The 215549-nt window shown below is 39.8% G+C and overlaps 27 protein-coding genes, 2 long non-coding RNA genes and 3 pseudogenes across 42 annotated transcripts; 14 read left to right on the top strand and 18 right to left on the bottom strand.

Moving 5' to 3' along the window:
- Positions 1–31248: 31248 nt before the first annotated feature.
- mrtfbb (myocardin related transcription factor Bb) lies at positions 31249–44944 on the top strand. Its single transcript, XM_086289640.1, has 14 exons — positions 31249–31447; positions 34778–34843; positions 37145–37200; positions 37291–37366; positions 37571–37732; positions 38127–38305; positions 38539–38685; positions 39787–40034; positions 40315–40447; positions 40558–41427; positions 42168–42278; positions 42397–42534; positions 42608–42668; positions 42756–44944. The coding sequence occupies exons 1-14, from the start codon at positions 31348–31350 to the stop codon at positions 43184–43186; spliced, it is 2778 nt and encodes a 925-aa protein (XP_086145766.1). The 5' UTR covers positions 31249–31347; the 3' UTR covers positions 43187–44944.
- Positions 44945–45961: 1017 nt separating this feature from the next.
- Positions 45962–51757, bottom strand: LOC147332864 (uncharacterized). The gene is made up of 6 exons (XM_086289635.1): positions 50177–51757; positions 47486–47632; positions 47222–47356; positions 47049–47150; positions 46600–46747; positions 45962–46465 (listed from the first exon to the last, which is right to left on the bottom strand). The coding sequence occupies exons 2-6, from the start codon at positions 47622–47624 to the stop codon at positions 46357–46359; spliced, it is 633 nt and encodes a 210-aa protein (XP_086145761.1). The 5' UTR covers positions 47625–47632; positions 50177–51757; the 3' UTR covers positions 45962–46356.
- Positions 51758–51909: 152 nt separating this feature from the next.
- On the bottom strand, positions 51910–57875 carry snrnp25 (small nuclear ribonucleoprotein 25). The gene is made up of 5 exons (XM_086289637.1): positions 57272–57875; positions 52603–52693; positions 52372–52477; positions 52209–52283; positions 51910–52111 (listed from the first exon to the last, which is right to left on the bottom strand). Exons 1-5 carry the CDS (start codon positions 57497–57499, stop codon positions 52054–52056), a joined length of 558 nt encoding a protein of 185 aa, XP_086145763.1. The 5' UTR covers positions 57500–57875; the 3' UTR covers positions 51910–52053.
- polr3k (polymerase (RNA) III (DNA directed) polypeptide K) lies at positions 57614–60407 on the top strand. The gene is made up of 3 exons (XM_086289638.1): positions 57614–57968; positions 58069–58156; positions 60162–60407. Exons 1-3 carry the CDS (start codon positions 57858–57860, stop codon positions 60287–60289), a joined length of 327 nt encoding a protein of 108 aa, XP_086145764.1. The 5' UTR covers positions 57614–57857; the 3' UTR covers positions 60290–60407.
- On the bottom strand, positions 60391–73022 carry cdip1 (cell death-inducing p53 target 1). Its single transcript, XM_086289636.1, has 6 exons — positions 72834–73022; positions 71100–71153; positions 67618–67770; positions 66839–66991; positions 66120–66396; positions 60391–64646 (listed from the first exon to the last, which is right to left on the bottom strand). The coding sequence occupies exons 3-6, from the start codon at positions 67691–67693 to the stop codon at positions 64535–64537; spliced, it is 618 nt and encodes a 205-aa protein (XP_086145762.1). The 5' UTR covers positions 67694–67770; positions 71100–71153; positions 72834–73022; the 3' UTR covers positions 60391–64534.
- A 4575-nt stretch (positions 73023–77597) lies between these two features.
- Positions 77598–85380, top strand: mgrn1b (mahogunin, ring finger 1b). Of its 2 annotated transcripts, XM_086289633.1 has the most exons (17): positions 77598–77976; positions 78662–78780; positions 78906–78994; positions 79094–79240; positions 79844–79961; positions 80085–80151; positions 80747–80790; positions 80888–80935; positions 81334–81402; positions 81486–81645; positions 81748–81857; positions 81992–82206; positions 82588–82699; positions 82778–82823; positions 82906–83010; positions 83374–83419; positions 83674–85380. In XM_086289633.1, the coding sequence occupies exons 1-16, from the start codon at positions 77889–77891 to the stop codon at positions 83412–83414; spliced, it is 1578 nt and encodes a 525-aa protein (XP_086145759.1). In that variant the 5' UTR covers positions 77598–77888; the 3' UTR covers positions 83415–83419; positions 83674–85380. The 2 variants fall into 2 exon arrangements, with proteins under 2 accessions (XP_086145759.1, XP_086145758.1); XM_086289632.1 differs by lacking the exon at positions 83374–83419.
- On the bottom strand, positions 85203–118977 carry rhbdf1a (rhomboid 5 homolog 1a (Drosophila)). 4 transcript variants are annotated; one of them, XR_015128845.1, is made up of 20 exons: positions 118342–118976; positions 98886–99030; positions 98671–98810; positions 98069–98176; positions 96613–96826; positions 96092–96298; positions 95820–95942; positions 95589–95752; positions 95040–95288; positions 94829–94940; positions 94653–94727; positions 94344–94505; positions 94152–94252; positions 93999–94062; positions 93374–93468; positions 93204–93279; positions 92905–93005; positions 90726–90879; positions 88213–90602; positions 85203–85698 (listed from the first exon to the last, which is right to left on the bottom strand). XR_015128845.1 is itself a non-coding variant. In XM_086289629.1 (19 exons), the coding sequence occupies exons 2-19, from the start codon at positions 99000–99002 to the stop codon at positions 90183–90185; spliced, it is 2679 nt and encodes an 892-aa protein (XP_086145755.1). In that variant the 5' UTR covers positions 99003–99030; positions 118342–118977; the 3' UTR covers positions 85203–90182. The 4 variants fall into 4 exon arrangements, 3 of the variants coding, with proteins under 3 accessions (XP_086145755.1, XP_086145754.1, XP_086145756.1); XM_086289629.1 differs by having other exon boundaries at positions 85203–90602; positions 98069–98173; positions 118342–118977; XM_086289628.1 differs by having other exon boundaries at positions 85203–90602.
- On the top strand, positions 88055–89522 carry aanat2 (arylalkylamine N-acetyltransferase 2). The gene is made up of 3 exons (XM_086289634.1): positions 88055–88433; positions 88592–88746; positions 88839–89522. The coding sequence occupies exons 1-3, from the start codon at positions 88265–88267 to the stop codon at positions 89142–89144; spliced, it is 630 nt and encodes a 209-aa protein (XP_086145760.1). The 5' UTR covers positions 88055–88264; the 3' UTR covers positions 89145–89522.
- A 7116-nt stretch (positions 118978–126093) lies between the features above and the next one.
- On the top strand, positions 126094–129284 carry mpg (N-methylpurine DNA glycosylase). Its single transcript, XM_086289627.1, has 3 exons — positions 126094–126646; positions 128051–128255; positions 128501–129284. The coding sequence occupies exons 1-3, from the start codon at positions 126377–126379 to the stop codon at positions 128950–128952; spliced, it is 927 nt and encodes a 308-aa protein (XP_086145753.1). The 5' UTR covers positions 126094–126376; the 3' UTR covers positions 128953–129284.
- A 319-nt stretch (positions 129285–129603) lies between these two features.
- nprl3 (NPR3-like, GATOR1 complex subunit) lies at positions 129604–147399 on the bottom strand. Of its 6 annotated transcripts, none has more exons than XM_086289621.1 (14): positions 146988–147399; positions 146014–146083; positions 143648–143686; positions 142847–142979; positions 137442–137516; positions 134293–134443; positions 134109–134190; positions 133866–134003; positions 132120–132276; positions 131626–131732; positions 131308–131437; positions 130668–130896; positions 130392–130584; positions 129604–129947 (listed from the first exon to the last, which is right to left on the bottom strand). In XM_086289621.1, the coding sequence occupies exons 1-14, from the start codon at positions 147181–147183 to the stop codon at positions 129782–129784; spliced, it is 1866 nt and encodes a 621-aa protein (XP_086145747.1). In that variant the 5' UTR covers positions 147184–147399; the 3' UTR covers positions 129604–129781. The 6 variants fall into 6 exon arrangements, with proteins under 6 accessions (XP_086145747.1, XP_086145749.1, XP_086145750.1 ...); XM_086289623.1 differs by having other exon boundaries at positions 130668–130881; XM_086289624.1 differs by having other exon boundaries at positions 130668–130857.
- Positions 147400–150182: 2783 nt separating this feature from the next.
- On the bottom strand, positions 150183–151099 carry LOC147332855 (hemoglobin subunit beta-A-like). The gene is made up of 3 exons (XM_086289620.1): positions 150940–151099; positions 150528–150750; positions 150183–150440 (listed from the first exon to the last, which is right to left on the bottom strand). The coding sequence occupies exons 1-3, from the start codon at positions 151029–151031 to the stop codon at positions 150309–150311; spliced, it is 447 nt and encodes a 148-aa protein (XP_086145746.1). The 5' UTR covers positions 151032–151099; the 3' UTR covers positions 150183–150308.
- An 893-nt stretch (positions 151100–151992) lies between these two features.
- Positions 151993–152808, top strand: LOC147332854 (hemoglobin subunit alpha-A). Its single transcript, XM_086289618.1, has 3 exons — positions 151993–152147; positions 152250–152457; positions 152577–152808. The coding sequence occupies exons 1-3, from the start codon at positions 152053–152055 to the stop codon at positions 152703–152705; spliced, it is 432 nt and encodes a 143-aa protein (XP_086145744.1). The 5' UTR covers positions 151993–152052; the 3' UTR covers positions 152706–152808.
- Positions 152809–153292: 484 nt separating this feature from the next.
- LOC147332853 (uncharacterized) lies at positions 153293–154406 on the bottom strand. The gene is made up of 3 exons (XR_015128844.1): positions 154037–154406; positions 153613–153830; positions 153293–153537 (listed from the first exon to the last, which is right to left on the bottom strand). It is a non-coding gene; the product is annotated as an uncharacterized LOC147332853 (long non-coding RNA).
- A 1310-nt stretch (positions 154407–155716) lies between these two features.
- LOC147332852 (hemoglobin subunit beta-A-like) lies at positions 155717–156630 on the bottom strand. The gene is made up of 3 exons (XM_086289617.1): positions 156474–156630; positions 156062–156284; positions 155717–155974 (listed from the first exon to the last, which is right to left on the bottom strand). Exons 1-3 carry the CDS (start codon positions 156563–156565, stop codon positions 155843–155845), a joined length of 447 nt encoding a protein of 148 aa, XP_086145743.1. The 5' UTR covers positions 156566–156630; the 3' UTR covers positions 155717–155842.
- An 899-nt stretch (positions 156631–157529) lies between these two features.
- Positions 157530–158345, top strand: LOC147332851 (hemoglobin subunit alpha-A). Its single transcript, XM_086289616.1, has 3 exons — positions 157530–157684; positions 157787–157994; positions 158114–158345. Exons 1-3 carry the CDS (start codon positions 157590–157592, stop codon positions 158240–158242), a joined length of 432 nt encoding a protein of 143 aa, XP_086145742.1. The 5' UTR covers positions 157530–157589; the 3' UTR covers positions 158243–158345.
- Positions 158346–158828: 483 nt separating this feature from the next.
- On the bottom strand, positions 158829–159797 carry LOC147332850 (uncharacterized). The gene is made up of 3 exons (XR_015128843.1): positions 159574–159797; positions 159150–159367; positions 158829–159074 (listed from the first exon to the last, which is right to left on the bottom strand). It is a non-coding gene; the product is annotated as an uncharacterized LOC147332850 (long non-coding RNA).
- Positions 159798–161265: 1468 nt separating this feature from the next.
- On the bottom strand, positions 161266–162172 carry LOC147332849 (hemoglobin subunit beta-A-like). Its single transcript, XM_086289615.1, has 3 exons — positions 162013–162172; positions 161600–161822; positions 161266–161512 (listed from the first exon to the last, which is right to left on the bottom strand). The coding sequence occupies exons 1-3, from the start codon at positions 162102–162104 to the stop codon at positions 161381–161383; spliced, it is 447 nt and encodes a 148-aa protein (XP_086145741.1). The 5' UTR covers positions 162105–162172; the 3' UTR covers positions 161266–161380.
- Positions 162173–163076: 904 nt separating this feature from the next.
- On the top strand, positions 163077–163879 carry LOC147332848 (hemoglobin subunit alpha-A-like). The gene is made up of 3 exons (XM_086289614.1): positions 163077–163220; positions 163323–163530; positions 163648–163879. Exons 1-3 carry the CDS (start codon positions 163126–163128, stop codon positions 163774–163776), a joined length of 432 nt encoding a protein of 143 aa, XP_086145740.1. The 5' UTR covers positions 163077–163125; the 3' UTR covers positions 163777–163879.
- Positions 163880–164910: 1031 nt separating this feature from the next.
- Positions 164911–166869, bottom strand: LOC147332847 (hemoglobin subunit beta-A-like; annotated as a pseudogene). The gene is made up of 3 exons (XR_015128943.1): positions 165613–166869; positions 165196–165413; positions 164911–165120 (listed from the first exon to the last, which is right to left on the bottom strand). The product of XR_015128943.1 is annotated as a hemoglobin subunit beta-A-like (transcript).
- A 4345-nt stretch (positions 166870–171214) lies between these two features.
- On the top strand, positions 171215–173391 carry LOC147332846 (hemoglobin subunit alpha-A-like; annotated as a pseudogene).
- A 2366-nt stretch (positions 173392–175757) lies between these two features.
- Positions 175758–180055, bottom strand: LOC147332844 (hemoglobin embryonic subunit alpha-like). 2 transcript variants are annotated; one of them, XM_086289611.1, is made up of 3 exons: positions 179958–180055; positions 176320–176527; positions 175758–175886 (listed from the first exon to the last, which is right to left on the bottom strand). In XM_086289611.1, the coding sequence occupies exons 1-3, from the start codon at positions 180053–180055 to the stop codon at positions 175758–175760; spliced, it is 435 nt and encodes a 144-aa protein (XP_086145737.1). The 2 variants fall into 2 exon arrangements, with proteins under 2 accessions (XP_086145737.1, XP_086145736.1); XM_086289610.1 differs by lacking the exon at positions 179958–180055 and adding an exon at positions 176616–176830.
- LOC147332845 (hemoglobin subunit beta-like) lies at positions 178426–179131 on the top strand. The gene is made up of 3 exons (XM_086289613.1): positions 178426–178517; positions 178687–178909; positions 179003–179131. Exons 1-3 carry the CDS (start codon positions 178426–178428, stop codon positions 179129–179131), a joined length of 444 nt encoding a protein of 147 aa, XP_086145739.1.
- A 6221-nt stretch (positions 180056–186276) lies between the features above and the next one.
- Positions 186277–187374, bottom strand: LOC147332843 (hemoglobin embryonic subunit alpha-like). Its single transcript, XM_086289609.1, has 3 exons — positions 186966–187374; positions 186653–186860; positions 186277–186416 (listed from the first exon to the last, which is right to left on the bottom strand). Exons 1-3 carry the CDS (start codon positions 187061–187063, stop codon positions 186288–186290), a joined length of 435 nt encoding a protein of 144 aa, XP_086145735.1. The 5' UTR covers positions 187064–187374; the 3' UTR covers positions 186277–186287.
- A 989-nt stretch (positions 187375–188363) lies between these two features.
- Positions 188364–190467, top strand: LOC147332842 (hemoglobin subunit beta-like). Its single transcript, XM_086289605.1, has 3 exons — positions 188364–188749; positions 188863–189085; positions 189183–190467. Exons 1-3 carry the CDS (start codon positions 188658–188660, stop codon positions 189309–189311), a joined length of 444 nt encoding a protein of 147 aa, XP_086145731.1. The 5' UTR covers positions 188364–188657; the 3' UTR covers positions 189312–190467.
- Positions 190190–192383, bottom strand: LOC147332841 (hemoglobin embryonic subunit alpha-like). Of its 2 annotated transcripts, none has more exons than XM_086289607.1 (3): positions 191860–192383; positions 191559–191765; positions 190190–191249 (listed from the first exon to the last, which is right to left on the bottom strand). In XM_086289607.1, the coding sequence occupies exons 1-3, from the start codon at positions 191956–191958 to the stop codon at positions 191121–191123; spliced, it is 435 nt and encodes a 144-aa protein (XP_086145733.1). In that variant the 5' UTR covers positions 191959–192383; the 3' UTR covers positions 190190–191120. The 2 variants fall into 2 exon arrangements, with proteins under 2 accessions (XP_086145733.1, XP_086145732.1); XM_086289606.1 differs by having other exon boundaries at positions 191559–191755; positions 191861–192383.
- On the top strand, positions 192108–194754 carry LOC147332840 (hemoglobin subunit beta-2-like). Its single transcript, XM_086290819.1, has 4 exons — positions 192108–192126; positions 193332–193446; positions 193550–193772; positions 193870–194754. The coding sequence occupies exons 1-4, from the start codon at positions 192108–192110 to the stop codon at positions 193996–193998; spliced, it is 486 nt and encodes a 161-aa protein (XP_086146945.1). The 3' UTR covers positions 193999–194754.
- Positions 192467–196961, bottom strand: LOC147332839 (hemoglobin embryonic subunit alpha-like). The gene is made up of 3 exons (XM_086289608.1): positions 196443–196961; positions 196146–196353; positions 192467–195637 (listed from the first exon to the last, which is right to left on the bottom strand). Exons 1-3 carry the CDS (start codon positions 196535–196537, stop codon positions 195509–195511), a joined length of 432 nt encoding a protein of 143 aa, XP_086145734.1. The 5' UTR covers positions 196538–196961; the 3' UTR covers positions 192467–195508.
- Positions 196962–203535: 6574 nt separating this feature from the next.
- LOC147332838 (hemoglobin cathodic subunit beta-like) lies at positions 203536–204974 on the bottom strand. Its single transcript, XM_086289602.1, has 3 exons — positions 204655–204974; positions 204101–204323; positions 203536–204007 (listed from the first exon to the last, which is right to left on the bottom strand). Exons 1-3 carry the CDS (start codon positions 204744–204746, stop codon positions 203879–203881), a joined length of 444 nt encoding a protein of 147 aa, XP_086145728.1. The 5' UTR covers positions 204747–204974; the 3' UTR covers positions 203536–203878.
- A 781-nt stretch (positions 204975–205755) lies between these two features.
- On the bottom strand, positions 205756–206666 carry LOC147332837 (hemoglobin subunit beta-A-like). The gene is made up of 3 exons (XM_086289601.1): positions 206497–206666; positions 206099–206321; positions 205756–205987 (listed from the first exon to the last, which is right to left on the bottom strand). Exons 1-3 carry the CDS (start codon positions 206586–206588, stop codon positions 205856–205858), a joined length of 447 nt encoding a protein of 148 aa, XP_086145727.1. The 5' UTR covers positions 206589–206666; the 3' UTR covers positions 205756–205855.
- A 673-nt stretch (positions 206667–207339) lies between these two features.
- LOC147332836 (hemoglobin subunit alpha-B-like) lies at positions 207340–208215 on the top strand. Its single transcript, XM_086289604.1, has 3 exons — positions 207340–207502; positions 207621–207828; positions 207994–208215. The coding sequence occupies exons 1-3, from the start codon at positions 207408–207410 to the stop codon at positions 208120–208122; spliced, it is 432 nt and encodes a 143-aa protein (XP_086145730.1). The 5' UTR covers positions 207340–207407; the 3' UTR covers positions 208123–208215.
- Positions 208216–209035: 820 nt separating this feature from the next.
- LOC147332834 (hemoglobin embryonic subunit alpha-like) lies at positions 209036–213382 on the top strand. Its single transcript, XM_086289603.1, has 4 exons — positions 209036–209411; positions 210963–212701; positions 212790–212997; positions 213201–213382. Exons 2-4 carry the CDS (start codon positions 212604–212606, stop codon positions 213327–213329), a joined length of 435 nt encoding a protein of 144 aa, XP_086145729.1. The 5' UTR covers positions 209036–209411; positions 210963–212603; the 3' UTR covers positions 213330–213382.
- LOC147332835 (hemoglobin subunit beta-like) lies at positions 210865–213361 on the bottom strand (annotated as a pseudogene). The gene is made up of 6 exons (XR_015128842.1): positions 213216–213361; positions 212778–213123; positions 212495–212616; positions 211581–211812; positions 211234–211449; positions 210865–211070 (listed from the first exon to the last, which is right to left on the bottom strand). The product of XR_015128842.1 is annotated as a hemoglobin subunit beta-like (transcript).
- Positions 213383–215549: the final 2167 nt, after the last annotated feature.

The raw sequence follows: 215549 nt of genomic DNA, 5'->3' as shown, positions 1-215549 counted from the left end.
AAATCTCAGAAGTTTTCATTTCCTCGAAGTCTATCCAAGGAGAAAACGTTTAATTTTAGCAGTTTTAATTAGAGCGGTAACCCTCCTGCCCTCTGTTATTGTCGCTTCTCCCACACGATTGTAACACAAGTGAAAACTATCATTCAGGGTGTGTGTTTTTTCCTGCTCCACAGAAAACAAGCGCTGTGGAGAATTTATCTTCTATCTGATAGGTGTAAAACTCCATCCAGCTTTTGGACCTGAATTTAAGATTAAAGCACTTTTAATAAACATTTTATTTTAATAAACATTATAACCTGTTTTATCATAAAAAAAATTTTTTTACCATTTGTTGACCTCAGCTATTGATTACTAATCAAAAGGACGATGAATGAGTCTCGACAAGTATGGAGCTGCAAAAAAAAGAATGTGGCAAATTATTTTTAGACAAATCGTTTCATCTAAACTTATGATTAGTGAAAGGAGGCATACCATCTGCCACTTGAGAATTCTCACTCCTCTTGTTTGATGTTGAATCATCTTAGGTATGGAAGGCTACTTGTATTTACAGTTGGCTGTCAGAAGAGTTTTTGCTTGTCTTTGTGAATCTTTAAAGTTTACTATAAATAGTTATACACAGTCCCCAGGGATGAATCTTCAGAGTTCCAACAAAGTGCAGGCAATGAAGTTTTATAAGGACCAGATCAACTCCAGATAATAAATTCGTATCTATGTATTCCTGTGAAGTTTAAAATGCTACATTAATGCTCAGTGAAAAAAGCACATTCTAGTTTTATTGCTCTTTATTCCCCCCCCCATCAGTTTGTATTTTTTTTTGATGATGGTGACACTTTTTTTGTTGTTTTAGTTTTTTCTTTACACCTTCTTTAAGTAGATGGCTCACTAAAGAATTTAACAACCAAGTGATTTAAAAAAAAAATCTGCTTATAAATTCAGTCTAGAAAATTATTGTTTGTTTGGGTCTAAAGTGTTTTGATATATGTCCTAATAAAGAGTACCACAAAGTAAATGCTAAAGCTTTAGTGTTTATTAGTCTGTTCAATTAATTTTTGACATCTGCTGTGTTATCGCTGTTTTGTTTTGTTTGTTTGTTTGTTTTTAGCAAGTGGCACATAGTTTAAAATTTCAACTCTCAGACTAAGCTCGAGTAGATAATGAATGAATAGAGGAAATGACACGATGTACCATTACAAAATAACACAATCTTTAATGAAGGGGCTTTAGCAGTAAAGGTTTTTATTTTAAAGCATTAACAACTAATGGATTTCTACAGGATTGCTCTACAGAAATCAAACATGCTCTTCATAAATTCTAGCAATTTGCACCATGAAGCTGCCATATGAAAACTGCATGACTCTGGCAGGTAAATCTTTGCCAGAGAGTTAGTCACCCTGTGCTGTGTTTTGGGTGGGAACAGGTGGGCAAACGCGGCGGTTATAATTCCACTCTGACGGGAGCGTGCTTAATGAAATGCTCGCGCGGTGGGGGATTTCAGTGTAATCCTGTTTTGTTCCAACTGAGTAATGCGACTGTCGCTGACTGCTGTTACAGTCTGCTGGTGGGGATTGCCCTAAAGGGAACTATGAACCACCTGTATGCATACTGTGATTTCTACAGTACAGTTGGGACAATACAATATTCTCACCATATGTTGCTCATAACAATAGTAGTGCTGTGATACAATAGTTAAACTAAATATTTATATATGCCACACCATGACATCTGTGTAAATCAAGAGGAAATAAAAGGCACAAAAAGGGCTTATGCATTTATTCACTGCAATTATGGTGTTTATTGTTATTAGCAGTAGTACTAGTATTAATTTTGTCTCCTTGTAGAACCACTTATTAAGGAGTTACTATAAGTCAGATTGTTGGAGGAATTAATTTGCAGTGATTGCATGTTTTCATAAAATTATCAATATTTGGTAACTTGGATGGACTCCAGCCACCCTGCAACTCTGGTAAGGATAAGTGGCAAAGAATGGAATGGATCAATATTTAGTGCTAGTCTGTTATTTGTCATACGAAGAAAAGGAACTATACTGTGCTATATGTTGTCATATCCATATGTTGTACCATCTTTAATGAAACCTGTGTCTCAGGAAAACCTTTAACACTTCAGTATTGTAAAAAAAAATGGCCAATTAGATGACAAATTACAATTGAGAACCTTAACAAAGTTGTCAAGAAACACACGAATTGGAGACGGTTCCACTAAGATGCACTGCATGGCGTAGCACGCTGTAACATGTATAAAATTGGCTAACGAGATCTATTTGATTCTGATTTTGCATTGAGATGGCAGGAGTCACGAAGACTGGACAACTTGGTAATTTTTTTAATAGGAACAGTGACGTCTCCGTGAAGGCAGAAATGACTGTGGTGCTCGTGCCTTGGTGATAAGTGAGGTAGAAGAGAAGAGCAACTAGTCCTTAGGCGTCAGTGCATTTAGAGTTGGATTGCAACTGATAATGAATCCCTCATTATGAAGATGAATGCACTTGTGAGAGGCACAGGTCTACAGAGAGGTGTGAACAGAGATATGTGGTCAGATGAATCATCCTCCACCATATTCTTGACAAGTGGGTGTGTTTGTGTGGGGAACACTAAGGGGTGTACTCACACTTGGCATGGGTTCCTTGTACCATGTGCCGTGCCCAAACACAATTGTTCCTACTCCCCCGCTGACCTGAACTCACACTGCGCTTAACAATCCAGGCCCAAATAGGCTTCACTTTCTCTCAGCATCTTGGTTCCTCTCCTATCTTTCATGCATACGCACTTTTTTAAAGCAAAAGCTAACGCTTTTCTGCATTTTAAGGCTTAACTGGGGCGTTCTTGGAACTACTTAAATTTGTTAGAGCTCTTTTTGCAGCTGCAGGTGTAATTGAGGAAACTCCGGAGTTCCGTGTTTGAATTTGGTTAGCTCCCTAAATGCATATCGTGTAAGAGTCCATAAGCACAGGCAGTGATCACAACTGTCATCCAATTTGGAATAAGAAAATGGTATAGCCCCAGATGACTGACCCCTACAGTGAGGCCTGTAGGTCATTCGGAGAAAGGTCTCTGCTGTTCACTACATTGACCATCTCTTTTTGTAGGGTTCACTGAATGATTACACTGTTGATTAGTATGAAAATGATGTGAATTATATGCTAACCAGATTTCAAGCCAACTGAACACACATGTTAGACTGCATTCTTCAAAGCCATCATCAAAACACTGAATCATTCTTTTGGAAGACTGGAAGCCTTAATGCAAAGGTAGATTGTAAGGTGTTGAGACATCTTACAATCCTTACAATAGGCTTTCACACTGTAGTTTGGTTTCTCCTTTAGTTTGTCACCTGTTTGCATGTTATAATTATCAAAGAATATAGATACTGTACGCATACACTTTAGCTTGACTAAGGCAAGGCTTTATGTCTCTGTTGTATTCTTTCAGCACGTAGCCAAGTCTCTCGATTAGAGGGAAAGATCAGGTGAGGTAGCGCGTGGTTGTGTCAGATCTGTAAAAGAAACACGTGGAGAATAACATTAGCACTTACATTCAGTGTCAGCAGCAGTGTGACAGCATGTTTAATTGGTTTTGATTTTATTTCAGTTATCTGCATATTCATACTTCATACCTTTCTGTGACATTTGAGTTGTTTCCCTTACAGCTTCTTGTTTTGTCACTTCAGGTTAGTTCTATTCTCTTCTTCAGGCATCTATATTTATCTCTTCTTTTACATGTCATTTTAACATCAGTCCTTTGATCAGGTTAAACAGGTTGAGATTTCCAAAGTGTACTATCCAGAGTGAAGTGGATCCACATTTGGTCCTTTGCACTTGTAACTTGGTTTTTACCCCTACGCCATAAAAGGCTGACTGGGTATTGCTGACACCCTGCTGGGCATGTGGGCAATGTGGGCAGAACATAGTAAGAGTTTCAAATTGATGCCATAGGTGCATCTACAAAAAATCTCAGGTGAGTTTGGATTTCAGTGACTTTGACCTGAAGGTCAGGGGTCAAGTTTTCTGAAAATCTTGTAAAAGTTTCATTTTAACATATATGCCTTTTATTGGCAATCAGTAACTATTAATTATTTAATTTACTGTATTATTGTATGAAGTGAAATGTGCTAATTAAAAAAGGTAAACCATACAACAAAACATCAACATTAACAGTTTAGTTCAATTCAATTCATTTATATAGTGCCACAGCATTCACCTCAAGGTGCTTTAGAAATATTAGAACTTGGGTAACAAGGGTAAGGAAAGGCCTATTGCAGCATAACTAAGGGAGGATTCAGGGTCACCTAATCCAGGCCTAACTATATGCTTTATCAAAAGGGAAGATTTTAAGCCTACTTAACTTCAAAGTGGAGAGGATGTCTGACTCCCAAATCCAAACTGGGAGCTGGTTCACCAAAAGAGGGGCCTGAAAGCTTAAGACTCTGCCTCCCATTCTAGGAACAACAAATAAACCAGCAGTCTTAGAGCAAAGTGCTCTGTTGAGGTGATATGGTACAACGAAGTCTTTAAGAGAAAATGGGGCCTGATTACTCAAGACCTTGTATGTGAGGAGAACAATTTTAAATGTGATTCTGGATTCAACAGGGAGCCGGTGAATAGAAACCAGGATACGCTCTGTTTTTCTAATCCCTGTCAATAATCTCACTGCTGCACTTTTGATCAGCTGAAGGCTTTTCAGGGAGTTTTTAGGACAACCTGGTAATATAGTCCTTTAAAGTCATTTATGTAAAATGCAGTTACCACCAAATTTCCTCAGCCATTAGGCAGCTACGGTATTTAGGCAGTTATTTTGAGACACCTAGCTAATGAACAGGGAGAGCGCCTCATCGTTTATTTCTGTACAACTGGGAATTCAACTCATTCACCAGTCAAAAAAAACAGAAAAAAAAATTTATTTGTTTTTTTAATGTTTTCTTTAACTCTATGTTGCTTTTGCTATACGGTTTCACAATCCTATACTTCATTATTGACTCAAGAGTGCCAGACGATCAGCACATCTGCTCATCCAAAGAAAACACAGGACAAATGCAATGCTTATTCATGTTACAGGTTCAGTAAGACAACAAAAGCACACTTACCTACATGTCTCCAATTTTGGTTATTGATCTGCTCTTTTGGGGACAGATAATCACCATCTTTGTTGTTGTAGAATTCTCCCATAAAGATTTCAATTAAGATTACTTTGGGTGCCATTTGTGCACCTTTTATATAAAAGTGTACACCATCGTGCAAACGGCGATTGCTCTTGTGATCCTGGCGTTATGGTCTCGAGTTCCAGCTGCATGAGTTGTTGATGTGGGTGTGGCGTGAAGCTTGCTACCTCAAAGCGAGACACACAAACAAGTACATGACCTTATGATTTGACTTTTTCAAATCTGTGGTTTCTTTTCATCTCCAGAGTCTTTTGACAGTGAAGGACACAAAATGCGGAGGAGCTACACTGTTTTCAAGCCAGAAAGAAAAAGCCGTGCTTTTGTGCTAAACCATGTGACGATTTGGGAGTGAAAATGTATTCTGCTTCCACTGAGTAGCGTTAAACACATTCCCGCCATCAGTTTTATTTTACTTCACTGACAAATGGCAGAGCAATGACAAACAAATTTTCAAATCCTTTAAAAATGCTTTTGCAAATTTCTTCGGAGAGAGGAAATCCATTTGATATATTGGACAGGGATCAGAGTTTTGAAATGGCGTTAATCGAGAGCAAAACAACTTAATGGCTGACTCAGTCATCCACATGGACTCAAGTGATTACAGACATTAAGTTGCCATTCAAAAGGCTATATTTATTTCATGACACACAAAAAACAATACTGCAAGTCACTGCCAAGGATCATTAACTGCTATTTACAGCACTTGGGAAACATGTGCTCAAATTATGGCACTGAAGTGAGTTGTTTTTAAGTCCTAGTTCCATTTTTAGTACGTTTACAGGAAGTTCTTTGAAAATACAGTGCCCGGCTATCATACTGAAGTTTTCCTCTTAAGGCTACTGCATTCACAGGACTTTTCACTGAGTGTTACTGGGTCAAAAAGCTGTACGCTTTTACTTCAGGCTTTTGGTCCCATAGTGTGTCTTGGTGAACATCCAATGTGCTTGTTTTCTCCTTTGTCCTAGTTATGAGAAGTACTGGAGGACAGTGAAAACACTGGAGCTTCAAATCTGAAGGTCACATCAGCGGTACGCCACTGAATGGAGAATTTTTTAAAACAATTTTTTTTGGCGCCTCCCATTCAATCTGATCAGTCTGATTCACTCTGATCAGTTACACCCCATGACTGGTTTCACTAAATGTGCAATGGCAGCGAAGGATTGGCCTGTAAGATCGAGCGACACACTTTTCCGCAGCTATAGATAGACAGCGACACTGCAACTAAAGTTGGTGAGATATTCAACATCTCAAACACATCAAGCTGAGCCTTTTAAGTAATTTGTAGACAAAGTAGGCCAGTCAGTGCTGACTGTTCGCCTGTGTCGGTCTCTGCTGCTCGGCGCCTGACATTTTTCCCTTTGTCTTCTCGTTCATTTTCCACACAATCAAGAGGCAGAGGAGTGCAGAGGGATGTTGTCATGGTAACAGAAAAAAATAGCCCCAATGACCACGAGTGAGACAGACCTGATTGAACGCTGTACTCTGCAAAGGGGTTTCATGACCTGACGCTAAAGCTGCAGGATATTACTGTGAGATAAAAAAAAACGAGTGTGAGCCTTAAGTAGAGCTGGGCGATATGAGATTTTTTCATATCACGATATGTTTTTTTCATTTCAGGCGATAACGATATCTATCACGATATAAGCCAAATAACTATATTTGTAAGATTTAAATGTGCCGTTGCTCACAAGTAAAATGTGAAATAATCAGCAGCTTGTTTTTATTTAAATATTTATTTCCCATAATAAGTTCAACAGGGTAGATGTACTTAAGGAACATGAGACTTTTTCAGATAAATAAAGGCAAATATTGCAAACTACACAAAAGGCAGCCGCTAAAGCGTTTAAGTTTCAAAATAGAACAAACATAACAGACTAAATTGTCAATTCCACTTAGAAACAAAATATTAATTCTAAAAATAAATCTTAGTTTGTTTTACAGAAGAACAGACAAAACTGACTAACTTTTGTCAATATCAAATAAACTGAGAACTAAAAGGAAATTCTCAATCTCTCCTTGTTGTATAGCTTAGCTTTTCAAACAGTTTTAACAGTTACTTTAGTCTGACAAAAGCCGAATGACGAATTAGCGCTTCCAGTCAGAGACTGAGGCCACGTCCACACGTACACGGGTATTTTTGAAAACGGAGATTTTCCGTTTTCGTTTTAAAAAATAATCCCGTCCACACATAAAGGCAGAAATGAAGGAAAACGCTGCTATGAACATGCCAAAGCAGCAGGTGGCGCTAGATTCCTAACCGTGCAGAAATGTTGGCCAATCAGAAGTCTAGAAGCCTCGGTGGGAAAAAGTAAACAAAGCTGGGGCATAGAAGCAGAACCGAGTCGTATGTGTGGAGGGACAGTAACTGTGTGTATATGTAAGCATTTAAACACTGCAGAGAGTAGAATTAACAGTAACAGTATTGTAGAAATTCATTTCACCGAAACAATAACGTGGCGCACAGTGTGACGCATGCACCAGTTTATTGTATTTCCAGACTTGCTTTCGGCACAATTTACAGTGCACGCTACTCTGTTTTTTGTCAGACTTGAAATAGCCGAAATACCTTCACACTACGGAACTTCTATGGCTCTTCCGTTCGACAATCTCTCCGGCATTGGAACCATCATCTGTTTTCTCTTCGGTCACGCTCGGTTGATTTTTCTAGTCGGCACACTCATTTCCTCCATTACCCGCTGGCTGCTTCCCAAACAAACACACGTGCGGCTTGGCACTTGTGCTGTACGTAACAAGTCACGCGACGTGATGCTGCGGCTGTGATTGGTTCGGCTCTGCGCTACTTAATTTGGATTGGCTGACCTTCTTTTTTTTTTCTTTTTTCTTGAGGACAAGAGCGGCGGGTCTATCGCGATAGCTTAATTTCTCTTATCGAGTCAAAGTTATATCGCGATACATATCGTTATCGTTCTATCGCCCAGCTCTAGCCTTAAGGTTCATACTAGTGTGTAGCTAGCGTTTTTGTGAAGGTTATCACTGCCCTGAGATGGTGTTAATAAATTTCATTGTAGCTTAAGCTGTTAAATATGCATTTGGAACAGCGGCATATTTCTGAGGTTGTTTCATTCGCTGAAGTCTCTGCTGTCACTGTGGCCAATTTTCCAAATTGCTTATTTCTTTTTGTGTTCCCAGTATGTCTTCTGGAAATCAACTTCAAAGTACGTAGCGGAGGGAAAGAAAAATAATAATTTGGTTTTTGTGTAGTCCGTACCAATCTCTACATAGACTGACAGCTATTATTGATTCAAAGCATTTTTTAGATTTATCACTGATAGTTTTGTGTGGTTGGGGAAAAACTGGTGAAATTGTGTTCTCAAGTTTTTTCTGTTTTTTTTTAAAGCAGAAAGAAGCTGAACAAGGCTGAAAGGGTTTGAGATCAGCTCTCTGTTTTTGTTCTGATGATGTATGTTCTTGTCATTAGACAGGGAAACTTAAACTTAATCCTTGGTGTCGTAAGAAGAGTACGCAGCCTCTTATGTTTTTTTTTTACTCTTTCTACACTTCAGCACTTTCTGCCTAAGAGCCAGAATCCATCGGTCACTCTCAGTGGTCGCTGTCCCATAAAGAAGCTGCTCTGTGACACAGGAGAAGATTCTCTGCTGAGACAGAGTTGAACCACTGACATACCTGCAGCTGTTTCTGCGTACTACTCTGACAAAGAGTTGTAAGAAATGTTTCATCATCTTTGACTCTGTAGCTGCAAATAGCAACTGGAAAGATTTCAAACTCTCTCATCTTTAAAGAAGATGTTTAAAAGGATGTCAGGAGAAGTTTTTGAACATTTTTATTTTTATAGAAATGTCTATTTTAGCAGTTCCCCTTCTTTTATCTGCTTCAGCAGGGAAAAAATGGGCCGAATCACAATAAAAATAACACACTGATAGAAAACGGAGTTGTCTTTTTAATCTAAAAGCTTCAACATGTGTGAATATTTTACTTTTGTTTGATCATACAATGTATGTATGTATTCTGCAGTGGTATAATTAATGCACCAGCTCCTAAAGTAGGTACACTTGTACTGTTCTTCTTGAGTGAGAAAAGTAAAATAGAAAAGAACATCCTGTTCTTCCTCCAAAACACAAGAAAAAAAGCAAAAATATGTACAAAAATCATGGCTAATAATTTATATACCTCAGCGGAGTGACTCAAGATATTTAAGTGTCTTTTTTTGCTCTTGTAAGATGCCGATATGAACAGTTGCGACTTAGTCAGAGAAAACTATAAGAAAAGTCCCGAATGCCTTTTTAATAGTTGGCTCAGAGTGCTCACAGGAAGTGGTGGAAGCAGCGTTGCCTGGCAGTGGGTACCTAACGGCCCATTCAGGACATCATCATAGGGTCCAATCATTTTCCTCAGTCATCTGTGAAGCAACAGGGTGGCTGATTTGTTCTGAGTTGGCCGGCTTCATGCAAGTCTCCATCGGGATGCCAAGCTCATTATACCAGAATGAGAGTTCACCTCTCTTCTAACTATATGAGCTTCACAGGGGATAATGAGCCTCCTGACCACTGGGAGTAATACTCGTCTGGCTGCTACAGTCTGTCTGTGTCAAGCAGACAAAGTTGAAGAAGCTTTCTCCCTGACTTGCAATGTTTTCTAATAGGTCAGCTAGGCTTATAGCTATGTATATTACATATTACTATAACATTTTAATAAGCTGTGATATGCAATAATATACCTTAATTTAATGTTACTGAAACTTGTCTTATAGCAAAATGTGGATATTTTGGAAAAGTACCATCCATCTATGGTATCATGCATGTTTATCTAATAGGTTTAAGGACACATGCAGCTGCTGGTTAGTTTGGTGTGATTTAAAATAAGAAGCATCTACCTATTAGCACTATTTCTCTGACTACATGAGATTACTTTACACTTAATGTTTGTTTGCTTTTGTTGTTGTGTAACTTGGTGACCTTAAAGAAAGCTGGCATTTAGCAGAGCTGTCTTGGTCATAATCAATTTAGAAGCATTAAGCTCACTAAAAGGTCTCAAAAATGATAGAAATACATTAGTTTTGGCAGGATTAAAAAGTATTTCGATACTCTCTGGTACTCAACAGATCTGCAGTGAGAAACAATCAGATGTACAAATGCAACCTTCCAAAATTCCTTTAACCAACAGATCATCTGGGAAGTGACACTAGATTTATACTGTTCCAAAAAATAGTAATGTCAAAGTATCTTACTGTATATTTTACAGTTTTGTACTGTCTTTCTAGAATATCATTAAATTTACATAAGTAGACTGTGATTTTACATGTCAAAGGTAAAATAACATAACATCACTGTAAATATAGTAAAACACAATTTACTTGTTTTTTAAATATATTTTTTGTACATATGCATATTTAGATTGTAAAAATACATTCAGAAATGTATCATAATTTCACAAATATTTAGCTGTTATGTGAGAGAATGATCTGTTAAAGTCAAATGTAATACTATGGAAAAATATATAAAATGATCCAAAATTAATGAGAATAATCAATAATTAAAGGAGTATTTGAATTATAATTGTGCTGAAAATTTCATGTCATCTAGGTCTGATTCAATAATTCAGAGGTAACAAGTGAAAATATAATTAATAGGAATAAAAACTAAAAAAAACATATAAAACATTGCACGGCCACGCTGTGCTAATTATATATTTTTAAAAATAAATGTAGAGGTAGGAATTGCAATTAATATAAATCTCAAAGTATTCACAACATTCCTGAACAGAAATAGGCCTCTGCACCTGGGGTGAGGGTGTGGCCATGAAAACAATGTGACATGCCATTGGATGTTGGGACACATAATAACATGACGCTAAGCATCGGCCAATGAATGTGAACTAACAACCACAAGGTCGTGGGTATGGCTGCACTGTAGGAAAAAATCCTAATATAAAAGTATTTTACTGTGCATTTTACAGTTTTGCTCTGTTCTTCTAGAATATCATTAAAGTTACGTAAATAGACTGTGAGTTCACATTTCAAATGTAAATTAACGTTAAATCACTGTAATGTAATAAAAAATAATTTTCATGATTATTAAATGTATCTGTCTGTACATATGCATATTTAGATTGTTAAAATACATTCACAAATGTATCATGATTTCACAAATATCTGTCCGTTATTTAAAAGATTGAACTGTTGAATTCAAATGTAATGCTATGGAAAAGTATATAACATGATTCCTATAAGCTTGTGTTACATCACATAAGTATTATTATTATTATTACAATTTAGGGCGATCGTGGCTCAAGACTTGGCAATTCGCCTTGTGATCAGAAGGTTGCCGGTTCGAGCCCCGGCTTAGACACTCTCGGTATTGTGTTTGTGGTCAAGACTCTTCACCTACTGGTGATGGCCAGAAGGGCTGATGGTGTGATATGGCAGCCTCGCCTCTGTCCCAGGGCATGCAATCCATTATTATTTAAGCCATCTGTTAACTGTATATTTCTGTACATTTACGTATTATGATTCATATTGCCACATTCATTGACCTTGTTTATAGGTAATTTCATTGTTTGATCACGTTAAAATGTTCTTAATTTGATGTCTAAAATCACTTGAAAAGGCAAGATCCCATGTAAAATTAGGGCAACAAACTGTATTGTCATTACTGGAAAAAAACGTATTTTTATGAGGAAGCTGCCGGAATATTACTGTTTTTTTAAGATGTTTTTTTTAACAGTGTAGGATAGTGTTCCAGTTACTGTGAACCTCTTGCACCTCGGTTACCTCAATAAAATTATGCTGCAAAACGCCAGCTCAGCTAAGAGATCACTTCAGTTTTCAATTTAATTCAATTTCAATTCAGTTTTATTTTTATACTGCCAAATCACAACAACAGTCACCTCAAGGCACTTCATAATGGATGTGCATAAACAAATGTTTGCACCCTTACCTTTATGCACAGCTCACACCTTTTTCCCCACAGCGATTCTGATGTAGTTTTGCTAGGGTGTTTGGGATCATTTGAGCAAAATACTTTTGTGGAAAGTGTGTCGGATGGCTTCAAAGTCCAAGAAGCAACTCTTTCCATTCAACAGCAATTTTGCAATGTATTTGGGTACTTGTCTGGTCAGTTATTTATATAGCTATAAAAGCTGTATGTATAGAATGTGATCAACTAATTCTTTTTTTTAATTAACCGTCTTTTTTAATCTTAAGTTAATGTTTGATCTAAGTGCTCCATCTCCTCCTCATAACATGCACTTTTAATAATCACTAACCCAGAACACTCAACTTCCACTTGTCTGAAAGTTCAATAGAACTGAAAAAATGTACAATCATAGCTCTACTGTAGAAAATTGTTCTTCTTTTCCAAGAATCACTGCTGTAGGTGGTTATTTTCAGATGTCATTGAGTATTCACCTTGCCATTCAAAAACACTCTTGCTGCAGGCGATGCATTATGTGTGAGAGACCCAGATATGTAGGTCTGTGGAGGGGGGGGACATATTGCTTTTTGGTGCTGGAACATTAGATGCTTGGAGGGAAAAGACTGTGGACCTGCGACAGCAGAGATATCCAGAAATGGGTTGCCAGCCTTGGCATATATCCCAGAGAATTGTGACTCAACTATAGCACTAATGTCTGGATGTCTGTCCAGTCTGCTCCCGGGTGAGCAGCCCCATAAAATGCCCTTTACTATGTGCAATGTGCTTGTGGCTTCTTTGATTATTTTTAGAGTCTTTCAAAGCACAAGTGTAAGAAGCAAAGTCACGCATTGTAATAAGAATAGAAAACAATGGTGCCAAAAGACAGCACTGTGGACCTGCATGTTTATGACCTACTTTAAAATGATGTCGAATAATTAATTCCTGTTTGAGGTCACGAGCCAAAACAAACAAGTTAAAGCACCTTTCAAGTAATCTATAGGTCAAGGGTTCTTTTGACAGATCATTTAGTATCTGTGCAGCTCCCTGTCCTTGGCTTCTTTTACTTCCCTGTGGTGATAATGTGACCTTGCCTGGTGTCCTGTTAGAGTCCACAGTGTGCTGTTCATGAGAAGTGGAGACCTCAGTCCAGAAAAGTGAAGAGGACATCAGCAAGAGCTTTAGCTGCATGGGTCTCCTGTGCACTGTAATATGAAACACTATTCTTCGATCAGGCCTATTTTCAGCTCACACATTTTACTGGAGCAAAGCTGATCTCCCTGACATGCTCTCTGGGAGAATTTGGCAGCAGTGCACGCACACACACACACTTGCACACACTGTGCAGACACTTGGCTGGGTTACTCAAATCAAATTGAGGCTAAATTTGACCTTTGAGGGAAAGACTCAGGTCTGCCCAGCCCATCATAATCTGCAAATAGTATCTGAAAACACCCAGATCTGCAGACAGCCTCGTTAACAGTGCTTCACCAACAGCCTTTAATGCCTCTCACTTATGTCTAGACGTATTTGCTGTGTCTTTATTGCTCTGTTTATATTTTCTGTTTGCATGTGGACAGAGCAGATGCCTTTCATAGATCAGGAAAGCTTTAACAAGCTGGTGAGTGTTGCTTGTCACACTTCTTTACAATGTGATCAAGCTGTTCAACTGTTGTCAGGGCTAGACAACTTTTACATTTACGACAAATTGTGCTTTTATTTCACCAAGCCCGTGTCGGGATGGTATTTCAAGGCGGCAAAGATTGACATTTATTTATTTATTTATTTATTTATTTATTTATTTATTTTTTGTTGCAAATTTTCTTTTCCGTGTCATATATTCAGCCCTGCCTTTACCTCTGCCCAATGTTTTTAAAGCTTTATTGCTAAAGGTGCTCGTTGGTGTTGTATTGAAACTGACAACTGTTGGCATCACAGCTATTTTTATGATGTTTTCTCAGACAGTCTAAACAGATCTAATTTTTGTGGTCTGGTATGATGAAATTGCTCATTATTACAGGGTCTTTATTAAACCCGTTAGAGATTAAGAAAATGAAATCGATATTAGGCTTGTTCGTGTACTTATTAAGAGAAAATAATATCCGTTAGTGGCATAAAGATGGAAATCTGGAAAATTAGCAGCGATTCTGATTGTGAACTAAATCATGAATGGACATCTTAGTTTATTTATGAATCAGGTTTCTGGACTCTTGCCGGTCGTCTTCAGGCTGAAACATGTTGCAGAATCATCTCTAAAGAGTTTAGACTCCATCCACACTCAAACAGACTGTGTTACCCTCCTCAGGAGGGGTCTACAAAGATCACTGAACCACAGAGTTCATTGGAGTCAGTTGTTGGTGTGCTTAAATTATAGATAAATTATCTACTCACAGTCATGTCTTGGAGCAGCTTTTCAAGACTTATGTCAACAATACGGTGATATGTATCAGACAGAAATGGATTGACTGTTGCATGATTTATGGTTCATATCAGCATGGTTTGAAAGCATGTCTCACACACAGCATTAAGAAAACAGTGTCATTTTGCTTTTTTTCCAGGACTGGGTCCTTAAAAGAAGCTAATACATTAAATGTAAATATTTATGTGCAATTCGTAGAGGAGGTTTAAGATATAAAGTATGATATTTGGGCCTTATTTTACATTCACATCTGAAAATTGAGAAACAAATATATTAAATATATTAAAAAAGGTAACCAAGGTTGCTTTAGCAACATGCATGCATTTAAATTTATTAGAGACTGACTGCCATACAAATGCTTACATAATCGGGCTTCCCATGCTCAGTGATCTCCAAAAGCTTTGGTTTCAGTAACATGTGGAGCATCTATTTGAAACTGCAAAAGCCAAATGCTCATTTGGACAAACAGGGTTTCGGTTCAGAAGTCAAACTGGATCCTGATTGGGATCATTTTAAAATGAAACAGTTTTTAAAGTGGAATCGCTCATGCAGCGTTTCAGTAAACTGAAGTTTGTGCCCTGTACTGTCTGTCTATATTTTGTCACTTGAGTTTTGTCTTTCTTAATGTGTGTAGTCATTATATAGATTGTGCATGTTTTTGATTTTAAAGGAATACTGCCATTTGTATTCACAAGTTCACAATCAGGAAAGTGCTGAAAGATGTGGCTTGCAGGGGTGCAAGGACAAAGCCATGCCATGTACTCCTCTCCAAAAAATAAAAAGACTGTTACCAAAGTGCAGTTTGCAAAAAATCACATGGACAGACCAGAAAGTAGTTTGATTAGCCTTTTATAAATGAAAAGAATAAATGATCGAATGAATAACACCAAAATAAAACCTTGTCTGGTGCTCAGATGCGTTCTAGCTATGAAAAAGGGTGATGTTAGCATCATTGTTTAGACCTGTTTTGATGCACCGGGCATGGACGGCTTGCCACCACTGATGGAGAATTGAATTTTGAATTATACAAGAAAATTCAAAAAGAAAATGCCACGACTGATCTCAAGCGAAAGTGGCTCATGCAGCAAGACAACAAACATGTCTTTTATACCAGAGAATGGTCACAGAAGAATGCAGTTAATGTTTAAGACTGATCTCAGTCGGCAAAAATTAAGTTTGCAGTTCATGTGAGAAAACCAGCCAGCACCCGAGATGAAGTTGTTCTGTTTTGGGGGTAAAATTACTCCAAGCTGTTGCGCACTGATCAGTAGTTATCAGAACCATTTAGCTCATATTATTTCTGTACAAGGGGTTCAGACGAGATGCTGAAAGTACCACTGTGGCCACTTGGTGATATTTTGAGACTTATTAAAGATTTCTGTTTTCCTAAATCACCTATAACCCTCTGAATATAATTGACTCAGTACCACTTTGGACATAGGCTGAACTCTACAAAGGGTCTCCGTAGTTCCATATCTTAATTACTGGCTCACATGGACAAACTAAATGCCCAGAACAAACATTGCATAAAGGTTTGCACTCTTTCAAAAGCTCACATCAGACATAGTCTTGTTAAAGCTGAAATGACTGACTAGTTCTTTAACAGAAAATAGCTGCTTTTGGAATTGATCCAGTAGTTTTATGCTTTGTAAAACTGGAACTTGTCATCTTTAAACTGCAGTCTGCCTAAAACTGAGAGACAACATGATGCATCATTTAATTAAGAAAACAGCTGTCAAAATAATAGCTAATAGAAAAAAACAAAGCTGATTCACTGAAGCCATTTTTAATTAAAGTTGCTTGTGTTAGGTTTTTAATATACTTATATAAGTGGGGCTCTTTGGAAGGTAGTATTTATACTGATTGTACTGATTATTCAGTTGAATTAAATTGAATACAGACTTCCAGGGTGCAAAAACAAATGACACAGAAAATCACAATCTGCAAAACACCCCTTAAAAAACCTGATTACAGTGCGAATGTGCTGTTTCAATTATAGCGTTGGCTTATTGTGGGAATTCGATGAACAACTAAAAACTAAATGCCATAAATGGAAACAAGAACAGGGCTAATAAGCTGTACCCAGAGGGATTTTATATCAACCTGTCAACGCTTATCTATTTAAAACAAACGCTGTGCTTCTCGAGATGATAGACGCTCGGAAACCTCAGTGACTCTGGTGGCGCTTTTGCCAAATGGCAGTGTCCTACCTCTCAAATAGTTTTGACATTTACAATCAGAGGGAATCAGGCTGAGTCCGGCTTATTTGTATATGCCTTAATCACCACTGCAACCCTGCAAACACAACTGTATCCATGGAGAGAGAGCAACGGACTGTTTAAAACTGAAAGGACTCTATTCAATTTAGCATGGACACAGCTTTTAAAAGCCACCAGTGGCTTTAAAAAACTACACCGAATCCTGTGGTTACTGAGATTGATTTTAGTCATGGAGCAGGATATTGCTGCTAATATGAAACCACATTTTTTATGTTTTTTGGACATGTTTCTTTACACATTGTTTGCTTGCTTTGCGAAATGTGACATTAAGAGAAACGGTTTGCAATTTCATTTTGTCAGAGTTTTACCAGTATATGTGTGATTTTGAAATAAAGGTGTTATTGTACATACTGAACATTATTTGAAGCAAAACCTTCGCATTTTGATTCTTCACTCCAGAAGTGCTGTTGTCATCAATTTTTACTCTAGTTGTTGTGTAATTTGTTATACTTAAGGCTTTGCTCTCCATTTCCCTTCCTTCAAAATGGCTGGTTAATAGCCACCTTTTCACCAAGAACATTTCTGAGGCTTCAACAAATAGTAGATGGTCGTGATTCATTAGGTCCCGTGTCAGGGCTTTACTGGATTTGTTTTTTCCTGTTTTTTAAGGACATTACTTTCAGATATATTGGAGAGTTTTTTAGGCCTTCCGCTTCTTCTTGTGTCCTATAATTGTTTCGTCGAACTGACATGCTGGTTCCACAGAAGAGGGGCCTGAAAACTAAAGGCTCTCTCTCCCATTCTACTTTTAAATACTCTAGGAACAACAAGTAAGCCTGCAGTGTGAGAGCCAAGTGCTCTAATGGGGGGATATGGTACTATAAGGTCATTAAGATAAGATGGGGCCCGCTTATTTAAGACCTTATATGTGAGGAGCAGGATTTTGAATTCAAATCTAAACAGCTATTAATAACTGGTTATTTTGTCTGTTATTTGTAGACAGAACTCTACTTCATCTCTTGAGTTAGGCGCCTTTTTATGCTTTAAAGCTTTATAGGTCATTTTAAAGCACTTTGAAAAAACATCCCTGACAATTGTCAGGTATAAGAACTGGACTGAAAATGAGTGTAATAGCAGCCAATGTCCAAAGGAAAACATTAAAAGACCTGGAGATTTATTGCTCAAGAAGAAATCTGGCTCCTTAGAAGCAAAATGTAAAGAAATGACAGCTGGATCAAGACTTTTGCACAGCACTCACTATTCCTCTTAGCTGTATTTGAAGTGAAGTCATTTAGTGTGCTGAAAGGAGCTGACATCCATCGCCCTATATATGAGATTCTTACAAAAAATTTAAGCCATCCTGACATACATAATGAAACTTTTAATCATTCTTTTTCAAACTTCATAAAAATAACACATCAAAATGACTGAAATAGATGTGAGTGCAAATTTGAGAAGAATTATCCCAAGCAGGCGTACCTCGTGGTAATTTTAATATAGTTATAGAACAGATAACATCCCGCAGAATCTTGATGGAGTCACTCCCACAATTTGCCTCCGAGGGAGAAAATCACTGACTAATATTATCACACTCTTGTAGCTTCATACTTGGATCCATATTTAGGGCAGAGCTGATGGAGGGCATATGTACTGAAAAAGATTTTAAAATTATCGCTCTGTGGCACCGAGCAACACTTCAGATATAATTTTAACCTCCTCTATTCAAAGCCATATGACAAGCTGCTGCTCTTAAAGACTTCACTGCCCCCTTGTGTCTGTGATTAAATCCAAGCATGAGAGGAAAAGCAAGAGATACATGATGTTAGTCCTCAATCTAATCACTGCATTCATTTTTACATGTAAATAAGCTCTGAAGGCTGACATAAAGATTGTCTTTTTTGGATAATTAATAAAGCAAAGAACATCTCACAAAAAGCAGCTACACGATCATACTACTGATCATTATCCACTCAATTTCCAGCTTGCTCATCCCCGTAGAACTAATTCACATTCATGCAGCTTGTGCTCACTTAAGAAATTAATTTGGTTTTAAAATTGCACCCCCACTTGGCTGAACGTGCCCATTTCCACATTAGATGTGAAAAATTCTGAAGTACATGTGGCCAATATTCAACACAGCTTTGTAATTTATGCTTTCATCTTTGGAGTGAGAGTCCATGGTGTATCTGGTGTATCTTCTACCACTTATTGCTTTTCATGCTAATTTGAAAGGTAAAATGAAAAACATGTTTGGCCGCTTGTGTCGTGTCTCAGATGAATAGAAGCATGATGCTGCAGCTGCTTTTGGTTTCAAGTTTCAATTCTGCATAAATCACATCATTGTTTGCTGTGGGGCACATATGGCTTCCGAGTAACAGGACATTGATAATGGCTTTCTTCTTGCTCATCCTCTCTCTGATTATTCCACTAGATGGCAGTGTCATTCAGCTGACTTCTATTTGTGATGTTTGAACCTTTCTAGAGCTCCACGCTCCACACGGTGGAGTTTTAAATATGCGAGCTTTGCTTCATGTTGCATCCTTTCATCACCTCAGTGAAAAAGATTCTTTAAGAGACCAGAAGGCCAACTGATGCATTATTCAAAACTTTAAGAGTCTTAAATATGATCATCGCTAGATCGAGCCTTCTCAGCAAATTCTGTGCATGGAAACGTTTTGTGTTTGCATTCATATAAATGTGTTGGTGTATTAAAACTGCACAAATCCTATCTCATCCAAAAGAACAAGAATGTCCTGGTGTGCCAGTACATAATAAAACCATCACAATGCTGCACTGCGGGAGCTCCACCCCTCACTTCCCTTGCCCCATTGTGGTTCCTCAAAGATTATGAAACAGTACGTAGTGTGGTATAATATAATAGGTGCTGGCCTCTCCCTCACAGAGACGGTGTGTAAAAGTGCAGTTCTGTTTTCATATTCAAATATACTGAAGTCATTTTATCTGCGTTACAAGCCTGGCACAGGATTGGTCAACATTAGGAGAGAAGTGAAGAAGAACCCGATGAGTATTTCACCCGACATTTTTACAGTCAATCAAACTTTTTTCCCTTTTTTTTAACAGATATTTGTGATACTTATACTGTAGGTGTTTGTGAATGTTTTGTTTTTCACTCACTAGGGATTTCACAGCATCAGTGGGCCTGAGGCCAAAGTGCTTACTCACAGAGTAACAATCATTCTGGAGACATTTGTGTACAAAACCCAGTCTCGGGTCAGGTCACAAGTCCCACACCAGCACCATGGATTCAGTCAAAATAAAACCAGTCAAAATCCTTTGAAATGCCAACCAAACTAGTCAGGTTATCTAACTGCATTGCATAGCTTGTGAACGATTATTTTTATTTCTGTCTGGATGGGGAAGAACCACTCTCCAAGGAAGCCTTGGCTTTTGTAACCCATGATGCATATGCCATGTGGGTGTGGGATCTGCAGTTTACTGCTTCGGGCCTGAGTAAATAGTGCAGCCATTCCAGGCATTGCTGTGAATACGGGAGGAAGGAAATGTCTGTAATCAGGGTAACTTTCCCATAGCTGAGTCAGGAAGTAAATCAGTTGCAGGGAGATGACAGTAGATGAATAGAGGTAGCATATCCTGATAGACACAAAACAAGGAGAGGTTTTTCATAAACGTTGGGTTTTGAGATGTGATTTATATGTTTTATTTCTGATGTGCATATTTCCACAGAAATGAGATGGATTTATCTCACGTTTTACTGCTTTCGGTGTATAAGCTGTATTATACATTGTTCATCTGAAAACACTGCACACTTTATATTCCTGGCATTTATAGGGTAGTTAATGCTTCCCTTGTGGTCTGGATTGTGTTCTTCCAGTCTGTCTGTCTCCCTGGAGGCTGAGGCCACAGTTACACTGTTGTTCTTACCTGTTATTCCAATGGACAAATATTATTCCTGATCTATTCCTGGGGACGCAGAATTGTAGTCATACCACTTGGTTGTGTTGATGGACAGAACATTTGTGTCGAAGGAAGAAAATGTTCAGAACGCATCTGTAAAATGGATTATTCCCCCTTTATCGGGGGAACTGCAACAAATGTATACAGTTATATGCTTCTTCAAGATATTTTTTGCATCTGTGTCTATGTGTAAAGAGAGAAACATTATTAAACTTAACAGCTGTAGCTTGGGTCTACATGACAAAATAAATCCTAGTGTTCAGACCCAGCAAGTGTCAATTTAGGCCAAGCAGGCTGCTGGGATTGTAATACAAGCCTGTTTACTGCCTACATCCCAGAGTACTACTGCATGCATTCATGCATCCAATATAAGCCTTTGTTGTTCTTGAAGCTGATAAAGCTTCTCAAATTATATCATATTGAAATGATTGATTTATTACTGCATCAGAACAGAGTTTAGGGGATCTATGAATTGAGCTCATTACTCCCTGCAAATGTAATACCCATAAAAACTGGAAAGTGATTAATAAACATCCCCCCAGAGTCTACAGGTGGATTCTGGAGCAGTGAAACACAAGGCAGTAGGAAATAATGTGTCAGAGGGAGAGATGCAGCTTAAATAGACTCACAAGTTGTAAGCGTGTGCTGGACTGGTTCTTTTATAGCTTTTTTTTTTCTAAATTACTGGAGCACTCAAAGTCTCATTAACCAATTCACATCCACAGGCCCTGAGTGCTTTCTATCTAACACACATAATAATCCAATGGTGTATGTTGGATGCTTTAATAATTTGGCACAGACTGGAGCAGCCAGGGATTGAACCACCAACATTTAGCTGATGACCTGCTCTACCTCCTGAGCTACAGCCACCCACAATATGGGTGGGTATATGCCATGAGACATATCAGTGTGTATAACACAGTGTAGCTTGAGCTCCCTGCAACATCTAACTCAGAGGCTTTGTTACACTTCAGACCCTATTAGGTCTTTCTAAAGAGTTCAAGATCCATCCAACCAACCAACCATCCATCCTCCACGTATCTGAAGTTGAGTTGCAGTGGCAGTAGCTAAGCAAGGTTTTCTACATATTCTTCTCCCCAACAACACTTTCCAGTTCTTCCTGGGCGATCACGATGCATTCCCAGGTCAGATGAGATTTATAATCTCTTCAGTGGGTTCTGGGTCTGCTCGGGGTTTCCGTCTAGTTGGGCATGCCTGGAAAACCTCCAAATTGAGGTGCCCAGGAGGCATCCTAACCATTGAACCACTCCAACTAGCTCCTTTTCTTGAAAAAAGCAGTCCCTCTGCTCGGCCCTCAAGTTTGAAAATGAATATAATCTCATGTTGTGTTAAGCAAATCTTAATTTGTTTTGACATGTTTTTGACAAAGAAGAGTGTCAAATGCAAAAAGATAATATTTGTCCCCCGAATCAGTTTTCTTTATTTCTTTTTAAACTCTGTAAATGTTTCAGTGACTGTAGAAGTCTCGAGGCAGTGTTTTATTTGCACAACAAAATCCTGATATCTGATACCAAGAGCAGAAGTGTTTATTTTCCACTCAGGCATGGAAAAGTTACGTGACTGTTCGAGTGCGGTGCGTTTAGAGTAATGACTTTTTTGCACTTCGGGACCTCCACGAACCCTTTTCAATGACATCATGTTCACTGGTTATGCCTCACACTAAACTCTAAACTAAAATCAGGTTTCTGAAAATGCTTTTTGAATTAATGGTACAAACATCAAAATACAATATGAAGATTATGGCTGACATAAAGTAAGAAGCTTTCTTCTTTTTCCCTAAGTCGCGACATATCTGTGACCCTATTACATAGGGTACAACATAGTTTAGCAGTCTTATTAAAAAAAATATTAGCTTTTAAGAATCATTTTGTATCTTCCAAAGATTTTAAACATAAGCTGTGAGCCACAGAGCGTGTGGTATCATTGTCAGTGGTTTTCCATATCCACTACCAAAACATAAAGTCCTTTCCCGATTCTCAAAACAACACCATGAGCTGCGGCATGCCAGTGAGCAAACAGGAGGTTATTTTTGTCTGTGGGCGACCCCTAACCGACCCCCTGCTAACCACACTGCTGCCTGGCTTTAACTAGGAGGAGAGATGGGGAGGGCTCACGTTGTGTGTGACAGCCACTCGAGGGTTAATTAGACTGGAAAGTTATGGTTGTTGAAATCAGGGAATGTTGGTGGGGAAGTGTGAGCTGTTTAGTTTTTTACATGTTGTTCAGATTGTCAGGACAGAAAATATTTCAACCCCCCCTCCTATTCAGCTGCTTTTTGTGGCTATACACTCAGCTATTTTTAGCAGCACAGCCTGTTCCTGCTTTATAGTGCTGATTTAATCACTGGATAATGTGGTGTGTTTGTTCACGACTAAGGTTTTCCTGGTATAAATCTTTGGATTACTCATTCAACGTTTTTTCAGTGGTGTGATATTTTTAATTTACCACATACACATGTCAAAACAGCAGCTCGTTTGTTGTACAGAGATGGACATTATGAAAAGTTTTCGTCACCTTTAAGGAATACATGAATTTCTTTTATACAAAGCCAGTTAAAACCAGTACATTGTTTTTGTGTAGTTAATGTGTGCTATGGTTTAACAACAATAGCATTTACCCTGCTTAGTGTGTCAACCTCACTTCCTAAAAGTCGTGTTGCCACTTGGACATGTTACCATGGAAATATTTCAGATGAACCAAGTGATGAATAAGAAATTCACAGGAAAGAAAGAAAAAAATTTACACCTAGGAAAGTGAAGCTACGTTTTTAACCTGAACTGAAAAGTTCCATCCATCCATCAATTTTCTGCTGCTTATCCAGGTCACAGGGACAGCAGTCTAAACCAAGACTCATCTCTCTCCCTGATCACCTCTCATCCAGAAGGTGTTCCCTAGCCAGCCGAGAGAAACTCTAGCATGTCCTGGCCTGGGGCCTTTTCCTAACCGACCACAACTGACTCTTTCAATGTGGAGGAGTAGCAACTCTGAGTCCCTCCCGAATGACTGAGCTCCTCTTCCTGTCTCTAAAAGTGACTCCAGCCACCCTTCACAGGAAGCTCGCTTACTCTAAATTTCAGCAATGTCTGTTATGTGCATCATCCTTCATTGCATCATAGGATATTTGTGCTGGTGTCCAATGTTTGCATATTTCAATATTCCTCACCTCACTGGTTCTGACATACTAAAATATCAGTCAAATTTTTTTAGCGTACAGCATGTACATGTACATAATTTGTTAATGTTAGTCGACTGTTTTCTGGTTTATTTCAGAAGGGAAAAGTTTTTCTCAAAGATAAAAAATACTTAATCTTCAAGGTCTGCAGAGGAAATATAATTAGGTAATAATTAGAGGTGAGAATCATGTTGTAGCTCACTAGTCAATGAGCTTCTTCACTGCATCAGCTGCTTATTTTAATAAAAAATATCCATATTTGCTGCTAATGCTAACAATCATATCTGAGAGGAAGTATTGTGACATCGCCCGCTGGTTAGTGAAGTGCTGATATGAAGCCTTTGTCATGAGTATTTTTTGCCACATCTGATGTTTTGAAGCTAGACGTGGCGAGACAGCAGTGGCTCTAACAACGTAACCTCAGAAACCTCAAGTTCATATCCTCATTAATCTTTCTTAATGACACTCAAAATAACCATAATTTACAGAATGGACTTAATGTTCTATTCTGCATGCCCTGAAACTCGCAATTGACCCCATAAAGTCATCAGTGAAGTGTTTACTGACGTCACAGAGCAAGTGAATTATTTTTTCCCATAGACTATACAACCAAAATTATTTTTCTATGTGTGTGCAACCAAAGGAGCCACCCACTAGTGGCCAATTTTAAAAAAAGTTTTAAGGCACTCCATGCTCACCTTGTTTATACTTTCTTTGGCCTAACTCCTAATCATAACAGAATATAGAGCTTTATGGAAGCAGATACTGCAGAAATATTTTGTAGTTTTGTAGGTGTAACATTAGGTGGTATGACTGCTTTTATTGTGTGCTTTGTTAATAATACACTGACTTCAACCAAAATTTAAAGTTTTGATCACTTTATGTGAGTCTAAACATCAAACATGAAAGAACTGTGGGGTTATTTCTAAAGTGTTTATTTTATCGGATGCTGTGACTAACTCAGTTCTGTTTCCTGTGAGTCTTTGTGTTTCAGTCATTGTTCTAATAAGTCAGTTGATTTTCTATTGTATTTGGATTTATTTGGAAAAACAGCGTATTTGGTGAACAAAAGTGTCTGTTAGTTGCTGTAAAAACTGAATCATTACTTATTTTGGTGAAACAGTTGTTCAGACTGGCAGCAGAAAAAGATGCTGCCAGTTTGTCAGAAAATGTGGGAAGGAATGTGAATGTTTGCATATCAGAGAGGGAAAGTAGTGTACAAATGCTACGGTTAATGTGCAATGAAATGTAATTACAGTTTGGTTTCAGGCAGCTGTGGGTATGTTTACTTTTTGGTAAATATGTGCAAATGGTGTTTCGGTGACTATGTTAATGTGGCCAAAGCTGTCGCGGGCCGGCCTTTATTTATGCTCTCGTGACCGCTGCTTGTAGCACAGCTTCAAAGAAAGCTGCAGGCCTGCAGGGATTTCTTTCTGGCTTTCCCACCATCTGCATGTGACAGCTGTGGTGGCTCCCCTGTGAAAATGAATATCCAGTGCAATTCCAACATCTTCAGCACATGCAGTCTTCTCTCAGCACAATTTTGGACTCTGTATGCTGGCAGATGTTCAGTGAGCAGCGAGCGTACAAAACATTTTTGCTTGCATCCTATCACTGAAGCACATTCTTGGTTTATTGTCTTGGACTAAACTTAAATCCAGGTGTAATTTAACACACCTGTTGCAGAGATAATACTGTGGCAGCTGCCCAGACTTTTCACTTCCATGATAAATAACTCCAAAGCTTGAAATGTCAGTGTTTTAGAACCTTACAATCAGTCATCGACGTCTCGACGTCTGATACTTTTAGAGTTTGATTAACATGTTCATAGTTTGATTAAACTGAACATCTGTCTTTAGTGCAGCAGCACATGCTGTTCGCTACTCAGATCAATCTTTTTCACTTTGACTACTCGAGTCAGAGCTGGCCCAGAATGAATAGTGTGTTTTGGAAGGAGCTGTCTGCTGTGCATACCTGCACCTAGATTACCTCTAATGTGCTTCTTGTCCTGACCTTTCCTTGAATTCTTCCTGAAACCGCTGCAGCAAAGATCCACAAGGAATATGAAGCTGGCTGCATTTTATGTGAAAAACCTATGCAAGCTGAGAGGAGTCGTACGGCTCACTCTGTTAATACAATACACGTGAACTTGCCCATCAGCAGGCACAGTCAGAAAAATCTCATCTTTTGAGACTGACTTTGTTTCTTTTCCTCATGAATGAGAGAGGTTAAACCAAATGTGTTTGCCCTAAAATGTTGTTTAACCTGGGCTCTATGCTGCCAACATGATTTGGTGAATCTAAGTTTGAAGCTCTGGACAGGAGTTGGATTTAGTGAGTGCTTTGATGTTAAAAGTAGCTTCATGTGGGAAAAAGCAATGTGGATTTTGGCTCTGAAAAGTCATTTGGCAAGGTGTAATAAGACTGTCAGGATCCCTGTGATGGGTTGAGCTGCACTTTCTCACCAGGAGATTATGATAGCACAGCAGCATAAACTATCTGATACATGAGCTAAAAAGAACTTTAGCAATCATCATGGACTGATAAATATTAGTGTCTGTAACACATTTGTTGTCATTCATTGCTACACTAAGCAACCACTTTTTTCATTTAACTTACATAACACATGCATATGGGATGGTAAACACTGGGTGTGAAGTCAGAGAGTATACAGAGTAATAGAGCAGGAATACACACAGTGTTTTCAAAAAAGAAAGATTAGATATGGTTTTCATAGCCTAAAGTAGTGAATACTAGTCCATAGTAGTCCCTGTTACTTGCACGTTAAACAAACAAGAAGTGGCTAAAGTGCAGGCTTTCAATTTTAATTCAAGGGGGTTAATAAAAGTATTGCACTGAAATCTCTTTGGGCCTCGTGTCGAGAGTTCCAGCAAACAGCTACCAAAGCTCAACTCTATCAGCTCCACATCTTTTATCTGCTTAAGCTGTCATGAGACAATGAAAGAACTGGTTATTAGTCAGCTGTCCAAATACTTTTGAGCCGGTGAAAATGGTACCCTGTGTATAAAATGACTATAATCCAAAGCAGTTAATACAAAACTTTTCTTAAACTCCTTAAAGCTTAAATTACAAAACAAATATCAAAGACCAAATACTACTAATTATACAGCTGAATGTAACTAATTACATTCAACTATAAATCTCACCAACCTGTCAGTGCATCACAGGTATAAAGTCTAACACAGCAGTTTTACAGTACTTATATTGCTAACACAGGATATCAAAAAATGTAACAGATTTGTAGAACTTCAGGTCGTTCAGGTCTGAAGCCTGAAGCAACAAATGCCACGATGCGCACAGCACATCTGGTGACAATAAAAAAAACAGCTGTTGTTGAGTGCCCTCACCAAATTTGATTGGCTAGTTGTATTGAAATTATATTGTTCATTCTATTACTTTGTCTTGGTCAGCTTGGTAAAAACTGTACAGTTATTTAGTAGTAGTAGTATTATTTTCATAAAATAGGATGTTTAAACATGATCTGAGTATTTCATTGTTATGTCATTAGCAGATGGTTAATGGTTTGCATGCACACACCTCAAACATCTGCTCAGAGGTGGCATTAAAATACTTGAGGTGAAGCTTCATAATCAGTGTATCAAACTTCACAACTTTTGGCCTTGTGGGTCAAAGAGCGAAGAAGAAAGACTTTGGGTACCCACGCCACTTTTGTGCCTTGCCCCCAATAGATGATTTAGACTTCTGCAATGAATAGTTGTCTTCAGCAGGCCTACAGCATAACCAATGTTAAGTAGACGACGCTAATAACAGCATTCATACTTTTCATGATGGTTTATTTGTGTTTTATGTACACCTGACAGCAATGATCGAAACAAATAAAACTCCCCACTTTTTGTTGTGGTCAGTATTATTCAAGTGCAAACAGATTTGTTCCTGATACTTTCTGCAATCTCCCTCCAGCGTATCTACAGTGTAGATTTAACACAGAAGCGTAACCCCCCCTGTCAGGTGAACAGGCTACATTTGTCCAAATATGAATAAAGTTAACGTTTATTTCTTTGCTTTTCTTGTTGCAGTGGGAGCAAAGAATAAAAATAAATGGGAAGCTAAACACTTCAACCGCAGCACACCTTCAGTGAAACAAATACCATGAAATCCTAATCTTTTAGACTCTCATACCAGGATGATGTGGAGCTGATAAAGTGTAAAAAAAAAAAAAAAAGAAAGAAATTATTTCAACATAATACATTATCGGAATTATTCTCATCTGAGACTTGTGTTATAAATTTCCCTGCAACACCAGCAACACCTACAGTGTAGCTCCTTTATCTCCTTCCTTATGCCTGATTGTGTCTTCGATACAAGGCAGTTTTTTTATATATAGTACCAAATCACAACAAGAGTCACCTCTAGATGCTTTATATTGTAAGGTAAAGACCCTACAATAACAGAAAGAAACCCAAACATTCAGTAGCAAGGTTGTGGATTTTAATGACAATTTTAATTATTATCCTTTATTGTTGAAATATCTTGGGCATTTCTCATATAAAACAGCTATTACAAAAAAAACCCCACTATGTTAATGAGAGAAAAATAGCATGGCGTTGTCCACCCTTGGGGAATCAGCAGCTTCTTATTACGGAGCTTCGCAGATAGACGAGGGAGGCCCAGTCAAAAACTGCAATAAAACTGTGGCTCTGTGTCGCTGAAATTACTCTTCTGCACTGTCATTACATTTTCACATGAAGACAAAGAGTCTAAAATATCACGTAGCCTTACACATAACAGATTGTAGTGTATCTGTATTTGTGTCCGTGTACGCATACTCGTGTGTGGATTGACAATATTCATGTGTTTTCTTCAACATACTCTCCCATCACTTGAACTCACAAGAATGGCATCAGAGGTCACCAACGCACGTTGCACACTGACCATTTAAGAGCAAGGCCACTCTGGAAAAACAAACTCAATTCAGCGATTTGTTTATGGAATGAAGAATGAAGTCAGATCAGAATTGCCTTTGGAAGCCAAAACGTAATCACAGCTTAAGTAGCTTCTGAAATCAGAGTTTTCCTTGGGAACATAGATTTGTCAGGGAATAAAGTGGTATGGCATTTATGTTGTGCTTTTCTAGTCTTACTGACCACTGCGCACTTCACGCATTTTACCTTTTGGACATATTCATATTCTAGGCATGTAAAGCACTTTATCTATCTTACATTTACACCTATGATCAATTTAGAATCACCGATTTGGCCTGACATGCATTTCTTTGGACTGGTCATTGAAGGAAAGCAGTGGAAACTGATGCAGGCCCAAAGACTAAAAGATTCAACCCCAGGATCTTCTTGCGGTGAGGCAATAGCGCTACAACAGAAGATGATCTTTCATGAGTCTCCTGGGTCTACCTAATAATGACAATATCTGTCTGTCAGTGATTACTGGGTTATGTTGCACAAGTGATGCACAATGACGGCATCCAAAACACTCCAAAGAATGAGTCAGTTATCAATTTCATATTTACTGCTCTTGCTCAATTTGTAATAACACGAGCACACCTAGAACTAAAACACAATATCACAGTTCCCTTTGGTACCTTGAAGTCAATAATACCGCTGGCTGTAGCGTTCCTCAGCACCAACCTGCATCATGAATCAAAGTGATTTAGTGGCTGCAACTGCAAAGTCCTTCACTCAGTTCTAAATGAATTATTAGGAAGTGAAACCATCTGGCCAATGGGAAACAGATGGATGTAATGATGTAATGAGTGCAATAATCATCGGGCTAAAATGGTCGTTAATGGTGAAATTGGTGGTGCACGAAAAAAAATACCCCAAACTGGAAATCAACACTAAAAAAGTGTAATTTTTTCATGTAAATGGAAAGCATCAACAGTCTAGACTAGAGAGATTAGACTTTTAAGTTCTTCGAGACATTTAAACTTTGAAATCAACATTCCCTTAGAAGAAAATAAGAAAAATATCCAACAACTAAGAACTTATATTTTAGAAAAAAAGCTGTAAAATAAAGGTCTTGATGCAGCGGCCAGAGTTTCTTGTATAAAACAAAATCTTTTCATTTAGTATTCTAGGCTTTAACCAGTAAGGGTGCAAATGAAAATGTAGCAGTGAAGACTTTGAGAAGTAGACAGTAACAACAGCTGGATGATTTTTTTAACCTCCGTCTTTTGTGAACGAATTAAAATCTTATTTTTAAAGTAATCTCACTATTTTAATGACTGTACTGAACTGGGCTCCTGCACTGGACTACCAATAACAAAGCTATGGAAATTTTGAGAGCCCACAGCTAGATGTTCGCTGTGGTTTAATACAGGTGTGCACGCATTCCTAAAAGCTTTTGTTTTGTTTCTATATCCAGCAGACTTTCGAAATGTGAACTTTTTGTGGACAAAATGACATGCAGGAAGATGTTTTTCCACGTTCCTAAAAAGCTCCTCCTACTACTCTCCCATATTTTTTATCATCTTGTTGTGCATCAGTGTTGAATCCCCACTGTGGGCTGTCATAACATGCTGTGCCTGCCCTCTACCAGTTCTGTTTATCATCTCTATTTTTCCCCGTCCCACGCTGTTTGACATGCATATTTCTTGATCCCACAAGTGACATTATTAATCCAGAGTGCAGTTGTCCACTCCTCCACAGCATGCATTGACCTCACAGTCAAGCGCAGCGCTGCCACAGCATCATGTCTTTGCAGCGTCGCCTTGACACGAGATCGTTTTGGCTCACATGCAATCCTTCCTGGATCCACTGAGACACACACAACTTCCCACAATTAGTCTAATCCGCTCCTATCTCATTTCCTGTTAGCGTTTTTCTAGCTGCGGAAAGGCAAAGACGACTAGCAAAGATGTTTTTGGACGTCCCCTCTTTAAATTTCTCTTATACATTCCCTTTAGTTTTGATTTTTATTGGGGGTTTACTGGGAATCTAGAAAGAAACAAACACTGTAAATATGTCATTTTGCAAAAACACCTCAAGGAATAATCACTCATTTAAAAATCAAATCATCCCACTATGTGTTCTTGTCATTGTTATTTAGTGCAGCAAGGGTCCCTGCGCACGCACGCACACACACACACACACACACACACACACACACACACACACACACACACACACGCTATTTCTCATAAAAATGTGCCAACTCAAAATTCATCACAGCCTGTTTTGATCAGCTTCCTATTGGTTGCCAGTAAATGTTTTGGTCCCAGGCCAAGTGAATTTCCCCAGCATAAGAAATATTGATTATTACCACGTTTAAAAGTTGTTCCCTCTGGTGTCGTGTTGCAATTTGAGTCTTCTGTGAACACAACACAGTGACCTAGCGAGGGTTAACGCAGGCACCACTGTGTTCCCTCCTTCTGACGTTGAGTGAGCGCTCACACATACTTACACACACTTTCTCCACTGAGGCCGGCAGAGAGACGGAGAGAGAGCGAGCCAGCTGTCGTCCTCTCAGCGCTGGCTCTTTCCTCCCTCTCGCTGACTCCCGTGTTCTCCACTGGCCTCATCACCACATGGGACTCCAGACCTGGCCACCAATCGAACTACAACTTTTCCCTATGGCGTGCCTTGACGTGGAGACCCCTTCCATCTGCAGGGGTAAATTCAAATCAGGTACTGCTTCTTTCTTTCTTTCTTTCTTTTCTAACCAGAAAGCTTTGTTGTAATGTAATGTTAATCCCCTGCCTTCGGAAGCAGAGGGGGGGATTGTTGTGATGGACACACAGCCATAACAGGAAATGACAGTAAAAGATCATGATCGTGACTCAAGTGGAGCATCACTTCTTTTGAATTCTGATGAATTTGTTTAAGTAGAAAGTAATTACCCATCGCTTTAAATTACCTGTGTTCAAACTGGCACTCTGTAGGATCACTATTATAAGGTATTACCTCACAGAAGCATGACTTCACTCTTGTAATGCGCATACACAATGAAGTTACTTCAACTGAAGTGCAGTAGTTGGATATGCTGCTAATCAGGATTCTGATCATTATTTGCATGTTTTTATCTTCCTGGTTTGCATTCATCACCAGGACATTCCTCTAAGCAAGTGGCCTCTGCCAGTAAAACACAAAATACCTGTCTTGTTAGTGATTTATAGGCTTTGTTTGGCAATGTGAGAAAAAAAAACCTTTGCAAATACCAAAAGTTTATAGGGCATCCAACATAGCGTGTTTTGCATGCTACGTTTTAATACTGTGAGCAGAGAATCACACTCAAATGAAAACAGTGTATTATACTGGATTTATGCAAAAGAAGTATATATATAAGTTTTTCCACTAGAACTATTCTTGCTGCTTTTACAAAAATCATTATTCATTACCTGACTAAGTATATCTCTTTCTTCATAGATTCAGATCACTTTGCCAGGACAGAGTAATAATCTGACACTAATCTGACCAAATCCTAACAAAGTAAATGCTGGGGAAAGAGTATGTTTGTGTGGGATGATGCTGATACCGATATTAGGAGTTAGTCTGAGACTTTAATGTGTCTGTCTTTAAAAAAAAATCACAATCTTTGCAGGTTTGGCATTTAGCCAAAATGTGTTTCCTTGAATTTTACTCCTTTGCTAAAAAAAAAAAAAAAATACAACAAGCTTGACAGGAAGCAGAAGTTTGTGCTTCTGCTTCACTTCACATCATATTTTCGCCTGTGTATTTATACACTTTAAAACTCAAACAACTGGCTTCCACACAGTCATTCTGCTTTTTTCACTGTCATTGGATGAAACCTTAAAAAAACTTTTGCCATTTAAAATGTGGGATAATGTTATTAAAAGGCTTTTCTTTCCCATATAAAGCGAGAAACCTGGTTGCCCTGACACCTAATCGTGGCAGAAAGGAAGCAATATTTTTTTACTTTCTTATTATTAATATGATTCTGGCTTTTTTCACTGAGGCAAAATAATACAAAAATTAAAAAATAATGTAAAATTGAGATACTGAGATAGTCTTGCTGATGAATTCTCTGCATTGCTAAACGTAGGATGTACGTGTTTTATTATCGATAAGTTTGCAGGTATGTTTTTTCCAAGGATTGAAGTCAGCCTTTAAGTTTCTAGGCTCCACACAAAGGCATGGAAGGAAAATCAAAATGACATTTTTGATAGACTAATTTTATTTCAATATTCATGATGCATTCCATCATAAATGCCTCAAATGCTGTTAAAGTGGGACTCTGTTTGGAGAATTCTGTATTTATAACTGCAAAATCAACATAACCCAGCATGAGTCTCTTTCTAAACTAAATTCAGCTTTGGCCACACCAGTTTTTATTTGTATTGTTTCAGAGGTCTGATGGGAGACCTCCAGGGATGATTTGCTGAGAACAACATGGGTCTGAGATTAGAGATTACATCAGTAGACAAGGATTTGAGCCGAGCCCCCTCTCTATGTTTCTCCAAAACCTCTGTTTACGCTTTGCTGGTGAGCAGGAGAGCGGAGCCAGTTTGCATCACGGAGAAGGTTAGCCAGGGTTCAGGTTGAACCAAAGATGACACCGAGTGATGAGGAGGACCCGGCATGAGTTGTAACCCCATACTACCATACCTCAAATTAAAAATTGCCTTCTCTGTCAGAGCTAGGAGGCACTTTTTGATATTATTCATATGTTGTAGTATGCACTCTTCTCTTGCTTGTGGCATTTTCTACAATCTTCCGTTATGATCCATCTCTGGCTGACCATAAACCCCTCTGGCCTGTGTTTGTAATAGGAAACACAGCAGGCAGAGCAGGCACACTGTGTTCTCTGTCCTGCAGTGGATGGGCTGCTATGAGAGTGGCCTCGGCCTTCCACCCTTTGCCTCGGTTCTTGTCACTCCGCGTTCCCTTGCCCACCAGTAGAAGCCCATGAACATCCCCTCGTCTCTGCGTACAAATGCAGAGCCCACCCCCTTAACTACCCCCAAATTTCATGGTTCCCAGGCCTTGTTCTCACAGCTGCCCAGTTTATTTTTGCTAGCGTGAGTCACAGAGGCCCGTTCAGAAGCAGTGCCTTTCCCAGGAGAGTTGAGCAGGTCTGCCTTGTATTTGTGTGTGTTTGTGTATGAGTGGGAGCTGCCCCCCACCCCCCAAAAATGCCCCTGAGTATATCGAGCTAAAGTTAACTTCACTTTACTACGAGGGTGACAATAAAGGCCTCACGTACCTCACCACCGCCACTTCATTCGTTCCCATCACCCACCGCCTTCTGTTCAGACTTTTTTTTTTTTTTGCCTGCACTGAATTTCGGCGTTCTACTGAAATAACATGTCCACGCTCACGTGTTTATAAATGTTTAAACAACGTCTTACTACAGTTTATATTTTTGGGGAAATAAAACCGAAGATCATCCAAGTGCTATATGCAGAGCTCGCATGCAAGACTCAACTATTTCTGTTGGAAGATAGTCATGTCTTTGATGTTCCACAGTAACATGACTGGTCACTTCTTATCCATCCAAAGCAAGATTAGTTTTTAAAAACAATTTATTAAACAGACACAAGTTACTTGGCTCTCAGTGGTGTCATGACCAGCTCAAGTTTTCCTCATTATTGTAACTGCAGGTCTGACATTAATCCCTCTTTTATCTGTTTGTGTTCTTCTCTGTAGTTACTTTATTTCCTCAGCGCATTTGCAACCCACACAGAGATATTGCCTCTCACTGGGAAGGCTGTCAGCCAATCACACTGTTTGCGTGTTGTAAAATGTGTGGTACTCCTCACAACCCCTGAGCTAAAACCATACAGGAAGAGTACAGAATGTCTGTGGTGGTGAACGGGGTTTACAGTTGAGCCCTTCGGGCAGCGTATTGATTGAGAAATAATAAGTGCCTTGTTTTATTTGAAGTCTTGCAGGTTTCGCAGTTCAAAGCCAGAAGGGATGGTTGTTAGGTGACTCAGTCAAACTGGTTCTGAATGGTAAAAGTTTAACCCTGACCTCTGTGTCTCCGCTTTCTCATAGTCCTGCAGCTCTGTCTGCAGCAGAGGAGAACTCGGGAGCAACTTGTGGACCAAGGCATCATGCCGCGTGAGTATTTTTACTACATAAGACAACAGTGAACATCACCAACAGTGTTAATAAGAAATAAAAAATTTATAGCTAGCAAAATATTCTGTTTTTATTTCTCCCAAATTAACAGGCTCTATTAGCAAATAGCTGGTGAACATAGGGGATCATGAAGCAACTCAAAATACAGAATTTATTGTGGTATTTTTTTGTGCTTTTATTTGATAATTTAATAAATCAAATCTAGTGGGAGCTGCAAGAGTAGAGCCAACCCTTGGGCTTGTAATCAGGATAGTTTTTCTGAGCATGCACATCTGGAAGGAGACCCAGGGGTAGGTTTTGAATGTACTGGAGAGATAATATAGCTCAGCTTACCTTAGGAAAGTGTCCTACAAAATGTTGCTGGGTAGAAGGACATCCAGTATACACTGCTTATCATGAATCCTCTGTAATGATTGGATAAGTGGAAGAAACTAGACTGAGGGATGGATGGATGGATTTAAATGGAGCCCATTAGTGTGAAATAATGAGTTTCTTTAACTACAAGTAATTTGAGCCAAACGCTCAGGCTTCAGACTGTTTTCAGGACGTTTCTATTCTTGACTGTGTGTGATGTCAAAGAGATGGAATATCCCTTGACAGGCATACAAGTGTGAGTACAGAAATTCCGGCTGAACCTGCTGATCAAACCTCAAATTTACCAGGGGCAGCCAATCAGAAGAAAGTTGGTATGAATTGAGGGTGGCACTGAAGAGAGAGGAGCTAAAACGACTTGTTTGAGACAGTGGAAGAACTGAGGAGCTGCACCAAAGCCTAATACAGGATCAATGAGGATTATTTTGACTTATAAATCATGCAAAGCCACTTTAGTAGAGTCCAAGAATCGAGAATATGGATTTCAGAGTTAATATAATAGATCCTCTTTGTACATCAAACTGCTTTATTTTATAAGGGCTGTTTTATAGAATTATGTCAGAGGCTGAAATCGCTTCACTGTGCTTGAAAACCTGGTGAAAATGGTTGGAATATATAACAGATAAATGACACACTGGTGTCAAAGCTGGAGTGGCTTTCTCCGCTTTAATACCATCCACATCCATCCTTTGATCCAGCAGAGGTGGAGCTGACTCGGTCCCTGTTTTACCTCCCTCCAGCAAGCCTTTTGTTTAGGAGTACAGTCAATAAAAGATGAGCTGAAACTGTGACAGAATCCCACTGAGAGCTGGAAAGACAGAAAGGGAAAAAGATGGACATCTTCCTCTTTATCTAGTTCTGTCATGAAAAGCCCCCTGTAGTCAAGTTTTCAGGTCCTCTCTGGCTCCACGCGGCCTCATGAGTCAGCGGCTGGGCCTTCAGTGGAGGTCAGACGCCCCCCCATCTCCTCTGCGGCCTGGCCAAGCGTAGCCTGCACACAAGCCTCCCAGGCCATTCTCCATAGCAATCTGCCTCTCCTACACTTAGAGGCTTATGATAGGTATGCAGTGAGGTTTTGGTCATGAGGAATGTTTGCTTTGCTCCTCTGACACACTCCTCAGAGCACCCCCCAGGCAGAGTGTCCTTAAACCAAACAATGTTCGTCATAGCAGAGGTGACTCGCCGGTGAGCCAGACCTCGTCTGAAGCTCAACAAGTTTACTCGGTCAGATCAGAAATTAGGACGGAATAATCGTTGTTTGAGTCAGCTAAACTGACACTTCCTGTCAGACACCCGCCCACGAGCTGCTGATTATTAATGACACGCCATTGCATGCCAAAAAGGAGACAAAATAATAAACAATGACATGAAACTGGACGACCCTGGAGTGTGAAAATAGTTTTTTGGCATATTTGGGAATAAAGATGCATTTTATCTCCCTTCTTTTCTTCTTTATATCTGCTTACACTGTTTGTAACAAATGTGTATTTGTAGTTTAGATTTTTTTTACATATGTGTTGTCCATAATTTTAAACACTTTATGTCGGCATACAGTACGTTATTGGTACTTTTGAGAAAACTGCTTGATAACTTTAAAAGACTTTTTAATGAGGGCCATTATGAAAAGTATATGTTTTAGAAATACTGAGATTTCCTGTGGTATTATACTTATGCTGTTACACCGTCATTTCTGTTGTTGTGGAGTACAATCTTATCACTAAGAGGCTTGCTACATAAACATACTTTGTCATGATATCAAAGGCAGACAAAGGGGAAACTATTTGGGATTAGAAAGAAAGAATGCAAAAAGACGTCAGTCTTAAAATCAAAGGAACATTCGTGTGTGTGAAATTAGCCTGTATTAAACAAGAAAATGTATTGATTTCTTATGGATTTCTCTTCTCGTAGCCCTAAAAGCACCTGCTGCCTTCCATGAGCAGATTCGCAGCCTGGAGAGAGCCAGGGTAAGCCAGCAATGAATGCACTCTAGCCTGCAGATGATCACAATCCTGTACCCAGAGTATTTTCTTATTTTTTTTTCTTTTCTTAAACAGACTGGGACCTTCCTGAAGCACAAACTCTGCAGCCGACCCGGACGTTCTGAGCTGGTCCGCATGCACATCCTACAAGGTAATCATCCGGGGGTGTTTTCTTACTGGGCAAGAGTGTTGAGATAAGAGAGATGATTACCTTTGTGTTTAACAAAGCTATAACCACACGCATGGCTTTTGTGAGGTCTGGCTCAGTCTGCTGTGAGTCAGTATGATAAAGCAGTTTGAGAGACTGACTGATACTGGCCAGATCACAGATGAACATCCTCTTTGTGTTTATCAGAGACACATGCAGAGCCCTCCCTGCAGGCCACACAAATGAAGCTGAAGAGGGCCAGACTGACTGATGATCTCAATGAGAAGATCGCCCAGAGGCCCGGACCCATGGAGCTGGTGGAGAAGAACATCCTGCCTGTGGACCCCGGTGTTGAGGAGGTTAATAATGGTAGAGCCTCATTGTTATTATTATATCTGTTCACCACTTACAGTGAGTGCAGCGAAGGTAATTCAAACCAGCTGTGCAGCACATCTGGTGGATTTTTATCTATTTTTAATGATGTATTATCTTTGTTTGGGAAGCAAAGGCCTGCTGTGAGAAAGGTCTCCCCGTTTAATTACAGCAGTAAAACTGTGATAATGCTAATACTGATAAGCTGGCCCTCACTGAAAAAACTGTAGCTTGTTTTTTATGACATTTACGTCGAAATATCTCAGCAGGGCAGTCTCAGCTTACATCTCTAAACTATAGTCAGAGATTTTTGCTCTATTTGCATTATTTTTATTTATCCTTGAAATAAATAATAACCAGTGCTTGCTTATTTTTTGATCCTGTGCCACAGGTGGTAGCAAGGTGGATCGTGCGAAGACACCTGACACTTCGGACGTGTACAACTTTGATGAGGACAGCAGCGATGCCTTTTCACCGCAACGTCCTGCAAGCCAACACTCTCCCAGCTCTACATCGGCCTCGCCGCGGGAGTCTGAAGAAGCCACTCTTATGTTAAAAACGACCATACAGGTACAACAACACCAGTATCAGACGACCAAAAACCTAGGTTACTTAAGTTGCTACATACAGCACATCAGCTGTGTTTTAGTAGTTTTCCATGCTCATTTTTCAAGTGTTTATCAGCCTATTTTGGGTCATATTTTCTTCCTTTTCATAGGTGGCATGATAGTTAGCAGGTGTTTCAGCTTTGCTGTTCTTACTGAGGGGCTCATGTGATTTTGCTCTCTCTTTACTTTTCTTAGCACTCCCCGCCACCCAGCTCACAGTCTGCATCAGATTTAAACAACCCTATGCCCACCGGTGAGCAACAAAGCAACCCACAATCAACTCAACCTCAACCTGTCACCACTGTCGTCACCTGTGTTACACCGGGGCCAGTTCTTGTGAAGGTGACTTTTCTCTTAGTCATTTTAATGTGATCTTACAGCTAAAGTTAGATTAGTGATGCTTTTTAAAATCCTCTGAGGTCTTAAATCATCATCATCATATGTAACCGTAACCAATAACACTATCATATAAAAACATGAGATTTTTGGCTGTGGGAAAATAGTTTCCAAAGTCTTGGCAATCTGACCTTCAAAATAACTATCTGTATTTCCCCTAAAAACCCAATCTTCTTTATTTTTCTAAAAATAATAATAATAATAAGTTTATGGTTACTTGTCATTGTTGTCGTGTAGTTTATACGCAGCTGTTGCAGTGTTGACCTCTGGCTCTGTTTTCCTGACTTATTTTCTTCATCTGTGTGTTTGATTTATTTTGTTTGCTTCCTTTGAAAATGTGACGAGAGACACAATGTCAGAGTCTGTTATTTCTCATGCTAAAAGTTACATCAGTTTTGGCTCAGACAAAAAAAATTCAGCATTTAGCTGGAGTTGAGCGCAGGTCAAAGAGCAAGGGTTAAAGTTATTTCACCCATCCAGAGGTTTAAATCTGTGCCACAGTTTGTCTATTTTTAGGGTCAAATGACAGGCCGGCCCTCCTCATCGTGGCTAAGCTGTGAATCAAAGAACGGGAGTGAAGCTATAACTTATCCATTTATCATAATGCAGTTATCCTCAGAGTATAAGCTAAACTCTCCCTCCCTTTGAACATAATAAGGGAGTGAGTTTGACAAACTGGAAAGTGAGTGCTTGTTTAACCCGGCCCGAGTTTCTGATTTCATTGCTAGAACCTGCTGCTCTTGTGCCAAGCCATTTTCATGAGTACTACATCCTGTAATTGCAGGTGGTAAAACAATAAGTGTAACATTTCCACTACCCGTTTCCTCATCCTGCTGTTCTCATCGAGTGTCAGAGCAATGTTAATGTTAAAGTTATAAAAGTACCGTATCAGTTCCAACTCTTACAGTGTTGGTACTGGCAGTGCAAACTGTCTTCCCTGATAAAGTTAACTGGACTGGCCTGAGATCAGTCATGAGGAAAGAATATCCTCCACATGGTCCTCTCTGGTCTTATGTACCCCTTTTTTGTGTGTGTTGTGCTCTGCAGCAAAGCTTGGCTAAGCCTCCTGCTGAAAAAAGCCGCAGCAAAAAGAGCAAAGAGCCCAAACCACGAGTGAAGAAGTTGAAGTACCATCAGTATATTCCCCCGGACCAGAAACAAGAGCTTAATGACGTGCCAATGGACTCTGCTTACGCCCGCCTCCTGCAGCAACAGCAGCAGTTCTTGCAGCTCCAGATCCTAAACCAGCAGAAGCAGCAACAGCAGCAGTACAATTACCAGGCCTCCAAGCTCAAGTATGGCTCCATTAAGCTTTACTTCATCGCAGTCAGGATTTTTCTTATCCTCATTACAATTACTTCAACGTTGATTTTCAAATCCTCAGTCAGACGTACGCACCTTGTTATGTAAAATGTAATAACTGTTATCACGGTTTAATCACAGCTGCTTTTTGTCTCAATTACTCTGCATTTCCTGCTCGCAGCTTCCTACACAGAAGGTGCTCATTATGAAAAATGGATTAAAGAAAAAATCCCTCTCTCATCTGCACTCCCTTTTCTTGACATCTTATTACAGCAGACCAACAACTGAGGTACAAACCAGCTGTTCTAACATTGCTTTTAGTGGAAACGCTGCGTCTGCCCCTTTGCAGCTCCACCACATGAACCGCAAGCCGGATCACTTACCAGCTAATCTGGACGAGATGAAGGTGACGCACTGCAGCCTGCGCAGCCTGATTGTATCATGCATATATGATTGCTGCAGAGGTGAACGAGCTGAGTGTTGTGCAGCTGTTTTACAAGTCTTTTATCTTTGCAGGTAGCTGAGCTGAAAATGGAATTAAAACTCAGATCTTTGCCTGTTTCTGGGACCAAGACTGAGCTGATCGAGAGGCTAAAGCTGTATCAGGAGAACTCTAGCATCCAGACTGCTGCTCCCATCGATGCAGCAATCTCACAGTCAGAAACTCCTAAATTAACCCCACCAGTGTCCCCTATTGCTTCTAGAGTCTCTAATCTGGGCATAGAAGATAATAGTACAGCAGACAGTCCAACAAAACTGCTTTCAGATGCTCCAGCCCATCATGCTCCCTGCATGAGCTCCCCACAGAGTGCGCCACATGAGGAGTGTCCCATGGACACAAAATCCCACGAGCAGGACTCTGAAAAGGACAAACGGCTACATGAAAAGGAGCGTCAGATTAAGGAACTAATGAGGAAGCTGGAGCAGGAGCAGAGGCTGGTGGAGGAACTGAAGATGCAATTGGAGGTGGAGAAAAGGAGTCAACAGGGAGACTCTCCATCTCAGCTCAGTCCTCTGCTTCCTGTGCAGGTCAAAGAGGAACGCAGGAGTCCGTCAAACTGCACTGCATCCTGCAGCTCTCCTGGTCTGCCAGTACTGGTCAAACAGGAAGAGCCTGCAGATCAGAGCCACATAGCCAGTCAAAATCAATTCATTCTCGGTCACCAGACCATCACACAGTCTGAATCCCGTCAGCCTGCGCAGGCCGGAGCTCAGATCCTACTGCCCGCATCCCTTCCTGCCTCAGCAGCCACTATCCAGCTCCCCACCAAAGGCATTGCATTACACACAGGCCTTATCCAGGCTTCTGGATCGGTGCCACAGAAAACAGAGGCCTCAGCAGCAATACATCAGCAATGCAGTACTCAAACCCAGCCACTGGCAAAGGTAAGAAAAAAAGCTACGCTGCTTCTACAGACTGCCTCAGCCTGTCTCCCCATTCATCACCACTATCAGCTGTGACTTTGTGCTCACTTTAGTCTCCTTGTAGGAACTGGAAACGTATCAATGCGTATGTATGCGCGCCTGAAATCATAAATCCAGTATTGTGCTGTGTAAACACAAGATAACATCATAAATGTTCTGCCATGTTTTTCATGGCACTGCATAATATATCACGTAACTAATTTAACAGTCAGTTAAGCGCTACCATGGCTAATGCGCCTTCCTTCATGCTACGGTAATAACAGGCCTCTGCTGAGTGGTGGCATCTTTCACTCCGCACATCAAAAGAAAGCCTGTGGAAACATGGGTTACTGGAGCAGGTGCTGAGTGAGAGCTGACCATCGTGCCCTCATCGCTCCCAGTCATTCCTCTGCTCTGAGTCCGACATGCAGGCAGAATTAGTAACAGAACCCGCTGCTTAACTCAACCGCAGCTCTCATGGTTTACCCTGCAAACAGTGCCGTCATAGGTAGATGAAACATTGTCATCCTCCGGCTGGAGAGGGGCTGAAGAAATTTAATTTAAGATGTCTTTGCGTAAAAGTGAATGATTCACAGTGGGTTTTCTTTCAGGTTTCCACAGTTCTCATGCAGCTGCACTGCTACTTTAACCAAACTCCCTGAGAGAAAGTATGTTTGATTGCACTGATGCCTCCGTGCTGACCTCTTCAATTCTCTGTGCAGACGTGGAGGATTAATACCGCGGCACAGAACTTTCTCAATACATTCCCAGTGAGTGGATGCACTGCAGGAGCTTCTTCAGGCCAGGCTCTTCCCAAAGGACCTACAAATAAGGTGGAGATTATCCTTATGTTCCTTCTGCTTATGTTTAATTTTTCTGTAAAGCATGCAAGAATTAATGTTATGTAGTTAGTATTTTTGTATTTGATGTTGTTTATTTCCTGTTTATTAGCCTCCCTGTTCCAGCCAGTCTCCAAACAGTTTGATCTTGCAGCATCCAAAATTCACGAACCACGTGTCAAAGTGTAAAGACCCACCGCGCTATGAGGATGCCGTTAAACAGAAACACAGCATGTTAACAGCTGTTCAGGCAAGAATCTGATACATAAATATAGCATCTCACTTGTGTCATTCAGACATGTAACGGTTTCTCTTCTCTGCAGGGTCCCACTGCGGCCAGCCAGGAGATGGATGACCTGTTTGACGTGTTGCTGGAGAGTGGTGGTGAGAATACTGGGTGTGATTTGATTATTGTGATACCTTTATGAGGTTTTAAATCTCACCATGTCCTTCTCTTCTTCTTTTTTTCAGAGATCTCCCCCTATATTACACAGGATCCTCCCAACCTGGATAAGCTTCTTGTGGTGACAGCTAGTGTAACCACCCTTCCCATCAACACAGCTTTATCCCGCCCTCCACCCTTAGTCCAGGTAGCAAAGCCGCCTGCGTGCGTGACCTCCGACTCCCGGCTGGAAACCCTCCTGGAGGGCGCACTGCTCCCTGACACAGAACCACAAAAACTGAAGCTGATGGATGAGTTACATGCACCTGGGGACACCATGGAAGTGGATTTTAATGACAACATGTCCACCTCTGCTCTCAACATGGACAACATGGATTGGCTGGATCTCACTCTGTCTGTGCCAGCAGAGGAGGGTCACTCTTTGGATGTGTCGGTGCCAGTAGGCGTCTTCTCGTCTGACTTCCTGGACTCTAGTGAACTGCACTTGAACTGGGACTGAGTGCTGTCAAGGCGATCGTTTTTCATTGTGAGAGAAGACTGCTTTTGTTTCCATGAGACAATAAGAGCTGTTTGGATGCTTCAGCAGCCCCGTTCTGCTTTCCAGACAGATAAATCAGCTCTGTAATAATCTCATCGTGCAACATCACTTTAGAAGTTGCTGAACTGCTTCCTTTGAGGTCTCTAAATCCTCTGGTTGTATCGGGAGACAGATAAAGTTAGAGTGGTACTGGCAGTTTGAGCTGAAAGTGGAAGTAAGCTTTTAAGATTTCCATCTCAAGACACGCCGCTGATTTGTTATCAGTCTCATTTAATGTTATTGATTCCTCTTAGTCCTCTGATCTCAGTGAATGTAGAGCTTTACAGTCAGCGTGGTGTGAGCAGAAAGAGCAGGAAAATGTCCCAAATCCTGGCCACAGTGCTAACGGCCAAACAGCGAATGTAGCTGAGGGCTGCTGTGTAGTTTACTCCACCCTGTCTTGGAATGATTATCACTATCAAAACAGATTGTAAACACACAACCGCTGCACGATCCTTGTGTGTATGTGAATTGTGAAGTATAAATCAGATGTTTAATTTGAGCTGGGAGTGTGAATATGATGAAATTAGAAAAGGGGCCACAACAAGCAGCCCAGCTGCTCTGACTAAACCAAGGCCAGTATTTATTACCAAAAAAAACCCATGTTTTCCTCTCTTGCACTTTGCAAAACAGATCAAAGAGTGAAGACAAGTCTGTTATGTATCTCACCGTGCATCTGTACACACTGTCAAACATACGCGAGACAAATGCGAGCTTAAAAAAGGGAGCGAGACAGAGAAGAAGAGAGCCAGACTCTTCACTTACAGCGATGGGCGATGGACTGATTCCTAAAGGCTGAAGATGTTTGAATAATTTATTTTCATTTTTCAGTAAATAGACATCTGCGCAGCTCACAAACACACAACACCAGAGAAAAATAACAGAAGTATGATCCAGCGCTCGTTTTTGCTGCAGCATCATTTCAAAATCAAATAACCATCAGACGTTACAAGTCAGGTTGTAGTTCAGTGACATCTACTGGCCACATCTGATTTGAATCAGCTTCATACAAACAAATGGAAGACGTGCTATCCTTTTGGTTTCTGTTGTTAATAGTGACACAAACCATTATATCTTGGCAGTACAGTTTGTGTGTAATAACTGTGTCATATTGTTAAATTATTGACCACTTACTGGCAGTTTCTAAGCCACCCAAATATGGAAATAGTTGTTATGAAAATGATGCAAATTTCTATTATTTTTTTTTATTTCTTTTCCCCATCTCCTCCTTTGTGCCTCATTTGACCACCCAAGTGTCTCTCCTTAAAAAGGGGTTATGTGCTGGAATGACAAATGTTTAGTCTTTACTACACTAGCATACAAAAACCTTGCATTTGTATGATTTACACATGATGTATTTATGTTGGCTTTTTATACAAATATTAACAGTCGTTTTGTAAATACAGAGATTCTTTGGGATTTCAGTGTCTGGCTATGAGCTTCAGCACTTGCCCTTTACTGCTTGCCATTAAAAATTTACAAGGAAAGTCTGTAATTTTGAAGTTTTATTATATTTAAAAAAGATTTGAAAATAACTAGCATGTTTAAAGTACCAAAGTATTAATGAAATATACATTTTGTTACACAGACATGCCTGAAAAATGCATTATAATACAGGGAGTGCAGAATTATTAGGCAAATGAGTATTTTGTCCACATCATCCTCTTCATGCATGTTGTCTTACTCCAAGCTGTATAGGCTCGAAAGCCTACTACTAATTAAGCATATTAGGTGATGTGCATCTCTGTAATGAGAAGGGGTGTGGTCTAATGACATCAACACCCTATATCAGGTGTGCATAATTATTAGGCAACGTCCTTTCCTTTGGCAAAATGGGTCAAAAGAAGGACTTGACAGGCTCAGAAAAGTCAAAAATAGTGAGATATCTTGCAGAGGGATGCAGCAGTCTCAAAATTGCAAAGCTTCTGAAGCATGATCACCGAACAATCAAGCGTTTCATTCAAAATAGTCAACAGGGTCGCAAGAAGCGTGTGGAAAAACCAAGGCACAAAATAACTGCCCATGAACTGAGAAAAGTCAAGCGTGCAGCTGCCAAGATGCCACTTGCCACCAGTTTGGCCATATTTCAGAGCTGCAACATCACTGGAGTGCCCAAAAGCACAAGGTGTGCAATACTCAGAGACATGGCCAAGGTAAGAAAGGCTGAAAGACGACCACCACTGAACAAGACACACAAGCTGAAACGTCAAGACTGGGCCAAGAAATATCTCAAGACTGATTTTTCTAAGGTTTTATGGACTGATGAAATGAGAGTGAGTCTTGATGGGCCAGATGGATGGGCCCGTGGCTGGATTGGTAAAGGGCAGAGCGTCTGACTCAGACGCCAGCAAGGTGGAGGTGGAGTACTGGTTTGGGCTGGTATCATCAAAGATGAGCTTGTGGGGCCTTATCGGGTTGAGGATGGAGTCAAGCTCAACTCCCAGTCCTACTGCCAGTTTCTGGAAGACACCTTCTTCAAGCAGTGGTACAGGAAGAAGTCTGCATCCTTCAAGAAAAACATGATTTTCATGCAGGACAATGCTCCATCACACGCGTCCAAGTACTCCACAGCGTGGCTGGCAAGAAAGGGTATAAAAGAAGAAAAACTAATGACATGGCCTCCTTGTTCACCTGATCTGAACCCCATTTGAACCTGTGGTCCATCATCAAATGTGAGATTTACAAGGAGGGAATAATTATGCACAGTAATAGTCACCTGCACACACAGATATCCCCCTAAAATAACTAAAACTAAAAACAAACTAAAAACTACTTCCAAAAACATTCAGCTTTGATATTTTTTTTGGGTTCATTGAGAACATGGTTGTTGTTCAATAATAAAATTATTCCTCAAAAATACAACTTGCCTAATAATTCTGCACTCCCTATATGCATATGCATAAAGGCAGAAACCACCTGTCTCGTCTGACAGGCTTCTAAAAAGTAATAGCAGCTATAGTTTGAGATTACAAACATCACCGGTCATGCACTGATGTTCAGTGCATTGTGCAGGAGACCCTTTGCAGCTGTGTTGTTATCATCACTAGGTGGATATCCAGCATCTTCTCCATCTTTCCCTATCTGCTTTCATCTCAGAGCTTTTTAATAGTTGTGATTAATGTTCGACACTTAGGACATCTGTGGTTGGTGGACTTGAACCTATCCATGCAAAAGGGGATGAGGCAGCAACCAGCCACACAGCTGCGAAAGAAGAAACAAGAAGACACTTAAGTGACAACTAGCCTGGAAGCTGTGTAACGGTGACAATAACACTGGCTAGACAAACAGAAACAGTCCAAATCTTTCAATGGTAAATCTGGAGGAGACTTTCATACCCTACTAAAGCTGTCATGATGCACACCAGCCATGTCACACTGCTGACAGAGGAGAACGTCTCTGTCGTGATGAACTGCCGACACTCTGGGCACTGTGTCCTGCACGGAGCTGCCGGGAGCTTGTCCAGCTCCAGAACCACTTCAGGGGCTGTGAAGGGAAGCAATGCATGACTGATGATTTATTTTATAAAAACAAAACATCCGTCTCTCTCGTTTTAAACTTGGACAAACTGTTAAATAGTTTTCCACAAAAAAGAAAGAAAAACACACATGAAGGTACAAAAATCAGTAGCATGAAGTCGTATTTGATCTGCAGCTAAGGGAAAATGCACTCAAGAAGGCCCGATCCAAGCACAAGTATCTGCATGCAGTCCTCACCACGAGTGTGGTTTTCATTCAACTTTTCATTCTTTTATGTTTTACAGGACAAATTTCCAAAAGTAGCTCACCTGGGATAGTAGGCGGAGCCACAACATAGACAATATTAGAGCCAGGAGGAGGAGAAGGAGGAGCAGCAGAATCTATATTCTCTTTGTCTGTGAAACTGACCACTAACAAAGAAGAACAAATGTGGTTAGCTGCGTAAAGTGTGCTAGATTTGCCATAGCAAACTGGGACTCACCTTTCTTGTGCTGTTTGTTTTTGGCGGCATTGAGCATGTTGTCGTAATTTTTCTGGAGCTCGGACTGTTTTTCATTCAGTTCCTTCAGTTTCTCATCGATGCTCTCAATCTCCTTCTGAGTAGAGACTGCTTCCTCTGATTATAAAAACAAAACAGTAACCGTACAGAGATTATACATATAGCGCAACTTGCTTTTATTCCTCATGGAAAATATAAAAGACTGCAAACAGCCATTACTGTCACAGAAGTTGCTTGAGTGCTCACCTGTTTGTCCAAACTCAGCTCGATTCCTCAACTCTTGAAATATGCACAGAATGTTTTTCCTCTCCTTCAGTTGTACCCTTTTGAGTGAGAGACGTTTCATCTCAGTGGCTATCTCTTTTAGTTCGCTGTCCAAATCCATGGCAACTGCTGGAAGGACAGAAGCAGAAGAGAAAGCGTGATCTTATTTAATTGCAGACATTGTTTTTGGACCGGTTAAGCATATAAAATGTTACTGTGAATCAAAGATTTACAAATGTGCTTCTTTTCTAAACCCCACATTCTAAATGAGATGATTGCATAAGAGAGTGCATGCATTTATCTTTGTCTTTAAGTTGTAAGAGGCAGAAAATAGTAGAAATCCAACTCCGTGTTTATTCCTACCGCTTTCTTTTTCACATAAAGTTGTTAAAATGACAATGATTGTGTAATTTTATTTTATGGAAGTCAGATTCCATGATTATCCTAATCATTTTTCATATTGTATTTGTGGTAGTTGTTTTTACGTTTGGTTTAAAAATACAGAATAATTGTTCTCAATTATGCCAAAAACATGTTACCTACAGCATCTTTAAGATGGCTCAGAGACTTGGAAGGCTCTTCTAGCATCTTATAGCTTCTAGCATTAGGTAAACCTGATCAACTGCGAAACACAAATATCTAACCAGCCAATCGTGCGAACGCAACTCAATATGTTTAGGCATTTGTGCAAGACAAACTGCTGAAGTTCAACCTGATAGTCAGACGGGAAAGAAAGATGAACGTGACGTGCTTGTTGGTGCCAGACGGGCTAGTCTGAGTATTTTAGAATCTTTTGATCTGCTGGGATTTTTCCCAAACAAACATCCTTAGCGTTTTCAGAGAATGGTCCAAAAAAAGGAAAATATCTTACTTATGTCATCAATAGAAATGCCCTGATGATGGTAGAGATCAGAGTAGAATAGCTAGATTACTTTGAACTGACTGGAAGGCAACAGTAACTCAAATAGCTACTCAAAACATATCAACATATCAAACCTTTAAACAGATACCAGGTGCCACTCCCATCAGCTAGGAACAGGAAGCATGTTGTGGAGGATATTCTCTTGATGCTCTTTGTGCCCCGTAGTTTAAATGACACAGTACACTTGAATATTGTTGCTGACCTTTTATGACCCGTCTTCTGATTGTTGCTTCCATCAGAGTAACACACCATGTCACAAAACTCAAATCACCTTAAACTAATATCTTGAACATGAAGTTTTCTGCACTAAAATGATCTCCACAGCCACCTGTGCTTAATCCAGCACAGCACCTTTGGGATATTGTGGATCAGGAGGTTCACATCATAACAAATCTGAAGCAGCTTTGTGATGCTATCATGTAAACATAGACCAGAATTTTGGGGAATGTTTCCAGCACCTTGTTGAATCTATACCACGAAGAATCGAGGCAGTTCTGAACCCAAAAGGGGTCCAAAAAGTGATTGCCAGTATTTAAGCTGTTGTAAATAGCTCGTTGGCTTATAATCTGTCACACATATCTCTCATGAATGATATTTAGTCATTTTGAAGCAGAAAGAACATTTCCATCACAACGTAAAGACTGCAATCAGTTTTTTGGCAAAGTGACTTTTAACAGTTCTATAAAGATATTTTAACTGGCAAAAAAGACTGGACTGATTATAATGTGACTGATTATAATGAACACAGCGTAGGTACAACAGTGCAGGGTCACGAGAGTACTTGCAAAACAAATAAATTTTATATAAATCCCCTCCATGAATTTACCAGTATAACTATGGATATTAGACAAAATGCACATACAAACATCAGCAATCACTTTTTGGCACAATTCCCAGGACCGAACGTTATTATAGTTAACTGACATGTAACTAAAAACTAAAACCAGATTTTAAACATCGTAGTTAACTACAATGAAAGTCAAAACAAGACTTTTGGAATAAAGAATTTTGTGAACTTAGAAAACTACATACAATAAAATAAAACCATTAGTTTTAGTGTTTGCTAGTTTACTTTAAATAAATAAAAACTGTGGACTATAATGTGCTGGTGATGAAGTTCATATTCTTTTAATTCATTCCAACCATATTTATTTACATATATGATTTGCTTATCTTGTTCCCCCTTCAAATATTTAGCACGAGATCAGCAACAAACATGCAAGTTTCAGGCTTAACAAAACAGGTGCACCGTGTTTTGGCTTTAACAGAACACTCTGGAATTTACTTCCTCTTACCAAAACGTTTTTAAAACTATGTATGTATTGGACGAAATATTGTTAGTTTTTTTCTAATTCTGCAAATACCCCTTGTAACTATTTTACAAATAAACTATAGAAATAAAGTTTATTACTACTGATATGAAATAAAAAAAGATGCAGGACATGAGTTCATCCAGCATGTAGTCAAATATGCTGCTTTCTCTGAATCAGATAACTTGGTCACAATCATTAAAAGAAACATGGCTTCTCAGGTCTGACTGGATGCTTAGAAAACAAGCAAAAGATCTATAAAACAGAAAGAGACACGGACGCTGATGATTGCGTGTAATCGTCTGATCAATCGTATATAAAACAAGTTCAAATAAGTATCCAACTGCACTGATGCTCCGCTGTAACATTTATCTAACATCTCAACTTATAACCTCATAAAAATCTATTTCACCATTATTTAATGGAAGATATCTGCTTTACCTTTTTCTGTTCCTGCCGTATCGTGTATATCCTGTAACACTGGTACTGGTTCAACAACAGCAAACTGTTCTCAGGGAATATTCAAATCATCAGGTTATGGTTATAACCTTATATGCAAGCCTAGGAAAACAGCTATGTTATTGCACAGGTATGCAAAAGTCTCTAGACCCCATCTTTTTATCTTTTGCTAAGAATATGGGGATTTACACACGTGCACAAACACAGTTTGCAATGTAAAAACTATTCTGTACAATTTTAACAAGCTTGAAAGCCAATAGTTGGTTGGCCTCTTTATTCTTCAACACATTCTGAACTCTCTTATGCAAGCTTTTCAGGAATAGTTCTCCAGGATTTTAAAGGACATTTAAAGCTCTGATCACACACTGCTTCAGTAATGTTGAGGTGTGGGCTCTAGGGAGGCCAGTCCATAGCTGACAATGTGCCAGTGTGTTTTTATTTTTAATGCACCGGCAGGAAAAGCATACCATGCTGAAAAATGAAGCCATTGCCAATCAGTTGCTTTCCTCTTGGTATTGAATGGTAGGTCAAAGTTTGGTGGTAAGTTTGGGGCGATCGTGGCTCAAGAGTTGGGAGTTCGCCTTGTAATAGGAAGGTTGCCAGTTCAAGCTTGGACAGTCTCGGTCGTTGTCTCCTTGGGCAAGACACTTCACCCGTTGGCTACTGGTGGTGGTCAGAGGGCCCGGAGGCGCCAGTGTCCGGCAGCCTCGCCTCTGTCAGTGCGCCCTAGGGTGGCTGTGGCTACAATGTAGCTTACCATCACCAGTGTGTGAGTCCTTAGGGACTAGCAAAGCACTATACAAGTACAGGCCATTTATTTTTCTGCATTCTTTATTCCATCCGTTTTGACAGGATTCCCAACAACACTCGATTAAATGGAGCCCAAAATATAACCCTGCTTTATAGATGTTTGTAGAGACTCACTCTTCTACTCCTCTCTTGACCTCCTCTGTACACACTTAAGATGGTTTGAACCAAAACTTTCAAATATGCATTCATCACTCTATAAAAGCACTGTTTCCACTGACTTTAAGTAGAATTCTTGTGGAAATTTGCATACCTCAGCCTTTTCTCCTGGTCCCCCTTCCTCAAGAATGACTCTTCGACAGCCACCCTGCTTCAGCAACCATATTATGGACCGACTGAAGGGCCAAATGTATCTCTCAGGTCCTGAGTCAGGTCTTTGCTGGATTTGTATTTGCATTTTTTTTTTCAGATTATGTTTACCTGCTGCATTTCTTCTTTTGGCCTCCACTAATGTTTTTTAAGGACATGCTGCACACCACGGTGAGATATGCAAAGGTTTTGGCTAGTAGCTCTTTGGAAATCACCTTCATTCACAAAATACTATTTATGCCTGTGAAACTTATCTGACCATTCTGCAGACTCTAAATAAGAAAGTGGAACATATCATGTGTTTTGTGACAGGTTGCCAGTAACAAAGTGCCTAAATATCACATTCAAGTGGTTCTTTGCTTGGATGTCTGAAGTGTGTAGATACAACGCTGGTTCATACTTTGGGTTAGGTGTCTTGTTTGTGCTTGAATGCTTCATAGCTCAAAGGTACAAGGACTGGAATGAAAGTAAGTAAGAAAGCATCCAGTGTCCAAAGGCAAACAAATACCTTTAGAAAACCTGAAGAACTATAATGACTTTAAGAAGTACAAGAAAGTCTGGCTTCTTTAAAGCAAAACTGCACACTGGAAACAAAAGAGACAACTTATAAATATTTTATTTACATGAAGCCTCTTTGAGAGGCTAAAAAACTACAACAACGTTGTTTTTAAAGTTATTTTAAGAATAAAACGCTGTGAGCACGAGCACACACGAGGACTGCAGCAAACAGTGTTTTTCGTGGTTTACTTTTTCCTGAGTCTCTTCATGAACGTCACTTCATCTCTGTTCCTGATCCCATAGCTGAAGATATACACAAATGAAAAAAGAAAGAGAGGGGGTGAATGGATAATAAGCGTTATCAACACTGTTAAATAAAGTGCTAACTTGATACACTTACTCTTTAAGCCTCATCTTGTCATCTTCGAGCTTCTCGCCCTGAAATACTAAATGATACGTCCTCCAAACATATCTCCTGGAAACACAGAACACAGGGAAAGAGTAAAAATAAGATTTTTTTTAAACATGCCCTTTTTCATTCTTGTGTTTGTGAGTGTGTTTACCAGCTGATGTGTTTCACGCCGCCTTCACGTTGCTGTTTTAGCTCCATAAATCTGCGAATAGCCTTCTTCAGATCAAGAACTGTAGCATTTTGCACCACCACAATCGCTATGAGGAAAAAAAGCAGTTTGTATGTTTTGGATTTTTCTGATTTTTTTTAATCAGAAGAGTATAAAAGGCTTTGCGAATTTAAAAAGCATGTAAACAGAAAACAAGGCCGCTTCAGCACTTACGCATCACTTCACCGTCTGCTTTCAAGACTCTTACAGTCATCGCCTGGCCGTACTCCAAAGCAATCTGAGAGTTGACCTCCTCCAGAGTCACCTGAAGATAGATATTTTTTCATTTTTTTGTCGGCACATAAATTCACTTGGTCTCAAAAACATGCAGGGAGTTCCTGGATGTTCATAGTTTAGTTTTAGTTTCGCTTATACTTAATGTTTTGATCTATTTAATTTATTTTTGAGTCATACTTCTAAGAACAAAAGCCGAACGGTTTTCTTTTTAGCCGCTTCCTAGTTCTTTGAGCCTATATAATATGGAAATTAATTTTTGAGGTTTTTCATTTAGACAAAATAAAAAAAGCAATCTATGCAGCACCAGTTTAGCTGGTGCAGGTAACAGGTCCAACAGGTAATCTGCAAGATTGAATGCAGAGGCAGAGGTCAGATTCCAACACAGCCCTTAGCTGCATGTCTTCCTACGCTCACTGGCTCTCTGCTTTCCTGTCTCTTCGTCACTGCATAACATAATGACAATGAGAAGCCCCCAAATAATGTAAAAAAAAATTGCATTAAAAATTAACCAATTTATGCTGGTCTTGGGCTTTTATGACATCAGTTGGAGACATTTCCCAGTGGACTGAGTCCTTTTGCTCTGCTGTGAGGAGTCTGCTCTACCAAGGATATTATTGCGAGCAGTTGTTCAGTCAAAGTGTACAGAGGGATACAAAAGGTGGAAAGGAGTGGAAAAGAGAGAAACGAAGTACCTGAGTAAAAAAAACATCAGCCGAAGCACAGGTTTCTTTTCACACTGTTGAAGCTTTTGTTCGATGTCAGTGAAAATGTGGATGTGTTCAGTCTCACCCTGTATGTCATTTCATCTTGTATTTTTAGACTGTAGGCAAATTAGTTTCTGTGTCTGGCCTTACATAACTGAATTAGATTTTCATGCCCTTAGGATTTTATGTTTTGGCACATGTAACACAGGAAATTCCCAACTTTTGGGAAAAATAAAGTCCCCTTGCAGGAATCTGCTCTTTGTTTCAAAGTGCAAGAGAGGAGGCATTGTTAGGCTTTTTATTGTGCAAGCAGCTTGAAGAGCCTGCTGCAGGTCCTGAGAACAACTGGAAATGCTGCGATGTTCCACTTCAGCCTGTGATTTTTAATCTTTTTTACATTTATTTTTATTGCATTTTGTTCTGTATCATTATTATTATTTTTATTATTATTCACTGATCAGACCCCTATAAAATACTGCTATGCCGACGACTTCCAAATTTACTTCCCCCTGAACTTGGATGTCTCTGACCCACTACAACCTTTGTTCAGCTGTCTTCGTGATGTTAAAGTTTGGCTATCAAAAAACTTTCTCACTCTGAATGAAAATAAAACTGAAGTAATTGTCTTTGATAGTCATACCCCTCTGGGTCAGTTAACAGACACCCTTGGTCCTCTTGCCAGCCATCTATCTTGCACGGTAAGAAACCTTGGAGTGTTTTTGGATAGCTCTCTTAAATTGGAGAAGCAAGTGTCCTCAGTGGTAAAAACTAGCTTTTATCAGTTGTGTTTAATATCAAAGGTGAAGCCCTATATTCCTTTAAAAGTATTTGAAAAACGTATTCATGCATTTATCACCTCTAGACTGGACTATTGTAACTCTCTATACATGGGCCTCCAACAATCCTCCCTCTACCGCTTGCAGTTAGTTCAAAATGCTGCTGCACGCTTTCTAACAGGTACTAGAAAGTATGATCATATCACCCCAGTTCTAGCTAATTTGCACTGGCTGCCTGTCAAAAACCGTATAGATTTTAAAATTCTTTTGCTTACTTTTAAAATTTTAAACAATTTGGCACCCAGTTACCTGACTGAACTCCTCCGCTTGTATAACCCCAGGAGGGCACTAAGATCATCTTGCCAGATGCTCATAGAACAACCTAGATCCCAGCTGAAGTCCAGAGGTGATCGGGCCTTTGCAATTGCAGCACCTAGACTCTGGAATAGTCTCCGTGCTTCTATTCGCACTTCTGAGTCTATACATTCTTTTAAATCACGTCTTAAAACTCATTTTTTTACTTTGGCTTTTGGATCAAATTAGTTTTAACTATCATCGGGCCTGTTTTATGTCTTTCACCCTTGATATTTGTTGGTGTGTTTGTTAACTCTTAATTTACGTAAAGCCTTCGATACAATAGATCATTCTTTACTTTTACAGAAGCGTGAAAGGTATGGTTTAAGAGGTGTTATACAATTTTGGTTAAATAGTTACTTGAACAATAGGTTCCAATATATGAGTATTAATAACATGAAATCTAAGCTTAGAAAAGTAACTTGTGGAGTTCCGCAAGGATCTGTTTTGGAACCTAAGTTATTTTTACTTTATATAAATGATATTTGTACAGCCAGTGATACTTTAAAATATGTGATATTTGCTGATGACACAAACTTATTTTGTTCTGGAAAGGACATAAAGAAATGACTGAAAACAGTGGAAAAGAACTCATGAAGTTAAATAGATGGTTTGTATTTAATAAACTATCATTGAATGAAAGTAAAACAAAATTTATGTTATTTGAAGGAAGTAAAAGTAATATTAAAGTAAAACTGAATTTAAATAATGTTGAAATTGAAAGAGTATATGAGACAAAATTTTTAGGAGTAATTATTGATGATAAACTTTGTTGGAAGCCCCACATAGAACATGTGAAACAGAAATTATCCAAGTCTATTTCTATTCTTTATAAAACAAGAGATTCTTTGAATAAGAACTGCCTTTATTTATTGTATACTTCCCTTTGTTTGCCTTTTATGACCTATTGTGCGGAAATTTGGGGGAACACATACAAAACATATTTGGATTCAATTTTTAAATTGCAAAAAAGAGCTATTAGAATAATAAATAAAGTTGGATATAGGGAGTCCACCAACCAGTTTTTTGTAGGATCATCTATGTTAAAATTCATGGACATTATATATTCCAAAACTTTAGAAATGATATATCAAGTGATGAAAAAGAATGTTCCAATTTGTATTTTAAGTATGTTTAAACTAAGAGATGGAAAATATGATTTGAGGTGGTCTTATGTGTTTGAAATACCTAAAGTAAGAACCAGTGTTAAGTATAGATGTGTGTCAGTTATGGGAGTGAAATTATAGAATGGACCTAATGATGAACTGAAGATGTGTTTTTCTTTGTCATTTTTCAGGAAGAATTTAAACATTTGTATCATACAAGGTTATAGAAATTTGGTTTGATGATGTAATTTCTTGATTTATCATTGATTTCTTTTCAAACTGTTATATAACTTATTTATCAACACCATTTATTTTCTAGGTTAAGGATTTGATTATTCCTATGGGGGTAAAGGATAGGATAATTATAAGCCACAAGGCTTCAGCCTATTCCTTTTTGGGTTACTGTTTGATTGAGTACTTTATGTAAATGATAATCTGTTGTTGTTGTTGACCAAAATAAATATTTCACATTCATTTCACATTAATCTCTTGCTGTTTTTTTGCCGATTGTTAAGCACTTTGATCAACCCTGTTGTTTGTAAATGTGCTATATAAATGAATAAACCTGAACCTGAACCTACAGTGTTGAACAACAGGTTGTTACGGCATTTTTGCTAGTTAAGCATGCGTGTTTAAGATTGAAACACCAATCAGACAAAACCAGACACTAGCGTCCTTATACACTCACTGGAAATTTTGGAAGACAAGCCTTTTCAACTTCTACAGATACTTAAACAGCCACGGTAGCAATTAGGCATCGTCCCGATGTCACGCTGAAGATCAAACCAAGAATCAAAAGGATGAAGAAAAGTTACTTTTACAGCAGCATGTTGGCTGGTTTGAGTATTTCAGAAAGTGCTGATCTACTTGGATTTTACCATACAACTATCTCCAGGGTTTACAGAGAAAAAGAGAAAATATCCAGCGAGCGTCAGTTCTCTACGTGAGAACCAGTGATTTGATGAAGCCAGAGGTCAGATAAGAATAGCCAGAATGCTTCAGTAACTCCAACAACCGTTTGTTATAAACAAGGTATCAGAAGAGCATCTTTGAACATGCAACACATCAAACTCTGAAGCAGGCATCCTACAACAGCAGAAGACCACACTGGGGGGGGGGGGGGGGGGGCGACACTCCTGTCACCTAAAACCAGGAAGGCTAAAATTCACACACTCACTAAAACTGAATAATAGTAGATTGGGAAAATGTTGCCTGGTCTGATGTGTCTTGATTTCTGCTGTCTTGATTTCTGTTGCAATGTGGGGATATTTTCTTTGCACACTTTGGGATGTTTAGTACCAGCCGAGAGTCGATTAAACCCAACAGCCTATATATACCCCCTACTATTGCTGACAATGTCCAACTCTTTATGACCACATGTAGCCATCATCTGAAGGCTGCTTCCAGCAAGATAACAGCATGTTACAAAGCTCAAAACATCTCAAGTTGGTTTCTTTAACACAACAATGAATTCACAGACACCAGATCTCAGTCCAACATAGCACCTTTATGATGGATCAGGATACTAGGAGTGGCCGGTGAGTGTATACCAATGGCTTTGTAATAAGTCATTATATGAGGTGATGTCTCTTTTGACCATAAATGCAAATCTCTTGTCTGTATGTATGCGATGCACATGCGCATGTTCATGTAGTGTACGGAGCACCTGAATCGGCAGGTCACAGAGCAAAGGATCCTGCACGAGTCGAGCAAGTCCTTCCTCGAAAATATCCAAGATTTCTGAATGAGGAAGAGCGTCCTCATCTTCCTCCTCTTCGCCTTGAGTTGCTGTATGTGTCACATCTTCCTCTTTTACCTCTTCTTCATTCTTCACTGATTGTCCTCCTTCTGCAGCTCCAGCAGCAGCGGTTCCCGCTCTCTGCTCCTCCTCCATCACCGCCAGCTGCTAAATTTACTCAACAGACAAGCAGCTTAACAGGCAGTTTAACAGGCAGTTTGTCGACTTAATTTATAACTTTGGGGAAAAATATACTTTTTAATGGAAACTAATTTAACTGGAAGCCAGTGGAAGTAAGTGCGTCCGTCACCAATAATAACCGGGCGAGGAAATGGGGCTTAGAAAACATGGTTCCGCTTAATAAGCCGAACTCTCAATATGGGTGCATCTCATTTTCTCTCCTTCTCTTCCGGTGCTCCACACGCAGCAGTGTTTACAGCTGAGTCCACAGAGTGCTAGTGTTGTTTAATAGTTCAAAATCTAACAGGGTTTTGTTTTTTAAGTACGTGCTAACATGCTTCTTTTCTGTCCAACCTGCGGGAACGTGTTAATCGTCGAGGAAGGGCAGAAGTGCATGAGATTCGCGTGTAACACCTGTCCCTACGTACATAACATCACACGAAAGGTGAGTAACGACGAAATATTTCACATATAATGTATCACATCTTACATTAAGGTTAGCGTGGCTTCTGAGAGCCTCACCTTATCTGTTTAAACCCCTGTAGGTAAATAACAGGAAGTATCCGAAGTTAAAGGAGGTGGATGATGTTCTGGGTGGAGCTGCTGCGTGGGAAAACGTGGACTCAACACCTGGTGAGTGTCATCAAAATAGTTTATGGTGTGGTCTATGTATCTGTTTATAATCGCAAAATTAACTGGTTGAAGAAATATTGTTGTTGTTTTTTTTAATTATCTTGAGAGTTAAGTTGTGTCTATCGTCCCGCATTCCTGCTCAAAACACCAATGTCTGCAGTGCCTTTGAGTGGTTTGTAATGCAGTTTTTGACAACTGGATACAGGCTTATTAGCTCAATGTGATTGCTGACAACAAGTATTGTGGGGTTAAAACTCTAAACACACACTTTCATGTCAAAATGAAACTCTTTAAAAGAAGCACTTTTTAAAACAAAGTTATCCAGCCAGCCATCCATCTTCTTCCACTTACCCGTGATGTGTGTGAGCAAGCGTGTGTTTGGATCAACTCAATTTATCAGATTGAAACAAAAACTTCCCACCTGACCAAGGACAGATTTTCCTTTAAAACACTGAGGGGAAATATGCACTTCTGAACTGTTGTTAGCATCCAAGTATTCCCATGGATGACAGTAGGGATGTATTTTGTTGTGCCATTTAAAAATGTAATTATTTAGAAAACCACTTGAGCTAGGTCCTTCAGTTTTTCGTTATTTTAGGGTAAATATCTATTAACACTGTCAATATGGACTGTCAAATGTGTAGCTCAAGTTAACAGTCATGTGAAAAACAGAGTTTTCATGTGCAATACTGTGAAAAACAAAGTACATTCTTAATTAAGAGGGTGAGTCCCTGCCAGCTGCTGCTACCTTAACGTTTGGGCACAATGTTGTCACTGTGTCAAACAGAAACTCCTCTGTATATAAATATTCTAAAGTTAAATGTGAGGCTGTCTATCTGACAGATGGTTAAAATTGCATCATTCAACAGCACAATGACCACAAGCACACCACCAAATGACAACAGAATGACTGAAAAACAAATTGGGCTGTTGCAATATCCCAGCCCAATAAAAACATAACTCTACAGATAGATTAAAGCTCTAAGAAAGACAACTGTAGCTTTTTAACTATCCAGCTTGGATACCTACACTTTATATTATAAAGAATAGAATGTCTTTTTTTTTTTTTGTCTTTTTTTGGTCCACCCTTGATGACATCAACGTGAAAGTCTTCTCCATAAATTCTCTGGAACTAGATATATTTTTCTAATTCCTGATAACCAGGTGGGGTTTGTCAATGATATGATGACTGAGTCACATTTTAGGGAGCCAGCATATGCTAGAGACCTCCACTGAGTAAAAATGCATTTTATACAAACTTTTAATTACAGTGTGTGTCTGTCTATGTTTGTGTTTGTCTTTTCAGAGGATGGTAATTTATATGGCATTTTCGTACATTTCATTTTGTGTTGGCTTGTTTGTTTTAATCATTAGTGAGGTGGCTTTTATACTTCTTGACCGCTGCTGTCTTTGTTAATTTAGGAAGGTTTAGTCTATTATAATGGATACCAGGGATGGAAGAGCTAAAATTAATGTGGGGTTGTTAAGTGTGAGAAAAAGTTTGTCTTTGCATCATTACATTGCCGGACTGCACCCCCTTCAGGGTAGGACGTAAACAACAACCTTTCTGCAGGTTGTTGTTTTCCTGTGAATGGCAACACGGGCAAGAAATTGAAAGAATTAAAGTCCATTACGAGTCATATTCCTTCAATTGGTTACTAAAGAGCATTATTTCTAAATAAAGACCAGATTTCATATTTATTTAACACAAATTACATACTACAGGCTAATACCTCGATAATGTGTAATTTTTCTACTTAAGAAAAACTGAAGTTATTGTATTTGCACTCTGGATGACATTACTTTGGCCTCCAGGTGCTAGTTTGAGAAACCTGGCAGGATGGGTGCTTTAACATCTTTGTCAAAATTAGGAACATCCTGTATCAGTGATGCTACTCCGTGCATTTTTCTATATACTGCATGGCCGAATGGAATTAAATTAAATGAGCCAATCCCAACAGTATTAGTGATTCCACACTGACATGATGCACTTGTCCATTTACAGAAACGTGCCCGAAGTGCGAGCATCCTCGAGCATACTTCATGCAGATTCAGACCAGATCAGCAGACGAACCGATGACCACGTTCTACAAATGCTGCAACGCTCAGTGCGGACATCGATGGAGAGATTGACACCTTTTCACCTATAGCTGTGTTTTTCAGCTTCATTCACAAGCACAGCTGAGAAACATTTATTTTTTTGCTTTACATTTAATATTTAAATAAAATATCCACTTTCACAATTTCAAAATTGAGTTTCCTTCATGACTTTTATTGATAAAATAGTAGCTGTATACAACAGTCAAACAAATCTTTGACTTACATAGTTATACATTTCACAGACATTTAGAGCAATGCAGACCACCAAAATCCACAACAATGGTGTGCGTTACACCGTATTAATATTTCAATGCAATCCTTCATTTCATATTGATTTTCTTACAGAGCTCCGTTAGCCTCAAGGAAAACAAAAACAAATGCACATAGAGTCAGGAACTTGCCAGTGAGAATGACTTGTTTCAATGTGTGACTCGTGCAGACAAACTCTGCACTTGGTGCATGAGACATCCAGCATGCTGATGGTGGAACAGTATCTGTTGGTGTTAAATTCAGTGGGATTGCAATGTTGGAGTTAATTTGTTATTTAAAGCTTTTTCCTAGCAAAGAGCTCACTATTTAGTATCTGTAATTGTTTTTTTAACATGCCTCTGAGCAATGCAAGTCATCGGGAAAGGCTAATGCTAAGTCAGGGACTCTGTGGGAAGATGGTCCCACCACTGTAATGATAGTGCTGTACGTTAAATTATACATGTTAGCACCTCTCATCAGTGAGAGTGACTTGGAATGACTTTTCAAAATAAATTTACGTTATAACAGAACAAATATAACACACTGTGCCACTAGTAACAATTTTCTGTTTGTTTTGAAATAACTATTTTGAAAATCATCTTAAACGACTCAGACTCAGCATTTGGCCAGCGACAGGACAAATCACTACTGAGATGTTGTGAAGTGTTCGTCCATCAGTAACAGTCGAGCCCTAAGTCTGTCAGCTCTACTTCCATCTACTAAATTCTGAAAAGGTGCCACCATGGTGGGATTCACTCAGCTAACAGCAAACCAAAGTAAAAACCAAATGATGCATAGGTGGTCGCACTTTTTTCCCCCCTAGACAAATGATGCATCTGAGGGGCAAAGGTGAACTTTAACTTAAAGTGCAAATAATGACTCAATCATCAAAATAAAACACCTTTACAGACAGAGGGCACTGATGAGCATTAGCTCAACAGTAAGTCACAGGACATTTTGTGACTACAGCCCAAATTAATAACAAAATATAGCAGGTTAACATAAATCTTGAGACTTTCCCAACAAGTAGATTTAGTAGCTAAATATTATAAATGGTTCATTTTTCTCACATTCAAAAGGGATCGATGATTAAAAGAAAACACTAGACCTGCTGGAACAAAATAATCAGACAAAGGAAAATAAAAGTTCAGTTCTAAATATTAAAATAATGAATTAAATATCTGACATCAAAGTTAAAAATTAACCCGTGTCGGAATACACTTGCTATAGAGCAGGGGTCGGCAACCCTAGGAAGGGTTAACTGATGGCACGACCAGCTATGGTCGTGCCATCAGTTTTTTTATTATTATTTTTTTTTTTGTTACAGTACAACAATGAAAGGTGGTGGATTGGCCAGATGCTGGCCAGTGTTTAAAAACAACTCAGTTATTTGGTGGTGGCTATGGCGGACCTTCCACAGATTCAGTAACATTAGCAAGTGGTGGAGGCCAGCAGGTGGATGAGAGAAAGGGGAGGCAAGAGGAGAGACCCGAGGCAGCCGCCGGTCCAAGCGTCAGGTGAACTGAACTTCAGGTAAGAAGTTATGACCTGCAGTCTGTCTGGGTCAGATATAAAACAAGTTTAGGTGGAGTTTATTTTCGTTATGCTGACTTTTTACAGTCAGTTACAATAACTCGTACTGCGTGCTAGCTAGCATGACAGAGTTTCTATACAGCTGGGTGGTTGTTTTGATGTTACTGATGTTGAACTTTATTTTATTCACAAGGTTAGTTAGTAGAGTTGCCAACCGTCCCATAAAAAAACGGAATCGTCTCGTATTCAGAGAAAATATTACGCGTTTCGTATTGAGCTGAAAAGGAACACAGTTTGTCCCGGACTTCAGCTACAATGAAAAAGACACAAAGCTGGATTTATTCTGTCGCAGCTGCCTCTTCTTCTCTCATTCTCTCCCCCTCCCTCTCCTGTTTCTGCTTCAATCATGAAACTGATCAATGATCAGCTGATTGGCTTTTCTCTCTTGTTTATTTATCGCCCATTTTGTGCCAGAAAGAAGAAACCAGCGGATGTCGCGTTAAACAACAGCAGCACATTTAAGCTTGATCAGCTGTTGTTAGAATTTATTTAATATTAATTTATAGTATCAGCTGATGTTTGCTGGAGCCACAGCTGTAAAAGCTGCTGGTCATGATATCGGTTTGGTTATCTGGTGAGAGGGAAACATGAAGATGAAACCAGGAGATGTCCTTACTGAATCATCAGAGCTGAACAGGTGATGGAGAAACAGGTTTACCTTTTAGGTGACATGAATGAGTTGAAGGGAAGTTATGAACTGTTTCTGAGAGACAAATAACACCAGGATCCTTTTTCTATGTAGCTGACAGCTGGTAACTGTGCAGGGGCGGGTCTAGCAAAGGTTTGCCAGGGGGGCAGGTAGGGCATTAACAGGGAAAGGGGGCACAAAGAAAAACTTTTCTTTCTTATTCTCATTTAAAATGTCTGGCTGTTATTAAATAATTATCTGAATCTTACAACCAAAGTTTTTATCTGATGTAAAGTCAAAAGGAGCTTGCAAAGAAAAGCGTCTGGACTTCTCTAAATTACTTGAAGACGTTTCACCTCTCATCCGAGAAGCTTCTTCAGTTCTAAGGTCAAATGGTGGAGAGTCCCATACACCCTAGTGGGAGTAACCCCCCACAGAGGGACAAAAGGACCCCCTGATGATCCTCTAATCGCCTGAGCCAAGGTGTGAAACTGGGTGTGGGTCCCAATCAGCCAGAGTTTCGGGTGAGTTCATTGTGAAACCTGGCCCCACCTTATCATGCGAATTCCTGAGACCTTAGCCTACTGGTGAGAGGGACGTTGTTAGCTTTCCACATTCCGACACTTCAAAAGCTTCAGCAGCTTTCCGCTCAGCACAGCATCAGCACCACGGAGATACACGGATACATCCGTAGACTCGTGACAGAATTCACAATGCAATTTTGGGACTTTCAGCTTTATAGACCAATGTTTTATTTTCTGATCAAACCAGAAAGCTTTAATGAGCAGCTAGATTTGTCTCACATTAACTGGCTGAGTTAATGCCAGTTAATGCGACATCGAAGCAGCTGGAATCCATATCTGTGTGTGTTCATGGAGCTTGCATTTTCACCTGCTGGACATCACTACCTGACAAGTTTAACTGTCTTCAGAACATTGCAGAGGCCTTATTGACAGTATTTGGCTCTACACATCTGTGTGAGCCGGTTTTCTCCCACACGAAGAGTGTCCTCAGGTAGCCGTCTGAATGCTGGACACTCAGAGACCTTTGTATCTGAGTGGGAGACCAAAGATCACTTTAACATGTGTATCTCTGTATTAACAAAGATGCCACATTGGCTCAGTTTATTTTTCTTATCATTGTTGTGAGGAGACCATAAATAGCATTTGTATTTTCTGTTGTACAGTTCATTTGCTGTTATGGATAAAAAGTGTCTTTTTTTTGTTTCAAAATAGCTGATAACTATTCGCTGATAGCTGCTAACATCTGCGAATAAATATAGAACAAGTGGTTCTATATAGTGTGTAACTGTTAATATAGAGAGTTATTAAATTTATTGCTAATGCAATCATATGGCACACTGACTTCTGAGGAAATTTTAGATAGCACTCGTCATCAGAAAGGTTGCCTACCCCTGCTATAGAGCAAAATTCACAGATGAATTCAAATAAAGTGACATTTTCACAGCGTTCTCTAACAGAGGCAGTTTTTTGTTTTGTTTTTTTCCTTTTTTTATTCACATGCGAAACATCACAAATTTACCTGTGTGCCTCTGAGCGCCTTCACCTGCTGCGCTTAAGTCAGAGAACTGTACATTTCAAATGCATGAGAGAAGTATGCTGAACGGTATATACAGGAAATATGTTGTGAACTAATTAGAAAACTTCACTTACAATTTAAGAGGGCTACACAACACTTTGCAAAAATGTAGAGGGGTGGGGGGGGAGAAGCCTGTCACTACCAGCAGGGGGCACTGTGGGTTTATGTGTGTGCATGTACTTGTCTCTGTGGCATCCAGCTGTCCATGGTTAGCATATACGCTTGTATGTATAAATGTAGCCCTTACAGTAAGGGCAGGTGTGTGTCACATCCTTGAGGTCATCAATCATACAGGGAATCAAGCAGCAGCCGAGATCACAGCTGTGAACGAGGAGCAGACAGACAGAAGATGAAGCGAAAATCAAACACCTGCTCATGATTGTACACGTTACGTACATTAAGCTCTCACAAAACAGTCACTGGGTCAAGAACATGGCAACACAGAAGCATGAAAAATACACCATCTGCTTATCTGCTCCAATCAGCACTTATGCAAAAGTTGAAGGTCACAGATGCCACAGTATACTGTTGTGCAAAATTTAAGATAGACACGATTAACAAGTTACTAAGTCAAGAACATATTATTGAAACACCATCTGTCTGAATGTTCAGGTAATATTTTATCTTCCAAAGTCCTTAAAAGGTGAGCTGGGAAGTAATGGACGCTATAGGGTATTTTATTTTATTTATATACTGCCAAATTACAACAACTGTTGTCTCAAGGTGTTTTATATTGGAAGGTAAAGTCCCTACAATAATCAAACGACAGCCTTCACTGTGGTGAATGTGGAAAGTAAAAACAGCTCCCTTTTAAAAGAAACCTGACAGAACCTCCAACCAGTCGTGGCAGGTAGCTGCCCCTCCTTGAGTCTGGGTATGCCAGAGGTTTTTTCCTGTTAAAAGGAAGTTTTTCCTTCCCACTGCTGACAAGTGTTTGCTCATGGGGGGGTTGTCTGATTGTTGTTTTTTTCTCTCTATTGTTGTGGGATCTTTACCTTAGAATAAAAGTGCTTTATTTGAGTATTTGCTGCTATATGAATAAAAGTGAAGTCTTTCACATTCCCTAACATGCTCAACTATGGACAAACCTGGGCGTGTCTGAGAGCAAGAGCACATGTGAGACTCCAGTGACAATTTAGTATCCAATAAGGGAGCTACTTCAACAACTTCCAACAAATGCAAAGCATTCTGAAAACTAGTAATAGTTAATCTAGCTAAAGCTGGAAACAACTTTCTTTTTTTACTATTTGAATCAAAAAAACAAAAAAAAAACAACCTCCCACCAATGAGCATAACCAGGCCACAAAGTATGAGACACTAGCAGCTGGTGATGTGTGACCTTTGTGTGACATATTTTTCAGCGTTATTATGTGCTGAAAAATATGTCACACATATATTATGTACAATATTCTGCAGTCTCCTGACAAGTTAAATGGTCAAGTTACTTTAGTTTTGTTGAAGTGTTGAGTAAACGTATAAAATAATTGCTTAACTTTCCAAAACACTACCTAGGCTACTTAATGCATCTAGTGTCAATAAAGTGAAACTTTGAATTAGAAAGTGTCTCATCAAGTAAATTAGCTCAATGGAAATGCAGCAATATAACAACAATCAGTATTCTGTGATAATGACCGTTTTATATTGTCAGATATATGATTCTTGCAGATTTTCTTGACATAATTTATCATCCAGCTCTAGTTCTGTGTATTTAAAACTACTGTCACTTTTAGGCATTACTCATGTGTAAAAACAGCGAAAACCCACCACCAGATGTCTTTTCCAGGACCTACTTACCCTACAAAGAAGCAGAAGAGGCAGAAGAGTGTGTTCATGAGGCCGATGTCGTGGGAGATGCGGGTGACGATAGCCTGCTGACAGTGCGGACACACAGTCTGCACTGGTGAAGTCTGAAACATTTCACCCTGCAGAACGGTCACAGTGGTGGCTGCTCCTGGAGGAGCCAGGACGGTCGCTGTGTGACCTCCCATGTGGACAAAGTGACCAGGACCCGGGCCCATCTGTCCTGGCATCGGTTGAGGAAAGTGACCAGGTGGTGGTGGGTAGTGGCCACCTGCATTTAGACAAACCAATGAGAGTGGGCGAGCACAAGAACAGCAGTCATGATATTTAAGAAGATGAACCATAGCCTCAACAGTGACGTGAGCCAAAAGGAAAAATAGATTTACAAGCCAGTGAGCAATAAAATACTCTTTTTAGCTCTTTTACATTTCCACATTATTAATTCAATTTTCTGGTTTCTACCAAACTAAACTGAAGCCAAATAAACTATTTTCAAGTAATGAAAGTTAACAAGCTGAAGTGTGTGTGTGTGTGTGTGTGTGTGGGGGGGGGGGGTGTACAGCTATTGCAGTTTGTACTGTGCATAGCTGTACACCATGTCGGGTCCAGAACCATGAACACTAACATGCCCTGACAGCTTTAGAAGACAGTCACATATTGTGGGAGTATGATGCTTCATTTCCTTATCTATATATGCAGATAGTCTGTCGCACCTTGTGGTGGTGGAGGCATAGGCATGGGCATTGGCATGGGCCCTTCCCCAGGGACATGTGGTGGTAGGAAGCCTGGCTGTGTGGCCTCATAGGGTGGTGGACCATAGTCTGGAGGTAGGGGTTGTCCCTGTGGAGGACCAGTCCTTACCGCTTCTGAAATACAGCACACATTAAAAAGATGGCACTGGAGATAGCCCCGCACAAGTCTGACACAACAAACTGAAGTTTGTGGTCTGAAATAAATAACTGCAGTAGTACACGGCTGCAAGTGCATGACAACATGGGTGTTCACTTCACTGGTCATCTATGAAGCTTTCAAAGGTGAGACCATTATTTGCTGTGATTTACATTTACTGTTCTTCATCAATCTAGCAAATATTACAATGAAGTCTCTCAAGCTCAGTGAGTGCCCAAATTTCTCACATCAACTGTAGGGAAGTGGTCAAACTGCTTTTGAATTATCTCAATGCACTCAAGAACTTCTCTTTTTCATTGGTTAGTATATCAGAGTAGGTAGGCTCCATAATGAGACCAAGCTGTAATAACTTAGAACTGAGTCAGACTGATATTACAAAAGGTACATTTTGACTAAATTATTCAAATCAGACTGGATTTAAAATGAGCAAATTACAATTTTTTTCAACAGTTAAAACGGCCGCAGATGTACTTCCTCTTGAACTGAGGAAGTTTACCGAATCACTCACACTGAATGTAGAACATATGTCACCACCAGTACCACTACTGTAACATTCACAATCCTGTGTGTTCAGCTTTATTACCAGGTTGTCCATTTTTCTCCTGGATGAGGGGCGCACTGGGACCTCCGGGGTACGGAGGGGGAGGATCGCTGGACATACTGGCCGGATGTCTGAACTAGCAAATGGGTCGGACACGTGAGCTCCACTCACAACTCGACAGGTTGACTTCCCCCCCTGTGAGGAATAAAAAATGAGCACAGTTTGAGTCCCCTGGCTCATTACTCTCTGACACAGTCATAAAATGTTCCATCAACAGTCAGAGAGGCTAATGAAGGAGCTGATGTAACTGCTGATGTCAGTCTGCACATACTGTACCATAAGTTTCAGGGGAATTGAAAGATAGAGGTTTTAAGACATCCTAACGCTGGCAGTGTTAATCACATTTTCTTGGTTTATAGGAATACTGCCTGGCAATAAAACAGAAGTAAAAGCAAAACTGTTCATTTGAACATGAAAACAATATCATGATGGGTTTACATTTCATTTGCAACTAAAACCAAATTATTCAATTGCAGTCTTATAAACCAAGATAAAGCAGTAAAAACCATAAGATGACCAGAGTAAGTGTGATTACTGTGTGAAAACCTGGATGATCTTGAGTGCAGTAAAGAATGGTAAATGGACTGGTTCTTATATAGTGCTTTTCTACTCCGAGCGCTCAAAGTGCTTTATACATTCACCGATTCATGCCCAAGGATATTTGGCAGGAACCAACCTTCCGATTACCAGATGACCTGCTCTACACCTCCTGAGTGACAGCCACCAGTTAAGAAGAAGCCTTTAGCAAAAGCAATTCCAGGGAAGGCCTGGATTAAATGAAGAATGAAATGAACTGCTAGGTGTGAAAACTTCAACAGCAATACAATCGTGAGCTCCTCCATCCTTCCCCGGTGCTCAGGTTTCGGCAGGAAGCACCTCTTCTCTCTGCTTAAATAATGCAAATGGTGTCTGAATGTAAGGTGCAACAAATGCCTCGGAGAAGAACAACAATTTTGGGGGGAGATTTAAAAGTATGTATGTCCAGTGATGACAACTCCAAAGCACTAAGGCACAAGCAAAACCAAAGACTGTGTTATTGCATGGTGCTATAATTTGTTCTAAGGAAACACATCATTTGCATTTTCCACCTGTTAGGTCAGAGAAGTGAAAGTACTAACACAGAAAGAAGCAGGCTCTCACATCTATACATGAACCTCTACATACTTGAAAATATGTGTAATAGACTACACTACTGTTAATACAACAGACCCCTTAATTTTAAAGACTCTAAACGAAGTCTTTCTGATAAGGGAATGTCTACAAAACAGTCATGGTTTTTCCTAAATCTGGCTAAACATGTTTTAGCCTTCTGATAGGACTGCAATAAAAAAGCTGTTTATAACAATGGGCAAAAAAAATGCCAAAATTGAGACTTCTTTTAAGTACGTTATACAGATACTATGCCTCTACTAAATGTGGACGAATCGTGTAGGCCTGTTTTGAAACAGCACTGGCACGCCAACACCTCTGATCCAAAGATGTCTGTGTAAGATTGATTATAATATTTTAATTCTCACATAAACGGTGGCAAGTCCATAAAGTACCACTGGAATCTAGTACAAACAAAACCCACTGAAAAAAACTTCCTCCATCTGTTTTAGTCAAATGTGAACTGACTTCTTAAATATGTGAGCTTATCTGGAGAGGAAAAGAAAGGTGCTGCTACACAGAGACGAGTATACAGACAAAGGAGGTTTGTGTGGACTAGATCATTCCTCGCCGACCAAAGAAAGTGTTGAAATGTCTCTAGACTTCAGTTTGTTTTGATGTTGAAATGTCACTACCCTATATTTTTAAACTATGGGAGACCTTTTTATTCAAACTGATATAAACAGAAATGCCCACAAAATAAATAAAGATTGACTTTAAAGACCAGCGGTGCAAATTTTGAGCCTGTCCCAGTGATCTCCTGATATCATTTCAGCACATTCCTCAGTTATATTAAGGTGTTCAAAGCATATGATGCTAAAGAAGGTGTTTGCTAAGTGCAGAGGAGAAAAATAACAAAAGAAATTAAACTGCAGAAAAATTCTCCTTTGCCAGTTAGTCTTGTTAGCTGGGGTTTCAAATGTACCAAAATTGTATGTCTGTTTATTAACACATTATTTATCAAAAACATACATGCACACTAGTCGCTGTCAAATCAATAGCACAGATTAATTTCCGTTAGCAAATAAATACACTTATGTGCACAGCAAACCTCAAATGATTCTTTCTGAGTCAGAAACAAACCTCAATGCTAATACTAAATATGCTACAAACCCTACCTATTAAATGTAGGTCAATTATGTTAACTGACTCAGTGATGTTTCTTTGGGCTGAAAGCTGACTAACCAATGTGCTCATGTATCAATTTCTATAATGGCATCTACACTTATAAGCAGCAACAATAACAAGCTCCCCTAATAGAGCCACAACATACACTCCTGTATTTTGAGGCTGCATGCTAGCACTGGTGTAGTTCAGTCAGTTTGACATTTCTCTTTTCTCAATGTATTAAGGTGTTTTTTTGTGTATGTTTGTCTGTTTAGGTATTTTTTACAAGAAATACCAGACCTTACTTACTAGGGTATTTTACCATGGTAACGTATGCTGCAAACCTAACCTGCCTTGAACTAGGCTAAATTGCAGATTAGAGATCAACAGGTATGAAATGACTGCTGACAGACCAATGAGTTCTAGTGAAAACAAGGTCACCATTCCCAGAAGATCCCTTGGACATCTGTGCACAGACAGTTGAAGTGTCTAAAGTCTTTGATTTTCCTTGACAAGCAACAGCATTATTTTACCTTTGGTATTTTTTTCCTGCTGGCTGCAAGCAATTTCACAACAGTTTTAATGTACTCTGAGCACTAATGATCATATTTGATACTTCCTAAAGTTGTATCAAATTTGCACTAATTTGGCCTAATTTTCAGTTCAGCCTTTGTTATGTGTTTAATCCTTCATATTTTTCTTTTTTTTTTTATCTTCCTATGTAAAGTCAGCCGTTTTGCAGCAAGTACACTTAGGTAAAACTGTGATAATAATAATAATAATAATGGATACTTTATTGATCCCCATGGGGAAATTACTTGTTTTTCTCTGCATTTGACCCATTCACTCAGTGAAGCAGTGGGCAGCCCACTAAGCAGGCGCCCGGGGAGCAGTGTGTAGGGACGGTACCTTGCTCAGGGGTACCTCAGGGTAGCCGTTAAGTGGATTCGAACCGCCGACCTTCCGATCATGGGGCGACCACTTTACCTACTGAGCTATCCCTGCCCTGATTGGTCAGATACTGTTAGCAGCACCACTTTTTAAGCTGACTCAACTTGATAACCAGCTGTGACCTCTTACCGGTACTCTGATTGCCAATGTTTGAATCAAGAGAATGAAAAAAAAAAAAAAAAAACTGGGTGTGTTAAACTTGCTTTGTAATAAAGGGCTAATACTACTGCTACTACTACTATTACTAATAGTTTTACCTGATATGACTGAAATTAGGGATTCCTCCAGAGAAGCCTGAGATCTGCCACACCCTGTAATATGAGCAAAATTCACCATTATTATTTTTATTATTAAAAATGTACAAGTTAAAAGAGTACATTATTAAGCCAACACTGTTATTAAAATTTACACTAAAATTTACAAAAACAAGTCAGTCTTTAGCAGTGAACTGAAATAAGACACTGCTGCTTACAATGCTGTAAGCCATTAATGAAACTGTTGTAAATAACTTGTTAACCTATAATATGTCACAAGCCTGTACATACTTATAGTTATAGCATATTCATAACATATCTTCACACCGTGTACATTGTAACATACCCATAATAGACCCATATTTTGTACCCTCCTACCTATAATAGACCAATTTTTGTAATATATCTATTGCCAAAGCACTTCTGGATAGATGCAAACTGCATTTCGTTGCCTTGTACTTGTGACATGTGCAATGACAATAAAGCTGAATTCTATTCTATTCTATTCTAAGATAAAAGCTGCAATCAGTTTTGCCAAAGTCACTTTTATATGCCCTTTACTTATCCGAGTTAAAAGTCTAATTAAGATTATAAACATCTTTGTTAAGAGCAATTTTGCCAACAGGGCAGCAGAAATGACAACAAATATAACACAGTAGTTCTATGAAGACATTTGAAGTTGCCTGAAAGGATGGTTTGATTAGCATTTAGAATACACTGAAAATACAAATAATGTCATAAAGATACTTGCATAACAGCTATTTTTTTAATTAACTATATAACCCGTTTGTAAATCCTGTTGACTACAGCCCATTTACCGATATAAACAATGATAATGGTCATTTAAAAAAAAAAACGATTCAAACGTTAACTATCACTTCCTCAGGTTGGTAATTTCACAACCAACGAGAAGAAATAACTATATTATAACTAATATATACATATATGTGTGTCTGTATGTGTGTGTATGTGTTTCTTTTTTTAAGGCTGAAATTTGGATTCTTCTTGTGTCCAGAGCAAACAAAAAACAAAAGTGAAAAGAAAACTTATACGTGATCGCAATAACAAGTACTAACTTCGGTGCCTCCACAAACCAAATATCTAAGTTTACTGAGTGTAACTGCTCCCAACTTATTGCGACAGTTTTCCCAGATAAGCAACTAGCCAGCTAGCTGGTGTTTTTTAATAATCCTGTATCGGATAATCCTGCTCAAATCTACTTGCACAACTAACCATGAATAACTTAGTTACGTAAGTGAGGCCAGAGGAAGCCAGCGGCGATGTTAATTTAAATTGGTGCTTGGATTTAATACATGTGGTAGGGTAGCTAGCTAACTGAGAGGCAATGCGGAGTGATGTGAACGGTAAAATAAGCCGTTGCATTCGTTATTTCTACAACATCTCTGCAATTTTAAAAAAAATACGAAAAAGAAAGAAAGAAAGGAAACCCGTGAAGGACAGCCGGCAGGGAGTGTTTTCCTGTCAGCCGTTGAGGTCATCTTAAAGACAGCGATGTGTTTGTTTAGTTAAAGCATGTCTGTTTGGGTAGCAGTGGTTAGCTGGCTATAGCTAGCGTCGCCATTCGTGACACAGAAACGACCTCGTAAAAAGAAAAAAAAAAGAGATGCGGACAGAAACGGTTAAGGAGTGAAGACCCGGAGGGCTGTGGAGAAGAAAACCGTCTCCGGTCACGACTCTTTAACGGGGCAACTGTCAGTATGCTGAATGCCAGATTACCTGGTTGTAGATGAGACGCCAGCCCGCTGCGTGAAGTTGCTTGACGTTAGCAGCTCCGTCCCTCCTGAGGAGAGTCAACACCCGTCGAGATGGATTTACACCTGACGTCATTAATCAGGAGTTACAAGAGCTGCTGCTCAAAACTTCTACGTCACATTCCGCTCGTTTCCTTTTGTTTAAGTAAAATACGAATTAACTTCTTATCCTGTAAATAACACGACAAAAATAAAACTATATTAAACAATAGCATGTAAACAACCATTACTTTTTTACATTTTTATTATATAATTATTTAGAGCATTAAATATGATTACAATATTTTTACGACATCGCATACTTTAGAAAGTGGAACTCCAGCATTATATTCATTGTTTATATGTATTAGTCAAAGCCTATATAGCTTTTTTGTGTGATTTGGAGATCAATCTACCGCTTGCCAGAAGATTCCAGTTGAAACTAATAGCTGACCTTCGAGTGTTTAAAATCGTTGTTTACTGGCCTCCTGCGGTCGAACTGGAGAACTGCAACGTTAGTCAATTAGTCAACGTAGACAATGTTAGTGTCAGTGAAGGCATAATGGAAAGACAATGGCAATGCTGTAAAAAAATAAAAATAAATAAATAAACCGCACCATTGTTGTTTAGTGAGCTAGTCTTTTTTATTATGAATTATATATTCAACATCATATTTATTATGTTTTAGCTTTATTATTCTGTCGCCAGCTATTCAGAGTCAGAGCTGGCCCAAGGTGCCTAGACCATCACCTCCAACCAACCCTCAGCACTACAAATATTAACTTTAGTTAATAGTGCTAATAGTAGTCCTTGCTTAACCATTTCTGCCTTGTACAATAACCATTATCATAACCATTCCTGTACCATAACCATTATTATTATTGTTGTTGTTGTTATAGATTATCGTTATGGTGGCTTATTAGTGTGGTGAGAGGTAATTAAATAAACCCTGCAGACAATGAATTTATGAAGTATAAATTTAAACATAAAATATAAGGATATCTGTGTACAGTCTCACAGTTTTATCAATATGTCTCTAAGTTTTGTGTTTGAACACATTAAAGAATGCTGACAAAAAGTGATTTTTATATATCACATCATTACGCATTTAATCTAATTTACCCTAATGCATTTTTAATACACTTTTATTAGGCCCAACCAAGGTACTGTAATTTTAGGGTTACAGTTTCATAAACATTTAAAGATCTGGACATATATATATTTAAACTTCCAAATATATATAGAGATAGACTGATTACACTATTCACTAGGGCAGGGCAATATGGCCAAAAATATTTATCACAATATACATTTGAAAATTTGCAATAACAATATAACTGACAATATAATTGACACGAGACAAAATACTTTACAACTCCCAACTTTATTAGTGCAAAAAAAGAAAAAAAAACATCAATGTATTTTCACTTAAACAAGCAGCTGTTTAAGTGAAAATTTAACAGTGAAAATACAAATTCCTTGCTGGCAGTTTAACCAAAAGGCATTTCCAGTGAAAATGGGCTGACATATCCTGAGCATAACCATGTATAATATCCACAAAACTTAAAAAGAGGTTATACACACACACACACACACACAATATGGTAATATTATGTTGAAGCACAGCGAGGTTCCTGACTACGATAGCCATAATGCTCTGACAATCCATCAAGCGGTGCGGGTTTGTAGCTTAGCAAAGTCGTACTAAAACTTTTTTTTTTTTTTTTTTTTTGAGCACAGTGTACCACACAAAATCGTTTCGAGGTCAGTAAGCACAACCAGAATTCATACATAAGAATTATAAGGGGCAGTGTCAATTTTTTCAGAAAATCAAAGGATTTAAAGAGCAACTTATTTTTCCAAAACCATGGTAATAACAACGGCCCGCTAGCATGCTCTAGCAAAAATTGTGCTTTGGTGTGTATCTGACGGACAAAAGCCAAACCAGTTCCACACCACTGAAGTTGCACCATTTTAACAAACCAATTCTGGTTCATCTGTTTCATTCAACGCCCTTCTCATTCTCGGTCATTATGCTTTTTCTGCCATGTGCGTATGAAAACAAAGGCACTGCACATGCGCGTTTTACCCATATTGTATCGCGATATTTATCGTTGCCTAACATTATATCGGTATTACCGTGAAAGGTATGATATGGCCCAGCCCTACTATTCACTATTATTCTGCTGTGCTTTGATCTTTTATGACCTCTGATGTCCTTTAGCACCAAAAAGGTTGAGAACTGAACCAGCTTGTATCATTTCTGTACTATGCTACATTCTTGTAGAGGTCTGTCTGTGTATCAGATAGTTACAACAAGATGTGGTAGAAGATGAAGCAAGTGGAAATATCAAGGAAAATTAAAGTTGCTCTGACAGTGGTGAAAAATATGAGGAGAAGAGAGAGTGTGTTTAAAGATAAAGTCAATGTATTCTCTTTTTCTTATATAAATCAGGGTTGCACTGAAGGTGGAGCCTATCCCAGTTGTCACAGGGCAACAGGTGATATTATATAAAGCTCTGAATAGGAAATTACTATATATGAACCAGTCCATTTAACTTGCAAATTCCATCTATCTATCCATCCATTTTCTTCCACTTATGGGGGCAGCAGCCTAATCAGAGAATGCCAGACCTCCCTCTCCCCGGCCACCTCCTCAAGCCTTTCCAGTGCACCACCACTCAGTTCAGTTCAATTCAATTTTATTTATATAACGCCAAATCACAACAACAGTCGCCTCAAGGCGCTTTTGAATTGTAAGGTAGACCCTACAATAAACCTAAATATACCTAAATCTTTCAGCTTGGGGCAGGAAGTTGTCCCTGACATAGAGTGGTGACTCCATCCTTTTTCCAGCTGAGGACCAAATTATGAACAGAATGTGTGATAAAGGGCAGCCCTGGTGGACTCCAACACCCACCAGAAACAGTATGCAGACAAAAGCTCATGCAACGGTTGAATAATGATCGAATGGCCTGACACCCCATACTCCGGAACACCTCCCATAAGACACTTCGAGGGAAACCCATGTAGACTGGTTGGGCAATCTCCCATGCCCTCTCAAGTATCCTAAAGAGGGTGAAGCTGGTTCAGTGTTCTGCGACCGGGACAAAAACTGCATTGTTCCTCCTGTATCTGAGGTTTGACTAACGGATGGGCTCTCCTTTCGAGCACCCTGGCAAGACTTTCTTGGGGAGGCTGAGGAGTGTGATCCTCCTATAGTTGGAACACACCCTCCGGTCCCCTTTCTTGAAGATAGGAACCACCACCCAGGTCTGGTAATCAGGAGTTACAACCCCTGATCTCCACACAACATTGTAGAGGTGTGCCGACCAAGACAGCTCAACAACAGCTAGAGCCTTCAGGAACCCAGGCCTAACCTCATCCACCCCGGGAGCCCTGCCACTAAGAAGTTATTTAACTGCCTCAGTGGCGTAACCCCCGGAGATAGACAAGTTGTCTCCCTTGTCCCCATATGCTGCTACCTTTACAGAAGATGTGTCAGTGGGATTAAGGTGGTCCTCAAAGTATTCCTTCCAAAGCCCGACAATGTCTTCCTTCAAAGTCAGCAGCGTCTGGACTTCTTTAGGGTTCACAAGAAACTTAAAGAAGTCCAGACGCTTTTCTTTCCAAGCTCCTTTGACTACGATGACGTGGAGCACTGAGAACCTCCACAGGTATACACAATGTAGGTAAAGTACCACTTCCCCTTCTGAGTCGCCTGATGGTTTGCCAGAATCTCTTCAAGGCAGTCCAAAAGTGTTTTTCCATGGCCTCTCCGAACTCCTTCCACACTCGAGTTTTTACTTCAACCACTGCTCGAGCTGTGTTCCTCTTGGCCTGTCGGTACCTATCAGCTGCCTCTGAAGTCCCACAGGCTAACAAAGCCCAATAAGACTCCTTCTTCAGCCTGATGGTTCCCTGTTTCCCTGCAGCTTCAGTGCAGCAGTTTTAGCAATGGAGGCCCAACCACCAGACGTTTGCCCCTCGCTGGGCCTGACTCCAGGGTCCCGAGAGGGTAACCAGTAACCCTATCCCAGGCAGGAACAGTTCCCTTGATCTTCTGCTTATAGGGGTTTTTGAATCCCTCTTTGGTCCCTCACCCAGGATCACTTTGGAGACCCTGCCAGGGGACAAAAAGCCCCCAACAACACACTGTGCTGCCATGTTATAAAGAAAAAGTTAAATAAAACACTTTTGATGGGAGAGATTTTTAAGCTGACAAGAGTGGTGACAATCAGTGAGCAGCATTATGCCTTGTCATCGTTTATAATTTTTTTCTAAAGCACACATGGGAAAATTATACAAGGAGCTAGAGGCCTGGGACTGGTAAAGGGCGACCAAAATTTTTATAAAAGATAAACGAACCAACCCCACAAAAAATCATAACTATGCTAAGGAATCTCAAGATTTCTTCAGTGATTCTGTATTGAAAATTCCCTTCATCAGTGACCTAGGAAGTGCTACATATCAGTCAACTGGCAAGCTGTAGACTAATTTAAGTGCAACTACTTTGATAGACTTTTTTATGTAATCTGTAACCATGCAATGCAGTTTGTTGCTGCTTTCTAACTTTATAGAAATCAGTATGACCCTCTGGGAAGCACCCTAACCCTAGGTCAAACATTTCCTACACGTAGTTCATACAGCGTTGAATTTGCTGGATTGGAGCTGACGCCCGTGCTCTGACACCTTCCCTTCGTTACTAAATTAGCTCCGTGTGGACCTCCGGGCAGTCCCTACACACAGAGCGAACGCTCCGGAACGCTCGGCGACAGCCAATCAGCGTATCTCCCTGCTTTGTTAGCTCTCCTCTGGCAAAACAACAGCTCGTTTCGATTTGTTTTCCTTTTCGCCGCGTAGCCACCAACAAACAGAGCGAGTAAAATGTTAGAATAAATAAAGCGTGTATTTGTGTTTGGTGTTATTATCGTTTTGGTGTTAGTCTAGACTGAAGGCAGAGGAAGTTGGAACTGCCGACGCATCGTTCGCTGCTAGCTAACTGGAGCTAATATCGAGCGACCCAACAGAGAAAGCAGAGATGGGGTCCATCCTGAGTCGTAGAATCGCTGGTGTTGAAGACATCGATATTCAAGCCAACTCGGCTTACCGATTTCCACCGAAATCTGGTAAATGATCGTCAATGTCTCCGATGAAATCATATTCGTCATAAACCCCCATCTTCCTAACTAGTGCGGTCTAAATGCGCTTTCTGCTAATGACCGTCAGCCGCGCAGACAAATAATGATTGTAAACATATGTGATTGCGATTTTTTTTTTTTTTTTTTTTTTACCAATAGACGGTAACTTAATAAAACATTTTTGTCAGATTTACAGTATTTTCGGTGTGTCGGACATTGCTGCCACCGAGGATAAAGCACGATGGCTGTTTATTAGGCTATTACAGACAGACAGTCTTGATGTTCATCAGGATGATCATGAGTAGATGGACTTTTAAGAACTGGGGAATCATAGATGTTGACGTAGTGACCCTCTATGTCATCAAATGTTTCTCACCCTTTAAAGCAATAACCTTTAAACCACAGTTTGATAGCATATAGATCTTTTCACATTGTAAAAACAATGTGAAGATGAGTATATAAACTAGTTTAGCCACCATTTTATTGCTTGCCAAACTAGTTTTCTTAGCATTAACTGAATAATGGAAGTATTTTAAATTTGACAAATAGCTGAAAAGAATCAAAATTAAAGCTTCAAGGTTGCTGTGCTGCTTTTTCCGAAATGACTGCACTATTAAACATGAGTGCATCCAATCTGTTCATCGCTTTTTCTTTTAAAATATCTCACCTTCAGGGAATTATTTTGCCAGCCACTTTTTCATGGGAGGAGAAAAATTTGACACGCCACATCCAGAGGGATACCTTTTTGGGGAAAACATGGACCTGAATTTTCTTGGAAATAGGCCAGTGCAGGTGAAAACTGTTGTTTATTTAACCTGCTGTTTAGCACTGTATTTTCAACAGCAGTTTGACATTTCTTATCAATAAAATGGTCAGTAGAACTATTTCAATAATTTCAAATCCTTCTATTTCACTAGTTTCCATATGTAACACCTGCACCCCATGAGCCTGTGAAAACCCTGAGGAGTCTGGTGAACATCAGGAAGGATTCTTTGCGTTTGGTCAGGTAGTGATATAAAGGCACTATCACAATGAAACATCACCATAACAGTTTTAATGAAGCCAGTCACATTGGCCTAAGCCTTGTCAAATGTCTGGATTGTAGGTATAAAGATGACTCTGACACACTGGCGGAGGACGGCGGGAAACCAAAGGTCCAGTATGGTGTGGAGTTCACTTTTGATGCTGATGCTCGAGTGGCTATCACCCTCTACTGCCAGGCATTTGAGGAGTTCTCCAATGGCATGGCAGTGTAAGGATTTAATCTTACAATTAATACAATCAAATCATCATCTGGTTTTTTACTTATTAAATAAAAATCCATGCCGTGTGTGAAGTAAACAAAGATGGGGCAAATGCATCTGCGGATCAGTTGTACCATTCACACAGACTGATACTGCTCTGACACAGCGTCTTCATGTTAATGTGAAGCAGTAACAACAAGAAACATTTAAATGCTGTTTTATGGGTGTGAGATTGAGCTCCAGAGCACAAAGTCTAGAATAGATGCAATGGGTCCTTAGCAACCACCAGTCACCATGGATACCAGATAAGACTCAGACAAAGACGAAAGTGATAGTCTGAAGTTGCCGTCTTATGAAACAAACAAGATGATCCATAAAATGACGGCGGCTGCTGCTGTTGTGCTTGGTTTTCTATTTTCTTTAGTTTGATTTTATTTAAAAAGTGTACTGAATTTCTTAATACATATAAGTGTTAGTTCACATTGAGTCTTCATTGCTGATGTCTGTATAAGTGCAGCAGCAAAAAGTTTCCAGGTTGTACTGGAATATTTCTTCCCTTTTCTGTCATTTCCAAAGTCAACTTTGATAGTTTTGCTGTCTTCTACATGTAGGTACAGCCCAAAGGATCCGTCGATGGCCTCTGAAACTGTGCATTACAAGCGGGGGGTGAGCCAGCAGTTCTCCATGCCGTCTTTTAAAATAGATTTCAGCGAATGGAAAGAAGAAGATGTAAGCATTTGCAGTAGTTAATGCATTTTGTAATCAGTTTAATTTAGCACATAAAAAAGCATTGCATCACCACGTTTGATTTGATATATGTCTTCTATTTATGTGTAACTGTCTCCTTTAAAGCTGAATTTCGACCTCGACCGAGGAGTGTTTCCCATGGTGATCCAAGCTGTGGTTGATGAAGGGGACGGTAAGTCGCTGGAGCTGCACAGGACTAATACCAATATTGACTCTGTTAAAAAGGGGACTGTTGAACTTTTTCTTACATTTTGTCTTTAATATATGCTACAGTTGTAGATGTTTACAGCAAACATGGCCAAAGTTTTAGATAATTTGGTCAGTTTATGTACAGGTAATTCTTGTGAGCCAAAAGTTTAGGCATTTAGGTGCTCTAAGTGTTTGGTTTCTGACTCCTTTCTCTGCTTCTATATGATATCAGAGGAAGCAGATCTCCCTTATATAGTCATCTCAGGCAAACAGTTTTTCTCTTGTGAAAACAGGAGAGCCACCCCCATGAACTTTCTTTTTGGGATGAGCAGCCAATCAGAGGAAGGTTAGAAGGGAGGGTGACCTTCAAGAAAGAAAAGCTAAACTGCCTTGTTTAAGATAAATAGAATAATTTTGAACTCTGAGTCATGCAAAGCTACTATAGTGGAGTCAAAAAAATAAAATTAAAAAGCTGGAAATCGTCTCTCAGTGGGCTCCTTTTTAACATTTGAAAGTAATGGACTACGATCACAGTTTCATTGTTACCTCAATAATCTTGATGTTTTGTTTTTTTCAAGATTGTCTTGGACATGCCCATGTGCTTTTGGCAGCATTTGAAAGAGTATGTATATGTTAAAAAACAATAAATAATTTTAACATGTAGAGAGCATGTTTACTATTTATATGAGCTAAAACATGTCTTGTGTCCCCCCCCCCAGCATGTTGATGGGAGTTTCTCAGTGAAACCTCTGAAGCAGAAGCAAATTGTAAGTTTATAAAGGTTTTTATTTCAGTCTTGTTTTATTATAAGTTATTGAAGTTTAGAGTAAAGTCATATTTGAGCCGTTAGTTATTTATCCAGCCCATGTGTGGCATGTTTCTATCAAAGAGCAGGTGAAAGGTGGATGTTTCAGCCTGTGAAAGCATGTGAGCAGATGTGTGCCAATCTCTAAAGTAGACTTGATTGTAAACCTGCGCTTTAGACTCTGAATGTATTTATTTATTCTACATTTGAGCGACAAGCACTACTTTAATGTTATTAAGTATACATAACAGATTTACAGTCATTTGTAGTGAATGGGTTTTCTTTCAAACTTTTAAGAATATGTGGATATTTTTTTTATAAAATCTAAATGTTGAATTTCATTTTTTACTTTTTTCTCAGGTGGACCGTGTAAGCTACCTCTTGCAGGAGATTTATGGAATCGAGAACAAAAACAACCAAGAAACTAAGGTTGGAATTGCTAACTGAGAAGAATCACGATGTTGGAAAAAGTTGGCTGTGATTGATTTGTAAGCCTTTTTGTTCTTCTTTAGCCATCTGATGATGAGAACAGTGACAACAGCAACGAGTGCGTCGTCTGTTTGTCTGACCTGCGAGACACGCTTATCCTGCCCTGCAGACACCTTTGTCTCTGCAACTCCTGTGCGGACACTCTGCGGTACCAGGCCAACAACTGCCCCATCTGCAGGCTGCGTAAGAAGTGTTACTTTCTTAAAAAAAAAAAGTTGTGTCATGCTATATGAGCAGGTTTAGATTCAATCAATGAATTCATTAATGAATGTATCTGCTTTCCAGCCTTCAGAGCCTTGCTTCAGATCAGAGCTGTAAGGAAAAAGCCTGGAGCTCTTTCTCCCGTGTCCTTTAGTCCAGTTCTGGCTCAGACTATGGACCACGATGAGCACTCAGTAAGATATATGTTTTTAACCAGCTGTGCATCTTACCTAACTGCATTAACTGTAAAAAAAAAATTTTTGAAATCTTTATTATAATATTAAGATCAACAATAAATCCACTTTTCTCTTTCACTGACTTTTTGCAGGGCACAGACTCAGTTCCTCCTGGCTTCGAGCCCATCTCACTGTTAGAGGCCCTGAATGGTTTGCGCTCGGTGTCTCCTGCCATCCCATCAGCCCCCCTCTATGACGACATCAATTTCTCTGGGGGTCTGGGAGGGGACAACAGACAGTTAAGCTCTCCAGAGCATTTAAGCGATGGAAGTCTGCAGAAAGGCAAAGTCAGCAAGTCACCTGACAGGTAATCTAAGACATAAAATCTTTACTGCAAGTAATCTGGTTTAGGTAGGAAATTGGATAGCATGTAATGGTGTCAAACATCATTTCCCATGAGACTCTGCCAGTAATCAGATTTACCCCTTTATCCATTTCCTGTAAAGAGCTGTGTTTTTAGTTAATCTTTATGCCTCCAGCAAATTTTCTTTTTTAGAGGAAAATTTAGAGCTGACATAATCATGTAAAATGGGCCTGTTAGAGGCTGAAGGCCCAAGGGCTTATCTAAGGGCTAGAATATTTTTGTCAAAGTCAAATTCTGTGCATGAATGTCACCGTGAATAATTAAATTACCACTTCTAATAGTATAGTTAAGTATTTCTTATTTTTCTGCATTGTTCCCCTCCAGCACCCTGAGGTCTCCATCGTCTCCAATCCAGGAGGAGGATGAAGAGAAGCTGTCGGAGATGTCTGATGCTCAGCCACACACTCTTCTGTCCAGTAGCCCCGCCCCCACAGATGTAAGCTTCTTCTTCACTAACTGACATTAAGCTCTGACACCAGTACAGACAAAAACCTACCTTCCTTTATTCTTCCAGGCCACAGCGACTGAGGACGTGGCAGAATCCCTGTCTCCAGATGAAGGTGAGTTTTCTCCTTTGGTTCTCAGTGAACAGTCATGTGTTTGAGTGACAGTGATGACATTCTGGACTTTGTTGGTATCCAGAGGACAGGATGCATTCTGGAGGAGACATTCTGCAGGACTGCATCAGTGAACACAGTAGCTTGACCAAAACAGAGAGTGACCCACCAGGTGATCTGTCTTTGCCAGGTAAGAGATTTTCCATCTGGGACGAAGAACAAAAAAAAGCCCTTACAAGGATCCTTTTAATTAAGGAAGAAGTGATAAAAATGAAAGATGTGTCATTTCTTAAACTTTGGACCTGTACTTTCCGATGAAAGCTTAGAGCAAATCAGGTCTTCACAAAGTGAAGACTTGTCACTGTTGACTGGAAGTTAAATATTCCCTCTGGTACTTTAGCTCAGTGTCTTTCTTCTTTAACCCTGGACTTTAAGGCTGCAATTCTGTGTGCTTTGCCTCTAACGTGTGTGCTCTGGTGCTTCTGTGTGTTATCTACCCCCCCTCTTCTGTTCCCTGCCATCTTGTCTCTTTTTACCATCTCACTTTGGCCAGCTCTAGGTCCTGATTCCTGCTCTATTGGTATGGAGGAATAACTGTGGTATGTAGGCTTTCCTGTCTGCTCTGCTTCTCTGTGTATGAGCTCTACTGATGATAATGGTAACATTCACTGCTATCATTCACAGCTAGAAACCTCCCCCCAGCAGTGATATGTTCTGTTATGATCAACAATTAAATGCCTGCAAGGCCAAACTGGTGTAGAACAGTTTGTTCTCCTACTGAAAGTCTGAAAGGAAACTTCACTTTTAACTATGTTTCTTATCTATTGATTGTTTCCCCTTTTTCCAACCCCAGGGTCATCAGAAAGCCTGAAAAGTCAGAGCACAAACTGCTCCAGCCAGCCTCTCCTGTGTCCCACGAGCAGCCTTCATATGGAAGATGAACATCTCATCCACTAACTCCTCCCATCTTTGCTTCAGAGATCATCCAGCTCTTTCATTCCTTTCACCCCCACAGCTCAGTCTTCTGCTTGCGTGATCAGAGCTGACAACAGCCCCGAAAGGAAGTTAACAAGAGTGAGGCAGGACTCTGTTTATTCCATCAGCATCTCTTGACAAAACAAAAGAAATTGGACGGTCGCAAAGATGTTTGTGATGGCTTGTTCTATGACTGAAGTTTAAAAAAAAAAGATCAACTCCCCCCAGCTTTTTATTAACTCTCGAATGGTCTTCAGTCGTCGAGTTGTTGTTTAGTACTGTTTATTCCAGAGAAATTTCACTACCTGTCATGGTGGTGCTTTTAAGCGCACTTACTTTAAATTAACGCTGTATCAAAGTTTTTGACACTAAATTCTAAAGAATTTGTATTACTTGTGTATCCGTGTGGCCATTTGAGGTGATTTTGCTCTCCCAACAAAATCAGTTAATTCATTCCTCACAACAAAAGTATATAATGACATATGTCTTAAGCTGTCTGCTGTCTAAAACATCAACACATGGTTTTATCATTTCAAACTATATATCTATGTATTACAACTAGAGTCCTGTGTAGTTGCCTTTAAAATTGTACATTTTTTTATATATATATTATATAATATATAAAAAAATATAAATAAAGGAACTACATTCAGTTAACATGCACAATATTTAAGACTTTGATAATCAAAAAGAGCTACAGATTTACATCCTAACAGCTGAACTCAAAGATAGCTAAAGCCTGCTACAAGCATAGATGCTGCACCTACATGTTTGCTGACTTAGTGTGGCACAGTAAGGGTGCTCGTGGTATATGTGGCAACTTTCTACAGTCCCTTTTTTTCCGTGGCAATGCCAGTGTCTGCTTCTGTGATGTAGCTGCAAAAAAAGGGGTCACGTGTTTGTGTGGCTGCAGCGACTGTACTTACCTTGGTTGTGTACGTGTAGCACACTGCATATAGATCTATGTGCCTTGAATTAATGTGGCTGCCTGCTTGTTGCAATGGACATTAGTGTTCTTAAAAATGCCACAGTATACAACAGTTTCAGCCCGTAGACAGGATTTTTTTTATGCTGATGTACAGAGCCTTTTTTTCGTATCGCAAACTTCATGCTACTGGAAAAACGTATGTTGTTATTGAGCAATATTCAATTGAACTGTTCATTTACTATGTTATTGCCATGTGTTGATTATGCATTCAATATTAGTGTTTAGGTTCAAGTGGGTTCTCCTCGTAACAATTGTGTTTTTGAAAGGAAGGCATCCAATGCAATAGATGCAAAGGCAAATGCATCTTAATAATTGGGCTCGCATTTGCATGTGAATTTGTAGATGCTTAAACCTCTGACTCCTTTGAATGGTTTTTTTTTTTTACTTTTGGTAACGTGCTTATTTTGTCTTTACTCCCTCCTTTTCTGTGCCATTTCAACTTGACACTGTGCCTTCCCGTTCTGACCACTGTTGACCTGGTATCCAGGATAACTCCACACTAAGTGGTATTTGGCTCTCTGTAAAATCAATACCTGTCTCTTCCCGTGTGTGTATAGCAGCATGTGTATAACAATAAAGAAAGAGTCATTACTTCAACTGCAAGTTGTTTGCTGATCATCTCAAGAACACAATTCTATTAAGACAATATTATGCTGTAGAGCTCACAGATTACAGTTTAATGCTGACAAATGTACAAGTTTTTGACAGTAAAACAGTGACATTTGCTACTGTGTAGATGTAGGAAATTAGCCCAGAAGTTTAAGGATTCAGAGTTTTACAAGGTAATTACAAGCATCGTGAAGAAAAGCACACACGTTTAGTAGTGGATGAAGAACATAAGAGATGTAAAATGATGTTTGCAGTCATCACTCAATATCAATTAAATCTGTCAAGCTTCAGATGAAGATGTTGGTCCTGAAATTGATAAAAACATACAAATCTGTGTTCTTTAAATGTAGACAAATACTTGGTCACACCCAAAAAGGTTCAGTGATAGCACAGTTTCCTATGTTATGCACTGCGTCATGTAAACGGATGAAAAGCAAAGAAAAATTCAAAGTTATCAAAGTCTGTCTTCTCTTCTTTTTTTCTTTTTTGCTGTGTGCACAATAGCAAACAGAATACTGGCAAGTCTAGTATCAATAAATATTATGTATATTATCAAATAAAATTAAAAGTGTGCATACTCTGTTTCTGTCATTATGAAGACCAAGCACCTGACACAGGGTTTTAGAATTACACTTAAGCACTCTGCTACTTTGGATTATATCTTTTATTGTGTATAAACATGACAATAAGGAGTCTTCTGTCACTGTGAACACTGCTCTCTACTGGCCACATGGCCAAGGAAACGTGTAGCTTTGGATCACATTTCAGTGTATTTTTCACAGGGAGCGTTGACTGTGAAGAAGGTCTGAGTGAATTCTCTATCCTGAACCTACATATGCATGAATGTGCAAATATATGTATGATAACACACATAGGAGGTTACACCCATATTAAAATAAACAATTAAATCACCAGAACATCTAAAACATGAAGTCTAGTCTGATATTTAAATAAATGGATATAATGTATCCCAGAAGAATAAATAAATGAACGACAGCTCATTTCAGTAAGAATTTTCCACCCGTCTGATGCAAAATGTCTCAGAGCTTTTCTGCAGTCATGATTAGCTGCTGCCCAGCTCAGACAACAACAGCTGTAAGCCAGTTTAAAGTTTAATGAGGATTTGGTTACACAAGCTCGCTTCAAGCTAGCCTGTAAAAACATAATACACTGTAGAAATGTGCATGTGTGCAGTATGTGTGTATCCACACACACACGCGCGCACACACATTAGATTAGATCTATGACACTTTGGTCAGTGGGTCAGCGAGGCTAAATTACATAACGTCAGAGTTTAATAAGCTTTCACATGCTTACACCTTTGAGCGTCAGAGGTTCGTTTCCTTTTCTAAATTTGTCTGAATGAGTGAAAGTCAACTCTGTCACTGTTTAACTGTAACAGTGTGTTCAGCACTGAACGATTCCCAGGTCAGAAAAGGTAACGCAATCTCTGGCTGTGTACATGCCTGACATCTGATGATCCGGCTCACATAGATGTTCTTGTATTTGTGATTAGCAGGCTGTCCAGATAACACAGAATAAATGAGATTTACAAAACATCATTACAGCCCAAGGCCAAAGGGAGGAGTGGTATGAAGCAGTAATCCCTAATAATAATGTTCCTTTTTTAATAGTTGAGGCCATTTGGAGAAAGTATTTGTACAGCCAAATAACTGCAGTATAAAATATAAAACTCTTGGGGCCAGAGAAATAAGGCTTTCTTTTTTCAGTCTTAACAAAGGAAAATCCAATGAAAAAGTTTATTAGATGAAGAAGTTTAGGAATGCAATGCATACACATCCACAGAATTTGTGATATAGAGCACTGTGGTTTTATTTCATGACATGAAGTGGTTTGCTGTAGAGTGAACTCAAAGTGTCCTTTGAAATTCTACTGTTGTGCTGACAGCTAAACACGTCTGTGTAAACATGTTTACCCAAGGCCAGCTGATGCTCGTGCGCTCTCATTTAATTAGCCTGTGCTAAATCTCTTTAAGGCATGAAATCACCCCCACAGCAATCCGCATAAAATCTCTCCTCCTTACTCAGTTCAGTCAAAGTAGCCCGGACGCCCTTGGTCTCTAAAAACACGAGCATCACCACAACAGTCACACCATGTCCTGCACATCCCCACGCTGAACAAGACAAAACCCAGAGGACATGCAAATGTGCATGTGCCAATATCCATGTGCCCATGAAAACTAGTATCTCAACAACACACTTTTTTTCATACTGAAGGTTCACAGTTTTACAATTAATCTGCCTGAGTTATTCCATCTGTGCAGGCAGGATATTACCATTACAAAAAGATATTCTAACACAGAGGGAAAAACTAAAAAAAGACTTCTGTAACTACTCTGACACGAGGTTGATTCAAATGTTTATCTCAGTGTTGGAATGATTAAAGCTTTCTGAATACTAATAAGTAAAAAATTCTCACTGAACTGCTGCAGCTACAGACTTGTCAATCTCTTAATGTGGCAGTGCAAACCAAATCCAAAGTATAAAGCGCATAAAAAATACAGCAAGAACAATAAAGTCTGCTGTTTAACGTTAGAGGATTTAAAGACTTCGGTGGCACGTGCACAGACAGCTATCCTACTTGGAAGCAGCCACTTAGAGATCAGTTAAAAAAGAGGAGGAGGGAGAGAGAGTGGGGGAGGCGAGAAGGTCAGCATCTTGCCAGCTGAGGTGACTAAGACTGGACTCAGAGCTGTGGGAAAAGCAGGGCACGGGAGGTTTTGTTTGCAGGGTTTAACTTTATCTGACTGCTACTAAAAGTTCTAGTAGAAAAAGGCTGGAAAAAAGGAGACAGACTCACAGGAGGAACTGTGTAAAATAATCAGAAGCTCCTGTTGTTGCTGTATTGAGGCATGATGACACAACAGGTCAGTGGCTTACTGTTCTTCAAACCCTTCTTTCAGAAGACACCTGTCAGGGTGGACAGCTCTCTGCAACAGAGGCGGCACACACTCCCAGCCAGCGAGTTCAGGAACCTCACACCACAGGATGCCATCAGTGTGTTCGAGATTGAAAGAGAAGGCAAGTCATTAGGCAAGATCGTTGCATTTCATATAAGCAACATATTAATGTGTAACTTCATCTTAGTGCCATTTACAGAGTTAGTGAGAGCATATTTCTTTCATGCTTTCATTTTCATTCCTCCCACAAACTGACGCACTCTCTAAAATCCTCCCCAGCATTTATATCTGTGTCTGGAGAGTGTCCACTTACCCTGGATGAAGTTCTTAACTTCCTGGGTCAGTGCCCTGAGCTGTCTCTGGGCTGGTTTGAAGAGGGACAGCTGGTAGCTTTCATCATCGGCTCTGGCTGGGACAAGGAGAGGCTTTCACAGGTATTTCACAATTGCCTGATTTTGGTGAAATGACTGTGATTCTGTGGCTCATTCATTTTCTTTTTTTAATAACATTACTTCTATTTAACCAGGAGGCCATGACTCAGCATGTCCCAGACAGCTCCACTGTGCACATCCATGTGCTGTCTGTGCACCGCCACTGCCGCCAGCAGGGAAAGGGCTCCATCATCTTGTGGCGCTACTTGCAGTACGTGAGCTGCATGCCAGGCCTCCGTCGAGCTCTGCTGATCTGCGAGGATTTCCTCGTGCCCTTCTACCTCAAGGCTGGCTTCAAGGAGATAGGGCCATCAGCCATCACAGTATCTAACATGCACTTCCAAGAGATGGAGTACACTCTATCTGGACAGGCGTACTCACGGCGGAACAGCGACTGCTAGTCCTTCAATCCTTACCCTGCACTCTCCACTCCACTTATTTCTAACATGGACTCTTGTCAAGCACAAAATACTGCAGCAGGAGAAAAGAGGACACGAATATAGCTGGCCTGGGTTCAGTATCCTAATGCGTCCCCTGATCCACTGAACATGGAGTTAAGTCTGTGTTAAGGCCTGAGGGGAACAACAGTGGATTTAGGTGCTCAAGCAACAAAATGAACCTGTTGCTTTTCTCAGTTATCTATTTATCTAGTCTTCTGTCACTTGTACAATAGATTAATAATGTTTTTAATTATTATAGAAGGCAATTACTGTAAACAACATCTCAGTGTAAATACAATTCTATTTTTATAAACCATACAAATCCAAGCTGTAATACAATCCCATAGCTTGTTGTGGTTTTGTTTGAATTCTTATGAGTTTAAATACTTTAAAGCGATCTTCATCATGTGCTCAAGCAGGAGAGGCAGACATTTTCATTTTGTAGATTTTTTTTTACTTTTCTTTTCAAATACATGTGAGTAGACAGGTAGCTAAAACACTACCGTGTTCAAAACAGTAATCACTTCTTGAGAAGCAATAAAAAAAAAAAAAGGAGAGATAACATTCGAGTGCTCAGCATAATGTAACAAAAATATGGCAGTAGTTGGTACATTTATCAACAAGGCACCAAAGGTATCAATATCTGATTTTTGTCCCTGCTTTTGTATGAGGTTGCCTGGATAATAATATTAATAAATCTTTTGCCTGGAGGGTGAATGTACAAAAAAAGGGGAAAGAAAATCTTCATTGTTCCAGCGCTGGCTTTTCTCATTTCTGCAGGACAGCTAGGTGTTTTGGTGAGGTTCACAAGTGCCTTAGCTTTGTTTCACTCGACAGTGAAGGAGTGATGATGAAAATAAGTCCTTATGATGAGTGGTATGGGTATTCATATTGAGTAAAATAACACAAGCATATTATCATAGTCCACATAGAAGAGGGAGACAATCCCCCAGCCAGTCCGTGTCTTTTGACCTGATGCCTTCCTGCAGTGCTCACACTTCAGTGGAGGTGAGCATTGAGGTCATACTTCTCGCAGAACTTGTCTGTAAAGGGTATGCAGGTGAGCAACTCGCACCATTCACACTTGATTGGGTAGACGTAGAAGAGCACCACGAGGCCTGAAAAGAGTCCAACAAACACCAGCAGGAAGATGATAATCTGGCAGCGTTTGCGGTACAGGTCCATGCGGCCAAAGCTGATGTAGGGTAGGAAGGCGAAGGACAGGAAGAAGCCAGAGATGAAGCCACAAATGTGGGCAAAATTGTCAATCCAGGGCAGCAGCCCAAAGGCAAAGAGGAAGAGCACCACACACAGCAGCTTGGTGAAGGCCCTCCAGGGCTGGGCCAGGATCTGCCAGCTCTGAAACAGCTCCACAAACAGGCAGGCCAGAATCCCAAACTGCGAGCCAGCTGGACCCACCTGAGACAAAGACAGCATCGAGGGACACAGGCTTGAGAAAACACAATGAGCTGTTCAGTCTTTTATATCTGATCAAAATTACTTGTCATTTTGTGAAAGGTATTGTGTCTAGCTGGTGATCACCTCTGCTCTGTAGGGCAGGAAAATGGCTGAAGCTAAGTTGCCAGTGATGCCACTGAGTATGTAAATGATTGAAATGCGCAACCAGCCTGCCAGCTTCTCCAGATCCCTCAGGATGGTCATCTGGAAAGCCACCGACACCAGGCAGTGAAGGATTCTGGGAGGACAGACAATGACAAATAGTTCATATGTGTGACGAGTGTGATGCGCGAGTGAATGTGGGTGAAAAGCCGCACGTGTTGGGAAGATAATCCCTCTGTGTTGAAGAGGCAAGCCCCTCAAGTGCCGAGTGGGAATGACTTTGCTCAACAGCAAAATCAGCCTCCATCTCACTGAAGCTTAATGAGTTCGTGTGGCGAGGGCACTTTGTTTAATTACCCAGGAGAGAGATAAGAGACTGAATAAAGATGAAGCACTGCTCTTTGTGCTGCCTGACTGACAGGTCTAAACTACACCAAAGAGAAACTGACAGTCTGATATATACTGCGAATAACTGCAAGTAATGAATACGTGGAACACATGGAAAACAGCTGGAGTAACTTTAGCCAACTGCATATGAGGCACTGCTGGTTCATCTGATAAGAAGATTGCCCCTATCTCTCTAATGATATTGTATTATAATAACATTATTATATATACACTTTTAAACAGGAATAAAGACAGAGAACAATTAAATCCCCCCAACAATGGAGGGGAGAACAGAGCTTCCCTTGAATTTGTATTGCACAAACATTCTGGTTTAAAAGAAAAATATGTATAAAAAAAGGAAATTCCTGAATGCAGCAGTTTTATAGGATGCGCTACCAACAGGGTAATGAACCCAGAGCTGCCAAACCAAAGAACATTTGCAGGAGTCAAATGTGGCAACGACAAGTGAAGCGTCAGCAAGAAGAATCAGAAAACCTGTCACTTCTCTGCCTATTCATGCAGCGTGCACTCCTGTCACTATCTGACACGTCAAATATTAAAATGTCAGTTTGGGCAACTGTATTTATATCTAACACATTATTGTGGAATATTTAGTTATTCAGCAAAATAAGGAACATTATTATTTACTAAGTGCTTTATAGTTCAGTCGCACATAAGTAAAAATTGGCGGTTGCACGTAGAGCATGCACCACTCTCGCCTACGGGTGACCCCTTGCATTTGCAAGGTAAATGAACACGTCACATGTCAGTTTACAATCTTGTTGTGTTTACTTTACAAAACAGAAATAAACTACCCACGAGTTCTTAATTTTTATGTATTCCAGAGATGCCATTTGCTAACAAGTGGCATTATGATATTACAGAGGATTTCCTGGAAATTATTCTTCATTTTGCCAAGCACAGGAACTTGGACTGGTAATATTATTACTTACTTTATGTGACTGCATTTGTGCTTCAGTAATAATGAAAGATGCATTAATTTGTGAAGTTTGTTGTGCCAAAAACTCACATAAGTATGAGAAACTTTATGATATTATTATTATTATATACATATTATCTTATTTTCTGCACTATTCCAAAAAGTGTAGAGCACAGTTAGCAACCAATAAATATAATATAATTTAAAGAATGAAAAAGTCATCCCTGCAGTACTCAGGTGCCTACATAATCAACTAGCCAACACTATTTCAACACTTCTTAACTGGCATATTCTCCCATTCAGTGTGTATTTTTTTAATAAACAAACAGGAACCAACCACATATAATTCATTGTCTGTAAAGGCACTATTTGTCCTCACCTCCTTTTGTTGTCTTCTATTACCCATCTATTCATCTTTCATATATGTGTTGAGGATGCCTCTGTATTTGATTTGTTGTGATACGAGGACATATTGATACCAAGAGCTAATTTCCTTGTGTGTGGCAAACATCTTGGGCGGATAAACCTGCCTGATTCAGATCTTTTAATAATTTCTGTCTTCGCTGCTTGGTGCTAACACAGACCCTGACGTGGACCATTTCCACTGTCTGATAAGAAGAACTGTGTTAATTGTCCCTCTGGTTGGTGAAATTAGTTATTATTATTATTATTATTTTCTTTTTGTTTAATCCAGCTCATGTTAGAAGTTGTCTTGAAACAATAACTAAACACCACAAAACCTGTTAAAACTTTCCAACTATTACTTTTATTAGTACTTGATTCTTTTGCCAGGTAGAAAGCTGAATGAGCAGCTACTGCCAGCGACTGACTCACCCAGCATGTAGGAAGAGTGAGAGCCAGAGCCTGTAAAACTGATCTGGGACCTCAGGGTTGAGGAAAGGCAACAGTCCACACACATCGTCCATGCAGTGCACCTAAAGAAAGGGCAGAACACGGTGTCGTGACATAATAACATCACACAGTCATAATGAAAACCCAAAACAAGGAATGGAAAAACTGGAAAGAAAGGCAGACACCTACACAGTTCCTTAAACATTAAACCCCCCCACATCTTTCTAATCAGTACTAAGTGGGTTTTTTTTCTTTCTTCTGTATTAAACAGAGTTGCTTACTTGAGAGCAAAGAGTAGCCTCCTCATGAAAGTAGCCCTTCATGAAGTCACAATATTCCCGGGATGTAATTTCACACCTTGAAGAAAGCAAACGGCATGTGTTAAGCAAGTGAATCAAGTGGTTATTCATCCAGTGTGCAATTTATTTGGAATAAATGTTTCTCTCCTCACCTCCCTTTGGTTCCAATGCAGCAGGGTCGGCCTGTGATGGTACAGTCTATATGAGGCAGGTTGGTATGGTTCCCTGTGTTGTACCTGGTACAAACCTAAAAGCCAGGGAAAAAGGGAACAACAGTCAATTTATCCTGATTATATCCAAGGCAAAAATTTTAAAATAAAACAGAATGAATTCTGTAGTGTAAATTTTTTTTTTTTTACAACTCAGCTACACCAAAAGCAAGCATTTTTTATACTGAGAATAGTATAAAAGTAGCAGGGAGAAAGATGATAACATTGCTAAATTGCAAATGATCTAAAATTTCTGTGTTTTGAGGTATAACATAAATATTAGAAGGGTGTCAGGATTTACCAGTCGTAGCAATAAAGGTGAGATTTAAAAAACTATTTTAATGCATTTAATCGATCCTTAGTAGTGGAAAAGTGGGTGGTTGCCCTGCAGTGCTGAGGGTACCAGCTCCTCGAGAAAACCGGCACAAACACAGGGACAACATGCAAACGCCACACAGGAGGGCCTAGCTCTAGATTTAAATCCTGGACTCTCTTGAGAAAAATCACAATCTGATCTATCCTTCTTCTGTTTGGGCCTCAAAACCAAGCGGCGTTTCAGCATACTCACTGGCCACTTGGTGATGTCATCGGGCCATTCATGAGGTGACACTGAGGCTGGCTCTAGACATATCCTGGAAGCACAGAAGGTATAGCAGTACAGTGTCGTTATCATTAAATAAACACCGCAAGCTTCAACCACTGAAACTACTAGGCGCCTTACCTGGGATCCTGATGGCACACTGAACCGTACTGTCTGTCTTTACCATTTAACTTGGGAGTGCTGGGATGCCCCGGCCATTTCACCCACACAGCCAGAGTACTCTGAAAACAAGAAATCAACATTGCCCACGGCTTCTCTTTGATGCAGAGCTGCAAATGTCAAGGATCCCAAAATAAAGGGTTGTTTACCGACCGAGCATTCCTCCTCTGAGGTTTGGACGCAGCCTGAGCGATCGTTGCGCACACAGCAGGCAGAGTTTCTTTCGATGTCCCTCTTTTCCCTGATGAGATCATGCACTTGCTGGTCTTGGCGCATGCATGGAGAGTATTTGGCCCCCAAGTGGATCAGGGCTTCCTAAAAATGAATGGATAGAGGTATAAAGGAAAAAATTTAATAATTTGCTGACATTTATGCATGAACTCTAAGATTTTAAAAAAGAACAAATTACAAAAAAAAACAACAACAACAAAAAAAAAAAACACATAATCAAAGACAGCTTACCGAACTGGGCCCAATCCAAAAGTTCTCCTGCTGTACAAACTTGACATTTTCATACACACCTTTGTTTCTTAAAACCTGAATTATCACACACAAAAAAGAAAGGTTACACATTATTGAAAGATGAAAATTGCCAAGGCGTCAATGCACATACATCCCCCATCTGAGCCTGGACTCACAGAATCAACCGTCTCATGCTGGGAGAAGCCTGGAGGTGCAAAACCATAGATGGACACAGCCAAGATAGTGATGAGCAAATGGACAAAGGTGATCCAGTATGTAAAAAAAGGCCTAGAAGAGACAAAGAACATGTTTAATAAGCAGCAGCTACACATCCATCAACATCACCCACTGTGGGGTAGAACTGCTCATTAGTGAGAAGTTTTGTACCTGTGGTCATCCATATCCTCTATTTGTCTCTTGACGTAGCTGTCAATGCGCTTGCGGTAGGTGCGGTTTGTGAGTTTCCCCACCATGCCCAAGCCATAGGGCCGTTTCTCTCGGGCAAAAAGCTTCTTGACAGGAACAACAATGCGCTGCCCACGCCGCTGTCCGTGAACACTCACGACCTCCTGCCGCAAGGGCACCTTTGGTGGTCCAGTTCCTTCTTTGGCTTTACGCCACCCTCGCTCCAGAGGTCTGAAATAAAAGGGAGACGTATGTCCTCATCAGATAGTGCATTGTCTTTTAGAACAAATTTCCAACTTGCGATAATGTCAGACAACATCGCCAACCAGAATCACAAACCTACACTGTCAGTTTATATATTGCTTTTTATATTGTCTATTATATTTTGATTTTTGGAAACACTGATCTAAACTAACACTACTGTCTGACTCATATCTTTTGCACTTTTCATGAGAAAACTGCTTTCCAGGAATGAAGATTCATGTTAAAATTATCAGCACAGCCTCACTGACAAACCCTGTGGCAACTCACAGCATGAGATGACTTCTTTCCAGCTCCGTCTTATCTAGGGCGCTGCCTGTCAGCTCCGTCTCATCCTTCTTGCTGCTGGGCTCGGCCTCCTTCACGGCCGCCTCAGACGGTGACTCAAAGACTTCGTCTGCGTATGTGGACAACTCCTCGTGCATCAGAATATCCTACAAAGAAGACGCGATTAGGGGCTTTGAAACATGAACAAGAATATTGTTATTTGTCTCGTCTTACTCTAGCAAAGAAGGATGTGTCCAATTCATCAGGAAAGTCAACCACATCTTCCTCCATGAAGCTTGCGGGGGTGAAGCTTCGTCTTTGAGCCCGTCTTAGAGTGCTCTCCCGTAATGAGCGCCCCTGAGAAATATCATCAAAATCAGTGAACCAGCACAAATAGAGCCCACATGCAAAAGTGTTTTACTCTTTATTGTACAGTATTAATGCTAATTTTTATAAAGACTGCATGTATTTAAATGTAATCTGTTTACTGGATCCCTCCCTCCCACCTTGACCAGCGCCGCTGCAGCCCTGAAACTCATCTTTGCCACAGACTCCCTCTTACGTCGGCGAGGCAGCCGATTGAGACCTGAGCGGGAGCTGGTGAAGGAGCAAAGCGAAGCAGCTCCAGGGGTGATGGGGGTCTGGGGCACGCTGTAACCATCCACCTCCTCCACCATGCGGAATGCTCTTCCTCGCGCCAGTGGGTCCACAATCTGGAGATCAGTGGATCAACAAGTTAGGCAGATCTCACAAGAATGTTTTACCTCAGATATTAGATACATGTTTTTAAAAAAAGTTCCCCTCTTTAATTAAGGCCATAAATACCTGTGTTTTCTCATTTTTTTCATCAAAATTACACATTTATTTGCAATCACAAACAAAATAAACAGTGTGACACCTGCTAGATAAGTTTTTATTGCACTTACACAGTAATGTCTTTTGAGCAGTGTTATTTTCATGTCCTCTCTGCTAAATTAGATCAGTTTGGTTTTTTTTTTAAACATGTAGTGTCAAAGTGTCCCTTCACCTTTTGCATGCCATGTTGTGAGGAGGGGACATAGAGAGGAGGTGGAGTCTCAGTGCTGGTCAAGGAGATGTTGTCCTGGCTGGGCAGGTCCATCTCTCGGATCACCTGTGGTTTTAGCTTTCCATAGCGCAGGCTGCAGTGGCGCAAACTTTTCCTCTGCCATCTCTGAGTGGCATCTCCGTCCTTACTGACTCCAAACCAGTCCGCCGTTCCCCTTAAAACCACAAACACCAACTTTTCAGCTTCATTTCCCGCAGAGATATTAAATTCACCTACCTTTCTAAAGAAAGACAGAGTGAGAGAACCTTGCAATATATAGAGGAGTTGGTCGGCAAACATGCAAGGCACTGATAAGACAACACCTCCCACGGTGTAAAAAAGGTGCCCTAGATAGTCTAAGTAATGGGCACAGGAGAGGGAACAAGTCTAGGCATGTATTGCGTATGTCCAGATACACTGGGAAAGTCACACATTTACACACTCCAAATATTTATGCACAGTGTTGTCACGCACTTTTAGGAACTAGTTGAGTTTTGAGGCGCCAAATAAAATACAACATACTAAGCTTTCCTAATCTTAACTGACACCAGCAGACAGCAAATCCCATTAAACACACAATAAGGATGCTTTTTAAGTTTTATTTGTGTCCCACTGTGCACAACGGCACATTCTAGTAACCCTTGATGTATACACATGCAATCATGTTGTTTAAGTTGAAGCCTAATAAGTACCAGAGCAAACAATGTTACAGCTCCCCGAGGCCAGGAAGTGGAAGTGGAAACATTCTTCAAAGGAAAATTCAGGCCAGCTAGCTGTTTCTGCACTAATTGCCAGCTGCAGAGTGAAGGCTAGGTGGAAATTTGATGGTGTTTATGTATTCTTAAGCTCACCCTTTCCTTAAGACGATGTAATATCTGTGTGACCCTTAGTTCTTGAAGTGTATGCTGGTGATAGGACTTCCGTGATAAGCACAGACGTTGAGAGCCTTTTATTGCGTCAGCTTGGCTTCCGTGATTATGCCTGGTCATTGTCACTGCCCAGGAACATACTCTCTAATCTAACGGGGCCGTCAAATCTGGCATGTCATCCTTAAAATGCTGGTTCACTAATGAGCACTGCTCTAAGACAACATATACATCTTGTGATTTGTTTGGCAGATGGCCATTATTGGCCATTACTACAACATTTGTTTGTAACAGTAACAGGAAAATAACAGCTTTTGGTTTTGCATGCCCTTCTGACTCAGTTATAAAGAAGTCTTTGTGGTGATGACATGACGCATGGATGCGACATCCAGTGACTAAAAGAGAAATGGTTTCCTGTGATTTGGAAGCTGGACTGATACTGATCAAATGTCTAAGGCTGCATTAAAAGTATCAAGCCCATATATCATAATAGTGAAATCAGTAATTACAGATCTCTAGCCTCATTCTGAACCAAACACATCCTGGCGTACCTGAGCAGAGTTCTGGAGAGAGAGTGGTGTTTCCTGGTGCTGCGCCGTGCAGCCCGCTGCCCCTTAACGGGCACTGTGTTAATCCGCTCAAAGTGAACCCTCCTGCTGCTGTGACCAGGCAGAGCAGGACCACGAGGTGGCGAGAAGGGACAAGAAAGGGGAAGGAGAAGAAAAGAGAAAAGACAACAACAGGCAGTGAAAAGGAAATGTGCAGCTGGATAGCGCTGTGGCAGCCATGCGGAGAGAGCAAAGCAGATTGTTATGTAAAGGTTTTCATTTAGAGTTCCAAAATTGGGAAGGTAATACCGGGCAGAGGACATCAAGATGTTAACGGGAAGCAGTTAGGAAATTTGGAAAAAGGTAAGGGAGGGGAAGTTACTTTTTAACATGCCACCATCCACTATTTAACTTTGCATGACATCCCATAATCTGTAAACTAAAGTCACAAACTCTAGCCAACAAGACGTGGGCTACAGCTTCACTGCATGCTACTCTGCTAAGGAGATGTTAAGTTCTTAAAGTTAAAATTCTAAAGCTTCCTGAAGTGTTAATCCTAAACTTCCATATTGTGGGTGATGGCAATAAAAAAACATGTGTTTTACCTCTTAATGGTCTGAGTGATGGATGACTGGCGTTGCAAGACAGGCCGCCGGGTGTCAAAGACATCGCGGGGTGGGGACTGGAGGTGAGAGGGCTCGACTGGCATGCTGATACTGCGCAGAAAACCCTGTCTCTTCACCGGCTGCAGAGGAGATTTATTGGAAAAGTGTTAACACACATAAATGACAACAGTGACAAAAAGTAAGGGAAAGAGCACCTGAACAAATGTGGGAGGCTCATCTAGTGACATCTGAGTCGTGGGAATGTCCAGCCTGAGCCAGGGAGGCTTCTTCCTCTGCAGGCTGCTGGTGCTTTCCCGCTGTGGTTCAGCCATGTTCTCTGTCCCACCCCAGGCCTGCCAGCTATGCACACAGAGAAGGAGCAGATGGCATTAATATAATGAGCCTCAATGTATCAAATGCAATTAACAGAAATACCACAGGGCCACAATGCACATGTGTTTTCTGCTGTAAACATGGTGATCACAATGATTTTGTGCTGCAGAAGTGCTTCACAAGAGGGTGCTAAGGCCCCTTATTTGATTCAAGCATGGGCGTTCACACAGTTTCACACAGCTCTGATTATCAGACAGTAAAGTGGAAACCACTGAGAATAGTCTACAGCTCACTCCTTCCTTGAAACAGATCATCTTAAGTCTTTTTTTTAAAGCAATAAATATCTTTTTCGGAGTGAGGAAGTTAGCAGGTTTCAACATAATCCCTTAATTCTACAGTTAAAAACCAAATGCAATCCTTCTTTGCGGTTAAAAGCAGCTCTACAAGAGACTAATGACTGTGTATGTGCTCCCACGACAAGACCCGCGGACCACAGGAGGCGCTCAGTATACATCAGCATCAGACATCCCCGTCTGTAGCTGCAGCCTTGTTATCACCAGCCTTTCCTTTAATTGTCCCATCATCTAACTCTGGGTATGTTTTCTATTATTTTCCTAATTCCTATGAAAATCTGCACTCTTTAACCCCCTTTACTCTACTCCTTGGCACTTCCAAAGATCAAGCACTACCCTATGAATTTTTTTGTACTCATTTATCATTGATTAAATCAGCTGTTCAGTCAGCAGTTTGGAGGAATGAACAAAATAACTGACCGCCTTCCTTTAAAGTGGAAACGTGTGAACTTGTGAGACTATAGAGCGGTTAAAAAAAAACTAATAAATCTGATAAGTCCCTTCCCTGTCCTTGTGCAAGCTCTGACTGGGCTTCTCATGAGGTTAAAATGCCTCACATGGCAGTTCATTTCTTTATTCATTTTAAAAATAAAATCACATCAGGGGCTTTGACTCAAGCTTTCATCAGCCACACTGGGTCATGTCCTCACTTCTCTTTCTACAGTTCAAGCGTCTTAAAAAAATGTCCACGCCTTCTAGTGACCACATCTGCTCCACATTGTCAGTTTAATGCACCACAGGCTTCTGTTTCAAGCCCAAGTGATGATGGGAAGTGTTATTAGTTGATCTCAGCAGAGCTGGAAGGAAAGCCTCACAATGAGACCAGCAGGGTCATCGCCAGTGTGTTAACATTTAAACATGGCTGACCTCTTCCTGACAGATATTTCTTAATTTGCAGGCTCATAAAAGGGCACCGGTATAATTGCTGTGTCACATGCTGACATTTCTCCCACTGCAATGCTGGGAAAGTGCTACTTTACGCAGAAAATCTAGATGGGATCTTTATAATACAATAGCATACACTTAAGGGTGTTACATTGGGGGTTTATCTGTCATTCACTCTCCCTGTGGAACATTTTGGACTCATGCACCTATTAGGTATTTATCCCAACTGCTGTTTGACCTTGAGTGACACTTCCCGATACCAGATTATCACCGCAGACTGGACTAAAGCCGGCTGGTGATGAGTCAAATGGATTGATGAGTAGAGCGATGACAGCATGCAAAATGTATTTACTTTTTTATTATTCTCAACTTTGTCCCATATATTTGGCCTCCGGTGACTTCACTTATGTTTAATCTGTTTAATTTACATGTAAATTCACAAAAGAACAATCACTGTCTTCATCTTTGTCATTGCCCAGCCACTAACATTTGGAAAATACAAGTGTGACACCAGTCACACACTCACTGTTGCAACAACAGCCATCTCTCTTGCCCCGAGCTAGAATATCCAACATTTAATTACTTTTGCCATTAGTTCAAACAGCGGGGCTCCTGATATAGAGCAGATCAGCGAAGGGAGGGAGGAGGGAGCATCCGCTTCAGGGTTGCAGACAGGCATAAACTGGGACTGAACTGAAGCACCCAGAAGCTAATTTTGATTTATGCTTAATCTGTTTTGATTGCTTTGGCTTGGGCCACTCCTTCTTTAACTTATTTTGCCCTGAATGCTGTGTTGATGGTGCTTTGACTTCAGAAAATAAAGGAGGGTTAGGTGGAATCAGACTAATTTACTCTTATTGTTTCAACGCTAAGCTTCCTCCTGCTTTAGGCTCTTTTCTTGCCTGCTGCATCCCACTCATCTCATCTGTATTTGCATAAGTGATTGTCATTTACAGGCAATCACAAGTTTCATTTTCTCTAAACAATTTTTTAGATTATGTAAATGACGTCAGAGAGAAAATCTGACAGCTGAAAGAGATGTTTTGAATATCTCACAGAGCGGGAACAGCAAGAATGGCAAGGACTGTGTCCCAGTCATTCCACATCTGTAAAAGTAGTCTTGCTGGAGATGCCAGTATAACCTGATGTGGCAGGATTAATCCAGCCATATGCTACTGTTATAATTTTCCATTAGTCTACTGGTCAGTGGGCTGCAAGGGCGTTTGGTCAAATCCCAATGTGAACTTCTAACTTTTAACAGACAGACAAGCCAAGTGCCTTGGAAGTCTGTTTCTGTCTTTCTCTCCCGTCTCTCTCAAAAATCAACATTGCAGCTGACCTGGCATGGGCCCGCAACTCGTGTCTTTGGAGGGGTTTAGCTGGAACAGTGGGTATAGTCATTGCTGAGTTGCACCAACACACGTTTCACAGTGAAAAAATATAAATCACTGCAAGGAAAAGGTCAGATTCAAGGCTGGTCCCTGTCTGAGGAAGACTGGACATCACAGGCAGGATGTCCTTCAGGAGCAGATATCCTTAGGGGAAGAGGAGTTAAACTCTGTCTTTGGCACTTATTCAGAGTGCTGGATTATCCTTTCCTCAACATTGCACTGTTATCTGCAATCACTTGGGGACTCAAGGCTAAAACGCACCCGAATGTCTACTATGAAGGTGACTGTGCTTTTTTTTTTTCTCGTGGCGTATGGCAACAATTTCAAGTGTCTGTTTACATTCCCACTGCTGATTGATGTGTGCATACCACAACCACAGATTAAATCTACTTTTTAAAAAAAATTTCCAAACGATTTGTTTTGACTTCAAGATTCACATCTAAAGCGGGAAAGGGAAAACACCCACATCCATAAATTAGGACAGCGCCTCGCAAGACTGGCTCCCTGCCGTCAGCTGGTCCTTGTAAGAAACTAACACTTCCTACTCAATCACGAGATCCACGACAGCGTGGATTGTTTTTCATTCTGCCTCTCCAGGACACATTAGGCAGCAGAAGACAGACAGGCGAACAAAACACAGAGATCAAGCTGACATCTCTCCAGGTGCGGGGACGTCCAATGGGCCATAATGAGCGGGGCTGACAAGCATAACCGGAGCTCTTATTCTCTGTCTGGGAAGCTGCGTTATAGTCTACATACAAACTCAAGCCCAGGGAAGTTTTCCATGCCATCATTTAATGTAATCACTTGGGAAATGGTCTTCAGTCATGCACATAAAGACATTAGCTTATGACAACAGAGGCCCAGCTGTCACAGGTGAGGCTTAAAGTCAAATAGAAGACAAGCTTGGAGGATGAAGCTCTAAGTGCTACCTCCGACACTTTCAGGAGCAAGAGAGAGAAAAAGCTTCTCTCAGACGGAGGCCATGCTATTTTTCTCTGCAACATATCAGTTTTTGTCCAGCAGCTTGTATGCCTCAAATATGTGAAGCACCTTGGATAGGCGCATAACCCTTGTGTTTTACATGCCTCTCATAAATAAAATAGTAATCTGGCTGTGACCTCCTTTATATCAGAGACATTGCCTTTTCCACACACGCCTGCATCACAATCTACGGCTCTCAGTCAGTCGCTTTACATTTTCATCACCATTAACATTACAATAACATTTTTTTCCGATACAAATGAGTTATCTAGGTATTTACCAAGGGTATGAAACTCTACGATATCAGTTGTTTTAGATATCAAATTAACGAATCAAACATTTCTGAGATAATTAGCCCAGAGACGCATTTGTACAGTCTTGGAATCTTCTCCATCCGCGGTCGTTTATAATCTCAGTGAATGCCATACCCACATTCCACAAGAGCTCTGGTAGAAATTAAGCCAAGCTAAAATGGCAGCGCCAAAAACCACATGAAGTCTAACAATTATGGACAGGAGCTGGCTGGTTTCCGGGTACTGTGTGTGCTCTGCTGCTATGTGCTGCTCTACAGGAGGCAGACTGGCTGCAACCACACTTCGGGTGGCTGAGAGAGCTGTGTCACTGAGGCTGACAGAACCTAAGGTGCCTGGCCAAGTAGGGTCCTGCTTGTTCCCAGCATGGCTTGTACATCCAAGGTTTACGTTGGAAAGGAAGAAAGGCTGGATACGAAGGATGGATGACCTGGTTAATCTGAGGAGTGAAAAATCAAGACACCTGATTCATGAAAGCATCAGTGCTTCCTGGCCTCGAGCATTCATTCCTCCGTCGATACTCTTTATTTTGGTTTCGTTTTTGTTTTAATTCCTGCATGCGGTTCCTGCGGTCGTTTTCTCACTATAGCCAAGCTTTAAATTAGCACTCATGCATTACCTAAACATTCTTGCTTGATGGATTTTTTGACATTTGTATGTAATCTATGCAGATTCCAGACAGACTAACAAGTTAGGGACACAATGAACAAACAGGTTATATTAGTTTCACTCCCCCATTCTCTAACAGTTAGTCATTCACTATAAATGCTCCTACTATCCATTGTTTCTCATTTTTCTCTCCTTGCTGGAGGCAAGACTTAACACTGGAAACAATGGAGGGAAACCGCATTATTCAAGTAGTCACTCTTACTTAGTTATTCTTTTACTAGTGTAACTAGAAACACTATTCATAAAAGGCTCTTTGCAGCATAAATACACAGCACAAAAAAAGAGAAAAAGTCTTCAAATTAAATGTCATCTAGAGCTGAAACACTCTTAAATCAGTCTCAATATGCAGTTGACAGAAGCTCCCCAAAGGGAATTTCGTAATGATGAGTAGAAACTCATGGCTATACAGTCATTCAAGGAAAATGGGCGGAGGTATCTCACACTGACAGATGATCTAAATATAATTTGTTTGCACAAAATAACACTGCAGGCTTGTGTCTTGTGTAGTTCCTGCATGCATCTGAGACCCATCTGCGCATTAATTGTAGAAGGTGGCTTTTGATCTTTATATAGCACATTGTGCCTCCAACTGGGATGAATTAAGAAGCTGACAAAACTACAAAGCTACTGATATTTCATTCGGGCGTGGAGAAGAGAAAACAGGCGCTAAAAATAGACGTGGTATACTGCACGGCGGACATTACTGCCAGGTGACTTCACCAGTTGTGGAAGTTGATTTGATGATAGAGTTACAAGTTATGATATAACCAAGGGAGTAATTAGAACATGCCACTAACGTGTCACTTCTTTTCTGGCCACTCTTGCGAGTATGAGAGCAGTGGGAAAACAAAATTAAGCTGTGTGGTCCAGACTTTGAAGCCACTCTCTATTTCCACTGATTATTATGCATATTTTACAGGAAAGAAAATACTCTGCGAATCACTGCCACAGGCATGAGAGTCAAGCGCAAGTGAGCGCCAGCAAAAGCTGCAGTCATCCGAATTGACCCTAGTGACATGTGACAGGCTGTCACAGCAAACCAGCCCTTACGACATTAAAAAAATACACACAGAGGCAGCAGAAATATCCGACGCAGCTGACCCTTAGATCAAGTGTCACAGCTAGCTGAGGCGCAGGCATAGTGGGCGGGCAAGCCCGCTGCGACTGGCAAGGTAGATGGTGGGCATGGATGATATGCCCAGCCGAGAAGGGTGGAAAAGCTCAGGCGTTGCCTTGTTTGTTTGTTTTTTTCAAAATATCTCAGCTCAGGCTTTTAGATTTATAATTTTTTTAACCTAGCAGATTTTACCTTTTAGTTGCTGTAGCTTCAGTATCAAGTGTCAGATTTGTATGGCATCCAACGCTAGGCTCTCCCACCAGTGTTTACTTTATGACAGGATCACGAGCCAAAGATATGAATAGCGTACAAAAGTATAAATGGCCTCCTAACAGCAGGCTGTGTGCATGTGGTGTATTTATGGAAGTCGATTGCAAATGTACCTCTAGACAAAAATAAATAAATAAAAAAAAACATCCTGCTTCAGATCACCGGGTGGCAAGCTGGTTTCTGACAAAAACCAAACTGTGAAAAAGCGCATCAAGTTATCTATAAGGAACTAGATGTTTATCCCTGTAAAAAGAAACGGGCACCACAAGTTCTATCTGTATTCGCCATCAAACGACATGCACCCACTTCCCTTCCGTCACAAAGCCTTATATCTCGCCCAGGAGATTTTATCAGCACAGGTCCCCGCCCTTCACCGCGCATTAATATCCTGCAACAGGAAATCAATGCAAAGGAGTGCTGACACATGTTACACTACAATGAAACCAAGATATCATATTTCTTTAATCTTAATGTGTTTAAAAACAAAATAGCACCCACCTGGATATGAATTCTACTCAAGCCAAAGCTTGCTTCCTTTTTGCAGACACTTTGGTCACATATGCAACAACACGTGTGTCTAATTCAGCGCTTGAATTATTCAGTCATTCTGCACAGGTAAATTATTTACAACATACCTCCTACTGGAGCCCCTGGGCATATACAGGTGGCTGCATGTGGTCGTGGAAAGTTAAGCTGTAGCGTCGCCATTCTCGGTGTTGTTAAGAATAGATAGATAAGGCCTGTCTTCACTTTAGTGGAACAAGGAGGGAAAATAAAGCTCATTTGATAAATCTGTATAAGGTCTCAGTCGTGGGCTGTTTGCGTCTGTAATCTTCAGGAAGCAGCAGACAGTAAAAACTCCCTCACCGTGGGTTATATACACTACACATGCCAAGACAACTAGATAGAGTTTCACATAATAACAAGAGAGTTGTGTGCATAGTCTCTGTCTCTTCAGTTAGATAAGGTACCACCCTGTTGAATCATTTGACCGTGAAATGGCCTTCACCACTTTGGGATTAAGTAGTTGATAAGCAGTTAGTTTTAGGCTTGGACTCCAGCTGCCAGACCTGAAACCTGCTGCATTTGTTTGCTGTAGAAGCTTATCATCAAAGCGCTGAATCTCTAGCTCCAGCCTGTCTGCAACAGTGTGGGAAAATTCAGCAGCAGCTAAGTCCCGATGTACAACTCTGCACTGTGTGGCGTATAAGAGAGCACATGCAAGTACGCACAAAATGCATGTCGAGAGCACTTAATGAAATTCAACAAGGCTGTGATACCTTCGAGGAGACGACCTGATCTCAGGAAGATGTTTTAGATATTAAGCCAGAATATTAAACATTACAGCATATTCTGAGAAAAGCCGTGAAAGGCAATGGCATAAAGTAATAATGAAACGAATCAAATGGTATTCAGGGAGCAATTTTACAGGCAATTGCATTCTCATAAATCTGAAAGGCAATTCCAAACTATGAAAATATTTTGGCATCCAAATTAAACAAGGGCTGTTAGACCAGATCAAAATAATGTAAATGTCAAAGATATCTATTTGTGCTACATGCCATAATCAGAAGATCAATAGCATGCACATCAGACTTTCTGACAGGGTTGTATTTTCATTAAACCTCCAACAGTTTGACAGCATGTTAAGCGAACAGCTTAAAAACGAGAAGTCTTTTTACACAACAAAGGGAAGTAAGTCAGTCTTCTTTGTGAATACCATCTCTTCCTGGTGTGTCCTGAGACTACATACAACCATCTTATTGTCTATAGGAGGTTTGACATTCTCCCCTTGAATGAGTAAGAGGAGAATCTTAGAAACGGCGTGCCCGAACAACATGTGATCCTCATCTAAATAGTTTCCAGCATGATATCAGACTGAATCAACCCTACAAAAGACTTCATTGTATGGGCTGATGTGGACTGGGCTGAACAAGGGTCATTGTGCAGGCCGATCACAGTCAAAAAAGCTACAGCGGGCTGAAGTCTTCATTGCTTCATCAATGGAAATGGTGCAGTAAGCAAATTCCCAGCTGAGATAATTACTGAGGGTGACGCACAAGATGAGTTAGCGACGTTAAGGTGGTATGCACCTTAAATGTATATGCGCCAATACATTTTCAACCTAAAACACTGTTGCACATAGAAAACCATCTTCATCTGGACAGACCTTTTAGCGCAGCTGTTTGTCTATAATGTTTGTTTGGCAGTTCTAGACTTATTTATTCATCATCATAAATCATCACATAACCGTTTATGTACACAGGGCAGGTATCAGTGTAAACAGGAAGTGGACGGAGCTTGTGTAGAAAGAGCAATAACCAGAAATACCAGAGATTTCTTTGCTCAGGCCACAAATGAGGAAGAATTGTTACTGAAAGAAACGTATGTGCAGCTAAAACTGGGTTTGGGGGCTGCAAAGTAAATATGACAACATGCTTGAGCAACAGCGAGAAAATTATCCATTGCTGGGAAAACACATAACAATGGGAAAGTGGGAGTATCCACATGAGACGGATGAAACCAGAAAGAGAGAAAAAAAAACATTTGAGGTCTGAAAAGTTAAACCTCCATTCTCGATTCCTTATAACCAAAGAAGTTTGGTTAAATGGAATATAGCCCCAGCTCTCTTGATCTGTGACACCAGTAAAGACTTTCATTAAGACTTTATAGGCTCAGTTGCTGGTCATAAGTCTTACTAAATACAATATTATATCTATTTTGTAAATTATGTCCCCATTACAGTGGTCCCTTGCTATATCGCAGCTCACTTTTCGCAGCCTCGCTGTTTCATGGATTTTTTTGGGGGTGTAATTTTTTTTTTTGTTTTTTTTTTTACAGCAGATTGTGTTCTGCGTCCTGATCGGATGTAGCTTATTTTCAATCAATCTTGTGCCGTGTCTCCTGTACAGTACAGAATTCGTTCAGCTTGTCAAATTTACATAAATCTTCGCTAGCAGAAGACAACAAACACAACAGTGTCAAGGTCAAAGGATTATAAGGCGCATTAAGTGAAACCAAACGGTCAGATAAGTCAAACTTTACTCAACTCATTCTTCTTGCTTCCTCTACTTCTGTACCATTGATTCATTCATGTTGCTCTAACCTAAATCTTTGATTTCATTCTATAATACTGGACTTATTTTTCTACAACGGTTTGAACTTTGACAGTGTTTAAACAAGAGAGACACGTGTGAAAATGTCGATGCCTGTTTGAGAAAAGTGTATAAAGTGTGTCGTGAGAGGTTTTACAGCCTTAAAACAGCTATAATAATTGTAAAAAATAAAGTTTGCTACTTCGTGGATTTCACCTATCGCGGGTCATTTTTAAAACGTAACACCTGCGATAAACGAGCGAACACTGTATAGTCAAATAAGGCAGTAAAGGAGGCTTTAGAGCAACCCCACTTTCTGACTGACACGTAGTACTAGTTGCTAAAATGAGCTTGAAGTGTCTCTTGGTTTCTCGCTCATTCACACCATACCGTCACCCCTAACTTGTCACGTCCGGATTTAAAACACTAAGACTACCACAATGATAACGCTAAGCTCGACGCTGCACTGCTGGAGTTCACCAACAAATGGCTGTCTTCTATATACAGGCTGTAGATGGGACTAAAACAGAGTTGTGACATTTTCAAAGTAAACCGTGTCAGCAGTAAGCCTGTGTAACTAATCTGAATTAATGTTCTATTACAAGTTTGGCTTAAACAGCTGTGCTGCGTTCTCTTTAGTTATAAACGCAGTTTACTCTGGTTTCTCTCCTTCCTTTGAACCCAAACCGTCTGGCTGTACCACTGTGGCAGTTTCAGTTCAGCTTGAGCCAAGACGAGAAAAAAAGGTTTTGGTCAAAAGGAAAGCCTTTTGGTTTCAAGATGTATCATGAGAAACAAGTTAGAAAAATAATATTTTTCTGTTAAGGTAATCATGTTTGAAAGGTCTCAGTGTTTACCAAAATAAATGTGATTATGAGTTTTGCTTTAAACAAGCATCCTTAGCCTTTTCTAACAGTCTTTTCTAAAAACGTTCAGGTGCTAGTAGCAGCGTCTGTGCTAAACTCAAACACAGCAAAAGTTAGACATGTGGATAGACCACAGTTATGTTAATAGTTTAAAAAAATATAAAACATTAAAAACAAACTGTAATGCATCGTCCTCCAGTGTGTGTTTAGGTTTATCTTGTGTTCTAATCAACATGATTAAAAATACTTCACAAAGGGCAGCCATTAGCTTTGTCATCTTGTCTCACATCCTCTGTGAGAAACCACGAGCACGACCACAGAGGTCAGGTTACTGCTAGTTTTAATGAGGAGGGCTGGAAGGAAGGAAATGCAGAACAGAGAAGGGGGCGAGGTGAAAATGAAGGCAGGAAACACACCGCAAACTGGGTGCGTTCTCTGCGTCCGGTCCACACGACCACGGAAACAACATACATTTGCTCACATGCACAGGAACACATCCACACTGCTGTCCACTGTAAAAGAGAACATCACCATCCGCCAAAAATAATTGGTCTGGTTTGAGTCAGGGTCGCCGCCCACTCTGGCCGCAGAGCGAGATCTGTGTAGTGTGACATCAAAGCTAACATGCCTGTTGAAGAGAGCAGATAACACGCGGCCTGTAGCACGGTTTCAAGCAGAGGAGAGAATAGATGCTGTGACACTGAGCTTCCAAAGTGGAGATGGTTGTGTAGAGCAGTTTAAAAAAGGATAAAGGAGAGAAAAAAAATTAATTCTGAAACTGGCACTGTAGATGAAAAACTAATCCGCACAGCGATGAAGAAGAACTTTTGAGAAACACACAATCAAAATCATTTAAGCCTTGATTATAGTTGTAATAACTCGTGAATAAAAACTTAAAGCATTAAGTATTCATTTTTTCATCAAAAATGAGCAAACCGAGCCGCCTTCTTCTACGAGCACACTAAAGAGAATCTATGTTATTAGGCAAACAGCAGCATCCATTTCAAGGATGTAAGATAAAAAGCTTATGTGAGATAAAACCCAACAAGTGTTTATAAAAGACACAAACGGAAAACAAATGTTAAGAACGGCTCACACTTATTAATCCCAAACACAGGATATTCATCGCTCAGTCTAACACCAGAAGATCTAAATGACGAGTTATTCTCTTAAATATGAGTCACCCTCTACTCAGCTGCTAATTTTATTCAGCAACTGATGGACTCGACCGTCTCACAAAGGTACAATCATGGTTTTCACTCTTTCCATCTTTAATAATTTCATTTAACACACTTGCTGTTATTACTAAAAAGCCTCATATGAACTCAACCTTCACATCCAATTTCAGGAAACGCCTCTTTGAGAGATTTGCGGACCTTAAACAGAGTACTGCTTATTGACTGGCTGCATTGATTATCACCACTGGAGGCTGTGAAAATACACAGTATAGCTACATAGGAGCAGTGGATTGTAGGCATGTGTGTGAAAGCATAAAGCTGTGCATGCAGGTGCTGAAAAAAGGCCTGAATTATGGGGAATATGAAACCAATTCTTCTGCAGCAAAACAGATTCAGCGTTCTTGTAATAGAGCCTCTGTCTGGGTTGATAGAAGAAGCTTGATTCTATAAAGATGAGATTTCATTTCTTCCTGGAGAAAACGGCAGCAGAAGCCTGTGTATTGCAGAGAGAGCCAGCCTTTTCGGTTTCACATACAACAGCTATGTTTTTCAAATACAGCTTACACATTTAACTCCCCTTCGAATGTCACACGGGAAAATATGTGGATGAAAGGAAAAGCTGGAGAAACAGTATTTGTTTGGTTGGTCGTAACGTATGGACGGCGAAGTGATCCGACCAACAGATAAGTGCTTATTCACAGCCAGTTCTCACTGCTGGGAGGAACACACAAATCAGCCGCGCGTAATCAACATTTGTTTGAACAGTTGTGCGAAAAAGGAATAAAATTAACGATAAACAGTCTGCTTCTGATCTAGTCTTTGAGATATTCAACCCACTCAGGAGAAATCTGTGAGGCCAACTGTGCTGAGACACCAAAATGAGTCACATGGCATTTTGGCAGAGGCTGTGAAGAGTGTAGATTGGGGAGCAACGACTGAGGAACAAAGAAAGTCAGGTGACTATGTGTCAAAGCTATTATTAGGTGGTGTCATTTTAAGGCATTTCAATGACTAGTTTTCACGAAAAGGATGAAAATAATGTTTTTTAAAAATATTTTCACATTTAATTGGAATTTGAATTGAACTAAATTACTTTAAAATAAAGGTAGATTCATTGATTTTGACCCATTATTTTGTTTTTTCTGTCTTTTGTCAGAATACTACAAATATTGAACTGCAGAATTTCACATTTGTAATAGTTTTCAGTTTACCTCTCGTGAAAGCCTAATTCAGAAAGTCTGGCTTTCTTTCCATCTAATGAAGGGGTAATTATTTCATGACTTCACAACTAATTGTGCAGACCCTTAAATATGTTACTTTGTGAACACGCAGGGGAATGCAGGGGGGATCACCCATAAGTGAACCCATGAGCTCTGAGCTGTGATCAGGGAGATGTAAAAGCAAGGATGAAGGGGGAGGAAAGAGCGAGAATAGAGGCGTGCAGCTGGGCCACAAGATCTGTGGAAAACTCTGGACAAAAGCACAGGAAAACTGGGAAGGCTGGGGCAGGTCCTATGGGACAGTCACAGGCCCAGTGAGGGGAAGGCCTCCTTACTCTTCATGTAACTAAAGAGAACACAGTTTCTTTGTCTATGGAACTGAAATCAGTTTTTCCCTCCAGGTCAGAGAGCACGCACATAAGGACGGCTCCAAGTTTTGTTTGTGGTCTGAAAACCAAGACAACTACTGTGATGGAGAAGTGACAAACCGTCAGGAAACGAGGCAGAGACAGGAGACAGAATGTCTAAGTGGGAAAAGATGAGAGAACTGAAAATAAAACAAGAGGGCACAAACTCGGGTCGGTTCAAGAAAAAAAAACTTCTTTTTTTGCACAATTGTTAATGTTTGTTTTTGCCTTTTTCTAAGCGAATATGCTTCACCACATATTAGGCTTGCAGACTGATGCCTTTCACTATAACTGGGCGTGATCAGCTGGGAACCATAAAAGACAGGCTTTACATCATTTTCCTTGGCACACTAAATTTACAAGCTCTGTCGGCTGGCAAATGGGAGGAAAAGTTGGCACCGGTGTAACAAGAAGCAGAGGAAGGAGAAAGGGAAAGTTAAGAGTTACAGAATCAGGTACTTTTAAATGTGCAAATTATGCCTGGGTTAAAGCCACATTATTCACAAAACACACAAAATCGTCCAAGCAGTTACTTAAAATCTGTTTGTATTAAACATCTATATTTAATATTTAAAGAGATGCATGACTGGCACATTTTGGACACTACTCAGCGTTGGTCTTTCAAGGGTTCAGTCTCATTCCAAAGAAAAGAGCATTTCCACCGACTGTGATCCACCTCTTCCGAAAAAAGGCAGTAAAAAGACAAGTCACGGGAGTCCAAAACACACCCTCATTTCTGGGAAAGCTGCTGGAGTGAGTTTGGTGCATGGTATGTGATGTTGGTGGGACTGCGCTGAAACTGTCCAGATATAACTGTGTGCGTGCAAATCAATTCAGGGAACTTGGGTTTAGCAGTCTGGTGCACAATGAGGATTCAGAGCCTCTGGGTATGACAACCAGCTGTGCCAAAGATAGAGGGTTAGGAGGGGAGTGGGCCGGGGGAAGGCTTCCTATTTAAAACAGCACTCTCATTGCTGCTGTAATAGTGCTGAGATACTATATCAGTCAGGGTGTTCCTAGTCAGGCCGACCCTCTGGCCTGACAAAAAGCTGGGGAAAAGTAAACAGACACTATGCAGTCCTGCAGTCTTTGCAGCAATGTGGACTAACAACAACTAAAAAGGGGGATGTAATTTTAAAGCTTCTGCGAAGAGACTTCATTCAAAAAAAAGGAAAAGTTATTATTTATTAAAGAGCAATCCTTTTCTGAGCAACTAAAGAGTTTACATTGTTAAACTGGAGCGTACCTGCCTCTTTGGCATTATGCCCTAATCAATACACAAGTAGATATAGGACATTTGTATGAGATATTCATTGATTGAAATTTTTGTTTCCGATCCAGTTCGCTTTCACTTAATTTCCTGTTTCATTTCAGTTTTTACTGTTAAAAAATGTCTTTGTTTAGTTTTTACTAGTTTCGGTATTACATTTAAATTTAGGCCAAAATGCGTGGGTGTATTTCTCATATGCAAGACGTAATACGTTAAGAATATGTATTAGAATACCCATGTCATGCTGCTGACTCACAGTCATGACATCCCAGCTGCATTATGAATCAACCGTCCTCACGGCTGATGTGTTTGAAATGTGTTTTGTAGCCCTAATTAGGTTATTTTAGTTACCTAAAACACTGTACACATCCATTTCTAACTTCTAAATTGCAGTATTTCAATTAGCTGAAAAAGGAAGCAAAAGAAATTGGACATTATCTTGTGGTGAATCCTTCCTGCTGCTGGAGGATGAAAGCAGTTTAATGTATTTTCAATCTGGATGTATCAATAAGGCAATATATGGCCTTTAGCAAACGTTAGTTAGCTATCTAACAATCTGTTTGATTTTAGTTTCTGGATCATTCTATCGTGGTGACAAAGGGATTATATTTTGGTTTGGTTAACCCACAGGTTTCTCAAATCTTATCCAGAAGGCCCTACTTCAGAAGCCAAAAAAAAAAGTTCACGTGCAAAACACCTTACAAGATTTTATCAATCATTAACATTACCAAAGGATCCAACCTGCCTTTATTTGTTTAGCTTCTGTAAAGCTATTATGTTCATTCAACTTCGTTTCAATTCATATTTTTCTCTTGGCTGTCAACACCCCACCTGCGGTGGCTTTGTAGAGCACATTAATCTAATCATAGTTTTTTCCAGTGTCCGTTTGAATGACCCAAAATTGACAACTAAGGTTTCTGTCCAAAAAAAAGAACTGCATAAGGAGCGAACGGTGCAAACTGACAATAAGAAAAGTGTGTTCACAAAAACTACATTTTGTAACCAGTGACAAACAAACTGGTTGAGACAATAAAAGCATTCATCATTTCCAACAAGGAGCAACTTTATTGGTTGGTTTCCCACAAGTTCACTATCACGTTGCACTGCAGTAACTGAACCCTGTGTAAGCTTTTAAATAGTCAACAGATTTCAGCCAGGGAAACTTCCCAGTTGCAACATACGATGTCTCGAGACATCAGGTAAATACTGCATATTTATTGGTTTATACACAGACACACCCTTTACGAGCTCTTCACACTCTTAAGAGGAAGATTAAAGGCCAAGGAGCCATTGCTGCTTGTCTCCAAGCACTGGCCTTCTGGGAGAAAGAGCAAACCATTCCCACCGCCCTGGAAGTGAGCTTTGCCCTGAGGTTAACCAGCCTCAGACGCCGTGTCAGTGATAACACAAGCTAGGAAGCCAAAAAAACACCCTGTAACTATCAATCTGACATTTAAAGTTTTCGTCTCTGTTATGTTGAGTTCAGCCAAGTAACTCTGAAAACAACTCCGGCAACACGTTTTTAATTTACAGCTTTTTTCCAAAGCAGTACACCTGAGGTTTCTAGTAAATTCTGTGAATACCAGTTCATGTATGGCTGTCATGCTCATGACAGACGAGGTGCTGACTGAGAGAAGGGCAGGCTGGCATTCTGGCAAATGGAAGCCCTGAAGGCTTAGAGGTAGACCTGAAATAGCACTGCCGCTGCTGCATGCAGCATTACATCACAACTAACTTCATCGTCATGGCTGCCACTGCATCACAAAACCAATGAGGTATCATGGGAAGGGGACAGCAGTGCCTGTGACTCACGCATCAAGTCATAAACGGGGGAAGAACTCGGACACTGTCTATTACTGTACCTGGTGTAATGTAATTCCAAACAAACAGCAGCCATTGGATGCGGATTCATACAAACACTGCACTTCCTATATAATTACATTTTGTGCACCACTACTAATACATGTTATATTCTGTTTATTGCTCTGAAAACAAGGCAGGATGTATCTGCTTACATTCCATGCTCTAAAGCATACTCTAGAGGCAGTTTTCTCCCACAAATATCACATGATTTGACATGCAGGGGGGGGAGAAAACTCAGTGCTTCTTTTTGACAACTTAGTTAAAACCACATCAAAGTCAAAAAGGTACGAGCTGAGCAAGCGCCAGGGAGGGAGACATCAAACATTGCCTGTGAGCTCTCTCACTAGCAAGCAGACCTGACATGCTTTTAAGCTAATGTGCGGTTGTGGTAGCAGTTGTAACCAATATATTTAACGGGAATGCACATGCATTGTTTGGAAAGCAGCAGAACAAGTTGGTTAACATGTTTGACTTCTCTAGGTAATGCTGCCGTGCCCCTGATTCATACACCGGGCAAGCAGACAAAACTGTTGCAGCTTTCGCACAAAGCAGACGCTTCCTGAGATGACAGGTATATAAAAGTCTCAGACAAAAATGTGTGTTTCAGCTGCACAACGGTTAGACATCAATCTTTTATGACACTACAATACATCTTTAACTCCATACGCTGGTAGGGAGGTCGAGCATTACAAATCTCTTTGAATTTTGTAGAAGAGAGTTTAAGAAAGGATACCAAACCTGTGAGGTCATACATCCTGCCGAGTGTTTTAAACTTGGGTTTTAATATATTTTTCTGATTTAGAAAAACAGAAGATATAGAATAACCAGGATGAATATCACTGCTTTAAAGGTAGCTTAAGCAAAATCTAAATCCTCTCTGCGTTTTAACAGAATTTTAACATGTGAAAGTTTTACATGAAAAGCATAAGTATTACATTATCTTAAAATTTAGAAGTGACAATATTTTGGGATAATAATAATAGCATGCAATGCTTTCTAATAAACACACTAATAAACAGCTGGGCTTCCACTGCAGAAACTCTGGACAGGTGCTAGGTAGAGGCAGTAATTGCTTCTTATTGCTGCTTTAAGCCTTTTATTTAGTAAAATTATTTAGCAACATCTTTAGCTGCATCTGGCTATGCCCCCCAGCTTTTTAGGGCTGCTCAGAGGTATCTTCTACAGAGTAGGCACTGTTCCCTGCAAAAGTATCCTGAAAAGGCCCTAAAGGGACATTTTTCTTGCAATCAGAACATGTGCATAAATATGTGCATATATGAACAGATTTAACCTAGCAGCCTCTACAGTGTGCACTATCTTGCTATTTAAACATTAATTAAGCAAATCAGCAGAGCTATTTTGTAGCAGGTTAGGAATTAACCCCAGCTTTAGAATGCCCAGTAAACAGGATTGTGAAGTGAGCCACTTTCTGACTCGTGATACAGATGTGTGTGCTGGTGAAACAGCCTGAGGTTATTTTGAGAAGCATGTGCTCTGCACACATGGAACTGTTCAGCCCAGTGACGCTCATTTCATTTGGACTCGGAGAAAGCGCAATCCAGACTGAAAATGACCCACAATCACAGAGAGTACACTCAAAGTTCGAGAACAGGCAGATTTTAGAGTTCAGAGGGGGGCTTTCAGGAAATCTCCAGCTTGTTTGTAGTCTTACTGAAAACTGCATCAGCCCATTGAAAGCGCATCAAAGTGAGCCCGCTGTAGGCCAGATAAGTGTGTCCTAAATGTAGATACAGCATCTTGAAGTGATTATAGGTCACACATAAAAACATTGCCAAGTTGCTGTTGTTATGCTTTGAGATACACAGGGAAAGATATCTACTGAAAATGGCAGTGAATGAAGGCTGATAATATCAATCACTGAGTGTAAAATCCTGCCCCGAAACAGTTTTGAACACCATGAAGCAGTTATACAGGATTGTACACTTGGCTAGGCTGATAGACAGATAACATACTGTGAGTCATGTAGGCATGACTACACCGTGGCCCCCTAAGCAGCCCTCTGCAAAACTCACATAGCAGTTGGTCAACAAAAGCCAGGCTGAATGGTCGACCGGCCTCACCACAGCTACTCCCAGCTCCTTCCAAGTATCACATGGACATACAAACACACAAACACAGACACACTGGGAATATTCTCTCCAGGGTCCAGTTGGAGCAGACACAGAGGATAGGAATGAGTGCCACTATCACACATCGGGAGGTTGCTTTATTAGTGTGATTACATCACCCAGAGATATGATCCCCCCCTCCTGCTCCATGTGATCAGGAACACTGGGCACACAAACCAGGCCATGTGCTCCTATGTCCTGTCTGCCAAAATAACTCAGCAGTTTCTAATACAGTATGTCTATGGTTTCACTTCAGTCTGCCCAGGTACTGTATGACAGAGGTGCACATACCCTTTGTGGATGTCAATAAGAGTGCAGTTTGTTAATAAGTTTGCGCTGCTTGCGCTGCCATCCTGGCAGAGCTCCGGACCGCTGATGAGTCAAATCGAGACATTTAAGTGTCTGCTCCATGGGTATGATTTTGAGAAACGTGTGCCCTTCTCTTGAGTCACACTGAGTCACAGTGTGTCTGTGCATCACAAAAGCAGCAATTCAACAGAAAACAAACATCCAAAGACAAAATAATACTTTCAGGGTGCACAGAGGCTGAGACTGGGGGGTGGAAAGAAAATACTGTTTGCTACTCTTTCCTCGCACCCTTTACCCATGAATTATGTACCATTTATGTGCACCCAGTTTATGATGATGAGCAAGAGGAAGAAAGGGTGATATGGGAGGAGAATGACAAAGATAAGGTCAGGTGGGATTCGATGTGTGCTGTGTTGCATGATTATCCACAAAACATTTATGCTACATCTATAATTCAGATGAGGCTGGGGCTTTCTCCCAGTGATGAGCCTACAGCCAGATTAGATAATCTAACCAGATGTTGAAATGGAAACCACCTCGCCTTTGGCTCATATGAGTCTAACGAGAGTAATATATCCTGAATTTGAGGAGTTCAAGTACAAAAATAAAAGTAATTCACCTTTCCAGACTTCAAGCTCATTTCACACCCCATTAATTCCACTTCAACGCCTCTTTTACTATGTAGGTTAGGCTGTATCACACTTGTTAAGCAGGTGATTGGGCAAAAATATAGACCAATTATTGGCTGCTGTTGGAGCACTTTAAATAGCCCACTTTCTCTATGAAAACTTCACAATGAGTGCAAAATGGCAAAGCACTCCGTAACCTAACCGATGCCATGTTTACTACAGCCAACCCGAGTCTGAAGGGTTCCTCTGTGGATCAATTAACTGACCAGTAATTCAATCGACCGGATTGAGCTCGTTTCCACCGCGGTCACGACGCGTGAGCGCTTCCTCCGAGTCCTGCCTTCCGTAAGGGCGACCACACGAGAGTGCCACGATATAATGTCTCAACTTACCCTTATAACAACCGGTTCAGTTGATTTCCAGCAGTGGAAGAAGAAGAGAAAAAATCCGATTCCACTGATTTTTCCACGGGCAGCAGATAAATGATTTGTCACATCATCCTGACAGCGGTGCGGCGATTAACGCGCTTCTTTTCTCACCCCGCAGATGGGTTTTCTTTCTTTTTTTCTGTTATTTTGTTTTATTTTATTTTTTTTAAGCCAATCCCAGTGCTGTAGTATTCAATCCGGTCACTCTCGATCCCAAGAGCAGCTGAGGCAGTCCAGGATGATTAAGTCGAAATGAGGCTGCCGTCCGGTTCTCTGCTACAGACGGAGCATTCCCACACTGCTCCATGGATCGACCCGGGGTAAGTTTCCTCCTGGCGGTTGTAGCAATTCAGTTTGGTAGAGAATCAGCCCCGCCCTGGGCTGAAGACGGTCTGTAGAGAAGGCGAGCCCGTCAAGATCACCAACCAATCGGTGTGTACACAGGGAGGCGCTGCTTCTTCTCCAGACGGGGTGACTAAGCGATATCCTCAGCCACAGTGGGGTCCAGTGACTGAAACCTTTAACCCTCATCTACAGTGAGACGGGGGGACCATGACTGTTATAGTTATGAGAGGCATTAAATTTCACGGTAAATGGCTGTGGCCAATTAAACAATAATAATGCTTTCATATCAGTTATATTGATGTGTCCCAGTGGAGTGAATGAAGGAAAACCCACACAGACTGTAGTTAAACACGTCTGCAATAAACCACAGTGAGTTTTTTTTTAAAAAAAATCACAGCTCGTATTAATAGTTTTTGATAATTACACGAATTAACCTTCAGGATTTAACAGCACATATCATAGTATTTTGAATCTTTATCAGCTAAGATACATAACTTTGGCTTTTTAAGGCATTATACAAACACACGCACACAAAATCCCAGCAATGAAGTGATTATATTAAAATTTCAAGTGTTTACACGAATATCTTCATCCAGTAAATGATTGATTGCACTATGCATGTGAAGAACTGCTCCCACAGACTAAAGACGAGCTACTTGGGCTCAAGCTGTTACAGCACAGGGACCTGTTTGAATTCATTTGAGGTTATGGACTTTGAATACAGGGTAAGACATTTTCCTACCAAATAACTGTAAGGTACTGGTGGCTAAACTGGCCCGCACACACAGAGAATTGAAGTGAATTCTACGTCAAAATGCAACTCGATATGTCTATAAAACAGTATGCATTCAGGATTATTATAGCGGTCATCAAAGCGCTCATATTTATGTAGTTCTAACAACAGTATTTATTTATATTCATCTAAGGCAAACAAGTCAAAAGAATATGAAACATGTATCACAAAAACCTAATTCTTCAGCTTATTGGTCAATTTTTAGACAAAACCATGCTTGTTGCCACATGATGATCATAACACCACATGCTTTCTATGATTATCAAAGCCTCCACCCTCTGCTCCCCTGTGTATATTTTAGTGAAATGATACACTCCTGCTTCATTACAGAGGCAGCAAAGAATCAATTACATAAACAGTACTTCTTTTTTTTATCAACTCGATGAGCATCCACAGGCTCAGTATTGCATCGCTGTCATAAGACTCTGAGGTTGGGTCTGCTGATGTGGCTGACTAAACTCAAGAGGTTTCTTAACTCAAAAGCAAGAAAGAAGGGGGAATTAGCAATGGAGATGTCAACAGTTCCTAATATAAGACAGCAATCCAACTCAAACAGCAAATTATGCTACCATAGATAGATAGACAGACTTTCCTTTACGCTGCAAACTCAGAGATTTAATTTGAGTGACTGAGGCTCCTCATTCAGGCAACCGTTAATACACACTGTTGCTCCATCTGATGAAAAGACCACTACAGCGCATTCCATCCTGGTTTCAGTGAAAGCTCAGATTCACCTGGGAATTTTCTCTAGAGCAGAGATGGATGTTAGGAAGCAGAAAGTTTCTGAGGTGCTGATAAGGGGCACCAAGCTCAGAGCCTTCCCTCAGATGAGGTTTCAGGGCACAAGCATCTCAGGTTCCTGGAAAAAGTCTCTTTCATAGCTGCTTTGATCTGCTTCTTTATTAAGACACTCTCCACTGAATATGGGTATCGTTGCCTTTCTGCTGTTAAAATAATGGAAGACATAATATGGCCCCATTTTATGCTGACAGTGTAGATTACTTGTCTGGATTATGAGAACAAGAGGTTTTTACATTCAACAGGATCCCCTAGAGATCTAGAGGCAACAAATAAATGCTTTTTTTCAGTTTTGGAAAAAAAAGTATTTGACAGTCAGCCAGCTCCTTTAACTAATTTTAGATTTGTCAGGAAATCAGTATTCACATTTCCGGGTACAGGAAATATGAGTGTGGTTTTCAAATTTTGTAACATCGCCTCCACGTTTCTTCTCATTTATGAGAAATCTGATACAAGGATCACGCTATTTTTTAACCAATCTCTGCATTAACACTGAATTAAATACGTTCAAACACAGTGATGAACCACAGCAGTTTTCAAACACATTGGTCTCACAGCTATTACTGCACAGTATATGGTTAAAAGTATAAAAAGCTAGTTTACTCTCACCTCAACCTTCCACTTCGTCTTGCACCCGGGGGTCTCGTCTTTGCCGGCATGACTGAGAGCCACACATCAAATCAAGCTCATTCAGAAACGTCCTCCTAAATTAGGCAAAAGATTGTATTCCCACCACAGGAATGAGTTTATCAGACTTCAGTGGGTCTTCTACATGTACTTGACTGTAAAAGGGTGGTTGAGAGGCCCCTCAGGACACCCTGATTGATATACCATGAAGTCACAGTAATTAATGGTGAAGTTTCCCCTAGGACCAAGGAGGGTTGAAGCTAGGTCAGAAGCAGCAATTAGGAAGCAGCACAGGATCTGTAAGAGCACTCAAACCCCCCTGTAGACCCATCAATCAGACACAGATAAAAGGGGTAAGCGTGAGGATCATGTTTAACCAAAAGGACATTGTCAGACGGTCCATAAACAGCTTCCTCTGTCTTCAGCCGAGTGGAAAAGCAGAGCAGAGACCATCATTCGTAGCACTACAGGGAGTGTTTTGCTTGTACATGGGTGACATGCTTTATGTTCTCAAAAGAGGCAAAATACAGTTTCCAATCATGCAACTTTGTAAATGATTTTTTTAAATTAATTTTCATTTGATGGAAAAAGCCCATCTGCCAGCATCAGTGACATCTAAGAAATCACTTCACATGACGCTTGCTTTTAGTAGCAGCAATCCAACAAGCAAAAGATCAGGAAAGGTAAGTTAAATGAGTTAAAGTGCTTTGCAAGCATTCATTCACTAAAAGACCACATGACTGCACAAAATACAGAAGTAGAAAGAGGCTGTGGAATAACTCAGACAGATAGGCTTTCACTTTGTGGTCATGTCGGCTACATTTATGTTCACTTGTTTCTGTGATAAGACCGGTAATCTTCCAGGCAGTCTTCCTGCCCTCAGCCTGACTCAACAACTGTTCCCTCTGAGGGCTACAGGTGTGAGCCGAGACGAGGAAAGTTTTATCAGAGTAGGGCAGAGAAAGGTCAGGTAGGTTCAATCAATAACCAAACAGCTCAAAGTTTTGAAAAAAAAAAGGTCTTCAAACTGTCATAGGCTCTCATGTTATTATGTTGAGTCATACAAATAATGAGCTCTACCTGTTGAATGTCTCTGTGGGAATTTTGGGAAAAACTGACAACATCTTATGCGTGATTTAGATAAACAAAGAGAACCTTTGAACTATTTACAGTGATTAGCTAACCTGTGGTTAAGCCTATTTAAGCCGCAGTGGTTATGTTTAAAACTCCACATGTGAGTTCAGAGATGTGGAAAGAGACAAACCTGTTTCTTTATAAACGTTTCTTTGTTGTGCAAGGTGTATGAACTGGGTCTCAGATGACGTGATCCTCTTGCTTCCATCTCCTGATGAGACCTCAGCCACCTGTACAGCACACACACACGCCACACCTCTGCAGCAAACAAGAAAGGAGGTGCATGAATCATTAATTGCTGGCAATTAATAATTAATCCCATCACACACTGAGGATGCAAATACTACCTACCACCTAATGACTCTTGTAGTACTAGTAAGAAAGAATACCCTCCAGTCATGTATGTTATTGCTCTGGAAAAGAAGGTTAATTTATCATGTAAATTAATGAAATTAAATGTTCTATTGGAATTATTTTCTTTATAGTGAACCTTTATCTATTAACATAAAGCTTGTTCTGAAGAAGAGAAATGATGTTAAGAGGTCCATTAAAAATGCACAATGTCCACATTTTTTTAATAACCTTGGTTAAAAGGCTCTCTGAAAACTAACTTAGACTAACACACTGTGAAATGGAATGAGCAGCGCTAAGTACTAAAATCTCTTTCAAATTGATTTCTGGCTTTTTATGGTGCTTAGATGTCGATTATATCATGCAGGCAATACAAATTTAAACACAGACCAAGACCAGACGTAATCTCAGCAATGCCAGTAATAGTTGCTTGTGTTTATTTACACCAACCAACATCATGGCTGTCTCTTTTTAAATCATGACTGTCATATAATAGCGACATGGTGTTACGTCTCAAACGGATACTTAATATAGATAGAATATGTCTTTATTTTCATTCATATATTATGCAGTGTGACACAATTTGGTTTGCAGCTCTGCCGATGTTCAAGTTAAATGTATAAAAAAAATATATAAATAGTAATAAAAAATCTAAAAGAATAACAATCATCATGCAATAGTACAATATAGTATAACATATAAAAATTACAATGCACGAGATTCTGTCCGTCCACATTATGGTAAATGGCCTGTATTTGTATAGCGCTTTACTAGTACCTAAGGACCCCAAAGTGCTTTACACAACATGTCATCCTCCCATTCACACACTGGTGATGCTAAGCTACATTGTAGCCACAGCCACCCTGGGGCGCACTGACAGAGGCGAGGCTGCCGGACACTGGTGCCACTGGGCCCTCTGACCACCACCAGTAGGCAACGGGTGAAGTGTCTTGCCCAAGGACACAACGACCGAGACTGTCCAAGCTGGGGCTCGACCCGGCAACCTTCTGATTACAAGGTGAACTCCCAAGTCTTGAGCCACGATCGCCCCATTATTACCACACCGATGACAGAAAGTATTATTTTTAATATTTTTAAATATTTTTATTACTACTTCAAACTATATTTTGGAATTTTCTTTAAAAGTGTAACAGTTTTTTAGGGAAATTATTTTAATTAAACTATGTAATGGTCTGAGTTTCGCAATGGTGCTACTGACATTCATACCTAAGATATCGTATAAACGTTACTCAAAAATAGAGATATAAATTTAGGAGGCTAGTTTTTTTAGACATCCATTTGATGTAATGTGTTTATAGAGATAGTTATAAACTAAATGTAGTAATGCCAAACTGCTATTGCATACACCCACAGACCATTTTATTAGGTATACATATTTGGCTGCAATGTTATGCAGATACCTGATCTGTCAATCACATGGCAGCAACTCGATGCATTTAGGCATGTAGATATGGTCGTGACAACCTGGTGAAGTTAAAGGGTAGAGCATCAGAATGGGGAAGAAATTTGATTAAAGTGACTTCCAATGTGGGATGGCTGTTGGTGCCAAACAGGACCTGGTGATCTACTAGGATTTTCCTGCACAAAATTCTACTGGATTTAATTTTTTTTAAAATAACCACTTGTTTCAACCAAGGTATGCAGAAGAGCATCTCTAAATTCACAGAATATCAACTCATGAAATGGATAAGCAACAGCAAAGGACGACAACACAGGGAGGTCACTCCTGTCAGCTAAAAATAGGACCAGGTTTCTGATCTGATGAGTCTCAATTTTTCTGTGACATTTGGATGTCACAGAAAATCAGAAAGTCAGAATTTGGTGTAAACAAGCATGAAATGTATTCACCCTGCACTGTATCAACAGTTCAGGCTGCTGCTGGTGATGGTGTAATGGTGTTAAAGCAGCCTACCTAAATATTACAGCTAACCATGTCCCTCCCTTGTGACCACAGTATACACATCTTTCAGCATGACAACAAGCTGTGTCACAAAGCTCAAATCATCTCATCTTGAACATGACAGCGAGTTCCCTTCACTCCACACGTCTCCACAGTCACCAGGTTTCAATCCAATAAAGCACCTTTGGAATATAGTGGAATAGGAAATTTGCATCATGAATGCGCAGCCGAAAAATTCGCACCAAATCTGTAATAACATCACAAAGTTGCTAAACCAAAATCTTGGAGGAATGATTCCAGCACTTTGTTGAATCTGTGCCACTACAAACTGAGGCAGATCTGAAACCATGAGAGAGTTAACCCAGTACTAAAAAAGGTGTAAAGAGTCCAGTGAGTGTCACTTTAAAATAAGTTTACCATTCCCTTAATTAAACACAAACACACTGAATACTGCACATGAAACCCAAAAGATCAATTGCTTTTTTTCATAGAATTCTCGGAGTCATCGTGTAGTAAGCCATTTCGTTCCGGCGGCATTCTGCTCGTCCATCTGCACACACAGCGGAGTCTCTGGTGTTCCTGCTCAGCGTCACGATCGCTGAGGTGGCTGCTGGAATTGACAGTGATCCAGAATGTGGCTGCTATGATTATCAGTGGCAGCAACAATGAAAGCTGCTCAGCCCAAACCGCACAAGCACTGCTGACGGGCAGTAGCAACACAGTCACAGCAAACAATGGTGTTCTCTGGCCCACCAGCCATGACAAAGTCAACAAGCCATTCCAGGAGACTTCTACTGAACATGCTCAGCAGATTTCTGTCTGGAATGTATTCTGGCTCAATAAGTTACTTGAGGTTTCCATTAGAAGCGCAGCCCTTGGATGAACACGGTGATCACAGTGTTGCTTCTTGAGGAAACCTGGAAATCAAACCTCAAGAGGTTCAAGATTAAATTATTGCTTGATCAGCACAAAAAGGAGACAAGAGAAAGTACAGAATATGATACCCAATGACTACCCATGCAAATTTGTCCCAGTCATCTATTTTTGTGCAATGCCACACAGAATCTGTGACCAAATGAGGAAGATGACACTTTCGTGCTTATTTTTCTCTTTCACATGTATAAATAAAAGTCAAAAAAGAAAGGTACATCAAGTCCATCTTTATTAGTTGACTTGCAGTTCATTCCTTTCATCTGCATCATAATAGGCTGATTCCTTTTTACAGCCAGAGATTTGCCTCCACAGTAGCCAAAAAGAAAACTTGTATTTCCCTGCTGAAGTTGTAGTCTGTGGCATGACCACGTCACATACTGTTAGTCTTCCAGAAAGCCGCATGGGCTCAAAACGCCTGGGGCCAAACTGGCGCCGTCAACTTCCTGGGCACAGGCAGTGGAGAGCACGCAGAGTGGTTCTATTTATAACCTCTTATTATCCAAATGAGCCTGAAAAGATAAGGCAGCAGCAGGAAAAGGGCACAGGTTGTCAGGTAGTCTTTCGGCAAAGTGGCTGCTGTGCTGAAGGGCAAAATTCATAATGCACTGTAAAGTCATTTTGTGAGAAAAAGATGGAGATTTGTTCTTAGAGGCAGTCTTATTACCATAGAATTGCTCCATAATGAACAGTCAGTGGCTGCTTAAACATTTTCAGCCCAAAAAGAGAAGAAAACTGCATTCATGAATTTTCTTTCTTTGCAAAACATGTTTATTTTCACATTTTCTTAACCATAAATATTTTTTTTCTTTCACAACTGAAATATAAAATAATATAGATGGGAAAATAAAATCTTTCTAGGAGAAAGCCTTGAAGGTTAACGTCTCCCACTACCTCCAAGAAGTGCGCGGTCCCTTTAAGAGATACCAAAACAATCATATCCACTTCCTGTATGCTAGTACGTGAACGGCTTCCATAAGACTCTTTGTATTGTGAATTAAATACTAAATATTGAATAAACGTATTGTTGGGTTTATAAATACACGCCGTCCTACATGTGTTTTTTTAAAAATCTGTAAACCTTCTGAATTTACGATAAGATGATGGCAGCGCGAAAAAGAAAGATGCTAGCGCTGGCGGCGGCAACATCTGAACAAACTGTGTCGTTAAATAAACACAACAAGGACACGGAGCTGAAGCCAAAGGACTCACAAACCGCGCTTAAGAAGCAGCCCAGTCAGTGTGAAAATGCTCAGAGTGCTGAGGCGGAGCGAAGCTGTTATTTTACCGGGAATGAGCAGCAGCACAGGCTAGGAGAGGACTTCTTCAAGCAGCCCTGCATCAGTTTGGCTAAAGCCTTCCTCGGCAAGGTAGGCTGATTTCTCACCTGAATTTAACACCTTTGTATGTAAATGTGTGTGTGTGTGTGTGTTTTTAAAAGTCAGGAGGCACAAAATGTAGGGAAGAAAATTTATTTTAGTTTAAAATTGTTGTTTTTTTAACTTCACCTTTCAATTTATATCTTAGTAACTGGCCTCTGTACGTTTGAATGTGCCTGATAAACTTACTTTCAGTGATTGTATTTAAGTTGTTAAGCACTGATTCCCATTTTTAACGCTGTCTAACTGTTGCTTATTTGTTTATTTAAACACATATGCTTCTTCAAAAACAAAGTCTGCTAACTTCAGGGATATTAATCTGTCCATAAACCATTGTGTATTTATTTGACCTAGTTTACCTTCTTTGGTGCAAATGAAATTGACAACAGGCGTACTGGAGAGGCAAAAACAAGTCTCCCAAAAAGGGAATGATTTATCAGGTTTTGCTCTTTCCTTATCCAACTGATTTTATTTCTAGTTTTGTCACTACTTGTAGTATGAGACAATACCTGCGACCATTCAGGCTGCAAAGGTAGTCCACCGCTTCCATGATGGCACTTCCATACAAGCCTTTGGAGGTTTATTGTGTCTACCAGCAAAGTCTCAAGAGTGTAAAGGTTATATTTCTGAGCAACCTGTCAGAAACACCCTCCATGAGGGTGGCACAACATACTTCAGTAGACTTTCCATCACACCCCAGAACTGTACAGTTGTGAGCAGAAGTTGCAGGTCCACCACTGAAACCCTGGTTTCCTCACAATTGAGAACAAGTTTGCATTGAGTCCATGTTACTGATATGAAATACTCTGGAGATACTGTGGGGAACATTATGCTGCCTGTAGCATCTTCCAGCAAGGTTTGGCAGTAGGTAATAGCGATATCCTTGCAGGGTCCCAACGACCTTCACATGCGAGCACATCACGGTCCCTGCTTGAAATCCTCAGACCAATTGTTCTTATGCTGGTGCAGTGCGCCCTAGTTATTATTTTATTCCCAACAAGTATAAATCAATAAAGATTTTGAGCTGGAATATTTTATTCATGAAAGTGTGATTGAGGTGTAGTTTTTTTGTTTTGTTTTTTTTTGTTAGCAGCAAAACTGGCATGCTGGCAAGCATGGATTTTCTTTGATCGTTCATTGTACACCTCATGAAAATACGTCCGTACCCAGTTTTTGAAGCAAAAGGAATATTTGGCTTAACAGAATAAGGTCAGAGATACTTATTATTTTGCTTTCATAGGACTTTTGCCATGACATTAAAAATAGACATTTGTTGTGGTTTTGATTGTCAAAGTTGTGTTTTGTAGGTAGCATCCTTCAGCTAAATGACAAATCTATGTAACCCACCATCCTGTGGATATAGAGAAAGAATCTCCCTGTCCTTTGTTCCTGCAGGTGCTGGTCCACAGGTGTGCAGATGGTACGGAGTTGCGAGGAAGAATAGTGGAAACTGAAGCTTACCTTGGAGGGGAGGACAAGGCCTCACACTCGGCAGGAGGCAAACGCACCGAGAGAAACACAGCCATGTTTATGAAGCCTGGCACAATCTACGTGTATCCAATCTATGGCATCTACCTATGCATGAACGTGTCTAGTGAAGGTAAACGCTATACCCACCAAAGGTGCAATATGTTTTGTACATTATGTCACTAATTTTGTTTACATTCATATATTTATTATTGTTAACAATGGATGTGAAAAGGCCAGTTTTGATCATTCTTCATTATTACAACATTAAACATAAACAGCAGTTCATGGCTTCAATAGTCGCTGTTTAAAGGGTAAAAGGAAGGAGACAGAGTGGAGCCTTGCTGACTGATGCATATTGTGTGCTGTGTTGCTCAGGGGAGGGTGCTGCTGTGTTGCTGCGCTCACTCGAGCCCCTACAGGGTCAGGCCGTCATGAGGCAGCTGAGGGCAGCCAGACGCAAAGAGGGAGCCCGTCAGCTGAAGGACAAAGAGCTCTGCAACGGGCCTTCAAAGCTCTGCCAGGCTCTAAATATACCACGATGTTTTGACCGTCGAGACTTAGCCTCAGACCCAGATGTGTGGCTGGAGAATGATCCCAACACAAGTCCGGCAAAACCCCAAGATATCGTATCAGCACCACGCATCGGAATAGAGTCCCACGGGGAATGGGCCAAGAAGCCGTGGCGTTTTTATCTACGTGGGCACCCCTCTGTTAGCGTTGTGAATAAAGAGGCAGAGAGACAGACTCTGTCTGGAAATGTCATGAACGATTTAAGTCCCCATGCCGTGAAGCCTGATACAGGACAGCACAATGTCAAAAGGACTTAACAGGAAAATTCCTGAAACTCATCTGATCTCTTTAAAGAGTTTAACACTGAAGAAGAATAAAAATCATACAAATACATGATTGCTTTGTTGGGATGTGTCTCACACACGTGAAATTAAACTGTATATTTGTAATTTTGTAGTTTGGAGGCAGTGGAGATTCTACAATAAATGTTGCTTGTTTTCCTCAACCATTTAGTAATAAGCTGCAGCTTTATGGTAGTGATGCAAAGCTGTACTGGAAAGTAGACTGAAGAACTACAGACTCGGTTTGTTAGCATCTGTTTAAAAAAAATGGGGGGGGTTCTGTAATTTGCCTTTACACACGCCTTTCGTTTGGTTTCATCTGTGATTTTTAATAAACATTCACACTTGGGAAATTTCCACCTCAGTGATTTCACAGATGTTTGGCCTGATCTGTTTCCCTCAGAGCAGGAAAAGTCTGTCTGATGTTTAGACTCTTCCTTTTTTCTTTCCACATCAGGTATTCCTAAGGAGAGGTAGCTCAAGGTCTGGAATCATCATTACTCACTGTGCCCCTCTGAGGACAGCACAGATGATCTAACACATCTGGGGCACGGGAAGATGAAGTGAAGCCTCCACTAAACACTGCACACACTTCCAATATTCACAAAAAAAACCTTAAGGCATGTCTGATATATACAAAATAATTTATTACTGTAAACAAACATTTGGCTCATACAGAAAAAACATCTTGCAGTCAAGGCATTTTGTTTTAAAACGTCTTTGACCACTTAGCTGTGAGCCCAGCAGGCCATTAACTTCTCCTAAACTGACACATTTTCCAGTTGCTGAAACACTGTCTGCACAGCTAGTCCATCGGTGACTGAAAGATTGAAATAATGGGATCTTCATGGTTGGTAACCACAAGGACACTGCGGAACTTGTCAAACAGCGTCTTTAGCTGCGAGCGCCTCATGTTCTCATTGTACATAATCTCTTCCAGGTGGTGATGTCCTCGGAAATAGTGCAGTAGCCTGGAAGCAGTTAACAAGAGAAAGAGTTTCACTGACTGATCAACAGTGTCAATCATCCATGAGACAGGACTTTTGCACCTCTGATGGGAGCCTTCATTGCTGTGAAGGTGGCAGCACTGGAATGCTGAGAAGCTCTCCAGACACTTTTGATCTCCACCTAACTGCTGGTAAACTAACTCTTTAGCCTATGCTGCCCAATTAAATTTTACAATACTATGCAAGTAGATTTATTCAAACCACTGAACAAATACTTTTTTATCTATTGAGAGACATAAACATTTCATTTCTAAGATATGAGGCAAAGGCAGGCAATCAGTTAGTTCATGTCATCCATGTACACCGCTCTCATGTTTGAACATAAAACAGAACAATGGCAACCTTAAGGACACTTAATAAAACAAGCACACTATGGTCCTGTTGTCAGTTAAAGGCAGATTTAATCACCTCGCAAACATCCGCAGATCCTCTGGATTTTGTGCAGCAGGGATGTTAAGAATAAACTGCCTCTCGTGCTCTGACAGGCTGGCGAGCAGTGTCTCAGTCATCCTCTTGTTGAGCGGGGAGTCTCCACCAGTTAGCAGCTCTGCACTGGAGTTTTCCATACTGGGACTGGTTAGGGTCATGTCATCACTGCTGGCTACACAAAACAAGAAGAATGTCAGATTTTATAGTACAGAGTTAGAGCCGTAAGAGCAGAAGAGTAGAGGCGGGAGGACATACTCGGTGAGCCAAAACTGAGCGCACTAGGGGTACTGAGACTGCGACCTCCTACTCGGGCAGCCAGCGGAGGGTCTTCATCCCTCAGCCCAGGCTCATCCTCACTGGGTGGTACCAACAAGCACACATAAGTGTGCAGCTGGATCAGGAGGCGGCGCTGCAGCATCCAAACCACCATCTGGATTAACTGGGCCTGGTTAACCAGCAGAGCAGCAAACTGCATTAGGATAAACTGAAATAAGGGAATTGGAAAATGCTCACGTAACCAGGTCAAATATGTTTTAAAATAGATCCACAAGAAAGAGTCTGATCCTGTTCTCATGAAAAATGGAGGATGCATACACTAGAGACGATGTCCCTTTGCCATTAATAATTCATCAGGACCTACACTGCCAGAACAAGACGAAGAATGATGGCCCACCTCAAGGATTATAAGTATTATAACTTATGTTTGTGTTCAGTTTTCATATATATTTCTGTCTTCAGGACATAGATATACATCAGATTATTTCATTAAACATGCCTGAAATCATGCAAATTTAAAAAAAAGAAAAGAAACTGGGACATTTTCACAGGTTTAATAAAAGTATTTCTCTTTTGAAATGCTTCACACATGTATTCCACATCATGCAATAACCCCCACCTCCTGTGTGGGAGCTTCCAGGGGATTTCTAAACTCAGCCAGTGAGACAGGCAGTGAGAACTTGGCTAACATAGAGGGCAGATCATGACCAGGAAACTGCCGGGCAAACTGCTCAGCCAATGGTGAATATCTATTCAGGGAGAAGAGAACAACACAGAGCTTATTCCATCACAGAACATCTTTTAAATTTAATTCCAAACAGTGTTGCAAGTCAGATCAGGAAGCCTCTCTATATGAGGAAATGCCATGGATGAGTGCTTAGCATTAGTGTGCTTCATTTCCTCTTCCCAGCTGGCTTATATCACATCAGATACTCACAGGCAGATGTTGGCATGCGGAGACAGCATGTAGACATTATTCTCACACAGTGGGTAGATGATAATTGCCTTGCCCCAATAAACCAAATGAGCAGCAATCTGAAAGATCTAAATGAGAAAATATTTGTCAATTAATCTCTAGGATGCCAAATAAAAGCAAAATAAGCAAATAAGAGCTACACATGGGGATTTTCTCAGATTTGCATTACATATATCTGCCACTAGATGACAGTAAGACCACCTGACTAAACAACTTCTGAAGGTTATACTTTTTTAAAAGTATATATGTATGTACAGTACACTTTTTCACATTTTAACTTTCCTCTATTCTATCAGTGATGCATACTGCACAATGATTTATAGATCTTTGTGTATTAAACACAACTAATGCATCTTTTAGACTTATAAAAACTAATTTCATCTGATAAATTCATGAGAATCACATCTGACATTTTAAACTGGAAATCTGATCCAGGTAGTGTGACTGTCCTGTACCTGAAGTAAGGCCAGGTCAGCATCCTGAGCCAGCTGCTGCAGGTTTTTCACTGCTGAGCAGGTTTTAATCAGGCGGATCAATGCAGGGGAGCAGTCCAGGGGAAGCTGGCTGAGGAGTGTTTTCTCATTTTCCAGAAGCAACAGGGCATGATAGGGTCTGCAGGATCAGACACACAATACGGATTCTAAATGAACATACATCCACATACAAGCAGACTCTGTTTGAAAGAAACACACATTTAGTTTATTTTACATACAAAGACAAAGGTATACATATTAAACTGTTTGTTAACTAAATATCCAATCAGCCAGTCATATGGCAGCAACTCATTGTGTTCAGGTATGCAGACATAGTCAAGACAGTCAAACTGAGCATCAGAATGGGGAAAAAAGATGATTTGAGTGACTTTGAATGTGGAACGGTTGTTGATGCCAGAAGCTGCTGATCTACTGGGATTTTCCCACACAGACATCTTTCAGGTTTACAGAGAAAAAGGTGAAAATGCCTTTTAGATGCAGGTCAGATAGGAAAGCAACAGTAACTTAAATAACTTGTCAAAACCAAGGTGTGCAAAAGAGCATCTCTGAATGTACAACACATTGAACCTAGGAATAGATGGGCTACAGCAGTAGACCACCCCACTGCCACTCATGTCAAATATGAACAGGAAACTGAGGCTACACAGGCTTACACAGACTCATTAAAATTTGACAGAAATCCCAATTGCATTTACAAACTGACAAATCTGCAGCAACCTGTTTGTGATGTTATTATGTCAACATGGCCCCAAATCTCAGAAGAATGTTTCCAGCACCTTGTTAAAACTATGCCGTGAAGAATTCTGAAGGATAAAAGGGGTCCAACCAAGTACCTGCACAGGGCAGCAGCAACTAATGAGAGAGCTGATCAAAATTACAGCTATTACATTGAAATGCCAGTAGGCGGCACTAAAGACCACACTAAATTCTGCATCGTTTGAGTGCTTTATATATTAAACACATACATTTGCTTACCAAATACAATCCAGCTAATTAAGGCACAAAACTTCTTTGACATAAACTGAGGGGAAATTAGACTATTCTGACTAAAGGGCTGAAGGGTAAGGTGACCTGTGGATCAAAGAGGGATTTTGACAAAGCTGTGTTATTTGATGGTTATGTATAGACCTAAGCTGACTAGCCAACGTAGTACAACTGTGTGCATTTGAATGATTGCTGAAGTTATAAGTTGTGATAAGTCCATTTTTAGCAAATTAGTTTGTACTTTAATATTCCAAGCTGGCTGTCACAAAATGATTGTTTTCTGGCCTTAACAATTTATTCATATTATTATGATTATTAGACATTATGAACACAATTGATTATATCACAAATGCAACTGGATGAACTTATTTTGTCATGAAAAGATGCAATGTGTGAAAAAACAGAAGGAATCCACAGAAACCACAGAGTAAGTTATGAATGTGTAATATAAATAATATCATTTTAAATATGACATAAAAAAGCTATTACACCCATGTGTTTATGTTTTGACAAATGAGGTCTATAGGTGTTTTTAGTTGGCCATTTGTAGCAACACAGCCCACATCTGCTGATTTTATTTCATCTAGAACAGCTAATCCCCCTTCCCCACCCTTCCCGTGTCTTTAACTGTAAACAAGATACTTCTAGTTACAGCTAATCAAATAAGATGTTGTGAGATGTAAGAAAACGTCACATAAAAAGAAAAACAAATCTGTAATATACCTTATGGCCTTAAGGCTGCGCTCTAATGCCTCTGGGGGGATGTAGGTGTCACCAATCCTGTGGATCTTGTGCGGCAAACAGAAGCTCACCTCCAGCCAGTCGTTGATGTGAAGTCGCACCACACCGGTTGTACAAAGGCTGAAAAAGCACCATCATCACAATCAGCAATTGCAGAATCATATATTACACAAATTTAGACAGCAAATCCAAACAAATGAATGTAAAATGCATGTGGTCACACACCTGTCATACGCCTCCTTGAGGTCTCTTGCTAGCTTACACTTTGGAAGAATTTGTCTAAATGGGGACTGGGGGCTTCCATCTGCTGATACCAGAAGCAAAATACCAATATTCTATGTTAACAAAGATGTAAGTCTGACTAAGACCAAGCTGCAAATTTGATGTGTAGTCTGAGCTTGTATCTCACTTTCAGTCGTGGTAATTTCCTCCTGGACGGCCAGCATGAGTTTGGCCTCGCGGGTCAGATACTGGCAGCGGCGCTCCTCGTGCTGCAGAGCAATGGCAATGCGGCGTGACAGGTTGTGCATGCAGCTGATGACGGATGGGTCAGCATTTGCCTGCAGGCCAGAGATGAAAATCAGCCACTTTTTAAATGTCATAATTATGCAAAGAAAGAAAAATGTATCTGTTACACTTTGATTATAACACCAGTGCTTTTTTGTGTGGATGGTAAATGGACTGATTCTTATATAGTGCTTTTCTACTCTCCCGGAGTACTCAAAGCGCTGCATACAACATGGATCAGTTCACATTCATGTCCAGGCTGTCAGTTGTTAACTATTAAACATCCCGTTTATTTTACACCTAACGTCAGTTAATGATCTTAGCATGGCACCCGCTGAAAGATGAATGAATATGACTTAACACGCTCAGTATAAATGTTGTTTTTGAGCACATCTTTGATGTTTATTTCTTGTCATATTTACGCAATTCAATACAAAGGCTCTGCAATAATTTCTACATCTTATAATGTTAAGAATTACGAATTGCATTTTGATTAAACTTGAGCAGATGTGAGGTTGTTGTACATGGAATTATTGTTTCTTATAATCAGTCCACCTTAGGTATGAAAACAAAGATGGAGAAATGTATATAACACAAATTTTTTTTTGTTTTACTGAGCTATTTTTACTTTATTGAGGAATTTTATGCAGCTTTTTTTTTATTGTATTTTATTTAAAATTTTACTTTTATTGTAATAAACTTTTACTTCTTGAGCTCCTATATTTTATTTTACATTCTGATTTTTTTTTTAATTTCTTTTGTACAGTTTTCACACTACAATACTGTTTTGTTATACAGTGTTTTAATTCGTATAGTAATATTTTACATGTATATAAGTTGTGTTTAATGTTTTTTTTGCTGCTTTGACACAAGAATTTCCCAACATATTGGATATAAAGTAGATCTTACTTTAAGGTAAATGGACTGGTGACTGGTTCTTACATAGTGCTTTTCTACTCTACGTGAGTGCTCAAAGTGCGTGATAAAACTTTCACAAGGATACTTTGGCATGCAGCCTGGAGCACTAACCTTCTAATTAGTACCTCCACCTCCTGAGCATGGATCAGTAGCATCAATGCGTATTAGCCAAACATTGTTACAGACTATATGACTCTTGTTGACGTACTGGTAAATAACTTGATATTTACAATTGTCAGTGTTTATAACTTATGTGTTTTGTTACAGTAACTGTTCCCCTACTTCAGATGTTAAAAGGTGTTTCAGGCTTCACATGTAGACAGGTGAAAATGTAAAAAGCAGAGTCAAGTGCTTTTGCCAAAGCAAAAGTAATAAAACTCTAACTTTATAGATATGTTGACCAATTAGAAGTCTACAAACAACAACAGTGTTTTTGACACTGATGTCAAAAATGAGATAAAGGCACACACCTTTGATGATGCAAAACAAATCAATCTTCTCCATTTAAATATGGGGTTTTTTCAAAGGCTCCATGTCCAGTGAACTAAAATGCTGTTTACGTGTAAACAAAGGCCAAAAATACCTATGTATATGTGGAGCCTTTTAAATAGTTGAAAAACTCAGAAACTGTTTATAATGGAAATGTCTTTTTACCAACAAAGCAGAAGTGGATAAATAACTACAGAAATAAAATAATCAAATAAAATATCTCTATTAGCACTGCCCACTTGGGTCGGGGATGAGTTCAAGTATCTCGGGGTCTTGTTCGCGAGTGATGGGAGAAGGGAGCCGGAACTCGACAGATGGATTGGTGCTGCGGACGCTGCACTGGTCCGTCGTGGTGAAGTCTCCGGAAAGCTGAGTGTAAAAGCGAAGCTCTCAATTTACTGGTCGATCTACGTCCCTACCCTCAGCTATGGCCACGCACTGTGGGCAGTGACCGAAAGAACGAGATCGCGGATACAAGCGGCGGAAATGAGCTTCCTCCGAAGGGTGGCTGGCCTCTCTCTTAGAGATAGGGTGAGAAGTTCAGCCATCCGGGAAGGGCTCAGAGGAGAGCCGCTGCTCTTCCACATCGAAAGGAGCCAGTGAGGTGGTTTGGGCATCTGACAATGATGCCTCCTGGGCGCCTCCTGTGTGAGGTGTTCCAGGCATGTCCCGGGGCAGACCCAGGACACGCTGGAGAGATTATATCTCTCGGCTGGCCTGGGAACGCCTTGGTGTTCCCCCGGATAAGCTAGGGGAGAGGGAGGTCTGGGCTTCTCTGCTTAGGCTGCTGCCCCTGCGACCCGGCCCCGGATAAAGCGGAAGAAGATGGATGGATGGATATTAGCACTGGCAAGTGGGCAAATTGTTATTTTCACCATCAACTTCAACCATCATCATCTTCTCAGAAGTTCACAATTGGTGCATCCCTATTCAATGCAAGTTGATATGGTTTTATTAGAGAAATAAGAATATCAAATAATGTTAATTATAAACATAAATAATAAACATACAAAATACATGAAAACAAAATGTAGCAGTGTTTGGTTTACATACTGCCATGTGGGCCTGCTGTGTTTTTGTACAGAATTTCCACAGTTGCCAGGAAGATATTAAAAACATGACTAAGTACTTTTTGCTTGCTCTTACTGGGAACCATGACTCAGCATGGGGAGGGGCGCACTGGTCAACGTGATTAAGCCCCCCTTCCTCCCTCTAAGTTACCATGCTCTCACTGATAAAGTATACTGGAATATTATCAGCTACCCATACCACTCCCATTCACAGATAAAAAAACCCCCACAAAATCTATGTGTCCCACCCAAGCTAACTAAATGTAAATTATTATTAAGTTTAAAGTTTCCAATATCAAGAGTTTTACAGTTACAAACATTTGGCCTCGCAGGTCAGGTACCGACCTATATCTGACATATATCAGTATATCTGTACATTTGCCCGTAGTACATCTGTATATTTGCTCTCCACTTATCTGTATATAATTGCTCTTATTGCACTTACTACTCTTGCACTTCTAATTAGATGCAAATTGTACTTCATAACCCTGTATTTACACATGTGTAATGACAATAAAGGTGAATCCTAATCCTAAACATTTAAAATTAAAATCAAAATACATCTTGTGCATACCCTGAGTGCAAATACCACATTAAACAAGATCATTGTTGGCATTTCTCTCTTGGGTGAAGGATCTGTTTTAGAAACCTGCAAAGAAAAAAAGACAAACTTATCACCAGATGCAAAATCTAGACAAGCCTTTATATTAAAATGTCAGTTTACAGTTTGTTATTTTGCTGTTATAGTCAAAACTACTAACTGATGCCATTTTTTAGATTTATTTTTTTCTTTGGAAGACTATGACAAATAAAACCTGCCACAACTTTTCCAATGTCCAGTGCAACAAAATCAAATGTTGTAACAAAAAGAGCAGTACAGTATTTAATTTGATAAAAGGAGGTCTCACACTTTTCACTTGTAAAATGAATTAAATAATTAAGACCTAATCAAAATGCTATGGAACCTTAACCTTAAGGCCTAACTTCCATGATATGTCACACCAGCCTTGTACAATGATCTTATGAATTTACTGTGGACTGAAATGTTCAGTTTAGGTAAACAGAAGTGCTTCATGGTAATTTTAAGTCAGATACAGTAGGTGTTGTTGTAAAGAATAAGTGCAACCCTTGTGACTTTCATATTTCTCTATTTTCTCCACCCTGTGTGATACACCATTATCTTAGCAACACATGCTGTGAGTCATTAGACTAAAAGACTGACAGCAGGGAGCTTCAGCCAAATTTCAAACAAGCCACAATTGAATATAAAACACTTTTATTCAAGCTAAGTACCGATACACAACAATATGATAATAATAATAATGATGATAATAATTATAATAATAGTTGACACTTTCTATTGTTTATTGTTTATGTATTAGTCAACATACATCAACAAATTTCAAAACAGCGCAGCATTTCGCTAAAAATCAACAAACAAAGACGTAAAACATTACAACAACAATAATTTGCCATTCATGTTTGAGTTAAGCTCTGCAGGTACTGCTTTAGTGGCTTCTTAAATGAACCCCTGTTTTTGACCAGTTTGGTGTTGCTTGGCGACCCGTTTCAGAGAGAGGAACCTCTGTATCCGATTGTTCAGTCTGACGTCACTAGCCGTGTCTGGACCTAAACTCCGCTGCAGGTCCACATATCAAACGATCACTATGGCATTACTGAGAGTTGAAAAACTGTCTAAAGGCTCCAAACCACACAGTGATGCAGCTCGACAGGATGCTCTCGATGGTGCCTCTGTAGAAAGTGTACATGATGGGGGCTGGAGCTCCTGCTCTTCTTAGTTTGCGGAGAAAGAAGAGACGCTGCTGTGATTTCTTGGACGTACAACACCACAGCACTGGCCAAGAAATCACAGCAGCGTCTCTTCTTTCTCCGCAAACTAAGAAGAGCAGGAGCTCCAGCCCCCATCATGTACACTTTCTACAGAGGCACCATCGAGAGCATCCTGTCGAGCTGCATCACTGTGTGGTTTGGAGCCTGCAATGCGTCCTGCCATAGAACCCTCCAACGCATAGTGAGAGCTGCAGAGAGGATCATTGGTGTCTCTCTCCCCTCCCTCCAGGACATTTACAGCACCCGTCTCACTAAAAAAGCCCTTTGCATAGCGGCTGATCCCACGCACCCAATGCAAAGCTTCTTCAAGCTGCTGCCGTCAGGGAGGAGACTGCGGAGTCTCCAGGCCAGGACCAGCAGACTGAAGGACAGCTTCATCCATCAGGCTGTCAGGAAGCTAAACTCCCTCCCGATTCTGCCCCCCTCTCCCCTCTTCTCCACCACGGTCTCACTGAACTCTGTCACACACACACACACACTCACTCTCTGACGCACTCACTGGCCTGCTCCAGTCACTTTGTGGAGCATTGGACTGCTTAAGCATTGGACCTCATAAGACTGTTGTTACACTATCTCTTACCGTACACTACTAAATCCCCATTTGCACTATTTGCCTATTTTGCACCACTATGCCTTCTTACTTGAATATTGTATATTGTATATTGCATAGCTTTTTTTTGTTATACGTAAAATTGTATTGTATTTATTTAAATTTTTACTTTTTAATTATTTTATTTGCATTTTTCTAATCACTAGGGTTTGAGAGTAACGCAATTTCTATTCTGTGTATGTCCTGTACATGTGGCAGAATTGACAAATAAAGTTGACTTGACTTGACTTGACTTGACTTAAAGTCTTTCATCTTTAATAAAATGATCAGCGTTCTGCTCTACCAGGTGTAACAACTGAGTTTAACATCCAGGCATCCATGAAAACGGAATTTATGACATTTAACGGAGTTAGAAGTTAGCAGGGAGTTAGCTCGCTATCTATCTAAATACAATATAGCATGTCCTGACTGCGGGGTTTTGGAAACAAATTAAAACGTACAGCTCTGCTATCACTTCCAGCATAAATGAAGACAGAAAACTAAACAGCAGTGACGTTTGTAGGGTTACTGAAGTTTGGCTAGCTGGTATATAATGATGTGCTACGTGACCGCTAGCGACACAGCTATGTTAGCATAATATAAACAAGCTAACTTTTTTTTCCACTCGATAAAAGTTAACGTGAGTGTTCTCGGTGGTCAGGAACAAATGTAATTGCATGGCAGGATGCTGTAAAAGGACCAAACTTCAGCCAGGAGAACAACTGAGATAATCCATCCTAGAGCTGGGCGATAGAACGATAACGACATGTATCGCGATATAACTTTTACTCGATAGAGAAATTAAGCTATCGCGATAGACCTCGCCGCTCTTGTCCTCTTAAAAAAAAAAAAAAAAAAAAAAAAAAAAGGTCAGCCGATCCAAATTCAGTAGCGCAGAGCCGAACCAATCACAGCCGCAGCGTCACGTCGCGTGACTTGTTACGTACAGCACAAGTGCCAAGCCGCACGTGTGTTTGTTTGGGAAGCAGCCAGCGGGTAATGGAGCCAGCGCATAATGGAGGAAATGAGTGTGCCGACTAGAAAAATCAACCGAGCGTGACCGAAGAGAAAACAGATGATGGTTCCAATGCCGGAGAGATTGTCGAACGGAAGAGCCATAGAAGTTTCGTAGTGTGAAGGTATTTCGGCTATTTCAAGTCTGACAAAAAACAGAGTAGCTTGCACTGTAAATTGTGCCGAAAGCAAGTCTGGAAATACAATAAACTGGTGCATGCGTCACACTGTGCGCCACGTTATTGTTTCGGTGAAATGAATTTCTACAATACTGTTAATTCTACTCTCTGCAGTGTTTAAATGCTTACATATACACACAGTTACTGTCCCTCCACACATACGACTCTGTTCTGCTTCTATGCCCCAGCTTTGTTTACTTTTTCCCACCGAGGCTTCTAGACTTCTGATTGGCCAACATTTCTGCACGGTTAGGAATCTAGCGCCACCTGCTGCTTTGGCATGTTCATAGCAGCGTTTTCTTTCATTTCTCCCTTTATGTGTGGACGGGATTATTTTTTAAAACGAAAACGGAAAATCTCCGTTTTCAAAAATACCCGTGTACGTGTGGACGTAGCCTCAGTCTCTGACTGGAAGCGCTAATTCATCATTCGGCTTTTGTCAGACTAAAGTAACTGTTACAACTGTTTGAAAAGCTCAGCTATACAACAAGGAGAGATTGAGAATTTCCTTTTAGTTCTCAGTTTACTTGATATTGACAAAAGTTAGTCAGTTTTGTCTGTTCTTCTGTAAAACAAACTAAGATTTATTTTTAGAATTAATACTTTATTTCTAAGTGGAATTGACAATTTAGTCTGTTTCGTTTGTTCTATTTTGAAACTTAAACGCTTTAGCGGCTGCCTTTTGTGTAGTTTGCAATATTTGCCTTTATTTATCTGAAAAAGTCTCATGTTCCTTAAGTACATCTACCCTGTTGAACTTATTATGGGAAATAAATATTTAAAAACAAGCTGCTGATTATTTCACATTTTACTTGTGAGCAACGGCACATTTAAATCTTACAAATATAGTTATTTGGCTTATATCGTGATAGATATCGTTATCGCCTGAAATGAAAAAAACATATCGTGATATGAAAAAATCTCATATCGCCCAGCTCTAATCCATCCACAATACGAGGTTAGTCATTCACATACTGCTGCATGGGCTGGGCTGTAGTTACATCCTAAGGTTTTAAAAACTGAGCTTAAATAAATGATTAGCGGTAATAAAAGCCGAGGGAGGTCAACAGTGATCACTGACAGTTTTAGGAGCTTTCAGAGATCAAATAGAAGAAAATACATAACATTAAACATGTTAACAACACAAAAGCCATATTAAACGCAGACTACTTTAGACCCGGAAGTAGGATTCGTCGCGTCATCACTGAACAACCGGATGGAACAGCTCTTGTCATAAAATTAGTTCAACTCTGAGCTAAAGAATTCACTTCACGTGTCACGAGATCGTGGCTAAAACCAGTACTTACAAAAGACATGTGGCACAGATTTCATAATAAAGGAGTTTGCATAAATAAATAATAAAACACGTGAATTGAATTGTTTATCAACAGTGAAGCAAAATATTTGCTTATACATGTTGCACGCATTTGTATTGTAGGAGCTTTCAGCAGCACGTGACCACATTAATGAGCAACACTCCACATGTGACAGAACAAGTGAGCAGATGTCATTAATCAAAACAAAGGAGCTGGAGACCCAACAGCTGATTAGTCAGTCCTATTATATTTCTTTAAAATCAGTGAACACTGTGCCAAGACTCTCACTCTATCTTACAGACCTTCATTTAGGCCTCACTCCACATGTTTAGAGACTAGGGCTGCCACGATTAGTCGACTAGTCGCAATTATGTCGACTATCAAAATCGTTGACAACTAATTTAATAGCGGAAGCGTGGTTTGAAGCTTTGTAAGATCCCAAAAGACGCAGTAATAAGTAGTAGGATTTAAGAGTGTAATAATGGACTGAAACAGAAGGTGGCAGCACTGCATGTAAAATGGTAAATGGCCTGCATTTGTATAGCGCTTTTCTAGTCCCTAAGGACCCCAAAGCGCTTCACAGTACATTCAGTCATTCACCCACTCACACTCACATTCACACACTGGCGATGGCAAGCTACATTGTAGCCACAGCTGCCCTGGGGCGCACTGACAGAGGCGAGGCTGCCAGACACTGGCGCCACTGGGCCCTCTGACCACCACCAGTAGGCAAACATGGGGTTAGTATCTTGCCCAAGGATATTTGGCATGCAGCCAGGAGGCAGCCTGGGATCAAACCACCGACCTTCTGATTAGCGGCTGACCTGCTCTGCCACCTGAGTTACAGCCACCCACATGTACAAGGATGCCAGCTGCCGTTAAACCCCGAAGAAGAAGAAGCAGTGTCAGGTATCGTAGCTGTGTCCAAATTCAGGAACCCATCCTTCTGTGCCCACATTTGTAGGCCGATTACATTACAGACTGTCCAAATTCGAAGACTCTGACAAAAGCGGCCGACAAATGATCCTACCTGGATGATAGGAGGATGCTGAAGCAGGGTGGGGTGGCCCACAAATCGAACATTGTCTATCTTCAGTTCAAACTTCTTTCCACACATATCAGATTTGGTGGCCAGGATTGTGGAGAGGACGATGTCAGAGAACCTAAAAGAGGGAAAAACCCCAATAAGAAAATGTGCAGTGTGGGGAGAGCGCGGACATCACAGACACAACTGAGATGAGTGAGAAAGTTTAAATTAGCTCAGTTTGCTTATACTTTTCACATTCCTGTCTATCGGAGAGGTTACATTAATCAGATGCATCTGCCTGTAATTAAATTCAACAAGTGTATAAATGGAAAACAAAACTTGTTTGCCTACTAGAGAGGCGAAAAGAGGAAAAAGGCCTCTTTGCGGAAAAGGTGCAATCGCTGTATGAATGAAGAGTGTGAAAGACTCATGCTGGTTTGACTTAAGTAACTCATGCTGTGATCAAAAGGACACAAATTAAGGTGTTAACTCTCGGAAATAAAAAAAAAAAATTAAACACACCACAGACTTACTCCACCACCACAATTTGAACTGTGTTCTTTAAAGTTTACTCTACATGCTAAAGGTAATATAAACAATACAGACTAAAGCTTCAATGATAGCCTTAAACTCATATTTTGTAGAAACCAAAGCACTGATTCATTCTTGTATGACATTTTAAAAGGATTGTGTACTTAGATCAGGGTTGGAGATCCATATAAGACACAAAATAGGAAAGAAGGGGATAAAAAGACAGGGGTGATCTAAGCGAAGGAAAGGTGGTTTAGAATGATTTCGTCTTACCCTGCTACCAACTGTTCGTCAGTTAGTGGAGATTGCTCTCTGAAATGGGGATTGGGCCACAAAAAAGAAGAAAAAAAAACAAACAAAAGGGAAAATGCAACACACAGTTGGGCTAAATGCATAAAAATGGACATCAAAACAAGCCGAACAAACATGTGATAGTGTGATGTGAAAACACTGGTGTGCTAAAGTTCTAATACCAGCAGTGTTGGTTAGTGAGCTTCTATACCCGCCTCAAAGGTTTTCAAGGTAACTAAGTTTGTAATAAAATATGACAGTACAATAAAATAAGTCTGAATTATCTTTATGGTTAATACAGTTAATGTAGTGCTTCAAAAATTTTTAAATGCTGCTGGTGGGAAGTAATAGAATATATATCAGAAAAATCATAATTCTGATTTTCAACAAAAATTTTCTTATTTTTGTTCTGCTAAATTAGTCTGGAAAATTCCTACACTACCTGCCCAATATCTAAGATATGTTTCACGTCATGAACACCAAATGAAAGCTGCTCTTATGCAATTGAATGGCACTGCTTGCTTTAATAAAGCTAATAATAACAAAATGACGTAAACAAAGCTTCTATGAATAGGTTATTTTACAGACTTATATGAACATTATACAGCTATTGACACATATGTGGCATCACTGAAAAGCAGTTTTACTCTTTTGTTTTACTCAGTAGATGAAGAAGAGTCCCAGCTAAATTCAGAACGTGACTGCTGGTGTGGTTACACAGTAACTGCCTTGATGGAATCTACTAGCATGAAAGACAAAATAGAAACTCATCTTAAGATAGGACTGTGCGATATGACCAATATCTCATATCCCGATATAAGAATTATATCGTCCTGATAACGATATAAATCACAAAAATGTAACATTTTCTGTAAATTCTGTGAATCTCGGGCAGCTCGTCTTGCAGGAAGTGTTTCCAGCTGCGTGTCATGTACCTGGAGTCGCGTGTTTTAAACGATGCATGAAACTATACATTTTTAGACATAAGTTGTAAAGGCCGCCGTTTTCTTTGTGAGTATTTATCACACAGCGTGCTGCGGGGAAAAGCCTGTTCTAACGTTTGAGTCTAAGGTTTATTTTTTAGCACCTGGCGGCTCTTTTTAAATTCTCATCCGTAAATACTCTGCTCTTTCACGTGATTCAGTTTATTTTGAAAAGTCTCAACAGGATCTTGAGCTTTATTGTGAAAGGTTTATGTGGAACATAAACAAGCGGACACACGATGCTGTTACCGTCGTTGTTGCTAACCACAACGCATAAAAACAGGCGCTTGTCCGTTGTAGTGTGGTTATATAAAATATAAGAGAAAGAGAGAACTTTAAGAAATTTATATAGCCACTACAGTAACCATCAAAACGATGAAAAAATATTGCCGTAAACAGTTTATTTTGCGACACCATGAAACAAACGATAGCGTAAAATGAAACGATAGACGTTTTTATATCGTCATCCGATATATATCGTTATATCGAACAGCCCTATCTTAAGATGCACATTAGGGGGTTACATACACTCACTGCCCACTATACTACATACACTTGCTCAACTGCTTGTTAATGCAAATATCTAATCAGCCAATCACATGGCAGCAACTCACTGCATTTAGGCATGCACAGAGTCAAGTCAAATTGCATAACCAACTCTAGCATTTACACAGAATGGTCTAAAACCGAGAAAATGTTAAGTAAGTGGTGCTTTTCTGGGTGAAAATGTTTTGTTGGTGCCAGAAGACAAAGGAGAATGGACAAACTATTTTGAGCTTAGACTCAAGGCATGCAGAAGAGCGTCGTTAAAAGCACATCACATCAAACCTTTAAACAGATGGAAAATGGGACCAATCCATTACTAGTAAGGTGTACCTAATAAAGTGGCCAGTGAGTGTATCTCTTAGCAGCTGGGAAAAGTGAGTCTATCCAAACAGCACCTCGGGCTGTGACAAATATTAGGTACAAAGTGAGGTGAACGTTTTTGTTTTTTTTTTAAAATATATCATATACTGAACTGTTTTACTCAATTATTTTATCAGTTTAATAAAGTTTATTAAAGGTCATCCACACAATTAATTAAAATCAGTGGTTCTCAACAGCTCAACGTTTTCAATAACCTAATAGCTTAACCTAATAGTTTTTCCTGGTAATCCCCACTCTCCCACAGTTTGAGAACCACTGATTTAAAATGTGTGTCAGCATCTATAATATTGCTGAAAAACAAAAAGTGTGTCTAGATGGGGGAAAAAAGATTACAAGCATGATGGAGGAAAACATAATGAGCTTAATAAGCTCATTTGGATCTCAGAATGAAACAGTAAGTTGAATAATACATAAAAAAAATGAAGATTGTAGAAATACCTTGAATCACCATCCTGGTCATCAAGCTCATCCCCAGATGTGTTCAGCACATATGGATTCCGCTGTTTTGCTTGTGGACAGATATCAGTGAGAGTTAGTCATTATGAAAAATACATATTAGACTCATAACAAAAATAAGAACCACTGTGAATCTGACTTCAACTCACTAATCATAAAATTGTGTTAGAGAGACACATGCTTTTACTGTCCTAGTTCGTGTCCCTGTTCCTAGTAAAAGCCTCTCAGCATCAGTACTGTGCCAGTATTTGCCAAAAACACAATTGCTGGTATTTAAACTGCTGTAAATAACTTCACGGCCTACAGTCTCAAAGATATCGCTCATGAATGATATGACGTCATTCTGAGCGAGAAAGAACAGTCCTATCACAAGGTAGAACTTTTATATATCTCTGAATTATCCAGGTAAAAAGTGTCATTAAAATGCATTTTTAAGAGAAACCTGGGCCAGTCCTGATCTAGAACACAGTAGGTGCAATAACGCTGAGACATACAGATACTGGCAAATCAAGTAAATGCTTTATTTTATATAAAATCCTGTTCGGAAATCTTTTTGACTGCAGCCTATTTCCAATTATAAGAAAGGTTATTAGGCATAAAAGACACACAGAAACAACTGCAATGACTTTTTGGTGCAACACCAGCAACAAGAGGAACTTGTGAATGAACAAAAGTACATCAAATTTATGTGGCACATCCACCAACAACAATCTGAGAGGCCAAGAGGGAAACTTCAAGAAGGAAGAACAAGCAGACCCGATCCTCAAAAAAAAAAAAAAAAAAAAAAAAAGACAATCCGCAGTTCCAAAGTCGACAATCACAACAAAAGGGGCTGTTGGTCTGCCCTGGATTACACTGCTGCTTTATTATCTCCTGTAAATATGTAATTACGTGGAAGCGACATCTGTGTGTGCGTAAATGTTTATGTTTCTGCTTCATGCTAATGCTACCCCTACCTGAGAGAGATGACGGACACTCAGCGACCTTTTGGTAGGGATATCGGAAAAGGAGTTTGTTCCCTCGGCTTCCAGAGCTAACCAGTATGACGCTAATAGGGCTGGTTTTGTCGCCGCATTTGTATGCACTACTTTGGGACTGAGGGTACAAGGACTTTCGGTCATCTGGTAGACCGTCTGACGGGTTGAGCATCATGTTAGCATTCTAGCTAACTCCTCAGTTAGCTTCAAACAGACAGGGAGCGTAATCTTGCTTCACTTCAAGCTTAACACTGGTGTTTGCCATACAAAGACACCGACCAGAGACAAATTATAGCCTGACTAAAGTTAACTATAAAGCCTTGATATTATACCCTACCGCACATCCATCCGCCACTGTTGGGATTGTTTTGTGTCACTGTGAAAACTGTTCGGCTGAAACAAGGAGGGCAGATATCATATTCTTCCGCTACTACATAACATAATCTACTGCGTCACTCACCGTGATTTCTATAGATTTTTCTTCCAAGGAGCGAGACTTTCTTGAATTGTTGTTATTAATATTTTTGAATTAGTCTTGAGCAATAGATGCCCAGGCTTTATGAGGGTAATTTGAAGTTTTCCTTTGCACGTTGACTGACTTTTCACTTATTTTTAGTCCTTCAGACTAACTTAACGTTGAGCTATGAAGACCCAATCTAAGACATGAACCAGTGCTGTGTCAACACATTACAAATAACCTAAATGAACTCCTAATTAACTACCGCAGATCTCATCAGCATGAAAAGCAAGAAATTACTCTCTGAGTCAGAAAAATCACTTTGAGAATCTTTTGAAAAAAAAGTTGTCAGGAATACATAATTTAGAGGATGCATATGCAGGACAACGAGAGCCCAAGAAACCAAATATAGCTCAGAGAGAGCGTTTGTGTGGGACAATGTGGGACATGTTACTAATGCTTCAAGGTGATTGGAAATTGTTGTTTATCTTAATATGAAAATTATAATATAATAATAGATACACATAAACAACTGTTTGTGTATTCTGTAGATACACAAACAACTGTGAAAGACAATCACTCCTCTAATAAGTCAAAGTTGTTTTATTTAATGATATAATTCATGTATTTATTTGTTTATTCTTATTTAATTATACACTCATGAGTTCGTTTTCTATTGCCATAACTTTCTCTTCTGTACCATTTTTGTGAGATGTGCTAATTTTAATAAAAATTCTATTATACTTTTTTTAATTTTTTAATAAAAAAGTACCTCATAAAGTGCCACACCAGGTCGCTCGATTTTCATGGGATTCCTAAAAAGTATATTTGTAGATGTCAACAAATATTATTTAAGGACAGGGAGACATGATATAGTTGCAATAAACAGATGTTGCCATGCATATGTACATGAATTGAATATATGCACTGCAATAAACACTCATTGGCCACTTCATTAGGTACATCTTGCTAGTACTAAGTTGGACTTCCTTTTACCTTCATAACTGCATTAATTCTTCATGGCATAAATTCAACAAGGTGCTGGAAACGTTCCTCAAAGATTTTTGCATTTGCATGACAACATCACACAGTAGGTGTGTGATCTATGTTGTGAATCTCTCTTTCCACTGCATCCCAAAGCTACTCTGTTGGATTGGGATCTGGTGACTGTGGACCAGTAGGAAAAGGATGACGATGAAATGGTAAAAGTCCAAACGAGATATCCAGGAACTAAATTGTTTCTAAAACCTATTTTCATTTCTTGTCCATTTTTCTTTTCTTTTCTTTTCTTTTCTTTTCTTTTCTTTTCTTTTAATAATAATAATAATAATAATAATAATAACTTCTTTTTTTTATAAAGCGCCTTTCAAGACATGCACCCAAGGACACTTTACAATTAGATAAAACACATAATGGAAAAATGGAGGAAAAAAATGGAAAAAAAGAACAATAAAACAAAAGCACAAGCTAAAATTAACAAACAGTGGGTTCACAGTGAATATGCAGATTTGAACAGATGGGTTTTGAGTTGAGATTTAAACTGGGGGAGATTCTTTTTAAATCTCTGTATGGATCGGAATATGTCTGAGAACAAAACACAAATAACCTTTTCCCCTGTTTTGCACAGTAATTGTAATCCGCTCTAATTTTAGTTTATCTTAGCTCTATAAAACAAGCTCGTCAATGTCAAATTTTATCCACTAGATGACGCATTTGGGCGACTGTGGGAGCTTTGACTTTAGATCCAGATGAAGATGATGGATGGATGGATGGCTGGATGGATTGCACTCTCTTTATTCTCCATTTTGAATATCACGTGAGTATAGGAACTCTGTTTATTCACTTGCATGCATTTAGAGCTGCACTATAATCCCCGGCTGACGCCTGCAGAAATAAAGCACATTTTAACAGTGGTAACTTTGTTTGTTCAAAAATAATGAGGAGATATGCATGAAGATTTTTGTAAGATCTTCTGTCATAAAGTACTAAAAGACCCGGGCACCCGGTGTGTATCAGTTCCAAAACTTTCAACCGCGCCCTCACAATATGTGACACACTGTTATCATTAATTTTAGAAAACCACTCCCTTTTATATCAAACTGTACATTTTTGAAGAAGCCAGAATAACCGTTCTCCGCTGGCAAAGATAAGGAATAAATTACTGTAAATAACTCGCAACAAATATACAATTTGCTGACTCACAAGGGCACACACCTTATTCTCACCACCCCGGCACTTTTCCAGGTGATCACGCCACAACAGGTTGCAGCCAGTTTATTGCATTTCATTTTTCTATAGTTTCAAAGCGGGAACATGTCAGAAACCGGAAGACTGCTGCACACCTTTTTGTTTGTAAATGTGAACTGACACTTCAGAAAACTCAGTGGTACCCAAAGATTCTAAAATAAAATAAAAAAACAAAAATAAAAAAAATCAACACTACTATATCCATAGTCGCAATCGATATAGTAGAATGAATGCTGGTTGAGAATCAGAGGAGATGGCAATCCGTTATATGATATTAAATATCTTTTTAAAAAAAACGTTGTAATGAGGACAAAGAAATGTAAATAATGAATGAGTCGGGGCATATTTCTTAATTAAGAAAGTCATTAATGTTGTTTTTGAAGACAGTCTAAATTAAAATGACACTAAACGGTTCATAGTGTTGTATTGTCGGGTATAAGAACACCTGAAATGATCGCACAGAGAATGAGTTTGAGTTTGTTATAATTTAATTTATTTTTTTTATTAGTGCATATGGCAACAGAGTTAAAGAGATACGATTTTAAAATCACTTTTATGACTGTTGCACATCTTTGATGAACTGGCACTCCAGAGATTTAGTGGTACTGTCTACCCAGGGCAGAAACGACCACGGACAAAAACTTCTGCCAGGCTTCCTGGACCTCAGCGGTGAAGACGCTGGGACCAAACTTAGCGGCCACACACAGGCTGATGCATTCAGCGAGCACCTAAAGTGAGAGAGTTGGACAAAATAATTAAAGAATTACTCCTGATCTAATAGTGATAAATGTTTCTTGGTACTGGTGGGGACATACCCTGAAGTTATCGGGATCCACGTGGAGCTTCTCAGAGTGCATAGTGCTCAGTTTGGCGTAGGTCTTAGTGATGTTGTCCAAGTTCTTCACAGCATTTTCCAGACCACCCATCACGGTCTTCCCGTGCTGTGCCACTTTGGGGTTTCCCATAATGGCAGCGTTGGTGGACAGGTCTCCAAATTCTTTGAAGTATCTCTTACCCCAGGGGCACACAATCAGAAGCCTGGAATAAGACAAGAGACAGAAAAAATGACAATTTTAATGCATATAATTAAAAAAAAAAATGCATTTTAATCTAAAAAGACAAACATACGTGTAGATGCATTGGTTTCAGTTCGGTTTTAAGATTATAGGAAGAGAAAGTCACTCAATACATAAATGTGTTTCTAAATTGCAATGAGCTGCAGGTTACCTGCTGAGGGCCTGGGGACCGATTTCCCCCACATCGATTTTCCCCCAAAGGCCTATGATGGCCTTGCGCTCAGCATCTGTCCACTCGACCATTTTGACAGCGTAAAGGTTTTCACGTAGCTTGTGATCAGAAACCTTTTCGCAAACGCCGATCTTCGGGAGCTTTTTATTAATTACATAGTGCCACACCTCTTCGTCCTGGAAGCATCTGATTGGACTATAGCCGTCAGGCTTTTGGGTTGTTGCCCATGAGTAAGATAATCTTTACCAGATTATAAGGAAAAAACGCAAACACATATTTTTATGTAACAAATGTAGAAATAAGTATAAGAATTATAGACTACAGGTCTTTATAGACTGTTTTTAACCTATACGTACAGTAAAAAACATTTAAACCTCGAAAGTGATTTCTGATCTTTCGTAAGTGATCAGATCCCAACAAGCTGGCCTGAAAGTAGGGTAAATACCCGTTTCTGATGTATATATATATATGCAACACACATCTCTAGTAAAGAAATGTAGCCTATTTTATTTGAGAACAATTCTCCAACCTCTAATAAATAGGATACAAAGGATAAAGGTGCTGTGCAGTCGCACATGAAGCGCAACAACCAGTCATCCTTTTATATCTCACATCATGCCTCGGATATGATTACTTACCAAGATTTTGGTAAAAAAAATATCTTAATTTTTGATTATGTGGTGTCATTCTGTGAGTGCTTATGTTGTCATCTAATTCTCTAATTCTCTCTTGAGACCAAACGAGCGTTTGGCAGCGAGAGATTATTTGCCACTTGTTTCATATTTTACACTTCGGACATTATTTTATAAAATATCACATTGCTTTTTCAACAACCTCTTGCTATTTAATAATTTCTTTAAGGGATAAATATATTAGTTTCTTCCCCAACAAAATAAGTCATATCTTAAAAACAAGGAGGGGCGTTAACTTTTATCTCAAGAAATACCTCGGAAAGTGCTGGATTTTTTTCTTTATCGCAGAGGTGTGGTTTAAATGTGATACTGGGTGTGGTCCATTTTGGTGTTATATAAAAATGATAGTGACAAATAGTCAACACTTTCAGTTCAGAAGACAACTGAAGAAAACGCAGACATGAGTCTCTCTGGAAAGGACAAGGCCGTGGTGAGGAACTTCTGGGCCAAAGTGTCCCCGAAGTCAGCTGAGATTGGAGGAGAGGCACTGGGGAGGTTGTATTGAGCCCCTTTCTTTTCATTCTTTATTCATTCATAGTTTTAATTAATTAGTAAGTACTTATTCATATTTCCATCATTTGAATATATATTTTACAGGATGCTGACTGCTTATCCCCAGACCAAGATCTACTTTTCTCACTGGTCCGATCTGAGTCCAAGCTCTGCGCAGGTGAAAAAGCATGGTGCCACCATCATGGCGGCCATTGGAGACGCTGTGTCAAAGATTGACGACCTTACTGGAGGTCTGTCTGCCCTCAGCGAGCTCCACGCTTTCAAGCTCAGAGTGGACCCTGCCAACTTCAGGGTGAGCTCACCCAGTAACATCCACGCAACAATGATCACGTTGTAGACAGAGATTACCATTAGTCAAGAGGCAATATAGACTTTTCGACCTAACATATGCATGTGTTTTTTGCCTCACAGATCCTTTCTCACAACATCATCTTGTGCATGGGCATGTTCTTCCCCGCAGACTTCACTCCCGAAGTCCACGTCTCCGTTGACAAGTTCCTCCAGAACTTGGCTCTCGCTCTGTCCGAGAAATATCGCTAAAACCCGGCAACTCCGGAGCCACTGAAGCCTGTCATCTACAGTAATGTCAATAAAACTTCTTAAAATGGCAGGGCTCCGTTAATAAATATAATAAACTCTGGAAGCTGGTCCTTTCTTCTTTGTCTGAATCCCTACACTATTCACTTTTGACATAATTGCAGGGGTGTGTTAAGAAATTAAATTAATAATATTGTAGTGACAGAAGGGGGTGTGGGAGCATAGGAAAAGAGAAAATTCAATCAGAAATGAACATACAGTTGTGTTCATTTTGAAACGGACAAAATAGAAACCGGCAGCGTCACCCTTTGCAAAGATAAGAAGTAAAATATAGACGCCTTTTTAAGAATGAGCTTAGGAGGTTTTAATTTCAGATAATACAACATGGATAATTCTAACTACAACTTACTGGCTGAGTTAAAAAGAAATGACACCACCCTTGTTAATATTACTATCATTATTATTATTATTACTATTATTATTATTACTCTCATAAACATTTTCAGTATAAGTGCACAATCCCTTGTAAAAATCTGCTCTTGGAAGGCTTGAGTAGAAAAACAAAATGCAATTGAAAATGATCACACAAAGAGAATTTTATTTAACTGGAAATTTATTTGTCACATGCATCAGCTTCGAAGCGCTAAACGGAAGCGCTGCTGTAAATTATTTGGTTATGAATGTGAACTATAATTCCACAAGTTCAGTGGTACTGTTTGCCCAAGGCAGAGACGACCACAGCGAGGAATGTCTGCCAGGTCATCTGGACATCAGGGGCGAAGACTTGAGATCCAAACTTGGAGGCCACACAAAAAGCGACAATTTCAGAAAGCACCTAAAATGAAAGGGAAACAATAATAATGGCATGCTTCATCATTATCACTGGTGGAAAAAGTCTCAGATCACATACCCTGAAGTTGTCAGGATCAACACGGAGCTACTCAGAGTGCATAACGCTCAGTTTTGGCGTAGGTCTGCTTAATGTTGTTCTTCACAGCATTTTCCAGACCAACCATCACAGTCCTTCCGTGCTTGGCTAGTTTGTGGTTTCACATAATGGCAGCATTGGTGGACAGGTTGCCAAAGAGTTGGAAGTGTCTCTGAGTCCACTGATACACAATGAGAAGCCTGAAATAAAGAGTCTCAATTTTACTTTTTCTTTTATTTCGATTGCATTAAGTTGTTTTCTGTGCCAGATTAATAAAAACAAAACGAAAACAAACAAAAGAAATATCCTGTTATCATGCGGTAAATAACAAGGCATGTAAAAACAAGAATAATTAATTTGATGATACCAATAAAGCGTCGCTAAATCGTCATCCAACATAACTCACCTGCTCAGGGCCTAGGCGCCAATTCCAGCCCCATACATCTTTCCCCACAAGCAGTAGCGGTTTTTGATACGGGCGGCATCTTGGTGGGGGGCGGCATCACGGGCATCGGCAAAAAAAAATTAAAAAAAAATGCTCGGAGCCTACTCATGCTGCCCCGACATCAGCCAGCGCATATTGGTAATGGCATAGGCACCGATCGGTTTTCTATCGCCCATTTGCTGGGAGTACGGGCGCCCTCCGTTTGCGAGGTGCGCCTGCTGCTTGCGGCGCAGGGAGGAGAGGGCGGGGCGGCGGGGGAGTCTCTGGCTGGCTGGAGCAGCATCTAATAACTCGCAAAATAAAACAAAATAAAAACAAAACAACAAACACGAAAACACCAGACATTATGATACAGACTTATAATTTGCACCGATGTTTTTTCGAAATTCTATACATGAAAAGTGAGCGCGAGAGCCCTCGGTGCGCCTGCTCGCTGCTGAAGTCAAAGTAAACTTTATTGTCATCTCCGCTACATACAGTCAAGTATATAGAGAGACGAGACGACGAGGCTCCAGTTACAGCAGTGCAAGAAAACAAACAATAAATATAAGAAGAGTAAGAAAATAAATATACACTTAAAGACTCGGGGTAATGGGATCAATAACAATTTAAAATTTATTATATTTTATATTTTGAATATTTAATGTCTCACACACAACCCGTGGAAACGGGTTCATAATGATGTAAATCCAATCCCATTATGTATTCATGATTTGAATCCTGGGTTGTGTGAAATCCCAGAAATAAACCCTAGACAAAGTGAATCTGTGAACTAAGGTGTAGGTCTATTAGGTTATGTTGTGGTGATCCTCGAGTTGGGGGATTTGTGCTCATACTGGAGTGCAAAATTAAAACCAATGGAAGATGGACAAGAAAAGTTCAAAGCCATCAGGTGCTCAGTTTAGAAAAAATAGAAAAGAAGAGAAGGAGGAACGAGCAAAAGATATGGCGGGTCATCTTAAAACAATCAGGATCAGAATACTTTATTAATCCCTAAGAAAATTATGTGGGTTACAGTTGCTCCAAGAAGAAATTGTAAAAATAGTAACAGTAACAGACTAAACTCCAAACAATATATCCAATAATATAATATTAATTAGTCATTGTGAATTGTTGATTTGTCCTGTTCTCATTATATGACGAATTATGATGGCTGTTTGGTAGCCGTTTGCATACAATGCATACTCTCCCTCTCTTCATGTGTGTGTGTGTGTGTGTTTCTCTGGTGAATTTCGACAACAGTTTTATGTTAATGTACAATCCTTAATATGTTTTATGTGTGTGTGTGGGGGGGGGGGGGGGGGGGCGGCGGCAGAGGGAGTGCTCGCCCGAGGCGCCAAACAGGCTAGGACCGCCACTGCCCACAGGGACGTGATCGCGCTGAGCTCAGCGCCTGTCCACTCGGCCATATTGATAGATAAGATTTTCTCAAGCTTCGCTGAAATTAGTCTTCGTTCACAAAACTTAAACACAAACTAAGGACAAAGAAACGTAAATAATGAATGAGTCGGGGCATATTTCTTAATTAAGAAGTCATTAATGTTGTTTTTGAAGACAGTCTAAATTAAAATGACACTAAACGGTTCATAGTGTTGTATTGTCGGGTATAAGAACACCTGAAATGATCGCACAGAGAATGAGTTTGAGTTTGTTATAATTTAATTTATTTTTTTTATTAGTGCATATGGCAACAGAGTTAAAGAGATACGATTTTAAAATCACTTTTATGACTGTTGCACATCTTTGATGAACTGGCACTCCAGAGATTTAGCGGTACTGTCTACCCAGGGCAGAAACGACCACGGACAAAAACTTCTGCCAGGCTTCCTGGACCTCAGCGGTGAAGACGCTGGGACCAAACTTAGCGGCCACACACAGGCTGATGCATTCAGCGAGCACCTAAAGTGAGAGAGTTGGACAAAATAATTAAAGAATTACTCCTGATCTAATAGTGATAAATGTTTCTTGGTACTGGTGGGGACATACCCTGAAGTTATCGGGATCCACGTGGAGCTTCTCAGAGTGCATAGTGCTCAGTTTGGCGTAGGTCTTAGTGATGTTGTCCAAGTTCTTCACAGCATTTTCCAGACCACCCATCACGGTCTTCCCGTGCTGTGCCACTTTGGGGTTTCCCATAATGGCAGCGTTGGTGGACAGGTCTCCAAATTCTTTGAAGTATCTCTTACCCCAGGGGCACACAATCAGAAGCCTGGAATAAGACAAGAGACAGAAAAAATGACAATTTTAATGCATATAATTAAAAAAAAAAATGCATTTTAATCTAAAAAGACAAACATACGTGTAGATGCATTGGTTTCAGTTCGGTTTTAAGATTATAGGAAGAGAAAGTCACTCAATACATAAATGTGTTTCTAAATTGCAATGAGCTGCAGGTTACCTGCTGAGGGCCTGGGGACCGATTTCCCCCACATCGATTTTCTCCCAAAGGCCTATGATGGCCTTGCGCTCAGCATCTGTCCACTCGACCATTTTGACAGCGTAAAGGTTTTCACGTAGCTTGTGATCAGAAACCTTTTCGCAAACGCCGATCTTCGGGAGCTTTTTATTAATTACATAGTGCCACACCTCTTCGTCCTGGAAGCATCTGATTGGACTATAGCCGTCAGGCTTTTGGGTTGTTGCCCATGAGTAAGATAATCTTTACCAGATTATAAGGAAAAAACGCAAACACATATTTTTATGTAACAAATGTAGAAATAAGTATAAGAATTATAGACTACAGGTCTTTATAGACTGTTTTTAACCTATACGTACAGTAAAAAACATTTAAACCTCGAAAGTGATTTCTGATCTTTCGTAAGTGATCAGATCCCAACAAGCTGGCCTGAAAGTAGGGTAAATACCCGTTTCTGATGTATATATATATATGCAACACACATCTCTAGTAAAGAAATGTAGCCTATTTTATTTGAGAACAATTCTCCAACCTCTAATAAATAGGATACAAAGGATAAAGGTGCTGTGCAGTCGCACATGAAGCGCAACAACCAGTCATCCTTTTACGGTATATCTCACATCATGCCTCGGATATGATTACTTACCAAGATTTTGGTAAAAAATATCTTAATTTTTGATTATGTGGTGTCATTCTGTGAGTGCTTATGTTGTCATCTAATTCTCTAATTCTCTCTTGAGACCAAACGAGCGTTTGGCAGCGAGAGATTATTTGCCACTTGTTTCATATTTTACACTTCGGACATTATTTTATAAAATATCACATTGCTTTTTCAACAACCTCTTGCTATTTAATAATTTCTTTAAGGGATAAATATATTAGTTTCTTCCCCAACAAAATAAGTCATATCTTAAAAACAAGGAGGGGCGTTAACTTTTATCTCAAGAAATACCTCGGAAAGTGCTGGATTTTTTTCTTTATCGCAGAGGTGTGGTTTAAATGTGATACTGGGTGTGGTCCATTTTGGTGTTATATAAAAATGATAGTGACAAATAGTCAACACTTTCAGTTCAGAAGACAACTGAAGAAAACGCAGACATGAGTCTCTCTGGAAAGGACAAGGCCGTGGTGAGGAACTTCTGGGCCAAAGTGTCCCCGAAGTCAGCTGAGATTGGAGGAGAGGCACTGGGGAGGTTGTATTGAGCCCCTTTCTTTTCATTCTTTATTCATTCATAGTTTTAATTAATTAGTAAGTACTTATTCATATTTCCATCATTTGAATATATATTTTACAGGATGCTGACTGCTTATCCCCAGACCAAGATCTACTTTTCTCACTGGTCCGATCTGAGTCCAAGCTCTGCGCAGGTGAAAAAGCATGGTGCCACCATCATGGCGGCCATTGGAGACGCTGTGTCAAAGATTGACGACCTTACTGGAGGTCTGTCTGCCCTCAGCGAGCTCCACGCTTTCAAGCTCAGAGTGGACCCTGCCAACTTCAGGGTGAGCTCACCCAGTAACATCCACGCAACAATGATCACGTTGTAGACAGAGATTACCATTAGTCAAGAGGCAATATAGACTTTTCGACCTAACATATGCATGTGTTTTTTGCCTCACAGATCCTTTCTCACAACATCATCTTGTGCATGGGCATGTTCTTCCCCGCAGACTTCACTCCCGAAGTCCACGTCTCCGTTGACAAGTTCCTCCAGAACTTGGCTCTCGCTCTGTCCGAGAAATATCGCTAAAACCCGGCAACTCCGGAGCCACTGAAGCCTGTCATCTACAGTAATGTCAATAAAACTTCTTAAAATGGCAGGGCTCCGTTAATAAATATAATAAACTCTGGAAGCTGGTCCTTTCTTCTTTGTCTGAATCCCTACACTATTCACTTTTGACATAATTGCAGGGGTGTGTTAAGAAATTAAATTAATAATATTGTAGTGACAGAAGGGGGTGTGGGAGCATAGGAAAAGAGAAAATTCAATCAGAAATGAACATACAGTTGTGTTCATTTTGAAACGGACAAAATAGAAACCGGCAGCGTCACCCTTTGCAAAGATAAGAAGTAAAATATAGACGCCTTTTTAAGAATGAGCTTAGGAGGTTTTAATTTCAGATAATACAACATGGATAATTCTAACTACAACTTACTGGCTGAGTTAAAAAGAAATGACACCACCCTTGTTAATATTACTATCATTATTATTATTATTACTATTATTATTATTACTCTCATAAACATTTTCAGTATAAGTGCACAATCCCTTGTAAAAATCTGCTCTTGGAAGGCTTGAGTAGAAAAACAAAATGCAATTGAAAATGATCACACAAAGAGAATTTTATTTAACTGGAAATTTATTTGTCACATGCATCAGCTTCGAAGCGCTAAACGGAAGCGCTGCTGTAAATTATTTGGTTATGAATGTGAACTATAATTCCACAAGTTCAGTGGTACTGTTTGCCCAAGGCAGAGACGACCACAGCGAGGAATGTCTGCCAGGTCATCTGGACATCAGGGGCGAAGACTTGAGATCCAAACTTGGAGGCCACACAAAAAGCGACAATTTCAGAAAGCACCTAAAATGAAAGGGAAACAATAATAATGGCATGCTTCATCATTATCACTGGTGGAAAAAGTCTCAGATCACATACCCTGAAGTTGTCAGGATCAACACGGAGCTACTCAGAGTGCATAACGCTCAGTTTTGGCGTAGGTCTGCTTAATGTTGTTCTTCACAGCATTTTCCAGACCAACCATCACAGTCCTTCCGTGCTTGGCTAGTTTGTGGTTTCACATAATGGCAGCATTGGTGGACAGGTTGCCAAAGAGTTGGAAGTGTCTCTGAGTCCACTGATACACAATGAGAAGCCTGAAATAAAGAGTCTCAATTTTACTTTTTCTTTTATTTCGATTGCATTAAGTTGTTTTCTGTGCCAGATTAATAAAAACAAAACGAAAACAAACAAAAGAAATATCCTGTTATCATGCGGTAAATAACAAGGCATGTAAAAACAAGAATAATTAATTTGATGATACCAATAAAGCGTCGCTAAATCGTCATCCAACATAACTCACCTGCTCAGGGCCTAGGCGCCAATTCCAGCCCCATACATCTTTCCCCACAAGCAGTAGCGGTTTTTGATACGGGCGGCATCTTGGTGGGGGGCGGCATCACGGGCATCGGCAAAAAAAAAAAAAAAAAAATGCTCGTAGCCTACTCATGCTGCCCCGACATCAGCCAGCGCATATTGGTAATGGCATAGGCACCGATCGGTTTTCTATCGCCCATTTGCTGGGAGTAAGGGCGCCCTCCGTTTGCGAGGTGCGCCTGCTGCTTGCGGCGCAGGGAGGAAAGGGCGGGGCGGCGGGGGAGTCTCTGGCTGGCTGGAGCAGCATCTAATAACTCGCAAAATAAAACAAAATAAAAACAAAACAACAAACACGAAAACACCAGACATTATGATACAGACTTATAATTTGCACCGATGTTTTTTCGAAATTCTATACATGAAAAGTGAGCGCGAGAGCCTTCGGTGCGCCTGCTCGCTGCTGAAGTCAAAGTAAACTTTATTGTCATCTCCGCTACATACAGTCAAGTATATAGAGAGACGACGAGGCTCCAGTTACAGCAGTGCAAGAAAACAAACAATAAATATAAGAAGAGTAAGAAAATAAATATACACTTAAAGACTCGGGGTAATGGGATCAATAACAATTTAAAATTTATTATATTTTATATTTTGAATATTTAATGTCTCACACACAACCCGTGGAAACGGGTTCATAATGATGTAAATCCAATCCCATTATGTATTCATGATTTGAATCCTGGGTTGTGTGAAATCCCAGAAATAAACCCTAGACAAAGTGAATCTGTGAACTAAGGTGTAGGTCTATTAGGTTATGTTGTGGTGATCCTCGAGTTGGGGGATTTGTGCTCATACTGGAGTGCAAAATTAAAACCAATGGAAGATGGACAAGAAAAGTTCAAAGCCATCAGGTGCTCAGTTTAGAAAAAATAGAAAAGAAGAGAAGGAGGAACGAGCAAAAGATATGGCGGGTCATCTTAAAACAATCAGGATCAGAATACTTTATTAATCCCTAAGAAAATTATGTGGGTTACAGTTGCTCCAAGAAGAAATTGTAAAAATAGTAACAGTAACAGACTAAACTCCAAACAATATATCCAATAATATAATATTAATTAGTCATTGTGAATTGTTGATTTGTCCTGTTCTCATTATATGACGAATTATGATGGCTGTTTGGTAGCCGTTTGCATACAATGCATACTCTCCCTCTCTTCATGTGTGTGTGTGTGTGTGTTTCTCTGGTGAATTTCGACAACAGTTTTATGTTAATGTACAATCCTTAATATGTTTTATGTGTGTGTGTGTGTGTGGGGGGGGGGGGGGGGGGGCGGCGGCAGAGGGAGTGCTCGCCCGAGGCGCCAAACAGGCTAGGACCGCCACTGCCCACAGGGACGTGATCGCGCTGAGCTCAGCGCCTGTCCACTCGGCCATATTGATAGATAAGATTTTCTCAAGCTTCGCTGAAATTAGTCTTCGTTCACAAAACTTAAACACAAACTAAGGACAAAGAAACGTAAATAATGAATGAGTCGGGGCATATTTCTTAATTAAGAAAGTCATTAATGTTGTTTTTGAAGACAGTCTAAATTAAAATGACACTAAACGGTTCATAGTGTTGTATTGTCGGGTATAAGAACACCTGAAATGATCGCACAGAGAATGAGTTTGAGTTTGTTATAATTTAATTTATTTTTTTTATTAGTGCATATGGCAACAGAGTTAAAGAGATACGATTTTAAAATCACTTTTATGACTGTTGCACATCTTTGATGAACTGGCACTCCAGAGATTTAGTGGTACTGTCTACCCAGGGCAGAAACGACCACGGACAAAAACTTCTGCCAGGCTTCCTGGACCTCAGCGGTGAAGACGCTGGGACCAAACTTAGCGGCCACACACAGGCTGATGCATTCAGCGAGCACCTAAAGTGAGAGAGTTGGACAAAATAATTAAAGAATTACTCCTGATCTAATAGTGATAAATGTTTCTTGGTACTGGTGGGGACATACCCTGAAGTTATCGGGATCCACGTGGAGCTTCTCAGAGTGCATAGTGCTCAGTTTGGCGTAGGTCTTAGTGATGTTGTCCAAGTTCTTCACAGCATTTTCCAGACCACCCATCACGGTCTTCCCGTGCTGTGCCACTTTGGGGTTTCCCATAATGGCAGCGTTGGTGGACAGGTCTCCAAATTCTTTGAAGTATCTCTTACCCCAGGGGCACACAATCAGAAGCCTGGAATAAGACAAGAGACAGAAAAAATGACAATTTTAATGCATATAATTAAAAAAAAAAAAAGCATTTTAATCTAAAAAGACAAACATACGTGTAGATGCATTGGTTTCAGTTCGGTTTTAAGATTATAGGAAGAGAAAGTCACTCAATACATAAATGTGTTTCTAAATTGCAATGAGCTGCAGGTTACCTGCTGAGGGCCTGGGGACCGATTTCCCCCACATCGATTTTCCCCCAAAGGCCTATGATGGCCTTGCGCTCAGCATCTGTCCACTCGACCATTTTGACAGCGTAAAGGTTTTCACGTAGCTTGTGATCAGAAACCTTTTCGCAAACGCCGATCTTCGGGAGCTTTTTATTAATTACATAGTGCCACACCTCTTCGTCCTGGAAGCATCTGATTGGACTATAGCCGTCAGGCTTTTGGGTTGTTGCCCATGAGTAAGATAATCTTTACCAGATTATAAGGAAAAAACGCAAACACATATTTTTATGTAACAAATGTAGAAATAAGTATAAGAATTATAGACTACAGGTCTTTATAGACTGTTTTTAACCTATACGTACAGTAAAAAACATTTAAACCTCGAAAGTGATTTCTGATCTTTCGTAAGTGATCAGATCCCAACAAGCTGGCCTGAAAGTAGGGTAAATACCCGTTTCTGATGTGTATATATATATATGCAACACACATCTCTAGTAAAGAAATGTAGCCTATTTTATTTGAGAACAATTCTCCAACCTCTAATAAATAGGATACAAAGGATAAAGGTGCTGTGCAGTCCCACATGAAGCGCAACAACCAGTCATCCTTTTATATCTCACATCATGCCTCGGATATGATTACTTACCAAGATTTTGGTAAAAAATATCTTAATTTTTGATTATGTGGTGTCATTCTGTGAGTGCTTATGTTGTCATCTAATTCTCTAATTCTCTCTTGAGACCAAACGAGCGTTTGGCAGCGAGAGATTATTTGCCACTTGTTTCATATTTTACACTTCGGACATTATTTTATAAAATATCACATTGCTTTTTCAACAACCTCTTGCTATTTAATAATTTCTTTAAGGGATAAATATATTAGTTTCTTCCCCAACAAAATAAGTCATATCTTAAAAACAAGGAGGGGCGTTAACTTTTATCTCAAGAAATACCTCGGAAAGTGCTGGATTTTTTTCTTTATCGCAGAGGTGTGGTTTAAATGTGATACTGGGTGTGGTCCATTTTGGTGTTATATAAAAATGATAGTGACAAATAGTCAACACTTTCAGTTCAGAAGACAACTGAAGAAAACGCAGACATGAGTCTCTCTGGAAAGGACAAGGCCGTGGTGAGGAACTTCTGGGCCAAAGTGGCCCCGAAGTCAGCTGAGATTGGAGGAGAGGCACTGGGGAGGTTGTATTGAGCCCCTTTCTTTTCATTCTTTATTCATTCATAGTTTTAATTAATTAGTAAGTACTTATTCATATTTCCATCATTTGAATATATATTTTACAGGATGCTGACTGCTTATCCCCAGACCAAGATCTACTTTTCTCACTGGTCCGATCTGAGTCCAAGCTCTGCGCAGGTGAAAAAGCATGGTGCCACCATCATGGCGGCCATTGGAGACGCTGTGTCAAAGATTGACGACCTTACTGGAGGTCTGTCTGCCCTCAGCGAGCTCCACGCTTTCAAGCTCAGAGTGGACCCTGCCAACTTCAGGGTGAGCTCACCCAGTAACATCCACGCAACAATGATCACGTTGTAGACAGATTACCATTAGTCAAGAGGCAATATAGACTTTTCGACCTAACATATGCATGTGTTTTTTGCCTCACAGATCCTTGCTCACAACCTCATCTTGTGCGTGGGCATGTTCTTCCCCGCAGACTTCACTCCCGAAGTCCACGTCTCCGTTGACAAGTTCCTCCAGAACTTGGCTCTCGCTCTGTCCGAGAAATACCGCTAAAATCCGGCAACTCCGGAGCCCCTGAAGCCTGTCATCTACAGTAATGTCAATAAAACCTCTTAAAATGGCAGGGCTCCGTTAATAAATATAATAAACTCTGGAAGCTGGTCCTTTCTTCTTTGTCTGCATCCCTACACTATTCACTTTTGATATAATTGCAGGGGTGTGTTAAGAAATTAAATTAATAATATTGTAGTGACAGAAGGGGGTGTGGGAGCATAGGAAAAGAGAAAATTCAATCAGAAATGAACATACAGTTGTGTTAAATGCAAATTTAACCTTCTAACATTTTGCACTGAATATTCGTTTTACTTTATAGTGGAGGAATTACCCCAAAGCTTTGCTTAAATGGGTAGTAAATAGTAATGTGTATACAAGGATTTCATTCATTAAGCATGGCGTGATATTAAACAGTTTGATTTGGCATTTTATATACTTTTTCTGAACACACAAGTAATGAACATTGTATATAATTATACAAAATAAGCTTCTTTTTTCTTCTTCTAATACATATCCATTTTCTGCTTATCTTACCGAACACGTGGAAGAAACCCTTTTTGGATTCTTGGATTAAAAGAATTTAATAGGATAAGATAACCTTTATTAGCCCCACACGAGGGAAATTTGTTATGTTGAAGCAGAAAGTGGACAGTGCAACGTAATGTAATGTACACAATATTTCAAATCCTTTATCATGGTCCACAACTATAACCAACAGTATTTTTGATGCACTGTTATCAATAATGTCACGCGACCTCACCCATTTATATCAAAGTGCACATTTTGAAACGGACTAAATAGAAACCGGCAGCGTCACCCTTTGCAAAGATAAGAAGTAAAATATAGACGCTTTTATAAGAATGAGCTTAGGAGGTTTTAATTTCAGATAATACAACATGGATAATTCTAACTACAACTTACTGGCTGAGTTAAAAAGAAATGACACCACCCTTATTAATATTTCTATTATTATTATTACTATTATTATTATTACTACTATCATGAACATTTTCAGTATAAGTGCACAATCCCTTGTAAAAATCTGCTCTTGGAAGGCTTGAGTAGAAAAACAAAATGCAATTGAAAATGATCACACAAAGAGAATTTTATTTAACTGGAAATTTATTTGTCACATGCATCAGCTTCGAAGCGCTAAACGGAAACACTGCTGTAAATTATTTGGTTATGAATATGAACTATAATTCCACAAGTTCAGTGGTACTGTTTGCCCAAGGCAGAGACGACCACAGCGAGGAATGTCTGCCAGGTCATCTGGACATCAGGGGCGAAGACTTGAGGTCCAAACTTGGAGGCTACACAAAAAGCGACAATTTCAGAAAGCACCTAAAATGAAAGGGAAACAATAATAATGGCATGCTTCATCATTATCACTGGTGGAAAAAGTCTCAGATCACATACCCTGAAGTTGTCAGGATCAACACGGAGCTACTCAGAGTGCATAACGCTCAGTTTTGGCGTAGGTCTGCTTAATGTTGTTCTTCACAGCATTTTCCAGACCAACCATCACAGTCCTTCCGTGCTTGGCTAGTTTGTGGTTTCACATAATGGCAGCATTGGTGGACAGGTTGCCAAAGACTTGGAAGTATCTCTGAGTCCAAGGTTACACAATCAGAAGCCTGAAATAAAGAGTTTTACTTTTTCTTTTATTTCGGTTGAATTAAGTTGTTTTCTGTGGCAGATTAATAAAAACAAAACGAAAACAAACCAAAAACAAATTCTGTTATCATGCGGTAAATAACAAGGCATGTAAAAACAAGAATAATTAATTTGGAGATACCAATAGGCGTCGTTAAATTATCATCTAACGTAACTCACCTGCTCAGGGCCTGGGTGCCAATTTCAGCCACATAAATCTTTCCCCACAGGTATGTGATCGCGCTGAGCTCAGCACCTGTCCACTCGACCATATTGTTAGAAATAAGATTTTCTCCAGCTTCGCTGAAATTAGTCTTCGTTCACAAAACATAGGTCCCTTTTGGAGGACTTTATTAATTGGCCGCTACCACCCCTCTTAGTCCGGAAGCATCTGATTGGATCAGAACCAAGGACAAAGGCTGTTAATAAGTCAGATATAATTTTTGCCAGAAGACTGGGAAAAGAACAGAAAAAAGACAAGAACATGAAACATTAAAAACACCATCAACTCGACATCAATTGTTCGACGCCATTCAGTGTCGAATATTCATTTACCAATAAACCTAATTGTAAATGAATATGATAAAATGTAAGGCAGAATTTAACTGATTTTGAAGGTGTGATTTTTGCATAAGGAGAAAAGCTCAAAAACCCCAAAACATTTTCTTCATTTGTTATTTTTCTCTCAGCACCTGCACATATGAGCATCTAATATGTTGAAGTGTGTTTTTAACTCTAACTTTTTAATTTATATAGATTTTTTTCCCGTTCATTAGCAATTTTGCCACTATTCCTTTAGACTGCATGCCCCTGTTAGGTTAAGGCTGTGTGCAGGCAGGAATAGGACCCAAGGTGCAGACTCCAGAGACAGACGTGAACTCAAAAAAGGCTTTAATTTAATACTCAAAATATAACATAACTGAAAAAACTCAAAACAAACTTAAACTAGAGAAATGACAGAACACACAGCTAGGAAACCGGTAGCTCGCGACACAGACACTAAGAAACACAGGGCTTAAATACACAGAGGGAGCAATCAGGAAATGAGTAACAGAAGGGAAACACAGCTGGGGCAAATCAGAACTGACGAGACCAAAGAAGCGTAACCTGAACACACTGAGAAAAGACTGAGACCTTCAAAGTAAAACAGGAAACACATAACACAGACTGAACAAAGACACAGACTCACATGCAGGCACTACAAAGGGAACAGAGACGTGGGAACAGGGCAGACACAAACACTGACTGAACACGGGGATATAGGAACTTAAGATACACATAGACGCGAACTAGACAAGGGGATGCAGGTGATAGGGGAGACAGAGCAACTAAAGAAGACAGAGACCTAAGCCATAAGACAGAACTCAAAGAAACCAAAAACTAGACAGTATAAATAATATCATAAACTCAAAAACCCTGGGTCGACGACCCAGGCATCCTAACAGCCCCTTCATACTGACATCAGTTCTTTAATGCATTCGTCGCTATCGTATAAATGATGACACTGGACGCAGCGTGTTCGGGTGATGTGTTCCAACTTTACTCGTAACCCGGAAGCTCCCCCCACACACAGCCTTATGGGAACAGTAGTCTACCGCTACACCTCCTCCTTCTAGCTAAAGACATACTTCATAACGTCTCAAACAGCTCACTAGAACAGAAATGGGGAACATCATGAAACGTGGAAATTATACACATCCCTCATTTGTTCACTTACATTTAAACAAAACACATTATTGTAAACATCTCTGACAGCTTAACCCAGCTTTGAATAGGGCATGAATGGATAACTTCAGAGAATTACACATCCAGTCTTTCAGGAGGTCTCACCACTCGACCAGATCTGGTAATAGTCCCTGTTGGTCTGAGGTGGCTCCTATTTCTCCTCAGAAAACCCCTGTCTGTCTCTACCACATAGGATCTGGGAGCACTGGCAGGTCCAACTACTGCTCCGGTAGTTCCTTCCGTGGTAATCCACACTTTCTGTCCTGACGATAGTTCCGGAAGTGGTCTGACTCTATGTCTGCGGTTGTAGTGTTTTGCCTGCTCACGCCTCCCCTCCTCATCTTTTTTTCGAAAAGCCTGTAGGTCAGGCCACCTTGGCACCAGCTTTGCCACAGCCTGTGGCAGCGTGGTCCGCAGGTGTCTCCCCATAAGCAACTGCGCCGGCGAGAGCCCATGTTCCAGTGGGGTGGCCCTGTACGCTAGCAGTGCTCTGGTGTAGTCACAGTCCTTTTTCCACAAGTCTTTAATGGTACGAACAGCGCGTTCTGCCTCCCCGTTGGCTTGGGGGTACCTAGGGCTGCTCGTTTCATGTGCGAACTGGTACTCTTTGGCAAAGTGCTTGAACTGTTCTGATGAAAATTGCGGCCCGTTATCCGATACCACAGTCTCGGCAACACCATATCTTGCAAAGGCTTCTTTTACAGCATTAATAGTGACCTCTGCAGTTGTGTGTCTCAGTTCAGCTATCTCAATGTACCTTGAGAAAAAATCAATAATCAGCAGGAAGTGTTTCTTTGACCACTCGAACAGATCCATGCCGACTTTTTGCCATGGGCGGTCGGGAACAGGAGTTGCCAGCATTGGTTCACGGCACTGTAACCTATGTTTTTGACATGTTTCGCACCTGTCTACCATTTGACGTATTTGGGTTGAGATGCCCGGCCACCACACAGACTCTTTTGCTCTGGCCCTGCATTTTGAAACGCCCTGGTGGCCTTCATGCAAACGTGACAAAACCTCCGCTCTCATTTGAGGTGGTATCACAAGTCTCTCCCCTTTCATGAGAAGACCATGGACTAGATTGAAGTCCATTCTGTATTGCCAGTATCCCTTTAACTCTGGATCTAGTTTACCTTTTTCTGGCCAGCCTGTCCCACATTGATACACCACCTTTCTACACAGGTCATCCATTTCCTGCGCCAACTTAATCTCCTCCAGCCTTTTATCTGTTGCTGGGAGATGGGAAACTACACCGTCCACGAAAACCTCCACCTCTTTTTCCAGCTGAAGATCCCCAGCAGAAGGAGGCCCTGCCAGCGGTGCTCGTGAGAGAGCATCAGCAGTGACAAGGTTTTTCCCTGGAACATGGACAATGGTGAAAGTAAAGCGCAGCAGCCTGAGGCGGAATCTCAGGATGCGTGGAGGCAGGTCATCCAGGCCTCTTGTGCTCAGAAGAGGGACCAGGGGTTTGTGATCTGTGATTAGAGTGAACTGTAAGCCCATGAGGTAAGATGACAGTCGTTCACACGCCCACGTTACAGCTAGTGCCTCCTTTTCTATCTGCGCGTAGCGTTTCTCTGTGTCTGTGAGACCTCTTGAGATATATGTGACCGGTCGCCAGGAGTTGTCAGACTGTTTCTGAGTGAGAACAGCCCCGACACCGTATGGCGATGCATCTGCAGCGACTCGTGTATCTGCTGAGTTGGAGTACTGAGCGAGCACTTCTGGAGAGCTTAATATCCCTTTTAGTCTCCTAAATGCTGTTTCCTGTGGCTCCGCCCATATCCAGTCATTTCTGTCTTTTAGCAGTTCCTTTAATGGTGTGGTGATTGTGGCTAATTGTGGCATAAACTTGGCAAGATAGTTGGCCATGCCCATGAGACGGCGCACATCTTCCACACTCTGAGGCTGCGGCAGCTGCTGGATTGCTGTTATCTTGTTGGGATCAGCCTCAATGCCTGTTGCTGACACTTTGTGTCCCACAAAGATTATTTGACTTTTAGCAAACTCACACTTCTCATTCAGAGTGAGACCCTCCTTATGAAACATTTGGAGCACACAGTGCAACCTCTGGTCGTGCTCCTGCCTGTCTCTGCCGTATACAAGCACATCATCGGCGTGACAAATCACCCCTTCAAAATCTTCCAGCATCTGTGACATTCGCCTTTGGAAATGTTCCGGCGCCGATGCAATGCCAAAAGGAAGGCGGTTGAACTGAAACCTTCCAAAAGGCGTGATGAAGGTAGTGAGTGGCCTTGACTCTGGCGTGAGCGGAATTTGCCAGAATCCAGACCGGGCGTCGAGCTTTGTGAACACTTTAGCATCTTTCATCATCGCTAGTGTTTGATCTACTGCTGGGAGGATGTGTCTTTCTCTTTTGACTACTGTGTTCAGGGGTGTGAGGTCCACACATATTCTGGGGGGCTTTCCTGCTGGTCTGGGGACCACTACCATGCCAGAACACCACTCTGTAGGCTCAGTGACTTTGGAGATAACACCCATTTCTTCCATTCTGTGCAGCTCATTTCTCACTGCATCTCTGAGGGGAAGAGGAACACGTCTTGGGGCAGATAGGGCTATTGGTACAGCTCCTTGCTCTATCTCAATGTGATAAGGCTCCCTCAGCACGCCTAAACCTTTAAAAACGTCTGGGTATGCTGCCCTGAAGTCTGTCACCGATTCCTCTACTGTGCTTACTCTGTACACAAGACCCAGAGCCTCACACGCTGGCCTGCTTAGCAGTGGCTGTACTAGACCTGACACAAGGTAGACGTCTTGAGAAACACTGCGCCCTTTTACTGCTAGCTGTGCCTCGAAGCAGCCTTTAACATTAAGTGGGTTACTGCCCGGCCCTAGTAACTTCTTTCTGGGTCTCTGCAGCTTACCATCCCTGTCTGGACTGTACAAACCCTCTGGAATAGATGTAACATCCGCCCCTGTGTCAAGTTTAAAATATACATTTTCCCCATTTAACTTGACCTTTTGCACCCAGGGCTGTGACCTCCCAGTCTCTACTTCACCCAAGAACACACAATCCTCGCTGTCTGCATCTTTCTGATTTTCTGTCACTTCGCGTAGTGCTGTAGCTTCACTACTGCGACAGACCGCAGCAAAGTGCCCTTTTTTCTGACATTTTCGACACTGTACCTCTTTGGCTGGACATTCTTTCCATGAGTGTTTGTTCTTGCGACCACAGCGGCCACATTCCTTTCCACTTTGTTTGATTGGCTTTTGTTCCTTCTTCTGCCACGTCTGCGTTTTCCCGCGTGTTGTATTTGTCCGTATTGTGTCCATGTTCAGTGTTTTCTCCACTGCCGCGCTGCTGTGAAGTATTGATTGTTGTTTCTTTACCGTTTCGCTCTGCCTAACTTTCTCAATGGCTTTAGCAAGAGTCAACTCTGAGTCCATTTGCAGCAGCTCGGACAGTCTTTTGTCTTTTATGCCAACTACAATTCTGTCCCTTATGAGTTCGTCTTTGAGTGCTCCAAATGCACAATTTTCTGCAAGTTTGTGCACAGCAGTGATGAACGACTCTGTACTTTCCCCTTCCTGTTGCCGTCTGGAGTTAAACTGTGCTCTTTCAAAAATTACGTTGTGTTTTCCTACGTAATGTTTGTCAAATGCCTCTTTGACAGTTGCATATTTCTTTTTATCTGCATCGCACAGTGGTAAAACTGCCAAAACATCATCAGCAGCGTCTCCCATAGCGTACAGGAGTGCATTAACTTGATACTCGTCTGATTTGTTATCAAGAGCAGTTGCAATGCGAAATCTTTCGAACCTTCTGATCCACTTTGGCCATTCGGCAGGATGAGAAAAGTCAAATGTTTCTGGGGGTGTTATTTGTACCGTGGTCGCCATCGTGACGTGTGGATCCCTGGCTTCCTCGCGTTCAGAATCCAAGCTTTCCGGTGCGCCGACCTCGTCTCCTCCTTCCGACATGTGAAGCTCGTGCTCGACCGCGCGCGCGCACGCGCCCTGTTGCTAGCGCCGGTCACAGCGCCGGTCACAGCCTCGGCCACGCTTCACCTGCTTGCCGGTCTTGTTCGGGTTATCGATGCGAAAACTTCTCTCGCAGTTAACTGCACCGTACTGTACTCGAAAAAGAAGAAGAAGAAAAAAAAAAAAACTGTGGAGACCGCCGTTCGCACTTCTGACACCACGTATAAATGATGACACTGGACGCAGCGTGTTCGGGTGATGTGTTCCAACTTTACTCGTAACCCGGAAGCTCCCCCCACACACAGCCTTATGGGAACAGTAGTCTACCGCTACAGCTATTTTACTAACTAATTTGACGTTAGGTGTTATTTTGTACTTATCTTACCTTATAAATACAGACTTATAAGGTAAGATAACACGGCGACTAAAAATACTTGAGAACAGGGTGTGGTTACTTTTATCTCTAGAAATGGCTTGTTAAACTCGAACAGGAAGGTGTGGATTAGATTTGATACTGGGTGTGGTGCAATTTAGTTCCATATAAAGAAAGATAGTAACAAACAACTTTCAGAATTTAGTTAACTTTTCTTTCTGCTGCGTAAACCTTTAAAGGCAGACACGAGTCTCTGGAAAGGACAAAACCGTGGTCCTTCTGGGATAAAGCGACTCCGAAAGCCCCTGAGATTGGAGCTGTCATGAATCGCTGTGCGGCAGGCAGGAGTTGGACCCAAAGTGCAGGACTCACAGACTCAGGGAGGTGAACTCAAAACTCAGCTTTATTTGCTGGCAGGGAAAAAAAAAAACATACAAACTAACCTAAACTGGGAACTTGGAAAACTCAGAGAGACACACAGGGAGATCCACACAGCATGAGGGACGACGCGACACTGACTCAGAGAAACACAGGGTTTAAATACACTGGGAAGTAACGAGGGGAATGAGACACAGAAGGAGGGCACAGCTGGGAGAAATCAGGACTGACGAGACAAGCAAAGCAGGACGCATTCACATGAGACACGGACCATCAAAGTAAAACAGGAAGTATCACACAGAGACGCGAACTTGACACAGTGGAGACAGCAACTAAGAAATACAGAGACATAAACCATAAGGCAGAGGTCTAAGAACCAAAATACACAGGGAAATACTCAGCTGGGAACACAAGAGACTAGACTAGAGAGAGTAACAAAAAACCAACCATGAGAACATAATGCACAATGCAGAGTGACAGAAAACAAGAAACTCAAACATGCAAAGACACACAATTACACAGAACAGAGGGGACACAGAGAGACATGAAGGGCAAGGGATCAAAACTAGAAGCCATAGAATAAATCACACACAAGTACAATAATACAAAAATCACAAAGAACTAAAAACGCTGGGTCAGGAGACCCAGGACCGTGACAGGAGCAGAGGCTCTGGGCCGGTTGGTTTTCATTATTTTCTGTTTTGACGATGTGCACACATCATGCACCACATTCTATGTAATAACTTCGCTCTATCATAACTTATCACGTTTACGTTTTATAGGATGCTCACTGCATATCCGCAAACCAAGACCTACTGTTCTCACTGGGCCAGATTCTGCACAGGTGAAGATGCACGGCGCCAACATCATGGCGTCGGGAATATTGACGACCTTGTTGGAGATCTGACCAATCTAAGCAAGCTATGCTTTCAAGCTCAGAGTGGACCCTGCCAACTTCACGGTAAGCTTAAGGAGGGAATGATCCATGCATTGCTCATAAGTCCATACAATTTCTCAATGAGCAAAATACTAAAAGTAATATAAAGCTATAATGTTGTTGCACAGTACACACTGCAATAGTTACAGCCTTTTGCACACGCTCTACAGTAAAATAACAAATGACAAAGTTTTACAGTTTAGAGTAAAATGTCGATCAGAGCCATTTCTTATATTTTATAAACTGTGTAATATATTGTTTTATTTAATTAGTTCAGTATGTTACTGTTATTGTCTTGGAGCAACTATAACTCACACAATTCCCTTAGGGATTATTAAAGTATTCTGACTCTGAGTCTGAAATTTTATGTATTTCTCGTTATTTATGAATTAATACGTTTTCTCCATATTTATTTATTTATACAGATTCTTGCTCACAACATCATCTTGTGCATGGCCATGTTCTCCCAGGAAGACTTCACCCCTGAAGTCCACGTCTCATTTGACATGTTTCTACAGAACTTGTCTTTGGCGCTGTCCGACAGATACCGCTAAACTCCAGATTCAGGCGCACCAATCGCTGCATGGAGCGTGTCATCCGCCACACTACCAACATCCTTTTTATAATAGAAGAACACAGTTACTATATGAAATTAATACATGTTTACATTTATTTTACTTTAGTCACGGTATATACTTGTATTATTATTATTTTTAATTCTCAATAAAACAAAACTGTTTAACTTGCTCCGACAGCAGACGCCTCGGACACGCCCCTTTACTCTTTAACTTGTGAAGGGTTCCCTGGTGTGTCGTCACTCATCCAACACATTAAATTAGAAATTCTGACTTCCTGTGCGCACGAGTGATTTAGGGATGATTAAAAACAGCAAGTAAAAAACATACTTCTACTTTCATAATAGGCCAAACTAAAGTAATAATTATATACGACATCAGAGTCACACTATCAATGAGGAGCTGTTATCAACGCGGGTGGGTGTGCGTAGACCATCTGATTGCTCTAGTTGGCCTTTTTCTTCTTTCGGCTGCCCTCTTTAGATGTCCCATCATGTGCCTTCATCCACGAACCTCCTCTGTGGTCCTCGTCTTTTCCTTCTGAATGACAGCTTTCCTTAGATAAAGGAGCTGTCATGGCAAGGCAGATACTGCGGTGCACCCTAAAATAATCTCGTCGCCCCTAGTCACTGTCATAGTTTTGCACATGACAATATTGTTATTTAAAAAAAGCTAGCATTAACACTTTGATTCTAGCTACACAGAATTAACACAGAATATGAATTTCAAAATTGAATATATTTCACAGTGTCACCCCAACCCCTTCTTTGAAAAACGGTTCAGCCCATAGCAGCCCCTCTAAACTGTTTTATTTCTTGTTGTCAGTAGCTGTCGCCTATGATTGGTGCCAGAGCACATCTTGAATGAAGAGGAATTTCAGATTTCAACACAGATAGAAACACAGATGAAAATTCAATTATAACCATAATGAGGATGGCTGAGAGTCAGCATTGTTTCAAATTTTCTGAGGGGAAACAGGTAGAGGTCATAAAATACACATGAGCACTAAAGACTCACTCAACGTTGAAGTGAATATATGTGAACTAGTGTGTATTATAAATTAGTCTGTAGTTCTGTAGCCTTAATTATTTCATCAGTCTGTGTATAGCACACACTTTGATTCCCAAAAATCAAGTAGTCGTGCGAATTCCTGCCCCAATCAAATCTGTTAGCTCCATCATGCTTTATGATTATATGTATTGTCTCCCATAAATCATTGGGATTCGTCTTTGGACAATGCACAGTGCGGGTGGGGTGCTACCAGTGGCGGGTTTTGATATGGGCGACATGGGAGGTTGCCCAGGGCAGCATTGTGGTGGGGGTGGCATCATGGCATCGGCAAAAAAAGTTGCTCGTACCCATGCTGCCCCGACGTCATGCCAGCGCATTTTGGGGATTGCATGGGCACCGAAAATAAACCAACAAACTACGGCTGTCAACGTTAATACCGTCTTCAGGATTAACGTGATTAAAATTTCTAACACAATTAATCCATCAGAATGACTCCAAATCCCTGAAATGATACAGACTTATAATTTGTTTTCCAAAATCTATCACACACATATACCCAAAAAGTGAGCGTGAGGGGCCTCGGTGCGCCTGCTGCTGATGCTGCTGTGCTGAAGTCTCACGGGGAGGGGGCGGGCTGCTTCCATAATATTGTCAATCCAAGCCCATTATGTATTAATTTTTATTCCTGTTTTTTGTGAAATCCAAGAAAAAAAAAACATATACAAGGTGTAGCTCTATTAGTTTATGTTGTGGGGTTGGGTGTTTATATTAGAGCGCAAAAATTACTGATGGAAGGTGGAAAAGAAAAGGTCAAAGCCATCAGGTCCTCAGTTTAGAAAAAAAGAGAAAAGGAGACACATCCGGTCAGATCCCCCCCCCCCCCCCCCCCCCCCATCGAAACTCCATCCATTCATCCACCCAAGATAATAATAATAATAATAATAATAATAATAATAATAATAATAATAGGAAGAAGAAAAAGAAAGCAATTCGGAATAATGACGATAAAACAGGAATAGCTGGTTCTGGGGGACTGCCTGGTCATTGTAGTTGCTGCTCGTTTAGGTCAATACTTCACTGCTGAGGTCTGTGCAGCTTCCAGGAGAGTCTTTGTAGCTCAAGCCTCCCTGAGAAGGCAGTACTACTAGCTCCAGAGGACCGTCACATGCTCTATTTTTAAGTTGTGTATATAAGCTTTCAGTAAATCAATCGCTACTCTTCTTTAATTAGCCCATAAAGAGAAAAAAACCCATTCCTGGTAAAAGCTACAATAATAATCCAACTGTTTAAAAATGATCACCACAAACGACCATGAGAGTTTAATTGCATTGGATCTTTTATTACATGTGAAACTGTCAGTGAGTACTCGAGCACATAATGCAGTTTATCTGTATTTCTCAGACAGGGCGAGAGCAACAGCAGCCAGGAACTTGTCCACAGCCACATGGACCTCAGGGGTGAAGTCCTCGGGGAACATGGTGGACAGGACCACGAGGAGGTTGTGAGACAGAACCTGTGGAAAGATGATGATCACACTGAAATGAATGGACTTTTCATTTATTTATTTGTAACCAGAGAACATCATTTCAGATCAACCAGTAATCTATCTAAGATCAAATGAAAGCTGAGTTAGAGTGAGTTTAATTTGTAGTCCAATCAGTGTTCACAATAGAACAGAAAAATTAATTTGGCAAACGCTGTCATAGTAAATGGACCGATGTATATATATTGCTTTTCTAGTCTACTGGAGCATTCAAAGCACTTCGTACAACTTGCCTAATTGACCCATTCATATAAGTACTTCTTTTTCTATGACTAGGCTTTTTTCTCTCTAACATTCACACAAATTCACACTTCAGTGATTACACTGAACCACAAACTTTTTATTAAGTAGATGACCTCAAATAATGTCACCCCACAAACATGACAGTAATAATGATCAGTACCTTGAAGTTAGCAGGGTCCACTCTCAGAGTGAAGGCATGCAGCTCACTGAGGCTCAGAAGAGCTCCGGTCAGATCGTCAATTTTGCTGACAGCATCAGTAACTGCAGCCATCACGGTTGCTCCGTGCTTCTTCACCGGGGCAGAGCCGGGGCGCAGGTCCTTCCAGTGGGAGAAGTAAGTCTTGGTCTGAGGGTACACTGTCAGCATCCTGGATAAAAATGTAAGAGAACAAGCCAGCGGGTAAGAGACAGAAATGCAGGAGCAGGTTTTTGTAGGCATTGTGGGGCCATATTTACCTGGAGACAGCATCACAGCCGATTTGTTCCTCCTTACCAGCCACTTTAGCCCAGAAGGCTTTGACTGTGTTCTTGTCCTTTGCAGAAAGACTGGTCATCTTGCCTGTTGTTGCTGTTGGAGTTGTGTTCAGCTCAAACTGTGGAGGTCTTATATATGAAACAGGAAATGCACACACCCGACCCACCTCACAGATAAGGTACTGGAATTTAGGCATGTTCAAAATGATATGTAACAGTTCCCGTGAGACAAACACCAAACAAAAGACTCTATAAGGCAAGACAACTTAACAAGATAATCAGAATTCATTTCTTCTTTTTGGCTTCACTTAAGAAACATCTTCATTAAATGAATGTGCATATTTTAAAACTTAAATTTTCAGTGAGAGCCAGTTAAATCAAATCACTAACCTTCCAATTTTTGAATTTATATCAGTCTAATATTACCATTTAATTCACGACAAGTCACCTGTTAGTTTGTATTTCTTTATCTATTTATGTATTTAATAATAATAATTTGAGAAAAAGCAAAATGGGTACATGATTATAACTTTAAAAAGGCTGTTGGCTTCAAATTTGGGTCTGGACAGATAGTTGGATTTATAGCAGGGCTTTATAGATACATTTACTGTACATACACATGCATCTAAATGTTTATGGCTATATTTAGACTAATAAGTCAACGGCTAATTTATGTTTCCAAACAGATAATCAAAAACCAAATCCAAATCCTAATGTGGAAAGCAGCTATCACGGATATAATTGAACACAGAGAGTCCAGGGATGTTCTAATGTGTAGGTTAAAATTTAAATACTGTTGTTTAGGCTATCATTTACCAACACTACAACCAAAATCTATGTCAATGACGTTCACTTCAAAAAACCGTGTCAGTTTAAGGCTTATCTAATCTTCAGCAGGTGAATCCTCTCACAGGGCAGTTTAAATTTTTACAGCAGCTGTTTGTTCTCCACAGGAGCTCAAATGTAGCTCAGAGTGGACAGTTGCTACTGATATATTGAGGTAAAGTTAAACATCAGGTGTAGAAATTTGAGGATGAAAAACAGGTTTTAAAATATGGCAGAAATACTGAAAATATTTAAGAGAATGACAGAAAAGGTTTTGTGGATAACCAGAAAAAAACAAAAGCTGAGACAAAGTTATTAAATTTTTTTTCTACTTACAGCCAGTCAATAAAGGCCTGTAGGATGTGTGGGTGTACCATTCTTTTCTTGTCATTTTCCTCTTTAAGAAAACTCTTTATCAAGTTTATTTATTAAACGCATGTACAAATGGCAAATGCAGGACCTTAATGCTATGGTTTGGTCATATGTTAAAATTAAAATCTGTGGAATCTGGTCCATTTAAAAAACAAACAAACAAAAAAACATGTATTATTTACAAGCACAAGAAGTTTTTTGTCACTGAAATTTAGAATTCATTATTTTCCAAAGGATATACTCATTGTACTTCATCCAGTTCTTTATTTCTATCCAGGTCTGCAAAATATTTTTGATTATCTTACTTCCAATTTTCTTAACTGTTAGGGGTCACTCAGGGCTGGAGCCTATCCCAAGATAGAAGAATAAGTAGTCTGTAAGATATTCCATAATGAAAGTTTCCAACAGATTTTTGGTTAATTTTGACAGTTAATCAAAGCTGAACTCAGAATCGTTAAACTGACCAGTTTAGCCAACTCCCACTCTCCAACTCCACCCAATTTCATATCTTTGGGTGGAGTGAAAAGAACTCTTTAAAAGGTGACTTTGTGGCTCTGCTGACTAACAGCACAAGAGCAACAATCAACAAAGCAAAATGGTTGTGTGGACAGACTTTGAGCGCACCACGATCCAGGACATCTTCTCCAAGATCAACTATGCAGTCGTTGGGCAAGCAGCTTTTTCCAGGTGAAACATAGTTTTTTTTTATATTGACGTAAATTTATTTTTAGAAGTTTGGGCTATTCAAGTAGAATCTTTATGTGCAATGAAAAAAGCTGGCATATTTTGTGCATTACACAATGTAGATTTCTCTTTTAAAACTAAGAGCAAATCAATTATTTACACATTCCCTCAGGTGTTTGACTGTCTATCCCTGGACTCAGAGGTATTTTGGTCAATTTGGAAACCTCTACAATGCTGCTGCTATTGCATCAAATCCAAAAGTTGCTGCTCATGGAAAAGTCATCATGGAAGCTCTGGAAAAAGCAGTGAAGGACATGGACAACATCAAGGCCACATATGCAGAGCTGAGCGCGCTGCACTCTGAGAAACTGCAGGTGGACCCTGACAATTTCATGGTAGGCAATGCTGAACTGACGGCACTGATTCCCAGTATTGCATGTTTGTGTGTGTCAATGAAGATTGCTAAAGCATGTTGTGCTGTGTTGCAGCTCCTGGGCGACTGCTTGACCATTGTGGTTGCTTCCCAGTTGGGTAAAAACTTCACTGCTGAGGTTCATGCAGCTTTCCAGAAGTTCCTGGCAGTGGTGGTGTCCTCCCTCAGAAGACAGTACTACTAAAGAGCTGCAGATGCCCGTCACATGCTCTGTTATTAATTGTGCCTCAATACGTTTTAAAAAAAAAAAAATATTAAACAACTTCAGAAAGTTCCCAGTGCCTTTCTTTTTTTCACTTGCTTTATTATCTTTAAGTTTTAATACAATGTCCTTTGCAAAAACCTTGTATGGACTGCTTAAGGATTAAAGCCATTTTTAAATGCTTGGATGAAAAGACTCTGCAGCCAATTGCTGCCTGAAATCCAGAACCCATGTAAATCACCAAATGTTGTTTCCTCTATTGAGTTGTTTTGATAGACCTTGACTGTAGCCTCCAGTTGCTGCTTATTTGTGGAAAGGCATGCTCTGTTGGACAGAGATCAGGTGATTGACTTGGAGACTGTGAACATCCAATTTCTTTGCCTTGAGAAACTCTTGGAATATTTTTGTAGTATGTTTTTTTGCACTGCAAAAAACAGTCTGATAATTTTTTACAGCATTTCACAAATTCTGAGCCAAGAGTATGGTCCTGTAAATTTCATAATTCACCCAGATACTCCTATCAGCAATCACATCATCAATAAACACTGACTACCCACTTCCATTGGCAGCCATTCATTCCCAGCATCAGTAACTGCAGTCATCACGGTTGCTCCATGCTTCCTCACCGGGGCAGAGCCGGGGCGCAGGTCCTTCCAGTGGGAGAAGTAAGTCTTGGTCTGAGGGTACACTGTCAGCATCCTGGATAAAAATGTAAGGTGAGTTAACAGTACATATATTTTTTTTAAAAAGGAGCAGGTTAAAGTAGTCAATTTGGGTTCGTAGATTATAAGTCATAATCCATATTTACCTGGAGACAGCATCACAGCCGATTTGTTCCTCCTTTCCAGCCACATTAGCCCAAAAGGCTTTGACTGTGTCCTTGTCCTTAGCAGAAAGACTAGTCATCTTGTCTGTTGGATTTCTGTTTGAAGTTGTCTTGACCAACAGAAACGCTTTAGGCTTTTATATGTAGAACAGTAAACGGACACACCCGGCACACCTCAGAGATAGCAACCTGGACAGGCCCCCAGTGACATGTAACGCCTTTGGTGAGATAAACGGTAAACCAATTGTCATGCTAGCTAAACTCCTAAAGAAAAAGAGTAAATCATTAAAGATGTTTGAATGGTGTTCACTTAATTAAAGTGCACACAATGAAAAAATAAATAAATAAATCAAACCAAAGACTTGAAAAGAGAAATGTATTTCTGAAGAATAGAACCACAAAGTAACATACTTTTATAAATACCTCAAATTTTAATATCTGTTAGTCTATAGCCTACATTAACAAATTAAATTGTGTTTTTGATTTCAACTGATTTAATAACTGTTTATCTTGAGAAATGATACATTTTGATAGACAATTCAGTTTTTAAGGTGAGGCATACATTTATTTAATTATTTATTTTTTAACCTATTTCACAAACAGGTTAAAAAATATAATAAAAAAAACAATCAATTTAATGGAGCGAGAAAATACCTTTTTGGCCAGTATGACTGCTTTTAATTTCACTTTTGTAATGATCTCTTGTTGGATATGATTTGCATGTTAGTGCTCACGTCTGAATGCAATATCAGTTGTTTTGGGGTCAAACCGTCTCAAATCAAGGCTTCTGCTCTACAATTTTTCATACATTGAAATCTGCAGCAATGTTTGAACATGCATCTTTCAAAGACTATCAAAGATAGAATCCTGAAATGTTCACTGGTCTTTCTTAAAGTCACAATTAATACAGATCCTGAAATTGAGACAGATACATCACAAAATGTGTGAGCTAGTTCCAAAATGAAAGAAAAACAACAACAACAACAACAACAAAAAACTCCAGTACTCATGCAAGTCCCATATTTGAGCACACATTAATTAAAAACTTCAAAAATTAGGAAAATGCCATTTTCAATATAACTTGTACCACAAGAACAACAATATCAGTAGGTTGTCCTGTCCAAATACAACAAAATATAGATAGATAAATATAATAGAGTTTTCAGATGATACTGTAATTATACCTCAGAAAGTAATTTTGTTACATGTGTGCATATTTTTAGTTTTTAAGACTTGGGTCAGTCCAAACTCAAATCATCACATTTTTATAACATTTTCTGTTCAACCTTCTCCAGTTTGCATTAAAATGTTATAGTTCAGAGTTTGGACATATATTACAATTGCTGTGAAATTTTAGCTTTATATATTAAAAACTTCACCATCTAGTTTCCAGTTCCGCTTTCCCCTGTTTATATAAAAACCTTTTGGTCCAAAGTTTCAATATACAGTATATACTGATTGCTGGTAATTTTAGATTCATATATCAAGTAAGTTTTTATATAGTTTTTTTTTCCCCAAAGGACACTTTCATGACATTTTTCTTGCTAAAGCCTGTTTTCACTGTCCTTTCTTATCAAAATGAATCAGAATTGATCATTTGGGACAGATATTTGTCAGAGCATTGGCTAATAAAATATGAAAAAAATGTCCTGTAAAGTTCTGTGTTCGAGCACACACTAATAAAAAACTAAACAATAACCCTAAAATAAACACAGAATACTTCTTAACACTAGATTCTTATTCACAAAAATGAAGAACATCCCATTTTCATATAACTTTCATGCTGGACTAAATAAATATCACAAGCTCAAAATTCTGGAATTTTCAGATAATGCTCAATTTATAACTGAGAAAACAATTTTGTTAAATATGTGCATGTAATATTTTATATTTTGAAGAAATTTTCTAGTTACATATCATGCTGAAACTTAGTGCCATCAATAATTTGGGTTAAAATATACAAGGAAACAACAAACATATATAACTTAAAGTATTTTATATATAAAGCTAAGATTGTACAGCAATCATGATATGTCCAAACCTTGAAGCATATAATATTTTTCTATTCAAATTTGAGGTGGTTTAACAGTAAAGGTTCTGTAAATGTGAAGATTAGTGATGGAACGACCCTCAATGAAATCTATCAACAATGACATTTTAGAACATATTTAACAATTTTTTTTACTAAGTTATGATTAGAGTACAACATGTATTACATTAACTTCAAATCTTTCAGAAATCATCACTAGTTATTTTTAAGCAATTTGAAGTTTTCAATTAATATGTACTCAAATATCAGACTTTGCAGGAGTGCTGGACATTTCTTTTTTTGTTGTGTTTATATTTCAACTAACTCAGACTTTTTTTTGTTTCTGTCTCAAAAATCTGGCAGATCCTGATTCTATTTTATTTCATTTTCAGGCTTTTATGTGTAAATGTTTGAACATTAATTGGAGATATTCATGTTCAAACATGTAGATTTCAACGTGCAAAAAAAGATTTGAAAGTAGGTCAAAGGACAGTTTTTGGCCAAATTGGAGACGGTTGAGCAGGAAATGTTCTAAAAGTTGGCTGATTTGAGATGGAATGACCCATTTGTTTCTTTACTTGTTATCTATTATTTATTATATTATAACTTCTACTGTCCTTGTGGCCAGGTTTCTCTTAAAAGGGTTCTCCTTTTGTTTTTTTTAGGTGAGACTTTTACCTGATTAAATAAAGGATAACAGGCGAGTAAGTAACTGTAATTTGATATCTCAATCAAGAAATAATATTGTGCTTTACTTTTTTTTGTAAAGCTGTACATTTTAAAATTTATGGATAATGAAAATAATTATATTTTGGCATTAACATTTTAATTTAAGTGTTTGTACATATTGGTGGTTTGACCATTATAGAAACATAAAAAATGCTTTAAGAAATTAGGTCAGTTGTGGCACAAACCTCATATTGGCTGGTGATCTAATAAATTTGAACACTGCACTAAAAACTTTTGTCATTTAAACTCAAAGACGTAATTTAAATATAAACATTTACAGTGGATTGTACGGCTAAGGGATTCTGATTTAAAATTTGAATACTGCAGTTAACTAACATTTGTACAGGCACTTACAATTACGTTAACTAAGGTTTGAGGATGACGTTTGTTTCTGTGTTATCTAAACTTCCAACAGGTGGATCCACCCTGAGAGCAATAAATGTTTCCTGGAAATCTGTGTGTTTATCTAACGTTTTTTGGGAGCACAGAAGAGCTCACACATGGCTTACAGTTGAGATTTCCCCTTTAGATAGAGGTGATCCTGCATTTCAGTGAAGTGTGAAAAGGAAAACATACAATTATGAAAGTTAATGAGGCTCAGACTAATAAGTGTGTTGTGAGTTCATAAGGCCTATGAACATAACTATAACAAAAAAAGTGTTGGTCTTATGTGTAGTTAAATAAACAACAATACATTCTGTAGTGAACTTCGTTTCCTTTATGAGTGTATCTTATTGTTCTTGTCTTACTAGATCTAAACACCATGAAGACCTCCCATTAAGCTTTAGTATTTTTGGTGTCTTTAAAATACTGACAAAATCTCTAATTTCAAAATTTAAGCTCACACATTACACTGACAGCTTCTGTATTTACGTATTTGTGTTAATTATTTAAAAATACAAAAATGTTTGTTATACTTAACATGTAAAATTAATATTGAAGGAGAAAAACTGATTTACTTTTCTAACTGAGATTATATATTTCTTTATGTCACTTCTTTCACATGCTCTGGCACCAAAAGCCCGGTGCCTACGCACTTCAGTAAAGATATTTAGATCTGGAAACTGTTTGCTGTTGAATTTGGGCACTTCATACCAAGAAAAATGATTGACTGATACACAATTTTAATTTTGAACAAGAAATTAGAATTTTACAGACACTTTAAATACCAGAGTTTCTCCAAAAGTTCTCTTTTCCATTGCACTGACTTACAATCTGGAGTTGGCTGCTCACTGCTCCTAAGCATTTATATCTATATTAGGTACCATGTGTTGGAGAATTATTATCTAAATATATAAATATATTGTTCATACATTAAAGACTTACACAGCTACAGCAAATTTATGTATTCTGTATGACTAAAGCTTATCTTACCAGTCACAGTAATTTTGGTAATTCTAACAGTGAAAATTTTCAACCATCAAAACCAATTAAAAGGAGAAACAAAGATAATTGTTAATTAGATCCTTGATCAATTATCAATTATCCAAATATGGATTGTTTATGATTAAAATAAACTGTCTGTAATGATAAGTTAAACTTAAAAACCCCCAACAGTTTACTAATTTTAGTGTTAAATCACCAAAATGTAAAAGTTTATATCTACCTTATTAGCAAAATAAATTTCAATATCAAAAGCGAAATGATACATATAAAAGTCATGCAACAACCACCTAGATATTATATGGTGCATCAAGTAAAATGGAAGCACACTCAATGTTATGATCCCGCTCAAAAATTATAATGTAAAATGAATCCATTGAACTCACAGCTTGTAAAAACAAATGTGACGACTAAACACAGCAAAGTATGTGGTGCAGGCTGATATAACAATAAGAGCATTAAAAACCATGCAACCAAATGCATGCACATAATGTTCAGGACAAGAACCCAGTTTTTGTGGATTTGCTTCCATACATAACCACAGTGGGTTGTAAATCAATCAGTCAACATGTGATTGAAGTGCTTGCTTTCAGCTCTAAATCAAGAGGTTTTACAAAAATGTTTCATGAACTGTTTTAGAATTAAAGTAATTTTTATACAAAGTCCCCAGTTTGAGAACTTGAAAAATTATAGGACAATTGACTAATAAGCAGCCACACCAAACAACCTTAAACGCAATGAAATACAAGTGCATGCTGACAAAAATTATTTCTGTGGTGAGGAAAATAAAACTTACAACATCTAACACTCTTGAGGAGTTGTCAAAGTCGCAATCAAGAGATACTGAGTTTGCTGAGTTTGCACCAAGGTCCAAACCACTGATTACACTGAAGACCAAGAAAGTCAAATTAGGCTTTGGCAGAAAGTATTTGAAAGAATGTAAAATTTTTGTGAAAACCCTTGAATTAAAGCTGAAAGTCTGGATTTCAATCACATATTGATGGTTTCATTCACAATACAGTGTGTATAGTGGCAACAATAAAAACTGTATCTTTATTCCAAATTTTATGAAGGTCTCCTTTGGTCTTTGTTTCTGGGCTCGATCTACCTATTTAGTCACAAAAGCTTTTTTCTACCACAGAGAAAATGGGTTAATGTTTTGTTTTGTTTGAAAATTATTGTTTTATCTAATGGAAATAACTTGGTGTCCAGTGTTTCTGTGACTAAATCATATTTCTTTATTAATTTCAGTAATTGGCCAGTTAACAGATAACAGTCATGCATCAATGGCAGCGCAGTGGTGCGGTGATTAGCGCTGTTGCCTCGCAAGACGGTCCTGAATTTGATTCCGCCACCTAGCTGGAGCCTTTCTTTGTGTGTCTGCATGTTCTCCCCGTGTTTGCTTAAATCCTTTAGGTTTTCTAAGTTCATTTCTATTATGCCTAGGTTGCCATTATAGACTTTTTTTTATTAGATTCCCCTTTGTGTCTTCAACCCCTGTATTAAGTCTCCCTTGCCCTTCATGTGTTTCATGTCTGCGTGTCTTGTGTTGTCAAGTTCTTGTTGTCATGTCTGCGTCTAATTATGTTTCTTCTTTTATTCTGAAGAGGTCTTGTGTTCCTATGTTCAATGTGTTTACTGTACAATATAAAGCGCATTGAGGTGACTTTTGTCATAATAGTTATTATTTAAATCGCTATAAATGACTATAGAAAAGAGAAACCAATGCAGAATTTGAAAGTCAAGTAAAAGTGTCCCAACTGCTCTGAATTCAGATCTTGATTTTACTTCAGGTTTTCAATGGACTTCTCTATGCTATGTATGTAGCTTCAGATGTGTTATAAGCTTAGGGGAAGAACTAAACAACAAGGAAAACTCCTGCTTGGCTTTTGTCAAGTTGTACTACATTTTTGCAAAGTCTTCTTATTACCCCCCTACAAACAGCCAAGTATTTATAATCATATCAAAGGTTAGGGTCAGTCTACATCTCTTAAAAAAATGGATGTAGATGTGGGCCAATGTGTTGTTGACCTGAAATAGAAAGCTTTTAAATCCTTTTAACTTATTGTTTGCAAACACAAGAAGAATATAAAAATAATCACAACAGTTTGATTTTTATTTTATTATTATGTTTCATTATTCAAATTGAGACATCTGCTCATGTGTACACTTTAACGGTATTTCTCAGACAATGCATGAGCCACAGCAGCCAGGAACTTATCCATCGCCACGTGGACCTCAGGAGTGAAATCGTTGGGAAACACGGTGGCCAGGACCACGAGGAGGTTGTGAGCAAGAACCTGTGAAAAGATGAAGATCACATTTTTAAAAAAAAACGCCATGCTGTTAGAAAATGCATGCCAGGGTTATTTATTTCTGTTTATTTGAATACTGCGATTCAGTATTCAGTACTGCTACAAGAAGTTAAACATTAAATGTACATTAAGCTTAGAAACAAAGAAACTGCAACTAAACCTTCATGAAAAAAAACACAACGAAATCAGGACCACTTTCAGAATTTATTGTATGTCAGTACCTTGAAGTTAGCAGGGTCCACTCTCAGAGTGAAGGCGTGCAGCTCACTGAGGCTGAGAAGACCACCGGTGAGATCATCAATTTTGCTGACAGCATCAGTAACTGCAGTCATCACGGTTGCTCCGTGCTTCTTCACCGGGGCAGAGCCGGGGCTCAGGTCCTTCCAGTGGGAGAAGTAAGTCTTGGTCTGAGGGTACACTGTCAGCATCCTGGGTAAAAATGTAAGGTGAGTTAACAGTACATATATTTTTAAAAAAGGAGCACGTTAAAGCAGTCCATTTGGGTCCAGATTATAAGTCATAATCCATATTTACCTGGAGACAGCATCACAGCCGATTTGTTCCTCCTTTCCAGCCACCTTAGCCCAAAAGGCTTTGACTGTGTCCTTGTCCTTAGCAGAAAGACTGGTCATCTTGCCTGTTGACTTTTCGTTTGAAGTTGTCTTGACCACCAGAAAAGCTTTAGGCTTTTATATGTAGAACAGTAAACGGACACACCCGACACACCTCAGAGATAGCAACAGGCTCTTGGACAGGCCCAACATAGCTTTGAAAACTACTGAAGAAAAAGAGTTTTAAATGGTGTTCACCTATAAAGTTAGTGCACACAATAAAGAAATAAAACTAAACCAAAGAGTGGAAAAGGAAAATGTATTTCTAGACAACAAAATCAAATCAGTTTTATTGTCACATCACATGTGCAGGTACACTGGTACAGTACATGCGAGTGAAATTCTTGCGTGCGAGCTTCACAAGCAAAAATACAATAACATAATAACAAGCAAAATATAAGAGCGGGTAAATCTGACAATTATACGAATAAATATATGTACAATATAAGAGTATTTGCGCATTACTGAATGTGTATACTAAATATGTATATCTGTGTGTGTGAGTGTGTGCGTGTGTGTGTGTACATATTTTAAAAATAAAATAGAAAATCATGAAATATAATACTTTTTCATAAATACCTAAAATTGCAATGTTTTTGGCTCATGGGTTACATTAACAAATGAAAACTGTATTTTTAACTTTGACTGTTTATTAAAATAATTGTTTATCATCTAAAATAATCAACTTTGATAGACAGTTCAGTTTTTAAGGTGAGACATTAGTGAATCCCGTATTTATTTATGTTGCAAACAGATATCAGAATGGAAAACAATTAATTAATGATATCAGAGGATTTTTATAACAAGGCATTTTCTTTTCAAGCATGAGCTAATTTTTTATATTTTGACAGCTGCAATCTTAACAGTGGATTAAACATTCTTATTTTGCTTTTTACACAGGAGATTTTGGACCCAGATTTGGATGGTGGTCTAATTCATTCAAGCAAAATTTGATGTAATTTCACTTCAAATTTATGATTTAAATATAGACATGTAGATTGCCAAGGAGTCATTACTCCAAATTGAAATTCTGCAGTTAACTGCCGTTTGTTCAGGCAGTTAAAACTTACGATGACTAAGGTTTGAGGATGACGTTTGTTTCTGCCTTATCTAAACTTCCAACAGGTGGATCCACCCTGAGAGCAGTAAATGTTTCCTGGATATCTGTGGGTTTATTTTTACTTTTTTCTTTTTTTGTTCACAAAAGAGCTCAAAAGTTGAGATTTCCTGTTTAGACAGAGGTGATCCTTCATTGCAGTGAAATGTAAAAAACAGGACATAAAATAATAAAAGCTAATGAGGCTCACATGTATACCTGAGTAGACACAATTAGCTATCTGAGTGGTCAGAGGCTAAATTCGCAGATTTTGAGAGTGATGAATGAAAATAATTTAGAATTTAATTTATGATTCAATGATAATGAAAAAACTGAATCATTTTCTTTGATTCAGTTTGATGGTGAAGTGAATATAGTCCTGCCAAACCCCACACTGGCACATCCCACTGTCTAACTCCACCCAACTGCATATCTTTGGGTGGAGCGAAACAGACCTTTAAAAGCTGCACGCCGTGACCTGCTGACTAACAGGACAAGTGAAAAACTCAACAAAGCAAAATGGTTGTGTGGACAGACTTTGAGCGCACCACGATCCAGGACATCTTCTCCAAGATCGACTATGCGGTCGTTGGGCAAGCAGCTTTTTCCAGGTATGACCATGTTTCTGATATTCACTCCCTTAAAGAATGTGCAAGATTATATGACTCTATATATGACTCTTCTTTAATAATTGTGAGCTATTTAAAATTTTCTGTTTCCGCAGGTGTCTGATTGTCTACCCCTGGACTCAGAGGTATTTCGGTGGATTTGGAAACCTCTACAATGCTGCTGCCATCACATCAAATCCAAGGGTTGCGTCTCATGGAAAAGTCATCATGGAAGCTCTGGAAAAAGCCGTGAAGGACATGAACAACATCAAGGCCACATATGCAGAGCTGAGCGCGCTGCACTCTGAGAAACTGCAGGTGGACCCTGACAATTTCATGGTAGGCAATGCTGAACTGATGGTACTGGCTTCTATTGATATTTATGTATTTATTTAGCATGTTCATGATATCTCATGCATGTTGTGTTGTGTTACAGCTCCTGGGTCACTGCCTGACCATTGTGGTTGCTTCCCAGCTGGGTAAAGCCTTCACTCCTGAGGTACACGCAGCTTTTCAGAAGTTCCTGGCAGTGGTGGTGTCCTCCCTCAGAAAGCAGTACTACTAGAGAGCTGCAGAGGACCGTCACATACTCAGTTTTTTTAATCATGTCTTAAGGAGGCTAAAATAAATAAAACAATGGGCATATTCTTCACTTTGTTGTTTTTTCCTTTTCCAACATTTGTAATTATATCAGGGTGTAGCAGAAGAGTTAAATGGTGGGTGTATCTTGTAGTGCAACCTATAAATGAGCCTATTCTTTTAATTTTTAAATGGTGTCCTCCCTCAGAAAACAGTACTACTAGAGAGCTACAGAGGACTGTTTTTAAAGTGTGACTCAAAATGCTGATAATAAATGCGATATATGAAGCATATACCTCAAGTTGTTCATTTTATTTCCCCTTTTTTCAGAATATATGGTCATATTAGTAAATAAAAGTAACTCTTTGAGAGTCTTGTAAGCTTTGTTCATATATAGAAAAATATATAGGCCTACACACTGTTCTTTTATACTGTTCTGTGAGACAGCTGATGTACAAACGAAATACAACTACATCCAAACACAAACACACACAGACAAATGTGAGCAAGGTGATACTTGTAAAAGGAAAACACCATTGTGTCTTCTAGTTGATGGTATCCATAACAACCATGGTATTGGATCGATTGCAGTGCAATAGGGTTGATAATTTGTTTGTATTCTCTAAATTCAGTATGTAGCCCACTGAACTTTGTGAGATAAGTTGTGTCGACTCATTAGTGTAGAACGACATTAAAAATGTGTTAAGAATTCGTAAACTGTATGACATGACTCATGTCATAAATCCTGATACACTGCTCTCCCCTACATAAACTGCCTATATAGATTTAAAGTATCAGTATCAGTATTGGTATGGGCAAAACTGGGCCTTTATTTACTTGGTATCAGATCGATACCTTATTCTCCCACATCACTACTATCTTCTTCTGGGGTGTTTTTTTTAAAGGCATAACTTCTAGTAAATCAGATTGTGCTGTAACTGATCGAGGTCAAATAAACTGTCAATTACTAATAAGAGCATGTGACCCTGGCCATGGTTATAATGAAAATAAAGTTTGCAGCGTTTGGTTTTATAAATCATTTGAACGTACACATTTTTTTCTTTGCTTTACAAATTTTGTTGGTTATTGCATTGCTCTGGACAATTATAAAGGAATCATAAACAATAATAAAGATGTTCTCAGCAAACTACAGCATGTGCTGCTGTGTTGTGTTCTGGGTTTATCTTGGATTGGATTTTCCATGTTATTTTAAAGCATAATTGCTGCAGCAACAATATATATACAGGCATCTAAAAAGCTATTTTATAGAATGAATAGAATTAATGTTGATATTATTTTAAAAAATATAATCGTCAGAATATTAATTTGTGCTGGGATCTGCAAAACATCGGCAGCCTCCTATAGCCTGCAATAAAGTTATAGCGATGTTACTTTTATTGCACAACATTATAGCTGTAGAAACAAATAAAATCGTTACTCTGTGGCAGCTCGCATTTAATGGTTAGAAAGGTAGGCTATTACTTTGAACACTCTTTCTGTGTTTGCACATTAAGTTTTATTTAGTGGCCAGCTGAAAGCTTATTGGTCACTCATCTTGACTTTTAATAAATTCTGGCACATTTTGTTGGCCTTTCATCTCAGCCCTCCTTTATTACACGTATATTGTTTTTATTTTTTAGATTTGCCACCAAATTGAAAGTTGATATCAACTTTAAATAAATTCACTTCACCACACAGATAACAGCAGTACTGTATTAGATTTATTTATTTGTTTTTACATTAAAAATCAGTTTGGGAGTATCCAAGCCCATGTTGTTGACCGTCAGAGTGCAATTTATCGGTACTTTTCAGACAGGGCAAGCGCCACCGCAGTCAGGAACTTGTCAATAGCCACGTGGACCTCGGGGGTGAAGTCGTTGGGGAATGTGGTGGACAGGACCACAAGGAGGTTGTGAGAGAGAACCTGTGAAAACATGATAGCCACATTTAAAGTCACATTTAATTGCTGTAATATTCTGCAAACATTTTTTTTTGTACGATTGAACCGCACAGTCTGGGTTAAGTGTAATTTAGACAGAAAATAGATATGCTTGAGAATAGTGATTTGGGAAGAAAAACTTGGGATGTCTAAAGACAAAAAAATATTAAATCTATTAAATTATTTTTATATTAATACGAAAATGCACAAAAGTTGTGATCTGTTTTATTTAGGTCCAAACCTTCACAGCAAAACACTAAAAAGTTTCACTGCTATGATTTAATAAATAAGTACCTTGAAGTTTGCAGGGTCCACTCTCAGAGTGAAGGCGTGCAGCTCACTGAGGCTCAGAAGAGCTCCGATCAGATCATCAATTTTGCTGACAGCATCAGTAACTGCAGCCATCACGGTTGCTCCGTGCTTCCTCACCGGGTCAGAACCGGGACTCAGGTCCTTCCAGTGGGAGAAGTAAGTCTTGGTCTGGGGGTACACTGTCAGCATAGGTAAAATGTAGGTTAAGTAAATAGTAGGTAAAAAATGCAGCAGAGGGTCTGTCCAGTTGGGGTCATAGGTTGTATATCATAAGGCATATTTACCTGGAGACAGCATCACAACCGATGTCCTCCTCCCTGCCAGCCACTTTAGCCCAGAAAGTTTGGACTATGTTCTTGTCCTTTTCGGAAAGGGATGTCATGTTGCCTGTTTTTGTTTTGTTTTTCGCTTTTCCTGATCAGCTCAAACTACGGGGGCTTTTATACATGAAACAAGCAATGGACACACCCGGGCCACCTCAGAGATATGACCACAAGGTTCTGCTCGAGATAAACGCAAGATAAAATTGCGATGGTGGCTCTGAAGACCAGTCCGTAAGCCAGTCTCAAGGCAGTGTTTATTTATTCATTTATTTAATAAATTAATTCAATTAATCCAACTGAATACTAAAAGTTTGCAGTTTTAAAACCCAAAACATAGATTTCCAGTGACAGTGATTGTTGTCTTTGAGTCTGTTGCTGTTCATATTAATGTGGTGCTGAAATAAGTCAAAGCAGTAAAATGGACATTTTAAATTTATAATAACAACAACAACAACAACAACAACAACAATAATAATAATAATAACAATAACAATAACAATAATTATAATTATTATTATTATTATTATTATTATTATTATTATTATTATTATTATTATACAAGAACATATTATAAAAATTACGTAGCATACAGCTTAGTACTGAAAAACCAAAATTAAACATGTAGAGGACTAGAAATACTGATTCAAGTTCTAGATTTTGCAAGGCTGTCAGTTACCAACATGATGACTTGTACATGATGACGTTATATCTTAGCAGCCAACACCTTACTGAAACATATCTGATGTTCAACAGGTGGGTGCACACTGAGCCGTTAGCCTCAGGAAGGAAAGTTGATTTCTAGGTTCCCATCTGAGCACAGGGCATGATAGCTCTGCCAAAATCAACCTAAAATTAGCGGAAGAGATATAGAAGTATGGAAAAATGAGACCAAAAAAGTTTCAATAAAAACCAAAATGCTATCTCTCCAGCGCAGTGGAATCTTCTGGGGTTTTTTTTAATCTCACCTTATCTTTAAACAATTCTTTATTTATGTTTACTTACAGTTAATTAAGCTAATTAAAAAAAACGTCTGCAGATCTGTTAAATGAGACTGGGATTTGGTCTGTGAGTCAGCTCGATTCAGAAGGTGTTCTTATGATATTCTGAATTTCCCGAACTTAAAAATGTAGCTCTGTGTGATTCCCTAACATTAAAATGATTTTTTAAAACTGTAATACTGAAAACATCAGGTAACGAAAACGTTTATGAATAATGAAACTAATTAACTAAGCTGGCACAAATGTGACGAAGACTTACACTGGAAAGCTTGTTTTCTCTTGACTGATTTTCAAGTTACACGAACAAAGAAGTACAAAGCGTTACATGTAACTCGGTTTATCCACCCTACTGTCCTACTCCACCCAACTGCATATCTTTGGGTGGAGCGAAACAGACCTTTAAAAGCTGCGTGTGGTGGGCTGCTGACTAACAGGACAAGTGCAAAACTCAACAAAGCAAAATGGTTGGACAGACTTTGAGCGCACCGCGATCCAGGACATCTTCTCCAAGATCGACTATGCGGTCGTTGGGCAAGCAGCTTTTTCCAGGTATGACCATGTTTCTCCCTTAAAGAATGTGCAAGATTATATGACTCTATATATGACTCTTCTTTAGTAATTGTGAGCTATTTAAAATTTTCTGTTTCCGCAGGTGTCTGATTGTCTACCCCTGGACTCAGAGGTATTTCGGTGGATTTGGAAACCTCTACAATGCTGCTGCCATCACATCAAATCCAAGGGTTGCGTCTCATGGAAAAGTCATCATGGAAGCTCTGGAAAAAGCCGTGAAGGACATGGACAACATCAAGGCCACATATGCAGAGCTGAGCGCGCTGCACTCTGAGAAACTGCAGGTGGACCCTGACAATTTCATGGTAGGCAATGCTGAACTGATGGTACTGGCTTCTATTGATATTTATGTATTTATTTAGCATGTTCATGATATCTCATGCATGTTGTGTTGTGTTACAGCTCCTGGGTCACTGCCTGACCATTGTGGTTGCTTCCCAGCTGAGTAAAGCCTTCACTCCTGAGGTACACGCAGCTTTTCAGAAGTTCCTGGCAGTGGTGGTGTCCTCCCTCAGAAAGCAGTACTACTAGAGAGCTGCAGAGGACCGTCACACACTCTGTTGTTAAATTGTACCTCAAAATGATGTTAATAAATAAGATATATGAAGCATATACCTCAAGTTGTTTGTTTTATTTCCCCTTTTTCATAATAGGACCGTTACATACTCTGTTTTTTATATCATGTCTTGAGGAGGCTTAAATCAATAAAACAACGAGCTTATTTTTCACTTTGTTGTTTTTTCTTTTTTTTTTCTAGCATTTGCAACTATATCAGGGTGTAACAGAAGAGTTAAATAGTGGGTGTAAGATATTAATTAGCCTATTTAAAATTCCCTCGTTTTAAATGATAAGAAGACTGAGATTGTGGTGTTCAACAGTAAAATCCCTCGTGCCCAACTCTGTGCTGCCCTGGGTTCCTTTGCTAGTTTTTCTTGTGACTATGTCAGTAACTTGGGTGTACTGCTGGATAGCTCGCTCAAACTCGATAAGCAAGTGTCTGCTGTAGTGAGATCTAGCTTCCACCAACTGCGCCTTATCTCTAAGGCTAGGCATTATATTCCGCATGAGGACCTGGAGAAGCTTATTCACGCTTTTGTGACCTCCAGGTTGGATTATTGTAACTCCTTGTACTATGGTCTTCCCTCTTCTCTTCTTCTTAAACTGCAAACAGTCCAAAATGCAGCAGCCCGCCTTTTGACTGGTACCAGGAAATTTTGCCATATTACCCCTGTCCTAGCTAGCCTGCATTGGCTGCCCATAAAGTACCGTATTCAATTTAAAATATTACTCCTTACCTTCAAAACTATTAATAAATTAGCGCCAAGTTATCTTAGTGAACTTCTCAAACCACATACTCCTGCTAGAACACTCAGATCTGCCACTCAACTACTTCTGACCCAACCCAGATCTCGACTGAAGTCCCGGGGTGACCGTGCGTTTGCTCTGGCTGCCCCGGTACTGTGGAATACCCTTCCTCTCGACCTCCGCGCATCTGATTCCATTGCACTGTTCAAATCACGATTAAAAACCCACTTATTCAATCTTGCCTTTCCCTCTAGTTAATATTTCTTTTATGATTTTATATCATGCACTTTTATGCTCATTTAAATTCTTGTTTGCTCTGTACCTGTTGCTTTCCTATGTATTAGTGACAGTTATCTGCTTGCATATTTAGTACTTGCTTTGGTCCTATTTCTATTATCCTCCTCCTATACTCTATTTTACTTGTTAAGCACCTTGGCATACCCTTGGTTTTTAAGTGTGCTTTATAAATAAAGTTTATTATTATTATTATTATTCTTTCAAATTTTAAATAAGATGGTGTAAAATAAAAATAAGTCATGCTGTGACTTTCGCATCAAAGGACCTCTCATAAATTATGACGGATGATAAAGTATTGTGGTGTAAAGTATTTTTAATGTACACCACACAAAAAACCCCAAACAAACACGGCAGTTTCATTGCATTTGATTTATTCAGATTCAGACTGGCAGTGAATTGCTATCTGAGCCCCTGCCGCTCGTCGCCTCCAGTATGCAATTTATCGGTATTTCACAGACAGGGCACGAGCCAAGGCAGCCAGGAACTTGTCTAAAGCCATATGGACCTCAGAGGTGAAGTCGACGGGGAACATAGTGGCCAGAACCACCAGGATGTTCTGAGCAAGAATCTGTACAAAGATCGTGACACTTCTTTAGCAGAATCAGGGATTATGACATCAAAGATCAGTTATCTGAATCATAACTCAGTCTATCCTGTGTTTCTTCGGTGACAGTGTCGTGCTTTGACTTGCTGACAACACAGGCAACTTCCCTGTTTGTTTAAAAGTGTAACATTTTTGCGCTGCAGCAGCTGAAACACACATTTCATTTATCCTAAAGATAACTGTAGCTCGATGTCACGAATTGGGGTTCAACTTATGATTTATTTATATTTGCATATGGCCTTATCCATGTGTGGATGGGACAGATTTATAGGCTTCTAAATCAAAGAATAATTAATGATGACGTTAGTTCCTCACTAGAAGGGATGCAGTCTCAACCAGTAGCCTATGGAGGCACATTTAAATAAAAACTACTAAAAAATGTTTAAGCAAGCGTTTAATTTGTAGTCCAATTAATCTTTAAAGCAAACCCACAGGTTTTCTGAACCGCTTTCATGATTTAATAAACAAATACCTTGAAGTTTGCAGGGTCCACTCGCAGAGTGAAAGCATGCAGCTCACTGAGGGTAAGAAGACTCCCTGCCAGGTCGTCGATTTTGTTCACAGCATCGGTTATTGTAGCTGCCACCATTCCTCCGTGTTTCCTCAGTGGGGCAGAGCTGGGGCTCAGGTCCTTCCAGTGGGAGAAGTAAGTCTTGGTCTGAGGGTACACTGTCAGCATCCTGGGCAAAAACACAGGTGAATAAGCCAGTAAGTAATAGATAAAAATGCAGAAGCGGGTTAAATTCGCCTCGTGTTTTTTCTTATTTACCTGGCAACAGCGTCACCGCCAATGTTATCCGCCCTTCCCGACACTTTAGCCCAAAAGGCCTTGACTATCTCCTTGTCCTTAGCAGAAAGACTCATCTTTCCTCTGGACTTTTTTTTTTCAAGTTCAATGCCGTGTTCGCTGCAAACGGAGGGGTTTTATGGATGCAGTGGAACATAGGCACACCCAGCCCCCCTTCAAGATAATGCTATAGGCGTTTGGAAGGATTCCAAATGACATGTAACAGCTGGCATGAGATAAACACGAAACCAAAGTCTCACGGTGTTCTATAATATAGGACGAAACAATCAGAATTATATTTCCCACGGGCATCCAACTGAAGCGTACAAAACTGACAGCTAGTGAAACCCTCGTATCACCTGCTCAAACTGCTCAAACTTGGACGTGCTGGTAATGCTCGGACGTTAAAAACTGGCCTTAATGAATTAACTGGCTGCTAAGAAACACATATGGTATGTGTACAAGCCAAATATCTTATCGTTTCAGCTTTGCCCCACACTGGAAATGCGCTCTTGAGGGATGGTAAGGGTCTATAAATAACCTCCACTTTGGAATTAATCCAAACATTTTTATTTTGGCTCACTCCTTTAGATGAGTAAATCTAAAGATGATTTTTTTATTTGTTCTAATTAAACAAGTGTTTATCCTCACAAATCACACTCCTTATTAACTGGAGGTTAAAGCTTTTATTTTGTTTCACACCAAACTACAAGAAAAAAAATGTAAATATAACTTAGTAACTGCTATTTCAATATTTTATTTACACTCAAAAGAGATTTATGTCCAAAATGTTGAATTCAAGTAATTTGATTAAATGTAAGTTTTCCATATAGTTTTCTTACATACATGTCAAACGCTAAATGTAATTGAATTTGGTCAAATAAAATGTACTTGATTGGTATACATTCAATTTATGTCAAAAATATTTTCCGTAATAATTAATTCTGAATAAATAAACCTTTGATGTCATATGTTCCAGTTGCCTTTACTCAAAACTACTGCTTCATGTTTATGACGGCCAAGAATAACTTTTTAAACATACATACATTTGTATATATGCTTGTGTTTATTTACTTTATTAACTGCCTTTGTAATTGCAATTTATATGAGATAAATTAAATCAGTACGCTTTAACAATCAGTCCGTGGATTCTGATTTAAAATCTAAATTCTACAATTAATTAATAGGCCTGTTGGTTGTGCTATCAGTTACAAACATGATGATTATGCCATTCGCCGCGTTCGTTTTTACTGTGAGGCTTATCGTTTCAGTGGGTGGGCCTGTTTTTAAAAAAACAAAACAAAACATGATAATGCAGGAGCAGCACTGGCTGCACCACGACATATCGACGCGGTTACAATTATACATTCGCTCTTGGTGTTAGTTTATTTCATTGCATTGCAGGGAGCAGTGGCGGAGCGGGGGGTGACTTACTGGGCTTAAGCCCGGGTTGTTTTGTCAGAAGCCCGGGGTCTTTTGGAGTGTAATTTTTTCATAGTTAGATGCCTGGCTGACAACTGTATAAAACAAAAACTACACACAATATTCGAAGCACATAGTGCACACTGTGGAAATTTATGACTGTGCGTGAATCCCTCCTAATATTGGTATGATCCGAGCTCAGCGACTGAGCGAGGGGCCGGGGGGAGCTGCTGCCTGTTGGAGAAACGGAGCCAAGCAGACTAAGGAGAGCTGAAGATCGACCAGGTACCAAAAGCAAATCATTCGTACTGTACAAATAATGTAAATATGACGGTGAATCACAAAAGATTGATATCAAACTGATCACTTGACCAATATTACGTTACTTGCTCTTCGAGTGAATCAACAAATGGCGAAATGAAAAGCAGAACAACAACAATGCTGTTTCTTTATAGAGTCTTAGCTTACACATGTGTTTATTTCATATTTTCAGTCGTTACCCTCCGCGGCTAAATAAATCGGTTTCAGTAATGCACTGATATACAAGAATGGGCATAAGGAGCTTCTTTCAAAGAAAAAACTCTGGTAGATGTTATTTTATATATTATGCTTTGTATGTTGTTCAGTATATTTCTATGGAAAACAAGAGGAACTTCAATACACAGCAGTATATTCACAGTTTAAACCAGATACTTACATACACTTTATGGAAAACACAAGAACATTTTATTACTGTACAACATCAATTTAGAGTAAACTTGTTTTGCTTTGGATAAATAAATATCCTTTGAATTAGTTAAATGTCAGAATAAAGAGAGACAGAGCTGTCTATTTTTTATCACTTTCATCAAATTTAGGAGTACATGTACACTTAGTTTATTATTAATTAATAAGAAAACTCCAGACGATTCCATTCTGAGCTGAAGAAGCTTCTGATAGGTTAGCAGAGTCCATGTGAGTAAATTGGTGGCTGCATATAAGGCAAAACACAGCCTGTTTCTTTGAAATGGGAAAATCAACCAAAGATGTCAACCAAAACACCAGGAAAAGAACTGTGGAGCTCCATAAGTGTGGCTCAATTTTGAATACAATTGGGTGCCATTTTTGATTAAGAAATACAGATAGTTTCTCCCTTTACTCTTAAAGTTAACAAACATGTTTTTATATTTATCAATCTAAAAAAATAAACATTTAGTCTGATTTGATGTTACAATTAAAAAAGTGTTTTTATCTGAAAAGTGTGTAAATATCTGGTTTCAACTGTATATTTGATGATTGTCAGCACAAAGAGGGAGAGAGAGGAACAGAGAGGGAGAGAGAGGAGAGGGAGAGAGAGAGGAGCAGAGAGGGAGAGAGAGGAGCAGAGAGGGAGAGAGAGGAGAGGGAGAGAGAGAGGAGGAGAGAGGGAGAGAGAGGAGCAGAGAGGGAGAGAGAGGAGAGGGAGAGAGAGGGGAGGAGAGAGGGAGAGAGAGGAGCAGAGAGGGAGAGAGAGGAGAGGGAGAGAGAGAGGAGGAGAGAGGGAGAGAGAGGAGCAGAGAGGGAGAGAGAGGAGAGGGAGAGAGAGAGAGGAGGAGAGAGGGAGAGAGAGGAACAGAGAGGGAGAGAGAGGAGAGGGAGAGAGAGGAGAGGAGGAGAGAGGGAGAGAGAGGAGCAGAGAGGGAGAGAGAGGAGAGGGAGAGAGAGAGGAGGAGAGAGGGAGAGAGAGGAGCAGAGAGGGAGAGAGAGGAGAGGGAGAGAGAGAGAGGAGGAGAGAGGGAGAGAGAGGAACAGAGAGGGAGAGAGAGGAGAGGGAGAGAGAGAGAGGAGGAGAGAGGGAGAGAGAGGAGCAGAGAGGGAGAGAGAGGAGAATGAGGACAGAACAGAGAGGGAACAAGAGCAGGTGAACACCCCCCCCCCCCCCAAAAAAAAAAAAAAAAAATCCCACATGCATACTACCTTTAGGGCTAAGCCCCGGGTGTATCAAATGTCTGCCTCCGCCTCTGGCAGTGAGTCGGGTATTTTTAGCTAATGTTTAAGTTTAGAACCTGCTTTGACTCTAGCTGTCACCATCTGATTTGCTTCAGTTAAATGTACCTATATGTGTGCACTCGCGCAGTGAGAAAACGTCAAGACTGAATGGCCAAGTCGGTTCCTGTCCGTTGGTCAAATAAACGTCTAATTCTTTGCCAGGTAAAACACCAAGTGTGCTCAATCGTCTTCTTTTTGAGCGGCTTCAGTTGTTTTATAAACCTTGTAACTATGCACTGCTCTCAGTCATACCTCCCGACCATGTCCGATATGATTATGACAGGACAACAAAATGACTCGAGCCCTCGTTCTGTCTGCAGTGCTCTCACACAAGCAGGGGTCTGTTGCACCATACTCATTTTTTCCGGCAGTGACTTCTTGTGGCAAAGAAGAGAATTGCATTCTTATGATCAGTTGCCTTGTTCGTCTGGGACAATTAGCCACACACCAGGGACGATTCTAGGATCAAACCACTAGGAGGCCTCAGCCCCCAGTCATAACGTCATCCATTCTGCCTTACAATTATACCAACATATTATGCTGCATGTAAACATAATTTTCACCTTTGCAGACCTGAATGTTACAGGATAAACATTAAAACATATCCAAAAGAAATATCTTTTTTGGATTATATTTCAGTGTTGAACCCTTTCATGCATGAATTATGACAACCTCAGTCAGGATTTTTATTCTTAAGTAGTTTTAGTCATCTTTAGGCATGAAAAAAAAAAGATTTTTGAACTTCATTTTTTTTAAACATGTACTTTTCAAAGAGTTTGTTACATGTCCACTTAGGTGGACAACCTACGTTTTGACCTATGAATTTGGTATGGAGTGACACATCAGTGTCCGATGTAGTGGTTTAAGTGCAAGTGTGCCATCAACACTGAAACGGATACAAGAAAACAGCCTTTGAATAGCTGTCCACTGTACTGACCACTATGCACGAAGAATGATTCTGAATAAATGATCACAGTTCTTAATATAACTTTTGAAAGTAAGTTAAAGCAAAATTTGTAGTAAAGCAGAAAAAGAGGAGAAACTTGCACAAACTTTAGATCATGAAATCATCATCAATGAATGTGGGCAAAAGAGAAGCTACAGCTTTTGCTGTCTTTGACTTTTGCTCTTTACCTCTAACCCTTTCCATCCCTGTCTCTCATGCAGCTCCTCTGTTTGAGTGCACTAATAGCAACTTGACATCAAGAACACTGGACTTGATTTCACTGTAATCTGCTGTATGATCTCCAACAGAGAAGTTTGGAAAATGTAGCATTAAAAGGGCATGTTGCTTTTAGGGTGGTTGAGCATCCAGAAAAGTAGTGATGTGTCGGTCACGAACGAAACGGCTCTTAGAGCCGGGTCTTTGACATGAACGACATGAGCCGGCTCCTTATCGGGAGCCATGGGTTTTTTTTTTTTTCTTTCTCTCACCCTCTCTCTCACACTTTTTTCCGCTTCACTCTGCACGCGAGCCTTGTGCTTTGCCCTGGGAAGAGGGGGGAGGAGCGATAGTTACACTCGCAGTAGCACAGGAACAGAGCAGGAGGGAGAGACAGAGAAAGAGAGCCAGGGATAACAACGTCACATTAGAAAGGTGTAGTAATCATCCACAGCTATTTTCAGTTACGGATGATAAAGGATTCAGAAAGTTTATTCATGCAGGCCTATATGACAGAGAATGTGCATGTTCTTTTTGTTTTCATATTTTATTTATATTTAATTTTGTTGTGGTTTGCAGTGTTTTGTGTTGTTTCACTTAAAATTTGTTTAAAAGGAAAAAGCTGACAATTTAAATAGTTGAAAGTTGAAATGTGAATAGTTGTTTTTTGTATTATATGATTTATTTATTACATTTTATGTGGAGTGAATAAATAAAAGTATATTTACGGTGGCCCCTAGAGACAAAGCACGTACAAGTTTCAAAACAGACACAAACACAACAGAAGTGCTCCAGGATGCTAGGGGGCAGTGTTGAGCTTTTGTTACCCAGTGGCTACACAAGCCAGGAAGTACCAACGACCGGATTTGGTGTGTGGTAGTAACAGGTAAATGAACTTTTTTTTTTTTTTTTTGAATATATGTGTGTGCTTGTGAATAAATACACAAACAATACACATATGCGTTCAATTGTGTAATTTAAGTGATCTAGGTAGCTCTGTTTTGGAAGTTCAGTTAACGCTAGAAATGTGTTTTGGAGTTTGGAGGAAATTGTACATGCTTTGTCTCTAGGGGCCATTGTATATATTTATATATAAACATATATAAATAAAACCACTTTTTTTTTACATTAGTAATTATTTTTGTGCATAATTTTATATTGTTGTTAATAATAAATTAATTAAAGCAATAAAACAACCTGAAGACCCGGTTCTTTTAGTGAGCCGAGCCGAAAGAGCCGGTTCTCTAAAAGGAGCCGGAAATCCCATCACTACTGAAAAGGGTCTAAACGCGCCAATGCTACAAACTGCGTATTTCTCACTTAATACTCACATTTTTCACACAATGTGAATATTAGGACATCTTTTATATTTGTTTACATTATCTGTGTGATGACTTTGAGCTTTCTGGGTCATTGTTCATGGTGAATCTATTAGACTGAATATGACCAGAGATTTTTGATCAATTTGTTTGTGTCCCTGTGGCCTTCCTTTTATGTCTGTTTGATTGTTCTGTCATTCTTGTTTAAAATAAACAATTATATGACCCAATTCCTGTATCTTCTTTCTGTCTGAATCCACATGGATACCATCAACCCTGTTGGTGCCACTGTAAAATCCAAGCCTTAGGAGGAACACACTCTATACATTAAAACCGTTACAACATTAAAACCCTTATATGGTGTCTGTTTTACAAATTCAAACAAATAGGCGTTCAAATTTGGGATGGTTGTTTTCAACAATGCAACTGTGACCCAGATATTTTTCTATCAAGACAATTAAACTTGATTTTCCGCCATGTTTTTTCTCCTCTCATTAACTGCAGTTACACTTGTTGATTCAAAATTTCCCTTAAAATGCCGTGAAATGACAATGCCAATACTATTAATTATATATTACCTCCCTCAGGACATACTGCATTTTCTTTGGACCTTCATTACTAAGTCAGATATATTTTCCATTTTTGCTTGATATAAGATTTCAGCAGCCTTACTAGGTTCTGGGCTTCCTTTATAATGTTTTTCATTTCTTAGTGTATCAAATGTTTTTAATGTACGACAGGTGTAGACTGCAGCGAGGAGATTGTTGCAGAATGTCATTAGGGCATTATCTCTATGAAATAAGCTGGGCCTTCCCTGCAACAGACCTCAAGTAAATTGTTTAGTTGACTGTGAAGACCGCTGTGGACGTTAACCAAATTGTGTCAACATGACCCATCCCTAAAAAGTTTTATCAGAATTCATTAAAGACTGGTTGAGCTCATTTGTTTACTGACAGAATGACACATGTGCAAACACTACCAAAAACATAACCTGTTTGGCAGATGTAACAATGAATGTGTGATTGATGGAAAGACTTTCAGCATTATTTCAAGTGGTTTAGCAAAGGTACTGTATTAATTTTAGGAATTATAGCCATTAATACAGTTCCCCATATTCAGAGGCTCACAGTAATTTGAAAAGGTGACATAATATTAACTATAAAAATAGTTTTTATGTTTTATTAACTTTTCACAGAGTTGGAAAAAAAAACAACAACTTTCAGTCCATGACAAGTTCTTAACTGTCTGAAATCTGGAACCCATGAAAGTCACTAAATGCTGTTTCCTCCTTTAGCTCTGTCAGACTACTTTCACTTGCTGCTTGTGTGTGTTGGGGTCTCTTTGACTTCAGTTTTGTCTTTAGTAACTGTCTTCAGTATGAGACTCACCAAGCTCCAACTGATAAAAAACAAACTGAAATGCACTCATGTCAAACTTATATCAGGGCTAACACACGTTTTTTGTTTTGTGTTTTTCTTTAAGTTGTATTATCTCCAAATAGGTTCTTTTCAGCGGTACTGACTGCTCATAGCGTCGACCACAGCATATATAAACTTCTGCCAGATAGCTTGACTCTGGGGGCTCAGGGCTGACTTGAGTTTGCATGCGATTGTGATAGTGATACAGTCTGCCAACAGCTGTGGAAAAAAAGAGAAAACACCATGAAAACTCTACAAGTGCAAAACGTCATGTATTTTTTTCATGTGGGTTTGAGGAAAAGTGTTGCTTACCCTGAAGCTATCAGGGTCCACTTCGAGTTTCTGAAAATGCAACCGGCTCAGATCAGCATACGTCCGTTTCATGTTGTCCATGTTGTTCACTGCTTTGTCCAGAGCCTTCAGCACCATCCTTCCATGAGCCGCCACTTTGTCGTTTTTCAAAATAGCAGTGATGGTGAAGAGATCTCCAAAAGAACCAAAATATCGCTCAGTCCAGGGGTAGACTATCAAGACTCTGACAATGCAACAGTCAGTGGTACAGGTTAATGAGCATAAACGATACCACGTGATAAAATCTGAACTAACTGGAGAAAAAATCCCTAAATATACAACGTACCCTTAAACAATGGAATATTTAAAAAATAAGAATTTTTCACGATCGTTTTTTCTTTATTTATTTCTTTTTAAACCAGGCATTGAATTTTACTATTACGAAATACCCATCAACTAATTAAATAGCAATACTAATAATAATGTATTGAGAGAAAATTGCCAGAATATTTTTTTCGTTTTTAGGATTTTTTTACGATCCGTTCTTGAACAGTAAAACTTTCACAATCACCTACCTTGCCCAAATTTGTGACCCAATCTCATCTATATCAATTTTTTCCCAGATAGCTTTCACAGTGCTGCGCTCCAGTTCCGTCCACTTAACCATGACCTGAGCGAATTGGATAAACAGTTTTACTTCCGCACTCTGAGCTGCTGAGTGATCAGCTTTTCCGCTTAATGACTGGCAAAAATGAACCAGCAGATGGTATGAGGGTCCTATATTTCCAGCACACTAAAAGCGGACGGATGAGTCTGAGCTACACAGACTACGTGTCGACTATCACTGCAAAACACAATGGAAATGCCCAGAGATGGTATGGTATGGCATCAAAATATCCTCACGTAAACATAACCACCTCCCCATCCTGTTGTATCAAGTAATTTTCCAACAGCTGATGAACTTAGATTATGCCATGCTATCATTATCTGAACATTCAGGCTTTCCCCACCCAAATAAATGATCCGCGGGTCCACTTCATATCAGAAACGTATGAAAGTTTATTTCTTGGCCTTAAATTACCCCATTCAATTAAACTTGTTTTAAAAACTGATCAGCTCAATCAGGATTATGGCCCGTCCGATCGCGACAGTACTTATATTATATCCTTCAGTCATTTTTGAATTTCATTCAAGACGTTTTAAAAAAACAAAAGCATAGCGTTTTTATAATGTTGCCGCTATACGCCTAGCAGTGTTCTTGTGTTATGTTGGGTCGAGGTTATAAACGAATTTTCTGCACTAAAGAAGAAATACTTTTTTCTGAGCTCGCAGATTGACTCGTTGTTAACGCGCTAACTTTAAATATGCGTAAAATGCCTGATAGCTGATGTTCTTCTTTGCATTTTGGAACACTTCACTTACATCAACAATACTTCCCATGCAGCCAGAGAACAACAACTTTGGATCCCTTTCACCCTTTTTTATACGAAAAGCAAAACTTAACAGTAAAGGAAAAAGTCACGAAACGGATTATCGGTGAGGCATACTTGTAATATTTATATTATACTCAAACATATAGGCGACTTCTATTGAGGACTATTGACTGTCCGAGATCTCCTTCTTGATGTTGTATTGTCGGTTAAAAGAACAAGTCAAATGATCGCACAGAGAATGAGTATGATTTGAGGTTTTATTTATTGGTGCATCTGGCAACAGAGTCAAAAAGATATATGATGTCACTGTTGCACATCTTTGATGAACTGGCACTCCAGAAATTTAGTGGTACTGTCTACCCAGGGCAGAAACGACCACGGACAAAAACTTCTGCCAGGCTTCCTGGACCTCAGCGGTGAAGACGCTGGGACCAAACTTAGCGCCAACGCACAGGCTGATGCATTCAGCGAACACCTAAAATGAGAGAAAGAAAATGCTTAACAGAGTTAATAAACACAAACTAATTAGCTAACCTTTTTCAGGTCCATGTGTGATGATTGTTTCTGGGTGCTGGTGGGGGCATACCCTGAAGTTATCGGGATCCACGTGGAGTTTCTCGGAGTGCATAACGCTCAGTTTGGCGTAGGTCTGAGTGATGTTGTCCAAGTTCTTCACAGCATTTTCCAGACCACCCATCACGATCCTTCCGTGCTGTGCCACTCTGGGGTTTCCCATAATGGCGGCATTGGTGGACAGGTCTCCAAAGGCTTGTAAGTATCTCTGACTCCAGGGGTACACAATCAGAAGCCTGAAATAAAACCAGAGAAACAATATTAATTTTAGTGCATATAGCATTAATAAGTGCTTCTACATACACAAAGAAACGTGTTGATATATTCGCTTCGGCCAAGTTTCAACATTATAGTAAAAAAAGTTGCATAACAAACGACCACGTTTCTGAATTGCTATGAGCTGCAGGTTACCTGGAGAGGGCCTGGGGACCGATTTCCCCCACATCAATCTTTCCCCACAGGTTTATGATGGCACTGCGCTCAGCATCTGTCCACTCGACCATTTTGACGGGGTGCAAGTCTCCTAGTTCACGAACAGGTTCTCACAAGTTCTCACAAATCTGCTTGTGAATGATTTACTTGAGATTCCCGTTTTTATTCGTTTAACCCGCACCCCCTCCTTCAGTCATCGAAGCATCTGATTGGATAATCTGCGCCCGCCTGTTTAATGACGTGTGTTTTGCGTAAAGCAAATTTGGGCAACGGTCAGTGCCAACCGGATAGATAACGTCATTTGGCTCAGATATTGCTGTCACTTAAAATTACTCAGCTACAAATAATCCATACTATTAGTCAGTCAAAACACACAAAATTGGACCAGTAATATCAGTAATACCAGCTTTTTAACACCTGCTTTTAAATAAGCTAAGATATCATACAGTTTATTTATCCAAAAGGATATGTGCTCTCTTAACTTTAGGAGGGTATTTGTGCTCCTTGTTGGCTATAAAACAACGTGTTTTTATTTTTAAAATATCAAACTCTGACTAACAGTGCAGCCTTTAAATTATGATTTATGTTTAATGCCATTTTTGCTTAGAGCATATTTCTTTTTGCATAAAATCTATTCGCCAGTTGTTTAAAGATTTTCGTGCAGTGCAGCCATTCAGTTTTTCTTTTTCTTTTTTTTAATTGTCAATTGCGTCAATTACGTGATATCACGTAATTGACTGATAAGCAGTTTGCTTATCAGACATGCATTCTGGATTTGATACTTGGGCGTGGCACCATTTGGGTCGACATAAAGACGCACTGACAGATCCAACCAAGCAGCATTTTTTGATCAGCATTTTCCCTTGCATCCCGGAAATTCAAAGGCAGTCATGAGTCTCTCTTCGAAAGACAAGACCCTGGTGAAGACCTTCTGGGCCAAAGTCGAGTCAAAGGGCGCCGAGATGGGTGGAGAAGCTCTGGGCAGGTAAGATCTCATTTTAAAGTAGGGATGACACGGGCTTTTTTAAGAGGGTGGGTTTTTCTTTATTTTTTCTTTGCTTTTTTTGTAACTTCTTCGTATTTCCTTCTGCTGTATTTTACAGGATGCTGACTGCTTATCCTCAGACCAAGACCTACTTTTCTCACTGGGGCGACCTGAGCCCTAACAGTCCGCAGGTGAAGAAGCATGGTGCAACCATCATGAGAGCTGTGGGAAAAGCTGCCAAGAACATTGATGATCTTACCAACCACCTTAGCAAGCTCAGTGAGCTGCATGCCAGCCAGCTCCGCGTGGATCCTGCCAACTTCAAGGTAACAAAATATTGCGACCTTTAAACCTACCAGAAATTATAATCATTATTTGTGCACGTACTTTAGTTTAGATTGTGAGCGTTAAAAAACTAAAAAACTAAGTGAATGTAGGGATGTCTGAAGTGCCTGATTTAATCTAATCTGCTGTTTCTGTCACAAACACAGATCCTCACTCACAACATGATCTTGGTCCTGGGCATGTACTTCCCTGCGGACTTCACCCCGGAGGTTCACGTCTCCGTGGACAAGTTCTTCAATAACGTCGCCTGGGCTCTGTCCGAGAGATACCGCTAAACATCAAGACAGAAGCTACCAACGTGTGGCATGAATGTCAGCAACCCTCATCATATGTGGGGGCTTGTTCAATAAAATTCACAAACATAAGAATGTCTATGTGTCCATTTATTCAAGCTTTTGTAGAGAAGAATACGCTCATTCCCACAGGTTACAACACAGATGAAAAAACCCACACACAGTATGAAAAAATAAGCCATGTTTTAAGTATGTTTTTTAATTCTGGCACGTCATTTGCCACAACTTCGATTCCGTTTACACTGTATGCTCGTTTTCAAACATCAGAACAAAGTCTCTGTGGCCACAAAGACCCCATAGTCCATCTAACATGCAATAACCAAAGCAATACATGCTTTCCGTATATCATACTTGGATCACATCACCAGTGACTGGTTTCTCAGATGGTTCAGCGAACAGGTATCAAAATCTAGACTGCGTGCCAACGTCGCACCGCCATATAGCCAAAACTCATACAAGTCACAGATGTGTTTAAATGACCAGTGACAGACCATTCAGAAACAGCGACTACAAGTCACACATTTAGACTGTTTTTAATGGTGTAGCTTGTGTTCAGCATGAGTATGAGTTTGGACATGCACACTGGCATAGCTGGACTGGCCATCGGGCGTACCGGGCATTTGCCCGGTGGGCCGCTGGCGATTTTTTGTTTTTATGGGCCGATGGATTTTTTATTTTATTTTATTTTATTTTTAGGAAGGGTATATATAATGAAAGGTGTTGGATTGGCCAATTGGTCATGATCAACTCTGGGCTGGACCAATTACAGCCGAGGAGGCCGAATGCACCCGCCCCCTTGTTTAGCAATCACGTGATTTTCGCGCATTGCATGCCGGGAACTTGTGGCAAAACAATCCAAGTACCGCATCAAATGCAAACATTTGCAACACCGCAAAACGTTCATTCTCCGGTTCCAATACCTTCTTGTTTTTCTTTGCCGCACAAAAAAGGAATGTACAAAACGAAGGAGAACAATGCCGGTCCGTACAAAGACAGACTCGACGAAAAGACAAAGAAAAGATACGAGGAAAAATCAAACCAGTGAAAGGGTCAGACCCTTACGAGCACACAGAGGGACAAAATACGTTAGCGTGCTGCCCAACTTTCACTACGCTCATATTTATAATTACACATTCTTGGAGTGAGTGCATACACTCATGAAGTTTAGTAACTTCAGGTCACTGCAACAAGCCCAGGAACAGTTTACTGACGGATGGGTACAGGACCTTGAAATGCACCGTGTAGAACGAAAGACCATCGTACGAACAAAGGTAAGTTTACCAGTCTCACAAATCGTCTTCATAGATACACATTCGTTAACTGTTTATTAATAGGACCTTTGAGCTCAACGGTAATTAATTAGTAGTGGAAATAATTTCTGGTAGGCATTACAGAAATGTAGCAGTGACAATAATACTGTATGTTGTAATCGCACTGGACAATTAGTGATACAAAACAACTGTTTTATCCTGTGAATAAACGTATATGTTTTTGTCAATGTACCATAATAACAGAAGCGAAACGCAATATTGTGTCAGGACAATTCACTATTTATGCACAATAAATAAAGGAGCATAGCGACAATTTCTGTTCAGCGCCAGACTTGCTTGTAACCTATATCACCAATTATGTTAAGAAAAATGATGTATTAACGACTAAAAACTCTGACCTTTGTGGGAATGCTTGGAGCAGACTAACATGTGAACTGGAGTGTTCTGGGAGTTATATTTGGTATATCCAGACCATCCGTCGGCTCTTACTTCGGAAACATGGCTTAAAACATTTCTCTTCAAGGACATAATCCGATTAAAAAAAAAACGATCGGCTTCCCGTGGCTGTCATGCGACCGGCTGTTGCAGTTAATAATACAACAGCTTCTTGCCATTTTTTGTGTTTCTTTTTATCGCTGTGTAACTGAGTTCAATTGAAAGCCTGCGTGCGCTAGTACGTCTTGCCACAAGTTCCCAGAATCCTTTGCGGTTTTACCCCTGAATGACGTCACATTTTCAATCTTTATCCTGGTGGGCCGGTCTCTAGTCAAAATGCCCGGGCCGATTTTTTTGTCCCAGTCCAGCCTTGCACACTGGGCACTCTCGGCGGTCTGAGTGAGACGCTGAAATTCAATTATCGGGGCATGGGTACAAGTCACACACAGACATAAACAGAGCACCACCACCATTACCTGTGCACACAGTAGCCTGTATTTCATCTGCCTTGACCTGCAATTGTAAGGTGGGCAAGCACATGCGTCACAAGCAGTTCTCCTCCCAAAGCGCTGACCGCTGACCCACCGGTCCAAAACTTGTGCATACAATACTTTATGAGTATTTTTTGTTTCTGTGGTTTATGCCAATTTATGACACAGAACAACGTAGTCAAAGCTGAACGACACTGAACCTTATTGAAAGCGAGAATTCGGCTGACACCGCGAAGGGAAGCTGCCAAATCGAGTTGTTTTTGCCAAATTTGTTGGTTTACCAAATGAAAGAGCAAAAACAGAAACGCTTTATCATGCTATATATTTTTTTTAATTCAAAGTCATTTGCATCTTAAACTACTGTCTCTTTCAGAACAGTGACATTTTAATAGTGATTTATTTTCTAGTTCTTGAAAAATGTCTGCGCGTGTGTGTGTGTGTGTGTGTGTGTGTGTGTGTGTGTGCGGACTTTCCCCCAACACTATAAATGAGCTCACGCATACTATAGCAGAAAATACATAGCTTGAGCAGTACAGATTTCTTTATTTAAACCTCATTAAAACATGATTTAAAAACAGAACATGTGATGGTCCTCTGCAGCTCTCTAGTAGTACTGCCTCCTCAGGGAGGACACCACCACTGCCAGGAACTTCTGGAAAGCTGCATGGACCTCAGGAGTGAAGTCTTTACCCAACTGAGCAGCAACCACAATGGCCAGGAAGTCACCCAGAAGCTGCAGGACAACACAACATGCATGAAATAAATCATCAACACACACACACACACACACACACACACACACACACACACACACACACACACACACACACACACACACACACACACACACACACATATTACTTGGGATGCAGTACCATCATTTCTGCATTGCTTACCATGAAATTGTCAGGGTCCACCTGCAGTTTCTCAGAGTGCAGCGTGCTCAGCTCTGTAAATGTGGCCTTGATGTTGTTCTTCACAACTTTTTCCAGACCTTGCATTACAACCTTCCGTGAGCAGCAACTTTTGGATTTGATGTGATGGCAGCAGCATTGTAGAGGTTTCCAAAGCCAGCGAAATACCTCTGAGTCCAGGGGTACACAATCAAAAACCTGAGGAAACAAGAACATTTGGATAAATCACATTTCTAAAACAAAAGTATATGTTAATGCACAAAATGTGCCCTCTTATATTTGTAAATTTACATACAAGCATAAAAACAGCTTTATGCCGATGATCTTACCTGGAAATAGCTGCTGGGCCAACGACTTCATAGTCGATCTTGGAAAAGATGTCCTTGATTGTGGCTCGCTCGAAGTCTGTCCATGCAACCATTTTGCCTTGTTGACTGTTGCGCATATCCTACTTTGGTCGGCAGGTCACCACATGCAGCTTATAAAGGAGCCATTTTGCTCCACCCAAAGATATGTAGCTGGGTGGAGGTGGGCAGTGGGATGACTTGTAATACTTCTTTGCTGAATGAGTATTAAAAAGAAGTAACAAAACAGCTTTTAGACTTTTATAACCCCTGTTAGATAATGCATCGGTCAAGCCGCTTCTGTGTAACGCTTTGCAGTTCTGTTTAATTTCCACCATCAAAATGAATCAAAAAGAAGTTTTTGTAAAGATGGAAATTAATTTTTTTAATCAAAGGTTTCCAACACTGATAAGGAAAGCTGTAGCATTTTTTAAATTAGATTAAAAGTATATGGTGTTGGTTGTATGATTTAATAAGTGATAAGGCAAAAAATGGGGCAAAATGTATTAATTCTGAAGCAAACATGATTTTGTTTGTTTTTTTAATCAAATAATTCAATTTGAAACTTGTGCAGAAAACTAGACTCTATTATAAACTTCCACTAGTTAAAAGTATTTCCCATTTGACTCCGATATTAAACAAGTGAGCAAATATGAAGCCACGATGGCTAAAAATTTCAAAAGTTGGAATCCGTGTTTCTTCATTCCCACCCACTGTGATACAACACTGAACAACAAACAATAGATCGCATCAAAACATTTCACTGGCTCTCAAATACAAGTGCATAGTTTTATATCTTTGTTATGAGTTATCCTGAACTTATGAAGATTTTATTTTGTAGTCTGTTTATCTCATGGGAGGTGTTTCGTATCATTTTGAACCTGTCCAAACACCAGTACCTTATCTGTGAGGTGGGTCGGGTGTGTGCATTTCCTGTTTCGTGTATAAAAACCTCCACAGTTTGAGCTGAACACAGCAACTCCAACCAGAACAGCAACAACATGCAAGATGACCAGTCTTTCTGCAAAGGACAAGAACACAGTCAAAACCTTCTGGGCTAAAGTGGCTGGCAAGGAGGAACAAATTGGCTGTGATGCTGTCTCCAGGTAAATATGGCCCCACACTGCCTACAAAAACCTGCTCCTGCATTTCAGTCTTTTACTCACTGGTTTGTTCTCTTACATTTTTATCCAGGATGCTGACAGTGTACCCTCAAACCAAGACTTATTTCTCCCACTGGAAGGACCTGAGCCCCGGCTCTGCCCCGGTGAGGAAGCACGGAGCAACCGTGATGGCTGCAGTTACTGATGCTGTCAGCAAAATTGACGATCTGACCGGAGCTCTTCTGAGCCTCAGTGGGCTGCACGCCTTCACTCTGAGAGTGGACCCTGCTAACTTCAAGGTACAGATCATTATTAAATCAGGACAGCATTTCTCAATGTAATTTTTATCCATGTTGTGAACATTAATCCAACCAGAAATTAAAATCTAACTCAGCTTTCATTTGATCCTTGGGTAGCTGGTTGATCTGAAATGATGATCTCTGGTTACCAATAAATAAATAAAAAGTACATTCATTTCAGTGTGATCATCATCTTTCCACAGGTTCTGTCTCACAACCTCCTCGTGGTCCTGTCCACCATGTTCCCCGACGACTTCAGCCCTGAGGTCCATGTGGCTGTGGACAAGTTCCTGGCTGCTGTGGCTCTCGCCCTGTCTGAGAAATACAGATAAACTGCACACAGGAGCAGAGGACTGCATTATGTGCTTTCATACGTACTACTACTCTGACTTTTAATAAAACATTGAATGCAATCAAAGTCTCATGGTCATTAGTGTGGTGAAGATAGTCTTTTACTGTGAGCACATAGGAGGAAAGAGGGTTTAAGATAAAGAAACATTAAAGTTAAAGCATTCAGTTCATGCTGAAGGGTCAGTTTCAGAACCGCAGAAGCCTTTTTTTTAACTTTGTATTGACTGCACTGTTTTAAATATAGAATACTTTTTACTGTGAGGACATAGGAGGAATTGTGTCATTACTATAAAGGTACATAACAGACAAATTCCTTCAATTTCTGTGATTATTTAATTGCCAAATTCCCAAATTTAATTCTTACATACTTAAGGCACTGACTGCACCAATGTTGGATCCAAAACTGTAAAGAGGTAAACAGGCTTACAGACTTTGTGAATACAGTTTGACAATAGAAAATATTCCCTCTGCTAATACGATGTTTTTGGAAGGTGGTGATGCTGCATCTCAGAAGGCATTTTTACAGGTCTGTTCAGATAAATAGAGAATGTTCCAGTGAAAGCTTCTCCAGTTTAACTTTGACCTATTATCCCAAATTTTGTCATCCTACCATTAATTAATACTTTCAGTTTCAGAGTTTCAGTCATGTTTCAGAGCTCATCACAGTACAGACATAGTTTTAGTGATGACTACAAATGATCTTCTTATGGCTTCAGACAGTGAACTCATGTCTGTGCTTGTCCTGCTAAACACGAATCTACTATTAATACCTACAGCATCCTCTGATCTCTGTAATAAAATATCATGATCAACTCTATCAAATGTGCTGCTTTGCTTTATCTATCCATGAAGTCAGATAACACAGTTAGTTAAATTGCAGGAATCTCTTAAAGACATAACGACCTGTGTGACCTCGAATTTTCTGCTTCTAAATTCATATAACATAGAGGCTATTGTACTCAGCTGAGGCTATTGTAATCTTAGAAATATGTTGTCTAATCAGATATTTACTCTGAATGGCATTTCCTTGGCCTCCAGTAACACTGAGGAGTCTTGGAGTTGTTTTGACCTGAATATTTCCTTCAATGGGCACATTAAACAAATATATAGGACTGCTTTCTTCCATTTGCGGAATATCACTAAAATTAGAAACATCCTGTCTCAAAGTGATACTAAAAAACTAGTTCATGCGTTTATTACTTCTAGGCAGGACTACTTTAATTCATTATAACCAGGATGTCTTGAAAACTACCTGAAAAGCCTTCAGTTGATCCGCTGCAGCGGGAGTACTGGCAGGGTGTAGAAAGAGAGAGCATTTTTCACCCACACTGGCTTCTCTTCATTGGCTCCCTGTTAATTCCAAAATGGGAATTAAAACCCTTTGCATTACATACAAGGTATAATCAGGCCTCTTAACTCAAAGACCACACAGTACAATAGAGAATTTCACTCTCAGACTGTAGGGTTACTTGTGGTTCAGAGCGTTGAAAACAGATTGGGAGTCAGAACCTCCAGTTTTCAGGCCGCTCTTATAGGAAACAGCTCATAGTTTTGAAAAAAAAGAAAAAAAAGAATTGAAAGTAAATTTGCATCCGAACTCAATGTGTTTTGTGCTTTGCACATTTGAGTGTATCCTGTCAGGTTGTGCAGTTTGGTCTTGATAAGAAGCATGATTAAGAAAACATGTACAGCCACATCTTTAGGAGATCTTTTAACTCAGTATGTAGTCAAAACGTGGTTTTTTTAATGTTTTTTTTAAAAGGACTATCGCGTCAGCCACACAAGTTGCGTACAAACCTGACTATCCTGGCAGGTTGGGCAAAAATGCCCCTTCTGTCATTAACACGAATATAGTAACACTCATTACCATGCCACGCCACCTCACCTCACATCTCAACTCTCAAGTCTAACCCTTAAGTTTATATTACACTAAGTGTGCCACATAACAACAGATGGCAACAAAGAACCATATAGTTAGCTTTTAATAAAGTCTACTATATATACTAACAGCGCCAAAATCGCGCGTTTTACGCATGTGTCTCTCTCCGGAAACAGCTTGACACCTAAGATCAGCGAGAGGCAGCTGAAGGAGAACCGATACACGTTTTAGATATAAGGGCGAACCCCTCCTTTAAAAATCGTTGGTGAATGTGTTTGGATAAATGCAGGTGTGTGACCTTTGATAAAACCGATGGCTTAGC

This window comes from Aulonocara sp. 'chitande type north' Nkhata Bay, linkage group LG4 (assembly GCF_057382095.1).
Source record: "Aulonocara sp. 'chitande type north' Nkhata Bay isolate Kocher_YH1m ecotype deep benthic linkage group LG4, A_spYH_male_GT1.1, whole genome shotgun sequence".
NCBI lineage: Eukaryota > Metazoa > Chordata > Actinopteri > Cichliformes > Cichlidae > Aulonocara > Aulonocara sp. 'chitande type north' Nkhata Bay.
The sequence above is the reverse complement of the archived record's forward strand: the minus strand, read 5'-3'. Positions and strand labels throughout refer to the sequence as shown.

What these genes read in the sequence shown, in the direction of transcription:
- LOC147332843 (XM_086289609.1), bottom strand. Translation starts at nt 187,063, where the DNA reads ATGACCAGTCTTTCTGCTAAGGACAAGGACACAGTCAAAGCCTTTTGG. An exon ending in GGCTGTGATGCTGTCTCCAG is followed by an intron (nt 186,861 to 186,965) that starts GTAAATATGGAT and finishes ATTTTTACCCAG; the next exon opens with GATGCTGACAGTGTACCCTC. An exon ending in TGGACCCTGCTAACTTCAAG is followed by an intron (nt 186,417 to 186,652) that starts GTACTGACATAC and finishes ATCTTTTCACAG; the next exon opens with GTTCTTGCTCACAACCTCCT.
- LOC147332839 (XM_086289608.1), bottom strand. Translation starts at nt 196,537, where the DNA reads ATGAGTCTTTCTGCTAAGGACAAGGAGATAGTCAAGGCCTTTTGGGCT. An exon ending in GGCGGTGACGCTGTTGCCAG is followed by an intron (nt 196,354 to 196,442) that starts GTAAATAAGAAA and finishes GTTTTTGCCCAG; the next exon opens with GATGCTGACAGTGTACCCTC. An exon ending in TGGACCCTGCAAACTTCAAG is followed by an intron (nt 195,638 to 196,145) that starts GTATTTGTTTAT and finishes ATCTTTGTACAG; the next exon opens with ATTCTTGCTCAGAACATCCT.
- LOC147332855 (XM_086289620.1), bottom strand. Translation starts at nt 151,031, where the DNA reads ATGGTCGAGTGGACAGATGCTGAGCGCAAGGCCATCATAGGCCTTTGG. An exon ending in GGTCCCCAGGCCCTCAGCAG is followed by an intron (nt 150,751 to 150,939) that starts GTAACCTGCAGC and finishes GTCTTATTCCAG; the next exon opens with GCTTCTGATTGTGTGCCCCT. An exon ending in TGGATCCCGATAACTTCAGG is followed by an intron (nt 150,441 to 150,527) that starts GTATGTCCCCAC and finishes CTCTCACTTTAG; the next exon opens with GTGCTCGCTGAATGCATCAG.
- LOC147332864 (XM_086289635.1), bottom strand. Translation starts at nt 47,624, where the DNA reads ATGGATTTGGACAGCGAACTAAAAGAGATAGCCACTGAGATGAAACGT. An exon ending in AAACAAACAGCACAAGAAAG is followed by an intron (nt 47,151 to 47,221) that starts GTGAGTCCCAGT and finishes CTTCTTTGTTAG; the next exon opens with TGGTCAGTTTCACAGACAAA. An exon ending in ATCATGACAGCTTTAGTAGG is followed by an intron (nt 46,466 to 46,599) that starts GTATGAAAGTCT and finishes CTTCTTTCGCAG; the next exon opens with CTGTGTGGCTGGTTGCTGCC.
- polr3k (XM_086289638.1), top strand. Translation starts at nt 57,858, where the DNA reads ATGCTTCTTTTCTGTCCAACCTGCGGGAACGTGTTAATCGTCGAGGAA. An exon ending in TACATAACATCACACGAAAG is followed by an intron (nt 57,969 to 58,068) that starts GTGAGTAACGAC and finishes AAACCCCTGTAG; the next exon opens with GTAAATAACAGGAAGTATCC. An exon ending in AAACGTGGACTCAACACCTG is followed by an intron (nt 58,157 to 60,161) that starts GTGAGTGTCATC and finishes GTCCATTTACAG; the next exon opens with AAACGTGCCCGAAGTGCGAG.
- rhbdf1a (XM_086289628.1), bottom strand. Translation starts at nt 99,002, where the DNA reads ATGGCTGAACCACAGCGGGAAAGCACCAGCAGCCTGCAGAGGAAGAAG. An exon ending in GAAAGAAGTCATCTCATGCT is followed by an intron (nt 95,289 to 95,588) that starts GTGAGTTGCCAC and finishes CTTTTATTTCAG; the next exon opens with ACCTCTGGAGCGAGGGTGGC. An exon ending in TCACTCTTCCTACATGCTGG is followed by an intron (nt 90,880 to 92,904) that starts GTGAGTCAGTCG and finishes CTGTCCTCCCAG; the next exon opens with AATCCTTCACTGCCTGGTGT.
- LOC147332845 (XM_086289613.1), top strand. Translation starts at nt 178,426, where the DNA reads ATGGTTGTGTGGACAGACTTTGAGCGCACCACGATCCAGGACATCTTC. An exon ending in GGGCAAGCAGCTTTTTCCAG is followed by an intron (nt 178,518 to 178,686) that starts GTGAAACATAGT and finishes ACATTCCCTCAG; the next exon opens with GTGTTTGACTGTCTATCCCT. An exon ending in TGGACCCTGACAATTTCATG is followed by an intron (nt 178,910 to 179,002) that starts GTAGGCAATGCT and finishes GCTGTGTTGCAG; the next exon opens with CTCCTGGGCGACTGCTTGAC.
- LOC147332851 (XM_086289616.1), top strand. Translation starts at nt 157,590, where the DNA reads ATGAGTCTCTCTGGAAAGGACAAGGCCGTGGTGAGGAACTTCTGGGCC. An exon ending in GGAGGAGAGGCACTGGGGAG is followed by an intron (nt 157,685 to 157,786) that starts GTTGTATTGAGC and finishes TATATTTTACAG; the next exon opens with GATGCTGACTGCTTATCCCC. An exon ending in TGGACCCTGCCAACTTCAGG is followed by an intron (nt 157,995 to 158,113) that starts GTGAGCTCACCC and finishes TTTGCCTCACAG; the next exon opens with ATCCTTTCTCACAACATCAT.
- LOC147332848 (XM_086289614.1), top strand. Translation starts at nt 163,126, where the DNA reads ATGAGTCTCTCTGGAAAGGACAAGGCCGTGGTGAGGAACTTCTGGGCC. An exon ending in GGAGGAGAGGCACTGGGGAG is followed by an intron (nt 163,221 to 163,322) that starts GTTGTATTGAGC and finishes TATATTTTACAG; the next exon opens with GATGCTGACTGCTTATCCCC. An exon ending in TGGACCCTGCCAACTTCAGG is followed by an intron (nt 163,531 to 163,647) that starts GTGAGCTCACCC and finishes TTTGCCTCACAG; the next exon opens with ATCCTTGCTCACAACCTCAT.
- mrtfbb (XM_086289640.1), top strand. Translation starts at nt 31,348, where the DNA reads ATGGGACTCCAGACCTGGCCACCAATCGAACTACAACTTTTCCCTATG. An exon ending in AAACCCAGCCACTGGCAAAG is followed by an intron (nt 41,428 to 42,167) that starts GTAAGAAAAAAA and finishes TTCTCTGTGCAG; the next exon opens with ACGTGGAGGATTAATACCGC. An exon ending in GCATGTTAACAGCTGTTCAG is followed by an intron (nt 42,535 to 42,607) that starts GCAAGAATCTGA and finishes TCTTCTCTGCAG; the next exon opens with GGTCCCACTGCGGCCAGCCA.
- LOC147332838 (XM_086289602.1), bottom strand. Translation starts at nt 204,746, where the DNA reads ATGGTTAAGTGGACGGAACTGGAGCGCAGCACTGTGAAAGCTATCTGG. An exon ending in GGGTCACAAATTTGGGCAAG is followed by an intron (nt 204,324 to 204,654) that starts GTAGGTGATTGT and finishes TTGCATTGTCAG; the next exon opens with AGTCTTGATAGTCTACCCCT. An exon ending in TGGACCCTGATAGCTTCAGG is followed by an intron (nt 204,008 to 204,100) that starts GTAAGCAACACT and finishes TTTTTTCCACAG; the next exon opens with CTGTTGGCAGACTGTATCAC.
- mpg (XM_086289627.1), top strand. Translation starts at nt 126,377, where the DNA reads ATGATGGCAGCGCGAAAAAGAAAGATGCTAGCGCTGGCGGCGGCAACA. An exon ending in CTAAAGCCTTCCTCGGCAAG is followed by an intron (nt 126,647 to 128,050) that starts GTAGGCTGATTT and finishes TTGTTCCTGCAG; the next exon opens with GTGCTGGTCCACAGGTGTGC. An exon ending in CATGAACGTGTCTAGTGAAG is followed by an intron (nt 128,256 to 128,500) that starts GTAAACGCTATA and finishes TGTGTTGCTCAG; the next exon opens with GGGAGGGTGCTGCTGTGTTG.
- LOC147332834 (XM_086289603.1), top strand. Translation starts at nt 212,604, where the DNA reads ATGACCAGTCTTTCTGCAAAGGACAAGAACACAGTCAAAACCTTCTGG. An exon ending in GGCTGTGATGCTGTCTCCAG is followed by an intron (nt 212,702 to 212,789) that starts GTAAATATGGCC and finishes ATTTTTATCCAG; the next exon opens with GATGCTGACAGTGTACCCTC. An exon ending in TGGACCCTGCTAACTTCAAG is followed by an intron (nt 212,998 to 213,200) that starts GTACAGATCATT and finishes ATCTTTCCACAG; the next exon opens with GTTCTGTCTCACAACCTCCT.
- snrnp25 (XM_086289637.1), bottom strand. Translation starts at nt 57,499, where the DNA reads ATGGAGGAGGAGCAGAGAGCGGGAACCGCTGCTGCTGGAGCTGCAGAA. An exon ending in AGCAGACGGTGAAGTGATGC is followed by an intron (nt 52,478 to 52,602) that starts GTAAGTGCTGAA and finishes TTTTCCTCATAG; the next exon opens with CGATTGTGGTGGTGCAAAAT. An exon ending in GGCGTGAAACACATCAGCTG is followed by an intron (nt 52,284 to 52,371) that starts GTAAACACACTC and finishes CTGTGTTTCCAG; the next exon opens with GAGATATGTTTGGAGGACGT.
- LOC147332854 (XM_086289618.1), top strand. Translation starts at nt 152,053, where the DNA reads ATGAGTCTCTCTGGAAAGGACAAGGCCGTGGTGAGGAACTTCTGGGCC. An exon ending in GGAGGAGAGGCACTGGGGAG is followed by an intron (nt 152,148 to 152,249) that starts GTTGTATTGAGC and finishes TATATTTTACAG; the next exon opens with GATGCTGACTGCTTATCCCC. An exon ending in TGGACCCTGCCAACTTCAGG is followed by an intron (nt 152,458 to 152,576) that starts GTGAGCTCACCC and finishes TTTGCCTCACAG; the next exon opens with ATCCTTTCTCACAACATCAT.
- LOC147332836 (XM_086289604.1), top strand. Translation starts at nt 207,408, where the DNA reads ATGAGTCTCTCTTCGAAAGACAAGACCCTGGTGAAGACCTTCTGGGCC. An exon ending in GGTGGAGAAGCTCTGGGCAG is followed by an intron (nt 207,503 to 207,620) that starts GTAAGATCTCAT and finishes TGTATTTTACAG; the next exon opens with GATGCTGACTGCTTATCCTC. An exon ending in TGGATCCTGCCAACTTCAAG is followed by an intron (nt 207,829 to 207,993) that starts GTAACAAAATAT and finishes TCACAAACACAG; the next exon opens with ATCCTCACTCACAACATGAT.
- nprl3 (XM_086289621.1), bottom strand. Translation starts at nt 147,183, where the DNA reads ATGATGCTCAACCCGTCAGACGGTCTACCAGATGACCGAAAGTCCTTG. An exon ending in ATGTGGTATTTGCACTCAGG is followed by an intron (nt 134,444 to 137,441) that starts GTATGCACAAGA and finishes TCTGGCCTGCAG; the next exon opens with GCAAATGCTGACCCATCCGT. An exon ending in GCTCAGTTTTGGCTCACCGA is followed by an intron (nt 130,585 to 130,667) that starts GTATGTCCTCCC and finishes TGTTTTGTGTAG; the next exon opens with CCAGCAGTGATGACATGACC.
- mgrn1b (XM_086289632.1), top strand. Translation starts at nt 77,889, where the DNA reads ATGGGGTCCATCCTGAGTCGTAGAATCGCTGGTGTTGAAGACATCGAT. An exon ending in CTGCCCCATCTGCAGGCTGC is followed by an intron (nt 81,646 to 81,747) that starts GTAAGAAGTGTT and finishes TCTGCTTTCCAG; the next exon opens with CCTTCAGAGCCTTGCTTCAG. An exon ending in GTCAGCAAGTCACCTGACAG is followed by an intron (nt 82,207 to 82,587) that starts GTAATCTAAGAC and finishes GTTCCCCTCCAG; the next exon opens with CACCCTGAGGTCTCCATCGT.
- LOC147332842 (XM_086289605.1), top strand. Translation starts at nt 188,658, where the DNA reads ATGGTTGTGTGGACAGACTTTGAGCGCACCACGATCCAGGACATCTTC. An exon ending in GGGCAAGCAGCTTTTTCCAG is followed by an intron (nt 188,750 to 188,862) that starts GTATGACCATGT and finishes CTGTTTCCGCAG; the next exon opens with GTGTCTGATTGTCTACCCCT. An exon ending in TGGACCCTGACAATTTCATG is followed by an intron (nt 189,086 to 189,182) that starts GTAGGCAATGCT and finishes GTTGTGTTACAG; the next exon opens with CTCCTGGGTCACTGCCTGAC.
- LOC147332852 (XM_086289617.1), bottom strand. Translation starts at nt 156,565, where the DNA reads ATGGTCGAGTGGACAGATGCTGAGCGCAAGGCCATCATAGGCCTTTGG. An exon ending in GGTCCCCAGGCCCTCAGCAG is followed by an intron (nt 156,285 to 156,473) that starts GTAACCTGCAGC and finishes GTCTTATTCCAG; the next exon opens with GCTTCTGATTGTGTGCCCCT. An exon ending in TGGATCCCGATAACTTCAGG is followed by an intron (nt 155,975 to 156,061) that starts GTATGTCCCCAC and finishes CTCTCACTTTAG; the next exon opens with GTGCTCGCTGAATGCATCAG.
- LOC147332849 (XM_086289615.1), bottom strand. Translation starts at nt 162,104, where the DNA reads ATGGTCGAGTGGACAGATGCTGAGCGCAAGGCCATCATAGGCCTTTGG. An exon ending in GGTCCCCAGGCCCTCAGCAG is followed by an intron (nt 161,823 to 162,012) that starts GTAACCTGCAGC and finishes GTCTTATTCCAG; the next exon opens with GCTTCTGATTGTGTGCCCCT. An exon ending in TGGATCCCGATAACTTCAGG is followed by an intron (nt 161,513 to 161,599) that starts GTATGTCCCCAC and finishes CTCTCACTTTAG; the next exon opens with GTGCTCGCTGAATGCATCAG.
- aanat2 (XM_086289634.1), top strand. Translation starts at nt 88,265, where the DNA reads ATGATGACACAACAGGTCAGTGGCTTACTGTTCTTCAAACCCTTCTTT. An exon ending in GTTCGAGATTGAAAGAGAAG is followed by an intron (nt 88,434 to 88,591) that starts GCAAGTCATTAG and finishes AATCCTCCCCAG; the next exon opens with CATTTATATCTGTGTCTGGA. An exon ending in ACAAGGAGAGGCTTTCACAG is followed by an intron (nt 88,747 to 88,838) that starts GTATTTCACAAT and finishes CTATTTAACCAG; the next exon opens with GAGGCCATGACTCAGCATGT.
- LOC147332840 (XM_086290819.1), top strand. An exon ending in GGGCAAGCAGCTTTTTCCAG is followed by an intron (nt 193,447 to 193,549) that starts GTATGACCATGT and finishes CTGTTTCCGCAG; the next exon opens with GTGTCTGATTGTCTACCCCT. An exon ending in TGGACCCTGACAATTTCATG is followed by an intron (nt 193,773 to 193,869) that starts GTAGGCAATGCT and finishes GTTGTGTTACAG; the next exon opens with CTCCTGGGTCACTGCCTGAC.
- cdip1 (XM_086289636.1), bottom strand. Translation starts at nt 67,693, where the DNA reads ATGTCCAGCGATCCTCCCCCTCCGTACCCCGGAGGTCCCAGTGCGCCC. An exon ending in GGAGAAAAATGGACAACCTG is followed by an intron (nt 66,992 to 67,617) that starts GTAATAAAGCTG and finishes GCTGTATTTCAG; the next exon opens with AAGCGGTAAGGACTGGTCCT. An exon ending in CTCTTCTGCTTCTTTGTAGG is followed by an intron (nt 64,647 to 66,119) that starts GTAAGTAGGTCC and finishes CCTCGTTCACAG; the next exon opens with CTGTGATCTCGGCTGCTGCT.
- LOC147332841 (XM_086289607.1), bottom strand. Translation starts at nt 191,958, where the DNA reads ATGACATCCCTTTCCGAAAAGGACAAGAACATAGTCCAAACTTTCTGG. An exon ending in GTTGTGATGCTGTCTCCAGG is followed by an intron (nt 191,766 to 191,859) that starts TAAATATGCCTT and finishes TACATTTTACCT; the next exon opens with ATGCTGACAGTGTACCCCCA. An exon ending in TGGACCCTGCAAACTTCAAG is followed by an intron (nt 191,250 to 191,558) that starts GTACTTATTTAT and finishes ATGTTTTCACAG; the next exon opens with GTTCTCTCTCACAACCTCCT.
- LOC147332837 (XM_086289601.1), bottom strand. Translation starts at nt 206,588, where the DNA reads ATGGTCGAGTGGACAGATGCTGAGCGCAGTGCCATCATAAACCTGTGG. An exon ending in GGTCCCCAGGCCCTCTCCAG is followed by an intron (nt 206,322 to 206,496) that starts GTAACCTGCAGC and finishes GTTTTATTTCAG; the next exon opens with GCTTCTGATTGTGTACCCCT. An exon ending in TGGATCCCGATAACTTCAGG is followed by an intron (nt 205,988 to 206,098) that starts GTATGCCCCCAC and finishes CTCTCATTTTAG; the next exon opens with GTGTTCGCTGAATGCATCAG.
- LOC147332844 (XM_086289610.1), bottom strand. Translation starts at nt 176,830, where the DNA reads ATGCCTAAATTCCAGTACCTTATCTGTGAGGTGGGTCGGGTGTGTGCA. An exon ending in GGCTGTGATGCTGTCTCCAG is followed by an intron (nt 176,528 to 176,615) that starts GTAAATATGGCC and finishes ATTTTTATCCAG; the next exon opens with GATGCTGACAGTGTACCCTC. An exon ending in TGGACCCTGCTAACTTCAAG is followed by an intron (nt 175,887 to 176,319) that starts GTACTGATCATT and finishes ATCTTTCCACAG; the next exon opens with GTTCTGTCTCACAACCTCCT.